Source organism: Budorcas taxicolor, chromosome 2, assembly GCF_023091745.1.
Source record: "Budorcas taxicolor isolate Tak-1 chromosome 2, Takin1.1, whole genome shotgun sequence".
Taxonomy (NCBI): Eukaryota; Metazoa; Chordata; class Mammalia; order Artiodactyla; family Bovidae; genus Budorcas; species Budorcas taxicolor.
In genome coordinates this window covers 135,795,031-135,999,039 of record NC_068911.1, presented here as the reverse complement: position 1 = coordinate 135,999,039, position 204,009 = coordinate 135,795,031, and the positions used below count along the sequence as shown (strand labels likewise).

General features: G+C 35.8%; 2 protein-coding genes and 1 non-coding gene across 3 annotated transcripts; 1 reads left to right on the top strand and 2 right to left on the bottom strand.

Annotated features, from left to right (window-relative positions):
• Positions 1-280: 280 nt before the first annotated feature.
• On the bottom strand, positions 281-43,346 carry LOC128071513 (cytochrome P450 20A1). The gene is made up of 13 exons (XM_052664345.1): positions 43,165-43,346; positions 38,035-38,084; positions 37,255-37,421; positions 35,830-35,972; positions 22,898-23,065; positions 18,811-18,889; positions 16,806-16,921; positions 15,953-16,007; positions 13,009-13,129; positions 8,550-8,661; positions 7,441-7,505; positions 695-784; positions 281-520 (listed from the first exon to the last, which is right to left on the bottom strand). The coding sequence occupies exons 1-13, from the start codon at positions 43,234-43,236 to the stop codon at positions 370-372; spliced, it is 1,389 nt and encodes a 462-aa protein (XP_052520305.1). The 5' UTR covers positions 43,237-43,346; the 3' UTR covers positions 281-369.
• TRNAR-UCU (transfer RNA arginine (anticodon UCU)) lies at positions 32,065-32,137 on the top strand. The gene has a single exon. It is a non-coding gene; the product is annotated as a tRNA-Arg (tRNA).
• Positions 43,347-56,215: 12,869 nt separating the features above from the next.
• NBEAL1 (neurobeachin like 1) lies at positions 56,216-184,509 on the bottom strand. Its single transcript, XM_052659759.1, has 51 exons — positions 184,400-184,509; positions 179,306-179,467; positions 168,705-168,786; positions 168,022-168,149; positions 163,104-163,186; positions 159,040-159,125; positions 156,115-156,421; positions 154,352-154,458; positions 145,533-145,616; positions 143,597-143,695; positions 142,925-143,505; positions 141,906-142,038; positions 141,177-141,296; positions 139,919-140,222; positions 137,148-137,233; positions 136,279-136,368; positions 133,129-133,297; positions 132,567-132,700; positions 131,951-132,110; positions 131,740-131,842; positions 131,080-131,236; positions 129,644-129,802; positions 127,255-127,414; positions 124,012-124,100; positions 120,427-121,002; positions 119,914-120,089; positions 118,933-119,086; positions 118,523-118,651; positions 111,882-112,187; positions 111,637-111,786; positions 107,631-107,788; positions 105,362-105,486; positions 102,270-102,396; positions 96,304-96,452; positions 95,570-95,703; positions 93,110-93,211; positions 91,633-91,728; positions 91,113-91,237; positions 88,507-88,647; positions 85,441-85,571; positions 82,506-82,615; positions 79,441-79,558; positions 76,707-76,804; positions 69,336-69,445; positions 68,721-68,893; positions 67,644-67,738; positions 63,691-63,807; positions 63,149-63,310; positions 61,473-61,621; positions 58,970-59,105; positions 56,216-56,317 (listed from the first exon to the last, which is right to left on the bottom strand). Exons 1-51 carry the CDS (start codon positions 184,507-184,509, stop codon positions 56,216-56,218), a joined length of 7,842 nt encoding a protein of 2,613 aa, XP_052515719.1.
• Positions 184,510-204,009: the final 19,500 nt, after the last annotated feature.

The following is a 204,009-nucleotide window of genomic DNA, read 5'->3' as shown; positions in this document are numbered from 1 at the left end:
AAAGGAGTTAATATTATTTTTCTTTTTTACAAACATCTGGAAAATATTACTGTGCAAAATAATTTATCTTCAAGAATATTAATTTTAGAAATCAAACCAAGGCTAAGAAAATAGAAATAATGGCATAGAAAGTGATAAGACAAAAGTTAAAAGCAGAAGGCCTCCCATTAAAATGATCACTATACTGATCCAATGAATATAAGTGTATATGGTGCATCAAGAAATTCCGGTATACAAAAGTCCAAATTTACATGATGAAGTATTTATTAATAGGTGTTTATTTTATACAATGATGCTTGGTTTCTAAAAGGATTCAATACAGATTTTCTAAATGATCATTTTCTTCAACAAAGTTAAATGCATACAACTTTAATATCTCTTTGAGACAGTGATCCAAGCTTCCTCTTTGGATGATGTCACCAGTTCATACTTAGTTTCAATAACTTGTCCCTCCACAGAAAGGAGGTGCAGTCTCCTCAGCAGAACACTCAAAAGCACTGCGGCCACCATATAGGCAAACCTAGTCAGGAAGAGAGTGACAGGGTTACCAAAGATCAATGATTATTTATACAATTTAACTTTTAAATTTAATTTATACAATTTATACAGATTGTTCATTCTCATCAACAGTGATTATCAAAATTTTAAGTACAAAGTCTGACTTCTTTCCTTTCATTTTCCTTTATCATCTCACCTCAACTCTGGGCATTCCCGTGTGCCTGAAAATCCAAGCAAGGAGAAAGTTTTCATTACAGATTCATCATCAAAACGCTCTGGATCAAACCTAAAAAGAAGAATTGGGGCCAGTCAAACAGAGCTCCACTGGCACGGCATGTATTTACACTATTAGAACACAGGTATGTAATAAAGTTTAAAAACTACTAAAGCTAGAAACTGCTGTCACATTATATTTCATTTTGACTTTTTATGTTCCTAAACTACTGAACATATGTCTCTTTTGGCTTACTTTATTATTTCTAAACAATAGGCACAAAATACACTTCTCTAGAACCATCAAGGAATAAAAGCATAACAGGCACTTATATCATTTATGAGATGTAAGGATAAATTACACAAAATCACATAGTGAGTATTTACATTAAGAGTGTTCAAAATATGTTACATGAGACCATCAAATCAATATGCAAAGCATTTTACATTGCCTTTTCAATTAAATTTCATTTCTTAAAATTGAAGTCACCAGCCTTAAAATTATACACATCAAAATTATATTACATGAGGCCCAGACTTATTAATAAGTGAAGGAAATATTGGTAAATCATCTGCCTGCAATGCAGGAGACCCAGGTTCAATTCCTGGGTTGGGAAGATCCCGTGGTGAAGGAAATGGCAACTCACTCCAGTATTCTTGCCTAGAGAATCCCATGGACAGATGAGCCTGGCAGGCTACAGTCCACAGGATCACAAGAGTTGGACACAACTTAGCAACTAAACCACCATCACCAAGGATTTTTTACTGTACAGAAAAAAAGTTTTACTCGGTAAAGAGTCATGGGGAAATGGATATATTAAAACAAAATAATCAACCCACCAAGGAGCATAAAAATTCCTCTCAAAAACAAATGTTTTTAAAAGATCTAAGCTCTACTATGAGAAAAAAAAAAAAGAATTCTGCTTTCATAGTCTTTTTAAAGAGTATAAATTATCTTTTACTTTTGGAATATACTCTATTTATATTAGTCTATAGAAAAATTATATCAAATATAATCATGTTTTTCCTTTTGTAAACTAACTTGAAAATTGGGACCCTAAGTGTTTACTTGAAGATATCTATGTTTCCAGGTTAAAAGAGAATGAAACTAGATTTTTCCAACTTAAAAAAAATTTTTATTTTATATTGGAATATAGTTGGTTTACAATGTTGCATTTATTTCAAGTGAACAGCAAAATGATTCAGTTATACATACACACAGATCTATTCTTTTTCCGGTTTCTTTCCCATATAGGTTATTACAGAATATTGAGTAGAGTTCCCTGTGCTATATAGTTGGTCCTTGTTGATTATCTATTTTATATGTAGTAATGTGTATATGTTAATCCAAATCTCCTAATTTATCCCTCACTCTCACTTTTCCCCTTTGGTAACTGAAAGTTTTCTAAGTCTGTGAGTCTGTCTCTGTTTTGTAAGTAAGTTCATTTGCATCACTCTTTTAGAGTCCACATATAAGTGATATTACGTGATACTTGTCTTTCTGTATCTGACTTACTTCACTTAGTATGATAATCTCTAGGTCCATCCATGTTGCTGCAAATGGGATTATTTCATCCTCTTTTATGGCTGAGTAATATTTCATTGCAGGTTTCCCTAGTGGCTCAGTGGTAAAGAATCCACCTGCCAATGCAGGAGACACAAGTTCAATCCCTGGGTCAGGAAGATTCAGAGGAGCCTAGTGGGCTACAGTTCATGGGTTGTAAAAGAGTAAGATATGACTTTGCGACTAAACAACAACATATTCCATTGTACATAAGTATCACATTTTCTTTAACCATTTCTCTATTGAGGAACACAGGTTAATGCCATGACTTGACTATTGTAAATAGTGTTCCAATGAACACTGGAGTCCATGTATCTTTCTGAATTATGGTTTTCCCCAGATGTATGCCCAGGAGTGGGATTGATGGATCATATGGTAGCTTGATTTTTAGAGTCTTAAGAAACCTCCATACTTTTTTCCATAGTGGCTGTAGCAATTTACATTCCTATCAACTGTGTAGGAGGGCTCCTTTTTCTCCACACTCTCTCTAGTATTTATTGCTTGTAGATTTTTTAATGATGGCCATTCTGACCAGTGTGAGGTGATACCTCACTGTAGTTTTGATCTGCATTTCTCTAATAATTGGTAATGCTGAGCATCTTTCGTGTGTTTTAAGCCATATTCACTAACAACTAAAGATGAGAAAGAGAAATTAAGGAAACAATCTCATTTACCATCACATCAAAAAGAATAAAATACCTAGGAATAAACCTACGCAAGGAGGTGAAAAACTGATACTCCAAAAACTATAAGACACTGATGAAAGAAATCAAAGATGACACAGATGGACACAGATGATATACCATACACAGATGACACAGATGATATACCATATTCTTGGATTGAAAGAATCAAAGTCAAAATGACTATATTACACAAGGCAATCTACAGATTCAACACAATCCCTATCAAATTATCAATGGCATTTCTTGCTGATCTAAAACAAAGAAACTTAAAATTTGTATGGAAACACAAAAGACCCCAAATGACCAAAGCAATATAGAGAAAGAAAAACAGAGCTGGAGGAATCAGGCTCCCTGACTTCATTCTGTACTATAAAGCTACAGTGATCAAAACAGTATGATTTTGGCCTGAAGACAGAGATCAATGGGAAGCCTAGAAATAAACCCACATACCTATGGTCAACTAATCTACGATAAAGGAGGCAAGACTATACAGTGGAGAACAGACAATCTCAGTAAGTGGTGTCCAAAACTGGACAGCTACAGTTAAAAGAATGAAATTAAAACATTCTCTAACACCGTACACATAAATAAACTGAGGATGGATTAAAAATATAAATGTAAGACCGGATACCATAAAACTCTTACAGGAGAACACAGGCAGACAAACACTCCTTGACATAAACCACAATATCATTTTGCATTCATCTCCTAAAGTAATGAAAATAAAAGTAAAACTAACAAATAGGAGCTAGTTAAACCTAAAAACTTTTTTGCACAGTGAAAAGAAAACCATAAACAAAGTGAAAAGACCAACACACAGAATGGGACAAAATATTAGCAAATGATGTGACTGACAAGGGATTAATCTCCAAAATATACAAACAGCTCATGTAGCTCAATATCCATAACACAAACAACACAACCAAAAAATGGGCAGAAGATCCAAAAAGACATTTCTCCAAAAAAGACATAGAGACATCCAACTATATTGTTAAATATCTCATAATGTTAAGGATTAATAAATGAAAATGAATAGGTAATCTAATCTCAAGTACTGAGGTTTTTAAAAAAACTTCCATAACACTTATTTTATTTGTTTATTTATTTTCAGGGTAAGAGGTAATTCCAATTTTATTTTCCATCATGAATTTAACTCAATTTACAACACAAGATTATAAAATATGTAGCAAATGACAGTGTTATCCAAATACTGCTGCTAAGTTGCTTCAGTCGTGTCTGACTCTGTGTGACCCCATAGACGGCAGCCCACCAGGCTCCCCCGTCCCTGGGATTCTCCAGGCAAGAACACTGGAGCAGGGTGCCATTTCCTTCTCCAATGCATGAAAGTGAAAAGTGAAAGTGAAGTCACTCAGTAGTGTCCGACTCTTAACGACCCCATAGAGTGCAGTGCACCAGGCTCCTCCGTCCGTGGGATTTTCCAGGCAAGAGTACTGGACTGGGGTCCCATTGCCTTCTCCATCCAAATCCTAGGTTTTCAGAATTTTGAAAATACAATAAATTTTCTAGGTATGTAGTTAAACTCCTTCCAGAGAAGGATTGGGAGATAGGCATTTTGCTGGTTCCCTCTGCGTTGAAATGTGGGGGCTAACCACAGCCAGTACCTCCATTCCCATTAACATATGCTTCTTTGTTTGCTACGATCCTGTGGGACTTATGAAGGCAAGACGTTCCAGTTAACAGAACAGGGAAATTTGGGGCATATCCCTCCCTTGATGGCAGCCATAAAAGTTGGGACACTCGATGTGTGTGAAAGGGAGATGCTGGCAACTTGGTTTTATGGTTGGGGGTGCGTCCACTGATCCTCTGGAGAGGATCTCAGCCAGTATTTCTAAATGCATGCTCATTAAGAAGCTGGATCTTCAGGCAGCAGCTTGTAAAGTAAGCAATCAACCCCCTTCCAGGGAAAGAGTGGGAGATAGGCTTTTTCACCTGTTCCCTCTGTGCTGAGCCCTATGGGGACAGCCATGGTGAATGCTTGTGCTCCCAACATGGGGCTTCTTTGCTACAGTCCTGTGCGATTCAGGAACGCAAGCTCAGATGGCTTTTGAAGTAGATGTTTTGGAAGCCCATCCCTCAGGTGGGAGCATTTAAAACTGGGGCACAGAATGTGTGGTTCAAAGCCTTTGACCCTCAAGAAGCAGCTGAGAGTTGGATGTTCCCTCCTGATTGTATGGCACTGTGCTGGGGGTGGAGTTTATGGCAAGAATGTGTCTCAGCCTTTCCCACCTGTTTCAATGCAGGTATTTTCTCATTTACCTAATGTGGAGGAGTCACTCAGCTAGTTCCTGGATTTTTCTCAGAGGGAATTGCTCTACACTCAGAGCATCTGTGTGAGGAAGGAAATTTACGAGCCTGCTATATCACCATCTTGGTCTCAGTCCATACTAAGGATTTTAACGTTTGCCTTAGTTCTTTTTAGTTGAGAATTCTATTTCAGTCTATTTTTTTTAAGTTGATAATATTTCATTATTTGGTTTAGAGTTCAGTTCAGTCACTCAGTCATGTCCAACTCTTTGTGACCCCATGGACCGCAGCACGCCAGGCCTCCCTGGCCATCATCAACTCCCGGAGTCCACCCAAACCCATGTCCATTGAGTCGGTGATGCATTTACATTATTACCAATTTAAATCAGAGAATTTGAGTCAGGGTTTCTTTCTCTGAGACACCGCCAACACAATAAAAGCAATAATGCATTTATTTCTATAAATAAATGTCTAGACAGTTTCTATAAGGAGAATAAGGTAATGTCAGTTACTCAAAAAGAAAACTTCTAAAAACCACAATGAAGTATCACCACATACCCATTAGAACTAAAATAAAAAATAGAAACAATAGTTAATGCTATTGAGGCTACAGAGAAGCTAAATCTCTCAAACACTGCTGCTGAGAAATCTATAAAAAATAGTCTGGCAGTTTCTTGTGAAATTAAGTATGCACTAACCATACAGCCAATCATACTCTGGCATTTTTCCTAAGAAATGAAACGCCATATTCACACAAAACCTTGTACACAAATGTTCATAAGAGCTTTATTCATATAAGCAAAATATTAGAAACAAGCAAAATGTCCTTTAGTAGGTCAAAGGGTGGAAGCTGAACAAACTCTGCACATGTAGACTACTACTCAGCCATAAAAAATATGCAACACCCCTTGTTGATCTCAAGAGCATTAAATTTAGTGGAAAAAGTCAATCTCTCAATCTTGCTCTATGTGATAATTATATTTAAACTGTAATCAGTCAGTTATCTCTACAGGGTCTACCTCAGTCCTATGTACATTTTGGCTAGTGTGACGCAGTCTCTCAAGGATCATCTCAGGGCGCTGACACAAATTACTCTCTGGAGTTTCCACAAGGGATGGGCGATGAGGCATCCAACTGAAGAAGCCTTTTCCCTGGCATACAACATTACCAGTAACATTTCCTAAATTCGACTGCATTTGATTCCTAAAAATGACTTCTACATTTTAGCACATATTTCTGTATCTTCAGTCTGTGACCCTGATTCTCTGAGTGTTTTGAGGATAGGAATACTGTCAAAAGTTCTAGCAAAAATTCTTATGCTTTTTGTATTACATCTAAAAGTTCATCAAAAATTTGGCATTTTTCCATATGAGAATTTTTTAAAGATTTTGAAATGTGAAATTTTAATTTTTTATAAGTTATAACAGTTTTATTTCACAAATGTATATCTTTAATTCTGCTATGAAAGCCCCTTAGAATACTAAATTTACTTAATTTTTTAGTAGATTTTGAAGTACTGTTATTTAATTTCTTAATAGATTTCCCTTTAATATCACTGTAATGTGAAAAACTAAAATTACTTAATGCTTAAATATCCCAGGCCTTATACTCTGGAAGTAGGTTTTTCTTTTACTTCAACCATGCCATCAACTCTGCCCCCTGCCTGTCACATAGCTTTAGCCCTCATCAACTCAACAGATAACCTTCTTTCAGGCCAGTAGATCTTAACCTACGTTTTTAAGGCAGATTTTACCAGATGCCTACTGAGGAGGCAAGCAGTATCAGCTTTGTTCTTCACCTTTCCCCTCCCTTGCTGTTCTCACAGAGAATATACACACAATACCTATTTTCTGAGTTCAGCCAAAGAGCTTAATAACTGAGACCAATAGAATGAAAACAAAGAAACTGCATAGGCAATACCCATTTACCAGTAACTGAACTCCAAAATACCACTGAAATTAAAGGATAATTGTAGAGATTAAGTAATTAAATAGATCTTGGGACAGAAGTGGTAATAGGAGAAATGAAGAGTAGAAGACAGCAGATTCATGAAAGAAAAAGCATTGAGCAGAAGATATACAGGGAGGGCGGTGGCTTTCTGTTTTTATATCACTGTTACATACTGAATTTCTCCTCAAAACATAGGAAGAGAACACAAAACACACAAACTCATAAAAATTAAGAACTGCAAAGACAATGACAGAAATTTCCTACTTGTACGGAGATGACCAAGTACTGGGATCCTGAAGCACGACTCCAAGAGCATACAAGACAAGGGTCTGCAAAAAAAAAAAAAAATACTCTGGTTATGAAAAGTCTAACAGAGACAAAATTGACTCCCAGAAAGCCAACTTATAAAAATATTACACAACAGTAGAAAACACAGGCCATTAGTTTGGTGATCTCATAGTGAGAAGGTATCCCTTAAGCATGTCACAAAATACTGAAGTCATAAAAGAATAACAGACTTCACTATGTGAAAATTTAAAACTGGCATCCAGTAAAAACAAAACACACCATAAAACTAGTAAAAGATAAACAACAGACAGAAAAAAAAGATTTACCATATAACTAACAGAATTAATATGTATAATCTACAGAAAGACATATAACCTCACTAGAAAGAAAATAATTCACAAAAGAAATACAAACTGTGAGTATACGGATGAAAAGCTGTTCAATTTCTCCAATTATAAGGGAAGCAAATTAAAATTATGAGATAATTTTTTATATATGATTCACATAATATATAAAAGATTCATAAATCCAGAGGTAGTAAAGAATATGGAGAGGAAAAGCAGTCTCATACACTGTTGCTCAAAATATAAATTGCCTTTTAGAGGCAACTTGTAGTAATTTTCATCAATGAGGACTACTTAAATTATGGTCCATTCATATAATGCAGTACTATACATCCATTAAAAATAATGAATTGGATCCATATAAGTGCCAGTTGTATTAATTGCCTCAATAAAAGAAGAAAATTAAAAACAACATACAGAGTATATTTTCACATATAAATTAGGTTTTTAAAATACATACATATATATGTATATATACATAGAATAATACATATACACAGGAAAAAACCTACAAAATATATACTAAACGATTCATAGTAGGACCTAGGGAGAAAGGAGTCTTTCTTTTATGTTGTTTGAACCTTAAAACAAGCATATATCATTTTGTAATTTAAAATAACTGGCTTTTATTTAACAATAGGTAGCATTTATTGGATATTTTAAACAATAAAGCTTAAAAATACACACTAAAAGAATTGAAAAGAATAACTGAATGGGTTAAGAATACCAAATGTTTCCTACCTCCTTAGGAATAATAAATTTGTCAATCTTTCCTTCAATATCTTGAAGCCGGGCAGAAACTGGGGTCAGTTTGGCAGTCCGAACAGTTTCACAAAGCACTTGCCGACAATACCTGTTTAAAAAAATTTTTTTTGAGGATCCTTATTTTGGGAGAACCAATTTGAAATGTATATACATTTTAAAGTGTCATTCAACAATTTTAATAACCTTCTTAACAGAATAGTCATCATAATTCTTATTTGCTTAAAACACAGTGTATACTAGAAGGATATAAAGTTTAGGTATAGGTGAGTATGAATTTAAACTAATAAAAACAACTTTAAAAGTACCAGAAGAAAACTCAAAACAATATTTTAAAAATTTGTGTGCAGAAGAATCCTTTATTTTTAATAAAGGATTTAATAAAAATTTTAATAAGACTTTTCTACTTCAAAATTAGAAAAAATACTGAAACAATGATGGATATCATAAAGAAAAACACCATGACCACGGAAAAATATCTACATATTTGAACTCATCATTAAGTAAAATTAAAAGCCAAGTAGAAAAATTATTTACTGTAAATATATCCTTAATGCATCAAAGCTCTTTAAAATCCCAAATTAAAATGATCAAACATCCCAACAGGAATATGGACAGAAAATATAAAAGCAATCCACAAAAAAAGAAAAAAAATTGCAAATGTCATGGAAACATAAATGATACTCAACTACTCAACCTCATTAACAATGGAAAGACTGCCAATCAAAGCAAATTTTTTTACTTGCCAGATTAACAAATATGAACAAGAGTACTGTTAGAAAATGCTAATAAAAAATAGGAAAATGGACATTCATATTCACTTGGGGAAAGTATAAATTGGTACAACCTTACTGAAGGATGCTGTGCTGGGCTTAGTCGCTCAGTCATGTCTGACTCTTTGCAACCCCATGGACTAGCCCTCCAGGCTTCTCTGTCCATGGGGATTCTCCAGGTAGGAATACTGGAGTGGGCTGCCATGCCCTCCTCCAGGAGATCTTCCCAACCCAGGGATTGAACCCAGGTCTCCCACATTGCAGGCGGATTCTTTACATCTGAGCCACCAGAGAATCTCTGATGAAGGATAACTTGACAATATATATGAAAATATAAAGTTTGAATTACAAGGAGAGGAATAAAAGCTAAAATATATTGAAATCTTGCTATGCACCAGTTCTGTTAAATAGTTTCTATGCAGTATTTCATTTAATCCTTATAAGAAACTCATGGGTATTATTGTTTTTAATTTTACAGATTTTAAAAATGAGGCAATTGTTTAAGATCACACAGCAGGATGAAACAGGGCACTCAAAGCTGGTGTACGAGGACAACCCAGAGGGATGGGATGGGGAGGGAGGTGGGAGGGGAGTTTGGGATGTACACCTGTGGCTGATTCATGTCAACACATGGCAAAAGCCACCACAATATTGTAAAGTAATTAGCCTCCCAATTAAAATTAATTAAAAAAAAAAGATCACACAGCAGGTAGGTGGTATTGACAGGATTCAGACCCAAGTCTGTTACCCCATAGCCCCTAACCGTAAACACTACACTACTGCATACATTCTTAAATAATTATTTCATTTCTCGGACCTTATTAATAGAAAGATTTGGGAATATTTGCAAAGATGTAAGCATAGGAATATTGATTTATATAATTTCTAAAAACATCAAAAACAAAAAAGGAAACATCCTTTCCTCTTTGAACAAATATTTTTAGGTACCTACTACATTAGAAGCACTGCATCAGACACTAAGCTACAACAGTCAACAAGACAAAACCCTCAAAGAATTTCAGAGTCTAGCTGGCAGGGGAAAGGATAGAGGAAGGAACATCAAGGATGAACAATTAAAAAGGCACAGTAACTGTTATGATAAAGGAAGTTCAGGGTGTCGGGGAACACATGGCAGGAGCACCCAACTGGAGAAAGGACTTTACAGATATCCAAACACTTAGCCTGAGACCTGAAGAAAAAACTGGACTCAGCTAGAGGACAGAGGAAGAGAGAATGTAGCCAAAAGTCAGAAGACTAAAAATAGTGCTTCACATTTGAAGAAACAAAAGAATTTCAGTAAAGCTGAAATGCCTCATAAGCCAAGTTAGTGGGTATAATTTTATCTTAAGGGCAACCAGAAGTCATTGAAGGATTTTAAACAGGGGAGTATGATCAGATACCGGAGAAGGCAACGGCACCCCACTCCAGTACTCTTGCCTGAAAAATCCCATGGGCGGAGGAGCCTGGTGGGCTGCAGTCCATGGGGTCGCGAAGAGTTGGACACAACCGAGCGACTTCACTCATTTTTCACTTTCATGCATTGGAGAAGTAAATGGCAACCCACTCCAGTGTTCTTGCCTGGAGAATCCCAGGGACAGGGGAGCCTGGTGGGCAGCCGTCTAGGGGGTCACACAGAGTCAGACACGACTGAAGCGACTTAGCAGCAGCATGATCAGATACAACTCCTCAGATATAGAAAGATGACCAGCACAGTGATTCTCAACTTTAACTACACATTAGATTATCTGAGAAGCTTCTGAAACTTTCTGATGCCCAGAGATTGTTGGTTTGGGATTAGTCTCAGGTTATATATATTTTTAAAGCACCTGAAGAGATCAGTGTACAGTCACTGGCTCCAAGAGCAATCTGGAGTAGCTCAGTTGGTAAAGAATTTGCCTGCAATGCAGGAGACCCCAGTTCAATTCCTGAACTGGGAAGATCCACTGGAGAAGGGATGGGCTACCCACTCCAGTATTCTTGGGCTTCCCTCGTGGCTAAGCTGGCAAAGAACGACCTGCAATGCAGGAGACCTGGGTTTGATCCCTAGGTTGGGAAGATCCCCTGGAGAAGCAAAAGGCTACCCACTGCAGTATTCTGGCCTAGAGAATTCCAATGACTGTACAGTCCATGGGGGTCACAAAGAGTCAGACAAGACTGAGAGAGTTTCACTTTCACTTTCACTTTCATAGGAGGAAGAAAGACACAAGGCTGTTGAAATGCCCCAGACAAGTTGGTGGTGCTCCTCATGGGTGGGGGTGGGGGACAATGGAAAGAACTAAAACTAAACTTCTAACTAAATGCTGTTTGGAAAATAAAATCAACAAAACTTACTCACTGACTAGATGTGGTGGAGTTACTATGTATAGAACACTGTCTACAACACATTAAGAGAAAACATGGAATTTACAGAAGAGTTATATGCTTTGTACTTAAAAATGTTTTTAAATTTTTCATTTTAAATACATACATATATATGTATAGAAAAAGTCTGGAAAAATAATATAGACAGTTAACAATTGTTATCTCTCGTCCTCATTTACAAAGGACATTCCCCTTCTATGTCATACACTTCTGCATAATAAAAACTTCAAAAAACAAGTATGTATGACTTGTTTAAATTGTAATCAATAAAGCTTTCAACATTTTAAAGAATCCCTAACAAATGTCTCCTTGTGAAATCCATGGTTTCGAGTTCTTTCTAATGGCTGTATCTGTATCTTCTTTTCTATAGTTGAAAGATGCTCCAAAGTAAGGTTGCTTGCTACCCAGTCTCAGACTTCCAACCCCCTAAGAAGTCACAGTTGCTGTTTTTAAAAATCTTTTACATTAAGGTATTACTTACACATAAAAATGTTATCTATTTTACCTGTACAGTTTGATGAATTTTAGTCATCATATATGACTGTGTGACTACAACCACAAGAAAGATATGTAACAGTTCCCTCTCACTAGAAAACTTTCCTCATGCCTCTCTGCAGTTGATCCCCTCCCCATATCGGGCCCCAGCCATCACTGCCCTACTTTCTATCACAATAGCTTTGCCTTTTCCAGAAACTCACCTAAATGAAACACACTGTAGACTATTTTTGTGCTTGATTTTTTTCACTTAGCATAATAAGATTTATCCATGTTGTTTTGTATATTGATTTTATGTTACCTTTTATTACTTGGTACTATTCCACTGTATGGATATAACACAATTTATCTATTCAACAGTTGATGAATATTTGGACTACTTCCTGTTTTTTGCTATTATGAATAATATTGCAATAAATGTTTGCATACAGGTCACTGTGTGGACATGTTTTCATTTCTCTCCGGTAAATGCCTAGGAGAACTGCTGGGTCATACTGTACAATTTCGTAAGATCCTGCCACATTGTTTTACAACAGAACTGTACCATTTTGCATTCCTACCATCAATGTATGAATGTTCCACTTATTAGACATCACTGATGCTATTTTATATGGGCCCACGTAAAAGTTTCCCAAGACTGCCTTATGATTTTAAAAAGCAAATTAAGTCATCTATTAAAATCTATATGTAAATACTTTAAATCCTGTAAAAATACATAGCTTTCCTCCATATTAGCATTAGTTTTAAATAAGATAAACCAATTCAAATTTTAAAGACCTCCCCGCCCCTCCCTTTCCTCAGGTTCTTACCTGAGCTTCTCAATTTTCTCTGAAGTGATAGGTCCCTTCCCCAAAACTTGGTCAATCTCTTCATATAGTTTTTTCTGAATTTCCTCATAGGTGGTTAAAAAACAGATTGCCCAGGTGCACACTAAGTGAAAGTTTATATTAATAACAATGAAAGCAGCAAATTCATAGTTTGGGTGCTGAATAAAAAACAAACTTACTATTTTTTGGTGTTTTCTTTTTTTCCCCCTGCCTGATACAGAAGATACATAAATGCTACCAGAAGATAAAACAAGACTGTTCATGAGATTTGTGCTTCATTCAACAGAACATAAACATTTACAGAATATTCTCAAAGAGAGACAGTGAAATCTAGAAAATTTCTTTCATAAAATTGGCAAGTAGTCAAAGGCACTTGATGCATTTTACCTTAAGCAAAACAGTAAGGATAATAAATAAATTTCACATCTGGGTAAGTGTTAAATGCTGGCAACTGTGATGGACTGGTTCACTCAACCATGTAAAATAAAATAGTTGACTTGTCAGTTTCCTCAGGAGCCCTAATGAAATGATTCACACAAGTAAAAATAGCAGGAGATTTACCTATAAATCAGCGCTTCTAAGTTTTTACTTGTAATACACTGGCTCAAGAACTGAAACTGATTACTTGCTTAGGATAGTGGTTCTCAAAAATCTCCTGGGAGTCAGAGACTGTGCGATGACACAATCCCACCACCCACAGATCCTGACTTAGTAGGTTTAGGGTGTGTCCAGGGTCTCTAGATTCCTAACAAATATCAGTTATTCTGATGAACGCCCACACCGGAGTTCACTGGCTTATGGCTTACTTTTTCTGAAAATGGCTTACAGATTATAATCACTGAGGAAATCAAAAGGTAAGAAAATTAATTACAAAATAAATATAAAATAATTATATTTCCCTTAGGGATCCACTGGGATTATAAGTGTTCAAATGAACCATCCAGACACACAGCATCTCTTTCCTTAGATTAAGCCTGACATGCCTCTATCTACAGCTCTACTTTTTCTATGTCAACTACTTTTTCAACTGTGTTTAATAATTTCTATTTCTACTTATTATCTCTTTCCTGAGCTAAAGGGCTAGCTTAAATTGGCCTTAAAGTTAATTATTTTTAATATTTGCCAAAGTCACATATTATCCAAATCCAATGTAAATACATAATTCACTTTCTGCACTTAATATTATTATCAGTAAATCAATAGCTACCTGGTACTCAATTATTTTGATAATTTATTCACATCCAGGGTTCATAAAAGGCATATGAGTAACTCACTTTAACTTCTTTCCTATATATGTTTCTTTATTATGGCTTGTGAGTGAACTGCAGAACTTCTATTTCACAAGTGATGTGAACACTTATGCAGACAGTATGTATGTACATGTATGCAATCTTACAATAATACCCAGTAATGTATAACATTGAAAGATATAGCACAAGGATTTGGATACAGTAGGCACTCTACACCCTGACTACATTATCATTTAAAATTAATATAACTGTGTAATAACTTCAAACACTGTTTTTTTGTACAACTCTATTAAAGGACAGAGAGTATAGCTTTAAAATGTGATTTTAAGCCACTTAATGTTCTTTAATTACAATGTTGAATCAAGACACCAATTTACAGTTGGAAACCTTGGAGGTCATCCTTATTTTAGAAGAGGAAAAAAAATGTAGAGGTCAGTATCTTGCTTCAGGCTACTAAGTCGCAGAGGAGGGACTTTAATCAAGGTTTCCTGCTGATCTTGCCTCTCAAAGGCAAGTTTTCCCCCAAAACTACAAAAAAGATTAAAATATTAAGTCAACCTTGGAAATGATCGATTTTTGTAATATCCAAACTGATATTTTTGTAATATCCAAACAACTGATTCAGATTTTTTAAACATTTATTTATTATTATTTAATTATTTGGCTTCGCTGAGTCTTAGCTGCAGCATGTGGGACCTAGTTCCTTGACCAGGGATCAAACCCAGGCCCCTTATATTGGGAGCATGAAGTCCAGCCACTGGACCACCAGGGAAGTCCCTGATTCAGATTTTTTTGAAGGTCTTCAGCAAAGATATATTTTAACAGTAATACATTTTTTAAACAAGTATTTTTTTTTAAGGTTCAAGACATTATTTTTGACACATGCTTACCTATATTCCACTTAATCTATAAAATCTGGGACATCTCTAGATACCAAAAAAGTATACAAAGAAGAAAAACTTACAGCAACTTCACATTTGTGCTCATGCTTTTTTAATTTTCTTAAACAGAAAAAGCTGTGAACAAAATCCTTCAGGTAAACATAAATTCTTTAGATTTTCAACTTGTGCTTTAATACTTCCTTTAGCATTTTTTGTTAACACAATTTTATGGATATACATATTCTTAAAAACTGTATAAATAAATGGTAGTCTGATAAACTCAAAACCTGTAAGAAAGCTTAGAAATGTATCACCCATTTTAGAATTTTAAATAATAATCACCTTTAATTACACCAAGAAGTTCTTTTAAATCATGATTTCTGTGGCCTATATTCGCTGCTGGTAGATCTTATTAATAGTAGACAGGATTGAAGTCAAAGTGAAAAGCCGCAGCAGGAAACTGAAGAGCTTGTAGCTCTGGTTGGAAAGGTGTCAACAGCAGTTCATTTTAAAGGCACTAACTAGGATTCACAATCCATAAACTGTGTCAGGAAATTTATGGCAATGTTCAGAGGTGGCACAGAGCACCTGGGGTTAAGAAAAGTGGCGGGGGGGGGGGGGGCGGGGGGCCAGGGGAGGAGCACTGTGTGAATCTAGCCTTTCAAACAGGAATAAAAAATAAGAGCTAAGGGAAATTATAAACAGATCTCACAAACAGTATTTCCTTCATCTTAGAATAGCTTTATCTTTCTGTATTTTATAATCTATCTCAAAAAGAAATCAGTTTATACTTACATTTTGCAGTTATTACGCAACTGGCCAGAGAAAATATCATAGTGTCTTCTAGGATCTAGAAAACAAAACTAAGTTTAGATAGTGTGACATGTAAGGTGGCCTGTATTAGACCTTGTATTAGACCTAGTAAAATCATCTACAGTACAGCACTGGGAGTTAAGAAGGAACAAAGTATATTATTCCTTTATGACATTTTCACTTGAATAAAATCTATATAATGTAAAAGCCAACCTAAACACTGCACTGCATTTTTGGCAGTGAACATTTATCCAGTAATATCACTGGCTCATGGCTCAGTCTTATCTTTCTAGCTTGCCTGAGTGCAGCAATGAAGACTCAGCAAGAGGAGCCTGCCACTGTTCTGGAGCGTGATTTAATTTCTGTACCCACACACACCCAGAAAACCACTTTTTGTCTATGCACACTTACATCCACAGAGGAGGCAGAGGACTCCTACAGTGAACAGGTGTGGCAGCAATGGCTCCACTCCACAAACACACAGTAGCCTAGTGGTGTGCTGGGCAACAGATCCACACTGGGAACAAGCCACGCTGCCACATCTGGTCACGTGGGCAGAGCTGTTTAGTCGAAAAAGGCTCACCCAAGCCCTCCTCTGTAACAACCACAGAACTTTGGTTCAGTATCTGCTTACTCAAATATCAGATACTATATAGCTGCTTCCAAGAGCTAAATAACAGGACAGCAAATCTAAATACTGTTTATGGATGATGTACAGCAAAAAAGGAAAAAGCCATTGAATTCTAGGAAGGCATCCGGGTTAAAATGAATAAAAAGCACACTCTATACATGTCTGATTATCCTTTGTTTGATAAACATTTAAGAATTACATCACCTGTTGGTCATTAAGGCTTCCCTGTACTAAGGAGTCAATGAAAATATGCTGACTGAAGTTCCTTCCTTTTCGTTCTTTAATGATTTTCTTTAAAATAGATTCCAGTTGCATAAGGGCTTAGAGAAGAAAAACAAAAATGATTTTCATTTGTGAGGATTGAACAATTTTTTGTATTTCTACAATGTTCCTATGTGCAGAGTAAAACTTTCAGTTAAGAGAATAACAACATAATTTTTAAAGCTAATTTAAAGTCTAATATTTCTCATTTTTGAACACATACCAAAATGCATAAAACATATATGCACAATTTAACAAATAACTAAATCAAACGCCCAGGTCAAAAAGTAGAACGATTCTACCCCTTAGAGGACTTTTACACATATACCCCTCTGCTGGTATTATTCACCTTCCTTCTAAATTCTGTCCTCTTAATTCCATTCTTCTCCCAAATCAAGCATCACTCATTTAGAAACTCCAACAAGTGTGAAATGGTCAGAAAAGTAAATTTCTATAACCTAGAAGATTAATCCAACTTCCAAGAAAATTATCCAGAGATCATTTCTCAGGCCCCATCTTACTTGACCTATCACAGCACCTGATGGAAACACTCTCATTTGGCTCCCAGGATCCACTCTCCTGGGCTTCACACTTCGCTCCCACTTTACTGCCTGCTCATTCTAAGGATCCTTTGTCAGTTCCTTTTCATCTCTCCAATTTCTTAATGATGGAATGCCCAAGGTCAAGGACTCCTTTTCTTAGATCTTTATTTATACTCATTACCTTGGTGATAACCATTCTCATGCTTTAAATACAATCTATGGATGGAACACTCCCAAATTTCTATTCCCAGTTAGGACCTCTTTCCCCTGAATTTCAGACTTGTATCAAACAATCAACTCAGCATCTCCACTGAGATGTCTGAAGTATACTAAACATAACATATCCAAAACTGAAGCCGTGATCTTCCCCTTCAAAACTGGATCTTTCCATAGTATCTGTCCCATCTGATTTCCTAGAAATTTCATTTTCCAACTACTCAGGTCTAAAACCTTGGTATTTCCTTCTCTCATACCTCACATCTAATCTGGCCATCAATGTTGGCAGTTCTAATTTTCAAAATATAGAATTATTCTCCCTTATTCTTTTTTTAAAAAAATATTCTATTTTCTGCTACCTTCCACCTAGTCCAAGCCACATTATTTTTCTTGCCCAGTTCCCTGCAGTAGCCTCCTAATTAGTCTCCCTGCTTCTGTTCTGAGCCCGGAGATGACAGCAGCCCAGTCACACCAAAGCCAGACAAAATCTGTTCCACTCCCATCAGTCTTTCTGGTCTTCTGTTCTCCTAACTCATTTCACTCCAGCCATGGAGTTCCCTGTTGTACCTCAAATATATCAGGAAGAATCTTACCTCAAAGACTTTCCAACTACTTTTCCTCTACATGGAATATTCTTTCTCCCCCTGGTCATGTGGATGTATTTATAAAATATATAAATATTTTTTTACTCAACATTATAATTGCAAGAATTTTTTTTTATTTTGTTACATTTCTTTTATAACATTTGTCATGTTGATATTATTTCCTTAGCAATTCCTATATTATTGGATATTTAGATTTTCTTCCGTTTTTCTACTTGTAGAAGTATCACTACAAAGATATTCATGAGTATTTTCTTATTTTAGATAATTTCACTCATTATAACTCTTACTTAACATGCATTTTTAAATTGCTTTCCCAGGACTGTACCTTTGCACTTTCCATTAATCCTGTAGGCTGTACCAGCACTACAGTACTCTCATTCTGAGTAAGTGCTAGAGTTTATTGACTAATTGACAGCCTTTCCCTCTCTTTTATTTAAGAAAAACTTTCATAATAGGAAATGTAGGAAAAAACATAAAAGGAAGAAAAAACACATGACCTATAACTTCATGAATCAGATATAACCCTATTAAAACTGGGCACATTTCCTTTTGTCATTACTAAAAATTAAGAGTGAAAAAACTTACCATCTTCATATTGTTTTTTCCGAGTTGTACTTTTATCAAGTGATCCATCCAGAAAGCCTTTTCCAATCTCAGACCAAACCTGAAAATAGCAAAGTATACCTATTATTTAGTACATAAATTTTCCAAATAATACCATGCAATCTAAGCTAATAACTGAAGAACCTCTGTCTCACCAACAGAACTGTTAAATTCTCTCTTTCACATGGAAATCATTTATTCCATTGTCTTTGAAGATAAGGCACAAAATATATCTTACTAAAAAAAAATATATATATATATCTTACTAATTTCATTCAAAGTACTTTCAAACTAATTATAACTAAAAAGTCAGTTTCCTTATTTTCAAAGGAATATGAATGAAAAGGAAGAGGAACTATCAGTAGAGTCAATTTTCAATTTTTTATTACAATGGCACTGGTGGGTAAGTAAAATTCATTGTAAAATGGTAAAATGGAATTTGCTCAGTCATGTCCAACTCTTCATGACCTGATGGACTGTAGCCTGCCAGGCTCCTCTGTCCACTGGAATCTCCAGGAAAGAATATTGGAGTGGGTTGTCATTCCCTTCTCCAGCGGATCTTTCCAACCCAGTCATTGAACCCAGGTCTCCTGCTTTGCAAGCAGATTCAGGCAGATTCTTTACCATCTGAGATGAATTCCAAATTTTTACTTCACCATGATAACTGGAAGGGATTTCCTAGTGGCTCAGTTGGTAAAGAGTCTGCCTGCAATGTGGGAGACCTGGGTTGGATCCCTGGGTCGGCAAGATCCTGGGAGAAGGAAATGGCCACCCACTCCAGTATTCTTGCCTGGAAAATCCCATGGATGGAGGAGCCTGGCAGGCTATAGTCCATGGGGCTGGAAACAGCAGGACACAAGTGAGCGACTTCACTCGACTTCACTCTTCCCTTTTGTTCTGCACCTCAAAGATAAAGTTAAGATGATAACTGGTAAGCACTGGCTAAGATCTAGGAAAAGGTTAAAAATTAGTCTAAAGTATGGAGAGAGCAAACAATAGGATTTCAATACTGGATACTTAGTCATGAAAAATTTTCTTGATAACTGAGAAATTCTGAAAGAACTTGTGGAAAAAAGAAAATAAATAGGTATTTTAAAAATATTCATAGTTATGAGTCCTCAAGTCTTACCTTATGAAGATATGCCTTTCAAACTATTTAAATGTAAAAAATTAAACTACTAAATGTACTGTAAAAACGTGCAGCAAATGTTTATATTAGGAATACCCTTTAAGTGAGAAAGAAGTGCCTAAGTACAACAAAGAGCACAGGGTAAAAATTTATGATGAAAAAATTGAGTTAATTTAGCTATTCCACCCCAACAAAAAAAGCTGAACAGACTAAAAAATCAACAGCTCTTCTTGGATCTCTGAGACAGAATAGGGCCCTAGGCAAACTGAGGCCCCCAAGACTGGACAGAGAGGTGAAAATGGGAGGCACGTCTTACTGTAGCAGACTTACAGGTGGAAATTATCTCAGAACCAGCGCTGGGGCAGGAGAACCTGAACTCAAACTGACTAACGGCTGGAGATTCACTATACACAACTCTGACGGTCAAAAACAGGTAAACCTAAAATTGCTTTTTTAAAAAAAAGTCTTTTAAAATACACTATAAATAAAAGTAAAAGCAAATGAAAATGGAGATAAAAAATTAAAAGCTCTTGGTAAGAAAAAGAAAGACATTGACCGAAATACAGATAGAGGACATGAGAAGGCATCCCACAAAAAAGAAACACAAGCTGCTCAGCAAAAATATTAAACAATGTTTAACTTCACAAACAAGAAGAGAATTACAAATTTTAATTATGAAAGATCATTTTTTACTTACTAGATAGGCAAATATTTAAAAGACGAATAACTGTGTCAAAAACACAAGGAAAGAGCACACTAATGTTGGTGGGATAATAACTAGGACCATGTTTTTGGAGGGCACTTCAGAAACACAGTATGCAACTGGGTGTGAGATGTACATTTTTTCATGTTAACACCTGTGAAATAGAAACGCATCTTAGAGCCTATGATATCTCCCAAGTATGGCCAGCCAAGCAGCAGGCATGGTGCAGGAATGCTGCCCCTGCATTCACAACCCGGTTAGTACTTTTGGTGGCTCGGCTGGACAACAGCACCCCCTTAGAGTTTCAGACATTAAGGACATTAAAAATCACTTAAGGCAGGATTTTAGGTCATGATTATGGTATGAAAACTTTCCTTTGACAACTTCCAGTAACATTTAAAAAAAAAATACCAGATTCCTGCCAAAAATAGAGACTTTGTATCCAGTCACACACAAAAGTATGTAATTTGAATCTAGTCAAATTAAACCCAAATGAGGGACATTTTACAAAATAATTGGTCTGTACTTAAAAAAAAAAAGTCAACATCAAGAAACAAAGAAAAGCTGAAAAACCATTTCATGTTAAAGAGGTTTGACCACTAGAAGTAAAGAAATCTGAATATGGGCTCTGGATAAAAATATGGTATGAAAGCTAAATTTCCCAAGTGTGACAACTACTTTGTTGCTCTATGAGAGAATATTCTTGTTTTTATGATGTACAAACTGAAGCATTTAGGGGGAAAGAAGTAAAGTGTCTACTCTCAAATGTTTTGGGTAAGGAGGAGAGGAATGGATGGAAGGATGGATGGATAGACAAACAGATACTGAATGGAAAAAGTAAATGGGGCAAAATGTAAACAACAGCTGAAGGATATCATGAGAGTTCCTAGTACTAGTTGCCACATTTCTGTATATTTGAAATGATGACTTCTACTTTGAAATTCTAAGGAAAGAAAAGTAAAGAAAAATGTCAGCTTAAAAGTACCGAGAATAGAGACTTCCCTGGTGGTCCAGTGGCTAAGACTCTGAGCTCCCAATGGAGGGCATGAGTTCAATCCCTGGTTGGGGAACTAAGATTCCACATGCTGTATGTGTAATAAATATATAAAACATTAAAAAAAATACCCAGAATAGGAACAGGTATCAGCAGCTTGGAATAAAATCCTAGAAATAACAGTGGAGTTACTTTTTTAAAAATGCTCTCTCATCAACGTGAAAAAAAATCAGACATCAACAACTGAGTCAAAAATTGATTCTTCATTAAAATACGAAAACATTTTAGGAATCCTTTAGCCAATTTATTTTACCTGGATACCGTGAGCAGTTTATTAAAGAAAGTGGAATTTAGGATGATTTTTTCCAGTTTTATTTTTATACTCCTGAACATGTGAACATTTTCTAAGAAATGGACATTTTTCAATCATCAAACACAAGTAATAAAACCATCTTAATGGGAAAAAGGATAATATTAAACAGTGACAGAGTACTAAGCCACAGTTCCTAGTGATTTTGTTTTACATGCATTGCATTGATTATTTAACCTGTTTTTATAGATTTGAAGAAAATAAGGAATAACTGATCAGAGATCCAAAACTTCAGTGAAATAAATGACTTAAGTACAATTCAACACAAATTAATATAATGTTGAGACTGGTAAAAATAGAGAATAATAAAGTCCATATGAGAGTCCAGAAAAAAGCAAATAGTAACTCAATCTTCAATGAATTATCCTTTTTTCAAATCACATTCATTTCATTAGTACTTTAATGCTCCATCAAGTTTAATTTCTTTCAGTAGAGGATACAGTCTAGTGCTACTAAGTGCAGTTTTTCTCTTTATCCTAGAAATTATCATTATAACATACTTGGTTTTTGTTTTTGTTTCTACCATGCAGCACAACTTGCAGGATCTCAGTTCCTCAATCGGGGACTGAATCCAGGCCACAGCAGTGGAAGCCCAGAACCCTAACCACTGGGCCACCAGGGAACTCCTGACATACTTGCTAAGTATTCAAGACAATTGTTTTAGTGATTTTTTAAGTTTCAAAAGGTAACTGCTTAAAAAGGTAATTCTTAAATTTTTTAAAAAGGCAACAATTATCTTTCTTACATTGTTTTTAGCCACAAACAAGGACACTCTGTTCTACAGAATCTTAAAACTTCTTAAGAGGCGAGGTCTACATTCCTCAAGTATCCAATTTGATGAAAGAGTAAACTTAAATTTGGCCCTAGACTTACTGTGCCATGATTCTTCTGGAAGCGAATGACTTCCTGTTCATCTTCAAATGTACTGCCCATTACCATCTGTGTAACAGACTTCATAGCAAAGCCAAGCATATGCTGGCAGAGGGGGACATGCTGGGACTCTGGGTACGATAGCCATTTATCCAATAATTCTTCCGAAAGCTGAAACAGAACAGAAAACCACAATGATTTTCCATTCCCTCCTACTAAATCTTAGAGAACTCCATCAAATAGATTCATTTCACAGAGTTCAATTCTGTAACCAAGGCAAGCATTCAGGTGTTTACTTCATCTGTCAGACTAACACTGGCTCTACCAATAATTACATCCCTAGCAGTTTAGGTTCAGATTCTGTCAAAGGGCTGATATGTAAAATAAAACAACCACAACAATAAGAACGGAAAATACAAGTCATTTAAAGGCTGGGAAAACCTTGAACCTAAAGGAACTTTTAATATTAGAGTCTTAGTATCAAATTAAAAATAGTAAAGATTCACCACAGAGTAGCTGTGATCCAGTAAACAATAAGTATACAAATGTGTGAAAGTCTTAGATAAGCTTCAGTGACGGAAATCTCTCAGGGTCTCTTTGTCATTCCTTCATCTACTCAGGGTCTCTGTCATTCCTTCATCCACTGAATATTTATCAAATCCCTTGTGGAACAAAACACAATGTGTAAAAAAAGTGAAAGTGAAGTTGCTCAGTCGTGTCCAACTCTTTGGGACCCCATGGACTGTAGCCCACCAGGCTCCTCCATGGGATTCTCCAGGGAAGAATACTGGAGTGGGTTGCCATTTCCTTCTCCAGGGGATATTCCCAACCCAGGGATTGAACCCAGGTCTCCCGAATTGCAGGCAGATGCTTTAACCTCTGAGCCACCAGGGAAGCCCAACAATGTGTAATAAAAAGATCAAAAGCTTTGGAGTCAAAAAATCCTGGGTTTACTTCTGGCTCTTAGAAGCAATGTAACTGAGCAACTTGCTTGACTTTTCCAAGATGTAGGTATCTCAAAAGTTAAACAGGGATGACATTTCCCACTTTTTATGGTTGCTATGATAGGGATAATCATACTTACATCACAAAACACAGTAACTAGGTTTGTAAAGTAAAATATATGTAGACCCTTTCATGTTAGGAACTCAAATTTAAGCTACTTTGCCGTATCAACTCTATGAAAGTTTTGTCATAGTGTAAAGGGTCCACACATATGCTGCTATCATAAATTTTGAAAATTTATTGTACCTTTATATTTCCCATTACAATTCTGTTTCAAAAAGTTCCAGAAGAGGGACTGAATTCCAGAATGGTGGAGTAAGACTTTGGTGATCTCACTCTGCCTTTAAAACAATGAAAATACGTGCAAAACCACTAAACAACTAACATTAACCATTTTAGCACTTTGGCAATTAACCAAAACTCAATACCCAGTGTGAAGTGTCTATTCAACAGGAACAACTGGACCTTGGTAAGATAGTGAGGTCTTTGATGTTTTTAACCTAACATTATTTGATTTCCTTTCTCTCCCCATCTCAATGGTAGCATTGCAGAAAACAGCTCTAGTAAAAGCACCATCACCATTGCTGACCAAAATGGTCACTGAAAACGGACAACTGGGGAACCCCAAGGCTTTATCCCTCCCCAAAATTAAGTAATGAGCTAGCTAACCTGTCAGAATCAACTTCTGAAAAACTCTGGAATACAGTAAAAAAAACAATTAGGGGAAGGCTTGATGAAGAAAGCAGCAGCCGCTCCGAGGTAAGGAAGTACTGTGGCATTTTAAACAACCTGGTCTGATTCCCATATCCCAGAGAAGCAGCAGCTAAGAGAACAGCAGCACATACTCCCAATGCAAACTGCTAGAAAGCAATACAGTCATTTTGGTAAAAAAAATATTGTGGCTGTGAGTCTTAACCTGAAAACTCTCATTAAGGACTGTCCCTGCTTGCCCAACTCTGAGCATTCCTACAGCTAAGACAGGTTCCCAGGTGACTTCTGCTGAAAACATTTAAAGATGCAGGTATTGGCCGCAACAGCTGGTGAATGAAACAACAATTGGGACAAGCAATAAACACCAAGGAGGAGATTGGTAGAGAAGGAAGAGATTGGTAGAAGGAAGAGATTGGTAGAAGAGACATCTATGGGAATGAGAGCTCAGATATCATGATAAAGTTAGAGTTAATAAGGGAATTTGGCAAGGTTAATGACTATAAATAGGATCAATATGCAGAAATCAACCATACATATAACAAATAAAAATGAAATTTAAAAACTGCACCATTTATGATAGTATTTTTAAAAAACTACTAATTATCTAAGAGCAGATTTAATAAAAGATATATAAGATCTCTTAAAAGTGAAAAAATTATTGAGAAAAACTAACGACCAAAACTAAAAACCAAAAAGTGGGAGGGAATTCTTCCATATTCATGGATTGGAAAATTCCATAATATTGTGGACAAGGAATGTTGCCTACCATTCCAATAAACAAGGCATGTTGCCATCAAGCCATCAGTCACCGCAGCCCCTCTTCCCAAGACAGCGTACCCTGAGAGGATTCAGAATGAAGAAAAACAGGATTCTGGTCCTAGGTTCAGTTCAGTTGCTCAATCATGTCTGACTCTGCGACCCCATGGACTACAGTATGCCAGGCCTCCCTGTCCATCACCAACCCCCGAGTTTATCCAAACTCATGTCCGTTGAGTTGGTGATGCCATCCAACCATCTCATCCTGTCGTCCCTTTCTCCTCTTGCCTTCAATCTTTCCCAGCATCAAGGTCTTTAAAATGAGTCACCTCTTCGCATCAGGTGGCCAAAGGATTGGAGTTTCAGCTTCAGCATCAGTCCTTGCAATGAATATTCAGGACTAATTTCCTTTAGGATGGACTGGTTGGATCTCCTTGCAGTCCAAGGGACTTTCAAGAGTCTTCTCCAACACCACAGTTCAAAAGCATCAATTCTTTGGTGCTCAGCTTTCTTTATAGTCCAACTCTCACATTTATACATGACCACTGGAAAAACCATAGCCTTGACTAGATGGTCCTAGGTAAGCAGATGTGTATCTGAGGAACAGTTTTAATGTGCCCAGACTCTTAAATAAATTTCTCATATGAAGAAAAGCACTAAAGTCACTAATTTGTGAAGTCCTGTTTTTGTGATCAGCAGTAGTCTTTTGATGTTTGACTACACAGTTTTCTCAGGATACACAGCAGTATATCCTGGCTTCTCCTTTACCTCTACAGACAATTCTGTCTGGCAAAGCAGGAGATAGGGGTTCAACCCCTGATCTAGGAAGATTCTATGGGCTGTGAAGTAGCTAAGCCCATACACAACTATTGAGCCTGTGCTCTAGAGCCTGGGAGCTGCAACTACTGAGCCCACATTCCCTAGAGCCCATGCTTCACAAGAGAAGCCACCACAGTGAGAAGCCTGCACTCTGCAACTCGAGAGTAGCCCCAGTTCTCCACAACTAAGGAAAGGACAGTGCAGCAATGAAGACCCAGCACAATGAGAAATAAATAAAATTAATAAAATTTTTAAACAACAGTTCCTCAGAGCCATCTGAGAGGCTGTTCCCCATGCTACTGTTCCCACTAAGGTCCCCAAATAAAACATAACTCACAATTTGTAGGTTGCAGACTTTTCTCCAGCCAACAAAACTGTACATACATCAAGTGACCTATACAGTTACCTGGTTTACGATAAAGGGAATATTACAGTACAATGGAAAAAGGATGATCTTTTCAATAAGTTACGCTGGATCAACTGGATAATCATATAGGAAAAAAAATGTTAATCCCTTCCTCGTTCTTCGCACAGTAATAAACACTAAACAGATTATAGATCAAAGTTTGAAAGATAAATATGACAACTCTGAGAACAAACATCAAATGAATATATTCATGACAACAGGTTAAAGACGTTTTATATAAGATTTTAAATGCAGTAAACATAAAAGCAAAAAAGAAAAGAAAAAAGTCAGACTACACTAAAATTAGTATCTGTTCATCAAAACAAGCTTGTTGAACTTGTTCAGTTGCTAAGTCACATTCAGCTCCTTGCAACGTCATGGACTGAAGCACACCAGGCTTCCCTGTCCTTTACCATCTCCCTGAGTTTGCTCAAACTCATGTCCATTGAGTTGGTGAAGCCACCCTACCATCTCATCCTCTGTTGCCCTCTTCTCCTCATGCCCTCAATCTTTTCAAGCATCAGGGTCTTTTCCAATCAGTCAGCTCTTCGCATCAGGTGGCCAAAGTATTGGAGCTTCAACTTCAGCATTAGTCCTTCTAATGAATATTCATGGTTGATTTCCTTTAGAATTGACTAGTTGGATCTCCTTGCAGTCCAAGGGACTCTCAAGAGTCTTCTCCAGCACCACAGTCTGAAAGCCTCAATTCTTTGGTACTCAACCTTCTTTTACGGTCCACCTCTCACATCCATACATAACCACTGGAAAAACCATAGCTTTGACTATATGGAACTTTGTTGGCAAAGTAATGTCTCTGCTTTTAAATATGCTCTCTAGGTTTATCATAACTTTCCTTCCAAGGTATCTTTTAATTTCATGGCTACAATCACTGTAGTGATTTTGGAGCACAAGAAAAGAAAATCTGTCACTACTTCTGCCACTTTTTCCCTTTCTATTCACCATGAAGAATTGATGCTTTAGAAATGTGGTGCTGAAGAAGACACCTGAGAGTCCCTTAGACAGCAAGGAGATCAAACCAGCCAATCCTAAAGGAAATCAACCCTGAATATTCATTGTAAGGACTGATGCTGAAGCTGAAGTTCCCATACTTTGGCCACCTGATGCGAAGAGCCAACTCACTGGAAAAGACCCTGGGGCTGGGAAAGACTGAGGGCATGAGGAAAAGAGGGAGGCAGAGGATGAGAAGGTTAGATAGCATCATGGACTCAATGGACATGAATCTGAGCAAACTCCAGGAGATATGAAGGACAGGGAAGTCTGGAGTGCTGTAGTCCATAGGGTCGCAAGGAGTCAGACATGACTTAGAGACTGAACAACAAAAACAACATTATTAAGCTCTGTTTCTAATGAAAATTTAATGAATGTTAAGACTATCACTGATAGTCAAGAGGTTCACTTTTTTTGGATAGTAACACAGGTTAGTGTAAAAGAAAATTAATATGTAGAAAATAATAACTAATAAAAAATAACATAAATGAAAATACAGAAATTAATTTAAATCACCCTACAATCCAGCAGTGATAATTACAGATAACATTCTTCTATACAGCTTTTCATGTTTTTCTATAGTGTATCTATGTATATGTGTACATATGTGTGTGTGTAGAGATATACTTTGAACAATGTAATAATTCCCTACAAACTTGTTCTGTATTATTGGTTTTTTCACTTATCATCTGTTATGGGTTGACTGTGCCCCCCTCAAAAAAAGATCCTGAAGTTCTAACCCCCGCAGTGCCTGTGAATGTTACCTGATCTGGGAATAGGTTCTCTGCAGATAATTTAAGATGTGCACATTAAGGCCTTAACACAATATGACTATGTCCTTATAAAAGGGCAATTTGGACACTGAAACATACACACACACACACACACACACATAAACACACACAGGGAGACCTCATTATAAACAAGAAGGCAGAGACTGAGGTGATAAATGTACAAAATGGTCAGCAAACTACCAGCAACTAGGAACGAGGCATGAAACAGACTTTTCCTCAAGGCTCTCAGAAGGAACCAACTCTGCTGACACCGGAATCCTGGACCAACAGCCTCCAGAACTGCGAGACAATACATTTCTGTCGTTTAAGCCACCAAGTCTGTGGTACTTTGTTACGCTAGCCCTAGCAAACTAATATATCACCTTAAACCCATCTCCCCATGTCAGTAAATAAATGTCTTTGCCATCTTCCTTAACATTTTCATTCTCATCCACTGCAAGGATTTATGATTCAAATAATCCTCTACTACTGGACATTTAAGTATTTTCTAATTCCTGCCTCAATAAACAATGCTTCGGTAATCATCTTTACCATTTGGCTTCTTTTGACATGAAATTTCTGAGTTAAGAAGTCATTTTTTAAGCTTTTACCACACTGCACTGGGGAAAGCATATATCAACTTATACTCTTACCAGCAAAATGCCCATTTCCCATACCTTGGATAGTACTAAGTATTGTCATTTTATAAAATCTCTGTCGGTCTAACAGGTAAAAAAACCCCAACACTGCTTTACTTGGTTTATTTCATGCTAATTATTGATAGGCTCCAGATAAGTTTCAAATTTAATGGCCCTCTACATGTTTTCCATAAAGTACTGCATGTTCACTTTTTTAGCCATGTTTCTATTGGGGCTTATATCTTTTTTTTTTTTTTAAATAAAGAGCTTTGTGCCTAGCTGGTTTTTAAATGAAGTCCAGGATTTATCTTTCTCCAGTTCTAAGTGATGAGTACTCAACAGTTTTCTGGTGACCTTTCTTCCGTGAACTATTACACACTAAAAAAAGAAAAAACCTGAAAATGGTACTCCCAAACACCAAACCTGGGCTCCAAATGGTATCCTAAAAACCTATTCGGACAACATGCGGCTTATCAGAGAATTTAATTGTGAATACCTCCCCCCAGTACCAGATCATTGCTGATTGTGTAACGAACAGATTAAATGCTTTCAATCTATGCTGGGAAAGTCTTTTTTTTTACCCTCTTTTAAGCCTTGGCCATAAAAATTTTATTATCAATACTATCATTTGTATCACAGAACTGTATTATGATCTGCTCATCCATTTATTTTGCACAGTATTTTACAATACAATGCAAATATTAGATATGATTCATATATTTTTTTATTCTGGACACAAAGCTAATGCATCTGCTAGAAGCCTATGTGCATCTCATTTAGTTTATGAATCTTGAATCTGTTTATGAATTTTGGTTTATGAATCTTGGTTATGTACATTAGATGAGAATGCTAACAATCTGTTGAGCTTCATCTGACAGTGTTAAATCAATGAGTTCAATAATTTCGGCTATTAACATATGACTACTGAACTGTCAACTGAGAGGATTCTGTAAAACTGTCATAAATTCTAAGATCCAGAAATATTTGTTAAATCATAGTTTAACTCAAAAGTCATAGGAGCATATGGGGTTGAAGCACTGAAGACAGAAATTACACTCACAGAATTAGAGTGCAGGTTCACACACAGCCTTGGAGCAGAGACAGTCAGGGCAGGAAGGAGCCAGAACTTACAGGATGAGGTTTGAGAGGGTTAGAGAAGAGTCAGAACACAGAACTCAGATCTGGATCAAAAACAACAAAAAAAAAAAAACAAGGAAAAGGTTTGTTGTGTCAGTATGAAATTAACTTACTTTGGAGTGATAACTGGTAAACACCCCTGTTCTACAGAAAACCATTAGTAGGGAGGAGGAGGAGGCTCAGACCACGTCCTCTTCAATCATGTTCTTGCTGATTAAATATTAATTGGTATTTCTGACTAATGAATAAGCTAAGTAACTGGCTTGTGCTAAGGGGTTGACAATATAAGCCTGAAACACATTTCTCATGTATGGACCCAGTCTATGCACCAAAGCTTGAAAATATGATGGTAAGAAACGTCTAAATTGGGAAATAATTTCCACTTTGATTTGCCTTTGATCAGACTGGAAAAGGAAAAAAACACAATACAGATAAACAATAAAAAAGACTGAACATTTGGGAAATAGAGCCTATGATAAAAGATTAATGAAGTTTGAATTTTAAATCAGAGAAGAAAGACTAAAGCTTTTAACAATAAAAAGTACTGAAAAGCATAATCACTGGAAGCAAAGCAAAGAGAAAATAGGTAAAATTCCCTGGAGATATACAATTATATACCAAGATTCTTATGGACAAATGTAAGGTATTTAAACAGATAGAAAGATTCTGATTCACGAATGCTTAGACAAAGATAACATAACTGCTTTCAGGAGGACAATCGGGTGTGACAGGACCAGCTATGACAACCCAAGCAGGCAGCCTGAGAGGTCCAGAGAACATAATAATACTGAATAGTACTGACAACGATGAGAAGGTAGACATTAGATATACAAATCTCCTGACGGCCCTGTGAATAGTGGCTATCAGTGAGAAAAGGGAATTGGAAAGGAGAAAGACTAATCAGCTATGAGTAAAAGCCTTGATCAGTTTCTCTTCGGAAGCAAAACTGTGCAGAGAGGAGCCAACATGTTAATTAATGCTTACAGTAAACTCACTTGGAATCCAGTGAGTTTGAGATTTAGGCCAGACTCAAGCCAGCCTTAAATCTTGAATGTAAAGTGTGAGTTCCAAACAGAATTGGAGAATAAGGGGAAAAATGGTATTAAGCAGTTATCAAATGTAATTTTTAAAAAGTAGATACTGTAGGATGAATCAAAATGGTATCCTCTTAAGAATTATCAACTATTCTACAACTCACAAAAGTGCTTAGAATGTGCAGTCTGAACAATTTTAGAAGGAATGAACATATTTAAGGTCAAAGACAACGGACCAAGTAGCTACTACATGCTAAATCCTGTTGAGTCCTTGAAAAAGCATGACCTCATTATATGATGTCTGGAATCTGCTTAAATACAACCCAGAAAGAAAACAGGGGAGTTAAGTAGGGGAAAGATAAAATAGGACTGCATTGAATTTGATAACTGTTAAAAAGTTTAGTGATGAGCATATGGATGTGTGTTATATTCTATTTTTATTTAAATTTTCCATGATTTTTAAAATTATTTACTCTATGTAATGTGAGAGACAGTGAGATGTATTTGTGTACTTGTCAGTGTATGTGGGTTTACTCTATATAGAACAGAAAGGACTCCCATGTAACCTTCCAAATGGGACAGATTTAGGTCCATCAACTATTAAAACCCTGCATGAAAGAAGTAACACATTAGATGAACTGGAAACATTAACAAGGAGATACAGTTTCAGAGGAGCAGGAAAAATACAAGGAGTCGGGGGAGCAGGAAACAAATGGCAGGAAAACCTCAAGCAGAGGAAGGAAAGGTATTTTTTTGAGTACTGACTGTGTTGTAAGACTTGATGTTAGGAATTTTACATCATGACCTCATATAATCCTCACAGCCAATTTGTAATGTGAATGCTATTAATATTATCCTCAATTTAAGATAAGGCAATAGGACTTTCTTGGTGGTCCAGTGGTTAAGACTCTGCACTTCTAATGCAGGGGGCATGGGTTCAATCCCTGGTCAAGGAATTAAGATCCCATATACTGCACAGCATAGGCAATAAAAACTCACAAAGGTCAACCATGCAGATACAAAATGACAGAAATAAGACTGAAAGCCTTTTCTCCAAACTTAGTGTCTCTGCTCTATACCATATTGCTATTTACCAAGAAGCTGCATAAAACATACAACAAAATAAATAACTTTGAGATGCACTGAGTCTGCATGCCACAACTAAAGATTCTACGTGCTGCTGGTTTTGAGTTGGGTCTGAAAACAAAGAACCGATCTATTGATACAACACTGCTCTAAAAATTTCTTCAGGTTCTCCTATTATACAGAATGAAGTAAGTCAGAAAGAGAAAGATAGATATCGTATTCTAACACATATGTACAGAATCTAGAAAAATGGTACTGAAGAACTTATTTACAGGGCAGCAATGGAGAAACAGATATAGAGAATAGACTTACGGACATGGGGAGAGGGGAGGAGAGGGTGAGATGTATGGCAAGAGTAACATGGAAACTTACATTACCATATATAAAATAAATAGCCAACGGGAATTTGCTGTATGGCTCAGGAAACTCAAACAGGGGCTCTGTATCAACCTAGAGGGGTGGGATGGGGAGGGAGATGGGAGAGAGTTTCAAACGGGAGGGGATATATGTATACCTATGGCTGATTCCACAGTTTATTGTGATCCACACAGTCAAAGGCTTTGGCATAGTCAATAAAGCAGAAATAGATGTTTTTCTGGAACTCTCTTGCTTTTTCCATGATCCAGCAGATGTTGGCAATTTGATCTCTGGTTCCTCTGCCTTTTCTAAAACCAGCTTGAATATCAGGGAGTTCACGGTTCACGTATTGCTGAAGTCTGGCTTGGAGAATTTTGAGCATTACTTTACTAGCATGTGAGATGAGTGCAATTGTGCAGTAGTTTGAGCATTCTTTTGCACTGCCTTTCTTTGGAATTGGAATGAAAACTGACCTTTTCCAGTCCTGTGGCCACTGCTGAGTTTTCCAAACTTGCTGGCATACTGAGTGCAGCACTTTCACAGCATTATCTTTCAGGATTTAAAACAGCTCAACTGGAATTACATCACCTCCACTAGCTTTGTTCATAGTGATGTTTTCTAAGGCCCACTTGACTTCACATTCCAAGATGTCTGGCTCGAGATTAGTGATCACATCATCATGATTATCTGGGTCGTGAAGATCTTTTTTGTACAGTTCTTCCGTGTATTCTTGCCACCTCTTCTTAATATCTTCTGCTTCTGTTAGGTCCATACCATTTCTGTCCGTTATTGAGCCCACCTTTGCATGAAATGTTCCCTTGGTATCTCTAATTTTCTTGAAGAGATCTCTGGTCTTTCCCATTCTTTTGTTTTCCTCTATTTCTTTGCATTGATCGCTGAAGAAGGCTTTCTTATCTCTTCTTGCTATTCTTTGAAACTCTGCATTCAGATGCTTCTATCTTTCCTTTTCTCCTTTGCTTTTTGCCTCTCTTCTTTTCACAGCTATTTGTAAGGCCTCCTCAGACAGCCATTTTGCTTTTTTGCATTTCTTTTCCATGGGGATGGTCTTGATCCCTGTCTCCTGTACAATGTCACGAACCTCATTCCATAGTTCATCAGGCACTCAATCTATCAGATCTAGACCCTTAAATCTATTACTCACTTCCACTGTATAATCATAAGGGATTTAATTTAGGTCATACCTGAATGGTCTAGCAGTTTTCCCTACTTTATTCAACTTAAGTCTGAATTTGGCAATAAGGAGTTCATGATCTGAGCCACAGTCAGCTCCCGGTCTTGTTTGTGTTGACTGTATCGAGCTTCTCCATCTTTGGCTGCAGAGAATATAATCAATCTGATTTTGGTGTTGACCATCTGGTGATGTCCATGTGTAGAGTCTTCTCTTGTGTTGTTGGAAGAGAACTGGACATGGAACAACAGACTGGTTCCAAATAGGAAAAGGAGTACATCAAGGCTGTATATTGTCACCCTGCTTATTTAACTTATATGCAGAGTACATCATGAGAAACACTGGACTGGAAGAAACACAAGCTGGAATCAAGATTGCTGGGAGAAATATCAATAACCTCAGATATGCAGATGACACCACCCTTATGGCAGAAAGTGAAGAGGAACTAAAAAGCCTCTTGATGAAAGTGAAAGAGGAGAGTGAAAAAGTTGGCTTAAAGCTCAACATTCAGAAAATGAAGATCATGGCATCTGGTCCCGTCACTGCATGAGAAATAGATGGGGAAACAGTGGAATCAGTGTCAGACTTTATTTTTGGGGGCTCCAAAATCACTGCAGATGGTGACTGCAGCCATGAAATTAAAAGATGCTTACTCCTTGGAAGAAAAGTTATGACCAACCTAGATAGTATATTCAAAAGCAGAGACATTACTTTGCCAACTAAGGTCCGTCTAGTCAAGGCTATGGTTTTTCCTGTGGTCATGTATGGATGTGAGAGTTGGACTGTGAAGAAGGCTGAGTGCCGAAGAATTGATGCATTTGAACTATGGTGTTGGAGAAGACTCTTGAGAGTCCCTTGGACTGCAAGGAGATCCAACCAGTCCATTCTGAAGGAGATCAACCCTGGGATTTCTTTGGAAGGAATGATGCTGAAGCTGAAACTCCAGTACTTTGGCAACCTCATGCGAAGAGTTGACTCATTGGAAAAGACTCTGATGCTGGGAGGGATTGGGGGCAGGAGGAGAAGGGGACGACCCAGGATGAGACGGCTGGATGGCATCACGGACTTGATGGACGTGAGTCTGAGTGAACTCCGGGAGATGGTGATGGACAGGGAGGCCTGGCGTGTTGCAATTCATGGGGTCGCAAAGAGTCGGACACAACTGAGTAACTGAACTGAACTGAACTGATGGCTGATTCATGTTGAAGTTTGACAGAAAACAACAAAATTCTGTAAAGCAATTATCCTTCAATTAAAAAATAAATTATTAAAAAAGTAAAGAAACATAAGGTTTTATTTTAAAAAACTTTCTTCAGTTTTTCTCCACTCCCATCATTCCAACTTACACAGGAAGTCTAGGTGTTAAAATTGTTTTGCTTTTGTTTCTGTTTCAGAATTTCAGGAGAATAAAAATCAGCTGAGAAAGAAGGCAAGAATACCAAAGACAAAGACACACTAATAGCCAAAATATACAGATGGTCTCCAACCTACAATTTTTCAACTTTCAACAAGGCAGAAAAGCAATAGGCATTCAAAAGAAACTATACTCTGAATTTTTTTTATTTTGATCTTCTCCTGGGTGAGTGATAGGAGGTGCGATATTCGCATAACGCTGGGTGCAACAGCAGCCACAGTTTAGTCAGCCACATTCGTGATCATGAGAGCGAACAGCCCTTAAGTATACAAACATTCTGTCCCCAGACAACCATCTGGTTTTCACTTTCTGTACAGTATTTAATAAACTACATGAGCTATTCAACACTCGATTATAAAACAAGGCTTAGTTTTAGATGATTCTGCCCAGCTGCTGGCTAGCATAAGTGTTCTGAGTGCATACAAAGCAGACTAGGCTACTAAGTTATGATGTCCAGCAGGTTAAGTGTATTTAAATGCATTTTCAACTTATGGTATTTTTTTAGTTCACGATGGGTTTACCAGGACCTAACCTGATTGTAAATCAAGGAAGATCCATATATTATTATCTGTAAAAGAGAAATCCAGATCAAACTAGTTTACCTTGAGCAGGAGAGCAAAATTACTCCGCAGACAATTAGTCACACCATTTTCATACAATTTTTTCCTCATGTGATTTTCACTCACGTTCCCACTATCAGACTGATACCTTAATAATGACTTCAGCATGGTTTCAAAAGGGTCCACTGAAACAGACATGATTAAACATTTCTAAGTCAAAGTAATCACTCAAAAAAAAACAAAACTCCAGCAAAAGAACAGAGATCAGAAAGGTATGGGACTATAGCAGAGAGGCCAGGAACTGTTTTTTTCCTAACTCCTTTGCCTTTTCTAAATGTGAACAGTTCAAGAGACAATAAAAATTGCCAACAAAACAATACCCAGTAAATTGGGAATTCCACTGTAAACCATTAATACTCAAGTAAATTTTCCACTGCATGACAGCATGTATCTTTGTAAAAGAACTCACTCCATCAATTTTAAGACAAAATTGATGTTGTATGTGTAACTGTCGAGTATTACAGTTAAAACTATTTAGCTGAGTCCAAAACCTTTTCTTTTCTCCTTCACTCACTTTTATGTGTTTCTTCAATGACTATATTGTTTTTACACATACACAAATACACTGTCATTTTAAACAATTAAAACACAGTAAGATACTAAGAAAATAAATTCATCTAAATCTCACCACGCAAGAGATACTCACTGTTAAATATCTGAGGTTTTTGTTTTTTTTTAAATAGCTGTTAACATTTTTTTTTAACCAGCAAAAGACAGGAAAAATCTGTCAGATTTTGCAAAGAACTACAGTCCCTTCTTTCAGAGTATATCTCTCAGTTCACTCTCCTAATCATTCAAATACCATTTACAAGCTCCCAACTCGCCACCACTGAACTATAAATTCCACAGGAGCAGAGGCCATGTCTGGTTTTACTCATCTTTGTATTTCCTAACAGAGACAGCCTTCCATGTTGTGGAAACTTAGTGATTAAGAGCACAGACTCAACCCAGACAGCCTTGCTTCATGTCCCAGGCAAGAATACTAGAGTGGGTTGCCATTTCCTATTCCAGGGAATCTTCTCATCCAGGAATCAAACCCACATCTCCTGAAGTAGCAGGTGGATTCTTTACCACTGAGCCGCCTGGGAAGCCCAAATGCTCTTACACCTTTACTCTTTCAGATGTACCCTTGAACTATTTTTTCAGGTTCAAAAAAAAATCCTGTTGGCATTTGCACTGGGGTATTTTTCATATATATCTATAAATTGAAGGAAGAAAATGATCATCTAAAAATACTGTGTCTTAAGTGATGTGAGGTGATTAATATAAAGACTTCAGCACAATGTCTGACATATAAAGTATTTAGTAAATGTTAGCTATTCCTAAGAGCAGTGTATGGACCTTCATCTATAGACATTTATTCTTAAAAGACAAGGAGCAGCTAATTAGAAAGACAATCAGACTTACGTGTCTTATTAGGGTTGATATGCTGCTTTAGTACATCAACAGTGCCCAAACTAACCACAAGACGCCTGCCAAACCAGAAAGAGACCACAGGCCCGTATCTCTCATGCAGATTAACCAGGAACTCGTGCAGACTTCCACTGTTCACAATATCTGGAAGATTACCATCTCTGAAAAAAGAGCAATATTTGAAAAAATAATTTAATATGGAAGAATCAGAAAAACAAAAATACTAGTTGATTCTGAATTAACTGTGTCAACAGATGAAAACAAAGATAAACGAAAATCAAATTACTGCAAAATCCAAAACTGTTATATTTCACTTCTCACTTTTGGTAGCTACATTTAGATATGCATTTGTCTGATATTTTGAGAATTCATAACACTTCACATCAACAAAGATGCACAAGAACATCTGACTTAGACACTGGAAAACGATCCAAGTTTGCAGCACCTCATTCTGAGACAGCAATGGATGCCACCACTGGCTATTAAATCACAGGTGAATTTAAATCAGCTATGGCAATTTTTTCTTATTCCATCTTAATTCTATCTTTCTATTTTCAACACTCTCTGGCTAAGGGAAGTGAAAAAAATTAAAGGTTTTGATTTATACAGGCTTCCTTTCATTTATTAACAAAGTTTAGGTGGTATGCCCAAACACAAGTTTAAAGAAAACAAAGGGACTAAATAAACTGAGCAATCTAAAGATATGGTTTAGTTTTTATCCAAAAATTAAGAGCTGACTTCACCTGATTTAAAAAAGCCAAAAAGCCAACTTACTTTTCCTCTGTTGGAGTAATGCCTGGAATTCCTGCAGCTTGTCTGGAAGCCTTAGGGAAAAAAATTTAAATAATTTAGTATAACGAATGATCATATACCCCATAAGTCAGATGTGTTTTGCCAAGACATGTGCAGGACCTTAAATGATGGTTATTCAATTTGGTTGAATCTCAGAGATTATTTATCTATTAAAATAAAAAAAACTGGATTCTTTGTACTGAAAAGAATTATCCTAATATTCCTCCTCTCCGTCAATTAAACTAAGGTGTCTGAAGAATTTAACATCCATTATATATCAATTAATATATAAAACCAAGCACATTTTTCTTTGTTCTGAGACTATAAATGGTCTCGTCTGGCTTGGCTTTCAAAAAATTTAATGTCATAATTATAATAGTGTCATTCCTAAAATAGTTCTCTTTCAAGTCAAAGAATTTGTCAAAATACAAACTGATATTCATATTTTAGGCCTTCCCAGGTTAGTGTAAGGAATCCGCCGGGCTTCCCTTGTGGCTCAGCTGGTAAAGAATCCGCCTGCAATGCAAAAGACCTGGGTTCAGTCTCTGGGTTGGGAAGATCCCCTGGAGAAGGGAAAGACTACCAACTCCAGTATTTTGGCCTGGAGAATTCCATGGACTGCATAGTCCATGAGGTCGCAAAGAGTCGGACACAACTGAGCAACTTTCACTTTCAAGGAATCCACCTGCCAATGCAGGAGACACAGGAGACTCAGGTTTGATCCCTGGGTTGGGAAGATCCCCTAGAATAGGGAATAGCAAACCACTCCAGTATTCTTGCCTGGAAAATTCCATGGAGAGGGGACTGGCAGGCTATACTCCATGGGGTCACAAAGAGTCCGGGTCTCCATGACTGCACAAGTGAGCGCACACACACATTTATCTTTTGCTTTAATGTAGTTATTATTATCAGAGTAATACAGTCAGAGAGATCACCTGGTATACAAATAAGTAACAAAATAATTTATACCAAATTGTTAAAGTGACAACCTCTGAAGAATGAACTATAAAAAAGTTGGGGGGAATTTTAATTTTTTACAATTTTCTATTGGGTTTATGGTTACTGTATTTAGAGGTTAGCATTTTTATTTTATTTTAAAACAAGCATATCACTTTTAAAATAAGACTTCTTATAATTTTTAAATTAGCTAAATATCTATAGAAAAAATAACCTAAAATATTCAACTTTAGAATCAACTCTGAATTTTGTCTATGATTTTAACTAGTTATTAATCAGAGTTTGGCATTCTGCCCCTTTCTCCCCCTGCTGCTGCTACTGCTGCTGCTAACTCACTTCAGTCATGTCCGACTCTGTGCGACCCCATAGACTGCAGCCCACCAGGCTCCCCCATCCCTGGGATTCTCCAGGCAAGAACGCTGGAGTGGGTTGCCATTTCCTTCTCCAATGCATGAATGTGAAAAGTGAAAGTGAAGTCGCTCAGTTGTGCCCGACCCTCAGCGACTCCATGGACTGCAGCATTCCAGGCTCCTCCATCCATGGGATTTTCCAGGCAAGAGTACTGGAGTGGGGTGCCATTACTTTACATTATATAAATAAATAGTTATTTATTTGAACATTTAAAGTTTAAACTGTCTTCCATTACATATTCAGAATTGCATAATCATGTTCCTACCATAGGTTGTAAAACATCTAGGCTATTTCTTTCATTTTCTCATTGTTACAGCTAGTGCCATGAAAATCACTGTACAATTTTACTTTTTTCCTCCTTTGGATTATGTATGCCAAGAGATACACTAAGTTCAACAGTACTAATGAAGGAGTTTTACAGTTTCTACTACATACGACAAGAATACTATCTATATGATAGTATGTGCAACTTGCATTTAACTGATGACAGTGAAACCTACAATGTAAGATTTTATCCTACAGCCTCATCAACAATCGAAACTCGTAATTTTAATGTATAAAAAGTGGGGGAAAGAATGGAAGAAACTCCATAATTAAAGTCAGTGATACTAAAAAAAAAAAAAAAGACCCTACTTTTTATTTTCTAGGTTGAAATTATTAATGACTGAAGCAAGCTTCCTGACTTCTCTTCAAATATGATAGAGTGACAACACTCATCAGTGATCTCTTCCTGAAATCCCACAAAATGAAAGTGAAGAAATACAAAAGGACAAAATAAGGATAAAGAGAATGGGAGAGGAGGCAATAGTGGATGAATAATCTGACCAGTTTTCCTGGAAGTGTTAGTTGTTGGAGCAGTGATTAGTTGACCTTGAGAGGCCTCCTCTGGGGTCTGGAAAGGAGGATTCCCACAGGAAGCAATCAGATTTGTACTTGCAACCACAAAGGCAGAGTAAGATGCAGGACTTTAACAATAAGCAAAAAGTCAGTACACAGATCCATTAGACATCATTCTTGTGACTGCCATCCTTCTGGAAAGAGACCTTAAGATTCCAGATTCAGGAACAACAGGTTGGTGGGTGGCATCCCCAATAATCTTAAGCGAAAACTGTTTCCAACCTACAATTTTATACCGTGCCAAGCTATCATTGAAGTGTGAAGCTAGAAAAGATAGATTTTCAAACAAGCAAGATTTCGAAAAAATTTTCATGCACACTCCCTCAAGAAATTATCGAAAATGATGCACTGCAGCAAATAAAAGAATTTAAACAGAAAGAGACAAAGAGAGAGACTCATGTGGCACCCAGGAAACAGGGTATACAACAAACACAAAGAGAATATCAATTCTGAATTTTTTCCCATAAAAATAAATACAAACAGAGACATTACTTTACCAACAAAGGTCCATCTAATCAAAGCTATTTTTCCAGCAGTCATGTATGGATGTGAGAGTTGGACTATAAAGAAAGCTGAGCATCTAAAAATTGATGCTTTTGAACTGTGGTGTTGGAAAAGACTCTTGAGAGTCTCTTGGACTGCAAGGAGATCCAACCATTCCATCTAAAGGAAATCAGTCCTGAATATTCATTGGAAGGACTGATGTTGAAGCTGAAACTCCAATCCTTTGCCCACCTGATGCAAAGAAGTGACTCATTGGAAAAGACCCTGATGCTGGGAAAGATTGAAGGCAGGCAGAGAAGGGGACGACGGAGGACAAGATGGTTGGATGGCAACACTGATGCAATGGACATGGGTTTGAGTAAGCTCTGGGAGTTAGTGATGGACAGGGAAGCCTTGTGTGCTGCAGTCCACAGGGTCACAAAGAGTCGCACATGACCAAGTGACTGACCTGAACTGATGTCTTTGAATATTTGAACAAGCTCACTGAAAAGCATTATGACAGAAATGGTGAGATACTTGCCCCAAACTACTGACAGGCACAAGTAAAGAAACTCTATGCAAATACTAAGTACAACCGCTCCCCTCCGCCCTAATCACAGGTCTACAGCTCCAACAGCAGGCGTGCAGAGAGCCTCAGAACTCTGTGTGCTCTGGATAAATGGCTCCCACACCGGACTCCATGTTTCAACACGAGAAATGAAGTGAGCCCCAAAATACCAGGCAAAACACTCCCCTGTGCTTCACTACATTCACAACTCTGAAACAGCTAAAATAATGAGATCAATCCCCACACCTGGCACGCCCCTCGCAAACCCCAGCAAAACTTCAATCTGATAATCACAGCCTCACCACTATCATCTTCCTTGAGACCATCCAGAATGTTATTATGACATTTTCCCTTACATATATTAGATACCACACTAAGCCCAAGACTACCATCTCCAGGTCTTCCTTCATCCCCTAGACTTTTTATTCCTACAGAAGTTTGTCTTCTTTCCTGACCCATCTGTCCCCAACTCAAAACTCCACCTGATCTCAGCTGTTCATTCCTATGGTTGCACTAGGCCTTGACATTACCAGTAACTTTACCATTCCTGGAGTTTTAACATCAAGCTTCCAAATCTCCAAGCACCTCCTATTTCTCCTTCTATTTTTAATATCTTGACTCAAAAAACTATTTTTACCCCAAACAGACTGTTAACGCACTTACTCCTATACTCCTTTTCCAGCCATCCAGCTCAGATTCCATTGTGCCTTTTAATCACTCTCTTGCCCTGTTTCCTTTGCTCAAAAGTACCTAGCAAAACACAAACCCTAATTAAATTCAACATTCTGTCAACTGCCCTGATGCCACATAGTTGAAGGAAAACAGCTGAGGGAACACACAGCTTGCTGCCTAGTCTTATTTTACTTTCATGAATTTCAAATGAGTTGTCTGGAAATCTCGTTTCCCTACTCCCTCACTCTCCTGACCTAGAAGGCTATTTCTCAGAAAATAAAAAAACACTTAAAGTTCCAGATAGGGTAGTTCTAACATTCCAATCAAATTCATTTACCAGCAAGAATATTTAAGGTGTTCTGTCAATATCAGGGATGTGCTTGCCAGTATTCTGTTGCTTTACAACTTTTTCTACAAAACCACCACCTTGCTTTGTAGATGATTCCTCATCCATTAGCTTCTTTGTTTTCAGAAGCATCTTTTGAGGCTGAAGAAGGTAAGCAGAGAAAGGTCAGAAGGAGATTTAGAGATACAGCACTTGGCTGTATGCTCCTTCCACGACCCCTTTAGCATGTGAGGCCCAAGAGGAACAAGACCCGGTCCGGACCTTAAGGACTTTAGATTTCAGGAATGAAAGTCGAAAGGCAGACGGAAAAGCAGGCGACAAAAGAAACACTAGGGGAAAATCCTTGGGAATGGATAAAGGCGACGAGCAGCCTGGAGTTTCCTCTCAGACACACTAGAAAATGGAAGTGGGGTGGGCACAGTTACTGCTCGAAAGCCACCGAAGCACTTCGGCCCCGCCCTCCACAGCGGCGCGGCGAGGACAGGGAGGCCGGACCCGCCAACCAGCCCTCAGGCCCCTGCGGCCGCGGCCGCGCCCGCTCCGCCGAGCCTCCGTCCGTGCGTCTCTCGGCGTCCGAGGGTGGTCGAGCCTCCTGCCCTGCTCTGTCTTCAGCGCCGGCCGCGCGCGCCTGCGAGGCGTCACGTGCTCCGGGAGCGGGGCAGAGTGGCGGCGGGAGCTGGAGCCCTCCCCCAGGGCCCGTTCCCTGCGGCCCGCTGCGGGCTGCGCGACGTGGATGCGGGCGGCGGCCTGAGCCCGTGAGGGCCGGGATGGCGGTTACCGGGTAGAGGTAGAGCACCGCTCCCACCAACGCCAGCAGGAAGGTAACAGCGAAGATCGCGAAGTCCAACATGGTGCCTCAGCCCGGGAACCACGTCTCAGTTCCGCGCTCCTCTGCGGCGTCTCAGCCTGGCGCACCAGAGGGACAGAGGGGTGGGCCGGGGCGCCCGCGGGACTTGCGAGAGAATAGGTCGCCCGGGCGTGGCCTGGGTCGCTGGGGGCGTGGCCTGGGCCGCTGAGGGGCGTGCCGTGGTCAGCCCTGCGGTCGGGCGGCGAGAAACAGGGAGACCGAGGCGCGGTTCCGGCGGATTCGATTCCGAACACGTCCACGACTCCCGGACCAAGTTGCTGAAGAAAGAGGGACCCCGCCTTCTAGAAAACGTTAGGAGTTATCGTCCTAACCAAGTGTTTTCCAAGTGGGTTTAAAATACATATATCAAAATTAAAACAGCTCAAGTTAATCTTTGTTGTTGCACGTCTGGATTTTCTACCACAGTCTAGTGATTTTTGAATCAAATAAATGGACACATGATTCACAATTATTATGTATTTACTTCATGAAATATGTCTTCCCTTTATTTCAGCATGATCTCTATATTTTTATCATCAAGATTTTGACATCATTTGTCTTCTGTTGCCAGAAATGCCAAATTATCCTGTTCCCAGTCATTGTGGTCCTTGAAAAGATTTGATAGATTATTTTAAAACAATCTTTTAAGGTTTATTGAGTCATATAATTAATATATGGGATTGTTTTCTTTAATACTTTCAAATTGAAGAAATTTCGCTCTTAGCAAAATTCCAGGCAGTAGCAATTGGAATTATCGATAGAAATTTATAGTTAATATTTAGCTTCAGAAATGAACTGACTTTTATCTATGATGTTCAACTGTAACGGAGTTGTTACATATGGTACCATTGTTATTACAGCAAATATTGTAAAACAGTTTAAATTTATGGTAACAACTGTATCACTTATGATTCTCACCATCTCTTAAAGTGAGTGAAGTCGCTCTTTGCAACCCCATGGACTGTAGCCCACCAGGCTCCTCCATCCATGGGATTCTCCAGGCAAGAATACTGGAGTGGGTTGCCATTTCCTTCTCCAGGGAATCTTCCTGCCTCACGGATCGAACCCAGGTCTCCCGCATTGCAGGCAGACGCTTTAACCTCTGAGCCACCAGGGCAGCCCTCACCATCTCTTAAAGCAACAACTAAAGCTGTAGGGTAGTGTAAAGAACTGTACATCATATTTAGACCTACATATATATTATTTTTAAAGGAATTTAATATGGAAAAGTGTTCCTAAGCTGACAGTTGCAACCACTATGTTTGCCACAATAATTGTCAAGTGCTTCCAGTCCATTAATGGAACCCTACTGTGTGGATCACAATAAACTGTGGAAAATTCTGAAAGAGATGGGAATACCAGACCACCTGACCTGCCTCTTGAGAAACCTATATGCAGGTCAGGAAGCAACAGTTAGAACTGGACATGGAACAACAGACTGGTTCCAAATAAGAAAAGGAGTACGTCAAGACTGTATATTGTCACCCTGCTTATTTAACTTATATGCAGAGTACATCATGAGAAACGCTGGATTGGAAGAAACACATGCTGTAGTCAAGATTGCCTGGAGAAATATCAATAACCTCAGATATGCAGATGACACCACCCTTATGGCAGAAAGTGAAGAGGAGCTAAAAAGCCTCTTGATGAAAGTGAAAGAGGAAAGCAAAAAAGTTGGCTTAAAGCTCAACATTCAGAAAACAAAGATCATGGCATCTGGTCCCATCACTTCATGGGAAATAGATGGGGAAACAGTGGAAACAGTGTCAGACTTTATTTTTTGGGGCTCCAAAATCACTGCAGATGGTGACTGCAGCCATGAAATTAAAAGATGCTTACTCCTTGGAAGAAATGTTATGACCAACCTAGATAGTATATTCAAAAGCAGAGACATTACTTTGCCAACTAAGGTCCGTCTAGTCAAGGCTATGGTTTTTCCTGTGGTCATGTATGGATGTGAGAGTTGGACTGTGAAGAAGGCTGAGCGCCGAAGAATTGGTTCTTTTGAACTGTGGTGTTGGAGAAGACTCTTGAGAGTCCCTTGGACTGCAAGGAGATCCAACCAGTCCATTCTGAAGATCAGCCCTGGGATTTCTTTGGAAGGAATGATGCTAAAGCTGAAACTCCAGTTCTTTGGCCACCTCATGCGAAGAGTTGACTCATTGGAAAAGACTCTGATGCTGGGAGGGATTGGGAGCAGGAGGAGAAGGGGGCGACAGAGGATGAGATGGCTGGATGGCATCACGGATTTGATGGACGTGAGTCTGAGTGAACTCGGGGAGTTGGTGATGGACAGGCAGGCCTGGCGTGCTGCGATTCATGGGGTTGCAAAGAGTCAGACACGACTGAGCGACTGAACAGAACTGAATGTTTTTTAATTAGGCAAAAATCTATTGTGTTTATTCTGAGAACAAAGATTGCTAATTTATCTATTTTTATCAACTTGCTCAAATACTCTTTCTACTGTTATAGTCTCCTCCAACTTTAAAGCATAACCTACAAACCCTTAGTATTTCCCTGGAGCCTGAGCAGTGTTAGCTATGAGGGTGATATTAAAAGTTCAGTTGACCACAAAATCCTGATTAACCACTAAATCCTGACTGAATGCCAAATACTGATTTGCCCATGTGGGCATAAAAATTTGACCATTTTTATGGATTTGTGATATGTGGGTTTCTCTTGAGTATGGGGCCCAAGGCAGGGGCCTGTCTTGCCCTGTTTTATAGGTAGTACTATCCATATAAAAGGACATTCAGTGTGTTTCGTAACTCTCTGACTTCTGGTTAGATTGGCCAACAGGAAATAGTAGCTTAGGATGAAAGGAAAGTCTGGATATTCATTCTCCTGGTTTTCATGCTGTGGACTCACTGTTGAGTGCAGCTTCTGTCATAATACCCCCACACAGATACCCTTTCTAGGAGTTGGAACTCACTTCAGGCTTGGGGTTAATGACAGCTCACCACTGTTGCTAGTCTTGGGGCACTGAAACCCTGTGGTTTCCTTAAACCCTTCCCACATCTTCATAAAAGTTTCCATTCTTGAACTCTTACTAATTCCAGCATGCCATCTGTTTCCTGCTGGGACTCTGATCCACATGGTAATTATCATCATCAAATTTGCCTATTTGGTAGGTGCAAATTTTTTTCCTCAATTCTAATGAATAAGGGTAATCAAATACAGTTTGCTTTTACCTGGAAGAAACAGTGTAATACTCCTGGACATTGTCATTTCTCCTCTGTGATGTGAGCACATATACCTCTAACTTGTTTGTAATGGTATTCCACACAATATCTTGCCTGTCCATTACTCTGATGACATACTATTGAGACCTGGTGAGCATAAAGTAGAAATTCCCTAGATGCCTTAAAAAAAATACATGCCAGAAAGTCAAAGAGAAATCTCAAAATCTAGGAGTCTGGCATAGTGATAAAGTGCCTACAGGTTGAGTGGCATGAGGTACTTGCATATTGTAACAGCAGTCTGAGATAGAGTTTAAAATCCCGGGGATTTAAAATAGTGGGGATTAATACTTTGGAAGGAATGATGCTAAAGCTGAAGCTCCAGTACTTTGGTCACCTCATGCGAAGAGTTGACTCATTGGAAAAGACTCTGATGCTGAGAGGGATTGGGGACAGGAGGAGAAGGGGATGACAGAGGATGAGATGGCTGGATGGCATCACGGACTCGATGGACGTGAGTTTGAGTGAACTCCGGAAGATGGTGATGGACAGGGAGGCCTGGCGTGCTGCAGTTCATGGGGTCGCAAAGAGTTGGACACGACTGAGTGACTGAACTGAACTGAACTGAATACTTGAAGGATGAAACCTGGATTGGGCAGAGAGGAAGTGGAATTATGATGCAGCCCCCATAACTCCTAAACCAACCTAGTGGGGAGTTTGGGATGAGAATTACAATGATAATTGGGCTTTGCTGGGCCTTTTTTCTATGTACCCACCTTACTCTCTTCTTGAGAAAAAACTTGGAAGTTAGCCTCTGCAGTTTTTCTGAGGGCCACAATTGATATTTACAATCTTCTTTCTCCTTTATCCATGCTAGAATCTCTACTCACCAAGTCTTGAGGCTTGCTTGGTTAGCCTGGAAGAATGAATGAGTTATTCTGAACTGCCTGAGTCCCTGGTGATCATGTACTTCTCAGTATGGTTTCTCTATCTACAGACACATTTGGGCAAAGAAGTACAAAATAGTGCCCAAGGAGACTGCCTAGGTTCTACACTATTACATATTCCGTTATGTAGTGGCAGCTGTCCCTCTCCCTAATTATCCAGGTCAATTACCCCTCACATCAGCTAGCTGTTCTGATGCTTTATCAGCATGCAGCTTGTGGGTAATGGATATGATATGACTAGTGATCCCATTGTCATGGGCTCCCTCCAGCACTTACTTCCTGTAAAGTGGGTCCTATGATCTAAGGTCATGTTATATGGAATCCACTGCCAATGGATTAATACTCCATTGTCCTTAAGATACTCCAAGGTCCTTAAGATAATAGTGCTGGCTAAGGCCCTGCAGACATGAAAGGGAAACCATGTACATAAAATACATGTCTGTTCCTATAAGAATGAGCTTCTAGCCCTTCCAGAATGGAAGGGGCCCAAAATACATAACTTGCCAGCATGTGACCCACTGAGGAATGAGGAATGCTTGGGCACTAAGCATTTATCTTCATTGTTAGTAATTTGGACATTCATTGGCGGCAATAGCTAGACCAGCCTTGAGAAGTGGAGGGTTCATCCTACTAAGCCCATGGATAGTCTCCATTTCTGCCATTGTGGCCACTTTGTTCATGTACCTCCCCCTTGTACTGGCCCTAGAGTGGCCAATGCAGGGGCCACGTGACATGATCTGAATCTCTTGTTTGGTCCACTTGATTGCTTAATGCCTCTTTCATGGTGGATGCTCCGGACGAGTGCTAATATTTGACGCAAAGATTTTCATGCTTCTTTCCTAATCCTATATGTCTATCTACACACTTGTATCTGACACCTTCATGTCCCCAATCTTAAAAATCTTTTTCCATTTATGTCTCTCATCAGCTGGCCAGGCCTTTCATCATGGCCCATGATTCCTATCTATATTCTGACCTTAGGCCCCTTCTCTTTCCACCCAAAGTAAATGACATGGTGTACCACTAAAAATCTGCCCACCAAGATGGTTTTCCCTTGCCACTGTTTTTCAAGACCACCCGTAAGTAAGGCTTCAACTCACCTTCTATCCATTTTTGTCTTTACTCACATACTGAGTCATCCCCTCTGTAAATGCAGCTTGGTCTTTTTTCTCCTCTTATCTACTCATACAAGATGACTTGTAAACCAACGTATTAGCTGAGGAAGGGGCACTGGTGCAACAGTAGTGGAGACTTTGGAGATCTGGGATCCTTGCTCAGGCAGCTTCCGTCTTCCCTATGGTCCTTAAGACATGGTGGTCTGACAAGACTTAGCGGATGTTAGGTAGTGTTGGGAAACTGAGTCTGTTAAGAGCAAGGTATAAACTGCCATTCTGTTCTAGACATGTCTTTTCAAGGACATCTGTACAGCAAACAACCTTGGAAGGCAGAGAGTCTCCTTCTGGAATAGAAGGCAGGTTTGCTTACTCATCAGTATGTTTCCCTCCAGGGCAAAGGTCAGGAAGGTTTGTTTGCAGCCCATTATAAAAGATTCAGCTTTCCAAAACTCAAATTCTTCAGCTGTGACAGAAGAGTGTGAAATGCATTCTTTTAGGTTCATCTGTAAGTTGATAGTTATGGTTTTACATTTAGGTCTATAATTTGCTAAGTTCAAATAGCTTAGCTAATGTTAAGTTCTAATCAGACTACATAAATTGAGAATTACAAATGAGCTGAAGAAAGTAACATCACTTTTTTATTTGATTCAAACCCATTTTCATATACAAAGCTAATTTATTATTTACAAAATAAATGCATATTCTTAAAAACTGTTAGAATACAAATTTCCAAATGACTAAAAAATGTGCAAATTTTTCAATTATCTTCAATCATGCTATACAGAAACAATCAAACGAGCTCATATACACACACTGAAAAATTTTAAAACATTCAATGTAACAAAACAAAACATACATCTTATATATTTAATTTTAAAAGGATGAGAAAGGGAAGAATGTATTGCACCAAATTAACAGTAACTTCATTATAATGAGAATACTGATCAAAATTATTTACACATCTTTATTAAGTCTAAAACTATCTCAACTTTAAAACCTTTTTTTTTTGGGCATACAAGTATTCATTGAGTCACAGTTTGCAGTCAATAATCAGATATAAATAAGGCTTAATATTCTCTTTTTAATGGTCAATTCCAGTAGAACAAATGAGAAGGAATACTTTATGATAAATACATAACTTTTTGAATTCCTTAAATATTTAAGTAGCAGCACAATTTGCAAGTACTTTTTTAAACAAGTAATTCTGAATTTTTAGCTATCCTCCTCTCCTCTGAATTGACTATGTGCATACACACACACACACACACACTCAAATCACTGTCACCTCTATAGCACTGACATATTCCTATTTAATCTGGGTCCCAGAAAGATTGACGTGAGGCAAATCATACGTGTTCAATATTTTTCAATCTTAATGTAATTCACTTCTATAGCAATGAACCTGACAGAAAATGACTGGTTAGATGATTATTTTTTGCTAATATTTTTGCTCCAAATCTATATAAAAGCAAACAGTGAGGGGAAGGAAAGCAATACCCATTAGGAATTTCTGAAGAGAATAGACCAGCCATATGGTTTTCTGTAAAGCTAACTGTAAAACAGTAGCCACAAAAACTTTTTGGTGATGGTATTTAAGAACTGGAGAGACCAGTAAAAAGTACAATAGGAAAAAAAATAAAAAGTATAAAAGATCTTTAACAGTAAGATGTACTGAAATATGCGATAATTTTGGAAGAAATGTAGAAACTACTGTAATTAAATATTTTGAAAATTATCCATGAAAAAGTTGAAATCCCAAAGGATTAAAATTATTCCCTTTAATACCTATATAAGAAACTAAGGGGCTGAAATTTTTTCAATTAAGTCTGACAACTGACATCACCTTACCAGAACTACTCTCTAAATTGTTTATTGATTAATATAATTTTAGTATTCTAAAGAGAAAAATATGTTATCATAGATAAGCTTTTTTTCCTCCAAAATGCAAGAGGAATATTTGTTGAATCTGTAGACTCAGTCCAGTAAATATTAAAACACATTGCCTAGATGTTGTGGGAAAATGTTTCCAAGATAAGGAACAACAAAAATAGCCTTTGAATATTAACTATTTATTTGGAATACTGGCTACCAGAAAGCCTCTAATTTTATATACATTAAGTACAACATATTATTATAAAAATAAATTTTAAAAGGTCCATTGGAATAAGACTTTTTAAAAAGTTTATATTTTAATCAATAAAATATAATTTTATTTTTCAATCCCTCCTAAATCCTAACTTGTTTTCTTTCTCAAATTACAATGTTGTACTGTAATAGTATTATAAATAGCTAATCAGTTTGTACACTCAAAAATAATAATAAATTTTAAATAATGAGACAGCCATTTTAAGTGAAAACACACACACACACAAATGCCGAGAGTCCACGAGCAGTCAACTGCGAGCCCACTAGCAGTCAACTTTGAAAAATGAATGGGAATTTTTTTAAAAAAAGAATGGGTAACCTTTTCAATGACAATATTGTGGTATTATCATTATTATGGTAATATCTGCAAAATAAGTTTCCAAGGAAACATTAAATCAAGGAAAACAAATGTTGACCAACTGACTTTCTACTTGTTCTTTTCCTTTGAATTTTCAATTCATAAGATTAAAGGCATTAAGACAAAAGTAAATACAACTTTATCTCTGCCCTTTTTTCACTAAAGCCATTAGCTTTATAGGTCCAAATCCTACAGTGTCTTTAAAAATCACCCACAAGTGACAAACGTCAGTGAGATAATCTAAGAAGATATATCTGATGAATTACTACAATATATCAGAAAAGTACTTGGTAAGATAGCCACTTTTACACACTTTCTTATACTGATGAAAATCATAATTTCTATAATCGAAGATGGCCCTATGTGTTTAAAGCAGAAAATTAATTGTTCTCAATACAGGCTTAAATATCTTAAATGTTAATGCTCTATTTTTTCTTAATACTAGGACTTTTCATATGAAAAATTAAGGAGTACTTCCATACAGAGGCTACACCTCCTACAAAAGTCCTCAGAAGTGCTTAGGGAATTTAAGTCAATGCTTTTAATTAGGAAAACTATTGATTAGTAGCTTCAAAGCTTTAAGAGATCTAAGTCAATGTTTTAAATCTAGCATTTTGTTACTCATGATTTTATTAACACTTAAAAATATTACCTAATTCAGATATGCAAAATATTCACTGATAGTCACTAGGAACTAATACAAGCAAACACTTTTCTGGAGACAGATAGTAGCTACAATTTTCAAATATGAAAGGTCTGAAGAGAGTTTATGATAAGAATAATGCAAACTGAAAAGGAAATTTAGTTGTTACTGTGGCATGCAAAACAGATAAGAAAGCCATTCCAAGCAAATTTTAGAAACAAATGTCCTCAAGGATAATGATCACACCTACTTTCAAATAAGCCTGTGAATACCGGATCTGATTTATAAAAAATGAATGGATATAATTTCTATAGCAGAAAATATTGATTTAATAACCCTGAGACATAGTTTTTTTATACCAAGAATATCAAGTAAAGAGGTTCAAAATATCCAGAGTAGTGCCTAAACTTCTGTATATTTATAAAACTTCACAGAGAAGTCTACCTGTAATCTCAGTTAAGAAACAATGGCCTTGAAAAATGCTAGATTCAAATTAAATAAAGCTGTGGCCCACATTTTAATAATACTGAAATGATGACAACAAGGCTCTCATATGGGAAAACTCTCTAGAACAATGTTCTGGATGATCAAGTTTAAAAGCAAATCAAATGTATGCATGATAAATAAATAAAGCTTAAAGAATATTGAGAACAGTATTTGCTTAGAGTGATAAAAGTGTTTAAGACTAGTCACTTACTGGCAAAGGACAGTTTTAGTTGATCAGAGAAATGGGAGTTAGGACAAGCTATGAGTCTGCTTGATAACAACAGATTAGATTTAGGGAAAAAAAAAGAATGTATTTCATTTCTTAAATCAGTCAAAAACTATATCCTAAAGACAGGTTTAAGAATTTATTTATGGATGACATATTTAATGATGTATTTGAAGAGACCAACCTTCATATATATACACCCATACATGATATTACATGTTACATGATATTATTTAATATTTATGTAATTTTATATTTAAAATAGTCCATGTACTTGCATCTTTTCATTGGAAAGGTGATAAAAACAATGCTATTCACTCCATAAAAATAAATATATAAAAGGAGCATTAGCTCTTTAAATTCAATTAAGAGGTTTCCATTAGTGATTCTTTTAATAATAACAATATAAAATATACTTAAAGGCAAAGGCCATGTCATGGTGTCATCATTAAATACAAATAGGGTATTCAAGTTAATTTCTTCTATCTACTTCTATTTAAGCTTTGATTAAGATTCAACTTTCAAATCTAAGTTCTAATTAATTATGAGGGCAGGTTTAATAGTGCCCTTCAGAAGGATAAAAGTGATTTTCAGTACTAGTTCTTAAAAGATAATTGTTATATACCTTAACACAGAGAAAAAAGGAAGCCTGTTGTTCTTTGTTAATGACAAATGAATACTTGACATTTTCTCGTCTACAAAAGGATGTGACCTGAAAAAGCACTGTGACTAAAGGAAATTAATAGAAATTGATTCATAAATGACATGAGCTTCACAGGCTTATAAGACTTTAAAACAACTGGTCAGGCTCATTCATGCCCTGCTCTATTTTCCCCTTCTCTCTTCCAGCTTTATCTAAGTAATGACACAATACTGTTTGGGAAGAATTGAAAAAAATCTTACAAAGCTTCTTTTTTCGCCAAATGAGTAGCACCTGTATTATATGTTTTAATACTTGACCTCACTTTCTAAAAATAAAATCATTATCTTACTATAAATCACTCCACATCATCAGGGTGCGGAGATTTCATCTGTGTCAAGAAACAAAAGCAGAAGAAAAGTTCTTCAAGACAACACATTTCATATAACAGCTAAGTTATTATATTCATCGTCTAAAATGTCCACCTGTTATTGCATTAATGATCCTATTCATCTCTCCCATTATACAATACAGAACTAATTGGTATGGATAACATCTAAATACACCAGAATCCCTCAAAGTGTATCTTTTCAGTGATTTTACCTAGCAAGCTTTAATTCAGTGGTCTAAACTGTTTAAAAGAGGAATTACTCAGCCAAAAGTGAAAGTCGCTCAGTCATGTCGGACTCTTTGCGATCCCATGAACTGTACCGTCCATGGAATTCTCCAGGCCAGAATACTGGAATAAGTATCCTTTCCCTTCTCGAGGGGATCTTCCCAAACCAGGAATCAAACCCAGGTCTCCTGCATTGCAGGCAGATTCTGTACCAGCTGAGCCACCAGGGAAGCCCTATTCAGCCAAAGCTACTACTATATTTGCTTATTTAATAAACTTTAAGTTCCATTCTTCTAGACTGTTGCTAGTATTCTCAAAGACTTTTCTCAAAATTTTGAGATTTTGGTTTTCACTTTTTGGAAAATGTAAGGATGAATTATACTGCTCTGAACATTTACTATTGTTCTAGATAGAAGATCTACTGTGAAGAAAACTTCTTCATGTTTGTGCTATAAAATGAACCCTGCTTCTTTAGTTACTCCATCTCAACAGTAGCAAAGTAAAGTACCAAAAACTTAGGAATTACCCCCTAATAATCTAAGTTAAACTTTTCTGTAACTTCCAAAGTCAATAACTTCCAAAACCAGTATTAAATAACCTTAAAAATAAAGAAGGCATCCTTATACCAAAATCCCTAAATTAAATAGGCAAAAGAAACATTTCCAAAGTTTTGATTTAGAAACATTTTTTTAAAAACTTCAACATTTAAAATACCAAAAATCAATCATTTCGATTCTCTTGACTTCAAACCTAACAAAATAGGTTTTGGAGGATAACCTACATTTTATCAGATGAAAAATGAAAATATTGATGAATATTTTATAAGAATGAAAAAACTAATAGAAGAAATTAATCTTAATATATCATAATTATCTCTATTGACTTGTTTTGAGGCATTTTTACCACACATACTGCAGCCCTCAAAAGAGGAGACCTTCACATTTACGGATGTCCCGCTTTATGCTGCATCAGTTTATGTCAGTGTGACTCACCTAAATATAAGTTTTTTACTGATAAAAGAGAGGATTTTAAATGACTGGAAAGAATATTCGTCTACAACTTTTTGCTAGCTCTTATACAAGCCGATCAAATCTATCAAATAGTTTCCCTGTTATAGAATCCTTCACTTCTCATATATTTTTTACTCTCTCATAGGATTATAAAGAAAAGGGTATTACACAAATGTGGGCAACAGGCAACAGGAGAGGACTGCAAAGGAAAATTTTTTCAAAGATTCAATTGAGAAGACAACTGGATAAAAGGAATTCTATAGTTTCTGGAATAAAAAAAAGAATATTATTATTTTAAAAGATGTCATTGTAAAAAGTCTTTTTTTCCCTCCTCTTTTTTCACAGACCCCGTTTAGAAAGCCACTCAACCACCCATTCCTAGAAAAAAAAAAAAGCAGCTAACAAACAGAATTTCCTCACAATTTTAAGGGATTCATAAATTCTCTCAAAACCTTTGGAATCTCAGATTAAGGACACTCAAATAGTTGTAAAAGCTTTCTGACCTTACTCAAAACATGACCTTACAAAAGTAGAAGGTTTAACAATCTCTTTCAATTCTAAAATAAATCTATCAGTACTTTAAAATCTTGAATAGCAAAGCATAGTGTAACATCTAGGTATGTATAATAAAATTGTAATCCTAAATTATACATAACATGAAACAGAAATGTGTATTGTTTAAATTACTATATCTAAATCACTAGTTTAAGTTATGCATATCTTTTCAATTCATCAATCATATGAAATAAGTAAAAACATAATTATTTGGGTATCATTTATAACTCCAAAAATTATTGAGGGAAAACATAGTGTTTAATAAAAAAAAGGCCAAGAAATTTTGTACTCTGCATATATAAATTGAGCTGCAAATGCTATATAGGACCCAAATGTCAAAATCATAATTAGCATTTTTTCCTTAACTATACTACTAGTGAAATATATCTGTAAAATGTATCTCTAGTTTCTTCTACTCAACCTTTATTATTTAAGGATTATAATATGTTGCAATAAATTCTCATTAGTAATATGCTAAGTAGTAGTGGGATGAGCCAATGTACCAGTTTCAAAAATACAAGTATGCAACAGATGCTTTTCAAATATTACCTCTGATCAGAAGTTCCATAAATAAATCATATTTTTAAATATGGTGGTCAGGAAATAGAATGATTAACTAAAGAAAGTATTAAAAGCCATATCTCTCAACTGTCCCATTATCTCTATCTACTCTTTTATTAGAAATACAACTTTTGCTGTTTATAATAAGTGAGTTGAATCTAACTTCTTCATTTTTAGAAGTTTATTTTTTTAAAAAGATCTAATTATCCTTAGGAATAAACCACTAAATCTAATCAAATGCCTTTTCTCAAATTCATCTTAGTGTAGACTAAGAATTAGTTAATAAGATAGATTCAATGATGTTAACCAGAAAATTTTTAAGTGGATAACAGTAATACCTATGACTAAATTGATACATATGCCATACCAAATTTTGGTAAACCCTGAATGTTTTTCAGGGATAGCAGACCTGAAGCATTTGAGATAGTTGAGAGATGTGGTTAAAGTGACAAAGTGATAAATCAAATTTCAGTTATCCATGACAGAAGGTAGAAATAACAATCACTTGGAATCTTGAGTATTATATTCAGTTTCTCCAGCTGAGATCTGGCTGAGCCGTTTGCTAGATCCCCACAATTTTCGAGAAAGCTGACCTGAGCGCATCTGTTTAAAGTAATCCAGAGAAATTAAGAATAAATGTTATTAAGTATGAAAAAAATAAATGAAACTAATATATAAGATAATGATTTTGTAGAGTGCAAAAGAAACAAGAATAGGTTTAGTTAGCAGAATCATTAACATTTTAATGATTCTTAATTAATAATAATTAAAGAAAGGCTTTTCTACACTGTCTTTTAGTTGAGAAAGATCAAATGCTAATGAATAAATTTTTTAATTAAATGTGCCGGTTATATCAAAATTACAAGATTCCCTTACATTATGTATTTACAAAACTACATTTCACTTCATGAAAATAATTTCAAATTATACTTAATCTCGCTAATAAGACACATACCTTTGAGGATTTTTCTCCTAATTACAGTACTATTGATGACAATCACAATCATAAGAAGAAAGTAAAATAACATTTTGATAAAAAGAAAGTAATTTTTAAATAGTTTGATCTAAGAAATTTAAAAATTCTTTATCAATAGAATGATAAAAAGTAATTTAGAAAATAAGAACAGCATAAGCTCTTCGAAAGTGAGAATCACATTTTTCCACCATTAAATTTTTTACCACTTAGCACACTTCTTGGCACATAACAATTATTAATCAAAATTAACTGAATCAATGGGTTAATGCCCCTCTGAAAGTGTAACATTTCTCTATCTAATCATATGATTTGTTGGAATTACTTTCCCAAGAATAATCTACTTTTTAACGGTGCTTTATCTGCTACCCTTTTTTAATGGTTACTTTTCTAGGGTCCATTCATTAATGATAAAAGACAGGCCTCAAGCAAAGACATTCTGGCATGTTTGCTCTGCCTTTTCATCCAGACGTATTTCCAAAACCATTATTTCTATTCATCTAGTTCCACTTGAACACCTAATTTACAAATATGGATTCTGTACGACAGCATAACATATAAAACTGATACATGATTTAAAAATACACATTAACCAACATTTTTTACTTTTAGATAAAAATAGATGTTGAAATAGAACTCTTCAGAACTATTGATCTATTTAATTTCTACATAAAATTATATAAAATTTCACATAAAATTATAATTATGCAGAATTCTAAGCATTCAATTATATTATTTACCAAAGTAGATCCATAATTCAGCTAATGAGAGATGAATTTCACAAAGATGTAAAAATAGATAAAAAATATTTTTAATCAAAATCTACACACAATTCAAATTCTATAACTGTATACTACATAAATCTTTCAATGAGGACCAAAAACTTATTTGGTAAATATTACAGAACATTGACTTCTTAGGCCTATGAAATAAAGCTATGTAGGTATTTTTTTTCCAATTAATTTTTTTTAAATGTGTGTGCACAAGGGCATTTCATTTTTTAAAACTTCAGTAAAATTGTAAGCTAACAAATTACCTGAACTGGAGGACAGGCAAATTTAAAGGCATTTAAGTAAACCACAGAAAGTGAAAACAAACATACTCAAAGACTAGTATCTGAGCAGAGTTCTCAAGTAATCATCACATTAGCAAAAGACAAGAGGGAAATCTACTTGGGAAGTATATTAATCAAGAAACTCTATTACTGAATGTAAAAATGTGTATAATATTTTAAACATAAGTGGAATATTGAAATATAGACATGCTGACATTATTTGGGGAACCATTAGACCTGAAACTAAATGTTGTTGTAGTCACTTTAGTAAGACTTCTTTTATTAATATCCTGGAAGAAAGTATCTGGCAAAGAGGTTCATATGATCTATAATGGATTTATTATAACCAATGACAGTATGTTATTCAATAATGTCTTCTCTTGAAATAACCCCCACAGATGTCATATTCTAGATTTCTCAGAAAAGACCAATGATATCAATAAAAATTTATAATGCTTAAATATGAGTCTATGTAATAAAATAAATTTTCTAAAAGAATCACTAGATTACTTGGAGTACAGCCTCTAAGTTTTCTTAGGAATAGTCTTAGATTTATGATATCTGAATATTCAGTAATTAATAAGCCATTGGCAAATAAATTTACAGGAACTATAGGAAACTCACTGAGAATTAGCATGTTATATGGGGATATTTGTAGTTCCAAGTAAAAAACAGAAAGCTGCTTTTACAAAAGTACAACTGATATACAATTATGCTAAGTATCTGTTGAAATTAAAATACTCTGGGGAATTCCCTGGTAGTCCAGTGCCTAGGACTCAGTGCTTTCACTGCCAGGGATCAAGTGGGATCCCTGTTCAGGGAACTAAGATCCTGTAAGCCACACAGCATGGCCAAATTTACAAAAAAATAATAAAGTAAACTGTTTTGTTATTTAGTCCAATTTCATTTTTTATAAATACTTTTATATGTATTAAAATGCAAGTGTGTGGTTTTAAATCTACATTTGGAAAGACAGAATAAAAGAACTTTCTTACTCATCTAGAGTTATAAATGAAAACTGCTAAATATGTGATTTCAATAATATAATAATATAACTATCACTCTTGAATACTAGCTTTGTTCACTTTCATTTACTGTACTTTGAAAAATCAAATTTGTTTTTCAGTTTGTTTATCCATAATGGAGACGTCTGATTTAGCTGGAATAAAGAAGAACCAAGGGAATCCCCAAAAGTACGGGAAACTAAATCCGTGATGCTAGGTTTTACCTCAGCTGGCTTGCCAACACCCACTACAATCAATTTGCCATCTTCTAATCCTACAAGAATATGGCTATATTCTTTGGTTACACAAACACAGTGGATAGGTGATCGCATGGCTAATGGGTTGATGCTGAGATTCAAACTAGAAGAGAAATAGAAAGCACATAGTTACACAGATATACAATGGATTCATAGAACTTTATAACTAGAAGATAACTTAATAGTCATCTAATTATACATTCTAATTTTATAAATGTAGGAACTTAAGTTCAGAAAACCTGAGTGACACAAGAGCCAATATTTATAGCATTACTCAAAATACTTTATACACTTTTTCTCTATTTCCAACATCTGTTTGCCCTCTAACCATTTTATGTGCTCTCACGAAATGATTAACAAATGAAAGTTGGATAAACAAAAGGGTAAAAGCCCAAAAAGTATGCGCTGGTGGGGGATAAGGTCAATAAAATTGGTATATTTGCTTTGTCATAAAGGATGCAATATATATTTTAAAATATAATGTGGTATAAAAATATAACATGCCATTTTGATAAATGCTCACAGCTTTTATGATTAGAGAATGAAGAATTTTAGATGTACACACTATGTTCTAGACTAACCTGCTAAAAGATTCCATTAATTTTTTCTAATTTGGGATTTTCCTAACAATATCCTAAAATCAGGGTTGTAATACAAAATGTTGGAAAGATATTATTGAAATCTAGACTTAATGCTCTACCACACGGGAAAAACTGACAAAAATGAGAAGGAAAACATAAAAATCAAAAGTGATATTGATATAGAAATGATTTTAATATGAAGGCAGTAAGAGAACACTCTGGATCAGGAAACTATTAAGAAGAAAGGGTTTAGGGAGAGGCCAAGATACTAAGAGGCATATAAATAAGTCACAGTAAGTTTAAAAGAGAACAAAAGAAAAGAAAAGAATGTATTTGGGCATGCAAGGGAAAACAGTGCTTTGTGAATATAAGTTGTTAAACATAAAGAACACCAAACTTTAAAACGTACTTACTTTACAAAGATTTTTTTCCTTCACTGGGTTAAATAACAAAAGCCTTTCACCAATTTTAAACACACATATACATAACATGAATAGATATGCTAGACTTAGCCTGAAAAAGACTTTATTTGATTACAACTGAAAAAAATATTTTAAACCCAACTTTACAAACAACTCAATCAAAAAATAAGCAGAATATCTAAACAGACAATCTCTACAAAGAAGACAGTGATAGTCAATAAACACATGAAAAGATGCTCAACACTGCTCATCATTAGAGAAATGCAAATCAAAACTATAATGAGGTATTACCTCATAACAGTCAGAATGGCCACCATCAAAAAATCTATAAACAATAAATGCTGGAGAGGATGTGGAGAAAAGGGAACCCTCCTGCACTGCTGGAGGGAATGTAAAATGATATGGCCATTATGGAGAACAGTATGGAGATTTCTTAAAAAACAAGAAATAAATTTACCATATGACCCAGCAGTCCTACTAATGGGCATATACTCTGAGCAAATCACAATTCTAAAAGACATGGGTACAGTGTTGCAGTGTTCACTGCAACACTATTTACAATAGCCAGGACATGGAAGCAACATAAATAAATGTACACTGGCAGATTAATGTATATAGAAGATACGGTACATATACACAATGGAACATTACTCAGTCATAAAAAAGAATAAATCTGAGTCAGCAATAGTGAGGTGGATGAACCTAGAGTCTGTTATACAGAATGAAGTGAGAGAGAGAAAAACGAATATCATATATTAACGTGTATATATATACATGAAATCTAGAAAAATAGCACTGATGAAACTATTTTCAGGGAAGAATGAAGATGAAGACGTAGAAAATGAACTTGTGGACACAGCAGGGGAAGGAGCGGGTGGGACGAATGGAGAAAGGAGCAAAGATACATATATGTATGGTCCTGTGTAAAACAGATAGCTAGTGGGAACTTGCTATATAACACAGGGAGTCCAGCAAGGCACTGTGATAACCTAGAGGGGTGGGCTGACGGGAGGGGAGGAAGGCTCAAGAGCAAGGGGATCATATGTATAATTATGACTGATTCACGTTGTTGCACAGCAGAAACCAATACAACACTGTAAAGCAATTTTCCTTCAATTAAAAAAAACCCAACTTCAGTTTCTAAAAAAATTGAAGCTATAGTTGGACATATTCCCAAATCCATAATGCAGGCTTGACACTTTGAAAATTGCTTTTTTTTTTGGCTATTCAAAAAAATTGTTGTAATTGTGGTAAAATGTATACAACATATACATATATGTATACAACATATAAATTCTATTTACTAATCCAGAAATAATTTAGCTTCCCCAACTTTTTTATAGTTACCAAAAAAAACATGTTCATAATAAATGATAAAAAGATTAGAAATCTTAGGTTACAGATTTTATTCTCTGAAAATACTACTGTCTTTTCCTAAGTGATACTTTAATACTTCTTATTATTTACCTGTGGAGATCTCTTATGGACAGGAATCCCTGTAAGCTGCCTGTGACAATGTGCTCTCCAATTATGCATATATCTGATACTTGTTCCTTCAGGACTTGAGACCCTAGATACTTGCCATTTACAGAAAACAAATGCAATGCATTCTTATCCTGCAAAGATTAGTTAAAGAAAATTTAATGATCTCAAATTAAAACTGAGTTTCAGATTTCTTAATTAAAACTATGACTAATAACAGAATGATGACTGGGTTTAAAATTCTGGATAAAACATATGTTATACTTAAAGAGAAAATATATAGACAATATTGTTAAAGTGATTTCAATCAGATTGCTAAGTAAATAAATATTAAACAAGAACTCTCACCCCTCCAAAATAATTTTTTAAAGTTCTTGTAATTTTTAAAAAGCTTTATCACTGAAATGAAATAAACATATAAAATTCATGGTTTATTTATACCCTGCCTTGTGCAAAAAGAATAATTTCCATCTAAGCTTATGAAGTGCCACACAATTAGAAATTATTTTTGAAATCATATAGGCCTATAGTGCCAGTTAGTGTTAGCTGTTCAGTCATGTCCAACTCTTCCCCAGACTGTAGCCCGACAGGCTCCTCTATCTATGGGATTTCCCAAGCAAGAATACTGGAATGGGTTGCCATCTCCTTCTCCAAAGACTATAAAAAGCCCTCAAACAAAAAAAACGTGAGGCTAATATTGTGATAGGGAATGAACAAATTGCATGATGGAAGTGTTAGGTAGGTAGAACAGGGAAAAGGAGTCCAAAATGGCAGTGGCTACAAGACAAGGAAGGGAAAAGCCCATGAAAATGGAACAAAAGGTCCGAGGAGCGAAGTGAGGACCTCAGGTAAAACAAACAACACTCCTGGCTGGCCCAATTTACATAGGACAGGCCCAGGGAGACAGAAACGTATAAATAGAGGAGCCAAAGCTAGCTCTCTCTCCTGCGCACTGGGGCGCTCTTCTCCTCGTGTCTTTGGATCGATGTGCCCTCACGCCTCGAAGATGGATTTTCCTGCTATCTTCTAAATAAAATAGAGCTGTAACACTGAGCTGTAACACTGATTTGTCTAAGAGCTACAACACGGTCCATTCGAGACCTGAGAGCTATAACACGGTCTATCCAAGACCTGAGAGCTCTGACACGCCGAGGGGCTTTAATGTCCGTCACTCCAAATCTTCGTTGTGACGAGACAAAGAATCGAGGAACATACAGTCTTGTGACAGAAGGAAAATACCCTTTTCAAAATACTGTGCTCTTTCCTTCAGAGAAGGCAATGGCACCCCACTCCAGCACTCTTGCCTAGAAAATTCCATGGACAGAGGAGCCTGGTAGGCTGCAGTCCATGGGGTCGCAAAGAGTTGGACATGACTGAGAGACTTCACTTCCATTTTCATGCATTGGAGAAGGAAATGGCAACCTACTCCAGTGTTCTTGCCTGGAGAATCCCAGGGACAGTGGAGCCTGGTGGGCTGCTGTCTATGGGGTCACAGAGTCAGACACAACTGAAGCAACTCAGCAGCAGCAGCAACAGCAGCAGCAGCAGCCGCAGCTCTTTCCTTCTTCTAAATGCCCCACATGTACACAATGTATACAGCGTGGAAAGGAGAAGACAATCTCATCAATGGTCTAGCCATACTGCATGAAACTGTTATTTACCTTTAGAGTGGCACTTTCTTCAATGCTGGAGTAGATGACAACACGTCCTTCCCAAGATATAGCCAAATTGGGAATGGTCAGGAGCAGAGAACTCTCACAAGGCGGTCGTAAAGTCCGCATGTACTGACCCTTCTGAATGGTATGTATAATCACAGTGCCATCCTACACACAGAAAATATTAGAAAATAAGAACAGAAAAAGGAAAAAATGGAGCAAGAGAAAGAAATGTAGGAAAGGACCTGAGAAAATGATTATTCCATCAAGGAATAATACATGTACCTTAGGAAAAATTCCAATCTTGAAATTTCAAATGGCATTTTATTTCATATAATGGCTTTGTTTTAACTAATAAGACCAGTAAAATCCACAAATAGAATCCAGTCTCTTTAAATTTTTTCTTGCTGAATTTTTCTACTTCTGCAAAGTCCTGGACAAACTTAGCATAAAATTTCTATGCTTTTACCAATTCTCCGATATAACATAAATATTGTCTCTGAATTTGTATTAAAAAAAAATCAGTATTTTTAAAGGTATAGTCTTACCCTTGATCCTGACACCGCCATGTCTAGCTCAGTGCTGATGGCGACACTCAACACCTCATCAGTATGTCCATACAGAATCTGAAAGGGTTTAGATGCTAGGCCCACGGGAACACCTCCCTAATATACAAGCAGAAAAGCAAAGGTCACTTTCTTGTACACTATTTTCTTAAAAAAAAAAACAACTTATACTGTATTTTAACTGTCTAGTCACAAACCAACACTGCAACTAGTTCTTATCACTAAGTCTCTTCTCAGAAGTACTTGTTCTTGGGTATCTCCTTGGATTCTCAAATGGTTCTCAATCTTTTCAATATCAAAAACATATTAATAATATGAAGAGTTTCAAAGTTGATTGCTTTGGATTAATTTTAACAAGTGTATTGTTCACTCTTTACAGAATTATTCTTCCTTTACTTCAAAGAAACTTTTTCTATTACATCTCTGAATACTTTCTCTTTTTTATTTATTGGAGTCCTATTTCAGGGACATCAATTATCTTTATGCTGACTTGTCTTTGATTTCTGTAACTATCATCCTTTTTCTAATTGCTTTGTTGTTTCTATTTACTTTGATTACCTTAAATCTTTCTTCCATGCTAATAATTTGATTTTTCAGTCACATTAAATTTGTTCTTTGTTTTTTCTGCTTTGGGTTTATTTATAATTGTAATGGTATTGATTTTAATCTCAGTTTGATTCTTCTGCAATCTCCCTTTCATTATGCTAGTTTATAATTTCATCTTTGAGGTCCTATTTTATTCAGTTAATATTATTATTCTATTCTTCTAATAGCACAACTTATTGTAGGCAATCTCTCTGTATTTAAGTTATTTTTTTTAATCTGTTTGTAGCATGCTTTGTTTGGTACAGTACTTTCTATGCTACAAAATGCTTGAGTACTTGCCATGGTGTTTGATTTATGATTACCATGGATAAATGTCCAGAATTTCTACCTCCGTTACACAATGTAGATGAATTCTCCCTGACACTCTATTACTTGGGTCATATCTGTCTTCCTCTAAGAGTATCAGTCTGAGTGCTTACTGTACTCCATCTAATTTTGAAAAGTCAAATAATTCCTATATTATTTAAAGAAGATGGACTCTTCCCAAATTCATGTTATAAAAGTTGCATATCCCAATGCTAGAATGCAAAGATAGAATAAAACCAGATTTCTTTCACATATAAGTAGAAAAATAAAGTACTAGAAAAGAAAATCTTGCTGTAAAATATAACAAGACAGTATGAAGTATATGGGTTTATTATAGAAATTCAAGGATAGTGCAAAACTAGGACATTTCCCAACATAATACATTACTTTTAAAAAAAGTAAAAGAAAAACTTATACATTAAAAAAGGAAGAGAAACTGGGAAAAATAGCTGAAAAGAGCATGAAAGTGAAGAGGAGCTAAAAAGCCTCTTGATGAAAGTGAAAGAGGAGAGTGAAAAAGTTGGCTTAAAGCTCAACATTCAGAAAACGAAGATCATGGCATCTAGTCCCATCACTTCATGGGAAATAGATGGGGAAACAGTGGAAACAATGTCAGACTTTATTTTTTTAGGCTCCAAAATCACTGCAGATGGTGACTGCAGCCATGAAATTAAAAGACGCTTATTCCTTAGAAGAAAAGTTATGACCAACCTAGACAGCATATTAAAAAGCAGAGACATTACTTTGCCAACAAAGGTCTGTCTAGTCAAGAGTTTTTCCAGTGGTCATGTATAGATGTGAGAGTTGGACTGTGAAGAAGGCTGAGCGCCGAAGAATTGGTGCTTTTGAACTGTGGTGTTGAAGAAGACTCTTGAGAGTCCCTTGGACTGCAAGGAGATCCATCCAGTCCATTCTGAAGGCGATCAGCCCTGGGATTTCTTTGGAAGGAATGATGCTGAAGCTGAAACTCCAGTACTTTGGCCACCTCATGCGAAGAGTTGACTCATTGGAAAAGACTCTGATGCTGGGAGGGATTGGGGGCAGGAGGAGAAGGGGACGACCGAGGATGAGATGGCTGGATGGCATCACGGACTCGATGGACGTAAGTCTGAGTGAACTCCGGGAGATGGTGATGGACAGGGAGGCCTGGCGTGCTGCGATTCATGGGGTCGCAAAGAGTTGGACACGACTGAGCGACTGAACTGAACTGAACTGAGGACTACTAACGAAATTAGAACATGGGCTGTGGATCAGATAAAGGTATTGTAAAAATGTTCAGTGTTTCAGTTTTGATAACTGCACTGTAGTTATATGTAAGAAAGTCTTTTTTTAGGTGTAAAGGAACATAAAGTCTCCAGCTTTTAAAATGTTCAGGAAAAAAATAAGATAGGGGAAAAAGACAGAGAGAGAATGTTAAGGCAAATGGCAACAATGTACTACCTCTGTATCTTTTCGGTAAATTGAAATTTTGTTAAAACTAAACAGTTACCAAAGGGGGGAAAAAAGAGAAAGAAAGAAGGAAACTACTAAAGTATTAAAAAAAAAAAAAACCCCACAAAACCCACAACTAGTGAAACCTAACAGCAAACAGTATACTAAATGGTACAACAGTGAAGGCAAGTTCATCAAAATCAGACATGAAGACAGGATGCTCACTAGAATTTTGGTGCTTTACTGTATTCACTAACAATGTAATAGGGTAAGAACATGAAGTAATTAGTATATTGGAAAAAGTAAAGAAAATCACTATTATTTTCAGATCACATGAATGTGTATTTACCCCGTTTTCAGAAAATTCAAGAAATACTAACAATTATGAGTTAGATAAAAGGATTTGGTAAACTGATTAGGTACAAGATAACTGTACAGAAATCAATGACTTCTTTAGCAATAGTCAGTTAGAAATAAAAATGATTTTTAAAATTCCACTGAAGCAGTCATAAAAAAATGATAGTTAAAAGTAAACATAACAAAGTACAGGATCAAAATGGGGAAAAAATTATTTAAAAATTTTACCAAAGGACATTGAAAAAAGACCTGAAACAAATTCAGAAAGACATTTCCTCATCTGCAATATGAATAATTATAAAATGGCAATCCACACTAAATTAATATAGAAATTAAATATAATTTCATTAAGACTAAAATGAAATGTTTTGAGGACAGTTAAAATATTTTGAAATTTCATATGGAAGAATAAAAACTCATAAAAGAATAGCTGAGAATCTTTAATAAAGGAAACACAGTGAGAGGGGATTTGGCTTACCAAATATTTACACTACTAAAAGTCATTTTGATGTTGATACAGAATAGATATAGAAGAAAGGGAAATCTAGAAAAAGAGCCAATTCAGTGGGTAATCATTTGTGTTGGCATAAATGACCTTCTACTCATAAATAAATAAAAAGCATGTATTTTTATATTCTATTTGGTTATATAATATATAAATAATCTATATAACTAATACATCTAATATTAAATATTCTATATTATAAAATTTAGAAATGGATTAAAGATTGAAATGTAGAAAAATAAGAAAAGTATTACAAGAAATATTTTAGATTTTTTGATAAATTTGGAGTGAGAGAAAGCCTGTTTATTTTTCTAAGCAAGGTAGAAAATCCAGAAGTCATAAAGAGAAAGACACTTCCTTGCATCAACATTATCATGAGAGTACACAACAAGGTTGATGAAAATTCTAAATTTCTAATTTCTAGTTTTTGCACTTGAAAGGAAAATAAGAGTATTATATAAACAAAGACAAGAAAAATAACCATTTTTCTAGAAGAAGTTAACAAGGAGCTATCTTTGGAAAGCAATACAAGATAAGGTCATGAATCGGGACAATAAACCTAGGAGAAAAGTGGTGATTAAGACAGAACAGAATGAGCGGTAAAAGAGGGCAAAGGAGCTCAAATAATCATTCAACATCAGAGAAAAATTCACTGTCTATTAAGACATCTCAGTAATATCCCCAGGGAGAATTTCTGATCTAAACCTAGAGTATTTAAATGTGTGACTACCTGTTGGGTAATCTGCCATATCATACATGTAGTATCTCTGGAACCAGAAATCAAATGTATTCCACAGTAATCTGTAGCTAAACAAGTCACAATATCTGTAAGAAAAAAAGAATGAAAAAAAAAATGAAATGGCATAGTTTGACTGAAACAGAAATACAGGGGCAATTTTAGGTTATGTTCAAACTATCACTAAATCAGTTGTTCTAGCAGGAAGAAATGTAGGAATGTCATTGGAAAAGCACTGGGAAAGAGTGACACAGGAAAGGATGTCACTCAAATCCTGTAGGAGAGCCTTCTTTGAGGCCACCCTTCTTCGAGGGTGACGACCAGACATAAGGCAAGATATGCCTGACAGAATCTTGGCACGAGTTTAAGTAGCTTTAAATGAATCCCCACTTATTTTGATACTCTTCTCTGTCACTCACTCTCTCATCTCCATTTACCTTCTACTACTACTGAAACTACAATCCTACTGAATATGTGTCCCTAACCAAAATAGTACATATTACACCATAAGTTCACAATATAAAATATATTTTTCCTAAACTGAAAAAACCTGAGCTAAGTGACATCTTGGAAGTCACTGGTCCAGAATTAGTAGCAGACTCTATTTCCCTTTCTTAACAGCTTTATTGGGGAAAAAAAATCTACTCAATGATTTATCCTTACATTGAAAAGATTGAGATATTAGGAAGCACCAGATTAAACTATATTCAACAATTTTACTTCACTCATGCTTTACCACTAACAAAGTAACAGAACAGGTGACTTCTAGTTCAACTATTAGAGACTTTCTTTTACCATTTTGTCATAAAATTCTGATTCTATCAACCAATTTTTCCAAAGACTTACCTTAGCATCTTTCCAATACTGTGAAGCTGTATTTAATTTATATGATGCTTAGTATACCCAAAATACATTAGACACTTTTAAAGAAAGAATATTCATAACACTCTATCAAAAAGTTCTCTCAATTTCAAAGGTAAAATTCATGCCTTTTATAATATAAGAGGCATGTACTACTATTATGGTTAGAAATTAAAAACAAAAATTTGGGTGGGGGGAGTTAATGCTTACCCATATGTCTGATATTGTGTGAAATAAGTTTGCCTTTTGTAAGTGACATCACTTGAATGCTATTATCCCAGTGTCCAGCACTAAAAAGCAACTTCGCATCATGTGATACTATAAATAGCTTAGAAGTGATCTCCAGCCCTGGAGCAAAAGGGCCATTCATACTACGCTGAGTTCTGTAAACACAATTAAATATTAGATTCTTCTGTAAAAGATCATTTGGACTGACAGCAATGATTTTTTTAATCTCTCCCAAAAGAAATAAAAAATAAGTCTGTTCAAATGTTCAATTTGAAATAGCTATTAATAAATGATACACTCAAAAAATACATTAATCTTATTGATATTATTAATTAAACAAAAATATATATAACAATATAGTCTCAAGGATTAAGTGTAAAGCAAGTAGGATTGGTGAAGGTGTGAAAAAGATTTAAATCTTGACTTTCACAACCAATTTAGTGAGACTCAATTCTGTAAATAGCCTCAAAGGATAAAGACAAGATAAAGGGATGTCAGGAACAGGAAACTTGGGAGTTGGAAATTTTAATCTATTTGCCTTTCCTGGCAATAAGATACTAAAGGTAGCTGTTTTGTTTTAAATGTCCATTTACTTACTTAGGATTTGTCACAGTTTGATCCCTGATGAATGTAAAGTAATTAGAAATGTTTCTGTCATACGGCAGCCAGCCATGGGTTCCAATAATGTAATTCATGCTTACTGTTATCTGGAAAAGAAACACATGAGGACAAACCTTCAATGAAAAGATTAAAGAAAGCAACTCAAAACAACCAAATGCCCACATAATGTTATTAGCTTTTGTCATTTAGGGAACAGTGCAGGATTATATATTTAAAACATGAGACTCATTTAAAAAGTCTTAAAATAATTCAAATGGTTAAAAAGCTCATTGTTATCGTACTACAAAATAAGTTGTCCCAATGTATCCTCCTTTAGTAAGATTATTTTCCTCAAAATGTCTCAAATACTAGCATCTATTAGTTGGCAGTCAGAAGAAATTAAGGATCAAGTCTTACCACAAAAATAAGAAACTTATCATTTAGAACATAAATCATAAGTAGAATTTGTGAAGAATTGTTAAAGAGGTGTCCTTTTTAGGAGGGACAGTAATAGTAAATATTTACATTAAAAAATGGAAAGTTTTACTCCCCACTGATGAAAGTGACAGACTTCCAAAAAAAAATTCAGATAACTTAAGAATTCTGCCACTTAAAAAAAAGTACTTATTATTTTTGTTAATCTTTGAAGATGTTTTATCTAAGCAAACACACAATATGCATAACTAGAAAAATAGGTCTAACTCTGAAATCTCTACTGTTCACTGTGCTATGCTCAAATTCTTATCATCTCTAAGTGATAAAATAAGACAGACCTATGTTTGGTCAACTTGCTAGGGTCCCAGATCCCTTACTTGCTATCTTTGTGACTCTGAGCAAGTGACTTCTGAGATTTAACCCTCATCTGTAAAAGGGAAATAATAATAATCGTGCCTATCTCACAGGAATTGTTATGAGGAGTAAATGACAAAATTCACATAATCACTAATATGTCCTGCAGGCAGTCGGACCTTTATCAATTCTGTATTATACCTCATTTTCACTGCTTTATGATAAATTTTAATATCTAATAAGATGTTGCTGCTGCTAAGTCACTTCAGTCGTGTCCGACTCTGTGCGACCCCATAAACGGCAGCCCACCAGGCTCCCCGGTCCCTGGGATTCTCCAGGCAAGAACGCTGGAGTGGGTTGCCATTTCCTTCTCCAATGCATGAAAGTGAAAAGTGAAAGTGAAGTCGCACAGACTCTTATACAAAATTTCCTGGTATTTTCACATATTTATTATTCCAAACAAACTTTAGAATTACAGAACTACTTAAAAGCTATGTACATAAAAGATACATTTTTATACTTGGTCAAATTAATTCTATAAAAATTTTATCTTTTTCTCCTTTTATTGGTCACGTTCAGCAGCATGTGGGATATTGGTTCTCCAACCAGGCAACCAGAGATGGAACCCATCCCCCATGCAGTGGAAGCATAAAGCACTAACCACTGGATGGCTAGGGAATTCCCTTATCTATTAATTTTTTAAAAGACTTAAAAAAAATTTATTTTCTCAATTTTTTCAGTAAGTTGTAATGGATATAGACATGGCCGTGTGAAAAAGGTATACACCAACTTACCAGTAACTCAGGACTTCCTTGTGACATAAAAGAACGAGACTGATTTTTGGGAACAATTGCCTTTACAAGTGGAACTCCGTCACTAATTCCCTATAAAATAAAGGACAGAGGTTTTAGTGGCTGGTTGCTCTTATCTTTATTAGATAAAAATTATTGAAAACTTCTATTTCTTTAAATAAAGATAAATCCTGTAATATAGCATTTTACTCTATCCAAAACATATTACCAGTTAATTTAAAATACAAGAAAGAAATTTTATATTGCGTTTGAATGGCATACTTGAAAGTTCTGAAACCCATCACTTTCTTGTATTCCACTACCCTGCTGTTAAACAAGGATGTAGATTCCAAGGAGTGTCAACCATCTAAAACAACCAATGATTTAAAATATTTCCTTTTCCCATGCATACTGACATGAATATAAAGTAGAAAATATAGACTTTATAAGAAAACATTACTCAAATAAGCGAAATGGAAAAACTAGTTATATATTATAGACTTTTCCTTTTGGGTTTAACTTTCAGAAAATAGATCTGTTCCATTACCTGAGGCCCTTTCCTGAAAGCCACAACAAAAGAACCAGAAAATGAGACACTCCTTGGAAAACATCATTTTATTATTTTATTACATTATTATCATTATTATATTACCATTATTTTATTACAATGTTAACGAGAACAAGGATTTGAAGTAAGTTCTTGATGTGACAATAGTTCAGAAATTACATCTAACATTTATGAGGTAAATTATAACCTAATATTACTAGGTACAAACTACATGCCAGGTGCTTTTCTAAGAGTTTTATATGAACTAAATAATTATAGCCATACGAAGTTAGAATATATCTTTTCTCTTCATACTGTGAATTAAGAGAAGATGACTGACATTTACATGAGCATAAATGGAAATGATATCTGAAGAAATCTATTTAATAAGCTCTTGCTTTCACTGCTACATCAATTTTCTTCACTATTTTAATACCTATGAAGAGACCTAAGAGAGGTCTCTTTTCATATGAGTGAGTGGGAAACACCTTCTTTTATGATGATGAAAAGGGATTAACAATTACTGGTACCCAAGGATATCAATTGCATTCTTTAGCCTAATCCAGATACTGGCCCTAGGAAAGCTACCCTGTAACTTGGGTGCAGAGAGGGGCAAATGCCACTGCACTGCAGACAGAACCCAGAAAATGCCATTAGTTATTACACGCAGTGAAAATACTTATCAGAGTTACATAGTAAATACAGTCTTACATGTCCCTCAGTTTAGGGGTCAAACAGGAATTTATGGGTTTCTCTGTATAGTAAAAAGATAACATAGCAGAATTGAAACTGCTCTCCTTAGGAAGGCTGTTTGCAAGGCTGGCCATTGGCTGGCATCAGGGAACTTGGCAGGCAAAGACTTCCTTACATGGATAAAAAACTTGTCTTCAATGATGCACGTGGCTCACTATGTCTAGACTGTTTGTGCAGACAATCGTCTAAATACCTGCTTTTCTTTGGAGAGTCTAGAATTTGGAATGTGCTAAGCAGAGGGTACTTCAGTAACCAGCCCCCAGTAAATTTGTTGGGTGCTGAGTCACTTATGAGCTTCCCTGGGACACAAAAACATGTCCCATTTCACTACTGGAAGAAATTAAGCACCTTCAAATTATATATAGGTACAAAGCCCAAAATATTTACTATCTGGCCCTTTAAGAAAACATTTACCAACCTCTGTTATGCTGCATAAAAGTTACTACACATTCTATGTACATCTTCAATCTATTCTTGATACCTTTTTATCATTTTTCTTCTTTCAAAAGAGTTAATATTATCTGTTCTAACCACATTTATAGGTATGAACACATTTCACATTCACATTCTGAACTATTCAAAGAACAGCTGCCCTTTCAGCAACTCAAGGGTTAGGGATACCAACTCTCCATGCATTATATAATTTATAGTCAGTCCTCTGTACCTGCAGTTCCTCCTTATCTGCAGTTCTGCCCCACAAATTCAACCAATCAGAGATTATGTAGTACCTCTAGTATTCACTATTGAAAAAAACCCATGTATAAGTATAACCACACTGTTCAACCATGTGCTGTTCAAGGATCAACTGTAATATTTAAACATTTGAATTTGAACATACTCTTTCAAGAACTGCATTAATTACTTATCTTGCTTCACTGACTATTCCTTCTGATATTAGCAGTTAACAAGTTGACTCATGGGCCATGTTTTATATATGAATAGACACTATAACTAAAAGTTATTTTAGATTTCCTCTATGTATCATCTCAACTGACCTAAGAAGCCATTTAAATCAAATTATCCTTCTTTCTTATGTTTCCTTCAGAAAAACATGAAATTAGAAGACAGAAAGCTAGGAGAAAAAGTTCAGCAGCAAACAAAACTGTTCAACAAGGTTGTTTTAAAAATTCTAAGAACATCAAAGTGAAGAATTATTCACTATTTTGGACTAAGTATTAACACCTATACTCTCCATTAAGGTATAAAAGGAATGTGGAAGTGAACAGAATTGAGAGAGAAAATTCATTCATTCATTCATTCATTATCAAGTTGGAGATTACCTCTATAAAAAATGACTTGAGTTCAGGGAGGTGTTGAAATAGGTTAAAGGTTGAAGTGTCTGTTTTGGCTTGCTTCTGCACTGCTTCCTCTGCTGATAATCTAGAAGGGTGTGGTTCCTTAAAAAAAATTAAGAAAAAATAATTCATAATTACATTAAAGCACCTCTCACTATATTCCCTCATACATACTGGACTCTAGCGTCAATGGATTACATTCTATGCACTATTGACAACTTGAACTGCTCAGACAATTCCCTCAGCAGAGTTCGGCTCTCTTCATTCCTAGAGAAACCCTACTCCTACAGTCTTTCTTACTGATATCTCCCTTGAATTTCTAAGTCAGAAGTAATTAATTATTCTCTTTCATTATTTTCTTCTGCACATTACATTATTTAGCATTTTATTCAGTACTTATTTCTTTTTATGTTGGTTTATATATAGTTGGTTATGGTCTTTTCCAACTAGACAATAGGTATCTTAAAGTAAGAAAGTAAATCTTATTCAGTTTTGGATTTTGAACATGTAGAAGAGTATCACAAATATGGTACACGCTGATGTATATATACTGGTAAACTTAAATGGGTTATTCAAAAATCAAAGTTTATAAAATGGGTGAATCTTCATAATTCTTGAAATAAGATCTGAATGTCCATATTTTTGGAATTGAATTACAGATATTGCTGCATTGCTTTTCAAATAAATTATTATTATTTCTTAGATTTTATGTCACAGACAAAAGACAGTATCACCTTTTTAAATAAGAGAATTACAAGTCAGATTAATATTCCAATGCCACAGTTAAAATGCAGAATAGAACTCTATCTAAAGAGGATTCTTCTGTCTCTATTGTAAAATATCGCTGCTGTTCAATCACTAAGTTGTGTCTGACTCTATGCAACTCCATGGACTGCAGCACTTTTCCTGGAATGTGCTCAAATTCATGTCCATTGAGTCAGTGATACTATCTAACCATATCATCCTCTGCCATTTCCGTCTCCTTTTGTCTTCAGTCTTTCCCAACATCAGGGTCTTTTCCAATAAGTCAACTCTTTGCATCAGGTGACCTAAGTACTGGAGCTTCAGCTTCATCATCAGTCCTTCCTGAATAGTCAGGGCTGATTTCCTATAGGACTGACTGGTCTGATCTCTTTGCAATCCAGGGGACTCTCAAGAGTGTTCTCCAAAATATTAAATCATGGGAAATAGATTTGACAGCTCTAATTCAATATTTAGCTCTCAATTAACCATGTGAGTATTCACTTTATTTGAAATCAAAAGCTGATATTTAATGACATTTTTTATCATAAAAACTAATTCACATTACCCTTGTTAAAAAAAAAAAGTTAAGCTGCTGCAAAATTACTATAGAATCTATTTCAAAGTCCAATGAAGTGTTCTGTTATTCTGTTACTTTTACCTCTGTCACCAGATAAGGTTTAAAGCACTGATTTCAAATACAGATATTCTGTAAAGATCAATATTGGAGACTTCAAATAAACTGTTGCTAATAAACAGTAACAATTATAAAGCTCAGTCTGATCAATGAATTAATGAAGTACATCTATATGCCAGAATTTAGATAAACCTTTGTGATTACAGCTATGGAGATGTCAATTCAACAAATATTTACTGCACACAAATTATATGCAAGAAAGATACAAAAATGATTAAAAGGAGGTTATTGCCTTTAACATAGATAGCTATAATATAGTGAGGCAGATGGGTATATAAACAACTAAGTCAGAAAATGTCATAATTAGGATGTAAACAGCAACCCACAAGAACTGGAAAAATGATCTACAAGTTCAACAAGGGGGCTTACAGATATTAATGCAGAGGAAACATGGGATGGCAGAAAGGCTTCAGAGTTAAATGATCAGGCATCCAAATTCTGCCCCAGTCACATTCTAGCTGTGTAAAGGTGCAAAAAGTACTTGACTTTTCTAAGGCTAGGTATTAATTTCTATGAAATAGAGCTTTATCATCTAAAAAAATAAGGGTAATTTTTGAATATTTACTGTGAGGGTTAGGTAATCACTTAGCATAGTGCTAGCATAGGACAGTATCAACTTAATAAATGCTATTATGTATTCTTCATTCCTAAATTCACACTAACAAAGAGAAAAACGTCTTTGCAAACTAATATTAGACTAACTTCTATGATAATTTTTTTTCCTTCTCTCTCTCTCCTTTTTTCCCTGGGTGGACAAACGGGGACTGAACCGGTGGCCCCTGCACTGGCAGTGTAGATTCTTAACCGCTGGATCACCAGGGACGTCCTCCTTCTCCATTTAAACAAAGGAGGGAATAATAGCTCACCTGACAGGGACCTTCAACCTCACCTTTTCCTCTCAGGAGATAACTAAATAAAGGTGACTGGCTTTTTTGTTTGTTTGTTTAATGATTTTATTTATGGTTGTGCAGGGTCTTCCTGCTGCGTGGGCTTTCCTCTAGCTGTGGCCAGCAGGGGCTGCTCTCCGGTGGGGGGCGTGGGCTTCTCACCGCGGAGGCTCCTCTTGTTGTGGAGCATGGGCTCTGGCGCGCACAGACCTCAGTACTGCGGCTCCCTGGCTCGAGAGCCCCGGCTCAGTGGCTGTGACGCATGGGCTCAGCTGCTCTGCCACTTGCGGTCTTCCCAGACCAGGGGTGGAACTCGTGTCCCCCGCTTTGGCAGGGGGGTGATTCTTTACCACTGAGCCGCCAGAAAACCCCTCAGGCGTATTTTAGACTCTAGTTTTCCACTCTCCTATCTGGTGAGAGAGGCCTGGGGAGCCGGGTGTCCTCAGCCACAGTGCTGGCTCTGCCATCCAAAGCTCTGGGGCCTCTGGCGAGCTCCTGCCCCTCCCTCAGTTGTGTCTGACTCTTTGCCCGCCAGGCTCCTCTGTCCATGGGATTTCCCAGGCAAGGTTACTGCAGTGGGTTGCCATTTCCTTCTCCAAAAGGTGATTGGCTTTTTGAGTAAATATAAATCCTCTGTGACTCAAGAGAAATTGACTGAATATGTGGATTTCAACTGTAATATTTTGTTATTCAAATTAGGAAGAATCATTTAAATTTACTTTTTTTTAGTCACAGTATAATTTTTTTCCAAATTCTAGATAATTCTGAAATAAAGTTTTAAATCATTAAAATTATTGAAAATAACGATAGTACTATTCCTTAGCAATTAACTTCTACACTTATGTAATTAGTAACTTTCACGCTTTACCTTTAACAGTTGACAAGGCGTTTGCCCAAAATTGTTAATCATCCCTTCTAAGGCTTTTCTTTCCTTCTCGTCTGTTAAGGCATCCAGATCCACAGCTCCTAAAACCAAGAAAAAGAAGCCAAAACAGTGAAAACATATCAGTAAGCCACGCAACTGTTTAAAATATCAGAGACTGATTAGTATATTTTCAACAAAATATTCTGAATGGAAATAAGTAAATTTTTAAAAAACCAGTACTGCTTCAAATATTAAATATGCATAAAAATAAATCCCACCCACTATTTACAATGAAAAAGGCTTTAACCAAAAGTTAACTATAAAAGTTTCTATAAAAGTCTATAAAAGTTTCTCTTGGAAAAATACACACTATACTCATTGTACACCTGATTGCTTTCTTCATGATAGTTAAGCTGAAACAAGTGTAAAAACCACACAAAAACGCTGCTATACTGTCTATCTAATAAAAGTTGGGAAAAGTGATGTTCTGGCAAACTGATTATACCAAGTCATACTTAATAGGGATTGTTACATGGCTAGTATTTGACCAAAGTAAGTAAAGTCTGATTTCAAAATCTATGCTCCTAACCACCATGTTATGCTACCTCCCTACAAAACTGTTACCAGATGAACCAAGTAAGGTAAGGTAGAACAAGCTTGTCTATTTACCAAAAGTCAAGTGGGCTCTGTTCGATTCACAAAACTTCATACTATTCATGATCTTTAGAAGTATTAGCTCTATGGACGGATTAGAAAAGAACTCCTGGACTTCCCTGGTAGTACAGCGGACAAGAATCCACAGCCACTGCAGGTGACATGAATTCTATTCCTGATCTGTGAAGATTCCACATGAAGAGGAGCAACTTAGCCCGTGTGCCACAAGACTGAAGCCCATACGCCCAGAGCCTGTGCTCCACAAGAGAAGCCACTGCGAAGAAGCCCATGCACCACAACGAGGAGTAGCCTCTCTCCTAACAACTAGAAAAAGACTACGTGAAGCAACAAAGACCCAGCACAATCAAAAATAAAATAAACAAAAGTATTATACAGAAGAAATTCTTCTTAAGCCTTTCAAAGACTTCAGAAAATGCACTTGATCCTGAGCTAGACATCAGAATGCTGTTTAGTCGCTAAGTCACCTCTGATTTTGCAACCCCATGGACTGCAGTATGCTGGGCTCCTCTATTCTTCATTATCTCCAGAGTTTGCTCAAATAATGTCATCTTATTATCACTGGAAAATATTTCATTCATAATTCTAAAAAGTCTTCTATAAAGTGTGTTAACAATTTAAAACTGTATATTCAGACTTGCCCGAACGGGACACATATGGCCAGAGATCAAAATATTTAATACCACCAATATTTGATCCTTATAATTTGATTTGCATATATGTACCTTTTTCTTTAATTTTTTTAAAGCAGCACTCTGGAGAAGGAAATGGCAACCCACTCCATTTTTCTTGCCTGGAGAATCCCATGGACAGAGGAGCCTGGAAGGCTACAGTCCATGGGGTACCAAGAGTCAGATACAACTTAGCAACTAAACAAGGAACACAGCAACAATGGCAAATATTTACCTCTTATTTCCACCAGTACTCAACCCAACTATTTATAGCATCAAGGTGCAGCAGATTCACCAAGGCTTCTCGAGGATATTACTATCCAAAAGGGTTGGGGTTGCTCACACTTAAAAGACATATGAGGCCCTGTTATCTCAACCTTTACATTCATTTTCATTCATCCTAAAGAAAACCTGTTCAGAAGTTCTAGTACACATTTGGTACATAATAATTCCATGATAGTTCATAAATTCTACATGTCCCTTCAAGAAAAATATTGTGGTTATTTGTCATCTCTTCCTAGCTTTAAAGCACCTCAAATTCCTTATGTAAGATAGAATTCCATTAAAATATTTTATGGAGATATTTTCCATTCAAGTTTAAAGAGAAGTTCAATCTTCTATGTTAAAACTAAGATGAAGTTTACTATGAATCTATGGTAAGAGATAATATACAGTAGATTTGGTGCTGACAACTCATTATATTTTCTTTCTACTGAGGCCAAGTAGATTTCATTCTCCATATTTTGAGTCAAATCATGATCAAATGGATGTTTAAATTTAGAGATGGGATAAATGAAACTATTGTTTAAAAAATGAACTCTTTCAAATACAAAAGGTCACGAAAGCTATTTTTTTTTTTAATTTTTGTGGGTTTTTTTGGTGGGAGGAAGTGAGCTTCACATCCTACTTACTACTCCACCATCTTGATAACCCCCCACAAGTAGATGGTTGGTGTTCTTTTAATTAATTATTTATTTTTAATTTTTTGGCTGTGCAGGGTCTTCACTGCTTTCTCTAGTTGCAGCACATGGGTTCAGTTGTTCCACAGCATGTAGGATCCTAGTTCCCCAACGAGTGATGGAATCTACGTCCTCTGCATTGTAAGATGGATTCTCAACCACTGGGCCACCAGGGAAGTCCCTAAAACTATTTTTAAAATGTAGTCTTTCTCGTGTTAAACAGTTATGTCTAATATACCATGTATAAATACATATTAAATATTTTCCGTTTTTTTGACGGAGTCCTGTGGCATGCAGGATCTTATTTCCCTACCAGGGATCAAATTCATACCCCTTGCAGCGGAAGAACAGATTTCTAACCACTGGACAGTCAGGGAATTTCTAATAATATTTTCTATCAACATGATATAAGAGAAAAAGTATATAGGCTTATACCTTCATAACTACAGTAATAGAAAACATTGAGTGCCTCCACTGCAGCCGGCCCCCTCTGCTTATAGCCAAAAATCAGATCTATCCATTCATGAAGATGAGCAGAAACATATTCAGACTCCTAGAAAGAGAACAAATTTAATCATTAATATAGTTACCTTTGACTACACTGTAAACATGGGTCTTTTGAAAAAGTAAGAGCATTTGAAACATTTCCACATACAAATATTAATGCTGTAATAAAATTATCTCAAATTGACATTAAGTATGTATCTAACATCTATTACAAACATTGACTATATCTAGGAAAATATAGATGCCATATTTACTAATATTTATTACATATATATCTAACTATTGGGTGAAGAAAATAACATATATTCTAATAGCCCAAATGTGAACAACAAAAAAATTAATGATAACTGTAGAATATGTTTTTGTTGTGAAACTTCTACTGAAATAGTTGTCTAGAAATTCAATTCCTTCTGTCCATGGGATTTCCCAAGCAAGAATACTGAAGTGGGCTGTCATTTCCTCCTTCAGGGGATCTTCCAGACCCAGGGATCAACCCCCGAGTCTCCTGTGTCTCTGGCAGATTCCCTACCACTGAGCCATCGAGATCAAGAGCGTGGCCACAAGACAATCTACTGAGATGTCAAAGGTCTGAGGTTGTGTGTCACAGACCCATTCAACTAGAAAATAGAGCCCCTTAAGAATGTTAAGAACATTTTCCTGTTGTAGCCTCCCCTGCTGCAATTCATGGGGTCGCAAAGAGTCAGACATGACTGAGCGACTGAACTGAGCTCAAAGGAGAAAATGGACAATCTTGTTTGTGGACTGTTTTTTGCCCAATAGAGTTGATTTATAAGAAACCCACAACATTTTAAAAGAAATCGCATTAGTTCAAACTGAGAAAGAGAAAAACTTCAAAAAATAAGATTTTTGGCTTCCAACTTACTATGAGGAAAGAGGCAGGCAACGATAATCTTATGCATGCGCATGTTAAGTCGCTCAATCGTGTCTGACCATAGCCTACCAGGCTCCTCTGTCCATGAGATTCTCCAGGCAAGAATACTATAGTGGGTTGCTATACCCTTCTCCAGGGGATTTTCCCAACCCCGGGATCAAACCCATGTTTCTTGAGTCTCCTGCATTGGCAGATGGGTTCTTTACCACTGGCTTCCAACTTAACTACGATTAGGAAAGAGGCTGGCAAAGATACTCTTGTAAAAACAACATTTTTTTTTAATTTTAGTTTTTATGGAAAAGACTGACTCAGAGCAAAAACCCAAACGCCTGAGGGTAAAACAAAATGATCCATGGAAAACCAATTATCATGGAATAGCAGTGGGCTATAAAGGAACTGAGAGCGTGTCCAGGCTATAATTCTGAACTGCTGTGAACAGTTAGAAGTTCACAGTAAGAAGTTAGGTGCCTCTGGTTTCTCTTTCCCTTTCAAATGTCAGTGTCTGTTATAGTTCTCCTGTCCTTATTACACTACTGTTGTTACGTGGGGGATTAACTTGTATCTACTTCACAGTCTTCAGATCCAAGAGGAGGTGCACTGGAGTAGTTTCATCCACACATGGATTTGATGTCGATGACTAATAAGACTCTGGACTTCAGGCCTCATGGCTTTCTGTGGGGATCAGCAAAACTACTGCTTGTGGGCCAAACTTTACTGGCATTCAGATTTGTAGATTAGTAGAAGACAGCCATATCCTATTTTTTTTTGCACTAGAATGGGAGAATTTCAACACACACTAAACTTAGAGCTAACAAAAATATTACAAAAGGTCTGCAGAACCCTGCCTTAATGAGGTGGGACTGTGGGAAGATCTTAAAAGGAAGTATGCTCATTTTGCATGCGGAAGGAATGTAAACACTTCAAGGCCAAAGGGCAGCCTCTGTGTGGTAGATTAAAGATAGTTGCAATTCTTTCTCACTCCCACCATTAAGAGATGGGGTTTTACTTTCTTTCCTCTGGAATCTGCACTGATCCTGTTACTATTTAACCATTAGAGAGGAAGGCATATGTGGTACTGTGACAGTTCACAGCTTAAACCAGATAGTTCACAGGAAGCATCTGAACAGTTTCTGCCTAGTTAAAAAATTATAGATTATCTTTCAGAATTGTTTTACCTTTTTCCCCAACTCTTTATTCATGCATGGGGTTATTGCTAACAAGTATTATAATCTAGAAGAGAACAGCTGACTCACTGGAAAAGACCCTGATGCTGAGAAAGGTTGAAGGCAAAAGAAGACGGTGATAGAGGATGAAATGGACCGACTCAATGGACATGAATCTGAGCAAACTCCAAGAGATAGTGAAGACCAGGGAGGGCTGGCATGCTGCAGTCCATGGGGTCACAAAGAGTCGGACCTTACTTAGCGACTGAACAACAACAACAAATTATAAACTAATCCAGAATTATGAAGTTTGACAAACTACCTACTAACAATAAGGAATGTTCCCAGATCTAAATGGCCATTTAGGTCTAGAATCTGAAACATTTCAGTTTAGATAGAAAGCTAGGTGGGCTCTGTGGGTGTGGAGGCGGAAACAGTGTTTTCAAGATAACATAACAGCAATATTAAATGAACTCTTACTAGTCCTTCAACTCCAAAATGGAAATTTTGCTAAAAACTAGCAAAACATTTAAGTAGTATTTAGTATTTATTTAGCTATCTTATTAAAAACTTACTGAATTCCTTCAGAGGAAAAAACAATTTTCTTATCCTTGATAGATCTGAAACAAATATGGGATCTATGATATATCAGACTACACAAGCTTGGTGACTGAAACACACATACAACAGGCAGATGCCTTACAGAAGTGAATTTTTTTTTTTTTGCTATATATCTGAGGGACGGTACTACTATAGTCTCACTATATCAGAAGATTTATAACTTCAAAATAAATTACTATACTTTCTAAAACAGCATATAATATAGATTACAAATTAATGAAGAAAAATAATAGCTATACTTTATTCCATTATCCTCTGGAAAACACATATATCTTTATCTTATTAACCTGCTTAATAACTAAATATAAAAATCTTACCAGAGCTTTCCTATGTTTATAGATGAAATCTTCAGCAGACTTAGCCCATTTGGGGAGAACGACATCATTTACTAGTTCTTTGGAAACTTGTAGATGACCCAAGTTAAATTCTAAGACATAAAAAATAAATGTATCAAATAATTTTAGATTTAAATAAATCAAGTAAAACAAATAAAAGGATATATTCCTTAGCAAAACTAAGTTTTTTCTTCATTTATTAAGAGTAAAAGATGAGAATCAAGTTTTTATAAAATTTGACTTAAAAAATCAATTAAAAAATTTTAATTTTATATTGGGGCACAGTTGGTCAACAACGGTGTGTCAGCTTCAGGTATAGAGCAAAGTCACTCAGCCATGCATAGACATGTGTCTATTCTTTTTCAAATGCTTTCCTGATTTAGGTTATTACAGAGCACTGAGTACACTTCTCTGTGCTACACAGCAAGTCCTTACTGTTTATCTATTTTAAATATAGCAGAATGCACATGTCAATCTCAAACTCACAGTCTATCCCCCTTATTAAGTTCCCTTCTTGAGTAAATTTATTGAACGGGTAAAAATAACTCATCTATTAGAATGTATTTTGATAGTTTATCAAAAAAGTAAGTGAAAATAAGATAGTTTAAAATGAGTTCTCAGAAAAAAATAAACTACAGTTATTAGAAGGTAAATCAAATTAATAGTCTATTTTTTTGCTGAGAAAAGTGAGAAAAATTATAAATATGACCAAAATCTTAACCTGAACAAAAATGGAACAGTAAACATTCTTCACACATTAAAAAGAATTAACACAGTTCCTCTAATGGTTACTTTACAAAATCCAGTGACAAAGTTTTTGGGTGTAACTTATACCTTAAACTCACTCAAGTTTACCTTATGGAAGGACAATGTATTTCTACAACACTATTTTAAATAGATACTGACATAATAAACATTTGCTCATACTAGTTATGATAGAAGACAGTATTTTGACAAAACTGTCCCAAAGATAAGATTTTCTTGTTCATACATATGGAAAGGGAAAAGTGTTAACACAAAAGTCCTTCATTAAAGAAGTTATCTAAAAATATCAGTGTGTCCTTAAAGCGGGAGAGAAGTTTAAATGTCATAAAATATCACGATGCAGGGTCTGTGGCCTTAACTTAACTGCTTTATGGCAGATACTGGTGGCCACCGGACAGCCACCCTTCCTTGTCTAATAGCAGAAACTTTATTTTATTCAAGTGTGCATCCTGCCCTATATTTCATGCTTGTTGCAGGTGACTGGCATAGGGGTTGGTACATGACCCAACTCTGGACAGTGAAGGGAGATCATGAGAAAGGGTTTTTCATTCTTAGGAAACAACACAAAGAATTAAAAGTTTCAGTTCTTTCTAAGACAATGTTGCATCTGCCTATGATGTCTAGAATTTTTTAGTCAGGATAGTAACTGGCCAAGAACAAATCTAAAACACTAAGAACAGCAGAGTAAAAAAATACAGAAGGAACTTGACTCTGAGGACACTGTTAAGTTACCATATCTCAGGATTTTTATTATGGAAAATAAATACTAACATTTTCTTCCTCACACAATTTTGAGTGGTTTTTATTAATATTTGTTGTCATTCTAATGAATATACTTTGTTTTCTCCCACCCAGCTCATTTTGAATAAATTGGCAATGGATAATTAGAAATGGAGGCCACCAGGACAGTAGTAACAGAGAGCAACTAGCTCTGGCTTTGGTGAATGTCAGAAATTGTCATGCTAAGCAGACCTTGAATTCTGGGTCCAAATTTAATCTGCTCATCCCTTCTATCCTGGATACCCTGCCCTAGAAGATCCAGTCCTCTGACTGCCTAGGGTCAGATTTGTCAACAGTTTCACTCAGTTTTCTGAAGGTGATCAATTGGAACTGCCTTTCTCCGAGAATCAGATGCCTTGGATCCAACAGCTGGTCCTAGAGGGCACGATCAAAGGTCATGAGACCCTTGATATGCTCTCACCAGCATGGCAAATAATTCTACTGAGCAAGCAATGGGTCAAACATTAACATTTCATGCTAGGGGAGGAAAAGGAAGTTGTTTACAGCCCTTGACCCTGGAATTTCCCTAAAGAACACAACTGGAACGATCTTGCCATTTTCTTATTTGTACCTAAATCTAAAACTAAGTCATCGAAAATGTATTTGGATATTCTTAAAGACCATATTTCCTTCTATGATTCTTTTCTTCAAAAACATAACATGATACGTATAGCTGATTCACTTTGCTGTACAGTAGAAACAACCACAACACTATAAATCAACTATACTCCAATAAAAATTAATTTAAAACAATAACAAAATAATAATATGGTTTTTCAAATATTGTGGTAACTTAAATTCAGTCATTATTTTCAAACTGCCTCCTGTTTTCTACTCTAAAAGGAGTCAGCAAACTTCTACAAAGAGACAAAGAATAAGTGTTTTGGGCTTTGTGAACCTATGGTCTCTGCTGCAACTGGTCAAATCTGCCATTATACTGTGAAAGCAGCCACAGCTTATGTAAATGTACTGGCCAGTTGTATTCCAAAAAACCTTATTGATAAATACTAGTTTGCTCACAGATTTGGCCCATAGTTTGCTGACCCCTGATATAAACCTCCATCTTATCTAACTCAAACACTTTAACTCATGCAGCTGTATGGCTGAAATAGCTTGCAGCCACTTTTTGCTTCACTAGTAAACACTGTATTCGGATAAATTCCCTTGTTAATTCATATTTCACTCATTTATCTTATTCACTTAGCAGTTCTGTGGAAGGTAAGACTAGTACCTGGATATTAAGTTAAGCCTTGTCACTGAATAATAAAAACAGAATAAATAATCTATAGGTCATCACAAAAAATGTCCTAAAAGATATTTTCAAGATCCTCCATTGGGACCTATTCAATCCAGTTTTTAAACTATTTCTTACGATTTTGATTTTCCAAAAACTCTGGGAAATAGAAGAATTCAGGAATAAGTTCCTTCACATCATATGGATTGTCCATGAGAGCCTGCCAGGTAGCAGGGATGGAATGGAACTGTCGATCAGCACAGTCGAACCTACAGGTGGAGATGGGAAGGGAGCAGTGAGTCCTGACTGAGCAACAACAGGCTAAAACAAAATTACACTTTCTTCAGGGTGCCTCACATTTAGTTTCTCTTTATTTACCCTTTCTCTTTAACATCTAAAAACAAAATATGCTCTCCTTATGAGAATCTTTATTTTGTTGTCAGGAACTAAATACTATAATTTTAATCACTAGTATCATCTTAGATGAAAATGGCATAATTCTGCTGAGTAAAATTTATTACAGAGTGTAAATAAATATTATTTGGATATTTTAAAATTACAGAGTTTAACTATCACTAAGTATTACAGTATTTATGACATAGTTAACAGATCTATAGGAATGCTGCTGATTAATCTATGATACAAGATACCTTTACAAACTCTTTGGCTAAAAAGTAGATGGTGAGTTAGGGAAATAAATTCTGTAGCTAAAGCTTTTATACTTTACTTCCAAATACTATTATCTTATTTTAACTTTATTTTCAAGTTCCATCATGGGCCTACAGTACTTGAAAGAAATGGTCATATTGCAATTTTTATTATGTTTTAGCTAATCACAAACAGCATAAACCCCTTCTGTTTCATCTCCTTTGACGTTGCTTTCCCAGTTTTATCCTATAAATGATGTCTTCTAAGTGACAACTGATGACTAATATGACCCTTCTTGTGCCTAGCAATCTTGTTTTGAAGCATAGCTGAACTTTGCAGAACTCTAAATTTAACTATAGTCAATGATTGGGTCATCAATAAAGTCTAAGAATGATATATTCAAATTCAATGAAAGGTACAGCTTTAAGGGCAGAATCTTTTTGTTTGGGTGGGGGGAGAACAGCTTAACTGATATATCATTAACATAGATGTAATTTACTCTAAGGGAACAATTCAATAGCTTTCAGTATATTTAGAGCTGTGCAGCCATCACAACAAACAATTTTAGAACATTTCATCACTCCAAAAGGAAATCCTGTATCTAACAGCAGTCACTTTCCATTCACCCTCCCTCCAGCCCTGGGCAATTACTTATCTACTTTCTGTCTCCAAGGATTTGGGTTTTTTTAGCCATGTTATGTAAATCATATATAACATATGGTATCTTGTGCCTGGCTTATGTCATTCAACATATTACTGCTTTTATCCATGTTTCATCCATGTTGTAGCATATATCAATCTTTCATTCCTTCTCTTAACTCATAGCTAAATAATATTCCACACCATGGGTATACCACATTTCATTTATTCCTTTACCAATTCATGGGCATTTGGGTAATTCAATATTTGGACTATTACAAATAAAGCTGTTAAGGCCATTTGTGTGCAAGTGTTTGCATAAACATGTGTGTTCTATAATCTTGGGTCTATACCTAGGACTGGAATTGCTGGGTCATGGGTAGTACTATGTTTAATGTTTTGAAGAACTGCCAGACTGTTTTGATCAGAGGCTGCATCATCTTAAATTTCCACTGGAAGTACATGATTGTTCCAATTTCTCAACATGCTCATCAACAGTAGGTATTATCTATCTTTTTATTACAGCCATCTTCGTGAGTGTACAGAGGAATCTCAGTTTGGTTTTGATTTGAATTTCCCTGATAACCAATGATGATGATCAGCTTTTCATGTGTTTATTAGACATCTGCAATCTTCTTTGGAGAAATGTCCATTTAGATCTTTTGCTCAGTTTTTAATTGAGTCATTTGTCTTTTTACTGTTGCATTGCAAGGATTTTTTTTACATATTCTAGATACAAGTCCTTTATCAGATCTATAATTTGCAAATATTTTCTCCAACTGAACTGGTTGTCTTTTTACTCTCTTGATGATGTCCTCTGAAGCACAAACAGAATCTATTTTTGAAGCCTTATTAAAAAAAATCATTTAAAAGCTGTAAAATCACTAAAAGCTGAAGAGGCCCAGGTTTACTTTCCTGGTAGGAAAATTACCTGATTTCATGGCAAACATAACATTTGGAGATATGTAGTGATCTAAGCCTCTCCTTGAAAGACAAGGCTCAGTGAACTAAAACAGGAATAAGGAACCCAGGCTAATTTTGAGAGAGAAACATTACATGGAAAGAGAGCAGAACAGGCAATGTTTACATAGTTTCTGATTGGTCAGAAAAGGCAAAGGATAATGTTAAAGAATAAGGCAACAGAGAGACAAAATGAGAGTAAGTAGAGAGGCACCTAGAGGATACACTGGGGAATGGAGGATTCTTGAAGAAGTTTCTTTCTTTAGGATAAGTAAGAAAATGTGAAACTTAGGTAAGGTATAATACAGACAGGTGATACAATAATACAGTGGTATCGCAGACCTGTTTGAGCTGCTACTAATAATGTAAGGGCCCTCATTCCTCTCTATTTTTATTCCTATTGATCAATATTTTTAGGAGGACTTCAGAGGCACTGGTTAGACATCTCTGGTAGAGGTTTTGGATCAAGGTCTAAATCAGTTCTAAGTCTGAATCTCTGGTAGATTCCTAAACCCAGTTGAAAATAACAAAAGTACACTGGATAACAGTAAAGTGGAATTTGCCTTAAAAGTTATTTGTGTAAGTCAGTTTGAGTGACCCATTCTCAAATTAGTTTGGCTACTTTTATCTAGGGGCTATTATATGAATCAAAACCTAAAAAGAGGAGAATAAAAAAGGTAAGGTCCTGTTATAATAGTATATGAAAGTGAAAGTGTTAGTCGCTTAATTGTGCTTGACTTCCTGTGATCCCATGAACTATAGCCCACCAGGCTCCTCTGTCCATGGAATTCCCCAGGCAAGAACACTGAAGTGGGTAGCCATCATCTCCTGCATTGTAGACAAATTCTTTACCATCTGAACCACCAGGAAACCCTTAACAGCACATGACATGAAGGCAAAGAGTTTTCAACACTATCATATAGTCTTAAGAAAACAGCTTATTTACCCGAAACATACCTTCCACTCTGAAGCTGGATGTGGAGAGTGGTGAATGGTTCTGTACGAATAAGATAGTGCATAACTCCAGCAGAATTTGAATAGTGAGTACCATAATGAAATTTATCAATAGTTCCCATAGGATCCTCAAAATTTTCATATCTAAAAACAGAAACTAAAGTGTTATAATCACAAGAGCAAAATTAATTTAGGACAGATGCTTGTATTGTATTGCTGAAAACAGTTTATTAAGAGGCTATGTATTCATATCATCACATCACATTAATAAATGAAAAAAATTACTAATACTTTCTGAACAATAAAGGAGCACTAATAGTGGAGTTTGGAATACTTTTGTATTATGCAATAATTATTTTCACTACAGATAGATTAGAAATCACAGAGAACCAAAAATAAAGAAATTTAAAATCAATTACAATTGTACTTTCCAGAGATAATATATAATAACATTCTGGCAAATATTTGTCAATTATGAATTAATATATATTTTAATATAAAATACATTTTAATATAAAACTGTTACACCTAGTATATTGGCCACAACTTATTTTTTCATCTAACAATTTTCTACTAACATCTTACAAAATAAATAAGTGACTCACTTTGCTGCACAGCAGAAACTAACACTGTAAATCAACTACACTTCAAGAAAAAATTTTTACAAAATCTTAGAATATATAACAATTTAACTATTTATTTATAGATAGGTTATTTCTATTTTTCTGCTATTGTAAGAATGTGATAATTAGACATCATAGTATGGCCAAGGTAATAGAAAAAAATACAGAGGGTCAGTCAAGAATTGTGAAAATGAATGTCTAATAGTTCAAAGGTAGAAGAAGGAAATAGATGTTTATAGCACAAGGAACCCTATTCAATATTCTGTGATAAACTATATGAGAAAAAATCTGAATAAGAATGAATGTATGTGTGTATTACTGAATCACGTTGTTGTACACCTGAAACTAACACAACACTGTAAATCAACTCTACTCCAATAACACTAAATTTTAAAAAGTAGACAGTGGAATAGAAAGAGGGCCTAAGTCAGGTTACTAGCAAAGGGCATATATATAATAACTCTTCAAGCACTATCACTAATAATGTAATTGTTCTGAATGGTGACATCTAAGTTAGTGGGCATAAAATCTAAATAAGAATGAACAGTTTTTTGGAAGCAATACACACTAAAATTTTAAACCAAAATACTAATCAATTTGTCAAGCTAAGGTCAATTTCCTTTTTACATAGAAATCATTAATATTCGGAGAATAAAGACACTTTTTAGGCCAAAGTCATTTGTACCTATGCAGAAAAATATACTACTGAAACATAAATTAAATTGTATCTTCCATTATCTACAAAATAAGTTAACCTATATGAAATATATTTCCTATGGAACAGTGTTAATAGTTTGAATAACAGCAGTGAGGTAATATACATACAACAAAATTCCATTAGTAAATCAAATATTAAACACTGCAAAAAGGTCTTATGGAAGATTTGCAAATAAAAAGGAAAAAAAATAATGTACTATCTACTCTCAAAAAAATCTACAACTAAGTTTTTATTTGCAAAACCTTTTGTCTTTATTCCTGGAAGTTATCCATAAGTTCACATGGAGAAAAAGGAAAATTAAAATTATTCTTTTACTTGTCAGCCACTTGTTTTGAATTTAAAAAAATTATGAGACATTTACAGGATGATCATAAATATATACAACTATAAATATTTTCTTTCCTTTCAAATGTTACTTTCTAAATTTTCTTATATTTCACTGTTTTTTATTCACATTATTACTGAAAAGATTAGCATTATTAATTTGGTATCTACCAAAATAGTACATCAGATGTAAATGCTAGATTAGTAGGTTATTAAGTCTAAAATACCTAGGGATAAAGAATTCCACCTTTGCACACATACTTTTTATCTTTTAATTGGATAGATAATTGTTTCTCAACGTTGTTTTAGTTTCTGCTGTACGACGAAGTGAATCAGCTATACATATGCACATCCCCTCTCTGCTGAGCCTCCCTCCCCTCCAACCCTCCATCCCACTGCTCTAGGTCATCACAGAGCACAGAGCTGGGCTCCTTGTGCTATAGAGCAGCTTCCCACTAGCAATCTATGCTACACAAGGTTCTGTTTACATGTCAGTGCCACGCTCTCAATTAATCCCACACTTTTCGACCCCAACCCCACCCCACCCCCTCCCCACCGGTGTCCACAAGTCGGTTCTCTACGTCTGCATCTCTATTCCTGCCCTGCGAACAGGCTCATCTGTACCACCTTTCTAGATTTCATATGTATTAATATATGATATTTGTTTTTCTTTTTATGACTTCACTCTCTTATTACAAGGAGAAAAGAAATTCTAAACAACATTAATTTAAATTTGATAATGAAGGGACACAGACTATAGTCAAGATATTGGAAAGACAACTGATAACATTTTCAAGAAAACTTAGTGAAGGAATTATCAGACTCTAATTAGCAAAAGTAGTTGTGCATTTTTTAAAAAGTAACACTTGGTTAGCCATAGGCGAAATCAATACAGATTCAAACTGCTATGGGTATATCTATCAAAGCAGATGAAAGACACTTACTTTTCTCTCATGGCTTTGGCATTTTTATCATTAACTACCCCAATTGGTTTGGATAGATCTCGAAATACAGATGGGTTATTAAGATCCAACTCTTCTGAAGTATAATCTTGTAAAATCCAGGGGAACTAAAAGAGCCACAATTTACAATTTAGACATTCTTTCCAAGGGATGCTACCAGCTCCATAACTAATATCAAACACTTTTCTAAAGACAAAAAGGGACAGTCTTTACTTTTTCCCTGTTGCAAATGTTTATTCATCTTTAGCTCGATAACCAGAAGCATTATCTCCTATAATTCCATTGAAATATTCTCAATGAAGTGAAAGAAAAGACTTTCATTTTTAAAATGCCCTTCATACTTATATACTTCTTGAAAATAGCAGGGTAAGAAATAAATAGAAAGGCAAAAATAGTTTTTACATCTTTTTAAAAATAAAAACTAGATATAAGCCACTTATATGTTTGTATGTAATAAAATTGAAAGGCAAGTGTATATTTACAGGATTTTTATAAAACTCACCACAGGATACTGTGCAAGGTCATTATAGGTTCGTCCTGCCATTGTATTTAACTGAATGAGGTAGTCAAAATTTGATATCTCTCTGTTTACCCATTTCTAGATAGCACAGAAAAAATAAAAATTAGTCTACATCTCTTAGAAATCAATAACTATTACTGATAGTACTAAATAATCTTGCATCCACTATATCATCTTTCTGGTAAAAGAAGTTAAGTTTTTAAAAAAAGATTTTACAGGGAGAAAAATCAACATACTTCTCCTAAGTTCACTTCCTTTTAAAAACTGGTCTTCAGAAAAGGAAAAAAAAGTTCTCACACTGCAGTCTAAAAGATCTCCTATAATAATTAAGTTTTTCCTTTAGTTAAAAAATATTTTATTTGAATATAAATGTTTAATGCTAGAAGGACTGGCCAAATTTTAAATTTCTGTCATTAACTGAAATCTTCCTAAGTATAAATATTAAAATATCAGTATCTCAATACCTAAATGATCTACAAATTTTAAATAACATTATATTATTATATCTCTGCTCAGAAAAATTCCTTTATACAGTAAAGCTAGGTGGGATTTTGCTATAACAGATAAAAAACTTTCTGAAGAAAGCCATAATCATTATTTTTTTTATCAAATTGTTATATTTAGCCTACTAGTTACTCTACACAGTGTGAGTATACTCAAACATTTTTTTTGAAGACAGATTAACATACACCTTAAAGATTACTGTGTGCCTTAAACAAAAGACATGTAGAAATGGTGAGAAATGAATATATCTATATAGAAAGTACAATAATATTTATGTGCCAAATTGAGGAATCAGTACTTTAATGAATAAAGTTTATACCACAGAAAGCAGGGAATGTACTTTTAAATAAAGCTTATTCCATAAACAATAGGAAGAAATTGCTGATGGCTTTTGAACAAGGGCAACATTTAAAGATTAAGATTAACACATATGTAGGAGGAAGGAGAGAGCCAAGAGGCAGAGAACCTAATTAGGAGACTACTAACAACACCAGAGAGCAAAAAACAAGAGCCTTTCCTTGGCTTTTGACAGTGCAAATTCAAGAGATGTTGGGATTATATGAGGATAAAATGCGTGGAAGCATTAGTCAGTTTTGACAGATAGAAAGATAGGAGAAACTTTCCTCTGCCTGTATTCCAAGGTGTATCGTATTTTTTCATTTTTTCTTGTGCACAGATTTTTATTATTAAGAAAAATTCCACATTATTTTTTTTTAAAGAACATTATAATGAAAGAAGTTATAAGATATGCCCATGAACTGAACGATATGGGAGCTGGAGGACAGGGTACTCTTATGTGTGAGGGAAACAGAAAGATTCAAAGACAATTCAAAAGATCAACCTGAATGGAACAGCAGTTGTATGATCAAAATAAAATAGTCAGAAGGAAGATTTACTTGTAGGCAAAAGTCTAAGATACAAAATTAACACCAAACAGTGACTTAAAATTTCCTACCTGTGTCAGTCCTGATGCTTTGAACAACTCCTGGGGTGATCTGGTTCCATAACTATTTGGAGAATGAAGCGACAACAGTCTGCTATATACTTTGTTTCTAACCTATTGAAAAACAGCACTTTACGGGTTAAAAATAGAATAAGACAAAACAGGATTATGGCTTTATTAACAGATTTATTGAGCTATAATTCACATACCATAAATTCACCCTTTTAAAGTATACAATTCAGTGAGGTTTTTCTCTTTTTTTAAAAAAAAATATTTACAGAGTTGTGCAACTATTCACATCATCTAACTCTGGGACATTTATGTCATCCTCAAAAGAAACTACATACTTATGAGCCCTCACTCCCCAATTTCCCTCTCGTCCTCTGACAATCACTAAACTTCCTGTCACTATGGATTGGCCTAATCTGAACATTTCACTTAAACAGAAGATTATGGTTTTAACTTCTTTATTTTACTAGGCTTAGCAAACTTATGACACACATTTTTTTTTAGAATGTCACAGTATATTAATAGAGCAATCATCACACATTTTATCAGAAAACTAGCTCACTTCCAGTTCAAATCTAGTTCTGTCATTTACTAAGCATCTGGACAAACCAATTAATTTACTGAGTCTCATTTGTGTGTTCAATATGATAATCTCTTACCCTTTACAGTTTTGTGGATTGTTCAGGGCTATGCAAACATAAAGAAATGAAATTAATCTTTGAACTTCAGCTTCCTCATCTATAAAAAAAGGAATGGAATTTTCCATATCTAATCTGAAGATTGTTATGAAGATTAGGTACCACATGTAAATATGCTCTAAAGACTATATACAAGACACTTCCCTGGTGGCGTAGTGGCTAAGACTCTGAGCTCCCAGTGTAGAGGGCCCAGATTCAATCCTCAGTAAGGAAACAAGATTCCACATGCCACAACTAAGAGATCACATGCTGCAACTAAGATCTGGTGTACCAAATAAAATAAATTACAAAAAAAAAAAAAACTACATACAACAGGAGTGTGCTTAATTACATAAAATAGCTTTCTAAAAAACACATACATTGTATTTTCCTATGGGTGAATATTTATTTTTAATAGTGAAAAATTACCCTTTTGTAAAAATATAAAAATGTGAATCAAATCATTTATAAATATACCTGGATCTCATTTATAAATATACCTGGATCTCAAACGAATAGAAAGCTAGTTATTGACTCTGCTAATCCAGGTCCTTGGAAGAAGTTATTGACTCTGCCAATCGCTTGCTCCTTGGAAGAAAAGTTATGACCAACCTAGACAGCATATTAAAAAGTAGAGACATTACTTTGCCAACAAAGGTTCATCTAGTCAAAGCTATGGTTTTTCCAGTATTCACATACGGGTGTGAGAATTAGACTATAAAGAAAGCTGAGCGCCAAAGAATTGATGCTCTTGAACTGTGGTGTTGGAGAAGACCCTTGAGAGTCCCCTGGACAGCAAGGAGATCCAACCAGACAATCCTAAAGGAAATCAGTCCTGAATATTCATTGGAAGGACTGATGCTGAAGCTGAAACTCCAATACTTTGGCTACCTGATGTGAAGAACTGACTCACTGGAATAGACCCTGATGCTGGGGAAAAATGAAGGCAGGAGGAGAAGGGGACGTCAGAGGATGAGATGGCTGGATGGCATCACTGACTCAACGGACATGAGTTTGAGTAAACTCTGGAAGTTGGTGATAGACAGGGAGGCCTAGTGTGCTGCAGTCCATGGGGTTGCAAAGAGTCGGACACGACTGAGCGACTGAACTGAACTGAACTGAATCCAGGTAATCTGAGAAGCAAATGTTAAGACAGAATTAAACATGAAGGATTTTATTAGGAGAGATACCAGAGAAAGAAAATGGACAGAAAGCTAGGCAAGGTAAAAGAAAGCTATCAAACTGTGATGCAAGTCTGGCCTCAAGTATATGCCAAAGAGAAGGAAGGTTGAGAGCAAGTAATGTGCCAAAGGTAACACTGATAGTGGTAGAATGGTTTTAGATCCAGGGAACCTGAATTCAGTGGCAATCTCTTAATTGCTTATACTATTTAAGAATTTATGCTATTCCTAGGAGAACTACATGCTCCATTATTTTTTTTTCTGATTACACATACTCCATTATTGTTGAATTCAACCCAATCTAATTTCATAAATCCAATTATATCATATATATATACACCATATTACTTTACAATGTGAGACATCTATTTGCTGACACTCAAAACTCTACTCAATTCTTTATCTATCTGTATATAAAATATCCTCCAAACACTCAAATATAAATTCCAACAAAAATTCATATGCTGCTTAGTCCCAAAGTATGTATCTTTTTTCTCTAATATTCTGACTCAGTGCAAGAGCAAAGTGTAAAGTTTCATTACAGCTTACTAGTTGGAAAATTATTTCAAGCTAACAGTCTAGGAGAAAGGTAGCCTTTTACAAACCTCTTTTTTGAAATTGAGAAAGTAGTTGGATTGGTCAACATGAAAAATCTCAAGGGCTGACCTCCTTAAGTTGTACCGTCGTAGGTGAATCTCTCGAACTTGAGAGTGAGGCCACTTGAAATCAAAGCCTACTCCTGAAAACAAAAAAAAAATCTTTTGACTGTGGACCACATAAAGTTACATATGCTATGCAGAAAATATCTCCTTTTCCTGACAAGAATAGCATTTAGGAAAAAAGAATTCAACCTCTATATGATAAAAACCATCTGTTAAATGTATTGCATTTAAAACTATTTTAAAATTCTATAGCTTTTTCTACTTCCTTTCCATTGGAATAGAGAATAACTCTGAATATTGTATCTTAGAAACATTTTCCCTTTTCTCTTTCTGTTAGCAGCTTAGATTTAAATATCTCTTTATTTTCAGATAAAGGATTAGGTGAAAAGCCTATAGGAACAAGAGTACATATAAATAAAATATTGCATTTATAACTTAAATTTATAGCAATCCCCACTAGGTAAACCTTTTAAAAACAGATTGATAATAAAAAAGAAGCATTCCCCTCAGTACATTGTTGAATAATGAATTTAAACCCACACTGACTTTCCATTTCTCCTTTTACATGAGAGACTACAATTTTACAGGCCCATCTTATTGTTTTCTTCTCATTAATGATTGATAAACTGGATACTTAACTATTGAACAACAGAAATTATTCCCCCAGAACTCCTCACCATCTTCTTTTTCAATGCTGCCATCATAGAAGTAAATGTGTTGAGTAGTGATTTCTAATCTGCCAGGAATTACATCAATTATTGTAATGAGTTCACAGTCTTCTGATAACACCAATTTTTCTTTTTGATTCTGTTCTTCTTTCTCATCACTGAAGGGAAAAAACAAACAAAAAAGATCCAACAATGTATTCTGGGTAAATGGAAAAGAACATCATATTCAAATTCAAATCTCATTTCTGTGAAATCACTATCCAAGAAAGGGTACTTGAATTTTCTACAAAAAACATTCCACTGCATATTTCACCAACCTAACAGGTAATACTGCAATCCTTAAAGCTAAGCTCAAAAAAAACTAAGAATGTTTTCCTAAATAGTCAAATTCTAAAGTTCACAGTGATGAAATTGAGAAATAAGTAACTTAAGGCAGTACATAGTCTGTTGCTTATTTATATTCTATGAAAGAAGGAGTTTTGGCTTTTCATTTGAAAATGAATGAGACTGACATCCACTGAATTCACTAGTCGTTGAAGAAAGAAAATAAAACCCCATTAAAAGGCTGACCAAAAAAAATCTATCCAAATCAAAGAGCTCCCTAGACAAACACGTCTACTCAGTTTGCTAAAAATAATCAAGGAAATATTTTAAAATCATTAAAATTATATAAAGAACCGCCAACAAAAGATATTATTGAAACTGGTCAGTTTGTAACATTAAAATAATTTCAGAAGAAATATTTGCCATATGTTGTTTATAACCTAAACAAAGTGATGCTCAGAATAAATTATAAACTTGAGACTTAGCTACTCATTCTTAGCTGAATGTGAGGCTTTACAATCATAGTAAAAGTCAGGGCAGATGTGTAAATCACCAGATTTGAATGAATTCCCTAAACCACTTACAGATCCACTGGCAAAGAGTGGCAGTATTACTGATCAAGGAGTTTAACACAAGTACAAAAAAATTACTGGCTGACCACTAAGCTATACTGATCCAGAGGCAACCCCCAACAAGTAGAGTTTTAAAAATAAAACAAAACAAAAACCCAGTAAGTACAGACATCAATGGCATTCACTACAGGTAAAACAGACTCTACAGACTTAATCTACCAAAGTCATTAGACAAACAAAAATACAATAACAACAACCAAAAACAAGGGAGAAATCAGAAACCAAAGTGGATATAATTTTTTTTTAATGTATGGGTTTCGCAAAGATTATGAGACATAGCAAGAAACAGGAAACTATGGACCATGAACTCAAAAGAAGTAAAAAGAAACTATTTCAGGGAGGACCTCAGAAGTTCAGCTTAGACAAAGACATCAAGGCAGCTATCATAAAAATACATGAAAAGAACTAAAGAAAACCATGTTTAAAGAACCAAAGTGCATTATGGTAAAAATGTCTATTCATAGAGAGATTACAATAAAGAGATACTAATTATACATATATTTATAAAAAGGAACCAAATGAGAAATTCTGCAATTGAAAAATATAATAACTAAATGAAAAATTCACCAGAAAGACTGAACAGTATTTCTGTAGGAGAAAGAAGCAGAGCTCTTGAAGATAGATCAAAAAGAAACTGTCCAATCTGAAGAATACAAAGAAAAAAAGAATCAAGCAGAATGAAAGAACCTCAGAGGGTTCTATCATGCAAAACAACGTAAGTGCAAATGGAGACCCAGAAGGAGAGAATAGAGAAAAAGGCCAAGATATATTTGAAAAAACAATGGTAGCAACTTCTCAAATATGAAAGAATTTAATCTACACATCCAAGAAGCTCAGTGAACTCAAAGCAGGACAAACATGAAGATATCCATACATGGACAGAAAGTCAAGGTGATAAAAGCTAAGGACAAAAAGAATAACTTTAAAGCACAATACAGTATATAAATTGTCAACTGAGAATTCTATAACCAGCAAAATTACTCATCAAAGAGAAAGCAACTCAGACAATTAGAATCATATGCAAAAGAATTAACAGATATCTACATCATACCACATACAAAAATTAACACAAAATGGATCAAAGACATAACAAAAGAGATAAAATATAAAACTTTTAGGAAAAAAATAGATAAAAGGAAATTCATCAAAATTAAAAATATCAACAAAAAAGTGAAAAACCCAATTTAATGGAAAGAACATTTTTGTAAATCCTGTATTTAATAAAGGACTTGTTGCTAAAATATACAAAGAACACTTATAACTCAGTAACCAAAAAAAAAAAACAACTCAGTAACAAAAAGACAACCCAATTAAAAAGTACAAAAAAGATCTTCATAAACATTTCTCCAAAAAAGACATATAAATGGCCAAGAAACATATGAAAAGATGCTCAGCATCAAGAGTCATTAGGGAACTACAAATTAAAACCACTAGATACCACCTTCTGAAAGTGAAGTTGCTCAGTTGTGTCCAACTCTTTGAGACCCCATGGACTATAGCCTGTCATACTCCTCTGTACATGGGATTTCCCAAGCAAGAATACTGGAGTGGGTTGCCATTTCCTTCTCCAGGGGATCTTCTTGACCCAGAGATCAAAGCCGGGTCTCCCACATTGCAAGCAGACACTTTACCATCTGAGCCAGGGAAGCCCACCACCTTCTAGAATGATATAATAAATTTTACAAAGACAACAGAAAGGGTTTTCTGGGTGGCTCAGTGGTAAAGAATCTGCCTGCTAATGCAGAAGATATGTGTTCAATTTCTGACCCAGGAAGATCCCACATGCTGCAGAGCATTAAGCCCATGTGCCACAACTACTGAGCCTGTGGTATGGAGCCTGGGAACTGCAACTGAGTCCGCATGCCACAACTACTGAAGCTCTCGTGCTCTACAGCCCATGCTCTGCAATAAAAGAAGCCACTGCAAAGAGAAGCCTGTGCACCACAACTAGAAAGCAGCCCCCACACAATGCAACTAGAAAAAAGCCTGCACAGCAACAAAGATACAGAATAGCCAAAAATAATAAATAAATTAATTTAACTTTTAAGAAAGAGAGAATAACAGACGACTGAATGGATTGGAGAATCTAATATGAAAATCAGAACTTTCAAACATTGCTGAAATATAAAATGGCATAGTCATTCTGAAAACTGTTTCATAATTCCTCAAAAGGTTAAACATATAATTAGCACATGATCAGCAAATCTAAGTTTTTTTATACTCAAAATAACTGAAAACATAAGTTGATACAAAAATGTATACATGAATATTCAAGGCAGTATTATTCATAATCATTAAAAAAACAGAAACTACAGAAATGTCCATCAACTGATGAACAGATAAACAAAAATAATATATTCATATAATGGAATACTATTTAGCCAAAAAAAAAAAATATTGTTAGACGCAATGACCTGGATAAATACTAGAAATATTATGGAAAAAAGTAAAAATGTTAGTCGCTCAGTCATGTCTGACTCTTTGTGACCCCAGGGACTGTAGCCTCCCAGGCTCCTCTGTCCATGGAATTCTCCAGGTAAGAATACTGGAGTGGGTAGCCATTCCCTTCTACAGGGGATCTTTCCATCCCAGTGATTGAATCCGAGTCTTCTGCATTGCAGGAAAATTCTTTACCGCCTGAGCCACCTATACTGAAAGGCAACATATTATATGAAATATGTGAAATGTTGAAAACAGGCAAATCCATACTAAAAGAAAGTCAATAAGCCATTGCTAGAGGATGCAGGGAGGGAAAATTGGGACTGAGTACTAAAGCAGAGACATTATGTTGCCAACAAAGGTCCGTCTAGTCAAGGCTATGGTTTTTCCAGTGGTCATGTATGGATGTGACAGTTGGACTATAAAGAAAGGTGAGCGCCGAAGAATTGATGCTTTTGAACTGTGGTGTTGGAGAAGACTCTTTAGAGTCCCTTGGACTGTAAGGAGATCCAACTAGTCCATCCTAAAGGAGATCAGTCCTGGGTGTTCATTGGAAGGACTGATGTTGAAGCTGAAACTCCAATACTTTGGCCACCTGATGCGAAGAGCTGACTCATTTGAAAAGGCTCTGATGCTGGGAAAGATTGAGTGCAGGAGGAGAAGGGGACGACAGAGGATGAGATGGTTGGATGGCATCACTGACTCAATGGACATGGGTTTGGGTGGACTCTGGGAGTTGGTGATGGACAGGGAGGCCTGGCATGCTGTGGTTCATGGGCTCGCAAAGAGTCGGGCACGACTAAGCGACTGAACTGAACTGAACTGAAAAGTAGGAGACCTGCTTTAGGAGTGATGGAAACGTTCTTGGACTAGATAGTAGTGATGTTGCACAACTCTGTGAATAGATTAAAAAACCTCAGTTTTTTAAAAAGCAGCCAAAAATGAATACAAATTTAAAACCCCCACAGATGACAAAAGACCAAGATAATCTGTGGCTTACAGACATTCCTTATAAGAAATACTGAAGAGAGTCCTTCAGGCTTAAAGGAAATGCACCAGATGGTAATACAAATGTACACCAAGAAATAAGGTGTATAGGTAGGTAATTATGCAGGCAAATATAAAAGAATATAAAGGAAAACATAATTACATAGCTTTTTATTCTCAATTGATTTTAAGACAAGTGCATAAAACAGTAACAGCATAAGCTGTGCTGTTGGGCTTAAAATATAAAAAGGTTTAATATTATGGTAATAAAACAAAGGAGACATGAGAAATGAAAATGTTTTACATTTGCTTAGGGGAAGTTTTTGGGCTTCCCTGGTAGTTCAGATGAGAAAGAATCTGCCTGCAATGCAGGAGACCTGGGTTTGATGGCTGGGTTGGGAAGATCTCTTGGACATGGGCATGGCAACTGACTCCAGTATTCTTGCCTATAGAATCCCCATGGACAGCGGAGCCTGGTGGGCTACAGTCCACAGGGTCACAAAGAGTTGGATACAACTGAACAACAAAGCACAGGGAAAGTTTTTAAACTACAAATTCAAAAATTTTAAGTATATCTAAGGCTATTCACGGAGAAGGCAATGGCAACCCACTCCAGTACTTTCGCCTGGAAAATCCCATGGACAGAGGAGCCTGGTAGGCTGCTGTCCATGGGGTCGCTAAGAGTAGGATACGACTGAGCGTCTTCACTTTCACTTTTCACCCTCATGCATTGGAGAAGGAAAAGGCAACCTACTCCAGTGTTCTTGCCTGGAGAATCCCAGGGATGGGGGAGCCTGGTGGGCTGCCATCTATGGGGTCGCACAGAGTTGGACACAACTGAAGTAACAGCAGCATCAAGGTTATTCAGGATATATATTTTTCCTGGTAGAGGTCTGATAAGTTATATTTTTCAAGGAATTTATCCATTTCATTTAAATTGTCAAATTTATTGGCATAAAGTTGTCATTTCCTTTTAACTATTTTAATGTATTTCTTTTTAATCATTTTAATATCTGTAATGTCCTCTCCTCTTTCATTCCTGATACTGGTAATTTATGCTGTCTTTACTACCTAAACAGTCTAACTAGAGGTTTATTGACAGGGAGGCTTGGCGTGCTGCGATTCATGGGGTCGCAAAGAGTCAGACACAACTGAGCGAGTAAACTGAACTGAACTATCTGATTTTTAATGACCTTTTTTTTTTACTTTTTCTTTTCGTTGTTTGGTTTTCTCTTTCATGGAGTTCTGCTTTTATCTTTATAATAATTTCTTCCTTTTGCTTAAGAGCTTATATTTTGTCCTGTACTTACCATCTAAACACCTCAGTAGTTTCTATAAATTTGGTAATGTTTTTATTATCATTCAGCTCAAAATATTTTCTAATCTCAAGCTCCAGCTCCAAATTAACCCAGTTCTAAGAAGCCTTCAATGGTTTCAGTTGACACTGATAGACTCCTAACAGTTGTTATAGTATTAACTATTGGATCATGGAAATGTATAGTATTACAATTTCAAGCAACTATTTTCCACAATTTTACAATCCCATTTCTCAGAATAAAGTAATTTTAAATTCTCTCAAGTACTAATACATACATATTTACTCTGGCTGTTATTTCCTCTTCAGGAAGATCTAATTTATCCTCCTCCATATCACTAACTTTTACTTGTTTCACCACTTCCAGAAGCAATGAATCACTGGAAGGCTGTGAGTGTTGGATACCTGTTTAAACATAAAATATCTGTTAAACACAAAGTAGAAAAATCATATCAGAGTCCTTCTGTAATTTCGACTGTTAATTATATGATAATAATGTGTATTATAAGAAGGTGCTTGAAATTTTCTAGCATAAAAAAGTGATTTACTACAGAAAAGCTGTTATATACATAAGTTAGAGGTATCTATGCTGCTTAACTGATTTTTTAAAATTATTATACACATAAGGAAATGGCAACCCACTCCAGTACTCTTGCCTGGAGAATCCCATGGATGGAGGAGCCTGGTGGGCTACAGTCCATGGGGTCGCAAAGAGTCGGACACGACTGAGCGACTTAACTAGCTTTATACACATAACAAAAGGAACAAATGTTTTTAAAATGGTACTTGTTTTTAACGATGGTATTACTTATGTTTCAGAAATAGGCCAAGTAACCTCTTTAACCATATTTACTTCTGCTGATGCTGCTGCTGCTAAGTCGCTTCAGACATGTCCGACTCTGTGTGACCCCATAGATGGCGGCCCACCAGGCTCCCCCGTCCCTGGGATTCTCCAGGCAAGAACACTGGAGTGGGTTGCCATTTCCTTCTCCAATGCATGAAAGTGAAGAGTGAAAGTGAAGTCGCTCAGTCGTGTCCGACTCTTAGCGACCCAAAGTATGCCAGTAAGTAAGTGTTATTCTCACTACATTAATTCAACAGAATTATCCTTACTGCACATTTGTACTATAGAAATATTATGAAAGAATGTGAAAAATTATTGTTAACTGCAAGATAATACATAGGCCATTCTGAAGTGTTCCTTTCTGGAGTACATAGAATAGATAATTCTGATACATATATATGCCACAAATGTAATGAACTATGCATTATGTAAGAAGGCTAGGCTAGTGCAATGGAAAGAACATGGGTTGTGAAGTGGTAAACCTAAATTCAAATTCCATTTATTAACCACATGACCCCTTTGAACTTATGTTTCTGTAACTGTGAAATGGAGATACAGCACATTATACATAAAATAAATGGTAGCTATCCTTGCTGTATATTTACCTCTGAATTATCTGGGTGGCATAAGAGTAGTAATGAAAATATATGCATAATTTATAGACAGGACTGGAAAAAATTCATATGTTTAACTATTAATATAGACATTTCATATTTAGAAAAAGAATTCACGCTAAAAAACAAAACATTATAAAGATGACAGAACCACTCAATTTCTCAAATGGTATCCTTGCTGAAACATAAAATGAATTAACCTAATGTACAGTTGCATTTTTCCTTTATAAATCTGCTTTGATCACATACAAGTCTAGATAATCTGATATAAATAGAATAATATTGATGAAAATACCTAGAGACAAACATATGGAGTAGGTAAAACACTCTGCAGGTAATTCTGGAGTAAGCTTCAGGGAACTTTAAAAGTTTTAGAGACTGATACCACTGGTTTTCTACTATTACCAATTTCACTTTGAAATGTAAGATTTCTTACTTCTGTACAATTTTATTATCACCATTATACCTGGGATAATTTTGAAAACTAGGTAAAGAGAGAAAGAGATGGAGAAACAGAAAGGACACTGGTCTTCCTGAACTTAAAACAACTGCGACCAAGAAGATGAAACAAAATTATATCTATGTACATGTGTTAAGGGGGATGAAGAAGGAGAGGAAAGGGACAAGGAATTTCCTGGAGTGATATTTCCTGACAAAAATGAAGAAAAATAGAGAATACTATTCCTTAAATGTTACTAAATTGAAGTCATTCACCAAAAGATGTCTTCTGAGTGACAAGTATAAAATTTCAAGAGGTAGAAAAGTATAATAGTCTCAGGACACAAACAGGGAGGACAAGCTTGTATGCAAGTGACCATTCCTATATAAGAGAATCTCAAAGTTAGTGTTTGTACGAGGGAAAAGGCCATTATTTTACATTAAGGAAACTTACTGAGTCTCATTTATTTCAGAATGTAAGATTTGAAATGGCAGGCATGATAGCTCTCTTATTTTTATGGCACTTACTGTATGGGCCAATTTATTATGGCAATTTTTAAAAAATAAGATTTAAAAATTGGTACTCATTTTATCTATAACTTAGCCATTAAACACAAGATGCACAACTAGCTTGGGTAAAATAACTACAATTTAGTATATGCATGACTTAATATTTTGGGGTATTTCAGAGACCCTTCTTCAAAAAGAAAAGGATTTGTCAAGTCAGATGGGTATAAAGGAAAGTGAAAGTGAAGTCACTCTGTCGTGTGGGACTCTTTGCGACCCCATAGACTGTAGCTACCAGGCTTCTCTGTCCATGGGATTTTCCAGGAGAGAGTACCGGAGTGGGTTGCCATTTCCTTCTCCAGGGGATCTCCCCAACCCAGGGGTCGAACCCGAGTCTCCTGCATTGCGAGCAGATGCTTTACCATCTGAGCCACCAGGGAAGTCTCATAAGGAAGGGCTTATAAAGGAAGGGCTTCCTAAAGAATTACAGACACTCTTTAAAATCTGTTTTGATATATTGCTAGGTTACATATTTTTAAACACTTTTTTTTTCTTCTAGAACAAAGGGATTGACCCATCTAAAAGAAAGACCTAAAGAGTTGCTAAAAGTTCGAGATATATTTAAGATTAGCCTCAGTTTTAGGAGGCAAAAGGCTCAGGTTAAAGTACTGTATTTTACTATACCATAATGGATACAGAGACAACACATTTCACACCAACTGCTGTATAATTTTATGAGTTTATATTTTTCTTTGAAAAACTGCAAAAATCAACTGAAATTGGAAGTCATTTTAGATTTGACTAAGATTTGACAAAGGCAACATAGACAGCCATTTAAATATCAATTATAAAACATCACCCTCTCTCAAGAATAAACAATTTTCAAACAATTAATAAAAACAATTACCAACCCCTACCACCACTCTCTTTATCTTCAATAGATAATTAAATAGCCATCGGAACTCACCTAGATTATCTCTCAAAGCACTAGCTTCTTCATGGGTTTTGAAGTTATAATTTGGCACCAACTTAAGTCTCATGCGGGAATAATTTTCTACATTAGCTAGTTTCCAGTGAATTGGATTTTGTTTCCTATGAATATTCATAAGTAAACAAATAAAATTATTTTAGCTTAAAATTACAAAAGGTCAGCTGATCGAAACAGAGTAAAAAAGTAACATATATTTTACGTTTCTTTGGCATCATTTTATAAAAGCTTTCACATTCGTATCTCATTTGACCCAAACAATCCTGAGGAAAAAACCCAATGTTAGTATGCATATCAACAGTTTATAGCTAAGGAATCTAAGACAGGCTAAATTACTTGCCTAAGATGCCATGGAGCTTACAGACATCAGAAATAAGATTTGAACAGAAATCTTCAGACTTATAGCTTGATATATTTTACTCTTTCACTGTTACAAGGAGTTTCTTAACTAGCTATATATGAGTTTATTCCAAATAAAGTTTTCAAAATAAAATAATAATTTTACTACAAATAAAGATAATATAATTACAAATGGATCAAAGATCTAAACATGAGTTAAAGCTCTTAAGGGAAACATAGGAGTAAATCTTCATGACTTTGGATTTGAAAATGGTTTCTTAAATACAATATCAATAACATAAGCAACAAAAGAAACAGATAAGCTTGACTTAACCTTCAAGTCTTTGTGCACCAAAGGCCACTTATCAGGAAAGTGAAAAGACAACCTATATATTTATAGACAATATATCCAATAAAGGCCTATTATTGAGAAAATAAAAGGAACTCTTACAATTCAACCACAAAAAGTCAAACAATCCAAGTTAAAAATGGACAAAGGACAAAAAATAAAGGACTTACACATTTCTCTAAAGAACATATACAGACGATCAATAAGTATATGAAAAGATACTAATGTCATTAGTCATTAGGGAAATGCAACAAAATCATAAAATACCACTGTATAACCAATAGATGACCATAATAAAAAAAATTTTTTTTAATGACAAGTATTATAGTAAGGTTGCAGAGAAACTGGAACCTTTAAGCACGATTGATAAGAATGGGGCAGCTGCTATGAAAAACTGTTATGCAATTCTTCAGTAAGTTACATACAGAATTACCATAGCAATGCTATCTGCAGGTATACGACCAAGAAAACTAGAAACAGGAGTTGAAGCATACACTTGGTCACAAATGTTTACGAAAGCAATACTATTCACAACATGTGTGTGCTCACTCGTGTTCAAATCTCTGCAACCCCATAGACTAGAGCCCACCAGGCTTCTAGGTCCATGGGATTATTCTGGCAAGAATACTGCAGTGGGTTACCATTTTCTCCTCCAGGGGATCTTCCCAACCCAGGAATCAAACCTGTATCCCCAGTGGCTCCTGCACTGGCAGGCAGATTCTTTACCACTGAGCCACTGGGAAGCCCACTATTCACAACAGCCCAAAGAAAACAACCCAAATATCCATTATCCATTTCATACAATGGAATATTATTCAGTCATAAAAAGGAAAGAAAGTACTAACACATGCTACCACAAAATGAAAACACTATGCTAAGTGAAAGAAGTGCCACAAAAGGCCACCTATTGTATGATTTCACTTATATGAAATACCCAGAATAGGTAAATCCATAGTGACAGAAAGCAGACAAGCAGTTACCAGGGATCAGGGGAAGAGTTAATAGGCAGTGACTATTACTGGTTCCAGGGTTTCTTTTTCAGGTGATGAAAAGGTTCTCAAGCTGGACAGTGCTCTCATCTCAAGCTGATTACACAACATTAGAAATGTACTTATGGTCACTAAATTATACATTTTAAAGCAGTTAAAAGAGAAAATTTTGTATTGTGTATTTTACTAGAATAAAAAAGGGCTGTTAAAAATGTGTGTGTAATATAATTCAGCAAAACAAAAATGACTGATCAAGTAAAGAAATAGTAAAATATTTAAACACACAGCATCACTAACCCTAGCTCAAAAAGGTAGTGTCAGAAGACAGAAGTAAATGGATTCAAAACAAATTCTACGTTAAAGGGTAAGAGTAAAGGAAACAACTCCACAGTGAAAAACATATAAACACAAAGCTCTACACTTACACAAAGCTATAATTCATAAAAGACAAGCAAATTAATTAAAAGCAATCTTGTAAAAATTGGATTGGAGAGGTCACTGGAGAGGTTCATGAAGTTATAGATCAGAGTTGTAAAGAAGAGGGCATTTAATGAATGACAGCTAATCCTACCTTTTAGCCCAAGGTCCCCTTTCACATGTAAGATAAAGCTTTACTGCCTTCCAGCGTCTCAGAGTGGCTAACTGCTGACTGCTAAGTTGTTTCAGCATGTTATTATACCTCAAGTTCTCCTGGCGTGCTTTTCGATTAAATGGCTCCACAAAAAACTCCTGAAAGAAAGAGCAATAAATAAGAGTACCGAATCATGTATTGAGAGGCATGTTTAAATTTGAATGTCATAATTTTAGAAATCTGACTCAATAAAATCATAAAATGAAAAGAAAGAAGCTGGCAACCAACAGGATTTTCTTATTCCATTAGAATCATTAATATGACTATAGCTATAATACTTATTTCTTTAATATAAGAAAATAACAAGCCAACAATAAATATGTGAAGAACTTCAAAACTGTAGTGCCTCAAAATCAGATTATTTAAGACTTAGAATTATTAACTGTATCCCATCAAGTAAAATGATTTTCTTTGGGGATCTTTTGATTTATAAGGCATTTGGAATCTGACTCAAGTCAAATAAAGTAAAAGGAAGAGGACCACATTCCACACTACTACTGATGGCCTGAAAGGCAGTGCTAAAGACAAAAGAGACCTGTAGGAGTAAATCTCTCACAATGAAAAATTCCATCATTTAGGAGTGCTTCTCTCAGAATAGCATCCTCTCTAGCAAATGAATTCATATACCTATTCCAGTTTTCAGGATAAAATAAGATTCTGGTAATAAGTTCTACCAAGGTATAACTCTAAACCCTGAAATTAAAATTCTAAAGTTTTCAGAAAGATAAGAGGTCAGCCTGGTTTAGGACTTCCCAGGTGGCGGAGTGGTAAAGAATCTGCCTGCCAATACAGGAGACATGGGTTTGATCCCTGGGTGGGGAAGATCTCCTGGAGGAAGAAATGGCAACCCAACCCATTCTTGCCTGGAAAATCCTATGGACAGAGGAGCCTGGCAGTCCATGGGCTTGGTTGCAAAGAGTTGGACACAACTGACCGAATGAGCACGGAAGCCTGGTTTACCTACCTCACACTGACATTGATTAATTAAGAAATATTAGGAACTAAAATAATATTCAACTTGTTTCAAACAAATCAACAGTGAATTACATTAAAATGAATGGTTAAAGATACGGATTTAAAAGACATCTTTTACTTATTTTTTTTTGGTAATGCTATGCAACTTGGGGGATTTTAGTTTCCATGTGGGATCAATCCTGAGCTTGTGCAGTGGAAGCACAGAGTCTAAACCACTGAACCATCAGGGAAGTCCCTACCAGACATCTTCAAACGAGTTAATACTGTACTAATCGGTTGAGAATACAAGCTTTGGAGCTAGATCTCAGTACAAATCTTACCTACTTAATTCTCTGAGGCTCAGTATCATCGCCTGTAAGTTGAGGTTGACAATAATTGTCATGTGCTTAATATAGTGCTAGAAAAGCAGCAAGCTTTCAATAAATTACTTATTATTATAATCATTACTGCAATTACTGCTAGATTTATAAGATATCAATGATTTGGGATACAATGTTTTCAAATATTTAAAACAGATCATTGCTGTGACAACTGAAGAAGTCATGAGAATTCCATATAACTAAACATCAATTTCACAGCTTTGCAGTTTGAGCACATGAGGATATTCGAGCACATAAATTAGGTTTTTCTAGAAGCCAAGGGTAAAATTACAGAGAAAAGAAAGGTTGGAATAATAACTGGTAGAACTTCTATGAGGGAAGTATAATAATAATTATTATCATGATTGCTACATACCAGTAATTCCACTTATTCTAGGGAAGTCATTCTGGATAAACACAAAAATATGACTAGAGAGATTATCAGTACTATCCATAATAAAGAAAAAACTCATAAATTAGATCTAAAACCAGGAAATAAGTTTAAATTTTCTAATAAATAACATTATGAAATATTAGCCATATAATGGCATGGGAAAATACTCATGACACATTTTAAGTTGAAGTAGCAGCAAATGAAACTATCATTTCACTTAAACCATTACATATACATAAAAATACAGGAAAGATAATACAGCAAAATGTTAGTAGTAGTGGATTACAAATGTTTCTTTTTACACTTAAGTTATGAAATAAAGCTTTATTTTATTTGATCTTCTTTGTTTCATCTGTGTTTTACAGTTTTTAGTATATATATTCTGTACATATTTTGTTAGACTGGTATCTAACTACCTCATTCTTTTTAGTCTTACTGTAAATAGTATTTTTTTTTAAATTTCAGTTTCCAATTGTTCATTGCTACTTTATAGAAATATGATTAAATTTTGTATATTGATCACAGATAATCATGTGATCTGTAAATAGTTTTATTTCTTCTTTCCCAATATGTCTTTTATTTCTTTTTCTATTCTTACTGAATTTGCTACATCTCACAGTTCAATACAAAGAAGCATGAAAGTGAACATTCCACCCTTAATGGGCAAAGCACTCAGTTTGTCATCATTAAATATGAAGCTAGTTGTAGGATTTTTGTAGAGATTTGGGTCTTCCCTTCTATTCCTAGTTTGCTGAAAACTTTGATCATAAATGGATGATGAATTTTGCCAATCTTGCATCTACTGATATGATCATGCATCTTTTTTGATAAGTTTATTAATATGACTGATTATCAAATGATTATCAAATATTGAATCAGCCTTGCATATAAGATAAACTATTCTGGTTGTGATGTTATTTTATTATACATTGCTAGATTTGGTTTATATCTATGTTCCAAAAGAGATACTATCTTCAGTTTTCTTATACTGTTTTTGTATGGTTTCAATATGAGGGTAATATTGCCATTATATAACAAGGTGGAAAGTTATGCCACTTTTCTATTTTCTAAACAGACTCCAAAGAACTGGTCTAATTTCTCTATTAAATATTTGTTAAATTTGCCAGTGAAACCATCTGGGTCTAGAGTTTTCTGTTTTGGAAGGTGAAGGGAAGTGAAGTGAAAGTTGCTCAGCCGTGTCCAGTTCTTTGCGACTGCATGGAATTCTCCAGGCAAGAATACTGGAGTGGATACCCATTCCCTTCTCCAGGGGATCTTCCCAACCCAGGGATCAAACCCGGGTCTCCTGCATTGCTGGCAGATTCTTTACCAGATGAGCCACAAGGGAAGCTATTTAACTATAAATTCAATTTCTTTAAGAGATAGAGGACAAGCCAGGTTATCTATTTATTATTGAATTATTTTTGGAAATTTGTATTTGTGAAGAAACTGATCAATTACATTTAAAGCATCTTATTTATGTGCACAGATTGGCTGCAATAATCCAATTAGCATGTTGATGTCTGTGAGGTCAGTGGTGATTAATTTCTGGTAGGAGTACTGTTTCCCCCTTTCCCCCTACCTCAATTTGGCTACAAGTCTATCAATTTTATTGATATTTTGAAGAAGCAGATTTTGGTTTCATTGGCTTTCTCTATTGCTTTTCTGATTCCACTTTCATTATTTTATGCTCTTTAATAATTTCTTATTTAAAAACTAATGTAGGGAATTCCTTGCCAGTCCAGTGGTTAGGACTCTGTGCTTTCACTGTGATGGCAGGGATTCAGTCCCTGGTGGGGTAACTGAGATTCTACAAAAGGTGCAGCACAGGTGAAAAAAAATAACAGTAGATTAGCTTACTTTTTCAAGTTTCTTAGGATGGAATGAACTTATTAATTTGAGGTCTTTCTTCTTTTTTAGTATAAGTACTTTGTGTTATAAATTACCCTCTAAGCACTGGTATATACTCAGCCTCCTTAGAGATACCTTCTCAGCTTAATAGACATTTTACATAATCACTGTGCATAGAACATTTTGATATAAATTTTTAAATTGCTACTTATCAGTTCTTTTCTTCTAATTCTGAAATACTTTTCTGACAAACAGTAAGAAATACTGTTTGTTTTCAAAGTTCAGGCTTGTTATTATTCTCATTTGAACATTAACTGCTTGAAATCAACATAAAAAACTAAATATTAAAACATCTAATAATTTTTACCTGAAACTTGAGCTTGCTTTCTCCCCCTTCTCGGTCTCGCTTATGCATATTCACCATTAAGGCTTCATAACAATCCTTCCAATAAAGTGCCATGCTCTCATGACCATCATAAAATGTATGGGTTTCATATTTCTTCATATAAGGTACAATCTTATAAAAAATATATATACACAAAATTTACTATATGCTTCCATAAAAATGATACTTTAGTAGAAAAAACCTCACTCAATAAAGATAAAACTTACATATTTTTCAATGTAAACTTGCCATTCATTTGAACTGCAATATTCTTGAAAATCTTCAAAAAATGAAGCGCTACCATTAGTCAAAGGTAAAGAAGGTAGATGCAAGTTCATGAAGAGAAGCTCATAAATTTTAGAAACTAGGGTACGGACAAGGGGAATCAGAAATGAATATATTTCAGTCTGTTCCTTGATTGACTGACTTAGAACATGTTCCAGCTTCCCTAAAATGTAACATGCTTCATCCTGATTTTCAATCACTTTGGTCTGAAGAAGGGTGTTTAGCTTAGCAGATGCCACTGCACAAACCTGGAGAAAAATAGTAAAATAGAGCAGATATTTAGTGATAGCAAAGTTCTTTGGCTCTTCTTAAAGTTGTTTTTAAAAATAAATTATAAAAGTAACCCATGGAATATACAGAAAAGTTAAAAGGTTGATAATTAATCATCCCAACATCCCCTCTACTCCTTCTTATAGTCTGCAAGAAGAGGGGGATGATTCCATCTCTAGTTCCAACTCAGGTCCTAAAAGATATAAGCCAAACAGAATATCCAACCCCTTGCCACAGTGACTGGTTCAGGGAACTCATCTCTCAGTCAACTCGTCATTGTATTTGTAGCATGGATTCATTCAGGTCAGGTATAGCTTTATTAGTGCAATGTCAGAACTTTTATACAGTAACTGTAAAGAACTGTGAAAGGGCTTGGATACTACCAAACCTTCAAGCTAACAAGTTAGTTTACCATAGTTTCACAGACACAGGCAGAAGAATGAGACTCCTGGATCAGAAACAATGGTCTACAGCATTAGCAATAACCAGAATATCAGGCAGAGAAGGCAATGGCAACCCACTCCAGTACTCTTGCCTGGAGAATCCCATGGACGGAGGAGCCTGGTAGGTTACAGTCCATGGGGTTGTGAAGAGTAGGACATGACTGAGCGACTTCACTTTCACTTTTCATTTTCATGCACTGGAGAAGGAAATGGCGACCCACTCCAGTGTTCTTGCCTGGAGAATCCCAGGGACGGGGGAGCCTGGTGGGCTGCTGTCTATGGGGCTGCACAGAGTCGGACACGACTGATGCGATTTAGCAGCAGCAGCAGCAGCAGAATATCAGGATTTGCCCTGTTTCCCAAACTAATTTCATGGTGAGAAATGAATAGGAGATGATGCCTGCACACACAATGGCTGCATTATAAGAGAGTGGCCCCAAGCAAAAGGAATCCAAATCTTTTACCCTGGGTAGTAAAGTTGCCTGAACACTGCCGTGGAGGGAGATATTGTCTTTATCACATACATACATACATACATATGTTGCTCAGTCGTGTCTGACTCTGCGACCCCATGGACTATAGCCTATCAGGCTCCTCTGTCCATGGGATCTTCCAGGAACAGTGCTGGAGTGGATTGCCATTTCCTTCTCCAGGGGATCTTCCTGACCTGGGCAGTAAAACAAACCTGCCTTTTAGTCTGGAGGGAGATATGATCTCTATCTCCTCAAGCTGTTTACTATACATGCATCCTCAAAAAGACAGTTCATCACAAAGGCATCCACTGTCTGTATTCACAAGAGATCCATGAAGAAATGTCTACCAACAAGGACTATAGGTAGAAGCACTCTCTTTCTCTGAATATGCACAAGCAAGCATGCAGCCTCAGTTTCTGCTGGCAGTCATTCTGTGATGGTAACCGCAGCCAGTTTAAAACAAGCTGGCACAGGATGGAAAGCCATGCTACAAGAACAGCAAACAAATGCAACTGGATGGAGCCTTGATGGAATCATCCCTTGAACTCATCTTAACTATGGAATTTTCAACTACATGAATCTTCTTAACTAAGTCATCTTGTATTGACATTTCTGTTATTTGGAATTACAAGCATTCTTACAGATGAATTATGGTACATAGGAGACCAAGTAAAGTTCTCGAAGAAAATACACATTTAGGATACATGCATGCATGCTCAGTCTCTAAGCTGTGTCCAACTCTTTGCGACTCCATGGACCGTAGCCCACCGGCTCCTCTCTTCATGGGATTCTCCAGGCAAGAATACTGCAGTGGGTTGTCATTTCCTTCTCCATGGGATCTTCCCAACCCAGGGATCAAATCTCACACTCTTGGATCTGCTACATTAGTAGGCAGATTCTTTACCATTGAGCCACCTGAGAAGCAGAGTCCCCAGGGTAAATACACATTTAGGGCACAAACTCACACAAAGTAATACTCTATATTACTCTTAAGCTCTGGCCTCAAACTTCATTGCAAAAAGGTAAATTAGGTCACAAAGGGGCCTCCTTTCATTGAGACTAGAGAAAGATGTAAGTCTTAAAACTATAAGACAAATTATTTAAAAAAAAAAAAAAAAAGCGCCTCCTTTTCCCTTCACCTATATCCCAATATTGGATCATATTATTTTAAAAATAAAGAAAAGCAAGAGAAAAAAAAAGGAAGTATTAGAAACCAACATGACTTCAAGAATTAAGTGTGCCAAAAACTCATCTGAGCTGTATGCACAGGTCTTCGAAGGCCAAGGCAACAATAAGGGATCTCAGGCAGTCTTTCCGTAAAAGAAAACTTAAAGAAGCAAAGAGCATTTGAGGAAATAACCTCTAAGATGGTTCAAAATTTTAACTTTTCTATTTTTAACTTAAGCTTCCACTTGTGAAGCATCTCTGCTCTCCTCAGGTTTCCCCCAAACCCCTTCACTTTACTCTTTAATCTGACTAAAGCAGTTTAAACCCAATAGAAGGCAACAAATATGAGACAAAAGGCCGTAAAATCTCATTTTCCAGGAAACACCAATGCTAATACTCTAGACTTTTTTGCTACGTGTTTTTAAAAACACTGTTTACATAAAAAGTCGAATATTCAGTGCTCTGCTTCTAACTAGTGTCACAGTATTATGTAACTATAATTTTATACATTTATTTAAAAGTATAAAGACACTTTTAGTGAATACAATGATTTACATACCACTGCCCACCCCCACACACACATAGATATGCTCCCCCTGCCCTCACATTATAAAGAGTACTATATTATGGTCACCTGAGAAATGACAGAAACACCAATGCCCTAGTTCCCTGCTTAATTACTGAGTGACGCCCCACACAAAGCACACAAAGGCATTTTTAGAAAGCTCCTCTAGGTGATTTCATGGGCAGCTAGTGAAGAGAACCATTAGATGAGCTAAGACCATTGAGGGAGCAGAAACCCAGACAAACTAGTGACCATATGCAGCATCTAAGGAAATGAACAGCTATTTGGTCCTGCTTTAAAGACACGCTGGGAAATTCTGGCATTTATGTGAAATCTCCTGATAATTAAATGTTGGGAACTAAATAATATAAATGGGCCAAATAAAACAAATTTGCTGGCCAGATTCATTTTGCAGGCAATTCTGTTTAAACCCCTATGAGGGAAAGGGTTCCTTTCCCAATTTTTTAACATGCACAACCTCAGGGAAATCCGCTTTTAGCCTGAGAGAGTGAAATTAAACAAGTAGCTAGAGAGGAATGTTCTAGATCACTAACTACTGGTTGACAGAATCAAGTCTTAGCTGTAGGTGCGGCTGCTGCTGCTGCTAAGTCACTTCAGTCGTGTCTGACTCTGTGTGACCCCACAGACAGCAGCCCACCAGGCTCCCCCATCCCTGGGATTCTCCAGGCAAGAAGACTGGAGTGGGTCGCCATTTCCTTCTCCAATGCATGAAAGTGAAAAGTGATAGGAAAGTCGCTCAGTCGTGTCCGACCCTCAGCGACCCCATGGACTGCAGCCTTCCAGGCTCCTCCGTCCATACGATTTTCCAGGCAGGAGTACTGGAGTGGGGTGCCATTGCCTTCTCTACAATTCTTCATTTATTTAATAGGACTCCCATAAAATGCTACTATGGAACAGGCACTGGATATTTAATGGTGAACAAATTATAATACACATGTTATTTCTCCTTGGAAATCTCACCAAGGGGAAAAAAAAAAAAAGAAATCTCACCAAGGAGAAAAACACTGAGGGTGATTATCAGTGGAAAAAAACAGAGTCCTAACATCTAAAACAATTAGCTACCCAGCATGCTGGCTCCAAGGGCTTTAACAGCCACCAGGTTCATTTCAGTGAAGAAGTCAAAAAAGTTATCTTTGTTCTATTCCTACATGGAGGAGAAAGAAAATGACAATGAACATCTATGTGTACAAAGATTGCTTGATGTTTTAGATTATTACCTTAGAATATAGTTTTAGAGTAGAATTACTAGACAAAGAGTATAACAATCTTTATAAAAGTTCTTAGTTCATATATTTTCAAATTGTATTTAAAAGCTGTACAATTCAAACATTCATTATTTATATATCAGAATATCTAGTATTGTTGAGCTTTTCTGTATTTTCCATGTTTTCTACAAAGACAATGTATTACCTTCATGATTAGGGGGAAAGTCTACTATCTTAAAAAAAGTTAGTAACACGGGGAAATAAGTTTAATATAATTGTAAGAAAAATAGAAAAGAACACAAAATTATCAAAATATATGATGGTTTCCATCTCCCCCCCAAAAAATATATACATATACACAGAAAAAAATATTAAAATGTTGAGAGATCGTTCTTTGGCTACAGAATAAAGCATGTTTTACCTATTTTTTTTCTCTTTATGTTTTTTGTGTATTTTCTACAATAAGCATATTTTCTTTTCTGACTGGAAAAAAATACTTACTGAAAAGTATGGCCTTCTTTAAAAACAGCAAACGTATGGTATTTTAACATCCTCATGCTCTTATCAATATTATAGCAAGTTTATATTAGACACCATACACACCACAACTCCCATACCCCAAGTACTTAAAATTCCAACATCAAAAATGAATGTATAGTCAGGTAAATAGCCATGACACAGACATAACTTAAGACAGCACATTAAAAAGCAGAGACATCACTTTGCCAACAAAGGTCCGTCTAGTCAAAACTATGGTTTTTCCAGTGGTCATCTATGGATGTGAGAGGTGGACTATAAAGAAAGCTGAGCACTGAAGAACTGATGCTTTTGAACTGTGGTGTTAAAGACTCTTGAGAGTCCCTTGGACTGCAAGGAGATCCAACCAGTCCATTCTAAAGGAGATCAGTCCTGGGTGTTCTTTGGGAAGACTGATGCTAAAGCTGAAACTCCAATCCTTTGGCCACCTGATATGAAGAAGTGACTCACTGGAAAAGACCCTGATGCTGGGCAAGATTGAGGGCAGGAGGAGAAGGGGACGACAGAGGATGAGATGGCTGGATGGCATCACCAATTCGATGGACATGAGTTTGAGCAAGCTCCGGGAGTTGATGATGGACAGGGAAGCCTGATGTGCTGCACGCAGTCCATGGGGTCACAAAGAGTCAGACACGACTAAGTGACTGTACTGAACTGAACTGAACTAGCCATGGAACACATGTCATGACTAATTCAACCCAGGTCATCACAAACAGCCAAGTAAACAGAAAGATGGCAGACTAAAATCTGCATGGAACTTCTCTAACCTTTGACACTTTAATTTAAAACAGAAACAATGAATATTCTGTGTCCATCTTTGATTCACCTTCATTACAGAAACCTAGCACAAACCTAGCACTAAAAGTAGTGTTTTAATATAGAAAAAGATTTTGACAGGAGCAATTTAAAAAAATTTTCTCAAAAATGCAAGTCCTAATTGAAAAAGACACATGTATCCAATAGCCAGAACATGGAAGCAACCTAGATGTCCATTGACAGATGAATGGATAAAGAAGCTGTGGTATATATACATAAAATGGAATATTCAGCCATAAAAAGGAACGCATTTGAATCAGTTCTGATGAGGTGGATGAACCTAGAACTTATTATACAGAGTAGAATGAGTCAGAAAGAGAAAGATAAATATCATATTCTAACCAACAAATACACAATCTCAAAAAATGGTCCAGAAGAATTTATTTACAGGGCAACAGTGGAGAAACAGACATAGAGAATAGACTTATGGACATGGGGAGGGGGAGGAGAGGGTGGGATGTATGGAAAGAGTAACATGGAAATTTACATTACCATATGCAAAATAGATAGCCAACGGGAATTTGCTGTATGGTTCAGGAAACTCAAACAGGGGCTCTGTATCAACTTAGAAGGGTGGGATGGGGAGGGAGATGGGAGGGAGATTCAAAAGGGGGGGGATATATGTATACCTATAGCTGATTCATGTTGAAGCTGGACAGAAAACAACAAAATTCTGTAAACCAATTATCCTTCAATAAAAAAATTAAAACAAAACAAAACAAATCAAAACAAACAAAAAAAAATGCAAGCCCTAAACTGCACATGTACAAAAAGTCTATGCAGGCTATACAGCTTCTAGCTATGCTAAATACAGATGATGTGAGTAACACCCTCTAATATAAGCTATGTATTAATGCTTTAAAAGAAAACCACAAATTATACAGAGTCACAAACATTAGGGAAAAAATAACTGACTAGCTGCCTCTCAAGCTTGTTTTTAATCCTACAAAACTGAAAGCAGAGTTAAGTCATGGTATTTTTAAAACTAAAAAATTAAAGTGCTGAAAACATAATTGCTATTCAGTTATTACACAAATTCATATGTTGCATGTAAGTATATAAAGTAATGTAAAAGAATCAACAAACCTGCAAATTACCCCTTCCAATGAAGCCAAGCAGCAACTGGATTTGAATCTGAGAGAGTTTCACCCATACTGGACTTTCAGAATACCAAACTGACAGACTGTCGAAGAGCAGCATCAAATCCTCTAAAAGCTAACACAAAGGAAAAATTGAGAAACAAAAATATTCCCATTTTTAAATCTACCTATGATGAGCTTCCCCCAACAGTAATACAAATCATACATATTTCAAGGCTGATTCAATATTCAGCTGGTAAAAAACAAAATAATTATCCTAGCAATAGTTAACAAAGTCTGTAACTATTTATCACATCTTATCCATTGTTTATTGCATCTGATAAGAGACGATATACAATTTCTTTCTTTGAATAAAGTCTCCCACTACCAAAAAAAAATCAAAGAGACGTTACGCACCTTCTCAGTCCACATGTTCGAATTGACTAGTCCCTCTGATTGCAGGAAGTTCTGTATGATCAGTGTGAGTCGGAAAGCATTTTCGGCAGTTACTGGATTCGTTTTTGCTTCTCTGTTTTCTGTGACGGCCCATTCTAACATCTTCTGTAGCAAACTAGGTATAAAGCAAAGTAAAACCACTTTATACTTATAAAAATAACAGGTCATTAAAAAAATGAAAAGAAAACAGCAACAGCAAAGCCAGCTATTTACTAACAGGAGTGTATTTCCAAAGATACACTCTCACTGGCAGGTATCATAAGACATTGTGGAAGGATTTTAGTAACAATGAAACCACTTTTCCATCTCTGGAGTATCTATCTTTAATATAACCTAATACTAAAAGGCAGAGTAAAAGTTACCTGTTTGACTTGACCTTTAAAAAAAAAAGCTATGAAAATAATTCACATTCTGGCCATGAGATATTTAAAAGTTCCTTTTAAAGCTGAAATTGGAAATGTTAGGGAAGAAAGCTTTATGCCTTACACAGAGTCTAGCTCCATGGAAAAACAAGAATAATTCTGTTGTAGTCTGCTGCTGTTACAGTGTCCTATCATATGCCTGGAACTCAAAGCTTTAGAGGAGTAATTTTCATGAAAACACTACTCCCTTCCTTTAGCACAGAAGCATTCAAACCTGGGCTAGACTATAGAACACAAAGCACCAAGTCCTTAGATACTACAGGAAACAATTGAAACAATGAGTATATAATCACCTCAAACCCAAATTAATGTAAGATTTAAGTCTCTTCACATTGGAGTTAGCTTTGTATTTCTCTCTAGATCCCACTAGAATGGTAACAGACAGGAAAAGGGCTGAGTACAAAGCTTCCCCTTTTCTCTCTCCCTACCCAGTGAATACAGAATAAATGTTCAATAATAAATATTTTAGACTCCTGCCCACTTTCAAAAGGAGAGAGGATATCACTAATGGAATGCTTACACTAGTTTTATTTCATCTGATGGTCGAAGTAGCTCACTGGATATTCCTGGTTTAGTTAGTGCTGAAAACACTTGTCCCCGTTCAATCCAAGTATCATCATCAGACTTTTCTAGTCCCTTACACATTATACAGCTCAAAATATTGGTCAGTAACTGAATAAGCTCCTCCTCACATCTCTATAAAAAACATAAAAATAATATTAAATTACTGGAGGGAAGGATTGTTAAAAACACATAAACAGAACCATCAGGTACATAGATTATTATCATTTAACATATTTTTAAGGTGTCTGGATGAACCTAGAACTTCACTAGGAAGGCCCCAGAGATGTAAAGAAGAACAAGACACTGGCTTTGCTCTTAAGACACTCACTACTGTGGGACTTCTAGGTGTCCAATATCTTCAATCATGAGACTTGGAACATGAATAATATATGAAGCTATTAACAATTACACATTTCTGGGGTTAGACATATAAAAATAAAAATACATTTGGACAAATGAGGCATCTTACCTCTTTGTTTTCAAGTAAAGAGAAGTCATCACTAAAACCCACATCATTTGTGACGCTGCTTTCCTTGTCAGGCTGCACAGGAAACGGCTTCATGGACTCTACTGGGGAAGGAGTGCTAGGCAGGCTGTCTGGCATTTGACTTCCACCATCACTCAGTTCACATGAATCAATTCCACTGAGATCTAAACTCAGAGGTGAAGGGTTATTATGCCAGAATTCTTCTTGATTCTCTGATTTGAAAGATAATTCTCCCATCGAGCTATCTTCTTGAAATAATGGCATGTTTGAGTCCAGAGAATGTCTATCCTCCAAACTCCACTCATCTGAAGACATATGAGCTGAGGCAAAAGAGGCAATTTTTTCTTCATCTGTCTTTTCGTCAAAGTTCCTCTTCATATCTTCCACTGATATATTTTTATCATTGTCTTTCATTATAATAGCCCTATTGTGTTTATGAAGAGTATTTCCATTTTCAAAATTTGCTTTTAAAAAAAGCCTAACTAAGGTGTCTTGCCAGCCCACTTGTTGAGATATCTGATGTGCTGCATCTGGCTGGGACTGCAAAATCTGTAAAATCTGCAAAGAGATTAAGAATGCAAAAATTTGTCAAAAGGTAAATGGTACTTTACCTCAGAACCGTTTCAGTTATTTCATGACAAAGTAATTTAATAAGAAACTTTGGAGGATACATTTTCAACAGATTACATTCTTAACTAGATTAGAAACTATTTGGAGGGCAGACACTGGGTTCTCAACTAATCTAGATATACTCATTGTATATCTAGAGTAGGGATATATTCAAATATTTGCTGAAAGATAAAAAAGGAAAATAAAATAAAATAATCCTCCACATACCAACATACTCATGTTACTAACTTAATTTGGTCAGAGAAAAAATATAAACTGATTTAATGTAATAAAGTTATATCCTCTCAACTAAATACTCTCCATGAGCCTACTATATTTGTTTAGCAGATACTGAACATCAACTATGTGCCAAAGCACTGGATAGTTTCGAGACTTTGGCTACCTATTGCCAAGAGCTGACTCATTGGAAAAGACCCTGATGCTGGGAAAGATTGAAGGCAGGAGGAGAAGGCGACAACAGAGGATGAGATGGTTGGATGGCATCACCGACTCGGTGGACATGAGTTTGAGCAAACTCTTGGAGATGGTGAAGGACAGGGAAGCCTGGCATGCTGCAGTCCACAGAGTCACAAAGAGTCAGACATGACTTAGAAATGAACAACAACTATGTGCCACACACAGTTCTGACACTAGGGTTTGGGGAATCATTAGAACACATAAGAAACTTTGAAAGACCCTAAGTACACCAAGAATAATGTCCCATATCATTTTTCCCCCCAAGCAAAGTTAATAGGTTGCTTTTGCAAAAACACTTTTTTTCATTAACTCTACATGGTGCAAACAAACAAAAACTGAACTTTAATTCCAGAAAACTATTTCCAGTGAGATGGGTGCTGCTATTTAGCTAGAATAAGAAACTGAAATTAAAGAGTAGGTATTGATGTGACAATGTGTATGATCTCTAGAATCCCAAATGACTTCACATTTTTTGGATAAAAACAAATTTTCAAATACTATATCAGAAATGCTGTTAAAAGTGGTCTGGCCCCAGAACCCAAGTGCTCCCCACTACACCACACTGCCTTCTGGTAGAGAATAGGAAGGGTACTGGGGAAGAGCAAAGCCCAACTGTAGAGCACAAAGAACTCTACTCGGTACTCTGTAATGACCTATATGGGAAAAGAATCTTTAAAAGTGGATATATGTATATGTGTAACTGATTCAGTTTGCTGTACAGCAGAAATAACACAACATTGTAAATCAACTGTATTCCAAAAAAATTATTAAGAAAAAAAATTTATAAGAAATGCCATTAGGATCTTTAAGATTTACATCACAAAGACAATTAACTTCTAAGTAGATGGAAAGAATTTCGGCTCCCAGTGTTTATAGAGTATCTCTTTATCAGAATTTCTAACTCTGACGAATTTCATAGCAGGAGATGAATTATGTCAGTGTGGACTTCAGAATTAATGGTTCTTATGTACACTGATGCTGGTACAGATAGCAGTTGAGTCAAAGTGAGTTACAATGACACGTTAAGTGTCTTTCCTCACTTAATGCTGCAATCAGTGAGCTACTATGCTTCTGTCAGTGCAAAACATCAGCTTTAAACATATTAAATATTGGTAGGCAAAGAAACTTTTCATGATTTTAAACTTTCCATGAAATGAGACTTATCTTACAGCTATTTTATGAACACATAATGAATAAAAACTAGGCCATAATGGGAGAGGTTTCTAATTGCACTCTGAGAGAAAAAAAGATAAGTTTACATGACTTGCTTCAAGAAAAATATAGCAAAATCCATCAATATATAAATTATGAAAACTCTTTGAAGAGCTATTGCATTTCATGAATTATGTACCACATTTGTATTATCACAGACAGGTAAATATCTGTGTTAAAAAAAAAAAAATAAAGCTCCTAACAGAAGTTTGTTAACATGGTAAAACAGGAAACAATCTAAAATGTCCATAAATAGGAAACCAGATTATACTTTATAGAACAGTCATAGAATAAAAAACCATGCAGCTATTAAAGAGAAACATGGGAACTTTCCTGTCGTACAGTGGATAAGAATCCACCTGCCAATGCAGGAGACATGGGTTTGATCCCTAGTCCAGGAAGATTCCACACGCTGCAGGGCAATTAAACCCGTGTACCACAACTACTGAGCCCATCATGTCTAGAGCCCGTGAGCCACAACTGCTGAGTCTGCATGCATGCCGCAACTACTGAACCCCAAGCACCTAGAGCCCACGCTCTGCAAGAGAAGCCACTGCAATGAGAAGCCTGTGCATCACAAAAAGAGAAGCCTTCTGCTTATCAAAACTAAAGAAAGCCTGCGTGGAGCAACAAAGATCCAGTGCAATAAATCAATAAATAACAAATAAAATAAAAATTAAAGAAAAAAGGAGAAATATATATCCAGATTTACTGGTGGAAAAGTACTGTGACATAATTAGGGAACAAAATTAAAAAGAAAAGCAAGGAAGCAAATTAAATACCAGAGTGGTCATTGGTTACCAGTAGAAAAGGTTTTAAGCAGGAAGAAGCAAATGGGATAACCATTCATAAACTTACTTAAATGTTAAATGAGTGGACTGAAGGTAAATCATAGTTGGAATACACCCATAAACTACAGAAAACCCTTTCCATAAAGGTCAAAAGATTCAGAAACTCTAAAATATGGGATATGAATTAGAAAAGGTCACAACTGAAGGATCTTAATACAGAAAATAATTTCTGGGAATAAATTTTTGACTCTGGGAAGGGCATTATTTCCAGGAGCTCATGTATGGTGAAGAAGAAAAAATTTGTATGCTATATTCCTTATTATTACATAAAGTTAATTCCCTTCAAAAAACTAAACTATAACATTATGTCATATAAAAGATATTAGAACTTATATCTGGTGAAATATACTTAATCTAAAGGTTATTCACAATATAATAATACTGCAATTCTTAAGAGTATATTTTAAAGCTTACTAACCTTTCTGCAGATGACCACCCTGACATTTATATAGGCTCTGTGAGAAATATATACCACAGATAACAGATCTTTGAAATTAATAGCAGGATCTATGATAGAAAAAAAAAAGTTAAAATTAAGTACTAGAGAAAAAACAAGAAAGAAATGTGTTAATAGTTATATATAAGCTGACATACTCATTTTATTTATACTTTTTTCCTGCTGTCAACAAACATGCTTTTCCCCCCAACTTTATTAAGATATAATTGACATAAAAACACTGTTTAAGGTGCAAAACACAATGATTATATATATATATATATACACACACACATATATATAGTGAAATGATTATACAATAAGGTTATTTAACACAGCCATTATCTGACATAGTTACCATATTTCTTTTTGTGGTGAGGACATTTAAGGTCTGCTCTCTTAGCAACTTACAAATACACAACACAGTATTGTTAACTCCAGTCACCATGTTATAACTTAGATCCACAAAACATACTTATTTTACAACTGAAAGTTTTCAGTCTTTGTACCTTTACCCGTTTTCCTCACTGCCCCACTCTGGCAACCATCCATCTACCCTGTTTCTCACTTTTTTCACCCACAGGTTAAATGAGATCACATGGGATTTGTCCTTCTTTGCCTGACTTACTTAGATTGCGTTCTAGGCTTTTCCATGTTGTTGCAAACGGCAGGATTTCCTTCTTTTATATGGCCAATATTCCATTTTGTGTACATATATACATGCCTGACTTTTGTTACTTATTTATCTGTCAATGGACACTTAGGCTATGGTCATGTATGGATGTGAGAGTTGGACTGTGAAGAAGGCTGAGCGCAGAAGAATTGATGCGTTTGAACTGTGGTGTTGGAGAAGACTCTTGAGAGTCCCTTGGACTGCAAGGAGATCCATCCAGTCCATTCTGAAGGAGATCAGCTCTGGGATTTCTTCGGACAGAATGATGCTGAAGCTGAAACTCCAGTACTTTGGCCACCTCATGCGAAGAGTTGACTCATTGGAAAAGACTCTGATGCTGGGAGGGATTGGGGGCAGGAGGAGAAGGGGACGACAGAGGATGAGATGGCTGGATGGCATCACTGACTTGATGGACGTGAGTTTGAGTGAACTCCGGGAGTTGGTGATGGACAGGGAGGCCTGGCGTGCTGCGATTCACGGGGTAGCAAAGAGTCGGACATGACTGAGCGACTGCACTGAACTGAACTGGACACTTAGGTTGTTTCTGTATCTTGGCCATCAAGAATGATGGTATAATAAACATAGCGGTGCAGATCATACCTCTTTGAGATATCATTTCACTTCCTTTAGATATATACCCAGAAGAGGGCCTGCTGAATCATGTGGTAGTTCTATTTTTAATTTTTTAAGAACCTTCCAAAGTGGCTGCAAATTCATATCCATTGAATCTGAGCTGACTAGACATGAATTCAATGGACAGTCAGCTCAAATTTAATGAACTCATGTCCACTGGCATGAATTTGGACATGAATTTGAGCAAAACCCAGGAGACCGTGGGCAGAGGAGCCTGGCATGCTGCAGTCTATGGGGCTGCAAGGAGTTAGACACAACTTAAGAGACTAAAAAACAACAGTAGTGGCCGCACCAATTTATAATACATTCCCACCAACAGCACACAGGGTTCCTTTTCTCCTCACCCTCACCACTAGCACTTTTTATCTCCTCTCTCTTTGGTAACAGCCAAACTAACAAGTGGGAGGTGATATCTCACTGTGCTTTTGATTTTCATTTCCCTTAAAATTAAGGATGTTGAGTATATTTTCATGTATTTGTTGGCCATTTGTATATCTTCTTCAGAAAAATGTCTATTCACGTCCTTCGCTCATATTTTAATTGGATTTTTTGCTATTGAGTTGTATGATTTCCTTATATGTTTTAGATATTAACTCCTTATAAGATTTGATTTATAAACATTTTCTCCCATACTATACACTGTATGTATATACTTTTTGTATAAAAGTACAAAAGACTTTTCCTTTTGTTGATGGTTCCTTTTGCTATGTAGAAGTTTCCTGGTTTGATCTAATCCCATGGTTTATTTTGATTTTTGTTGCTTTTGCTGTCATATGCAAAAAATCATTGCCAAGACAAAGGTCAAACAGCTTTTCCCCTATGTTTTCTTCTAGTATTTTTTACAGTTCAATTCTTACACTTAAATCTTTAATCTAAATGAGTTAATTTTTGTGTGTGGTGTATGGGTCCATTCTCATTGTTTTACAAATGGATATTCAGTTTTCCCAACCACGTTTATTGAAGAGACTACCTTTCCTCCATTGAGTTCAGGGATCCCTTATCAAATACTAGTTTACTGTACATGCATAGTTTTATTTCTGGGCTCTTGATTCTGTTTCACTTTTTTATGTGACTGTTTTTATGCATACTGGAGCACACTCTTTTGATTACTATAACTTTGTAGTATAGTTTGAAATCCCAAAGTATGATGCCTCCAGCATACTGCTTTCTCAAAAAAAGAATGATACATAATAGTCACATAAATGCTGAAATAGCTGCTTCATTTTAGGTGAGAATCACAGATATGTTTAAGTTTTACAAAGACAATAGGCTTAGAATGTCCACCATCTTCCTCAGGAAACCCGAAATAGTTGCTCTCTGACTGTCTAAACATACTGTCCATGCTGCTTGGATCTTATACTTGGATTACCTTCTTATATAAATGTCTTATCAAAGAAGCTCGTCCTAGATCTTTCTGAATCTCTAGCATCTGATATAGATCCTATAGTTCATAGAAAGTACTAACAAAAAGGTTTATAAAAGCAAAATTAGAAACAAAAAAGAATATCTAAAATTTGTTTTCACTTTTCCTTTAAGACTTCAAGCTCTGTAAAGGAAAATAATATCTCGTACATGTTTTCTCTAATGTCCTTTTCTTTTTACATAGTCAATTATTTGCTTACCACTCAGTCAATAAACATCTACTGAAGGCATGCCAAGTAAGGCTCTATGCTATGCTCTGGGGAAAAACAACAAAGGTATATTTGAAACAGTGTCCAATGAAAGCCCTGCTGAATCAAGTAACAGGTAATTTTATTTTATTTTATTTCATTGTTTTTAGTAACAGGTAATTTTAAAAGCAACCTGAGGAAGGAGGGGGAAAGAACCTTCAGAAGAAAAAAAAATTTAGAGCCATCAAGTAGAATTATTTGATGATGAAGAACATTTCTATGCATTAGTATTTTTAGCCTCGGTCATACCTGTATTTATAATTTGATTGGTGAGACTTTTAATGAGAGAAGTATTAACAGGTGCTTCATTAAGGAGGAGTCCAAATCCTGAGTAGCCAACTTCTCTGAGTCGAATACGTTGTTTACTTCGTTCATAAACATTTGTGCATTTCAACATCTGTTCCATAACCTGGTCACAATGGTAATATATTCATCTCAATATAGAAAACTAAGAACTGTTGTCACTTAGGTTAATACTGAATAAATATTAGTGTACAATAGGAAATGGCAATCCACTCCAGTACTATTGCCTGGAAAATCCCATGGACAGAGGAGCCTGGTAGGCTACAGTCCATGGGGTCACAAAGAGTCGGACACGACTGAGTGACTTCACTTTACTTTACAATGTTTTTGAAACATCATTTTATTCCTCAAGAATTTAAAAAAAAATAGCACTAATAGGGAAGACTATTCCATATCTTGCTATCATTAAAAAGTGAACTTAAGAGCAACTGCATTTGAATAATTAATATGTTTCAAACCCCAATTTATATCAATTTCTTCGTAGATAAAAGAAATAATTTAAAATTTTCTTTCAATGGCTTAAAGTGTAGAGGGAAAAAATCCTGTAGCTTGCAAGAAGAACAAACGTGTGCTCTGAAATACAAGAAAGACACTTCTGGATTAATCTAGTAATCTATTTATGTGATAGTTGTCAAAATAATTTTCAACAACAAGGAAATACTGTGAAACACCTCATCCATATGTTAAAATGGAAGAATGAATTAGTAACCTCAAACACCTTGAAGGTAAATCAATACTTTTACAAAGTGACATACTGAAAGCTTTTATGAAAGGGTAAGTCCATCTAGTCAAGGCTATGGTTTTTCCAGTAGTTATGTATGGATGTGAGAGTTGGACTGTGAAGAAGGCTGAGCACCAAAGAATTGACGCTTTCGAACTGTGGTGTTGGAGAAGACTCTTGAGAGTCCCTTGGACTGCAAGGAGATCCATCCAGTCCATTCTGAAGGAGATCAGCCCTGGGATTTCTTTGGAAGGAATGATGCTAAAGCTGAAACTCCCATATTTTGGCCACCTCATGAGAAGAGTTGACTCATTGGAAAAGACTCTGATGCTGGGAGGGATTGGGGGCAGGAGGAGAAGGGGATGACAGAGGATGAGATGGCTGGATGGCATCGCTGACTCGATGGACGTGAGTCTGAGTGAACTCTGGGAGTTGGTGATGGACAGGGAGGCCTGGCACACTGAGATTCATGGGGTCGCAAAGAGTCGGACATGACTGAGCGACTGAACTGAACTGAATCTTGGCAAAAGAGTATCATGAACAACCTCTGAGGGGCCATTTTTGAAGAAATGACATTAATTCTCCATATAGGAAGCCTGTATGGGTACATGCTTTAAGGAATAGCTTCAGGGGTCACCATAACCAATACTCAGGAGAGACTATGTCAGACCATCATTAATGCACTTTTGTTTTCCAAAATTTAGGAATTCCATATAAAGGCAATCCAAACATAACCCCACGAGTAGACTTTATGTCACACTAATGATGTAGGGGGAAACAACTGTCACAGGCAATTTGACATAACAAAGGAGAATAAATGATGAAAAAAATGCATTTGCAGTAGAAATATGACTGACTTTTAAAATTTTAGTTAACCAAAAAGGTGGAGGGGGTGGCTTCAGTCCAAATTCAAAGTCTGGGATATTCTGGAAAGCTTAATAAAACATGTCCTACATCCTTTAACAAGTTATTAATTTTTCCGCTTCAGTTTCATCTGTAACATGATAACAATAATATCCACTTCATAAAGTTGCTGCAAGGACTATATAAACTATACATTAAATGGGCTTAAAGAAGTGAAAGTGAAGTTGCTCAGTTGTGTCTGACTCTTTGTGACGCCATGGACTATAGCCTACCAGGCTCCTCCATCCATGGGATTTTCCAGGCAGTAATACTGGAGTGGGTTGCCATTTTCTTCTCCAGGAGATCTTCCCGACCCAGGGATTGAACCCGGGTCTCCCACATTGTAGGCAGACACTTTACCGTCTGAGCCACAAAATGGGCTTAGTGCTTGATAAATAGTGTGTGCTAAATAAGCTTAGTATGATGGGCTACACAGACCCACTGGAAGTCTAAAGGAGGTTAAGAGTTTTTCTATTGAGTATGACAAAGTGGATTTTCCACTGAAATTACTAATCAGATTATAATAATATAGTTTTTAAATACACAAACAGCAAAAACATGAAAAATGTCTATCAAAACAAACCGAACAATTTAAAATTAGAAGTAGGGACATGAAAAAAGAATTAACATTCACAGAATGGATATGTTCCAAGTAAATTAATATACCCACAAATCTCCTCAAATATAAAGATGCTTAAGACATGTTTGTACCTTAAAAATGATTTCTCTTAGTTTGTCAGAGTACTTCTGATTTAAGAGTAAGGCATAAAGTATGTCAGCATTTCCAGGTTCAAACAGCAGTAAGAAAAGCTGACCTCTAGTTGGGCTGGTACGTAGGAGACTGAAGAGTATGTCCAAAATTCCAAGAAGCTTTTAAAATTAAGCAACAGAAAACAAATAATCACACTTGTATACAGAAACACAAACAAAAGTCATACACCACAAATAGTTACTTAACTAAATTCAATATCCCCTAATGTTTTAGCTTAACTAGATTATCAGAAGTCTGAATCTGCCTTGCCTTTTCCTTCATTATGCCTTTGTTTTATTCCATTTCCTTTTGCACATCCTCTCACTACCCACATTCACCTGCTGAACCTTTCTCTTCCATAAAGTCTTTCCTGGTTCCTCAACATCTAACACTCTCCTATGGCAATCTCATGTTACTTCATATTTCTCTTACAGATATTTCATGCTTTTTTTACTTTCATAATTACTTGTAAATCTTTCTTATCAATCCCTGGCTTTATTAAGCTAAAAACAAGAACGATAATTTTTTCATCATTAAATACCTACAATATCTAGTATTATTCTATATATATGTATAGTAAGTATTCAATAAATATATAGTTAAGTATGTAATAAATGTTTGACTAAATTGATCAAGAAAATATTATTAGCAATGAATCATAGCATAGGTGACAATATAGCAATCATGAAATAAGATGATTGTTCATTATTCTAAATAATGAGAAGCCTTTGAAGTAGTTCAACCTTATAAGGAAATAGCCTAAGTTAATTTATCTATATAATACCAACTATAAAGTCATATAACCACTGAGTACACAATGCATATTTCATGACAGAGGACAAAATTCTTCAGTCAACATAAATTAAGGCTGCTCAGATTTGGTGTTGAGAGTGGTATACCAAAAGAACACAGAAACAGCAACAAAAACACCTGGGTTATATAGTTCCAGGTTTATCCGCTGTGTGACTTTTTAAGTTAAGTCACCTAATCTCCCTGAGCACGTATTTTCAAATGTACACATGGGAAGAGTAATCCCTGGTCTGTATATTTTATGTCAGTGGTCAAATTCTACCATACATCAGAATCACCTTGAGGGCTTGATTTGGACATATATTTGGATTTCTAAAAAATTCTCAGGTAAGTGGGTCCATACATTAAGAACCACTGTCTTAAAGGGTAGTTCTGAAGTATAAATGAATTGTGTATGTGGAAGAATTTAAAAATAGAAATAGTTATAATTTACTCTTTATGTAAAAATTTTATGAACCTATTAAATACTAAAATTTATGTAAGAAATCTATCCAGTAGCTTTTGTTAATAGTTAAACATATAATACATGGCCTATGATACAGCAACTTAATTATTAAAACTAACAGGTTTATCATGAGCATAATACCTGTTCTTCTTCATTGATAGCAGCTATGTAACCCATAATACTTTGTATCTCTTCATGAGTTCCACCTTTGCTCAGAAAATATTTAATCAGTCCATACAAAGAAGTCCTTATTGTTCGAATATCATCAGGAGACAGCTCACTATATTTACAATCATTCCTAAAACAGAAAGTAAACAAGAAACAATTGAAATTTTTAACTTTTACATCTTTGTACTTTTATATATAAAAGAATCCATAGTTAAAAAGAAGATGTTTGTATGTAACTATTAGAATTCATAGTATCTTTGGCTTCTTTTTAAGAAAAACCTTTTCAAGTTAGGAGTTACAATAATAAAGATATAAATTGTTAAAAACAGTTTATATTTATGTATTATGTAGCAGACACAATTTAAAGTGCTTTACACATTATTATTTCATTTAATTTAATCCTCGAAATAAACATGGGAAATCATACAGTTGTCCTTGTCACAAAGCAGAAAACCTTAGCACAGAAAAGTTGTGTAAGTTGCCCTTGTATGTGATCCTTGTTCATTATTTTAACCTTCACAATGTCCTGGCTCTCTGAAGTTAAAGGTATCAGAATTGCTAGAAAATATAACAATCTAAGTGCTCCAAACAAGTGACAGACACATTATCAAACTGAGAAGAAGGACATCATACCCATAATAAATCCTAAGTGTATCCAGGAGAAACTGTACACCATACTTCTTTCGGAAAACTCTTCTGCTGTCTTTGATGATGGTAGAAAGATACTGTATGTGACCTAAAATAGAAAGTTTACTCTTAAATTATATACTTAAAATAAAAGTCACATAGGTGGTAATAAATTTCTAAACCAACTACAGAATTTTATCCAACAGCCTGAGCTTACCAATTCGAAAGGGAAAATCTCCACGGTTCCAAATACGGAAGTCAAACAGCAAATACTGATACATTTGTTGCAGGAGTTGCATATTTTTCTCTAATGATACCTGTTCAATGAGTAACTGAATTGCCATCAATACATTAACATCCATCAAAGCGCTAGGCACCTGAAATCCAAACAGAAGAAGGTTTTTGTAAAGTTCAGTTTAAACAATTGTCATTAAGCTGTAATTTGAAATGATTAATTCAGAACATCTACTAAATATAAAAATCTTGGTTAGAAAAATGTAAACAATTTAAACATTGATTTTTCTGATATAACTCTAGAACATATTCCTAAAATAGTACTTTAAATGATCAAATAATGCAAATACCAAAGTTAACACATAAGGTCCTGAATATCAAAGATTATACACTGTTACGTAAGATAAGTAGTTCTTATATAAGGTGATTTCATAGAAATTTTTAAAAGCTGCTTGTGAAATAAATTATATTCTCTAATATAACTTAAGTTATGATAGTATAGTTTTAAAAATATATTTATGTACTGGAAAGAAAAAGTCTCAATACTAACTGGTAATTACAATCATCAGAAATATCTGCAGAATATTAGACTAGCTCACCTTCTGAAGTAAGGCTCCAAGAACGGCAACTCCATGGGAGTGAATAAGGTTGTCCTGGTTAATAGGATGTCTTTGAATAAAGTGTTTCACAATCAAGATAAATGTTGCAATTAAATTTCTCTCGAGTCTTGACTCTGTGGGATTGTGAACAAGTCATTAATTATCATCATTACTCTAACCACTTTTATATCAGATGCTCTACATCATAATGCATATTGTAACAAACAAGTAATTGGGCTCAGGAATTTGCATCCTAAAGGTCACTTGCAGAACATAAGTATCACAGAAAACAGTAACTGCATATTATATATTTATATATACATGTAAATATTTCCTCTACGATAAATTTAATAGTGTTGTCAGATTTCTGCTAACAGTACAAACTAAGGATAGTCAAAAGTACAGTCAAACATCATAAGTGTTTTGAGCAAAGTATTATGAATTTTCTGAACTCCATTAGGAAAATTAGGAATGGACCACTTCAGCTACAAATGGAAGCAAGACATTTCCAATTAATTCTCACATTTCTCAATGACCATTTCACATTAATTCAGCTAAATACCTGATGCCTTTGTGGAGGTCAATACCACCCAATCTCCTTCTACAGGTGTTATCAACTCAGAAACTGTGCTTTCATTCAATCCTTCAGGAATCTGTCCTTCACCAAAGCGGCTGATTTTTTCCAATAGAGGAAAGAGTACATTTAATCCACCTATGCAATTTATAACGTCCTGAAAGAGGAAACTACAGTTGATTAATCTTATGATGCATGGGAAATTTTATCATTTAATACCTATACAGCATGTATGAGGTTATAATTTGCTTAAGTTTTTAGCAAGGTGTACAACAGCCTAAACTAACGCAACCCTTGTATGGGCATATGCTTTAAGGGTGGCCTCAAGGATCACCATAATGAATACTCAAGACAGACAAGGCCAGACCATTTTTTTAAATTTATATTTAATTGAAGAATAACTGCTTTACAATATTGCATTTGTTTCTTCCATGCATCAACATTAATCTGTCTTAGGAACACATATGCCCCTCCTCCTTGAACACCCCTCCCACCTCCCACACCTTGCCACCCCTCTTGGTTGTTACACACCCCCAGTTTGAGTTCCCTGTTTCATCAGCAAATTCCCATTGGCTATCTATTTTACAGATGGTAGTGTATATGTTTCCATGCCACTCTCTCTATTCATCCATCTCTCCTTCCTCGCCCATTCCATGTCCGTAAGTCTGTTCTCTATGCCTGTGTCTCCACTGCTGCCCTGCAAATAGGTTCATCATACCATCTTTCTAGATTCCATGTATATGCATTAATATATAATATTTTTTTTCTCTTTCTAACTTACTTCACTCTGTATAATAGGCTCTAGTTCATCCATCTCATTAGAACTGACTCAAATGTGTTCCTTTTTATGTCTAAGTAATATTCCAACAGCTTGTTTATCCATTCATCTGTCAATGCGCATCTAGGATGATTCCACGTCCTAGCTACTGTAAATAGTACTGCCACAAACACTGGAGTGTCTTTTTCAATTTTGGTTTCCTCAGGGTATATGCCTAGTGGTAGGATTGCTGGGTTGTATGGTAGTTTTATTTCTAGTTTTTTAGGGAATCTCCATACTGTTTTCCATACTGGCTATATCCATTTACATTCTCACCAACAGTGCAAGAAGGTTCCCTTTTCTCCACACCCTCTCTGGCATTTGTGGGTTTTTTGATGATGGCCATTCTGACTGGTGTGAGGTGATATTTCATTGTAGTTTTTATTTTCAATTCTCTTAATAAAAAGTGATATTGAGCATCTTTTCCTGTGTTTATTAGCCAGGCCAGAACATTTTTAATGCACTTCTGTTTTCCAAAGTTTACAAATTCAAAAGACAGGCAATCCAAACATGACCCTCTAAGTACATATCATTATCATTAATGATGTAAGAAATAACAACTGTCACAGGCAATAAGGCATACCAAACAGGAGAATAAGTCATGGAAAAACAGAATGTATTTGTATTACAAATATGACTGACTCCTCTAAGTTTACAGAAAAGTGGAGTCAGTGGCTTCAACCTAAGTTCAAAGTGACTATTGTGGATAGCAAAATATATTCAGATATATTCAGTATCTTAGACAAGTTATTTCCCAGGCCTCAGTTTCCACATCTGTAAGATAAAGATAATATTAATTTCCACTCTGTAAAGTTGTTGCAAGGATGAGGTAAGCTAACACACGAAAAGTGCTTAGTGCCTGACATACAGTGGGTGCTATATAAGATTAGACTGCTAAAATGTTCTGAACTGCTATGTATACATAGCTTAAGTCTGTAAACAACCTCTTCCTAGTCTGCTTGTTTTTCATATTGATTTTTAAGGGCTCTGTAATCAGTAAACTAGAATTTGGGATGGAAAGCATTTTTTTTCCAGTTGTCATTTAAAATTTTTTGTCTTTGATTTTGCTGCAGTATAAAAAAGCAGTAGTCTTTTTCTTGATAATTCTTTCTTTTCGACTTCTGCATAGCTATTTCAAGGCTCAAAGACTGCTTGAATTTCAAGTATAATGTATGACAAATAATCAGCTTTCTCTATATAAGTAATCCATAGAACTGGCCTTATAAAATCAATCTTATAGGTCATCAAAAGTTAACTATGTTAACAGGTAAGAATAAGCATTATCTCAAAGAGAAAAAAGCCTTATATCACATGAATAACATGAGAATAATACAAATTGATGGATTCATTTTAGCCCAGACAGAATTATCCTAATGATTTCTATTCACTGAAACAATAAGCTTATATGACTGGTATTAAATGACTAGAAGATGAAAGAGTTTTGTTTTCTTTGCTGATTTACCAGTAAGTTCCAACATAAATGTCTTTGATCTTTATTGTACTTAGGCTATAGTTGCTATTTAATATATCTTTTAAAGAAATTCTATATTTTAGAAATAGGATGTCTCTGACTTTCACATTAGCCCAAATAATCTTTACTAATTTATAATCACTCAGTCAATGATCTTATTGTATATACCAGATGCCAGGCACTGCTGGAAAAAGCAGTGGTCCCTTTTTTGAAGTTCTTAAGGACTACTGGAGAATCAAGCAAGCAAATCGTTAACTACTCACCATGATGAGAGAAATAATAAAAACTGCTACAAGTATTCATGAGCAGAAGAGTTAACTCAGTCTTAGAAATAAGTAGAGGCCTTTAGACAGAAGCAAAGATACTATATCCAGCTGAGACATAAATATGAGTCACACGAAAAAGGCAAACCAGATGTGATGGCTAGACGGTGTGCTGGAGAAGAGGGAAAATTACTCTTTAACCTCAGAGAGGAACAATCTAAGTTTGTTTAAAGCTGATGGACAGGAGACTAGACAAGAAGTGTATGATATAGGAGAAAAGGGATAATCTCTGAGGGGTTGAAATCTGTTACATAGTTTCAGGGATTAAATACCTTAAAAGTGGAGCAATTAATGAGGGCAGTATATTTTTCTTATGAAAACTGACAGCATAACTTAAAAAAATAACTAAGTTACAAAAAAATTAAATAGTCATTCAACTACTTATTTGTTTATCCTTCAAACTGTTCACCTGCAGATATTTTAAACTGGATTTACTCAGATCAATCTGGGGCTGCTCAAAAGACAAATGCTTTTAAAGGATCAGTCAACTTAGATAATATGCTGCCCAGTGTTCACCATTAACTTACCTTAATGTCCCAGTTTACTACTTTATTTCCTGTTAACCTTCCATGGAAACAATTAGTAGATAAATCAAGACAGATAGAATTTTTGCAGGCCTAAAAATAAAAGAAAAAGAAGGCAAACGGCTAAGCACAATGAAGATAAAACATAACTTTATATATGGAACATTTCATCATAATTTTAAAAGGTATATAGTATACTCAATGATAAGATGCCTACAATATTAAGTTTAGTATTACTATTCTCTGTCTTTCAAAAGAATCAAGGACTAGATTCTAACACACTCACTCATAAAATGCAGGTCATTTCTGCTTGTCATCTGACAGATAAGTTTGAGCTAGAACTTATCATTCACTAATGACATGAGTTAAAATTCTTTCTTTTCTAAACCAGTATGTGCAAAACAGATATTTTACTTTTTTTTTAATTCAACATCTTAGTCCCATTAGTACAAAAATTATAATGACAGAAAAATTAAACCACTGACAAGACACTATTTTCCCTTATATTACCAACAATTTTAGTTATATTCAAATTAGCTTTTTCTGCAACTCTCGAAATTGCTAAAGTTATCTGTTAACTTCCATTAAGGTTCATAAAGCAGGGAACTTCACATTTAGGTTGATTCATTAGTACAATTCCCACTACAAGCATTCCCATTTATAATACTGGAATGATATAACATCTGAACCCTAGTTAAGAGCTGCAACATAACTTTACTGCTCCCCATTTTCTTTTAAAAATTAATAATTTTTAATGATAATTCAAGTCCCTTCTTCTCAATTACCCATTGAAATGACAAAAGGAATAAAAATGGAATTTTAGTTCACAACATAGTTACAGCTAGATGAACAGTCCGCACATTTACTCTGACCTTTGCAGTGTAGTGAAGAAGGACGTTACCAGGCAGGTCAGCCATGTCAGACTCTTGAAATTTCCAAGGGCTTAAACAGTTTGGACCTAAAAATTATTTATACACACACACAAATACACACGTATCATTGAATATATATGGCCTCCTCAGTTCTGTGTAATCAGAAAGAAATTTTTAATTAGCTGTTTCAAACTTCTTATATAATACAGTTAAAACACAGTAGCCAAAATGTAATTTATTTTTATATCACCTCCAATTTATCTAACACAAGTAAAGTTGCAGGAGAGGGTTGATCAATGTCTAATACGGAAAAGAAATATTATATAGCATCAAAAACTAATATAAAATATAACAAAGCTTATATATTGATTAAAAGTAAAACAATTCAAAACTGTAAGATAAAATAGCAAAACAACCAATCAATAATGTGAATAGTTATTATAGAAATGGAATAACAAATGAGTGGACTAACAAATACAAATAAAAGATTATTGACTTTACTAACAAAAATTTTTTTTAAAAAGTTAAAACAAGGTTCCAAAACCAATAAAACATTGTAAAGCAATTTTTCTCCAATTAAAAAAAAAATAAAGGTTCCATTTTGTACAAAAAATAGAGGAAACAATATTAATCATTCCATCTTAGTGCAGCAGTGGTGAGTCTGGTATACTTATCTGCTACTGGTAGACACTGTCAATTGGTATATTCCTTATGGAAACTGATTAGGTAAAATGTAATTAAGAGCCAAAAAATATTCACCCACTTTAAATATTTATCCTGGGAATTTATCATAAGCAAATCCACCAAAACATGAAAAAAAATTGGTATAATAGTTCATCATATTTAATATTTGATGTTTTATCAATATTAAAATTATAAACAATCTAAATCATACATAGTGAATTCAGTGAAATATCATGTAGCCATTAAAAATAATCATTTTTAATGATTACTATAAAACATTACTATTTAATGAATACTATAAAACAATTATTCATAGGAGTAAAATTTGATGTAGGAAAAACTAAGAACAAAATCTAAGCTATACAGCTGTAATGACTATACTAAATGATTTATTATTAACTTGGAATTTATTTAAATTAAAGATCAACTTCAAATGTTTCGATGAGTTTTAAAATAATGACAAGGTCCTAATACAAACTGTTAAAGTATGGACAGAGACATTCATCTCAAAACCCCATGTAATCTAAAAAGATATTTTGACAAATACTAAGCTAATTTGTTGATTTAATATACATAACTAGTTGTAGGCTTAACTCCTAAACATTCTACTAAAATACAGATATAATTTTGAAAACAGTTATGATCCAATAACAACCAGCACGCATCTTTAAAATCAGAGCCAAAAGAAAAAAAGGCCAAAACAAAAACAGCTTGTAATTTTATCAAAGGACTCTTTATTCTAATGCCTTCATGAATTCTTCAGATTATTACTATATAAATTATAAAAAATGACAAGTCTTGAATAAGACTCATGATTTTAGAATCAATTATGTGATTTCTTATACAGACAGACTTATATTTTGTTTCATCAATGTACTAAAATCTGTCAAAAGTATTGGCAGTATCATAGATTGTATTATGCGCCTCCTGTCCAAAATTCCACAATGTGACCGCATTTGAAGATAGGGACTTTAAGGGGTAACTAAGGCCAAATGACATCATAAGAGTCAGACCCTAATTTAGTACAGCCCCTTATAAAAAGAGGAAATAATTCCCTGTGAGGACAGCAAGAAGGCAGACACCTACAAGCCAGGAATAGAGGCTTCACAGGAAACCAAGCCTGATGAAAACCTGATCTTAGAATTCTAGCTTCCAGAAACATGAGAAAACAGTGTTTAAACATCCAGTCTGTGGTATTTTGTTATGGCAGACCTAACAGAATAATACAAACAGTATTACTGATGATCTTTGAAATATTTCCCAATGTTTGCTTTATTTATGCCTACCAAAAAAAGGTACGTGCATGCTAAGTCACTTCAGTCACGTCCGATTCTTTGTGACTCTATGGACTGTAGACTGCCAGGCTCCTCTGTCCATGGGATTTTCAAGGCAAGAATACTTGAGTGGGTTGCCATGCCCTCCTCCAGGGGATCTTTCCGACCCAGGTATCGAACCTGCATATCTTAGGTCTCCAGCATTGGCAGGCGGATTCTTTACCACTAGTGTACTATAATTAATTATGATATACAATGCACTTGAAAGTTGTTAAGAGAGTAAATCTTAAATGTTATTAACACACACATTAAAAAGTAGTAATTATGGAAGGAGATGAAGATGTTAACTAACTTTATTATGGTAATCATTTTGCAATGTATGTGTGTACCAAATCAGCACATTGCATACCTTAACCTTACGTTATATTGTCAAAACCACAATAAAGCCAAAGGGAGTGAATGTATGGTGTGCGATAGGCTTCTCTTTCGCTTTCAGCTTCAATCAAAACAAGTACAATTGACCCTCAAATAATATGGGTTTGAACGCGACTGTTTTCAATAGTAAATACTACAGTACTACAGTTGTGTATCTACAATACAAAACCACACATACAAAGGAACCACATATACAGAGGACCAATTCTAAGTTATACCTGGATTCCTAACTGCATGAAAGGTCGGCACCCCCTAATCCTACAGTTGTTTAAGGGCCAACTGTATACTCTTCAGACAAAATATATTCTCCAGAGTAAATTTAGGCAACAGGAAAACACTATTTCAATTTAATTAGGCAGTATGATGGTACACGCTCACCTGCTAAATATAATGCCTTCACCTGAGGAGGCTGTAGTGCTTCACAGAAGATGATAACAGACCCCAGCTGACCCTCCAGAGATGTGGGGCATCCCCATTCACTGTCTTGGGTTCCAGCTGATATCAATTTGGTAATCAATTTTGATTTTTCAGTTGTCCCTCCCCAGGAGGCTGAAGACAAAATTCCACCAAATGATGTCCGATGAGGAGTAATAGGAGAAGAAAAAGGTGGATCTGGGATTTGGGATGGTGGGGGAGTGGTGGTTCTTTGCCCAGCCGAACCAATGCAGCAAGAAATAAAAGGCTAAAATAGTAAGAACCAAACAAACGTAACAAATTACACATTTTAAGTAAAACTTCATCCTCATATTTAAAATGAAACTACATAAAATTTAGCACCACACTAAAAAAACAAAGGTTTATTTTTACTGGATCATGATGTGTGTGTGTGTACACATAAGACAACATTACAGATGTTACATTTGGCCTGTGGAATTTGGATGCATTACTTTTAAAACTCACTTTACATCCTTTTGTAAATTTTGAATGTTAATGAATGTATTTTTTAAAGATTTTTTTACTGTATTCTAAAATAGAGAAAACCACCTTTCTCCCTTAAAATTTATAAACAAAGAATTACATATCAGTATAATACTGCTAGTTACAGGTTATCCTGAAGTGATCACTGACATAAACAACAAGAAATTACTGGAATCCTAGAAGGACTTGGGAAATAATCTAATCCATTTCACTATCTTCAGAAAAGGCTCTTTCAAAAATACCCAGAAATTCTCAAAGAACTTTCATAATGTTCTATAAGAATCCCCCCAGTAAATAAATTCTACCTAACTACAATATAAAAATCTAAAGTTTCTTCACTATTTTAAATTCACTGATGGCAAAGAGTCCATCATAATAACCATCTAAATATTTCACATACGTGGAGAGCTTTATTAAATGATCCTTCAGCCTGGTCTAGTCAATTTCTTTGGTTATCCTGTCATAAGCCTTTTTTTCTTCTGAGCATTAATTACATGTGTTTCTTCCTTGAATTGTTTTTCTTTATTATATGATACTCTGACTTCATCTACTGATGACAGGCAAACAGAATTATTACTTATTGTATCTTAGTATATAGAAAATACTAAAACTTAGAGGCACATATTTAGAATAAATAGAACCTTACATATTAAGTTGGAAAAGTGTTCAAGAGTTCACAATCAACTGGTTGCATACAGAGTAGGTGAGATATGCTTACTTCATTCATGGCAGGAAATCTCAGAGGGGCAGAGACCTTCTGCTGTCCATTGTCATAGATATAGACAAGGCTCTGACCAAAGGGCCTTTTTCCAGGCATGTGAACAATGGTTATGTTGTGCTGGTAAAGTAAAACATATACTTAAAAAGTAAAAATTGCATTAAGTCCTTGGGATGACAAATGTTTTCAGAGTATTACTACATAACTAGTTCGTGTGAACAGTAAAAGGGTAAGTTTAAGCATAACTAAATTTTGATTAAAATGATGTTGTTACAGTAAATAATAATTTTGCTTGAAGTGCTATAAAAGCACTTCTCAATATTCTAAAAACTCTATACACAACTATAACATAGTACCTCTTCTGCATTTTCCAAGTCTGTGTGCATTCTTTGGAATAATTTTTTCTAATGAGAAGCATTTTATTTTTTAAGAAAAGCAATGGAAATGTATTATTTTTAACAACCTCTGTTCTCATTTAAAATTGAAATTCAAAATCAAATTTGATTCTAGAAAACTTGAAAGAAATCATAACATTTCAACATAATTTTTAGCAGAAAAATTATTACTGCTGAAATTACAATTATTATGACAAATGGTATTAACTCCTTTATAAGTAAAATTTAACATGAACTCTCAAAAACTAGATGACAACACCTGATGTACATGCATCAAACATGTTTTTTAAAGGAAAGAACCAGGAAGTTAAATGTGGATGCCCTAAAGTCTTACCCAGAGGGAATCACAGAAACTGTGGTCAGGAAGCATAACTGTCGCATATTCTCTTTTCGTGCACACTGCTACAACCAACATACCTGAATGGGTAATAAAAGCTTCAAAGCCCATACCACTTCCTGTAAAAAAGCTAACAAAAATACGTATTATCAGAACTTTTGAAATCAGCTATCCAGTTTTATCATCACTGGGGTACACAAAACTATAACTTCATCATGAATATCTTTATCAAACACACTGTGGCTTACATTCTATTGTCATACCTCATCAATTCCACCTTGCCTCAGAGATGATTTTTAAATCTTTCTTAGGCACAGGTTTAGTTTAATTATAAAAGGTAGCCTTAGACACAGAATGCCATTAGCAACTGCTAACAAAACTGTAAATTTTAAAATCTTAAAAATTCTTCCATGTAAGATTCAGAAAGCATGAATAAAGGTCTTTAAAAAATCACAAGGCAAGGGTGAAGAATCAAATCAATAAAATTAGAAATGAAAATGGAGAAATCACAACAGACAACATAGAAATACAAAAGATCGTTAAGACACTATTATGAGCAATTACATGTCAATAAAATGGACAAATTCTTAGAAAAGTATAACTTTCCAAAAAAAAAAATCACAAGGCATAGTAAAAATTATTAGTTACTGAAATAACAAGTTTGGAAGCACACAGGTTTTCAGGTCCTTCATATAAAGGTATAGTAGCATCCTCAATTGAACAGAGAAATCACCAATCACTTTCAAGTTTACTATTACTTTTTCCTCCACTTTTACAATAATTTTAAGAAGGAACTTTGTGTCCAAATTAGCTTCAGAACTAGCAAAATGTTTGAATGTACAACTATTACTATGAAATAAGCTTAAAATTAAACTGTGTACATCCTGAGGAGAGGCTTCAGATAAATTGTTATACATATAAAAAGTAGAAGCTTTGAAAAGCATTTTCCTGTTGAAGAATCACAGCAGATATTGTTAGGACAGGATCCATTTATATTCCATAACTTTTACCAGTACCTGTATAATTGTTTTCTTTTTCCTCCTTTGTTAGCGTTGCCAAGAGTCAACTGATCCTGATCTAAGCAAAACCAAGCATTGAAAGAAAAGGCAGACCCTGGCCATCTCTGTATGGAAGGCACAGAAATTCCTGCCATACTATGTGACAAATTAAAATACTGAAGAGCGCTCTCTAGACTTTGTTTTCGGGCCATTGTCAGGATTGCTCGAGCTACAGGAGTGGTATAGGGGTGAACAGATTCAGATTCATCCACTCTTAGCAACCTCAGTAGTTGACGGATTTCTTCTGAGCTCACTGACTGACTCCCCAAGGAACCATGGAGTGCAATCAAGTTCTCAGCACAAGTTCGATGGAGGGAAGAATGGGAATTAAGGGCTTCAATGATTCTAATTCCCATGTTTGCATTGACACAAGTAGTTCGACTCTGCCTGTTAATACAACAAATTTTTTTCAGCCAATCTGAGATGAAGATTTGCAGGTCATGGGATTCTAGCTCTGGAAGCCACTGGATAAGAAGCAAGAGCGGCTGGACATTACTAATGCCCAAAATACCCACTGAAGTGTGGTCACCCTCTACAGCCTGTAAAGCAACATAAGAAACAAAAAATTAGACACCATCTTTGATACAAAGAAAATGGAACTTCTTTTAATAAAGCTAAAAAAAGTCTCACCATATTCATAAGTTCTTTAAGTAGTTCCAGTGGTGGCTGACCCAGTGATTTTAATACTTCAAACATATGTGTATAACCAATTCGTTCTTTAAATACTTCCTAAGGGAGAAGAAATTAATACATCAAAGCAGATAAGACCGAATTTGTTAAAATATTAAAGATGTTGAATAATATTCATTTAAGTTAATTAACAATATTAAAAAGATCATGAGTTCAATATTTCTGTTTTCTTAAGTTAGATGTCTTCATCTTAAATATCGAGATTCCATATACCTTCTGGAATACAATGTTATAAAATATATAAAACAATTGGAATTGAAAAAATTGTGTTATAAAACTGTTCTATTACTTGCAGATCCCTTTACTTTCCTCACTTGCTTTATTATTAGTACAGTACTACTTGAAGTCAAAATAAAAATGGAGAAAAAAATGAGGAGATTTTAGGGATAACAGGAGTCAGCAGCCTCAAAGAACTAAATTAAAGATTCCTGGCAATTTTGAGTGGTGGCCAGAAAAACACTGGGTATGGTTTTCTCTCTGTTCTTTGTATCTAAATAGTCTGAAATATCGGGAGCACAAAGGTCAATTTAATAAGCTCTTAAGTCACATGCATTCTTGAACTAGTGGGCACCCAAAGTCATAAAATAAACTGTAAAGACAACCAAAAAACCTATCAATAATAAATTGGTTCAGTAAGTTAGGCAAAAGTATATACACTTATCATAAAATCAAAAGATTTTCAACAAAACAAGTATGACTGGTTAGTTGTCTCTAGAAAGGAGAATTCATTGACTGTGGGCCAAACACAGGAAGAAAATCTCTTTGCCAAAGGCATTTTAAAAAATAATCTTTCAATTTTAAACCATGCAATGCATAACATAGTTTTAAAAATTATATTAAAAAAAGACTTTGACATCATTTCAGATTTAAATTTTATAATACAGTATAGGCAATCCATTATACTCATAAACCAATTACTTAGAACTTAAAAATAACTCTTCCCTTAAGTAACTATTATAAATGGAGATTAGATTCCCATGCCAGCCTATAATAGTTGCCAAAACCTATTCAGTAGTAATTTAGCCATGAGTTATTTATAGTAACACTTATAGGACAAAGTTAGTCTTCTAACAAAAACCAATGGAATGTAAGAAATATGACTCAAAGCATGGCTTAGGGAACAAGGGATCATTCATTTCTAATTCTAAGAAGAATGAAATATATAAGAGATGGCAGATAAGAAAGTAAAATGGTGAAAACAATAATAGACATTTATGCTTATTAAGCACTTACCATGTGCCTGGCACTCTGCTTACCATTTTACATAGAAGATACCACTAATCCTTAAAAGTACTCAGTGGGAAAACTACTAGCACAAAATCAGTGTAAGTGGACTGCAGGGTAGGGTCAGTGGTAGTGAATGAAAAAGTAAAGAAAACCCTGAGGATCAGTGACTACAAACAAAGAAGCAGAATTTCCAAGGCCATCTGGAAAAACAAGTCCCAAATTGATAGGTCTATTCACATATGAAAAGTGTTCAAACTGTAGGCAGTCATAAACTGACCGAATAGTGAAAGGGTGATTACTTTATTAATGAACAAAAATTAGGATATAAATTTTAAGTCTGTAAATGCATTAATCAAATAATCAATTAAAATGATGCTTTCAACATTTTAACCCCACTGCTCTCTTCCCAATCACTGACTGATGCTGTAAAGCTCCGGAGCTTGCAATCAGTCCTCAGTGAATAAAAGCACTCTGTCTTTTAAATTATCAGCAAAGTGATTCTTATGCAAAAATGAGATATTCTGTGAACTATTTCATTTTATATGTGAAACTATATGTATTATATACTTCATATACTACTTTGGGAATTACATAGTGAAAACTGGTGTATCTAAGATAACCTTTTAGAGCTTGAGGACTTATGTTTTACCTTAGCAGCTGGAGATTTGTTCATTACTGCTGTCAAAGCCTGAATAGCTGATACAGCCAAACAGTCCAACTGTCCCTGAAACACCTAGCAGAAAAGGAAAAAAAGAAAGAAATTAATAAATGTATTCAAGATTTATATTCAGTTAGGAAACCTTTTCTCTGAAAACCTGAAAAAAAAATTATTTAACATGCAATACATTCCTCTTCCAATGACATGGATTTCTGAAACAGCAAAACCTGTAAGACAAGTTACATACTTGACAGAAAATAAGCCATGTGTCAAAGAGAATAAGGCTACATTCACTTATTACACTAAAATGTTTTGGGAGGGGAAGAAAAAACACCAAGCTTCATACATGCTTTTTAAAAGTAATGGACAATCTCAAAAGGAAGGGAGGGAAGGCTATCATGATATGTTTTAATTTTCCTTCAAAACTACACTTGAAACTACCTAGGTTAAAATTTCATTAGCAAGTATAATAAGGTGTATAAAACAGTCTTGTCTCTATATTTTCCAAACCCTATGTTATAAATGAATTGGTATGTGCCTATACCAATCTATCAATCACAATTGCAAACAACGTACATCTATTTGTACATAAAATACAGAATTTGAGGCAGCACAGAAAATGAAGTGTGTACCTATAAGCACTGTCATGTTTTTAGATGGCAATCTTTAATGCCAAAAGCTGTTAAGAACAAATAAATAAATACCATCTCCATTTTGTCTGTTTAAGCTTCATCAAAAAGAAGAAAGTGAAAGTCATTCAATCATATCTGACTCTCTGCAATCCCATGGACTATACAGTCCATAGAATTCTCGAGGCCAGAATACTGGAGTGGGTAGAGTTTCCCTTCTCCAGGGGATCTTCCCAACCCTGGGATTGAACCCAGGCCTCCCGCACTGCAGGTGGATTCCTTACGAGCTGAGCCACAAGGGAAGCCCAAGAATACTGGAGTGGGTAGACTATCCCTTCCCCAGGGTATCTTTCGATCCAGGAATCGAACCACCGTCTCCTGCATTGCAGATGGATTCTTTACCAACTAAGCTATCAGGGAAGCCTCTATAAGAAGAGATGTGTGAAATTTCAGGGTAGTGCATTCAGAGCAAACTGAAAACAAAACCAAAATAGAATATCAATGATATAAAAAAAACTGAATATGAATGTTAAAGATTGGACTTAGTTGACCACAAAAGCACAGTTTGAGGACTAGAAAGTTGTAAAAATTACCAGTCCACGAAATCTACTTTTGGGAAATATGTTACTATGACTGGAAACTCATTATCCCACAAATTGAATTCCCCTCTTTTCCTCCCACTAAAAATGGTGTGGGCAAAAGGGCAATGATTAGATCTTTGTCATTGTAAGCTAACCTCTACCACTTTCAGGCAAGCTATTTAAAGCTGGTATCTTGACTTTTGTGGATGTTGTTTGTTTATTAAGCACTATTGCATAAAATAAACATGGAACAGGTATAATAAATATCATAGTCATTAAACATTCTGCATACAACTAAGTGTGAAAACTACTAGCACAAAGAATTTCATACAATGAAGATTTTGTCTAGGCTCTATAGAAGAGGACTAGGCACACAGTGCCTTAATCAGGAATACTAATTGTAAACCTCTAAAAAGATAACTATAACTGATAGAGAAATACAGAAGAGCAGTCTGTAACTGATATTTCACATTCAGAAGAGAAAATAATAGATTATCATGGCTCTTTTTATACCATAGATCTGTATATACATCTGGTCATTAAGATAATGTTAATAAAAGACATCAGGTATGTAAGCTCTCTCAGACATTCTAGGAAAGACAAAAAAGCAATTTTTATAGGTAGATTTTTCCAAACTACAAGATGAATTTTATATTTCAGTCTGATACCTATATACAGTTGAATTTTTAGAAAAGAAAAATATGCTAAATTAAGACTCAAAGAGTTTGGCATCTTCTTCCCTTCCTCCAAGATTTGGGTTGTCCATTGGATTATAATCATTATTTGTCAACAAGAGGCAAAGAATCAAGATATTAAAATTGATCAAACATATTCACGAACAAAGCCCTAGATCCCAATATACCACAATGCTTAGAAAATGGAGCCCCCAAAATATGGAGTCATCACCAGGTGGACAGCATTGAAACTGGGATCCCATTCCTGTACTTTGTGTCTCAAACTGAAAAGAAAACACACATACATGCATGGGATACTGTTGATTGTTTATATCCTTCAGCAAGATTTCAATATATTTATCTTTTAGATAAAAGCAATTTTTAATTTTAAAAATAATTTTCAAAAATACTCAAGATTAGAAATAGATAAGGTTTGTGTACTTTAAAACATAAGAAGAAAAGTACAGGAACAGGTGCTCCCATTGACTGATTTTGGTCTTCAGCTGATACAAGATGCAGGTTTTGTAGATACCTGGTCCTCATTCATTTCTGTCAGTAATTTGTTGGCAAGGTCTTTCTCGTTCTTGTCTGCCACCTTACTGTTAGCATTTAAAAATAGCTGTTAAAAACAGAGATAAGAATAATGGAGAAAGAAAATTAAATTGTTACCTACAAGTAGAAGTGAAGCTTAAATGGATTGCCATGTCTCTTGAAAATAAATCCAGGAAGCCACTCATGAAGTATACCACTTTAAAATGACAATCGACTATCCATTTTTTCAATGACCAACTAACATATGCGACATAATTAATTATTATTATTCAGAAACAACAGCAACAATTAAATAATTATTAGGAATACTTAGTTAATATTCTTGAATTCTTCAAGAATTAGCAAAGAATGACTCAGAAAAGAAGGAAACTGCTACTGAGACAGACTAAAGATACTGTAGTAAATAATGTATAGTAATGGTTCTGTAGCCATGCATGCTTGTGAATTACTATTTAACTTTAAAAAAGGGGTCTTTCTGGCAATACTTCGCAGAGAATCAAATATGCTAATATGTACTCTGGCAAGGGAGGTCAGTGTGTAGCATTTCCCAAATTTATGACCACATATTTTGTTAAAAATTTTATAGCAATATTCTCAAAAATCAGGGTTGATTCATGTTGATGTATGGCAGAAACCAACACAACATTGTAAAAGCAATTATCCTTCAATTAAAAATAAATTTTTAAAAATTTACAGCAGTACTCTCCAAAATTATCAACAGTTAAGCATAATTTATACTATCTTGTATACTAGAAAGAGGGATTAGGAGTATCTATGAATTACATATTTATGAAAAATAACTGTGTTTTCCAAAATATACCTTGATAAGGATGGTACTGCTTTTACACTTTTCGCACATTTTTTAAATGTCCGGCTTAAGAGAAAACAAATGAACTCTCCTATCTGCTTCTGCATTCAGACATTTACAATGTTGTTTTGGTTAAAGTTCAATAAGAAAATTAGCCTCAAAAAGAAACTTTGTTAAGATCAGACTTCAAAGACTCCCTAAAATGATCTTGGGGCTCTCATGATTTGAGAACTGCTTTGTTGAAATATTTACAGTCATTAAAAGTAATCTTTCAAAAAATACATGATGGCCTATGTAAAGATTCATGATATAAAATACTTAAAAGCAGAGCAAAATAACACTCAGTAGTATTCCAATTTTGTAAAGGAAAATACATCTACATTAAAAATATACACATAAATATTGCTATTATATTTTGTGGTAATTTAAATATTATGCACATATATATGCATTTTTAAAATATTTAAAATATATTTTTATATTTATTTTTTCTCTGAAACCTCCACACCGTATTTTTCTACAAGATAAATAAAAATCTATATTTTAAAAATAAAAAGAAACTTGTTCAATGTCAAAAGTCATTACGGCAATGTGTGTCCAGAGGTGTGCTTCCCAAAGTCGGGCTTTCAACTTTACCTTTCTGTCTATTCACTCCTAACACTCTTTTCCATAGGTATTCTTTCGTTGTTCCTCTCCTAAATTCTCATTTCTACTAAGACTGTCATGATGATGAATTTCTACGGTAGTTGATTTTAAAGAGTAGATGTGAAGAAGAGAAAAAAGTAAAGAAAACAAATTAGATGAGCAAGGCCACAACATCAAAAGCTTTCCAGAATCTTAAGTCCTCAAATGAAACTTTATATACATATGTATACTTTTTAAAAATGATTTCAACTAGCAAAGTACTAAAGTCAGCATAATGGCTTTGAATCCTCTTTGCTGCTAGAAATTTGCTGTTCTTTTCTTCACATTAATTTAAATATTTTTGGACAACTTTAAAAAAAATTTTCATAAACTCAAAGCATATCTCCCCTTTCAAAATTCAATATAGTATAGTAAAACAAAATAATGCTCAAGTATTTAAAGTTCATCATACCTATTATAAAAGTTAAATATATGATTCCTTGGAAATATATTTAAAATATGCTATAGTATGATGAAACTCATTAGTTTTTACACAAATATTCAAAGAAATTAATGTGTATTTAAAGTGGTTGGTGAATGTCACGCAAGAAGAGCAAAAAGAAAGCGTAGAAACTGCAGCAGAAAGCCTAAAGATTTCCATGTAATTCATGAATTGTTTATGATACTTTAAACTTTAGTTGACAATGCTTCAAATGGGTATGAATATTTAAATGACAATTGTCTTGATTCTGTATTATTATATAAAAGAATAAATGATTCATTACTTATTTAAAAAAAAATTTAAACAGAAATCAATCAGACATCTGTAGCATCCTATTACACATTTAGGAACTTAAGTTTTCACAAGATGTCAAACATTTTTATACATTCATAAATCATATCACCTATCTCCACCAAATGTTTGTATATACAGTGAATAAAACCTGTAATTCTCTTATTCCTAATACACAGAAAACATTCTTCTACTGACTAAACATTGACTTTAAGTACCAATAATACAGTTAGAAAACCACATGTAACAATGAGCTTAGGGTCAGAATACCTGTGTAAGAAATCCTACCTCCATCATATATTAGCATTAACCATGGGCTGGTCAGTTAATATCTTAGGACATATTTCCTTATTTGTATAAGAAGAGAGTTGGGACAGTTTATTTCCAAGGTTCTCCTTTGTTTTTAAAACTTAAGTCCTTTGGGGATGGACATGTATACCCTGCTATATTTAAAATGGATAACCAAGGACCTACTGTAGAGAGCATTGAACCTTGCTCAATGTCATGAGGTAGCCTGAATGGGAGAGGAATTTAGGGGAGAATGGATACATGCATATGTATGGCTGAGTACTTTTGCTCTTCACCTTAAACTATCACAACACTGTCAATTGGCTATATCCCAATACACCATGGATCATAGCCTTATCATGGTGAAGGGGCTTGGGTAACTCAATGAAGCTATGAGCTATTTACTTTTTACGAAATAATAAAAAAAAAAAACTTAATGACTCTAATGTTTAGTGAGGAATCTACACAGATTCTGACTAGAATATTCCACAAATAATACTGCCAGGATAAAAGGCTCAGGTCCCAAAACCTAGCTTTCCTCTCCAAAATGGGTTTCTTCTCAAAAGCAAAATGTGTGATAAATAGCATCAAAGTGAAAGTGAAAGTCAGTCGTGTCCGACTCTTTGTGACCCCCATAGACTATACAGTCCATGGAATTATCCAGGCCAGAATACTGGAGTGGGTAGCCTTTCCCTTCTCCACAGGATCTTCCCAACCCAGGGATTGAACCCAGGTCTCCCACATTGCAGGTGGATTCTTTATGAACTGAGCCACAAGGGAAGCCTAAGAATACTGGAATGGGTAGCCAAAATTTGAGCACACTCCAGGAGTTGGCGATGGACAGGGAAGCCTGGTGTGCTGCGGTCCATGGGGTTGCAAAAAAGTCAGACACGAGTGAGCAACTGAACTGAACTGAGCCTATCCTTTCTCCAGTAGATCTTCCTGACCCAGAAATCAAACCAGGGTCTCCTGCACTGCAAATTCTTTACCAACTGAACTATCAGGGAAGCCCAAATGGCATAAAATAGTTAAATTTTATTTATTTCCTTATTTTTATTTTGGCTGTGCTGGGTCTTCATTGCTGCATGGGCTTTTTCCCTATTTGTGGAGAGCAGAGGCTACTCTATTGTTGCAGTGTGTGGGTTTTTCACTGCAGTGGCTTCTCTCGTTATGGAGCACGGACTCTAGGGCCTGTGGACTTCGACAGTTACAACTCACAGGCCCCACAGTGTGGCACGCGGGCTTAGCTGCTCCAAGGCATGTGGCATCTTCTCAGATCAGGGATCAAACCAGTGTTTCCTGCACTTGCAAGAGGGTTCTTTATCACTGAGCCACCAGGAAAGCCCATCAAATAATTAAATTTTAAATCATTATGACCGTCAGCAAGTTTCAAGGTCTAAATTATAAGAAACTTTGGCTTCTAACATGGTAGAAAGAATAAATATTAGCTTGTTGTCATGACAGCTATGTCAAACAGTTTTGTATTTTTAAAAAAATGTACTGCTGACCATGATATGACAGAGATTTTTAAAAATTATCTCTTAGTTTCACACACTGTATAAATGCACACTAAAAATTTTAGTAGAAATTATTTTATCCTAGTGATTCATCCTTCTGTAGTATGTGATTGACAGTTTCCCTACACATGTGAGATCTTGTCTATCACTGAAGTTGTCATTATAATCCATAAAGCCACACTGCATTTTTACAACACAGAGAAGGTTTTACAAACATTTCTCTTATGTTGCTTTCACCTCCCTAGGATTTCTTCCCCAAGAATGATTTTTAAAAGGTGGACAGAGAAATCTTGACGCTTCAGTGGTAATTTGGTACTTGTGTTGACTTCATAAGTATTCATTCTGACTTATTTTATCAATATATTATTTACTATTTTATGCTATTCTTTACAGTTTTACTGTAAGCTAAGCAACATAGTAACATAATGCTTTCAAAGATACTCTCCTAACTGTGTGGAAAACTTCAAGGAGCTGATGTTGAAATTTTTATTCTGGAATATTCTCACAAAATCAGAATGAACCCCTATTATTTTTCAACTGGGAATTCATGAAAGGAACACCTCAAATAGAAAGTAAAAGCTCTCTGAAGTAGTTTTATTTTCAAAGGGTTTTCAAGAAGCTCTCTAAAAGGTTTCTGGTGGCATCTTGATATTTATGGGAATATATAATAATCAGAGATATTAGTTACTATGTATTCATACACAAATCTGCTACAAGTGTAAATCAGTAAAAACTTTTAAAAATAAGCAAATTGGAGGTATACAGCAAGAACCCTAATAGTATTCTTGTTTTTCTACTTTTCTACATTTTCCACTTATAAGTTATTTCCATACAGTGCTCCCTGCTTTAAAAAATGTATGCCCTTTGATCTAATAGTTGTATTAGAAATAGAATTCTGTTCCATGAAACTTTAAAGAGTTATGTAATAGCAAACAAAACTGGAAACAAGTATCTATATACTTAACTAATACTATACTTAACTAATAGGGAATATTTAAGTAAGTTATATATTCACTTAATATAATAATATATAAATATTAAAATCACAACACATGAAAATACTAATGCTGCTGCTGCTACCGCTGCTAAGTCACTTCAGTCATGTCCGACTCTTTGTGACCCCATGGACTGTAGCCTACCAGGCTCCTCCGTCCATGGGACTCTCTAGGCAAGAGTACTGAGTGGGGTGCCATTGCTTTCTCTGGAAAATGCTAATGAAATAATCTTAAATGAAACAAAAGTACAAAAACATATGCTTATCAAATGCTCATACCAAATTTTAATAATGCGTAACAAAAAAAAGATTTTAAAACTTAACAAAAAAGCTAAAAAAAAAAAACTTAAGAAATGCACCAGGAACCTCATATTTTTCTAAAGACAATATAAATGGCCAATAAGCACATGAAAAGATGCTTAGTATCACTAATCATTAGAGAAAAGCAAATCAGACTACAATGAGATACCACCTCACACCCATTAGGATGGCTATTATCAAAAATAAAGGAGAGGAAGAAGAAGAAAAGGAGGACGAGGAGGAGGAAGGAGAAAACATATGTTGACGAGAATATGGGAGAAACTGGAATTCTTGTGCATTGTTGACAGTAACGTAAAACGGTGCTGCCACTATGGAAAACAGTAAGGCAGTTCCTCAACAAATCAAAAATTTAATTACTATGTGATCTAGCAAGCCCACTCTGAACATACGCCGAGAAGAATTTAAAGTAGGGTCTGGAAGAGATATTGGTAATATTCATGTTCACAGCAACATTATTCACGATAGCCAAAAGGTAAGATCAACACAAGAGTCCATCAACAGATGACTGAATAAACAAAACGTGGCATACACATATATATCCATACAATGAGTTATTATTCAGTCTTAAAAGGAAAGGAAATTTTGCAAAATGCTACAACATGGATGAATCTTGAGGTTATTATGCAGAGTGAAATAAGCCAGTCATAAAAAACAAACACTGCATAATTCCACCTATATGAGGTACTTAGAGTAGTTAAAATTATAGAGACAGAAACTATAGTAGTTGCCAGGGGCTGAAAGGACAGGAGAATGTGAAATTGTTTAATGGATACAGACTTTCAGTTTTACAAGATGAAAAGTTATGGGGAATGGATGGTGGTAATGGTTGCAACATCAATGAGAATGTGTTTAATACCACTAAATGATATACTTAAAAATGATTAAGATGGTAAATTGTATGTTATGTGTATTTACCACAATAAAAAATTTAGCTATGATTATAATATGCTCAAGATAAAATCAAAACATAAACAAAATAATAGCTCCTTAAAATTAAAGACAATAATAATAGTAATAACAGAAAAATACCTTGCAGTTCTGTAGCAGTCGTATGAGATGTTCAAAGCAGTTACTGTTAAGAAAAATAGCCTGAAGAACAGGTCTATCTGTGCAGTCTAACATGGCTGTGATGGTATCTAGGAAAATAAAAACAAAATTATCCATTAATAAAGTGGAATATTTGGGATCACAGAAACATTCACTCTAGCTGTATAGTTAACTTAGGCATTTCAGCTGACAAATAGATGTAAATTAATAGGAAATAATAAGGAGGCGGAATAGAAAACAAATCCTGTACTTCTCTGGAGAAGGGAAAGGCTACCCACTCCAGTATTCTGGCCTAGAGAATTGCAAAGAGTAGGACACGACTAGGTGACTTTCACTCTCACTCAGTCATTTATTTCTTGATAAGAAAAGTGAACATTTTTACACTTTATTATCAAAAATATTTATTTTTGCATATATAAATTATAAACATTTTTCAGAGATTTACTTAGGTGTTCTTCCATTATAACTTAAGCGTAACAAACTGTGGTTTCCAACTTGCTATGAATAAGCAACATCTCATTATATTTGGCAACACAGTTTCATTTATACAGCATAAAATTAACATATAGCCATCATGAAAATGAGAGTCAGGTAATTAATCTATTTGTGATGATGCTTTGGTCCTATTTCCTACTAAAATGATATTCTCACTTGGAAATCAAGGGGCATTTGACATAGGTAATATGAAAGTTCATAACAAAAAAGAAGTCCATGCAATAAAGACTCAAATTCCCTTATAAACTTCATAATTTTAAAACATTACATTTTATAACATAGAATAGAAACTATATAATGTGAATCTATATACAAAACACTGTTGTAATGAATCATTAAGTTTCACCAAGATTTTGATGTCCAGTATTTTTTAAATTGGGCACCACACACATACCCACAATAGAGTTATACAACAAACCATTCAGTTCAGTCGCTCAGTCATGTCCGACTCTGCGACCCCATGAATCGTGGGACGCCATGGTTATGTCAGATGGAAGCATATAAAAATCTTTTTCTTTTAACTTATCTGAATTTTCTAGTTCCGCTATAATGAAAATATTTTATCTCTATAAAAAGGAACTCTCAGTTAATAATATCAGTATACCTATTCATCTAATAAGAATACAAAAAGAAACCACATATATTGGTTAAGGAGTTTGCAGGCAGCAGAGAGAGGGAGAGGAAAAGGAATTGGGTGAGGGAGGAAAGAAGGGGGAGAGAGAAGCGCAGTGACACAGAACCACCAACACAAAGAAAGAAAGAAGAGCAAGACACACACACAGAGGATCCCAGGAATCAAAACAAAACAAGAAACCAGAAACTCTCAAGAGGAGGGCCATGCTGAAGCAATCGCTATAGAGATGTTAGAGAAACACATACAAACTGATTACGTATGACCCTTTGCGGTAGGTTAGAAATTTACAAATGGCACTTCCTGAAAATTTACTTCTCCTAAAATTTCAAAATCACAGTTGATTTTCTTTTTTAACACTGATGCTTTGAGAGGATTACAACTTTCAAAAGAGAATATAATGGCTCAATGTTGTCACTGCTAAAGCAAATATGTGAAAGACAAATCAATTCCACATTATTTTAAAGTCAAAATCTATAAACACTCACACAAAATCTGAATTAAACATTCACTGTTTTCTATACAATGGCCATGAATTCTAAATGAAAATGGAGAATAGAAATGTAAAACAACTAGATTCAAAGAAAACTGAACAGAATAAACTTCATCTAATACTCACTCAGCATTTTGATCTGAAGAGCTATGAACCGGTTTTCCCACTGTCTGGACCTCCTTTGCTTAGGTAAAGCTGAATGATCTGAATTTAGCAATTTAAAATAGTTCTCCAGAATAGTGCTGGTTTCCACCTGACGCTGATCAGAGCTGCTAGTGAGAAGGATATGCACCACTTCTGTAAGGCACTTCAGAGTCAGTTCCACCTTCCTACCCACTTCTTCAGGATTTCCATCCTCCCAAGAATCACAGTCAGCCAAAACTCTCATAAGAACTTCCATGGTGGCTGGAGAAATTGCTTGCAAAGCATTCTTCTGAAACATGAGAGACAAAAAAAAAGAGTGAAATCCAAACCTAACTGAAGTGCTGCACATTTGCAAAAACAAAAAGAATTTAATAAATCTGCAGACAAATTTTTTCTTTACAAACCAACATTTAAAAATTTTTACATGGATACTCTGATAGTCACTGCTGGTGTTTTACACATATTAAGTCTTTTCTTCACTACTAATAGCATTCTAATTTTATTCAGAGAGTCATCTGCTCATATAGAAAACGTACTCATCACCCTCCCTTGTAGCTAGGGGTAGTCCTTGGTCAAGAATACATGGCAGTAGACCAGGAAGAGGATATCACTTTACAAATAAAAGAGGGAAGGATCCTTGGATCTTGGCCTTTTCACCTTTTGCAACTGTGTAGCTATCTGATGGAGTTTTGCAAATGAGATGCTGTCAGCTTTTCCGGATCTCCTTCAAAAATAATTGGCACCTGCCATTTGTCTCCTCCTTCACTAACCTCCTATCTTTGTGTCCAAAGGCAGACACGATGGCCAGAACTCCAGAAGCTATTTTGTAGCCCAAGACATAACAGTAAGGATAACAAATTGACATTCAAAAGGAACCCAAGTCCCCGAAGATCCTAAAGCCACCAAATTCACTCTGGACTGTTTACTGCTTTTTTTTTTTTTTAATGAGAGAAAACGGTAAACTTCTAACTTTAGCTGTTAGAACTTTACTACTTACTGCTATAGGGCATGGCAACCCACTCCAGTATGCTTGCCTGGAGAATCCCCATGGATAGAGCCTGGGGGGCTAGAGTCCATGGGGTGGCAAAGAGTTGGGACAGGACTGAACGACTTTCACTTTTACTTTTAAGGAGTTATAAATCTGATACACCCATGATATATTTCGTGCTTATAATCACAGGCACTTTGTTAAGTACTTTACATACACAATGAGTCATTTGGTCCTTGTGTGTTATTATTTCCACATTATAAATAAAGAAACTAAAACACACATAAATAGTTCATCCAAGGTCATACAACCGGTTAGAAATGACATAGGATTCAGTCTGCCTCCAGAGCCCTTGCTCTTAACATAGCATGAAACAGCATAAATATGCTAGCAGGAAGCCAGGCATGATGCTGAGGAAAGGGAGACCAATCATTGGACTTTAAATCTCCAACTCTTTATGATAAAGGTGTCTTTTAGATCCTCAATTTATCTAAATACCCTTGTATTGAGGCTATATTCAACAGTCTTATGATTTCAATATAGTTGTAACTATAGCTATGATCCAGTTATAAGATTTTGAGTTATTTTCCATATATAAAATAATAAACTGGCCTTTAAATATCCATTTGATTTCCATGTGAGTTTTAATTACTGGAAATCTCTTAGGGTTCAATTACCTGGAGGCATTAACAAGTCTGGATTTGTTCAAAAAGGGTATGGGCTCAAACCAGCTTCTCCATTAGTCAAAAAGAATGCCATTTCCAATTTTGTTCTTGTACACTTACTAATTCTTAGTAGTGAAGAAATGATGGAAATGGGGAGGAACTGAAGCAAAAGATGGATACTAGCTAATAAAGGAAAGTGACAAAGCAAATAAAGTGAAAAATAAGATTCTGGTCACCATTCCTCTTACAACGGAGACTCTTTATCTTCTACAAGAGTGAAGAGGAGAGGGCAAGGTGACCCACTAGGAAACCCAAGCAGAATTATTAGCAATACCCATAATTTTGTCATCGGTAGAAACGATATACATTTTCATGTATTACAGTTACAGTGTCTTTAAACATCACTTATGCTAATCTCTTCTTCGAAATTAGTCACTAGACTTGCTACTGTATTTTTTAATTTGATATGTTATAAAGAAGCCCATTACTATGTAACAGACTTGTTTTATTAATATTTTAGTAACTGCATTTCAGTATAGTTTCCTTTGTGATGGTGTGTATTTTCTTTCAGGCACGTGAAAACATTCTGACAAGAGGCTATATCAGACTGCCAAAAGGGTATGTGGTACAAAATGTGTCAGAAACTTCTGATCTAAATTTGTGGTTAAATAAAACAAGTAGAATGTTCCTTCTGAACTATAATCCTGTTTTCAACTAGCAGTTAGACTCAAAGTTTACCACAGTTGTTAAGACATTCAACTGAAAAAAATAAACATTACTCAAACTTCTTTATTGTAAATAATTTTTAAAAGTTGAATTGGTTGAAAAAATGCATATAAACCATGTACGTATGAACTTAATAATTATAAGTAGACAAAAAAGTGACTAAATTCATATGTCCTAGGAAATGAAAGTCTGATTTCATCAAATGAACTATTAGGGATAACTATTCTCTATATTCTAAAGTAACAACTGGAAGCTGAAAGTCAATACAACTAAGAACATCATATACCAAAAACTGTTAAATCTAACTATTTATGCAGTAATTTTATAGTTAATGCTAATATTATTACTTCGGTGTTTTTGAAATTTATAAATAAAACTAAGTAAATTAGTTTTAAATAAGATTTAACTTCAGAAAAATATTTGTTCATTAAATTGCAAAACGACAAAGACTTCATTAAATAATCCATGGCAAACCTGTTTGTACTATTTACTGTCATTTTACAGATTAACTTTCAACATGTTCCTCACCTGCCCACCAGCTACTATGGCTCCAAAGAGATGCAATAAGCAACACTTAAGACTCTCCTTGAGATGTTCACTTTCTTGAAAACACTCTGTGAATACAATACACAAATAACTATATGAGATTTCTCTTTTACAGTATGATTGATTTCTAAGGAATGTTTGAATGGAAATATTAAAAATTATTTGTGAAAAGCTGAAAGTTATTAAAAAGCAAGGTTAATATGCATTTTCCAAAGAAAAAAAAAGAGAAACCACCAATCTTAACATATACATCTCCCTTATTCATTTTTATGACTAGAGAGCATTCCACTACAGTGTCATACCTTAATTTATTTAACTAGTTCTCTACTGATAAACATTTATGCTTTTTCACTTTCTTTTGATACTGCTAACAATTCAGTAATTAATATCCTTTCACATACATCACTATATACAAAGTCAAGATTATAACATGAGAATGATTTCCAATTTTAGACAAGAATCATTCCAAAAGGAACAATTTTAAGTTAAAAAGTATTGATAAATTTAAAACATTAAGACATCTCAGCTATGTTGGAATAATTTCACTATACAAGGTTTCCTGCTATAAATAACTAGAAAATTTGACAAAATAGGTTTTAGAGATTTTTTTGGTTCTAGAAATTGAAAGTGAACTCAAGGATCATCTCGGTTTCCGGTTTACAGACATTTTCTGAACAAATGTACAGAAAGGGGGAACCCTAAAGGAACATGGCTATTTCCAGAGATAGGAGACAGATTACAAGTTGGGGGAGGCCTAGGCAACTGGAATTCATAAAGCAGTACTAGAAGGGAGGAAGCTATGCAGAGAAAGCAATCCAGAAATATGCAAAGGGCTCACTTTGAGTCCAAGTACCAATCCTTATTTAAACCATGAAAGCCTACCAGACAGGCAAAAACCTACAAGAAGTTGTAAACCGAATGGGCAGATTTCACACACATGACAGAGTTCTATTCAGCCAGGAAACACATAGAGAGGATGTAAAAAAAGATACACTATGGAAATTCTAATCGTAAGATTGTTGGAGTGTCAGCAATATACTAGTATCTGACAAAATAGGCAAGAAATATTATCAAGGCAAGGCAAAGAATATTACCATGGATAGAAAGAGACATGAAAATATCGCTTTTTAAAAGATCTGCAATAGTTTATTTTACAGACTTTACATCTACAAGCACTTGAGATAGATATTTTGGGATAAATTAACAAAATATGTGCACAATCTACATGCTGAAAACTATGTAAAATTGACTGAAAAAATAAGCAACATACAAATGATTGATGAGATACATCAGACTCATGAGTTGGAAGTCTAAATATTCTTAAAGTGGCAATTCTCTTCAAATAGTCCCAGAGATTCAATACAATCCCAATCAAAATCCCAGCAAGCTTTTTTGTAACAATACTTAAAAATGGATTCTAAAATATATATTAAAATGCAAATAAACCAGAATAGCAAAAACAACTTGAGAAAGAAGAATAAAGCTGGAGGTTTTAATGACTTCAAGACTCAGTATCAACTCACAATAATCAGTACAGTGTGGAAACAGCATAAAGGCAGACATGCGCAACAAAAAGCAGAAGCCAAAAGTCAACCCATGTTTTACCGTCAACCAATTTCTGACAAATGTGCCAAGGTAATTCAATAGAAGAAAGAACAGTTTTTTCAACAAATATTGCTGGAACAATAATGAGAAACCTTAGGCTAGATACAAGTCTGTTTTACTGACTTAAAACAGGTAACTGACCTAACAGAAGAAAACATAAGAGAAAATCTTCATGATCTTGAGGTAATTAGCAAGATTTCTTTGGGAAAACACAAAAACCACAGATCATTAGAAAAATTTTATAAATTAGATTCCATTCAGATTTAAAATTTCTATGTTTTAAAAGACTCAAATGAAAAGATAAACATTCTAGGAGAAAATATTCTCAGTGATCAAGTTTAGAATAATTTTACCATCAAAAACTACAACTGAGGGACTTCTTGGTGGTCCTGTAACTAAGACTCTGCATTCCCAATGCAAGTGGCCCAGGGTTCAAATCTGGGGTCAGGAACTAGATTTTACATGGAACAACTAAGATCCTGGATGTGCAACAAAAGTCAAGGACCCCACATGCTGCAACTAAGACCTGGAGCACCAAAGAAATAAAAACAAGTATTAAAAAAAAAAAACCTATAACTGATTCTAAAATACTGAGTAAATAAAAGACTGAGTCCACAGTGATACATAAAAAAGGGAGAAATAAAACATTTGAGTATTACTTAAGTATTTAAGTATTATTTGAACTCATTTTGAAAACAGTAAAAGAGAAATATTTAAGTACTTTATGCAGCCTTTTTAGGAATAATTGTAATGTATCTCCAATTGATGAGGGAAAATTCTTTTTACAGAATATAACAACTTATGGAAGTATAAGAATGGAATTTGAAGACAATATTGCAATGCTGAATGAAATAACTGCAAATATCATCAATGAATGCAAAAATATTAAATGGAAACGTATTGAAAAATAAGATATTCACTCTATGCAGGGTAAGAAAAACTCTTCTTCCTTCTCTATAAGAAAATGCACCAAGAATTAAATCACTGGAAATATGACAAATGTAGATAGTCAATGTGTGACAAATGTGTTAGCAGGCAACACTGTTCATGGTAATGACCCTTGATCTGGACTAAGAAAGATTATGATGACTGTAAATAACCTGATGGGAACTTATAACCCTGGGCTTCCCTGATTTCAGTGTAAATTGTAATTTAGGCATTTCCTTTCCTAGGATTTAGAAGTTACATTCACGGGTATAATGGTATAAACGTCTTCTAATGGGATACTGCACTTCAAAGCCAGGGTGGCTCACACACCCATCAATTTGGTTTCATACCCTCACTTGGAAAATCCAAGTAAAGCCCTTGTACTGTTGTGAGATCTCCTTCTGAAAAGAAATGCCTACACTGTTTCACTGGAACGCTGGCTTTCCCAGTGTGGACACATGAGCTTGATTATCTAGCTAAAGCCAGTATCACTACTGGTGGTCAAAAGTACTGCAGTCATCTTCACCAAGCAATCAAAGAACTAATTGATAAGCAGACCTTTGGTCCTGTGCAAAATGTCCATAAGATATTTGGTCCATGCCAAAAGCTCCTTGATATTTGGTCCTACCCAAAACTATTCAGCACAAACCAAATATGCTCATTTTGGATAGGACCAAATTTCAAGGACCTTTTGGCATAGCCACGTGTCTTATGGACATTTTGCTGTTGTTTGGTCACTAAATCATGTCTAACTCTTTCCAACCACATAGAACCAAATGTCTTTATGTACATTTTGTGTTATCTGCTCAGTTGTGCCTGACTCTGCGACCCCATGGACTGAAGCCCACCTGAATCCTCCAACCATGGGATTTTCCAGGGAAGAATACTGGAGTGGGTTGCCGTTTCCTTCTCCAGGGGATCTTCCCGACCCAGGGATCAAAACTGGGTCTCTTGCATTGTAGGCAGACTCTTTACCGTCTGAGCCATCAGGGAAGACATTTTGGGCAGGATCAGTTGCCTATTTCTGTCTTATTTTATTTCTTAGGGGGAAAAACGGTGAACAAAAATGTGGTAAAATGGCAAAAGGTTAAAATCTGACAAATTTGAGTGGGAAACACAGGGGGTTGCTATTACAGTCTGCAAAATGTTCTAAATTCTTGAAATACAGCATAATCAATTTTTAAAGAAAGAAAACTAGAGTCCATATAGATCATACAAATAGGAACCAATTCTCTCAAGATTATTTTCAGTAAAAGTTCTGAAGTTCCAAAATATACTACTGTCTTTAAAACATTCAGCTCTTCTCAAAAGAAAAACACTTAGAGAACAGTAAATTAAATGAAACCAAGAGGAATAATCATAGCAAAATAACAATCAAGTACTCTAGTAACAGGTTCTTAGAATCTTTATCTTATAAATACACAAGCTGAAACAAGGGCAGAATCAGAATAAGAATAAGGAATAATCAGAGTAACATCAGAATCAAAGCAAGAGAAATTAGAGCTGTTACTTACGATAAAAGAAAGGGACGAACTCCACTGTGAGAGAAGCTGGTTTATATTTCTGTCTGCTCTTTTCCACAGTACTAAAGATTCGTCTACCATTAAAAAGAAGTTAAGGGTATATTACAACATGGGCAAACGGAGAAGGCACAATTGCAAAAACAATGATAAACAATAGTTTGCTTTTCATTTGTATATTAAAAATACACCACCAGAATTGGAATAATCTTGAAAGGGAAGTCTGGCCAATAATGTAAATGCTCATCAACTGAAAGGATTTTTTCTTTTGAATTGTGCAAAAAAATTTACAACAGTTACTGGTGAAACATAGTAGCCACATTAAAAGCCTCATAACAACTGGAAATAGAAAAAGGAACTAGCGTTTTAAAATTTCCAATCTGTAAAAGAATTTAGTCAATAGTGCTGCTAATTTGACACCTAAGGCAGTAGCTTATACAGCACAACTAAACTCAAGCTATTTTGTGCCACTTTCTGAAATTTTATCTGGGCACACAGACTCCATACTACTGGCTTCCTCCACAATGAAGGATACTGATCTAGAGGGCTGGAATTACTTTTGTTTTTAATCACAAGTCTAGTAGTTTTGATGGCTGAAATATTTCTACTGACTTCAGTAAGGCCAACACAAACAGCATGTGCTTTTACCAAGAACATTTCAATTCAACACAAAGTGAGTGTATCTTAGACGGGCATGGTGGGTGTGGGATTTAGGGAACAAAGGTTACTGTTATGATGGTACATCAGCAACTGGTGGCTTGTTGGAAAATTAGAAATATATATATATACATTTTTTTCCTCATTCCCTGAACATGCTTTTAACACTGTTAGAGCCAACAAAAACAGAAAATATTGGAGAACAACCACATAGCAAAAGCACTACATTAAGCTGCCTTCTTAACAATCTGAACAATACTCCATTACGTTATTGAAATTATTTTCCTTATAACTGTAAAGAAAGAAAAGCCAACTGACCATAGAATAAGACAAACAGGATAGGACTCAGTACTAATCAAGTAAAAAGTTCTAAGATTCAGCTCTAATATCGAGATTCACTAGAAATCATATCAGACACCGTTTGATACTGCATTGTTTTCCAAATCTATGCCTATTTCCATTTTCCAGAGGGCTTAGGAATTATCATACTTCTGTATTTACAAACATAACATCTTAGAACATCACTGGATCTTCCTGTTTAATTAAGACCTTACCAAGGTTTTTTGTGCATGTCTTTAAACAATATAAATATTACTAGTTTAAAATAAAAAACTGAGTAATATTGTAAAAAAAATAAAAAAATCAGTCATGTTGTAGAAAAATTAATTTTAAAAGGATGAAATCTGATTTAGCTTCAGTTAGGCTTTTCCACAATATTATTTACATTTTGCACATTTATTATTAATTATGATATTAACTAATAGAATATATATCCTATCCAAAGATCCTGTACTGCAAACAACAATAAAGATTCTCATTTGACTAACACAATAAAAATATACTCTTGTGATATGTGATTAATGACTCATTCTAAAGGCCCTGTATTAGATGTGACATTCAAACATAAATAATTTCCATTATACTTGTGGTAAAATTTAATAAGCTGAATTAAAAGAGGAGAAAACAATTATATCATACAGGTATCAGAGCATAAGTAATTTGCACTGCATGCTTTCAATAGGTTGAAACAGAACAGCTAATAATGTACCATTTTTAAAACATAGTATATTTGGTTGCTCCATTATTAACTGGTATCTGGCCAAGCATTTAGCACCTAGCTGATGCCAATACATATCAACAGGTTGCTGAGAGGGATGCAAAATGTTTGTTTGCATCTCAGTTTTCTAAAGGTTATGTCCCCCAGTCAATTTTTCTATGCTTTTTTTTGTGTGTTCCCATCCTACCTAGAACATACTTTTTTTTCTCAATTTTTAAACTTTTTATCTGGAAATAAATTCAAGCTCTGGCAAAAGCTGCCAGAATAAAAATAGTATAAAGAACTTCAAGAAGCGCTTACTCAGAGTTATTGTTTAAAATTTTATCCTAAATGCTTTATAATTTGCTTACTCTTCCCCTAAAATATATATACATATATATTTATATATATGTGTATTTACATATGTACACATATTGAGACCTATAATTTTTCAGAACATTTAAGGGAAATTATGATTATGCCCTTTTACCTCTAAATACTTGATAGTGAATAATTCCTAGGAATAGGGATACTGTCATATATAATATTATAGTACTGTTATAAATTTCAATACACTTACCATTAATGTTACACATTTATCGAAACTACTACTATAATCCAGTATGTCAACTGACCTAACAGTGTCCTATAGCATTCCCACCTTCTCGGCCCTAAGTATAGTTTCCTATCCAGGGTCAGGCATTGCATTTGGCAGTCACATCTCTTTTACCTTCTTTAATCTAAAACATTTCCACACATTTTCTCTGTGATACTTTTAAAGACTGCTGTCTCCTAACTCTTCCTTTTATTCACTAAAATGTTGTCCCTTTGGAGTTTGCTTCATGTTTCCATACAATTAAGATTCAGATCACACATTCTTAGCTGGACTATTATACATGCAATGATGGGTCCTTCTTAGCATATCACAGTTGCAGGCACAGGGTGTCCACCTGTTTCTCAATGATGATGTTAACTTTGGTCATCCAGTCAATGTACTATCCAGTACTGTACAAAATAATTACTAATTTATTCTTTGCAACAAGAAAGGAATCTGTAGAGAAGCATTTTAAAATTATGCAAAACCCATGTTCTTTACCAAACTTTCGCCGCTGTATATTGGGATTCCTAACTTTCCTATAATGTGTCCAAAATGTTGATTCTTTCCAAACATCAGCATCCCCTGTGCATTCCTAATTGTCATTTGCCCTTCTACTGGAAGCAAGAGCCCTCTCTACTCCCTTATTTTTCTCTCTCTCCCTATCTTTATCAATCAATCACAGGTACGGACTTATGAATTCCTTTCTTCCTCCATGGTTTATGACAAAAGACAACTTCTTTCAACATATAAAGGAAAGCAAATGTATAAGTGGATAGGATCATTATATTTAATGGCAGTGATAAGTCATTCAGTCATTTCTGACTCTGCAACCCCATATACTGTAGCCTGCCAGGCTCCTCTGTCTATGGAATTTTCCAGGCAAGAATACTGGAGTGGATTGCCATTTCCTCCTCCAGGGGATCTCCCTGACCCAGGGGATCGAACCAGTGTCTCTTGCATCTCCTGAATTGGCAGGTGGATTCTTCACCACTGAGTTACCTGGGAATCCAGTTATATTCAATAGCTGGAGTATTTGTTCCTATTATTTCTATTAGACTCTCTTGCTTTACCTAAAAGATGTGTTATTTCAATAAAATATTACTATATAGAACATACAAAGTGCTACCACATAGTCTATATACATGTTCTCTCAGTTATTAATTCTTAACCACTATTCAATGGTGGCTATTCAAAGTGAGGGTATCATACCCTGGAAATCCTGAAAATCCTATTTAAAAAAAATCAAAACATTCTAGTAACGAAATGTTGTAGGAAGTAAGAATTGCTTATAAACAAGACAAATTACATTGAAAATAAAAAATCTTCAGATTGAAAGTACAGCAGACAGGGAGACTGAAAAAAAGAGATCTGACTGTAAGTGACAATATACCTATTCTTTTCCCACAGGTAAGAAAGTCATCTGAGTTTTTTATACTCTTTGAGCTGTGTACTGGTAATTATGCCTTTGTTGCTAAGCTACCAGTCCATCATTCCACATTTCATCTGCTTTGTGATGCTGCAAGAGGCATACTACAAACTATATTTCTTTTTCTCCAGGTACCTCAGTCTTGGTTTCATCAACACGTGGTACTAAATGGAGACTGGAAGACTGAATGATTGAAAGGGGAATGATTCTTTATTCCTTTTCTTTTTTTCACCAGCCAACAGTTCTTAACTACGGCATTCACAGTTGGTTTCTGTCTTCAGCTTATTTTTGGCAATCCCAGAACCAGCCTCTTCATGGCTGCTCAGTGATATCAGCACTGCCTTAGGGCTCTTTCCCCAGAAATCTCACACCCAGGAACTGCAGGACTCCTTCTCTGAAACACCTAGTTTCTGATAACTCCAAACTCTTCCCTTTGTTCCCACAGCCCCAGGGAAGGAGCTGCGGTCTAAAGACACTATTTCTATATTACACCAGTGTCCCCCCTTTTGCTTTCTGAATCCTCTAATCCTTCCCTGGTGGCTCAGAGGGTAAAGCATCTGCCTACAATGCGGGAGGATATGGGTTCAATCCCTGGGCCAGGAAAATCCCCTGGAGAAGGAAATGACAACCTACTCCAGTACTCTTGCCTGGAAAATCCCATGGACTGAGAAGCCCGGCAGGCTACAGTCCATGGGGTCGCAAAGAGTCCAACATGACTGAGCAACTTCACTAATACCTACTTAAAATTTTCCTTTTGCTATATGCTCTCTTTTAAAGCACTGGTTTCTGTTTTCCTAACTAGACCTTGGCTGACACAAGGTCCACAATTTAAAATAAACATTAATACATAAAACATTATTAAAATTCATTTACAAATTATGAAATATACTTTTATAAAAAGAGAAATTTCCTTGAAAAATATGTACACTCTAATTGATGCTACTGTGCTCTGAGATTTTTTACCATCAGATTATTAGCATTCAATTGCATTACAAAATAAAAAATCAGAGCGAATTAATTATCCAGAAGTGGCATTTATCACTAATTCATTACCTCCAATGTACCTCTCTATTTCAGAGATAGAGATGGAGCCTCAAACACAACTTACCAGTTGCTTTCATAGAGAATGAGACCTGCTTTGAAGAATTACATTCACTAGGACCTTAAGTGTGCAAATGAACACTGTAAGACATACCCTGAAATTCGTTGCCTCCAATTCCGATATGGGTCATATAAACTTTCGCAAAATGCCAATGCATGGATCACAAATTCTTCAACAGATGTCTGATCTGCCAATTCCTTCTCTTTTTTTTTGCTTTTTAACTGAGAATTTAAATATAAAATTATATGCACTTAAATATTAAGCCATATGACATACTGTGCAATATCATTAAGAGATTACTATGTTTCATTCATCTAATAATAACAAATAATTTTTATTCAAATAAGCCTAAGTTTCAGGTCAGTTGCAGGTCAGTTAATCATATTGACTAGATATAACCACTCAAATTTTAAATATTTCCTAGGAAAGGTTTCAAACTGTCAGCCAAACATTTTTCCAAAAATGAAGATGCTTTCAGTAAGAGGGCTATTTGATGAATAAATAACAAAAACATAAAATGACAAACTGTGCCATTTTAAAAAGCCATTTACAAAATGCTTCAATTTTAAAATTAAAATAACAAAATGTATTAATAACTGTTTTTCTACTTTTAGATAATATGCATAAGATGCCTGCAATAATGTGCTCAATGATAATTTAATGATCTTCTCAATTAATATCTCCTCTGAAAACATTTAACTTCACTAAATTTTAAAAAGTAAAAACTAATTACTCTCAGTAAAGCAACAAAAAGGAATATATTAATTCACACCTACTTGCTGAATATAGAGTGTTGTCATAGTGATAACATGGTTGATATATGAGCAGGTCCCAATTTCTTCTACATTAGATAGATTTCTGTGAGAGGAAAAGAAAAAGAATAGCCATATATATATTGCATATGAATGGTGAGAAAAATGCATGCTCATATATTCAGACTGATTTTCAGAACACTTGTTGGCAAATGAAGTAGAAATAACATTCATTAAAACTTAAAATCAATTTGATTACATAATTGCTTTCCCACTGAGAATGCAAAACACAACTCAAGCAGTATTTAACTACTATAAACAGAGAATAAGAAATACTTGTTAATTAGCATTTGCTTATTGTGAAAAATTATAAAGTATCACAAAGTAGAAAGAGTAAAAGTCATTAATGTTCTTACAACTCGAACATTAGCAAATACATACATTGTGGATTATTTCTTTCCAGATTTGTTGCTATTTTCTTCTGTAGATTCTTAGCTTGGTTTTTCTACATATCATGGCCTTTATAAGACATTTTGTGTAGTTTTACAGTTATCATCTTGCTTTCTGATTGGTTCCCCTTTTAGACTCATCCCTTGTGGCTCAGATGGTAAAGCGTCCGGCTACATTGTGGGAGGCCTGCATTCAATCCCTGGGTCAGGAAGATCTCCTGGAGAAGGAAATGGCAACCCACTCCAGTGTTCCTGCCTGAAAAATCCCATCGATGGAGGAGCCCTGGTAGGCTACAGTCCATGGGGTCTCAAAGAGTCAGACACAACTGAGCGACTTCACTTTCTTTCACTTTCTTTAGACTCATAATATATCTCTTCAACTGTATTAAAAAGCCTGAAAGAAGGGTGGATATCTATACATACTCCAAGAGGGCGGAGTACATGCCTTGTGTAAAGCAATGGATTAACAAGGGCATGGCATTCAGTTAAAATCTGACCCTCATTTTTATTCCATTTTTAACAAGATTGAGGTATAGCACATAAAGGGGCTTCCCTGGTGGCTCAGATGGTAAAGAATCCACCTGCAATGCAGGAGACCCAGGTTCAATCCCTGAGTCGGGAAGAGCCGCTGGACAAGCGAATGGCTACCCACTCCAGTATTCTTGCCTGGAGAATTCCATGGACAGGGTAGCCTGGTGGGCTACAGCCCAGAGGGTCGAAAGAGTCATTTTTTCCATGACACATAAAATGCTAAAGTGTACTCTATCTAACCTCGCCAGTCTTTTTCTTTACAGATTAAAAAAAAAAATTCTATTAAGACAAAAACTCTATTAAGTTCTGAGACATTGTGACCTTGAAAAATACTCTGTATCTTAAAATCCAGTAGATGCTAAAAGAACAGGAAAAATTAACTGAATTAACAGACTTCTTAAGAAGTCAGAATGGCAGGACATCTTTGAGAAAGCAGAGCATAAAGGCAGAGGTAACATTCAAAGCCTGTGGAGGATTCTGGGAAGACAGCCAAGTAGGAAGCACAAGGAATCTGTCTCCCCACCTAGAAACAGTTACACTGTCAAAATCAGTTTGATGTAAGTATTTTGGAAACCTTGAGCCTCTAATGAAGGCTGGTAACTTTCATATGACGTTTTGGATGGTAAATTGCAATTAATGTCCTACATTATGGACATTAATTTAAATTTCAGCTATTAGCACAGCAGCAGCTACCAATCCCCATCCCAGACATGTGGTAAACAGCTGTGCATATGTTCCAGAAGCAGCTTGGAAGAAGCTTACAGGAACCATTAAGGGCAAAAAGGACCCTGTCCCCAAATATTGGAGATCTGTGCTCTAGTCACCGACTGCTGCATCTCTGCTGGGAGCCAGCGTGAGGAATCCCACCCGTGACAAGGTCATGTGGCAGAGATGTGATGGGCAAGGCAAGTCAGATCTCAGGGTGTCCCCCTGGTATTTCCTGAGCATGTACCCCAAAAACCAAAAATCTGCTGGCTTTTGTACTCTGCTCTTCTGATAGTCTCTGGAAAAAGTCAACTCAGGGCTTTAGTCTTCTGCATTTGAAAGGGATGTTTCAGTTAAACCCCCTCTGATAACTCTCTAGCTTGCCTAACAGGTTCCCCCGGACCTCTTACAGCTTGTGAATTGCTTACAGCCCCCTAACCATGAGAGGCACAAGGCTTAAAAGCATCTTAAAGATACAGAACCTTTTCTAAAGAGCTAAAAATCATATTGGTGACGGGTTTTCACTGTTGACTCAATGATTGCCGCCAGGCCTCCATATTCTTTATCTTTTAGGCATCTGGGAGGATGTTAATCAATGTAAATGGGATATGGAAAAAGATATATAATAGTTTTGATGTTAGCAACACTAGACTTTTGAGTTAATCACTTTTCTTTTGTTATAAATCACTGTACTCCTTTTACTTGTTATAAACTGCTGTATCTTTGCTATTTAAGAATGTAACTTTATTTAGTGCTTTCTGAGAGTGGCACCAGACTTTGAGAAGAACACCACAAATAAGTCTTCTGGTTGACAAACTCTTATCAGAAAAAAGGCTGTAAAATGTTAATTGGCCCTTTTGGCCAGAAGATGATGTAAATCACCTAAGACTTGTATGTACAACTAGGTATGCAGAGAGAAAAGCCTGGTTTTGATAAGAGTCTGGGCTGCTAACGCTGCATAATTTTGTATTACCCATTGATCTCTATGTACAATCAAAAAGGTATAAAAGGCCTTTCTAGACAATAGAGGTCGGACCAGTCACTGGAAGGACTGGTTTCCCCCGTGTCTCCTCTTTACTTTATTTTCTGGCTGAATTCCCATCTGGGGCGTGGAGGCTCGCCATGTCTACTTATTTGCCCTGGCTTCTAAGATCCATGAGAGAGGGAGCCGAAGGTGGGGCACCCTCCGATATTCAAGAGGACGCCAGTGGCCTAATGTAGATGGTGCAAGCTCCTTGTCTGGAACTTCATTGGCCTTCCATGTAAACCAAGTTATTCAGCCTCTTTTCTCCACTTAATTTTCCTACTACACTATTTCTTCCTAATTTAATCTTATATTTCTAATTAAATAAATAAGTTTTTTTTCCTCGCCAACGTCGTCCCCGCTTCGAATTCCCTGGATCCACCAGGGCTGGACCCCGGCACACTGCATTATAAAGGTGCACAGAAACAGACAGGCAGCCACTGCTATTGCACCTATCCCCACAGTTATTACTCTTCCCTCTATGGGCAATGTAATTTCCATGGGACTTAATGAGTCATTTCCCTTTCCACCATCATCTTCTAATTTTTTTCTCCCCTTTTGGGAGAAAGATATTAAAGACTAGGATATTCAAAAATGACGGCATAAATGGGGAAAATTAGAGAGTGATCACATATGCTGAGGGAAAATCATAATAGATCTGAGCAGACCTCAGGTTTACAACTCAGGTTGATTCTCAGCACAAAGACAATCTGTAATGAAACATCTATTTCTGCTTTATTGACTATGCCAAAGCCTTTGACTGTGTGGATCACAATAAACTGTGGAAAATTCTGAAAGAGATGGGAATACCAGACCATCTGACCTGCCTCTTGAGAAATCTATATGTAGGTCAGGAAGCAACAGTTAGAACTAGACACGGAACAACAGATTGGTTCCAAATAGGAAAAGGAGGACGTCAAGGCTGTATATTGTCATCCTGCTTATTTAACTTCTATGCAGAGTACATCATGAGAAACGCTGGGCTGGAAGAAGCACAAGCTGGAATCAAGATTGCTGGGAGAAATATCAATAACCTTAGATATGCAGATGACACCACTCTTATGGAAGAAAGTGAAGAGGAACTAAAGAGCCTCTTGAAAAAAGTGAAAGAGGAGAGTAAAAAAGTTGGCTTAAAGCTCAACATTCAGAAAACGAAGATCATGGCATCCGGTCCCATCACTTCATGGCAAATAGATGGGGAAACAGTGGAAACAGTGGTCAGACTTTATTTCTTGGGGCTCCAGAATCACTGCAGATGGTGACTGCAGCCATGAAATTAAAAGACGCTGACTCCTTGGAAGGAAAGTTATGACCAACCTAGATAGCATATTCAAAAGCAGAGACATTACTTTGCCAACTAAGGTCCGTGTAGTCAAGGCTATGGTTTTACCAGTGGTCATGTATGGATGTGAGAATTGGACTGTGAAGAAAGCTGAGCACCGAAGAATTGATGCTTTTGAACTGTGGGGTTGGAGAAGACTCCTGAGAGTCCCTTGGACTGCAAGGAGGTCCAACCAGTCCATTCTAAAGGAGATCAGCCCTGGGATTACTTTGGAAGGAATGATACTAAAGCTGAAACTCCAGTACTTTGGCCACCTCATACAAAGAGTTGACTCATTGGAAAAGACTCTGATGCTGGGAGGGATTGAGGGCAGGAGGAGAAGGGGACTACTGAGGATGAGATGGCTGGATGGCATCACTGACTCAATGGACATGAGTCTGAATGAACTCCAGGAGTTGGTGATGGACAGGGAGGCCTGGCATGCTGTGATTTATGGTGTCACAAAGAGTCAGACACGACTGAGCGACTGAACTAAACTCAACTGAATAAAAAATATTATAAAAGCAATAAACAAAAGTAACAACAAAAAGCAGTAAACAACTGGAAAGGAGGTAAATCTGATTTTCAACATTACGTTATTAGATTCAATGTCCTGCATTCAATTAAAAAGAAAAATCAGAAGATATACAAAGAACTAGGGAACTATGGCCCAGTCAAAAGAAAAAAAGAAATCAACAGAAACTCCCTGAAAAAGACTTATTGGACAAAAACTTCAAATTAACTGTCTTCAAGACACTCGAAATATTCAAGGTAGGCATGGAGAAAGTTAAGAAATTAATGTGTAAACAAAATGGAAATATTGATAAAGAGATTTAAAAGACTAAAAAGAAGCCAAAAGAAATTCTGGTGCTGAAAAGTACAATCATTACAATGAAAAATTCACTAGAGGAATCCAAGAGCAGATTTTTTTTTTTTTTTGACACTGCATTGTACTTTTTAATTGCACAGGTAGTTTTAAATAAATGGAGAAAGCACCTTCCAAAAGTTACACTAGCATGGAAAGATTTCATCAAGCATTTACATAGTAGTTTTCTGTAATTTTACAAAAGATTCTTGATCTTTACTAGAACTGTACATGAGGGAAAAGGAGCCCCTTCAGGTAGGTGTTCTGCTTGCAGAACCAAACTAAAGGACCTAAAATCAGAGGCAAGCCTGGGATGCTGAGAAGGGAAAAGAGAAACTGATAAAGGACCATTCCTTAACTCCATGTCTGAACACTTATCCCATGACCCTTGTGTAAGTACTTCAGGGCGAACCACCGCCCTTAAGATAAAGGTACACCCTCAGAAGCTGTAATTCTGGATCACAGTAATGTATCTATGTACCCTGGACCACTAAAGGTCAAAGGACAATACTTGGGGTGACCTTGGAGGCTTGAACAAATACTTTAGAGGAATTCTCCAGGACCACGCCCCCTCTACTTTGGCTTTTTGGATGAAGCACAGGCCTTTGTGCTGTCCTCCAGGCAGAGTTACAGTCAAGAAAAGAGCATCAATACTGGATCACTCCTTAGACACTAATTAGCTGGGCAAAGTTCACTGGCAAAAGGGTCCTCCCAAGAATGGTCTGCATCAAGCAGGGAGGACATGTCGCTCAAGGGAGAAGGGGAGCCCTCATAGCTACAGTCACTGTAAGCATCCAGTAGGCAGGAAGATGGCTTCAGGCAGTTGCTGGTTGAAAGCAGATCTGAGATACCCAGCTCTGGAATGAAGTCATCTTCTGCAAGTTCTTCCTTCACTGAGACAGTGAATTCAGGGTGATCTTTCTCTGAGAGGCTGAAAGGTGCTTCCTCAATTTTCATTATCATCTTGGCTTTGCTCTCTGTCTCAGAGGGCATCTCTAAGACTAGGGGCTTTGTATATACATGGTTAAAACGAATCAGGTCATTAATGGCTTCCAGCTTGGCTGATGACGTCCCCAGGCATGGAGAAGGGGAGGCCGGTAAGGAATGGGGTCCTTCTGGGTCCACTTCTGGGAGCTGCTCCAGGCTGGCAGACTCTGGGGAAGGACATCTGAGGAATATGACTGGGTCCAAGTTGAACAGAATGCCCAACAGGATATCAGACTCAGAGTCTGAAGAGTCAGCACCATCGGAGTCCATGGGGAGAAGTTCTGGAGGGGTGACAACTGGGCCTGCACCTGCTGCAGAGGTGCACGTAGTCTGAGTGCTGTGGACTCGGCAGACCCGGCCACCAGCCCCGCTCCGCCCCCCTTGGTCTCTGCTTCCTCTTCAGCCACTAGGGCATCCGTCCCCAACCACTTTTAACTCCTGATTCTCAACTACAAGGCCATGAGTTTTCTCTTGTAAAAGCTGATTTTCTAACAACAGTTTTTGGTTCTCTTCTTCCAAATCTACCGCTTGTTGCTCCAGCTCACTCATTCAAGCTTTCTCTCGGTCTCTGGCAGTCTGAGCTGCTTCTGTTTTTCAGTTTCCTCCGCAGCACCTTCTCTTCCGGGCTCAGGTGCCTGAGGCGCTGTCACCTGCACGCCTGGGGCAGAGACCCCTCACCCTCTCCGGGCTGGCCCCTTGCTGGCCTGGCACCATGACCAGCAGAGCCCGGCCAGCTGGGGCTCCGGCCGCAGCAGCGGGCTGGCCAGACAGAAGCAGTACTTTAGGGGCCCCGGCGGCCGGGCTCTGTGCGGGTGCAACCACCACCATGGCTGGAGCATGTCTACGCCAGTGCGCGCTGCCGCTGCCCCCCCAAGAGCAGACTTGAAGAGGGAGAAGAAAGAATCAGGGAACCTGAAGACAGCACAATGGAAATTAACAAGTCTAAATAATAGAAATAATAATATTTGCGTTCCGGAAAAAGAAGAGAAAGAAAAAGCAGAACAGAGAATACCTGAACAAATAATGGGTGAAAAGAAAGACATGAAAATAAACAGCCGAGAAGCTTAATAAACTCCAAATAAGGTGAACTCACAGATACCCACACTGAGACACACAAAGTTACCAAACTCTCAAAGGACATAGAGAGGATCTTTAAAGCATGAAGAGAGAAATAATTCATCACATATAAGATATCCTCAATACAATTATCAGCAGATTTCTAATAACAAACTTAGGCCAGAAGACAGTGAGAGAATATATTCAAAATGCTAAAAGAAAAAATTATCAACCAACAATCCAATATCTGGCAAACTGCTTCAAAAGTGAGGGAGAAACAAACACATTTCTAGAAAACAAAAGGTAATGGAGTCTGTGCCAACTAGGTGAACCATGCAAAAAATGCTCAACAGTGTCCTGCAAGGTGAAAATTAAGGACACTACAGTTGAGTTCAGTCGCTCAGTCGTGTCCGACTCTTTGCGACCCCATGATTCGCAGCACGCCAGGCCTCCCTGTCCATCCCAGAGTTCATTCAAACTCACATCCATCAAGTCAGTGATGCCATCCAGCCATCTCATCCTCTGTCGTCCCCTTCTCCTCCTGCCCCCAATCCCTTCCAGCCATCAGAGTCTTTTCCAATGAGTCAACTCTTCACATGAGGTGGCCAAAGTACTGGAGTTTCAGCTATAGCATCATTCCTTCCAAAGAAATCCCAGGGCTGATCTCCTTCAGAATGGACTGGTTGGATCTCCTTGCAGTCCAAGGGACTCTCAAGAGTCTTCTCCAACACCACAGTTCAAAAGCATCAATTCTTTGGTGCTCAGTTTTTTTTATACTCCAACTCTCACATCCATACATGACTACTGGAAAAACCGTAGCCTTGACTAGACAGACCTTTGTTGACAAAGTAATGTCTCTGCTTTTGAATATGCTGTCTAGGTTGGTCGTAACTTTGCTTCCATCTGCAGTGATTTTGGAGCCGAAAAAACTAAAGTCTGACACTGTTTCCACTGTTTCCCCATCTATTTGCCATGAAGTGATGGGGCCAGATGCCATGATCTTCGTTTTCTGAATCTTGAGCTTTAAGCCAACTTTTTCACTCTCCTCTTTCACTTTCATCAAGAGGCTTTTTAGTTCCTCTTCACTTTCTGCCATAACGGTGGTGTCATCTGCATATCTGAGGTTATTGATATTTCTCCTGGCAACCTTGATTCCAGCTTGTGCTTCTTCCAGTCCAGGGTTTCTCATGATGTACTCTGCATATAAGTTAAATAAGCACAGTGACAATACACAGCCTTGACGCACTCCTTTTCCTATTTGGAACCATGTGTTGTTCCATGTCCAGTTCTAACTGTTGCTTCCTGACCTGCATTCAGATTTCCCAAGAGGCAGGTCAGGTGGTCTGGTATTCCCATCTCTCTCAGAATTTTCCACAGTTTATTGTGATCCACACAATCAAAGGCTTTGGCATAGTCAATAAAGCAGAAATAGATGTTTTTCTGGAATTCTCTTGCTTTTCTTGGATTTCCGTGATATTGAATGGTTTGTCTTGGAAACAAACAGAGATCATTCTGTCGTTTTTGAGATTGCATCCAAGTACTGCATTTCGGACTCTTTTGTTGACTATGAGGGCTCCTCCATTTCTTCTAAGAGATTCTTGCCCACAGTAGCAGATATAATGGTCATCTGAGTTAAATTCACCCATTCCGGTCCATTTTAGTTTGCTGATTCCTGGAATGTCGACATTCACTCTTGCCATCTCCTGTTTGATCACTTCCAATTTGCCTTGATTCATGGACTTAACATTCCAGGTTCCTATGTAATATTGCTCTTTACAGCATTGGACCTTGCTTCCATCACAAGTCACATCCACAACTGGGTGTTGTTTTTGCTTTGGCTCCATCTCTTCATTCTTTCTGGAGTTATTTCTCCACTGATCTCCTGTAGCATATTGGGCACCTAATGACCTGGGGAGTTGATCTTTCAGTGTCCTATCTTTTTGCCTTTTCATACTGTTCATGGGGTTCTCAAGGCAGGAATACTCAAGTGGTTTGCCATTCCCTTCTCCAATTGGGATTCCCTGGTGGCTCAGATGGTAAAGTGTTTGCCTGCAATGCGGGAGACCCGGGTTCGATCCCTGGTTCAGGAAGATCCCCTGGAGAGGAAATGGTAACCCACTCTAGTACTCTTGCCTAGAAAATTCCATGGATGGAGGAGTCTGGTGGGCTACAGTCCATGGGGTCACAAAGAGTCAGACATGACTGATTATAAAGAAATAAAAAGATACATAGTACTGATTATAAAGAAATAAAAAGAATTATTACAGTATTATGAAGAACTGTACACAGATTTAATAACATAGGTGAAATGGAGAAATTCCTAGAAACACAAAACCTCCCAAGACTAAACCATGATGAAATAAATAACCTGAACAGATCTTCAACTAATAAGGATATTGAATCAACAGTCAAAACTCTCTCAACAAAGCAGCCCTAGACCTGATGTTTTCACTGGCAAATTCTACAAAACATTTAAAGAAGAACTGATGCCAATCCTTCTCACGTCTTTCCAAAAAGTGAAGAAGAAACACTTTATAAATCATTATATGATGCCAGTATTACCCTGATACCAAATCAGACAAGAGATTCCAAGAAAACTACAGACCAAAATCCTTATAAACATTAATGCAGAGATCTTCAACAAAATGCCAGTAAGGAGAATTCAACAGCATATTAAAAGGACTACATACCATGACCAAGTGGAATTCATTCCTGAAATGAAAGGCTGGTTCAACATATGAAACCTGACCCATGCAATATGCTTAGCAGCAGAATAAAGGGAAAAAATCCACATGATCATCTCAGTTAAAAAGCATTTTAACTGCACGAAAAGCATTTGAGAAAATTCAACAATCTTTCCTGAGAAGAACACTCAGCAAATTAAGAATAGAAGGAAACTGTCTCGACTTAATAAAATCTATATATAATTTCACAGCAAATATCAAACTAATGGTAAAAGACTAAAAGTTTTTCCTCTAAGAACAAGAAGACAGATTTTAAGAAGCATATGATGTTCCTAACCCAATGGCTCTCAAATTTTTATATGCAGATTAATGTGGAATAGGTGAAAATCAGAATGCATGAGCTCTTTTAGATCCAAATTTCCATACAGAAGGCTCAAACTCTGCATTTCTAGCAAGCTTCCCAATTGTTATTTATACACACCAAATTTAAGTACCATAGACCCAATCATCTATAAATCTGGAAATATAAGCTATGGAATAATTATACTTTCTTTGGTTAAATTATAAAATGAAAGACTAGAAAAATACATTTTGCAAATGGCAACGCACAGTATAAAAATGTGTATGTACATGTTTACAGGTGAGGACCATAGAGAAAATACAAGTGCAATAAATTCTTAAGTAACAGCTCTTGTCATTGTCTTAACTCTAAAGCACTTATTCTTTTACCTTGGCTGAATATCTCTACGTAGGTATACTAAAAGGCTTTCCAATATAATAACAAACTACAAGCCTACTTCAAAAGCTGCACTCATCCTTAAGAGCTCCACATAAACAACAAACATCATTAATAACCAATAAATGCCATTATTAGTTTGCTATTAACCACATGGACAACAAACATCATTAACCACATGGACAACAAACATCATTAATAACCAATAAATACATTATTAGTTTGCTATTATTTAAAACAGATAACTAGTTTATTTGCACCAGATACCTGCAAAGAATAATGAAGAACTTGACAAGCAAAATTGACAAGGCTTGCTGTTCTTCCTCTAACCCATCAGCCATTTTTTGAACACACTGTAGAAGCTGGATCCTCAGAACCTGCAGAATATTATCAGGAAGCAGAGATATTCCAGGAGGCACATCATCCACCCTACAACAGAAAGCGAACAAAATAAGAAGAGTGTTTAAATACAGGATGAAAATCTCTGGCACTTTAAAGGAACTACATTTTCAGTTCAAGTCCTAAAGAAGCTCCTCTAGGTCACAAATTCTGTGGCCCTCTCTGCAAGGTACCATCAAATGATTAGTGATATTTTAAAAGATTATTAGAGCAGAGTGATTAGTAACACTTCAGAGGAGGCTTACTGAAAAGAGAAAAAAAGATGCTATATAGTATTTTCAACTGTGCTACTTTTAAAGAATATAATTAAAATATATTAGTTCACCTTCTATTACTTAGAAATAAAATGTATCTATACCAATTCAAAAAGAAACAGTAACTAGCAAATATAAAAGAAGTACCCATAACTAGTTTAATATCTGTTAACTGCTTCACTAAATAAACAATATTCACCTACCTATAGGCTCCCTAAGCCATCTGATCAGAAGAGGGAGAGAAGGTAACTAGCAAAAGGAAAGGAGAAAGAGATGAATGTAGAACTCCAAGCACAAACATCAACACAAGACTCTTTTAAAGTGATATATCAATATTTTGTGACAAGTGGTTTCTGTGTAAAACTATTTGGTTCTACAGGGCAAAAACCAACACCAGATATAAGTGACTCCTTGCAACGTGGCTCTCACATTAAAATCCCCTAGATTCAGTCTCAGAAACCAGAATGCTAAATTTCACCTCTGTAACATATCCATTTAATCTCATCTCTGAAACTGTAATATCTCTATGAAACTGTAATATCAGATATCTGCCCTATTTCACTGGGCTCTGAAACCAAGTAGTCAATGTGCATTTTCCACTTTAAAATAGGTGAAGAACTCTAAAAATGTAATACATTTTAAATACACATTTCTAAAACCTAAGAATCTTTTCATAAGTCACTATACTAATTTTCCTATCTCTGTTAGGAAAATGCTCAAATCATAAAGAATCACTGTGAAGAATGACAATTATACTTTATAATGGTCTCTTTTTCAGAAAGTGCTTAACATGAAGTATTAGTACTATTTTTACACTGAGTAAAAGGTATTCATTGTAGATAGAAAAATCTGAAGCACCTCAGCAGCAGTCACATAAACACACATGATAAATATTAGCCTCTTCCTGAACCACCCTATAACATAAATTAATAAAGTGTTTTATAAAATAAATACAAGCCACAAAGCAGACTACCAAGGTTGCCTAATTCTACAACTATGTTATAAAATATGCTTCGTTTTAGTCTGGGCATCATTTCACTTGCAACTTTGGATTCTTTAATTCTCTCTTATTTACAGATGGCAAAAGAAACACTCATTTTTATATTTAATTTTTTCTGAAGAGCTAAAAAAAGGTGATTAGAAAAAACAGAGCAACTTCAAAATAACAAATATTTAAATAAAACTGGTTTTTAAGACTAGGCAAAACTATTCCTCCTCACTTTTCCAAAAATGTAAGTCAGCAAGAAAGAAGACATCAGATTTCCCAATATTTCATTCTAGTTATTTAAAACTTGTTCCTTTTGTCCTTAGTTGTCCCTTTTTCTATTTACATATGTTTTTATTTTCCTAGGCAGAAAAAAATACCAGCTTCTAAAAGAGTAATCTTTTTTCTTAACTGACACTCATAAAATTAGTTAGAACATGGTTTATAGTCCAAGTTGGAATTTTTGGTCTAATGTGATAAAGATTTCAGAATTTAGAAGTATGTTCCCACCTCTAAGACTTCATTGCCAAAATTCTAAGCTCCTTTTGCTGAAATTTCCCAAACTCCAGAAATCTTTTCCACTCCTCTGTTCGCCTACTCAATGTCTCCTGTAAACAGCTGCCAATTGTTCTAACACAGGAAAAAGTCCAGCTTAAATTTCAAGGCTTTGTAATCTGGTAAAAGCAACCCTTGCTTTGTATTATGAATTCTCTAACATGGAAATTTTATAAAGTCAGTATACTTTAAATGAGGATTGTCTGTGAGCTGCTTTAAGATGACGACTAGTTTTATACATCTGACATATACTATTCACTTGAAAAATGGAAAATTTACTACTAGCAAAATCTAAATCCATATTGACAAAGATATGAAAAATAATTTTAAATAAACAAACTAAGTCGCAAGTAAAAACACTATTGGCATTCTTCATCTTACTTTAAATGTAGTGGCAATATAACTGTTTACACTGTTTTTAGAAATAACCTCCGAAGACAGGAGACATTTATAACAGATGGATGATAACAAGTGCATCTTACAAAACACCAAGCATTCAAAGGCCAAAATCCTGACTCCATAAAAACTCTTACATTCATGATTTAAAGTGAGCTGTAAGTTTTTATAATAAAAGCACTTCTAAGTATAAATGGTGGTTCATTTCCCTGATGGCTCAGATGGTAAAGAATCTGCTTGCAATGAAGGAGACCCAAGTTCGATCCCTGGGTTGGGATGATCTCATGGAGAAAGAAATACCAATTCACTCCAGTATTCTTGCCTGGAAAATCCCATGGACAGAGGAGCCTGGCAGGCTACAGTCCATGGGGTCTTAAAGGGTTGGACACAACTGAGTAACTGAGAATGCATGCACGCACACAATATAAACTAAAAGAATACTCTTTTATGAGTAGAAATCAATAATACATAATCTTATTCTGAGTTAAGATTTAATACTGATTTTTCAGCCTTTATAAACTTTAACAAATAATCTAATGTGGAAGAACTCTGAAACTGCATTTATAAACAATAAAGCACTGGTGCTTTTTGAACATAACCACATCATTTCTTAAGTTCAATGCTCTGGTCCAAAAACTCAAATGATCTTCTTTCTCTGAAGTATTACAATCATCTCTTAATGGGGCTTTTTGCCTTCAATCTCAACCCTTCCCAATCCAACCTCCATAATGCCACCTAAATGACTTAAAAAAAAAAAAAAAAAACTTGATCACGATACTCTTACACAAAAAATCCCTTGCCTAGAGCCTTGTATCTTCCATAACAAAAAACCAAAGTCCATGGGGAGTGCATTCATGGCATCTCATGATCTGGCTCCAATTTGATTCTCCAAATTCAACTCACCTGGTCTATACTCAGTGCCTACCTCTACCCCCAATCTGCAAACATTTTCCTTTCTGAAGATTTTTAGTTTTTCAGATTCTCTTTTTTTGGGGGGGGTGGGGAGATGGTGGGATTGCACAACAGGTCATGCAGGATCTTTGTTCCCTGGAAACTAAGGATCACACCCCCACCACCTTCAGTGGAAGCATGGGGCCTTAACCACTGAACCACCAGCATGCTCACTCACGTCTAACTCTTTGCAACCCCGTGGGCTATAGCCCGCCAGGGTCCTCTATCCATGGAATTTTCCAGACAAGAATACTGGCGTCCAGGGGATCTTCCGACCTGGGTATGGAACTCCATCTCCTGCAGCTCTTGCATTGGCAGGCAGCTTCTTTACCACTGTGCCACCTGGGAAGCTAGAACCACCAGGGAAGTCCCAGTTCTCCAGATACTCTTTTTCATCATCAACCACCATCCATTTCTCCCCTCCCCTCTCAATACATCTCTACATATTGAGTTCCTTTTGTTCCTTAACCACAGCCAACCTAACCTCTCCTGCCTAACAAGGACTAGGTCCACAAGATGACTTGAGATACAATACAAAGTTTATCAAAGAAGTGGGCCTGGGAACTGTGAGACTATGGAAATGGTGGCAGGCAGAGGAATGGGAGAAAATATTTGTACTTTCACTTATACATTTCTCCAAGATTTTAATTTTTCCCCTATTTTATGATTTTCAAATCCAATTTTTAAAAATCTCAAAACTTGACCTACTCCAAGGTGTTTTCCAGGGCCCTACTATAGGCCAGGAAAAATAAGTTTCAACTACAATGCCTGTCATATAACAAAGAAATTTTAGGCAAATGAATGGAGTGACACACGGTGGACCCTTAGATAGTTTCAAAAATAGGCTAGTCATATCTGAATGACTCACCCCCCCAACTTTCTGAGAGGGGAGAGGAAGTACAGACTAAGGTCGATCGAACAGTCAATGATGTAATAAGACCCAAAAAAACTGGAAAACCAAAGCTCAAAGAGCTTCCTTCTTTGAACACACTGATGTTCAGGGAGAGCAACACACCCTCACCCCACAGAGAGACAGCAAGAGGCCCTGCATCCAGGCCCTCCCAGACCCTAGCCCTGTTCCTATGTGTATCCTTCATAATAATATAGGACTAAATACAGGACTAAATATAGGACTTTCAGTGAGATTTCTAAGTCATTGTAGCAAACTACTGAACATGAGGCAGTCATGACAACCTCCAAATGTATAGCCTGTTGGTCAGAAGTGTCAAGGTCTCCCTGCTGCTACTGCTGCTGCTGCTGCTGCTGCTGCTAAGTCGCTTCAGTCATGTCCGTCAGGCTCCCCCCTGGCTGGGATTCTCCAGGCAAGAACACTGCAGTGGGTTGCCATTTCCTTCTCTAATGCATGAAAGTGAAAAGTGAAAGTGAACTCACTCAGTCATGTCCGACTCTGTGCGGCGCCATGGACTGTAGCCCACCAGGCTCCTCCATCCATGGGATTTTCAAGGCAAAAGTACTGGAGTGGGGTGCCATTGCCTTCTCCGTAGACTTGCTAATAATGACTGAAGTGAGGACAGTCTCACAGAGAACTTTACTCTTAACTCGTGGCATATAGCACTAACTCTGGGTAATATCAGAACTGAAACGAACTGCAGGACACTCAGTTGCCAGTGCCTTAACAAAGCAGAGGCAGCAAGAAAGATGACTGTGATCAATCAGAAATGTCTGCTAGGAAAGCAGGGTTATGCAGGAGGGGCATGTGTGTCATATAATTGCCATCCTTTTAATACGTCATCAATGAGGTTTTTATGACAAGAATTAACAAATTCACCCAAGGGTAGGAAACTAAGTGTTTCTACATACCTGGTAGGCAGCTTTTCAAAGTCAACATCTAAGAATTGTTCATAGCTAGAAACAAAACTGTCCAACCACAGCTTCAGGTAATCTGGATCTTTCTGAAATAAGAAAATCATCATAATATTAAGTATGTCAGGAGTCTTTTTAAAAAACGTTTTAACTCCTATTGAGCAAATATAAACTGATAATCTAAAAGAGTAGTAATATGAAATCTCTAAATGATACTCAGGAAGACATAGGAGCTGTTTTAAAATGTGTATTAAGTATAATGATCCCATGTGACTCACACAAAGAGCTACAGTCTTAACAATATTCTGTAAGACTCTACACAATTTGCCTTCTTCTAACTCTGTGATCTTACCCACTATCACCCTGTACTATACTGGCTTCCTGACTGTTACTGGGACAAGCCAGACATGTTCCCATCTGAAGCCTTTGCAATGGCTGTTTTCTCTATCTAGAACATTCTTCTCCCAATAGCTGAATGGCTAACCCCTGCATCTTCTTCAAGTCATTCTTTAAATGGCTTATTCTCAATGAAGCCAAATTTTACTACCCTTTCTTAAAATTAGAAGCCTTCTGACCATGTTTTCCTAAAATTACCAGCCTTACAAGCCAACATTTACCTTATACCCTACTCTGTTGTCCCACTTCATGGTGCTTTCTCACCTTCTCACACACTCTAGAATTTATTCATTACCTGTCAGTTCCCCTAGACTGTGGACTTCACAATCATAGGGCCTATCTAAAGGCTCACCACAAGTGACTATTCTGTTTACTAATGGATACCAAGTGGCTGAAACAGTTCCTGGCACTCAACAAATACTTGCCCAATGAATTAATGAAAAATATAAAAAACATAAATAAAATAAAATTGGAGATGGGTCATTAACCTAAACATAAAAACTAAAAGATCTTCTAAAAGAAAATATAGGAGAATACCTTTGCAACTTTGGGGCACACAAAGATCTTTCAGCTTGGACACAAAAATCACAAACCAAAAAAAGAAAAAAATAATAATTGCTCTTATTCAAAATTTAAAACTTCTGTTTATTAGAATACACCATTAAGAAAAGGAGAAGCCAAGCCATATATCAGCTGAAAATATTCTCAGTACATATATGTGACAAAAGATTTGTACCAAGAATATAAAAAGAACTTCGATGAATCAATGTAAAAAGGACAACTCAATTTAAAGATGGGCCAAAGGTTCAGATGTTTCACAAAAGAAAAAATACAAATGGACAAGTAGCATGCAAGAACATTTACAATATCACTAGTTATCCAGGGAAATGCAAATTAAAATGAAATGGAATATCATCACACATCCACTAGAAAAGCTAAAATTTAAAAGACTGTCCATATCAAGTATTGGTAAAAATGTGGAATAACTGGAACTCACATTTCTGGTGGGAGTATAAAATGTACAATCACTTGGAAAATAGTTTAGCAGTTTCTTTTAAACATAAATTTACCACATGGCCCAGTCATTCCTCTCAAGAGAAAAAAAAACAAAACCAAAAAACACTTGTACCAAAATGTTCACAGAAGATTTATTTTTAATAGCCCTAAGCTAGGAATAAACCAAAATTCCATCAACAGGTTAACTGATAAATTGTGGTATAGTCACACAATGGAATGCTAGCTTGCAATAACAATGAATAAACTACTGATATGACAACAGTGAGAAATCTCAAAAACATGGTGAGCAACATGCCAGGCATTAAAGCATGCTGAAATTGTGATTTCAATTGTAAAAGTTCTAGAGCAGCCTATGGTGACAGAAATTAGACCACTGTCTTTCAGAGGACTGACTACACAAGGGCACACAGGAAATCTTCCCAGGTAATAGAAATTTTCTATTTGTTTTATTAGGCAGTAGTTACACAAATGTTTGCCATACCAAAACTCTTCAAATTTGACACAAAATCTGTGCGTTTTGTGGTAAGTTATATCTCAAAGATGATTTGAAAAGAACCATGATTCCTCATAAATTATTTTAAATATAAATTGCATCATTAAAAATGATGTTCAAAATGTTTCCTTCATGTTCTTAACACTTTTTTACTCCAGTCAATTTCAACATGACCCTCAGGAGTCTTATTTATCATTGGTTAGGCACTGCTCTTAGATAACAAGAACTCAAGTAATTTATTTCCCTAAAATAAAAGCAGTATACACAAATGAGAATTTCTAAAAAGAATGTTCCCAGAATATGCAGACAGCTGACCTTTTGTGTATTTGTTTTTTCTATTAATACACTGTTCCAAAATCAGATCATAAATTGTTATAATCCACATCATCACTAAGACGATGGAAATATTTCAGAAAAAGAACTACCTCTTGTGAGAAATTTTCTCAAGGATTTCATTAATTGTTTTTTTCATTTCCAATCAGCACATCATCCATTCATTCATACATTCAGGATAAGACTCCAGAAATACAAGTAGCTGGAGTTTGCCTCTATTAAGAAGTTCCTTCTTAATAGAGCAGTTTTAATAAACTGTGTAAAAGTTCAACACAAAACAGCTCATAATGCCATAAAGAATTAATGTATTTCTCCTTATAGATTATTTAGAAACTCTACAGTATCTAGTTCAAAGTCTGAAAGTCAGGGCTATCAAGTGTTTGCTAAGTACAGAGCTCTCTTAGGAAGTTGAACAGCTAACTATAAGGGAAGAAATGGTATTTAAACCTGGAAATGTTTTACTTAGTAAGAAGTGAAGCAGTTACAGTCTTTTCAGATTCTGCAATGTACCAAGTACTATTGTTGTCATTTAGTCACTAAGTTGTATTCGACTGTCTGCTACCCAATTCACTGTATCCCACCAGGCTCCTCTATCCATGGGATTCCCACGCAAATACTAGAGTGGGTGGTCATTTCCTTCTCCAACGGAACCTGAGTCTCCTGCATTGGCAGGCAGCTTCTTTACCACTGACCAACTGGGGAAACCCACCAAGTACTACAGCAGCTATTTTAAAAGTATACATCATCCCATTTACTCCTTACAACCACTGAGAGAGGGTTTCATTTTTCTCATTTTACAGGTTAGAAAAGCAAAGTTCTAAGGATATATAACTTATCCACAGTCATACAGCTAGTCATTGATAGTGCAGGGATTAAAATGCAAAGATATATGAATCCAACTGTGTCCTCTCCACTACACTACACTATTTTTGAATTGTGAGCAGGAATAAAATGGAGCTTTGGCTTTGTGAGCAAAAAGAGGAAAAGAGGAACTGAGTCAGGATCAGTACACTCAAGTGCATAAACAACTTTAATACATAAAAAAGCCACATCTGACACAGCCTGAGAAAACCCTTAAAATGATCTATACTTAACTGCCAAAGGTCATAAACGGAAAATAGCCCACACATCCAGAAACAATTAAATCTCAAGCTTAGGCAATTTCATGGTTATGAGAGTGTGGTACGATAAAATAACACAGTAGGGTCTATCTCCCCAGCTGCACAATATTTATTAACACAAAACACAAAGTACTGCAGAAGCACTGAGGTCAAATTAAATGGACACTAATCCCCTCTCTGCACTTTCTTGAACAAGTTACTCTACGTATACACACGTTTCTTCTGTAAAAATGAAGATAATCATAGCACCTTTCTTTACAGGGTTGTGAAAATGAAATAACCTAGTAAGTGTCAATGGCTTAGAACAATGCCTAGCACATAGTATAGGCTAAGTATAGTTATTTTTATAACCTATTATGTGCCTAAATTAGGTAACATTCCCAAACAAGAATGTTCTAAGCTACCCATATGCATACTTAAATATTTCATGATCCCCAGTGCCATATGATCTTAATTGTATACTTTTCCTTTCACATCTGTTTGCATTTACTATCTGTGTGACTTTGGGCAGGTAACTTCATTTCTCTGATCTGTTCTGGATTTATAAAATGAAGATAATACCCTCCTTACAGCACTGTTGAAAGCACCGAATGAGATAATCATGTAAGGCATTTGGCAATACCCGACATTTAGCAAATGCTCAAAACATGTCGGCTACCATTAATAAGACACAGATTCTGCTATCAAGTTGGTCATTATCCAATGTCATAAAATAAGCAATTATAAAATAATTGAAAATCAATTTTATTGATTTTATACTCAAATATCCATCCTATCATCTGCCATTAAAATAATCTTTCATTTTGGACTGTTATGTAGCTCCCCACGGGTCTCTGTAGTTTTAGTTCCTCCCAGTGACACACAGCTACTAACGGGATTTGTTCAATTTAAATATAATTTTCTCTTCTGCTCAAATACATTCAAAGGCTCCTCACTACCAGAGGATGACGTCTAAACACTTAGAGATGTACTGTCCAAGGCAGTGACCACTAGCTGAATGTGATGACTTAAATTACATTCAAGCATGAGAAATTTTTACCTTTTCAAAACATCCACTGGGAGGCTCTAGTAGTAATAGGATTATGAGAGCCATATAATTTCACCAAGTTCTTATGGGGTAGGGTTACAAGTAAGAATAGCGGGAACACCTTCCTTTCTCCACATAATGATATTTGGGTTTTAGTATTCTTTCAAGCTTCCCTGATGGCTCAGTGGGTAAAGAATCCGCCAACAATGCAGGAGACATGGGTTCAATCCCTGGGTGGGGAAAGTCCCCTGGAGAAGGATATGGCAACCCACTCCAGTATTCTTGCCTGGAAAATCCCATCAACAGAGAAGCCTGGCAGGTTACAGTCCATGAAGTGCAAAGAGTTGGACATGACTGAGCACAAGGCGCACACACATATTCTTTCAAGTTTTATAAACTTTTAGATACACACATATATTTCACCTATATCCTCATCCTCTAATGAATTACTTTTAAGCAAATCCAGACATCATATTTCAACCACAAATACTTCAATACATAACCATAAAATACACCTTTTAAAATATGACAATACAATCAATCTGAAAAAATTAGTAGCCCTTTAACATCCGTTGATGTTCAGATTTTCCTGACTTGCTCAGAATTGCCTTTCTTAAACTGTCTGATAAAGTCAGGACCCAAAGAAAGTCCATAAATTGCAATTTGTTGGTATTTGTTTTAAGTCTTTTTAAACCAATGGGTTTCTATTACATTTCTTTTTTCTCTAATTTATTTGCTGAAGACACTACGCCATTGGTAATTTAATATTTCTCACATTAGAGATTTTGCTGTCATTTAACATGTTTCTCAGTCCTCTGTATTTCCCATGAAGTAGTAAATCTAGAGATTGTCAGATTTAGGGATTTTCTGACAAAAAATACAACACAGGTATGTTATATACGTCCTTCAGAAGATATATATCTAGTTATCTCTTCTGTGATGTTGGAACTACTGATTTTCTTTTCCTAGATTCAGTATTTTATTATGAGTAATTTCTATAATAAACCTTATAATTCCCCTATGGTATCACCAGGACTACTAGAAAGATTTGCAGAATGAAGAGCTATTATTGATTTACTTTCAATCTCACTTCCAGATTCTTAATTAAAATTATATCCAGATACAGATTGTGTTTATGCTATTCACACAAGGTGTTAAATAATGGATAATTTTTTATTAATCATTCCTTAATGTTTGTCAATCTTCTCACTTATGTACACTTCCCCGAACAACTGAAAAATAAACATAATAAAGTTCATAATTTTACATTAAAAAAAAAACTTACAATTTCCTCACTCTACTTTGGGCTTATTTTATTCTTTCATTGTCATCTTGAAATGGATAATTTATCTATAATATTAATGTATTCCTGCATAACAAATTAAATTTAGGAGCTTGAACAACAAATATTATCTCAGATTTTTAGAGCCAAGAACGGAAAAACAGCTTAGCTGTGTGGTTCTGGCTCGGTATTTCTCCCAAACCTGTGATGAAGACAGAAACCAGAGTGTAGTCACAGCAAAGACGGACTGGCTGGAGAAACTACTTTCAGCTTCACTCAGGTGGTGGTTGGCCAGGTTTCGGTTGTTCACATAGGGTTCTACACAGGGCTGCTTATAACACAGCAGCTTGCTTCCCAGAGAGCAAATGATACAGGGAAAAGAAAACAACTGAGATGGAAACAGTAGAAAAAACATTGTCTTTTCTAATTTCAGAAACGATATACCATCACTTTTTCCAAATTCTATGCATCGGGAGAGAGTAACATGGAAACTTTACCACATATAAAGTAGACAGCCAATGGGAATTTGCTGTATGACTCAGGGAACTGAAACAAGGGCTCTGTAACAATGAGGAGGGGTGGGATGGGAGGGAGGTTCGAGAGGGAGGGGACATATGTATATCTATGGCTGATTCATGCTGATGTTTGACAGAAAACAACACATTTCTGTAAAGCAATTATCCTTCAATTAAAAAATAAATTAACAATAACAACAAAAAATTCTACAGGTCATAGACAAACCAATACCATGTAGGAGGATTGTAAAAGGGCATGCATATGACAAGGTGGGATCTTGAAGGCTTGGCTACCAAAAATGACTAGTTCATTTCATTTTAGCCTTTTTCTCTAACACATTTATAGCCACAAATTTTCCCAGGTAATGCTATAGGTACTTCCCAAAAGGATCTAAATGTGTACTTTTATCATTCAGCTCTCCCCCACAAAAATTCCAATTTTCCTTTTTTTCTTGTTCCTTAATCAAACCTTTGTTTTAAACTGTATGACTTTTTAAAAAATCTTGCAATTTGTTCCTTAGCTGCATTTCTCCTTTAACTACATTCTCATTAGAAAACATACTCTATTATTTCAATAATCTGAAATTTGCTGAAACTTGCTTTAAGTTCCGTCATATCATCATTTTTGTAAATATGTGTGCTTGAAAGGAATGTATGGGTATAATGCTCTACGTAAGTCCCTTTTAATTTGTCAACCCTACTATTTCAATCCCTGGTAGCTCAGACAGTAAAGAATCTGCCTGTAATGCAGGAGACCCAGGTTCAATCCCTGGGTCAGGAAGATCCCCTGGAGAAGGAAATGGCAACCCACTTCAGTATTCTTGCCAGAATTCCACAGACAGAGGAGCCAGGTGGGCTACAGTCCATGGGATCCCAAAAAGTTGGACAAGACTGAGCAACTAACATAAAACATACATTGTTTAAATCTTCAGTATCTTCACTGATTTTTTCTTTTTTTTGGTCTGTTCATTCTATCAGTTACTGAGAAAATGTGTTTTTAAAAACTACAAACCAATGTTAACTTAAAAAAAACCTATCATGACTGTCATGTGTTTATTCCTCTCTAGTTCTGTCAATGCTTGTTTTAGAGACTATGTTATGAGGTGCACATGATTTAAAATTGTTGTAGTTTCCTGGGCTTCCCTGGTGGCTCAGCGGAAAAGAATCCACCTGCAATGCAGGCGATGCAGGACATGCGGGTTCAATCCCTGGGTCAAGAAGATGTCCTGGAGAAGGAAATGGCAACCCACTCCAGTATTCTTGCTTCCCTGGTGGCTTAGACAGTAAAAAGTCAGCCCGTCTAATGCATGCATATGTTTTCTAGAAAAATGGTACTGACGAATTTATTTACAGGGCAGCAATGGAGAAATAGACATAGACTTATGGACACAGGGAGAGGGGAGGAGAGGGTGAGATGTATGGAAAGAGTAACATGGAAACTTACATTACCATATGTAAAATAGATAGCCAACAGGAATTTGCTGTATGGCTCAGGAAACTCAAATAGGGGCTCTGTACCAACCTAGAGGGGTGGGATGGGAGGGAGGCGGGAGAGAGGTTCAAAAGGGAGGGGATACATGTATGTATACCTATGGCTGATTTATGTCGAGGTTTGACAGATAATTGCTGTAAAGCAATTATCCTTCAATTTAAAAAATCAATAAATTTTTGAAAACAAAAAGAATTTGCCTGCAGTGTGGCAGACCCAGGTTCAATCCCTGGGTAGGAAAAACCCCTGGAGGAGGAAATGGCAACCCACTCCAGTATTCTTGCCCAGAGAATCCTGTGGACAGAGGATCCTGGCAGGTTATAGTCCATGGGGTTGCAAAGAGTCGGACACAACTGAGGGACTTAACACTTTCACTTTTTCACTTTTCAGTATTCTTGCCTGGGAAACCCTATAGACAGATGAGCCAGGCTACAGTCCATGGGGTCCCAAAACAGTCCGATACGACTTAGCAACTAAACAACAATAGTACCGAAAATTGTTATATTTTCCTGATGAACTGAACTGCTTTTGTTTTGCTAAAAATGGCTTTATTTCAATTTTCTCTTTGAAGAAATGTCACTTGGTTGGAAATTCTACATTAGTCTTTCCTTTAAAGATATCAATCCATTATCCTTTCCTTACAATCATTATTATTGAAAAATCAGGTGTTAACTTGTAATCCCTTTGAAGACAGTTCTTTTTCCCTCTGGTAGCTTTTAAGATTTCTTTCTTTTGCTTTGGTTTTCTGCAGAATAACTAAGGTTTCACTATGACGTATATTGGTATGGAATTTCTTTTATTTGTTCTCTGTGGGTTTCACTCGACTTTCATCAATCCTGGAAAGCTCTCACCTGCAATCTCTTCAAATACTAACATTCATTTCATGCTTTCTTTACTCTTTTGAGACCAATTAAATATGTGTTAAATCTTCTCATTATTCAGTCTTCCATATTTTCCAACTCCTTGACTTTCTAGGATATATTCTAAAAGAATTTTTGTGATCTTCCTTCCAACTCTCTAATTCTCTTCAGCTATCTAAACTCATATCCTTTTTATTGGTCTTTAATTATCATTATTGGGATCTTTTCTATTTCTAGACATTCATTTTTAAAACTGCTAGGTCACTTGTATACTATATTTCTTTGATTCTAAAACATAATTTTTTACAATTTGGCATCTTTGAAATCAAAATGCATCTTATAGTTGCTCTCAGGAAGGCTGCTGTTAGGACATATTTGTGATAGCCTGTGCAACCCTAGTCGCAGGTGTTCACACTGATGTTCTTTCACTAGATGTGTGTGCACGGTTGATACTCCAACATCAGCTGCTGTTGATGTTGAGATTAACTGCTGTTCAAAATGTCTTCAAAAAATTATACTAAATTAGGCAGCAAAATGGAGCTATTCAGTACAGAGATATGCACGAAAACAGAGCAGCAGGGTACAATGTGACATTAATGATGCAAATCTATATTAAGATCACTTTTCCTTTGTACTTTTGGTCATGCCTTGTGTGTCTGGAACATCCTCTGTGACTATTAAAATAGTAGGGCTTCCGTCATAGCTCAGTTGGTAAAGAATCCGCCCCCAAAGCAGGCGACCCTGGTTTAATTCCTGGGTCAAGAAGATCTGCCGGAGAAGGGATAGGCTACCCAGTCTAGTATTCTTGGGCTTCCCTTGTGGCTCAGCTGGTAAAGAATCAGCTGCCTGCAACGTGGGAGACCTGGGTTCAATCCCTGGGTTGGGAAGATCCCCGGAGAAGGAAAAGGCTACCCACACTAGTATTCTGGCCTGGAGAATTCCATGGACTGTATAGTCCATGGGGTCGTACAGAGTTGGACACAAATGAGCAAACTTCACTAGCAGTTTCAATTTAAAACCTTGATCAAATGCTACCTCTTCAACTAAGCGATCACTGATGACTTCATTCATCTTCCCTTAGGTCTCACATCGTACAATCTAAGAGGAAAACTGACTTCAATTGGAAAAGCATGACTTCAGATGAAGTCACAGTCAATCAAACAGATGAAAGATATAAAATTTTGATGGAAATTCTGATAAAAAGCCAGTTACATCCAGGAAAGATTTGGAAGCCATTTTAGCGCAAACAAAAGAAACTATATTCTAAAAGAGGCTTGTGCATAAAAATAAGCTAGAATATACCAACGCCTCAGTTCAGTTGCTCAGATGTGTCCGACTCTTTGCAACCCCATGGACTGCAGCACGCCAGGCTTCCCTGTCTATCATCAACTCCCGGAGTTCACTCAAATTCATGTCCATCGAGTCGGTGATGTCATCCAGCCATCTCATCCTCTGTCGTCCCCTTCTCCTCCTGCCCTCAGTCTCTCCCAGCATCAGGGTCTTTTCCAATGAGTCAACTCTTCGCATCAGGCGGCCAAAGTATTGGAGTTTCAGCTTCAACATCAGTCCCTCCAATGAACACCCAGGACTCATCTCCTTTAGGATGGACTGGTTGGATCTCGTTGAAGTCCAAGGGACTCTCAAGAGTCTTCTCCAACACCACAGTTCAAAAGCATCAATTCTTTGGTGCTCAGTTTTCTTCACAGTCCAACTCTCACATCCATACATGACCACTGGATAACCCATAGCCTTGACTAGACAGACCTTTGTTGGCAAAGTAACGTCTCTACTTTTCAATATGCTATCTAAGTTGGTCGTAACTTTCCTTCCAAGGAGTAAGCGTCTTTTAATTTCATGGCTGCAATCACCATCTGCAGTGATTTTGGAGCCCAAAAAAATAAAGTCTGACACTGTTTCCCCAACTATCTGCCATGAAGTGATGGGACCAGATGCCATGATCTTAGTTTTCTGAATGTTGAGCTTTAAGTGATTTTGGAGCCCCATAAAATAAAGTCTGTCACTGTTTCCACTGTTTCCCCATCTATCTGCCATGAAATGATGGGACCAGACGCCATGATCTTTTTTTCCTGAATGTTGAGCTTTAAGCCAACTTTCTTCACGTTCTTCTTTCACATTCATCAAGAGGCTCTTTAGTTCTTCACTTTCTGCCATAAGGGTGGTGTTATCTGCATATCTGAGGTTATTGATATTTCTCCCAGCAATCTTGACTCCAGCTTGTGCTTCATCCAGCCCAGCCAGCATTTCTCATGATGTACTCTGCATATAAATTAAATAAGTGGGTGATAATATACAGCTTTGATGTACTCCTTTACCAATTTGGCACCAGTCTATTGTTCCCTGTCCAGTTCTAACAGTTGCATCCTGACCTGCATACAGATTTCTCAAGAGGCAGGTCAGGTGGTCTAGTATTCCCATCTCTTTACCCCTAGTGAAGAAGTGACATGAAGTCACTCAGTCGTGTCCCACTCTTTGCGACCCCATGGACTGTAGACTACTGGACTCCTCTGTCCAGGGGATTTTCCAGGCAATAGTGCTGGAGTGGACTGCCATTTCCTTCTCCAGGGGATCTTCCCAACCCAGGGATCGAACCCGGGTCTCCTGCATTGTAGACAGATGCTTTACCATCTGAGCCACCCCTAGTGAGAAAGACTTTAATTTTTACTTTAGATATTTCTTAGATTTTAAGTAACTATTCATTTGTGTATGCATGCTCAGTCATGTCCAACTCTTTGTGACCCCATGAACTACTGCCCACCAGGTTTCTCTGTCGTGGAATTTTCCAGGCAAGAATATTGAAGTAGGTTTCCATTTCCTCCTCCAGGGAATATTTCCAATCCAGGATCGAACCAGTATCTCTTGCATTGACAAGCAGATTCTTTACCACTGAGCTACCCACACACAGGGTTAATGAAATGCTACATTTGATCAACAGAGTATAGAAAATTATCATTTAATATTAGCAAAGCTTATAAAGACCAACCTCTTAAATGTTGGAATATTAGGTATGTCCTGTTAACTTTTTGTGTTTTTCTTGGAGTTTTACACACAGTGAACAGGTAAAAACATTCCTGGTTCAAGTGTTTTCAGGCGTCAGTCAAGTGGTCATTTACCAGTATGGTGTGAGATGTCAGTAACAGGGAAGGTTGTACATATATAGAGACAAGGGATACATAGGAACTTCCTGTTCAATTTGCTGTGAACCTGAAACTGTTCTAAAAAAAAAATTTATTTTTTTAAATGACCAAATTTCTAAAAACAGGAAAAATATAAAATTCAAGAGATAAAATGACAGCAAATAACATGTGTATACAGCAGGCATCCAATGTGTGTGTGTGTGTTAGTCACTTAGTCGTGTCTGACTCTTTGTGACCCCACAGACTATTGCCTGTTAGGCTTCTCTGTCCATAGCATTCTCTAGGCAAAGTACTGAAGAGGATTGCCATTCCCTTCTCCAGAGGATCTTCCTGACCCAGGGATCAAACAAGGTCCCATGCACTGTGGGCAGATTTTTTTACCGTTTGAGCTACAGGGAAGTTCCAGGCATCCAATAAAACTAGCTAAATTGGACTAAAATAAATTCTTTAGAAAGGAAAAGGATATCGCTACATAGGCATTAAATAAATATAACTTTGACACTTTTAAAATGAGGCTTAGAAGCTTAAAACAATGTTTAAGTTTCACATCAGATGGAAGTTTTTCAAATTTAGTATCTTAATGTTTTGTAGTAGCAAATCTAACTAATTTACACAGATTTCAATCACATGCATAAAAGTACTCTAAAAATTTCTGAATAATGAAATTTTTACTTATTGCATATCTGTATTTTACTAAATTTTTTCTTAAAAAATTTTAAAACTCAGTAAAACATCTTTACTACTTTTCTTAGAGCATAAACCAAAATTAGAAAGTCTATATATTTTCATGCTTCAAATGAAATTCATTAATTAGAAAAGTGAAATTTTATATTTTAAAATTAAATTTATATTTTGAGAAAAATTCTAAGTCAAAATTATTCAATAAAAAAGTATAAACTCACCTCACAGTGACAGCATAAGCTGAAATAGTACATATCCTTCCTACTATTCTAATGTTTATTATCAGGAAAGAGTATGTAGTAGTTAAATCAAATGCATCAAACAAAACCACTGATTTTTTTTAAAGAGGCAAACTTTTGAAATGCTTGAATGACTTCTCTGTGAAATGCATAGACCAGTTAATGCTTTGGTTCAACCAAAGAGTAATTTTACCAGTCTAAATCTAAGTCACAATACATAAATTCAAAGAAAATGCTGATATTCCTTGGATGTAGTTAAGAATAAGTTTGAAAGGTAGATGAGTACAAAAATCAAGAGTAAACATTTACAACTTTAATGGCAGTCTGTCATAATTTTAATTCTATTGAATTCAACTTAAAATAGGGACTTGTATTTTTAACATCTTTTTTCTCCATTCTTTTCAGAACTACACTGCTAATGCCACCAATAATCTCTTAACTGTGGAATCCAATACATGCTCCATAATGCTTTACTTCAAAGCTATGTGGAATTGGATACCACTGACTACTCCCTTCTTTGTAATACCTGTCTACTTTCAGAGGCAACCACTCATTCCTGGTTCTCCCCCCCATTCCAACTCCTAACTCTTCTTCCTCTATCCTCCTCTTAAATGATAATGTTCTTCACAACTCCCTGACTTTGATCCTCTTTTCTTCTTACTCTCAAGTAACTCTTCAATAATTGCCACTGTGACAACTCTCAGATCTTTATTTCCAGCATAGATCACCTTCTAAACTCGATCTTGTAGGGGCGTTTCTCTATTTAGACGTCCCTCAGGCACTGCAAATTCACATGTTCACCTGAAAACCTAGTCAACTTGCTGAATGGGATGACCAAGTTTGTAAAATCCAAAAATCTGAAAATTATTTTAGGCTCTACCTTTTCCCTCTTCCTCCACATCTACACATTGATGGGCTATCAATTCAACCTTCTACCAGGGAAACTTAAATTATGGTATTCAAAAGAAAAAAATAAATTTTCATGCATCTTAACAACTTTTTAGTATAGTGTATAAGTTCACAAGTCAAACTACAAAGCTAGTAATATTCCTTTCCTAAGGGCAACTCTATTAACAAAAAGTACTCATTTCTTGCTTTCTTTCACATCTAACTTCCTAAAATAAATATGTAATTGATAACCAATACTATTTAGCTGATGATTTTGTTTTGCCTCAGAGTCAAACAACACCACTTTCCTTATATACAAAGTCATTATTAAGCCAGAGAAAATTAAGAGCTATTTCTCTCTACATTTTGCACATACCAGAGACTTATTAAAAATGAGTTAAATTATAAGGTTTGATGTATATTGGTACACCCTGCCAAAAGCTTCACTTATTATAACTAAACTTGTAAAAATAAATTATAATTTTCTGATTTAGAAGAGTATTCATTCATCCATTTTTTCCAAATATATGTATCAAAAGAGGTATTTGCCTTTTTATCTAAATAAAATACCTCTAAAGTCTACCTTCCTTATGAAGCAAAACTTTTATTTTGAAAAGGAAGTTTACACTGAGCTCATTGCAAAACTATCTATTTCAGTCATATTCCAGATTTAGCAGGACAAAGGGCAACAGCAGGAAATGGAGCATCACCAAGATCCAAAACAAACTTGGTTTAGAGTTAAAAAAAAGAAAGAAAGAAAGAAAAATATCCCGAAGCATTACTAGGATAATTAAGCACTAAGCTTGGAAGCAAATATAAATACAAATTAAAAATTAAGACATTCATGAGCATAGTTTCATCACTACTGGTTAAAACAAGAGAATATTTCCCACTATCATTATACAATAAAAACAAAATGGAAGTAATCTTGATACACATATTCACATGATCATATATGTGTTCTTTAAATACTATTAAAAATGATATTTTATATTTCTAACCCTTAAAATGCATTTAAATACAGTTAATTTGTTTTGTTCTCAACAACTTTGGAAGATATGCAAAATAGCTTTATTTTCCATTTGACAGATGAAAAAACTGAAACATAAAGAAATTACATAACCTGATCTGGGTTCTTAAAATCAGAAAGAGAAATGGGACTAAATCTTGACTCTAATTCTGAAGTTTCACAGAATTTTTCAGTGTAAACTGAATCTTAGGGGAAATAAAAAAAAGCCATTGTCAAAAATGAACCATGAATTTCAACTCACATTGCCAAGTTTCAACATATGTTTTTTACTCACTTTGTATCTTTTTACTGAGTTAATACAGTTGATACTTGCTACTACATAGACCAAAACCAACTTTATCAAAGAATCTGAGAACTCAGTTTCTCTTCTGCATACTTTGGTGACCAACTGAAGGACTTCCAAAAGAATAAATGTTGAACAGAAATATATCCTTAGTCCCTCTAAGGGGAACAATTGTGACAGGGATACATACATGCCTGCTCCCCAATGTGGGAATTCCAAAAAGTTGTATGATAATGTACACACCAAAATTATTCTCAGCACCATCTCTCTTACCATAAGCACAGTAAGGAAAGAAATAATGTCAAAAGATACAGGGAATAAGAGGGTGCCTAACACAGATAAAATAAACTAAAATCTTTAGAGATTAAAAAATAAAGCTGCTTTCTACACTTCAGAAAAATATGCCCAGACAAGAAGTACTTAACCACTCAACTAAAATCCAGGAACAAGAGTAAACCTGTTTCCAAGTTAATGTTTAACTTACAAGAGCTATATGAAATGCATTGTTGATGAAATCCTTGACCCTGGGTGGGGATGCCTGTTTGGAGACAAGAAAAGTTCAGACTACGTAACTGAATTACTAGTGTTATACACTGGGGCAAGATTCTATACAGAACAGGCATGTCGGATAATCAGAAATCATCCTGCCTTGACTATATAAAAACAACTGCTGCTGCTGCTGCTAACTCACTTCAGTCGTGTCCAACTCTGTGTGACCCCATAGATGGCAGCCCACCAAGCTCCCCCATCCCTGGGATTCTCCAGGCAAGAACACTGGAGTGGGTTGCCATTTCCTTCTCCAATGCGTGAAAAGTGAAAGGGAAGTCTCTTAGTCGTGTTCGACTCTTCGCGACCCCATGGACTGCAGCCTACCAGGCTCCTCCGTCCATGGGATTTTCCAGGCAAGAGTACTGGAGTGGGGTGCCATCGCCTTCTCCGATAAAACAACTACATGAGATTAATAAATAGCCAACAAGGAAGATGCATGTTTTTAACAATCAAATCCAATTCCTAGAAAGAGAAAGTGAAAAGTTAGACCTGAAAACTTTGGTTAAAAAAGAACAAATTACAAAGTTTTATAGCCAAATTTTTCTGAAATATTGAGTTTAATATGTGAGACCCACCTGGCAAACTGGATTTATCTTACTTCTACTTTAAAACTTTAATACTAGGATTTAGGCTTGCAACTAAACCTAGACTAATGGGAAGAAGACATCTTTATCCATCTCTTTAGTATTCCTTTGACCAAGCAGTATTTACCCAAAGGTTCTTTCTGATAAAAGTCCTATTTAAACATTTATAAACCTCTCATGAGGTTCTTTTGGGGCTTCCCTGATAGCTCAACTGATAAAAAATCCATCTGCCAATGCAGGAGACCCTGGTTCCATTCCTGCGTTGGAATGATCCCCTGGAGAAGGGATAGGCTACCCACTCAGGTCTTCTTGGATTTCCTTTGTGGCTCAGCTGTTAAAGAATCCACCTACAATGTGGGAGACCTGGGTTTGATCCCTGGGTTGGGAAGATCCCCTGGAGAAGGAAAAGGCTACCCACTCAAGTATTCTGGCCTGGAGATAATGCTCAATGGCAACCTTTAATACATCACTTTAGACAGAACATTACGACAGCATCTTAATATTCATTTACTGCAAATACACCATGGAATATCTGGGCCAAGGTTTGGAGTGTGGCAAACAGGGAAGATGTCTTAACCATACATATTGCCCTGAAGGAGAACTTCATAAATCTTCAAAGTCTTCTTTAGTCAGGTATGTGTAAAGTGTTTGATATGAATGGAATACCAACTAAGGCAGCAAAACAGAAGACAGTGTTTAAATTTTACTCATTAAGATGAACTTGATAGTCAAGAAAATTAACTGGTCACCTTGGAAGGATGCTAGTAATCAAGGCATTATTCTGAAAACAAAGAGAAAGAATCAAACATTTATTCTGCCTGACTTCCCTTTAAGGAACTGTCATCAAATAATTGATGAGACTTTTTTCTATATATGTTCTACTAATAAATAAAAGATAAAATTGGGATATCATAGTTTTTCAAACTCCTACTGAAATAATTAATATGTATAGGCAAAAAGTCACTGATGGCCAAGACACTCATGAATTATACTAGCCTCCCCACACCAAACAGAATGTGAATCAATGAAGCCTCCTGATCTGCCAGTGTGCAAACACCAGCAGAAGTAACAACTAAGTGAAAGTTGTTCAGTTCTGTCTGACTCTTTGCAACCCCATGGACTGTACAATCCATGGAATTTTCCAGGCCAGAATACTGCAGTGGGTAGCCTTTCCCTTCTCCAGGGGATCTTCCCAAACCAGGGATCAAACCTAAGTCTCCCGCATTGCAGGTGGATTCTTTACCAGCTGAGCCACAAGGGAAGCCCAACAATTAAAATCAAGGGAATTCAATGTGCAAAACCTGGTTTCTTCAACAAATAAATAGAAGGGATAAAAAGTGTGGTGAGGGGGAACCCACAGATTAAGACTTCACAGATAAATTTTCAGCAAAATACAAGTATGTTTTGTTGAAATACTATGTCAAACAGGAGGGAAATAAGAACACTTAAGAAGCTTAGGAAAGTTTGAAAACTGACCAGATATTTGATAATTTAAAGAATTATACTGAGATTGTATTTTTAAGAGGAGTTCTTACTTTACAGATATATTTTTAAATATTTATGGATCAAGGGGAGATGTATGGAAAGAGTAATATGGAAATTTACAATACCATATGTAAAATAGATAGCCAACAGCAATTTGCTCTATGACTCAGGGACCTCAAACAGGGGCTTTGTGACAGGCTGAAGGGTGGGTGGGATGGGGAGGGAGAAGAGAAGGAGGTTGGGGGCAGGGGGGACATAGGTGTGTACCCATGGCTGATTCTTGTTGATGTATGACAGAAAACCACAAAATTCTGTAAAGCAACTGTCCTTCAATTTAAAAATTTAAGAAAAAATTTATGGATCAGATATGTTATCTGGGATTTCCTTTAAAATAATTCAGGGGTGGGGAGAAGGGTAGGGGAGACTTATAGCTGAAACATCATTGAATATGAACTGATAGTTATTGAAGCATAGTAACAGATACGAAAGTGTTCACTACAGTATCCTATTTGTACCGGTTTGAAATTTCCCATAATGAAAGTTTAAAAAAGAAAGATGAACTAAAAAGTATCACGTGATAATCCACAGAATAGGGGTTAAAAAAAGATCCTTGTCCCATAGAGGTCAAAACAAATGAAAATCATGAGAATCATATGGTGAGTTAGACAAGAATTCTCCTTGTATACACAGTACTACTCAACAAATAAGAGAACTGAGACCCAAAGAGATAAGTCCTGAGCAAGGCTGCAAAACAAAGCAGCAGAGCCAAAACTAGACACCACAAGTGGAAGCCCAAAAAGAGGTCTAAGTCCGAGCCAAGTTCAAAGAAGATCTGAGCAGTGCTGAAGTAGTCAGAAAGCCCATCAAAGGTGTAAAAAGAAAGTCTTAAATGTTAGTCAAGAGAAAAAGAGAAAGCCAGGTGGTTTGAAGGACTGTGTGCTAGAGTGAGAGCAGTGAGGCTAGAAGATGGTACCACATAGAACCGGGTATTAGGGAATCATCCTCACTAGCAAGCAAGAGTTAAATCTATGATGCATATTTGGAAGCTGAATTCAAGGTGTTGAAAGAAAAGAAAGTTGTTGTCTGGCTTACAAGAGCTTATTCATGAGTTGCTGAAACAAAAAGCATTACTTTAAATAATGATTTATGAAAACAGCTGAAAAAAAATATAATCTTATTGAGAGCACAAGTGATTTAAATCTTAAAATAAAAATGGGGTTGATCTTCCAGCCCAAGCATAAGTTTCAAAATTTGACCACAAAAGGGCTTCAATATTTACTCAAACATTCTCATAAAATAGTAAGGATTCACATTTATGTTAAGTCATTAAAAACAAAATTCTGCATATGTCAACAAAACTGCACTATCTTTTCAATAAGCACAGTGTCCCTTGAATAAAACATGAACTCGACCTAGAAACAACATAACTAATTAGTAAGAGAGTGTAACTCCATTTACTGTTTTGTCATTCTTAAAGTGTAAAAACCTAGTAAGTTTGATGGATTTTTAAAGGAGTCATTTTCAAACTACTGGGCTCACATACTAAAAGGTAAAACGCATTTTAACTTTTGGCTGACATGTGTTAGTGACTATTTTCAAAAGTAATGAATTGGATTCCTTCTTTATTGGAAGAGTGGCCTATTTTTAAAAATTCATTTCTGGCATTAAATTACACAAGACTAAAAACTATTTCAAAAATCCATATTAAATATTTCAAAGTATATGTCCTTCAGTAAGAAATACCAAACCAGGAAGTCACAGAAAATTCCACTGTGAGCTCTAATATTTAATATTAAGATAACTGAGATCATCTGTTAAAGAATAACTTGTTCTTTAAAGAGCTCAAAGTATTGAAAGGGAGCCCTAAGCGATAATGCAGGAACAGAAGCTGAGACCTTCACAGAGACCTAAAGTAATTTAAGTAATGAATTAGAGATGTTACTCTAACACACGCCAGTATCTTCAAAGTAGTAATGTAGCTCCTCACTTGAAAAACATGTTTTTAAGTAGCACCGTTCCCCTCTAATAACTTGCAATCAAAACTAACATGTAAAAATTCACATAAAGATGAACAGAGAAAAAATAATTTTTGAGCGACTAAAGTAAAAATAGTGAGGAGTCATAATCAGAGCACGGACTTCAATCAGCAGTGCTGACTTCCCAGCTATATTCAGAAACAG

Coding starts and splice junctions, on each gene's coding strand:
- LOC128071513 (XM_052664345.1), bottom strand. CDS start 43,236: ATGTTGGACTTCGCGATCTTCGCTGTTACCTTCCTGCTGGCGTTGGTG. Junction 38,085..43,164: donor CGGTGCTCTACCTCTACCCG/GTAACCGCCATC, acceptor TTTTTCCCTAAG/GCTTCCAGACAAGCTGCAGG. Junction 7,506..8,549: donor AATTTATTATTCCTAAGGAG/GTAGGAAACATT, acceptor TTTTTTTTGCAG/ACCCTTGTCTTGTATGCTCT.
- NBEAL1 (XM_052659759.1), bottom strand. CDS start 184,509: ATGATTTTCTTATTTCAGAAAGATCCAGATTACCTGAAGCTGTGGTTG. Junction 120,090..120,426: donor CTTTACTTGAAAACAAAGAG/GTAAGATGCCTC, acceptor TGTTTTTTATAG/AGATGTGAGGAGGAGCTTAT. Junction 68,894..69,335: donor CAAACTGTGACAAATCCTAA/GTAAGTAAATGG, acceptor TTGTGTTTACAG/AACTCAGCGTAGTATGAATG.